Here is a 288,358-nt window from a genome sequence, read left to right on the forward strand (position 1 = left end):
CCCTTGCCCGCTCTAACCGGCCTTAACAACCAGTCATCTCTTGCCAATAAAGGCCGCTACATCTTGGTGGAGGCTGGGGGATTCCGTCCTGGAGCTACGTAACCGTACCATCACTACCCCCATGCCTGACAACGCCAACCAGCCAGCTCCTCGCCGGCACCCGTTGCTTGCCATGGTGCGCTCCGCCAGCGCGACCCTGCCGTCTTCAGCGGCACGGACGATCACGACGTGGAGGATTGGTTGTCCTCTTACGACAGGGTGAGCGCTCATAACCGTTGGGACGACACTATGAAACTCACCAACGTCATCTTCTACCTAACCGGCGTCGCCCACCTTTGGTTCCAAAACCACGAATCGGACTTCACCACCTGGACCGAATTTAAAACCAGCTTCGCCGACATCTTCGGCCGTCCGGCAGTACGCAAACTTCGCGCCGAGCAGCGTCTTCGCGTTCGCGCACAGCAGAGTGGTGAATCATACACCAGCTACATAGAAGATGTCATCAATCTCTGCAAGCGCGTCAATGCGTCCATGGCGGAGGCCGAAAAAGTTAAACACGTCCTGAAAGGAATCGAAGACGACGCTTTCAATATGCTTGTGGGCAAAAACGTCACATCTGTAACCGATATATTCGACCACTGCCAAAGCTACGACGAGCTCCGCCGACAGCGCGTTTTCACTCGGCAGCCCTCTGCACAGACAGACACAGTAACTAGCCTGAGCATGACGACTGAGGACAGCTCGCTACTGCTCCAGATCAAGCAGTTTGTCCGTGAGGAGGTTGCGCGGCAGCTTTCGCTTCTTCCTACCGTTCCGAGTCCATCTAACCTAACTCCGACACTCCAGCACGTGATCCGGGAGCAAGTGTCCGAGGCCCTGCCGCCGGTTTCCTCCCAGTCTCCCGTCGCTGCGCCACTAACCTACGCCGAAGCAGTCAGGCGTCCCCGCCCAGACACATTCGTGTCGTACCAACATCCACCGCAGTCGACCCCATTTCGTCCTGCCCGGCCACCACTGCAACGTTTCCGTCCATGGCGCACACCAGACAACCTACCCATTTGTTATGCCTGCGGCATTCCTGGCCACGTGATGCGTCACTGCCGCCGCCAAGTTTCGTCCCCTGCTGCGGATACCGACCCTCGAGGTTACGCCTACGCCCCTCCCCAGCCTTTTCACCGCACTTCGCCTTCTGAGCCCACTGGTTCCTCCGATTACAGCCCCTCTATTCGCCGCCGTTCTCCATCTCCACGTCGCCGCTCGGTTTCCCCGATGCGCCGTCGTCCCTCTTCCCCTTCGGAAAACTAGTGCCCGCAGTTCCGGAGGCAAGAACTGCGTGCTCGTCGCCAAGCTCAAGACCTCGACTTTCTCCGGCCAATCTGATCACCGTTTCTGTGGAGGGCACCGATGCTTTCGCGCTTGTTGACACCGGTGCTGCTGTATCTGTACTCAGTGCAAAATTGTGCCGCCAGTTACGAAAAGTGATGACTCCGCTATCTGGTTTTATGCTTCGCGCCGCTAATTCGCAAATTATCGCGCCTTTGGGGGCCTGTACAGCTCGAGTTACTATTCAGGACGTTCTGTACGTTGTTGAATTCCTCATCTTCGCATCGCCGTCTCACGACGTCATCTTAGGCTGGGACTTTCTCTCGCGACATGAAGCTGTCATCGACTGCACTCGTTCCGAAGTCGCCCTTCTTCCATTCGACGACGCATCGGTGAGCGCTTCCACTAACCCGTGCTCCAAGTTGACTGTGGCTGATGACGTCGTGATCCCGCCGTGCTCTGCTGTACTCGTCTCTGTTCATTGCCACTCTGCATCCAATGGCCCTGTCATCTTCATCCCGTCCGACTCCTTCGCTTCTCGTCACTGTCTACCCCTGCCATTCGCCGTCCTTACCGTCTCAGCCGGCTGCAGCGCCTTGCCCCTGACGAATCCATTCCTGTGCCCCTCTAATCTTCTTCGCGATGAATGCCTGGGACGTGTCCAGCCTTTCGCCTCCATCGTCGCCTGGGACCCTTATGAGGATGACCCCTGCCGCATGCAAGTGTCTTCACTTACTTCTTCCCCATCGTCTCCTGATCCCGCTCCCGAAGCCGTCTTTGAGCGCCCAATCGACGCGAATCTTTCGCCACCGCAGAAGACCCAGCTTGAGGCCCTGCTAAATAAGTTTCGGTCATCGTTTGACTTCTCCAACCACCGTTTGGGCCGCACCTCAGCTGTTACCCATAGGATCGACACTGGCGCCCATGCACCGTTGCGCCAACGCCCATATCGCGTCTCGGCCACCGAACGTCAAGTTATCGACGCCCAGGTAAATCACATGCTACAGAGGGGCGTCATAGAACCATCGCACAGTCCTTGGGCTTCCCCCGTCGTCCTTGTCACCAAAAAAGATGGCTCTATCCGCTTTTACGTTGACTACCGGCGCCTGAACAAAATTACCCGCAAAGACGTCTACCCGCTGCCCCGCATTGATGACGCACTTGACTGCTTGCAGGGAGCTGAATTCTTTTCTTCTTTAGATCTACGTTCGGGTTATTGGCAAGTCCCGATGGCCGACGCTGACCGCTCCAAGACAGCCTTTGTGACGCCTGACGGGCTCTATGAATTCAACGTCATGCCCTTCGGACTATGCAATGCCCCTGCCACTTTTGAGCGGATGATGGACACGATACTGCGCGGCCTGAAATGGAAAACATGCTTATGTTACTTGGACGATATCGTTGTTTTCTCCCCAGATTTCCAGACGCACCTCGTTCGCCTGGAGCAAGTTTTGGGATGCCTCGCGGCAGCCGGGCTTCAACTCAATTTAAAGAAATGTCGCTTCGCTGCTCGTCAGTTGACGATTTTGGGCCACGTCGTGTCGAAACAGGGTGTCCTTCCTGACCCAGCAAAGCTTCGTGCTGTCTCTGAGTTTCCGAAGCCCTCTACGATGAAGGAACTTCGCAGTTTCATCGGCTTATGTTCTTACTTCCGGCGCTTTATCCGAAATTTCGCTTGCATCATCGCACCTCTGACTGCACTTCTTCGTGGCAGTAGCGTCCTATCAAGCTGGAGTCCTGCCTGTGACGACGCGTTCATCACGTTGCGCCGTCTACTTACCTCTCCGCCCATACTGCGCCACTTTGACCCTGCTTCTCCAACTGAAATCCACACAGATGCCAGTGGCGTTGGTATCGGTGCCGTTCTTGCTCAACGGAAACCGGGGTATGCGGAGTATGTTGTTGCATACGCGAGCCGCACCCTGACGAAGCCAGAGCAAAACTACTCAGTAACTGAAAAAGAGTGCTTGGCGATCGTCTGGGCGATCGGGAAATTTCGGCCTTACGTGTACGGCCGGCCTTTCACGGTCGTCACAGACCACCATTCCCTATGTTGGCTGTCCTCCCTAAAAGACCCAAATGGCCGCCTCGCCCGATGGGCCTTACGCCTTCAAGAGTACGATATTCGTGTGATCTATCGCTCTGGCAGGAAGCATAACGACGCCGACGCTCTCTCTCGTTCACCTCTAGCCAATGAACGTGCCTCTCCTCCCGCCATCGACTGCGCCTCCTTGTCATTGGACGATATGCCCAACGAGCAGTCCAAGGACCCTTGGATCACTTCTCTTGTACGTTATCTTTCAGACCGTTCTGTCGTGCCGGTACCGCGCGCAATCCGCCGTCAGGCTGCCCACTTCACTGTTTATGATGGGATTTTGTACCGCCGCAATTACCTCTCTGATGGGCGCAAATGGCTCCTAGTAATCCCTGGACATTTACGCTCAGAAATATGCACAGCCTTTCATAGCGACCCGCAAGCTGGTCACGGCGGTGCTTTTAAGACCTACAACCGGCTTCGCCTCCGCTATTACTGGCGGGGCATGTATAACTACGTACGAAAATTCGTCCGTTCCTGCCCCGATTGCCAGCGCCGCAAGCTCGCTCATCACCATTCGACCGGCCCTATGCAGCCTTTGTCTTGCCCATCCAGGCCATTTGACCGAGTTGGCATTGACCTGTATGGACCACTTCCCTACACTGCTGCAGGAAACCGCTGGGTCATCGTCGCTGTAGACCACCTGACACGGTACGCCGAAACAGCCGCCCTCCCAGCTGCTACGGCGCGGGATGTTGCAGCCTTCCTCTTGCACCATTTCATACTTCGGCACGGAGCCCCGCGTGAACTGTTGAGCGACCGTGGGCGGGTGTTTCTGTCAGACGTAGTTTCATCTCTTCTGCAGCAATGCAACATTACTCGCCGCACCACTACTGCCTATCATCCCCAGACGAACGGCTTGACAGAACGTTTCAATCGAACATTAGGTGACATGTTGTCAATGTACGTCGCGGCAGACCATTCTAACTGGGACGTCGTCCTCCCCTTCGTCACATATGCCTACAACACCGCTACGCAGAGCACTACTGGTTTCTCACCATTCTTCCTTCTATACGGCCGTGAACCATCCTCGCCGCTCGACACTATTCTTCCGTACCATCCTGATTCGTCGGAATCCACAACCGTATCTGAAGCCTCCAGACACGCTGAAGAGTGCCGCCAGCTCGCCCGGTCATTCACGTCTGACGACCAAGGGCGCCAGAAATACCGTTTCGACCACTCCCATGGCACAGACACTTTTCAGCCCCAATCCCTTGTTTGGCTCCGTGTGCCTTCTGCTGCCCCAGGTCTCTCTACCAAGTTGCTGCCAAAATACCACGGACCCTACCGTGTCCTTGAGCGCACTTCTCCCGTCACTTACATCGTTGAGCCCGTGACGCCATCACCCGATCTCCGACGACGTGGGCGCGAGACCGTTCACGTTTCGCGTTTGAAGCCGTATTACGACCCCTGCGTCCTGTTGACTCCCTAAATCGCCAGGATGGCTCTTTTTCCCCCGGGGGCAAATGTAAAGAGGAAGACGCTTAGCAGACGGAGCAACAGAACCGATGCGCGGCGCGAGGCGAGAAGACGATCGGCAGCTGAAGCAGCAGAACCGACGCGCGGCAAAAGCATCAACTGTTCCAGGACCGGACCTGCCCTTGCCCGCTCTAACCGGCCTTAACAACCAGTCGTCTCTTGCCAATAAAGGCCGCTACAATATATATATATATATACAGGGTGTCCCAGCTAAATGCAACCAAGCTCTTAAAAAACACGGGGTGTCCTAGCCGTGTGAAACCAAATGAGGGTTGTTTAGAGTCGCGTGACCTAGTCTGCAGTATTTTTTTCGTTCTTCAAGGTTCAATAATTAGTGAAGCTTAATTAACTAACTTTTTAATTATTGCCTTGAGGAACAAAGTGTCAATCGAAAAGTTGTAGATCGCTTTGAGAAACAGCTTACTGAGACATTTGCAGCAAAGTAATACTTACGTATAGTAGTTTTTTTACCGGCCTTTAACCATAACCCGCACAATAAGAAAAAGCTTCCACATGACAACTGTGCCACTTCAACGTCCCAAGACGCGCCTTAAAGAATAAAATCCATTTTTTCTGAAGTCCTCTCCTCGATCAGACTTTAGGTGCACATCGGGGCAGAGAAGTGAGCGAGCAGCTGGTCACGTGACAACTTTCTTCTAAGGCCAATAAATGAAGCTACGTAAATCGTAACTTGACGGAAATAGCACTACTAGCGGTTTTTTGAGGTGATCTAAAACTTTTGCATTGACACTGTCTTCCTGAAGTGAATAATTAAAAACTTAGCTAATTAAACTTAACTAATTATTTAACTTTGAAGAGCGAAAAAAAATACTCAAGACTAGGCCACACGGCTATGAACAACTCTGAGTTGGTTTTACTGGACTAGGACACTTCGCATTTTTTAAAAGTGTGGTTACATTTAGCTGGGACAACCTGTATATACATATATATATATATATACATATATATATATATATACATATATATATGTATATATATGTATATATATATATATATATATATATATATATGGTTGTTTTTTCTTCTGCTTTTCTAATCAATTCAGTAATATTCTAAATTGATCAACACCATAAAATAAATAAATGAATTAAAAAAAAAATCCCCTGTGCCCCTTGGTTTGTGTGGCTGTTGGCTTCTGTCATATTTATAACGAGCCCCTCATTCCCCTTCCCTTGTTTGCTTAATTGCTTAGCGAGGGCCTCGGTTCTGGCAGCCTTGACGCCATAGGAAGCATAAGAGGGTTCTCACGCAGCTTCCACCCTCTCCGTTCGATGACGTTCTACGTCACACCTGCGGTAACTCAGGACGTTCCATGTCTGCCGCTTATGAACGTGGCTGGCGCTGATGAACACTCTCAAGGTTAGGTTACTTGTAAACATAAATACCCCCGAAAGCAGAAGGTTTGACAGCCGGCGCCGTAGCTCAGAGGTAGAGCACCGGACGCGTAATTCGGAGGTCGTGGGTTCGGATCCCACCGGCGGCACGTGGTTGTTTTTCTTCTGCTTTTCTAATCAATTAGTTTTAAACGATTACATATTCAGTAATATTCTAAATTGTCAACACCATAAGATAAATAAATGAATTAAAAAAAAAATTCCCCTGTGCCCCTTGGTTTCTGTGGCTGTTGGCTTCTGTCATATTTATAACGAGTCCCTCATCCCCTTCCCTTGTTTGCTTAATTGCTTAGCGAGGGGCTCGGTTCTGGCAGCCTTGACGCCATAGAAAGCATAAGAGGGTTCTCACGCAGCTTCCACCCTCTCCGTTCGATGACGTTCTACGTCACACCTGCGGTAACTCAGGACGTTCCACGTCCGCCGCTTATGAACGTGGGTGGCGCTGAAGAACACTCTCAAGGTTAGGTTACTTGTAAACATAAATACCCCCGAAAGCAGAAGGTTTGACAGCCGTCGCCGTAGCTCAGAGGTAGAGCACCGGACGCGTAATTCGGAGGTCGTGGGTTCGGATCCCACCGGCGGCACGTGGTTGTTTTTTCTTCTGCTTTTCTAATCAATTAGTTTTAAGCGATTACATATTCAGTAATATTCTAAATTGATCAACACCATAAAATAAATAAATTAATTAAAAAAAAATTCCCCTGTGCCCCTTGGTTTCTGTGGCTGTTGGCTTCTGTCATATTTATAACGAGCCCCTCATTCCCCTTCCCTTGTTTGCTTAATTGCTTAGCGAGGGCCTCGGTTCTGGCAGCCTTGACGCCATAGGAAGCATAAGAGGGTTCTCACGCAGCTTCCACCCTCTCCGTTCGATGACGTTCTACGTCACACCTCCGGTAACTAAGGACGTTCCACGTCCGCCGCTTATGAACGTGGGTGGCGCTGATGAACACTCTCAAGGTTAGGTTATTTGTAAACATAAATACCCCCGAAAGCAGAAGGTTTGACAGCCGTCGCCGTAGCTCAGGGGGATTCGACTTCCGGCCACCGAGCGTGACGGACGTGTGTATCATGGGCTCCCAAGGAGCGGATTTAGCGGCCCAGCCGGGCCGCGGTATCAGGAGTACGATCAAACCGAACGAGGACTACCAGCTGATTTTGCCGCATTTTCCAACAGGTTCGAGCGTTTTGCATACTGTTTTTTTGCATGGCGACGTCCAAGCCAGGCCATACCGTGTTGAAAACTTTCGTGACGCTCTTGAGCGTCTGTCATTGCTGCCGGAAGTGGTTGCCCTCGGGGCATATCAGATGAATCATGTTTGGGCCGTGACATTCTGCAATGATGAAGGAAAAAACAAAATGCTACAGGCGGAGGCGTTCAACGTCAAGGACCACCGCTGTGTGGTCATTGACCCATGCAACCAGGGCGTCAGGCTGAAGCTGTTCTGGCTGCTACACGGCGTGAAAGATGACGACGTGAAGGCAGCTCTGGCGGCTTTTGGAAAAGTGACCGACATAACTCGGGACAAGTGGAGAGTCAAAGGCTGCGTCGACAAGTCGTCTACTACGCGCTCAGTGACATTGAAGCTGAAGGTGGGCGTTACCATCGAGGACTTACCGCACCAGCTGCGTGTTGGAGAGGACGTCGCACTCGTCCACGTTCCTGGCAGAGCTCCGCTCTGCCTCCGGTACCGCGGCACCGGACACATACGTCGGGAGTGCCGTGTGCCACGTTGCGGGCTCTGTCGTCGCTTCGGCCACGACGACGCCCAGTGCGTGCGAACATATGCTACCGTAGCTGGTCCTGGTCGTAGGGATACTACTGAGGAGCATATTATGGACGAAGTCGACGCGGTAGAGGCGACCCGTGAGAGTCGGGAAGACGCAGTACCGAAAAGCATAGCCTCAGAAAAAGCAACGCTTCCCACGGCACATGAGGCTGCCAACTCAGAAGAACCACCTGTGCCTGACACCAGAACTGAGGCGGACGCGGGAAAAGCAGATGATGCTGCGGTAGGTGCAGCTGAGACGGTTTTGGAATCGACCGACGAGAAGGACGTTGACACGGAGATGCCCGCGGCGTCAACTTTGCCAGCGAAGAGGACGCACGACGAAGCTGATGACAAGGCGACGAGCTACGACGGGACGGACCATGAGGAACCTCTTCCCAAAGCGCCTCCTGTTCGACGTGCGGCCTACAAGCCCAAGCCGAACATCCCTCCTGATCGTAGGACTTCGTCGGGTGTCCCTCCGCCTTAGCGGAGGTGCCTTGCGGGGTCTTCGTGTTGGTAACCCGGTCTTCGATCGGGTTCAGTGCTGACACTGCCGTACTTTGCAAGCTGGAAGGATTTTTGATGAGGTGAGCTGCAAACCGATGTCACTTCGAGAGCCGCGAATCCCAACCATTTAGATGGCGTCTCAACTAACATCTAGCTTGCGTATTGCCACACTGAACGTGAGAGGTCTTTCTGCGCGAAGAAGGCAAAATCAGCTTAAACGTCTCTTGTTCGAAAACGAAATCGATCTGTTGGCTGTTCAAGAGACAAAAATTGAAAGCGAAGAGTCGACAGATGCGATGGCAGAAATTTACCGTGCACAGTTCAGTGTTTGCGTGTGCCATGCAGAAGGAAAGTCGGGAGGGTGTCTGATTCTAACTCTAAACGGCAAAGTCGCCGTGGAAACTGTATTTTCCTGTGAGAGTGGCCGGATTGTAGCATGCGATTTTTACTTTTCTGGTGTAGAGTGGAGAGCTGTGTGTGTATATGCACCTAATAGAATTCCCGAACGAGATGCCTTTTTTCGCCGTGTTCAACCTTTCCTGCTGACAGAAAAGCGTGTACTACTGCTTGGAGATTTTAACTGTGTGTGTAGACCTGAAGATAGAACAACGAACAAAACCCTGCAGAACACGAGTGCCGAGCTGCTGTCTGAGATAATTAATGAGGCAGAATTGGAAGACATTGGCATTATAATGCAAGGTTCAGAACAAGCACAGTACACGCATTTCCAAGGCGTTAGTCACGCAAGGCTGGACAGAATTTATGTTTCTTCTGAGGTTGTGCCCTTGTGTTCCCAGTACCAGACTGTGCACGCCAGCTTCAGAGATCATTCTTTAGTCGTGATCACACTTGGCGAGAGGAAAAGGACTGTCAAGTTTAGTTGGGAATTATGGAAATTTAATGACTCATTGTTGGAGGATGACGAGTTTAGCAAGAAACTAAAAGACTCAGTCAAAAGCTTGTTAGAAAAAGAGACAGACTTTATACAAACATGGGAACAATTTAAATGCGACGTGAAAGTGGCCGCTATAGAAAGAGCATGTGTTTTAAAGCCTAAAGAAAAACAGCAAGAAAAGGAACTTCGTACCGAGCTTGATTTCATGCTCAGCATGGAAGGCGTCAAGCCGGGGTTGTACAGACAAGAAATAAAACAGACCAAAACAAAGCTTGAACTAATAGATAAAACGAAATATCGAGGTGCTGTGATAAGGGCGCTCAGTGAAAGATTTTGGCTTGGGGAGACGCCCACAAAAAGGGCGCTCAGCGACGAAAAACAGTATGCAGTTTCGAAAGAGATAAAGGAAATTTGTTATCGCAATGACGTAACTTCCGAATCTGAGGTGATTGAAAGGGCTTTTCTGGAATATTACCAAAACTTGTTCAGCCTTAAAACGCCTGATGTTGAACATTACAAAACTGCATTCCTGTCGCTAATGCCAAGAGTCGAGGATGACCTGGCGCAGGTACTTGAGGAGCCCATAACGGCAGCAGAAATCGAAGCTGCAATACAGCAGCTGAGCTTAAACAAGTCGCCTGGGCCGGACGGCCTCGGTGCCGCACTTTACAAGGCTTTGAAAACAGAAATGGCAATAGCATTGCAGCGCGTAATAAGCGAGTGTTACGAAAGAAAGTTAACTCCGCCGTCTTTTCGAACTTCCCACGTGGTGTTGATCCCAAAATCGGACGACCCTAGTAGGTTGCAGTCAGTTGAGTGTTACCGCCCAATAAGCTTAACTAACGTAGACTACAAAATTTATATGAAAGTGCTAGCCGGACGACTCCAAACAGTAATTAAAACCCTTGTTGGCCCACACCAGACCTGCGGCATAAAAGACAGATCCATTTTTACTAACATACACGTAGCTAGGAGTGTCCTTGAATGCTGTGATGCAACGGAGGGTCGTGTCGCCATGATGCAACTGGACCTGCATAAGGCGTTTGATAAAGTTGTGCATGAAATTTTGTTCGTGCTTTTGGAACATGTGAATTTGGGATGTATCATCACTGATGGCGTGAAAATGGTTTATGATGGCTGTACATCAAGGTTCATAATTAATAACCGCCTGAGTAATAGTATTCCTGTCTTGTCGTCAGTGAGGCAGGGTTGCCCTCTTTCTCCACTGCTTTTTGCACTTTACCTGGAGCCCTTTTGTTTAAAGCTGTTAACTACGCAAAACATTCGAGGTTACGCCTTTTGTCATACTGAAGTGAAGATATTGGCATATGCAGATGATATAGCAGTGCTCTGCAGAGACCAGGAAAGCCGTAAATTTTTGTGATGCAAGTGGCTGTGCGATAAGCTGGGAGAAATGTTTTGGTTTTTGGCATGGAAAGTGGCAGGCCACGCCAGAAGTATTCTGTCGAATGAAGTGGGTAGACACGCCAGTAAAGTACCTCGGCGTGCCGCTAACCAACTACAGAGAAAGCAAAGAATATTGGGCCCATGAAACCGAACGAGTCAAAGCTCAGACAAGCATATGGGGCGGTCACAACTTTTCCATGTTTGCAAGAGCTACGGTGTGCAACATGTTTTTAATAGCGAGGATTTTTTACGTTCTGCAAGCGTTAACTTTGCCAAGGACTTCAGTGCAAAGGTTGCACAGAGTGTTTGCAACATTTATTTGGGCGTCAACATGGGAACGTACCAGCCGATGCAATCTGTTCCACAAGGTGCGCAACGGGGGGCTAGGGTTATCAAATTTATTTCTGAGACAGATAGTCACTAGATTCTTTTTCTTGCGTCAAGATAATGATTTTCTGCGAACTGTTATACAAGTGCCATTGTCAGAATCACTGCCTGATTATGTTGTGTCATCCATGTCTGCAGGGCGGAGTGGGTTAAGTGCTTTTTTGCAAGAAGTTGTTGCAGCAGTCCGTATTCTTCGGTCAAAATTTTTTGATGAATACCTAACCATTGTAACAAGGAAAAAGATGTACAAGGACCTGCTTGATGTGTTTCTGCCAGTGCCTGTTTATCGCAGTGCATATCTTCTGGGTCCCGAAAGGGATGTTCTAAAAAGAGTCAAAAGAATGCCGGTGAAGGCTTCAGTGCGGTCTTTCTTTTTTCAATTGCATACTGGAACCCTCCCAGTGAAGCCATGGTTGCAAAGCAAAGGCCTTTTTGTACCTTGGTCAGTAGAGTGTCTTATTTGCAAGAAAGCGGAAACTATAGAACATATCTTTCTCGACTTTCATGACGCTATTTTTCTTTGGGATGTGTTGAAGCGCACACTGAAAAAAGATTTCCCCCTGACTCCTTTTGGAATACGCTTCCTACCATGTGCAGAGCCAGGTGAAGTGCCTTGCGACCTGCTAATGTTGCTCTGCATGCACAGCCTATGGCGTACGCGAATGGATGTCAGGCATGAACATGTTGTTGTGAATCCGACTCATCAGTATTTCATTTAGAGCATCATGTATACTCAGGAAGTTTTCGGACAGCAAGCTCCTCAGCCTGAGTGGCTGTATGTCCTCGACCAACTAAAATCATTTAACCCATTTTATCATCGTGCACTAGCTAGAAACTGACCTGTGCTTTTATTGTCATGTCATTGTATTTTTGTTATGTCTGCCCGGCCAAGTCGGTAATAAAGAAAAAAAAAAGTCGCCGTAGCTCAGAGGTAGAGCACCGGACGCGTAATTCGGAGGTCGTGGGTTCGGATCCCACCGGCGGCACGTGGTTGTTTTTTCTTCTGCTTTTCTAATCAATTAGTTTTAAGCGATTCAGTAATATTCTAAATTGATCAACACCATAAAATAAATAAATGAATTAAAAAAAAAATCCCCTGTGCCCCTTGGTTTCTGTGGCTGTTGGCTTCTGTCATATTTATAACGAGCTCCTCAAACCCCTTCCCTTGTTTGCTTAATTGCTTAGCGAGGGCCTCGGTTCTGGCAGCCTTGACGCCATAGGAAGCATAAGAGGGTTCTCACGCAGCTTCCACCCTCTCCGTTCGATGACGTTCTACGTCACACCTGCGGTAACTCAGGACGTTCCACGTCCGCCGCTTATGAACGTGGGTGGCGCTGATGAACACTCTCAAGGTTAGGTTACTTGTAAACATAAATACCCCCGAAAGCAGAAGGTTTGACAGCCGTCGCCGTAGCTCAGAGGTAGAGCACCGGACGCGTAATTCGGAGGTCGTGGGTTCGAATCCCACCGGCGGCACGTGGTTGTTTTTTCTTCTGCTTTTCTAATCAATTAGTTTTAAGCGATTACATATTCAGTAATATTCTAAATTGATCAACACCATAAAATAAATAAATGAATTTAAAAAAAAATTCCCCTCTGCCCCTTGGTTTCTGTGGCTGTTGGCTTCTGTCATATATATATATATGACAGAAGCCAACAGAATATATATATATATATATATATATATATATATATATATATATATATATATATATATATATATATATATTACCTTGCAGGATGTGGAGGTTCTCGGAAAGGTGCGTTGTAGCGACCACACAATGTTAAGAGGGAGCGGAAAAAATTAGTGAAGGGGAGGCGGCCCATTTATGAGTTAGGTGTAAGAGGAAGAGAGGAATTGAAGATATCGCCGCACAACAGATTTATTTATTTATTCTAGTACTCAAAAGGCCCATGTCGCCATTACATGTGATTCATCAAAGAAAACTTAACAAATATACAACACAAAGTACAAAGGGATGACAACAGAAATAATGAAGTTAAGAAGTAAAGTGCAAATTAATGAGGGAAAGAAGAAATTGGCCAGGAACACGTACTTGAAAATTTTCACGTATATCAAGGTAGGCAAATGAAGGAGTTCAGAGCCGCCGCGGTGGCTCAGCGGTTACGGTGCTCGGCTGCTGACCCAAAAGACGCGGGTTCGATCCCGGCCGCGGCGGCTGGAATTTCTTTGGAGGAGAAATTCTAGAGGCCCGTGTACTGTGCGATGTCAGTGCACGTTAAAGAACCCCAGGTGGTCGAAATTTCCGGAGCCCTCCACTACGGCGTCTCTCATAGCCTTAGTCGCTTTGGGACGTTAAACCCCATAAACCAAACCATGGAGTTCAGAAAAGAACGAAAATTCGACCTTCGGAAGCTACGAAACATGGCATCTAACATTTCGCGTTATGTAACGGCCAGCACACACACACACACACACACACACACACACACACACAAACACACCCACAGAAACGAAAAAAAAAATAGTGAACCACAAAGCGATAAAAACCCACATCATTCTGTGTTGGAATTTTCTAAAAAAAGAGAGCTGTTTGAAATGATGATCCTTACAGGGAAGCTGAAGAGTTTTTCGAATTCGTTAAAATGCTCACATGTGGATGTGGGAACTTTATAAATCATGCGAGTAAAATTTTTTTACAGATTCATAACTTCGGAGCGACGTAATCACCGTTTAAAATTACGCGGTAGCTCCGCCCCCCGCGGTCCGCCGAGCGCTGCTGATGACCCTGACGATGCGAGCCAAAACCGGAAACGCGGAGTGGTGACGTAAACATCGGTGATCCGTCGCTTTACAGCCTCCGCGGCCGTGCTTGTTTCTGCGTGCGTGCCATCATAAGCTGCTTCGAGCTGCCGTGTGTTTCTTTATTTGTGTGATTTTATGTTTGTGGTGAGGTACAGAAAGGTGTGCAGCATCGAATGAAGCGGTGGACCCATCATGCCGGCGTTCTGCGCAGCCCTCGGCTGCACGAACATCCGCGGCCGCGACGATGTGGTCTTTCATTATTTCCCTCAAAAAAAGACGCTCTCTGCGAAGTGAGTCGCTGCTGTGAAGCGAAGGGATTTCAAGCCGTCAAAGGCAACAGTGCTATGCTCTGGCCATTTTCATGATTGAACTATTACCAGAGCCTGTCGACAATGCATTCACTGGGCCTGTCAACAGTAAGCTCGACTGAAACCCGGTGCAATACCGTCTGTTTTCTGATAATTTCATTAATTTCTTGGCAGCACCAGCAGTCTTCTTCATTATACACTGGAATGCAGCGGACGGAAAAACACCTGTTTTGGAAGTAGAGTGCTTACAATGACATCACCCAACTGCCAGGAATACATTTCTAATAACGCATGTAGTCGTAAAGAATTGCCGACTGCCGCATGGCTTCATACATTAATAATAATACTATATAATTGTGCGCCAAGTGTGCTACAGCCAGCCTTGCGATTCGTCCTGCCCGGTTGCAGTACGAGTCCATGTAGTTAGTGAAAAAATCCCTTTCCGCTGGATCTGAGAACAAGTACGATAAAGGCGGCGCAAACGGATGAAAGTATTCTTACAAGGACTTGTAGCATAAACCAACTCACCTAAACAAGGATTTTAATTTACTGCTAGCTCCCATCTTGGCACGCAAAACGGAAGGCGCACGTTTGTCACCTAGACGAGTTTTGTCGCAAAGCGCTCCGAACTTGTATGTTATTAATCGAGCTGGCATGCAGCTACTATGAAGTGGTGCAAGCATAAAATTTGCGTGCAAAAAGAGCCTGATAACTTCTTGCGCATTCCAATGATCTTTGTGCATTACAAGCAGATTTGCGGCAGCACTGACAAGCGGCAAGACAAAAATGCCGACGATCGCATACCGCTTACATTGTATTAGGAAAATTACGTCGGGCAGTGCTATACTGCATTTGCTCGCCTCAAAATTTATCCATTGTATCTTTGAATGTAGTTTGGCAAGAAAAGTATACTTACTAAAGTCATTTCCAACACGTGGAGATGCTGACACTTCGCTTTCGTTCGAGTCAAAATCACGGCTTGCGCAAGCATCGTTTCTTTCTTGGAGAGGTTGCTCTTTGCAATCGGTTCTAACATGTAGGGGATGACGCCAAGATACTCCGGGTAATCTTCGATGCGTTCCATCGTCGTATAAGAAGCAAAATAACAACCTCGAACCGCCGAGCGCCGCTGTTCATGTGCAGCGGCGGCGGCCGAGCCGACCGAGCCAGCGCCATTGTTGACGTCACGAGGCGCCCAACCAATCACAGGCGGCAACGAGGCGCGCGAGTCTGCTGCTGCACTTCTCGCCAAAATAAAATAGGTTTGCGCTTTCCTTTGCATAATTTCGACGAGAAATTCGAATTCCGAGGGTGGAAAACTGTAACGTGCATCTCTCCACTCAATTTTTCTGGGAAACCTTTCAGCATCCCTTTAAGCGGTAACAGCAACACTAGAAGGCAGCGAATTACACTCTTCAGTAGCCAGGACCAAAGGTGGATATTTGTATCGTTCTGTTCGAGCGAAAATGGGTTTCGTCTTCTTGATACGATCTACACGAGCCGATGTGTGCGGTGCCGGCAGAATGTGAACGTGCAAAATGGCGTGTTGGTGTGGTAGAGTGCATGAAGAAAAGATAAACGGCTGAATTTTCTGCGCATGACCAGTGGCAGGAGATTAATTTCATTCCGAGAGTATTGGGAAAAGATTAGTCGAGCAGCTTTGTTTTTTTTTATTTGATTTCGTTTGTGTGGGTTTAGCGTCCCAAAACGACTCAGGCTATGAGGGACGCCGCAGTTAAGGGCTCCGGAAATTTTTACCACCTGGAGTTCTTTAACGTGCACTGACATCGCACAGTACACGGGCCTCTAGAATTTCGCCTCCATCGAAATTCAGCCGCCTCGGCGGGGATCGAACCCGCGTCTTTCGGGCCAGCAGCCGAGCGCCGTAACCACTGAGCCACCGCGGCGGGGTGCTTTTTTTAGTAAAGATTCTAGCAAGTTAATAAGATCGGCATGATGAGGATACCAAATGTCTGATGCGAATTCTACCGCTCGCCTGATTAGCACGTTGAATGCGTGTAGTCTTCTGTCCTGGTTGGCTTGATGCAGTCGGCGCTTATGAAAACCCCAGTTTTTTTTTTATGCTTTAGTAGTGATCCGTTCATTATGAGTGTTCCGGGATATATTACAGTTAAAATTTACACTGATATATTTTACCGACGGGTAGTTTCAATGACAATGCTACATACTGTGTAGGCATTAGAACTCGTGTTAATAATGGAAGTTAACTTAGCATTTTTTTAGTTTCATCTGCGTTAATTACCATTTGCCACCTGCCGCACAAATGAGTTAGCACATCAAGGTCAGTCTGGAAAGCAATGATGTCGCAAGGCTTATATATTGCTCAGAAAATTACATATTCATCTGCAAATAATCGTATTGTTGATGTTATGCTCGACGTGATCTCATTAATATATATTAAGCAGTGGACCCAGCACCGAACCCTGAGGTACTCCTGAAGCAACACCTGGACGTCTTGATAAGAAACTGCCTAGCTAACTGACTGAAAGCGCTTTGTTAGAAATCGGTTAATCCACAGCGCAGTATGTTGATGCAGCTACGGGTTGCGTATTTTTGAAGCGAAAGCTTCACTACGGCATCTCAGGCTTCAATCGCAGACCGTGTAAATTTGACCTTCAGTTGAGTTAGTGGTCAAACCATCATCATCACCATCATCAGCCTGACTATGCCCACTGCATGGCAAATGCCTCTTCCATGTCTTCCTGTCCTTTGCCAGTTGCGGCCACCGTATCCCCGCAAATTTCTTAATATCATTCGCCCACCTAATTTTCTGCCGCTCCTTGCTACGCTTGCCTTCTCTTGGAATCCACTCCGTTACCCTTAAGGACCAGTGGTGATCTTGCCTTCGCATTACATGCCCTGCCCAAGCCCACTTCTTCCTCTTGATTTCAACTAGGATGTCATTAACCCACGTTTGTTCCCTCACCCACTACGCCCGCTTCCGATCCCTTAACGTTACACCTATCATTTTTGTTTACATAGTTCGTTGCGTTGTCCTTAACTTAAGCTGGACCCTCTTTGTTAGCCTCCACGTTTCTGCCCCATAGGTGAGTATCGGTAAGATACAGCTGTTGTAAGCTTTTCTTTTCAGGGATATTGGTAAACTGCCATTCATGATCTGAGATAACCTGCCATAAGCGCTCCACCCCATTCTTATTCTTCTAGTTATTTCCCTCTCATGAACCGGATCAGCTGTCACTACCTGCCCGAAATAGACATATTCTCTTACTACTTCCAGCACCTGTCTACCAATTGCGAACTGTAGTTCCCTTGCTAGGCTGTTGAACCTTACTTTAATTTCCTGCATGTTAATTTTTAGCCCCACCGTTTTGTTCTGCCTGTCTAATTCATTGATCATGCTTTGCAGTTCATGTCCTGAGTGACTTAGCAAGGCAATGTCATCAGCGAATCGCAAATTACTTAGGTATTCTTCATTAACTCTTATCCCCAACTGTTCCCACTTCAGGACACGGAATACCTCCTGTAAACAGGCAGTGAAATGCATAGGCGAGGTCATGTCTCCCTGCCTGACACCTTTCCTTATTGGAATTTTATTACTGGCTTTATGGAGAATTATGGTAGCTGTGCAATCGTTATAAATATCTTCCAATATTTTCACACAGCACTCTTCTACACCCTGCTTCCGCAATGCCTGCATGACTGCTGAGGTTTCTACTGAGTCGAATGCTAACTCGTAATCAATGAACGTTATATATAGGGGCTGGTTATATTCTGAGCATTTCTCTATCACCTGATTGACTGCGTGAATATGGTCCATTGTCGAGTATCTTTTACGAAAGCCTGCCTGGTCTTTTGGTTGATTGATGTCTAAGGTTGCCCTGACCCTATTAGCGATTAACTCAGTAAATACCTTGTAGGCAACAGAAAGTAAGCTGATCGGTCTGTAATTCTTCAAGTCCATGGCGTCTCCTTTCTTATGAATTAAGATAATATTAGCGTTTTTGCAAGCTCTAGGTACGCTCGAGGTCACAAGGCATTGCGTATACAGGGTGGCTAGATTTTCTTGCTCAATCTATCCTCCGTTAGGACTGATGCTTGGGCGAGTTGGGATGCCATGTTCACGAAGAACAGCGCGAAAAGACAAGGACCACAGGAAGATACACAAAGACAAGCGCTGACTTTCAACTAAAGATTTATTGCTCGGAACGTGGAAATAAATACATCCGGCTCTGAGCAACAAAAGGAACACATAGGGGTGATACACACTTGTCCACGCACACAAAAAAATACCGAACAGATACAGCAGCATTACTTCCTTGCCGATAGAAATTCTAATTCTTTCTTTGACAACGATAAGGAGGGACTACTGATACATGCGTCATTTAGCCGGGCGATTTCAGCGGCTTCAATGACTTCTCGAGTCAGCGTATTGGGGTGTCTACTTAACACTTTTGTTTGTTGGAAGAATGGTTGGCACGTTTTGCTTTCGCAATCTCGGCAGTGGATGCCGAGGTGCCCTTTAACAGTATTATAAACAGTGATATTATTTTCTCTCAGGCGCTCGTTCAGGCATCTGCCCGTCTGGCCAACATACTGTTTCCCGCACGAAAGTGGAATAGAGTAAATGACACCTTCTTGGCATGCAACAAACTAATTTTCATGCTTTATGGAACACTTTTTTGGCGTGAATTCATCATTTACTTGTTTACACAGTTTCCCAAGCTTTTCGGGAGCCGAAAACAACTCTTACTTGAGCTCGGTTGCCTATCTTTTTTAGCTTATGGGAAAATTTATGAATGTAAGGAACAACTGTTGTCTTTTCTTTTACCTTGGCAGACTCTGTCAGATCATTCTTGTTGTTTTTGCTTAAACTTGCGAGCATCGTTTCAGAAACGGACACGAGCAGTTGCTTGGGATATCCTGCCTTTACAAGGCGATCAGTTTGCTGGTTGAAACAGTCTTGTTGAGCGTGAATGCAAGATTTATTTAGAGCGTTGTAATAGTATGACTTAGACACGGCGCGTTTAACTAGCTTAGAATGCGACGATGCGAATGGAAGTAGAGGCTTGTTGCTTCGCGGTTCAAACGACCAGCAGGTATGATTCGGCGTAAAGCTGAGTCTAAGATCAAGAAATCTAATCGTATTATTTTCAGGAACTTCGGAAGTCAACGTTAGTGGATGAAGGCACTGGACAAACATATCTTGAATCTCTTGCTTGACTGGTTCAAAATTATAGACATCGGTGTCTAACAGAACAAAGAAATCGTCAACAAACCGAAAACAGCGCAAAGCTTTTGACCCTTCTAATTGTCGTTGGAGCCTTCTGTCCTTTTGTGCGAGCAACAGATCACTAAGCACGGGCGCTATGCATCTGCTGTTACTTGATCCTCACCAGCTGCTTTCCCGTTCTGCAATGCTCCGAAGGCTTTCTTTACTTCCTCCTTCGTTACAGGCGGGATGTCTCATTGCTGTGTACCACTGCCTCTCTCAGTAACATTCTGATTGCAATCGCTACTGTATAGATTTGTGTAAAACTCCTCGGCTACTTTAACTATCTTGTCCATATTACTAATGACCTTGCCCTCTTTGTCTCTTATCGCATACATCTGGTTTTTACCTATGCCTAGTTTTCTCTTCGCTGCTTTTAGGCTACCTCCGCTGTTTAGAGCATGCTCGATTTTCTCCATGTTTAAATTCCTGATGTCGGCTACCTTGCGCTTCTTAAGGCGGAAGCCTTGTCTCATCGTTGTAAGCAGGAGTTGTCGACAGAAATATCACGCTTTTCAATTGGCCGAAACGGTCGTGACGTCACAGTGCGCGAATTTCAAACGGGGCCAATTATACTTTGGCTAGTAACCATGCAACCAATTGAAGGGATCGTATAGTGATGCTCCAAGTAAGTGGGACTGAGCTTAGTTAATTGCTTAATTACACAACGAGCCTAATTAACTTTTCTAGTCAGGCCATATAAATAAATAAAACCGAGTAGAAAATTGGTCGAGCTCGGGTATCGAACCCCGGTCTTCGGAGTGCGAGACGAGCATGCTATCCACTCCGCCATGCCAGCTCGATGGTTTGGAATGAACAAAGGCGCGTCTAGTGAATACGGTGTCTTCGCTCACTCCCATCCTCCTCCCTTCTCTTCCGGCGAGGTTTAGGTGTCCACCGAGATATGAGCGACAGATATATTTCCTTTCCTCAAAAATGAATTTACTGACGAGTAGAACCGAATGGGCGATGACGTTCTATGGACTCCCTGGCAGCGTTGCAAGATGCTGTCGCGTTCCACTCTTAGAGGCGAAGCTTAACATCTTAACCACACATCAGTGACCGCACTTTAGGTCAAAAAAGTGCCGCCCTGAATTTTGACGGGTGTCCACCGAGATATGTGAGACAGTTACTGCGTAATTTCCTTTCCTCAAATACAATTTTCATTTTCTTCATTACGGGCCCTCTTTGTCTTTCTTCTTTCACTCCTCTACGGTGCGGTTCAAGTGTCCACCGAGATGACAGAGAATTACTGCGTCATTTCCTTTCCTCAAAAATCGTTGCGTTCAAAGGGCAAGGCATCACGCCGAACGGGTGGTGGCGTTCCGTGGACTCCCTGGGAGCGCTACAACACGCCGTCGCGTTCCACTCCTAATGGCGAAGCTTAAACGTCATGAATTAGCACTTAATTAGTGTTCAGGCATTAATCAGTAATTAACGTTAATTAAATTATTTGTCATAACTTAGGAATTAGTACTCAATTATATGTGACGCCACCAGTGCCACAGAAGCAGTCAAAGTGGTGCGGAAAACCCTTCTGCCTCTACGCACTTCAGACAGTCCAAGTGCCCCCTGAATTTTTTATTAACTTCGACAGCTCTACTAGCTCTATTCTATCTATGAAGTTAGACGTCCTCATGCTTTGCCGTTTCTTAATCAGATCCTTAGTCTCCTGAGATAGCTTCCCGGTATCCTGTCGTACCATCCTACCGCCTACTTCTACGGCACACTCCGTTATGATATCTGTGAGACGATTGTTCATTGTTTCAACATTACGGTCGTCATCTTCAGTTAAAGCGGAAAATCTGTTGCGCAGCAAAATCCTGAATTCCTCTACTTTCCCTCTTAGTGCTAACTCGTTAATAGACTTCCGCTTCACTAATTTCTTGCGCTCCCTTCTCATATCTAAGCTAATGCGAGACGTTACCATTCTGTGGTCGCTACAACGGACCTTTCAGAGGACCTCCTCATCCTCTACGATGCCAGGCTGAGCGCACAGTATGAAGTCTATTTCATTTTTAGTCTCACCATTAGGGCTCTTCCATGTCCACTTCCTGTTGGCTCGTTTGCGGAAGAAGGTATTCATGATCCGTAAATTATTTCTATCTGCGTACTCTACTAATAACTCTCCCCTGCTATTCCTAGAACCTATGCCATAGTCACCTACCGCCTGGTCTCCAGCTTGCTTCTTGCCTACCTTCGCATTGAAGTCGCCCATCAGTATAGTGTACTGTGATTTTACTTTGGCCGTCGGCAATTCCACGTCTTCGAAGAAGGTTTCAACGATCTGGTCATTATGGCTCGATGTGGGCGCGTAGGCCTGAACCGCCTTCAGCTTATACCTCTTATTAAGCCTAATTACGACAGCTGCCACCCTCTCGTTAATGCTATAAAACTCCTCTATGTTGCCAGCTCTATCCTGATTGATGAGGAATCCCACGCCTAGTTCTCGTCTATCTGCCAATCCACGATAGCACAGTACGCTCCCGCCCTTTAGTACTGTATACGCCTCATCTGTCCTCCTAACCTCACTAAGCCCTATGATATCCCAATTAATACCAGCTAATTCTTCCAACAGGACTGCTAAACTACCATCACTGGATAAGGTTCTTACGTTAAACGTTGCTAGGTTCAGTTTCCAAAGGCCGCCTGTGAAAAAGAAATTGAATGAATATCCATGACTGGGACTCAAACCCGTGGCTGCGCGAACAGATGTCCTTCTAGGGCCGCTCAGCGAGACTAAAAAAAAAGACCACTAGGCTATCGCCGCAGCCAACAAGCTCGTGCTAAACTGCACCACACTGTCGCGCTGTGCATTGGAGAGCGTCGTCTTCACCAACTTCCATCTGCTCCGTCCCGTGGCACTGCCTGCTCACAAATCGGTGCTTTCGCTCCGATTCGAATGTAGCAAACATTCTCTATAGTTTTTATCATCAGGCGGTTATGAGGCACGCGATCAAAAGATTTAGAAAAATCAATAAAGATGGAGTCAATGTAGAAGGAAGAGTCGATTGCTTGATGAAGGTCCGTTATTAACTCAAATAACTGTGCCTGGCACGAAAGATGTTTCCGGAAGCAATGCTGGTTTTTATAAAACAAGTTGTTCTGCTTAAGATGAATCATAATGCGAGTGCATATCATGTGTTCGAGTACCTTACAACATATCGACGTCAGTGAAATTGGCCCGGAGTCATCAGGAACGGCGCTGTCTCCAGATTTGAATAGCGGGATTACATAAGCAAACCTCCAATATTCTGGCAAACATGTCGTAACTAGTGACAGTTGGAAAATAAGAGACAGCAGAAAAGCTGTGGGCGACCAGGTTATTTTTAACAGTTTCGCATTGACACCATCGGTCCCTGGGCTAGTGTGGTGGGGTAGGCGTTCAACTGCACGAGCCACGCCAAGCGCAGGTATGTGAATGGCTGAAAAGGGAATCTGCGTATCGGCCTCGGGAAGCAGCAGTGGATTGTAAATGGGCAATTCTTCCGTAAAAACCTGTATGAAGTAGCTTTTCAGTTGTTCTGCACACTGTTATATAGGTAGGGTGCTACCGGTTACAACCAAAAGAACAGGAACCGTACTAATGAACCCACGCAACTGTGTTGCCTTCACCATTGACGTCACCGACTTGCACTACAGCCTCCCGCACGATAGTCTGCTGAAGCGTGTTAAAATGTGCATCGTGGAAGATAATAACGAGACGGCCTTCGCCAATAGCACTATACTGGCAGTTGAAACTTTACTTGAATTAGTCCGTCTCCACCAAAGTGCACCTTCGTAGGGTAGGGAGGCAAGCTGTATTCGCTGAAGGCAGGTGTGCGCATAGGGTCCAGAGTTGCCCCAGTGCTGAGCGTCATTTTTTTTATGTACGTTGACCGGGACCTCGAAAAGAACCTAGCAGGTTTGCATCATACCACCGTCAGATAAGTTCCCGATTACTTTGTTTTCACAGAACGTGAACGGTTTGCTACCCTGGTCGACGTTGTCAAAGTGCTTAGAGAGCGTGGGTCCGGTTTGCACTTCATCTTTGAGACGCCCGAAGGCGAGGAGCTGTAGCGTTTTGATTTGCGGCTACGTTTCACCCGCGGTCATGTCTGCTGTAAGTACAACACGAGGTCAGGTAACCTTTGCTGAACTCTTACTCAGGTCACTCGAAACTGGTGAAAAACTGCGTTGTTAGTTCTTGCCTGAGATATGCCATGATTGTCTTGCCATCACGGCATCGGAGATAGTTTTCATTCTCAACTGTCCAGAACTAGGAGCGCCGGCTACCAAAACCCTGTAGTAACCGAGGTTTGCTCTCGGTTAATCCAGTTTGTAAAGTGATACGCGGCCCAGAAAGCACTGCTCACCCGAACTGAAAAGGAAATGAAAATTTTCATTTCTTCCGTATTCACAACGGGTCTCTCACGCGCTAAAGAATGCAGAAAAAGGATTTAATGTTGACGTCGCACTTTCAGCACCCGTATAACTAAAGCAAATATGCCCAGAAATTCAAAGAAAAAGATTGGTTTATTAGTTTATTGGAGTCTAACGTCCCGAGGCAACTCAGGCTATGAGGGACGGCGTAGTGAAGGTCTACGAAAATTTCGACCACCTGGGGTTCTTCAACGTGCACTGACATCGCACAGCACACGGGCCTCTGGAATTTCGCCTTCATCGAAATTCAGCCGCCGCAGCCGGGATCGAACACGCGTCTATCGGGTCAGCAGCCGAGCGCCGTAACCACTGAGCCACCGCGGCGGGGCCAAAGAAAAAGAGATTATAAAAAATTACGAGGAACTTTAGCGGCTAAAGTGCTGAAAGGCGAAAGCCTGAGTGCTGCATTGTGCTACGCGATTGTTCACTTCACATTTTGTTGGTGCATTAATTAACTGCCAATTAATGACGCTTAAGCTTCGCCTTTAGGAGTGGAACGCGACAGCGTGTTGTAGCGCTGCCACGGAGTCCATTGAACGCCACCACCCGTTCGGCGCGATGCCTTGCCCTTTGAACGCAACGCTTTTTAAGGAAAGGAAATGGCGCAGTAATTCCCTGTCGTCTCGGTGGACACCTGAGCCGCATTGTACAGGAAGGGAGGAAGTGGAGTGAAAGAAGAAAGAGGGGCTGTAGTGAAGAAAATTAAAATTGTATTTGAGGAAAGGAAATTACGCAGTAACTGTCTCGCATATCTCAGTAGACACTAGTCGAAAATTGTATTTGACGAAAGAAAGTTGCGCAGTAACTGTCTCACATATTTCGGTGGACACCCGTCAAAATTCGTCCGTGGTGATATCACGACCATTTGGACCAATCTGAAACGCGGACAAATACGCCTTGCTCGTCAGTAAATTGGTTTTTCAGGAAGGGAAGTGTATCTGTCTCGCATATCTCGGTGCACACCTGAACCTCGCCGTAACGGGAAGGGAGGAAGATGGGAGTGAACGGAGACACCTTATTCACTAGACGCACCTTTGTTCATACCGCGGAGAACTGTGTCTTGAGTTACGCTGACAGGCTGCGTCAAGGCCAGTGGTCACGGGAAGATGACGTGGCATCAGAACACATCATGGATGTGTCTGAGGTTGTCGACGCGACCGGAGAACTAAGTCGTGAGCATCGAATAGGTGGGGAACAGAAGACTTCAACACCTCAAATCAACACGGAATCTGAAGCGACTGGCTATCTAGCATCCGCGCCTCCAGAACGAAAACCGCCGGACCCGGGCCCCCCCGTGTGTGCTACAGAGACTGCTGTGCTTGCTGCACAGGAACACCTCGTCGCCGCAGGTCAACGTCCGGATATGCCTCCTGTGGAGTCAGTCGAGGCGATACAGCCAGTGAATGCTCGCCGATCCTCCTCTGTTGCTGATTCTGCTTCGTCGTTGGAGGGTAACGGTGAGCCGTGTGTGGCGTCGATCTCTGCCGTGTCCGGTTCTCTGTCGGCTGTCAGTGTGGCAGCGAGTGATGTGCTCCCCTCGGGTTCGTGGGCCGAGGCCTTGGCTGTCTCAGAGGAAGACATGGACAGCACCGCACCTTTGAAACGTCCAGCAGATGCTGACGAGGTGTGTATCGATGGCGCCGACCACAAGGCACAATGTGTAGAGGCCACGGGAAGAGTGGCGTTAAAGAGGAGGGCGATGTCTGCCCGAGAGGCCGCCAATTTGGAGGCGGGCCACCCCATTCCAGGGGATGGCGTTTGTTAAGACTGGCACCAAAAATGGCGAGCGTCGCAGCATATCAAGTCGCTACCCTTAACGTTAGGGGTATGCGTAATCGTAGGAGGCAACAGCAGGTGTGGCATCTCTTAAAGAAATGGAGTGTGTGTGTAGCCGCTATCCAGGAAACAAAGTTGTCCTCTGATGAAGAGACAGCAGCTGCTCTCGAGCCTTTTTTGTCGGAATACAACATTATTGTTAGCCACGCGAAAGGCTTATCCGGAGGTTGTATGCTATTCCTGGCGAACACGCTAGAGATTACAGCCATGTCTTATTGCATAGATGACGAGGGGCGACTTATATGCTGTGATCTGACAATTTCAGGTGTACAGTGGCGGATTATTTATGTTTACGCCCCCACAAAGCAGCGCGATAGAAGGCTTTTCTTTCTGTCATTAGCTGACCATTTGTGCACGGACCGCAAAATTATAATGTTGGGAGATTTTAATGGCGTTTGTAGGGATGAGGACCGATCAGTGGTATGTAAGAGATACGACCCTAGTGCTGCATTACTCACCGACTTGGTTTCTGAATATAGTCTTGTGGATGTGGGACAGGAAAAAGGCTACAGTATACGTTTCACTCATTTTCAGTTTTCCTCTAATGCTCGCCTTGACAGAATTTACGTTTCTGTAGACGCGTTAGCAAGTGTGTTTGGCTACTGGGTGCGGCCCACCTTCTTCAGTGACCACTGTATGGTGTCTCTTCAGATAGGGAGGTACACTCGGCGTGTACTTCACTCTCGATGGGAGTTGTGGAAGATGAACAACTGTCTGCTCTCAGCGTGCTGTACCTACTTGTTTGAAGGACGTATGGTCACGCCGTGATCTGTCCGTTTTTCAAAAGTGGGACTTGTTTAAACAGGAGATCAAAAACTTGGCAATTGAGGCCTCAGCAAGAATCGCTTTCCTGAAGAGACGGAGCTACATTAACGGAGCTACATTAGCTACATTAGCTAACGGAGCTACATTAGCTAGAGATGATAAGCCCGGGTGCCTATCTCGAAGAGATTAATAACGTAAAAGCAGAGCTTCAACAATTTGCGACAGAAAGATATAAGGGGGCCTTGATACGATCTAGGTCCCGAAGGTTTCTTTATGAGCAACCTTCTCGTCGGGCCCTGAGTGATGAAAGAGAGAACGCTCTTGCAAAGGAAATATTGTAAATTCAGTATGGTGATTGCACATACAGCGATGCGCCTGGTATTCTTGCTGCTTTCTTCGACTATTATCGGAAGTTGTTTGGCAGTTGCGAAGATCCAAATCAGGGTTTCGATTACAGTTCCTTACTCGGAAACTTCCCTCGACTTGACGATGAGAAGTGTGCTATAGTGAAGAGACCTATCACTTTGGATGAAATTCAATCAGCCATTTCTGCTCTGCAGAGCCAGAAATCTCCTGGGCCAGATGGTATTACTAGCGAATTCTATAAAACATTTTCGCCTTGCCTAGTGCCTGTTTTGATGGAAGTTTTCCAAGCATCTTATGATGTGGGTGTCCTGCCTCCCACTTTCTATTCTGGGCACACAATATTAATTCCCAAAAGCAAAGATACTAATCGGTTGAAAACTGTTCAGGGATATCGTCCAATTTCCCTCTGCAATGTTGATTACAAAATTTTTGCCAAGGTTCTTAGCAGTCGTCTGCAGCTCGTCATTATGGACTTGATAGGTTCGCATCAGGTCTGTGGTATTAGAGGCCGCAGTATTCAAACACATATCCATATTGCACGTTCAGTATTAGAGACAGTATCAGGTGAGACAGGCCAAGTAGCTCTGATTCAAATTGACTTGGCGAAGGCGTTTGATAAAGTTCGGCACGATTTCTTGTTCGCGGTCTTGGAGTATGCAAATATTGGTGACGTCTTGTTCAAAGGCATAAGGCTGTGCTATAAGAACTCCTATACAAGGGTTATTGTTAATCAGGAGCTAACGAAACCAATACCACTAGAAGCATCTGTTCGTCAAGGATGTCCACTGTCTCCATTGTTGTTTGCCCTATATCTGCAACCCCTCTGTCTCAATATAATTAACAGCGCAGCTATCCGCGGTTTCTCTCTGGCTCAATGTGAAGTTAAAGTTTTAGCCTACGCTGGTGATGCCGCCCTCTTTTGTTCTGACAAAAAGAGTGTGCTTGAGGCTCTAAACTTGACTAAACAGTTCTGCGATGTATCAGGCGCGGCTCTTAATTTAGAGAAATCCAAAGGCTTTTGGTTGGGTTACTGGGGAACTAGGCCAAGCCATTTCGGTGGCATATGCTGGGACTGTAGCCCTCTTGAGTACCTAGGCGTTCCGCTGCACCAAGTTCGCAACAGTACAGCCTACTGGGATTCACAAATTGTAACTCTACGGCGGCAAACACAGGCTTGGATGGGTAGGGAACTCTCAGTGTTTGCGAGGGCACAGGTCTGTAACATATTTTTCTTTGCAAAGCTCGCGTATGTCCTTCAAGTCCTGCATTGTGCGAGGAGGAAGGTGCAAGCAATACACCCAATATTTGCAACATTCGTTTGGCGCTCTCAATGGGAGCTCATGAGGCGTGACAACTTGTTCCTTCCCTTAGAGGGTGGTGGAGTGTGCCTTGTTCACCTGTTCGTGCATCAACTTGTTTTCCGTTTTTTCTTTTTCAAATCGGCAAACCACCCGTTTTTGGTAGCTGTGCTCATTAGGCGGCTTAGTTTTCATTTGCCTTTCTTATTCGCACCGACTTTGCAGGCTCGTGAGGGTACTTTATGGGGATTCCTTAAGGAGGTTGCTGACACTTTCAATTTCCTCACTGTGCGCTTCTCTTTAGATTACCTGTATAGCCTCTCGAGAAAACAGATGACCCAGGCTCTCACTGAGTTTTTGTTCCCTACACCATTGTATCGGCAGCCTTATCTGGGGTCTTTGGACATCAGTGTTCTAAAGCGTGTCAGGCGGATGTGCATTCAGGCAGCCGCTAAAACGTTCTTTTTCAAACTACACACAGCGACGCTGCCTGTCTAGACATTTCTTAATGACAAGGGGATGTTTGTACCCTGGAATGTGAATTGCCGTCTGTGTAACGTGCCTGAGACAACTGATCATTGCTTCATCCTGTGCCGTGATGCCATGTTCTTTTGGGACATACTACAACGAACTCTTAAAAAGGACATTGAAATTACACCATACACTATTAGATTTCTGCCTGTTGACAAAAACTCTGTTGTGCCTTATGATCTGTTTATGTTGATGGGACTATTCAGTCTTTGGAAAAGCCGTATGATGGACAGACATGCCGAGCCACCAAGATCGTCCAAATCTGTGTTTCGTGAACAGTGTGCTTTGGTGAGGAGTGTATATGCTGCACGCGAAGAACCTCCAAGCTGGCTGCCGTGCCTCGATGCATGTGTGTGCCTCCCTGAATTTTGATGTTTTGATGGGGATGCAGTGTTGAGTTAGGGCTATGGCGGGCTCCTATTAAGCAGCCCGGTAACTTGAGACGCGAACCAGTCTGATTGATGTTTTCCTCCTTTCTACGGAAGTTCTTCCATGCAATAAAGAAAAAAAAAAGAGCTGGCATGACGAAGTGGTAGCGTGCTCGACTCGCACTCCGGAGACCGGGGTTCGATTCCCAAGATCGGCCAATTTCTTACTCGGTTTTATTAATTTATCTGGTCTGTCTAGAAAAGTTAATTGGACTAATTGGTTAAGTAAGCAATTAACTAAACTCAAACTTACTTGGAGCATCACTATACGATCCCTTTAATTGGTTGCATGGTTAGTAGCCAAAGTACAATTGGCCCCGTTTGAAATTCGCGCACTGTGACGTCACGACCGTTTCGACCAATTGAAAAGCGTGACATTTCTGTCGACAGCTCCTGCTTACAACGATGAGGCATTAAAGGCTTCCGCCTTAGTAAACAAGAACCGGGTGCGGTGTTGCCCACCGTGATCCGTACGTCAACTGCCGCACAGGGGCTGTTTACAGCATTCGCCTATCTTGGGGAGCCCACTACATTGGGCAGACTGGTCGCTGCCTGAACAACCAAAATAATCTTGCAAAGAGCAATTTCCAGTCTCATCTTGGCATGCACTGTCGGAGATGCGAAGGGATGCGAAGCAGAGCATTTTTCTGGTTTGCTTTATTGGGGTTAAGCCCAATAAACCAAACCAGAAAAATGCTCTGCTCTGTTACGTTATACTCCCACAACGACCATACCACGCGAGAAGTGGCAGAAGGCTGTTTTATCGCAACGGACCAATGTGGCTGCGTTAGTAAACCTAATGTCTTTATATTTTAAAAGGAGCTCTTATTTTGTTGCAATTTTTGTGCGGCGGGCACACGTTTGTTTTATTTTTATGTTTTACCTTAATTCACGTGTCATACCTTTCCTTCATTAGTTATAAATCCAACGTTTTAGGAATAAAGCCTTAGTTGCAATTCAGCGGTCTTCCCGTGTCTTTCTTCTGGTCCGCTGTCTTTAGTACGCTGTTTTTTGCAATATGAACTTATTTATATTTATTTATACAGAATATCCCTAAAGGCCCTCGAGAGGGTATTACATAGGGGGGGGGGGGGGGGGGGCACAGGCAATTGAACAGAATAAAAAAAAACCACAAATATAAAACAAACAACAAAAGCACAAATAAGGCACACTGGATGATATAAGTAAGCAAAAGAATCAATCAAAAGCACAAATAAGACACTTTGCATGACATATAAGTAAGCAAAAGAATCAAAAGAATGGCAGCGCGGCAAAGAACGAAGATTACTGCATTATTAAAATTATACAAACAGAACACTAATACAATGAATCTTTTTAGTAACAAACCTTGCAAAAAAAGGAAGCCATGAACAAATAAAATAACAATGTATGCGAAGAGTTAAGCAGTAGTTATTGAAGATATAAGTTTAAAATATTTATCAGGATCAGTGGTGGTTGCGATATGTGAAGGCAGAGTGTTCCAGTCAGATATTGTGCGTGGTAAGAATGAATGCGCATAGATAAATGTCCTGCACGTGAAACGTCTAACTTTAAAGGGATGATCGCGGCGGTCAAAAATCGAAGTAGGCAAAGAAAAAAAGTCGTTATGAAGTGATGGATGATGATAAAGTTTATGAAAAAGTGACAGTCGTGCAATTTTACGGCGGAGACATAAATCCTGGAGACCTGCGCGTTTCTTTAAGGCTGTGACGCTGGTGTTACGTGACGCTGGTGTTATGCCAACTCATCCATCTAAATACCCGATTTATGAAGAGCTGTTCCCTTCGAAACCTAACGACCTTCTGTAAGTACCTGTTCTGTCAATTAAAAATGACCACAAACATTTTTTCAGGGCCCCTTGAACAGTAAGTTTTAAGATAAAAAAAAAACGTTTATAAAGGCGATATATGAAGTTCACAAGCGATTCTGGGTTTTTTGCGCAAAAGACACGACACAAAAGAAACGAGGTAGACAGGACAAGCGGGATCTGTGCTGATCTGATATATATGTATGCGAAGTCTCTTCTTTCTCTTCTTGTTTGATAAGAGCAGCTGCTGTATTTAAGCAAATGTTCCGTCAATAAACACCTGAGTTGTTAGTAAGCGCTTGTCCTGTCTACCTCGTTTCTTTTGTGTCGTGTCTTTTGCGCAAAAAACCCAGAATGCTTAGGCACCAACTAGCCTGCAAAAACATACTCGCAAGTTTCACAAGCGATTCGACACCGGGAAGCTGAGCCGTATGCTGTAGCGATCAAAAGCAGAGGGATGGAAGCACGACTAGGCATACAACGTTTATTACTGGTCTGCAAGCTGCAGTCTTGGTGCTTTCAAGCTGCACTGAAACTTGGGGCGCATAGGAGTGCCGCGTCGGCACGAAAAGACGCGTGCAAACTCGGAGCTGTGCTTTAGGGGCAGGTTGCACTTGGCAGCAGCGTGCTCGTCTCCACACAAGGGCAGACAAGCTAAGACAAAAAACAGCTCCGGTTCCGACAGAGACGGAAAGTCTGCTAGCGCCTTCGAACCACCGCCTACTATGGAGTCTTGGAGGACTGCCCACAGAACCCTGTGCGACAAGAAAGAGACCAAGACGTCACGTCGAACGGCCCCCAATCGTTCTGCTTCTGGCTCTGTAGCCGTCAGGCAGTTCCAGAGTTTCTCTGTGCTCTTTTGGAGAATCTTGCACGTCTTTTGCGGCGAGAGAAGACTGTAGAAGATTATCTTTGTGACACGCGATCCAAGGCCAGCCAACTTGAGTGCGTGCGGTGCTCCCAGCGCGTACCAGAGGCCGTCCAGGTCGGATACTTCAATGGGAGAGTCTCTGGTCCGTACTTCTAGGCCGAACATGAGCTCTCCAGCTGGAATTTTCCCGCCCAAGATGGAAGATGCAGCCTCAGCGGCCTCCATCCAGTTAGAAAGTGGGTCGCTGGTCATGTCTGGAAGGGAGGAATAGAATTTCTTGACGTAGTGGTTCTCATACCTTCGGAACACATCTAGCACTGCTTCTTTATCATTGGCGTATGCAGGGCAGTCACCGAAGAAATGCCAGCGGCTTGACAGATATTCATCCACGGCACGCTCAATACGCGTGACAAGGCGTGTCACATCATCTTTGACCGACTCGGTGTTGATGTCGTTGAAAAGACTGTACTGAAACGCGTAGTGCATAAAAAAGTCTGTCTGGTGGAAGCAGTGCGCTCGGTGGTGGCGTGCAACGCGTTGCGAACCGTAGTAGCTTGCAATAATTTTCTGGTTGGTAAAAGCGAACAGGGCTTGAGCACACAGGTAGCCGTAGAGATCCATGGTCTTTTGTGGTCCGAATTTTTTGTAGTGTACAAAGAAAGCCGAAAAGTACTCTTTACTGTCCACTACAACTGGCATCGAGTCGTTCTTAAAAATCTTGAAGTACTTGAAAAACGCTGTCTGCCAACGCTTTTTGGACACAGATTTCGTCCACTCATGCAATTGAGCGGTGTTGGTCTCCTTCTGCGCCATGCTACTAAGGGCAGCATCCAGCGAAGCAAAGAGCTCCCTCTGCTGGTAGACTAAAGCCGTGAAACGTCTGTCCAAGTCAGGCAGAGGAGTTTGTTCATCCGAGAAGGACTCGTGAAGAGTGCGGAAGAAATTCCTGGCACTGGACTTTCTCGTTTCTTGCCTGCGAGTGTTCATTGCGTTGAACAGGCCCATGGTGTTGGAAATACCAATGTTTGTAAGATTGAGAGAGAGCTCAAAAACAACGGGCACCCTCACGATGAGAGACATGCAAAATACCGCATCAAGCAGATCGGTCTTCGCGCCACCATCGGGCCACATAATACCGCCCTTGCGCAGCAGCTCCTTGACCTCGCCCAGGTGATCCTCTGAGGCGGAGACGACGTCGTCGCAAGCGGTGAAGTATCGGGCCGCCTTACCCGACGGCGTCTGGTGAAGGTCGGGCACCCGCATGCTCCTCGCCCGATGGCTGACCTCATCGACGAGTGCGTCCCGCATTGCTTGCGCGACGCTCACCGAGCGGCCCTGCATCCAACCTCCGCAGACGTAGTCGTGGAAGTTGTCACACGGCCGGGCACTATGGTTCACGGCGCCAGCGAGCAGGGCGGCGAGCCTGCTACAGGACTCGCTGCCACAGGGTCTGGGAGCCGGCGTTCGCCACTGCCGCCTCATCACTCCGTACGAGTGGTGGTGGCCACTTCCGTTGAACAAGACAGATGCGAAAAAGACCGTGGCTACGAGTACGGCCGCGGCCAGCGAAGTCTTGGCTGGCGCGCGAATCACGTTCCTCGGATTCAGAGCGGAAGACGTCTCGAGGTCGCGGTGCTCAAGCGCATCCTCCGGCGATTTCTCGTCCTGCGCAGAAGCAAGGCGAACAGTTTTCATGCGAGCGGTGCAATCTGCAAAGCAGCAATTGAGCGAGGTAGAGTCAGAGGTTGGTAGGGTTGTATGAAAATACTGCGCCCTTTGACATTCACAAACACTTGCGAAATGATTGCGGCCAAACCGAGCACTTGAGCACAATAAATTGATCGGGGACGAGTTTTGCAATTGTGACTGTGACGTGGAAAAGAAGGTATAGCGGTTTAAATACGTTAAAAGCAATGCCGACAGAGGTGTGGAAAGAGCACAGCACGAAGTTTTGACCAGGACTTCCTGAACCAACACGCCACTGCATGCATGAAGAGTTTCCTGAAAAGCACCTTCACCAATGATAAACGTCATGTCACCTCTACAGTGATCACTCCATGCAGCGTCGACTGAGGTACTGCAAAAGGAAACTCCAAGAAGAAACTCTGAGTGGGCCTATAGCTGTGATCTGTTTTTTGGCAGACTAAAAAGGCTATTCTTTTGAATTTCTTCCAGCCTGTCGATTCCAAATTTTACACCGCAACCATGACAGACGAACACCGCAGTTTCTAAGACAGGCTATGGAAGAACACCTCTCACTTGCGACATGATGTCAGTTCGCACAGCAAGAAGCGCAACGCCTATTTTGACTGTAGAATGGACTTGGCACCCTGTAGCTTCTGTTTGTTCGGGCGATGCAAAATGAACAGATTGTGGTACAAATGTCCACATCCTTGTCTTCAGCGCTCGAACGGCGCACTTGCGTGATTTACGAGGGGCCAAGAGGACTCGAAAGAAGACCTTATTCTGCATGCACATTTTCATAACTGACATTTAATTCCTCTTGCCTTGAAAAGCTGTATCGGGTAAGACAGGCAGCGGCGATAAATGTACAACAGAGCGCGCCATTCGAGACCTCTTTACAGGTGTGATGCAGTGAATCAGATCCCTTAGTTTTTACCGACGCGTCATGGGGGGTCTCAGTGGTAGTGAAAAGGTTAGCCTGTGATTGTGAGTGCTGTTGAGAAATACAGATACAGGTGCTAATGTAGACTATTAAGTGTCACGCTGCTCGCGTTCTCTGGTTCATTGGGAGGTAAACAGCGGCCATTACTCTTGGAGGTAGAATTCAAAGCCGTAAGTGTAGGCGAATTTATATTACATTGCACACAGCAGCCAAAACCGACATTGTGATCTCCATCAGTAATAGGAATGAAGACTGCCACATATTAAATGGCGATTTGCAGCCATCATTCTGACAGCGCATTCTTTTTTCCGCTAGAAGGCCGCCCCCCTTGTAGACATAAAGCCCGGTAGCACTAGTACCCTCAAGAACAGACCAGTCAGGGGTTATCTATATTAGCTCCATTTCGTCGTTGTAATTTCTGTATAATGTAGTTTTTATCTCATATGTGCAGATCTGGTTGATTAGCAAGCCAGAAATACAAGAGAAGCTTCTAGCATGCAGCCCATGAGACGACATGAGACGGAGTTTTAACATGCACCCCATTGGACGACAAACTGAAAACTAGGCAGTAAACAGAATGGGCGCTGTGAGAAAAATACAGCGGCTTAGAAGCATCGAAAGTTGGGTGAGTCTGTATTGGTTCATGGCGGCGTACAGCACAGACGATGACACACCAGATAAGAAAACGTGGATAGGACAGCATCCAGTTCGCACTATGTTTTCAGGTTCGTCATCCGCCGCTTGCCGCCGTGTATTTGCCCCTTATATGCCAAAGACTACTCACGGACGCTGCCGCGGCTACTCTTTATGTCGCGGGCTGCCTGCATGCGACTATAAGACTGCGTGCCATTCACCGCTTGTTCCACAGAAGACTGCATCTCCTGGTCCTTCCATCGGACGCCCAGGCTGGTGAGTGAGCGCCGTCGATCAGCGCCGGCAGCCGAAGAAGTGCGCCTCAGCGACGACCTCGTCACTGGCACGCCCTGCAGCGAGCGAGACCTGCGGGTCCCGGACGGTGCACGGGTAGCAGGCCTCTCGTCGGAGCTGCTCTCTTCCATGACGTCCTCAGGCTGGCCCCTGGCGCAGTGGCTGCTTTCTCTTCTTTTACGCATGCTGTGATCAATGAATGAAGGACGTAGAGAAAGTCGGGGTTTGAATGCAGAACTGCAACTTTTCGGCCCATAGGGATGATTCGTAGAAGTCTAGCGATTAATCCCCAAAAGACCAGCTTTTTGTACAAAAGGACAAAGTGTCCCTTGGAGCGCAGTTGAACGTTCAAAGTGAACGTTGCATCTGTACGGACTTTTAAATATTATTACAGTGTTAAGAATTGTGAAATACCGTTAAACGTTGTAAAATGCACATTAAGTCAACGTTTCATATAAACACCACCGATGGTGATGGAAAAAATAACCTATGTTTTTTATAAGAGAGACCGAAATTATTTGCGCAGCTATGTACTGCTGGGGAAAAAAAGCGCTGAGTCGAGGGACAAAGAAAGAAGAAGACAACAGGACCTTTGTACTTTCATTGTCCCTAGCAGTATGTACCAACTAGCTCAACTCTCCGCTTTATTGCAGTTATGTACCTGTGTCTGTACCCCTTGGTTTTCTGCAAAGGATTGGGGAAAGTCGGATTCCGGAAAAAACAAATCTACTTAACTAGCGCTTTTAGAGCTAAAAATCTATAATCTGGCACAATTTCAAAATGCAGCTTTTGAATTAGGAATACTAGTAGATTGCTTTAATGGCTATCACCTAGTAAATTATGAGTTCCTTAGTATAGCTTAACCCGAGACCAGGCTGCACAACTAATAAAATCTCCATTCTCTAAAAGGAAACAAATGGTGCACATAAATAAAACGTAGCCAAAATAAAACTGATTTTTTTTTCTGGTGTCCTGAAAGGCAGCATATTGCGGCCACTGCGTTTTAACATCGACCATAATGATATTGTACAAATTAACCCAAATGCCATGTTCTTCATATATGTTGATGGTACAAGCATTTTCTTTCCTCTACAAGTTGCGTTCCCCACTTCATACAATTGTCTAATACGATATTGACAACACTGGAAAAATGGTCACAAATTAATTCACATGCATAAGATTGGAAGAAAAACACACAAGAAGCAATATACCGGTTGCCCTACACAATAGTATGATATTTAAGTCCAAGAAAAATAAAATCTTTGATCGTTTTTCATGCCTTGATGTAGAAGTTTTTGGAAATATGTCGCAGGAAGATCACCTGAACGATGTTGTAAAACAATTGGCCAGACTGACTTGTACCATTGGTTGCTTAAGATAGTCTTCCCAAATCGATTAAGCTACTTCTTTAATACGCGCGGTTCTATTATTAGATTAGCTACTGTCAACTTGTTTAGGGCACTGCATTCCTGTCTGCAAAAAAATTCAAGTTTTTGCAAAAAACTTTTCTTGGCAACGTTTTTATTGCGAACTATACGGCACGCAGCTGAAGTTTCTTTCTTAAACGTGGCGTAATAAAAATCGTCGGTTTATTTAAATACCTCCTGAGCGTTCGCTTTGAAATAGAAACCAAAAATAACATAAATGATAATCCACGTCTAGCCAATTGACAAGAAGAGAAAACGACCTACCCTGTCACACAGCCCGAAAACTAGTTGGTGTCAGCAACACGCATGAACGCCGTGGAAGAGCGTCTGCGATATACACTCTCTTCTCTGCTAAACGCATAAAAATCGAAGAATTTCAACTTGTTTTTCCGCATTCATCCAGAATTGCGCTGTTTGTAAACAATGAATACACTGTGGAATAATTGAAATAATGCACTTTGAATTGTTTTTTTCACTCCACTGTGTTTGATAAATAAAGGGCGTGATCATGTGTAAGCCTGCCTTCATGAATATAAAATTTGCATTGCGTGTCCAGAACTACAGATGAGATTTTATTTGATCTGATTATTTTTTATACTCTAAATTGTGCTATTTTTTGCTCATTCATTTGAAAAATGAAACTGTCATGCGTCTCATATTTTCTTTTTGGCAGCCTGTCGTTGCTGCTTAATATATAGGGGCTGCGGCAGAGGCATTTTGTTGATGATAGATTTTTGTGCAGCTCATTTGTGTAAATTTGGAGGCAGAAATTAAATTACTAATTTTGTTATTGTTGTAATGCTGTGTGCTATATTGGGTGCATTTTTTTAGCAGGTCAAAATTTTTATAAGAAGGTGACTTGCTTAAGATTTATTTTAGCCCCGGGGCGATATTGGGGGCAACGGCGGCACAGGGTAGGAGGCAGAAAGTACTTCATTCTTTAACTAAATGCGCTAATCACTGTACTAATCTTTATTTTAGGGGGTGTTTCTTATTAGCGGAATTGGAGATAGTGCTCCAAATAGTCTAGCCAAGAAAAAAATCAGCAACAAATTTTTAGCGCCCGTTGCGGGGTGAGAAAGTCACCCTACTAAGCGCATCTCCGCGCTGCGCTTCGCATCGCACTGCTGACGTCACCTGAGGTTCAGGCATGAGAGCCGGTGGTGTCGCTGCAGTTTCGGTGCGCTCCTTGGCTCAGCGGAATTGCCAGCGCGTCGGTACCCAGTGAGCGCTGTCATTGCACTTGCAATGCGACCTCAGAACGACTGCGTGGACGTTCTCGTTTGTGGAAGCGGCAAAAAAGAAAGGCTCACGCCATTCCTGCTTGTTGTGTGTGACAGAATGAGCACGAAGGAAGGTTATCCAGAGAATAAAAAGCGGACATGGTTTCCGCATAAGTAATCATGGAATGTCTGCCAGAGCAGTTGTGCGCTTTTAAGCAACCGGGGCACCGGCTCCCAGCGGAGGCATCATTTGTAAGGATTTTCAACACATTTACCTCCACTGGTTCTGTCGCGTCAACAAGCGGGCCAGAATCGCACGTTCTAGACGAAGAGTTTGAAATCGGCGCGCTTGCGTTCGAAAGAGCGAAGCCAGAAGCTTCGATCCAGTGTGCCGGTTCAAGCATAAAGTCAGTGCGGAGAGTTTTTGTTCAACGCTGCATGTATCTTTTTCAAGTGAGCCTGCACCAGCAGTAGAGTCAACACCACCTAGAATAGGTAGTGTTGGCGATGTGCGGCAGACTTTCAACAAAGGCAGTGTTTCTGCAACTGTGCCCTAAGTCCGTAAGGCTGACATCCTGGTTTTTGAAGCGAAAAGCTTCGCCACGAGGGTCGGAAGCAAACTTCGCGTATGAAGTGAAACCGAATGACGAGGTCTGCGCATGCGCGAAACCGAGTGACGTCACGCGCGGCGCAGGTGGCCGCAGCCGTCGCCGCCGCCGCGTCACTACTTAAAAAGAAACTGCGTCGAGGCTGGGAATCGAACCAGGGCCTTGGGCACTTGAAGCGGAGACGCTACCACTCCGCCACGAAGGCTCACGGTTTGAGCATGAATAAAGGCGCATCTAGTGAATGCATGGGTTTCATAAATAAAATAAAAGGAATGATAAATCAAACTGATCAAGAACAAAAATCATTAAAAAAGAGAGAAATAAAAAATGAAATGGAAAAAATGGTATGTTATGGAAAAAAACCCAATAAAACTAAGAAAAACGGGAAACAAAAACAAAAAGGAAAAAATTTGAAAAATTAAAAACAATAAAACAAAAAACACAATAAAAATAAGAAATCATGAAACGAAAGAAATAATACATGAAAAACAAAAATAAAAGACAAAAAGTGCGCCAGGAAACGATTTCGCCTTGCAGCACTTTAGACAGTCAAAGTGCCCCATGAATTTCTGGAAAATGGAAAGAAGGCATGCCAGAAGAAACACAGAAACAAATTTGTCAACTGTTGCTGTGGTGTGATCTACAAGGTTCCACTGTCATGCGGCCGATTTTACATCGGGGAGACCGGACGGTGCGTCAATGATCGGCTACGCGAACACGCGAAAGACATAGAAAACAAGTCACGCCGAAATAACATGGTCATTCATTTCGCAGATTGCGACAAATGTGAGGCGTTTTTAGACCAAACCACTATCATCACCAAGTATAGAGATCACACCTCACGCCTGATATCGGAGGCCTTTCACATTCACACATTAGGCAACTCATGTGTAAGCCAACCATCGGTGGCTCTATTCCCACAGGAGATCGCTTTTCTTAATCATTGATGATATCCGGAATGTATGCCTTGTCATGTTTACACCGCAGTTTTCCCTTCTATGCTTTATATTGCACTCCTCTTTCGCAATAAACCATTTGGTTGTTAGTTCAGCGCATGTGTTTGTCTCATCTTCTTCCGTCCCGTCCGTCAGCGCTGTTTTGCCGTACCATTCAACATGAACCAACCAGCCCGACTCAGCCCTCTCCTTGAATTTCTACCGCGCAAATTTCCGTCTCCTCCTATGCCTCCGCACTGGCAGTGTGAGACGGCCGAACTGCTCCATCGTTACCGTGGTGCTCCCAGTCCATTTTGCGTGAACTGCGGCAGCGATGACGTCAAACCAACCGTAACTGAAGCTTTTCGCTTCTATATCCAGGCTCAACCAGACCTAAGCCACTGCCTAATTTTTTACAGCAGGTGATCTGGACGGATGAAGCACAGACCTGTCGCAGTTCGTCTGAGAATCTGCACAAAGGCCATTACTGGGCTGATGTGAACTCAAAGTGACTTCGAGCGCACAAACGCCAACAAAAGCGGACAATGAACGCTTGGTCAGCGCCTCCTCTAATTTGCAGGAGGCTCTGGCTTGGTGCACAATTTTCAGCGACCTTCTATGAACAACCCAATTAACCCTCGGCCCTCAGTCCCCAGTGGCTGCGGAGCAGCTGACCAGGGCGGCGGTCACACCTGTGACGCAGCGGAGGGTGCTAAGAATCATTAGCACCGGACAGGCCGCCATTTGAAACTGAACCTAGCAACGTTTAACGCAAGAATCTTATCCAGTGAGGCCAGCTTAGCAGTACTGTTGGAGGAATTAGCGGTTATTAATTGGGATGGCATAGGCCTTAGTGAGATTAGGAGGACAGATGAGGCTTATACAGTACTAAAGGGCGGGAACGTACTGTGATATCGTGGATTAGCAGATAGCGAGAACTAGGCGTGGGATTCCTCATCAATCAGTATGTCACTGGCAACATAGAGGAGTTTTATAGCATTAACGAGAGGGTGGCTGCAATAGTAATTAGGCTTTATAAGAGGTATAAGCTGAAGGTGGTTCAGCACTACGCGCCTACATCAAATCATGATGTCCAGATCGTTGAACCCTTCTATGAAGACGTGGAATCGGCGATGACCGAAGTAAAATCACAGTACACTGTACTGATGGGCGACTTCAATGCGAAGGTAGGCAAGAAGCAAGCTGCAGACCAGGCGATAGGTCACTATGGCTTAGGTTCTAGGAATAGCAGGGGAGAGTTATTAGTAGAGTTCGCAGGTAGAAATAATCTATGTATCATGAATACCTTTTTCCGCAAACGAGCCAACAGGAAGAGGACGTAGAACAGCCCCAATGGTTAGACTAAAAATGAAATAGGCTTCATACTATACGCTCCACCTGGCATCGTAGAGGATGTGGAGGTCCTCGGGAAGGTCCGTTGTAGAGACCACACAATGCTAATGTCTCGTATTACCTTAGATTTGAAGAGAAAACGGAGGAAACTAGTGAAGCGCAAGGCAAAGACATGATATACACTCGCATTATGATTCATCTTAAACAGAACAACTTGTTTTATAAAAACCAGCATTGCTTCCGGAAACATCTTTCGTGCCAGGCACAGTTATTTGAGTTAATAACGGACCTTCATCAAGCAATCAACTCTTCCCTCTACATTGGCTCCATCTTTATTGATTTTTCTAAATCCTTTGATCGCGTGCCTCATAACCGCCTGATGATAAAAACTATAGAGAATGTTTGCTACATTCGAATCGGAGCGAAAGCACCGATTTGTGAGCAGGCAGTGCCACGGGACGGAGCAGATGGAAGTTGCTGAAGGCGACGCTCTCCAATGCACAGCGCGACAGTGTGGTGCAGTTTAGCACGAGCTTGTTGGCTGCGGCGATAGCCTAGTGGTCTTTTTTTTTTTGGTCTCGCTGAGCGGCCCTAAAAGGAGATCTGTTCGCACAGCCACGGGTTTGAGTCCCAGTCATGGATATTCATTCAATTTCTTTTTCACAGGCGGCCTTTGGAAACTGAACCTAGCAACGTTTAACGTAAGAACCTTATCCAGTGATGGTAGTTTAGCAGTGCTGTTGAAGGAATTAGCTGGTGTTAATCGGGATGTCATAGGGCTTAGTTAGGTTAGGAGGACAGATGAGGCGTAGACAGTACTAAAGGGCGGGCACGTACTGTGCTATCGTGGATTGGCAGATAGACGAGAACTAGGCGTGGGATTCCTAATCAATCAGGATATAGCTGGCAATATAGAGGAGTTTGATAGCATTAACGAGAGGGTGACAGCTGTCGTAATTAGGCTTAATAAGAGATATAAGCTGAAGGCGGTTCAGGCCTACGCGCCCACATTGAGCCATAATGACCAGATCGTTGAAACCTTCTACGAAGACGTGGAATTGGCGATGGCCAAAGTAAAATCACAGTACACTATACTGATGGGCGAATTCAATGAGAAGAAGAAGCAGCCTGGAGATCAGGCGGTAGGTGACTATGGCATAGATTCTAGGAATAGCAGGGGAGAGTTATTAGTAGAGTACGCAGATAGAAATAATTTACGGATCATGAATACCTTCTTCCGCAAACGAGCCAACAGGAAGTGGACATGGAAGAGCCCTAATGGTGAGACTAAAAATGAAATAGACTTCATACTGTGCGCTCAGCCTGGCATCGTAGAGGATGAGGAGGTCCTCGGAAAGGTCCGTTGTAGCGACCACAGAATGGTAACGTCTCGCATTAGCTTAGATATGAGAAGGGAGCGCAGGAAATTAGTGAAGCGGAAGTCTATTAACGAGTTAACATTAAGAGGGAAGGTAGAGGAATTCAGGATGTCGCTGCAGAGCACATTTTCCGCTTTAATTGAAGAAGACGACCGTAATGTTGAAACAATGAACAATCATCTGACAGATATCACAACGGAGTGCGCCGTACAAATCGCGGTAGGATAGATTCGGTGGTAGGATGGTTCGACAGGATACCGGGAAGCTATCTGAGGAGACTAAAGATCTGATTAAGAAATGTAAAAGCCTGAGGACGTCTACCTCCACAGACTGGATAGAACTAACAGAGCTGTCGAAGTTAATAAATAAGCGCAAGGTAGCCGACATCAAGTAGTTTAACATGCAGAAAATCGAGCATGCTCTAAAGAGCGGAGGTAGCCTAAGAGCAGTGAAGAAAAACTAGGGATACGTAAAAACCAGATGTATGCGATAAGAGAAAAATAGGACAATGTCATTAGCAATACGAATAAGATAGTTAAAGTAGCCGAAGAGTTTTACATAAATCTATACAGTAGCGATTGCAATCAGAAAGTTACTGAGAGACGCATTAGAGCACAGCAATGGGACATCCAGCCAGTAATGAAGGAGGAAGTAAAGAATGCCTTAGGAACAATGCAATGGGGGAAAGCAGCAGTTGAGGATCAGGCAACAGCAGATCTGTTGAAGGACGGAGGAGAGATTGTGCTAGAAAAACTAGCCACCCTGCATACGCACTGTCTTGTGACCTCGAAAGTACCAGAATCTTGGAAGGACGCTAACATTATCTTAAGTCATAAGAAAGGAGACGTCATGGACTTGATGAATTACAGACCGATAAGCTTACTGTCCGTTGGCTCCAAGGTATTTACTAAGGTAATCGCTGACAGAGTAAGAACTACCTGTCACTTTAATCAACCAAATGATCAGCGAGGCTTTCGTAAATGATAGTCGACAGTAGACGATATTCACACTATCAATCAGGTGATAGAGAAATGTGCAGAATATAACCAACCCCTATATACAGCCTTCATTGATTACGAGAAAGCACTTCACTTAGTGGAAACCTCAGTTGTCATACAAGCATTGCGGAATCAGGGTGTGGATGAGTGTTATGTAAAACTATTGAAGATATTTATAACGTTTTTACAGCTCCTATAGTCCTCAATAAACCAGGACACTAGCTTGGGCATGTTGGTTATTCATTTGTGACGGAACAGCGCAAAACACCGGGACAAGAGCAGCGCTTGTCTCTTGTCCCGGTGTTTTGCGCTGTTCCGTCACAAATCCTCAATAAAGTCAGCAATAAAATCCAGTACGGAAAGGTGTCAGGCAGGGAGGCACGATCTCGCCAATGCTCTTCACTGCCTGCTTATAGGAGGTATTCCGGGGACTGGAATGGGAAGAGTTGGAGAAAAAAGTTAATGGAGAATACCTGAGTAATTTGCGATTCGCTGATGACATTGCCTTGCTAAGCGACTCAGGACATGAACTGCAAAGCATGATCAATGAGTTAGACCGGCAGAGCAGAACGGTGCGGCTAAAATTTAACATGCAGAAAACGAAATTAATGTTCAACAGCCTAGCAAGAGAACAGCAGTTCGCAATTGGTAGCGAGGTGCTGGAAGTAGTAAGAGAATATGTCTACTTAAGGCAGGTAGTGACCGCTGATCCAGATCATGAGAGGGAAATAACTAGAAGAATAAGAATGGTGTGGAGCGCATATGGTAGGTTCTCTCAGATCATGAATGGTAGCTTACCAATATCGCCCAAGCGGAACGTACACAACAGCTGTATCCTACCGGTACTCACCTATGGGGCAGAAACGTAGGAGGCTAACAAAGACGGTTCAGCTTAAGCTAAGGACAACGCAGCGACTTATGGAAAGAAAAATGATTGGTGTGATGTTAAGAGATCAGAAGCGGGCGGAGTGGGTGAGGGAACAAACGCGGGTTAATGACATCTTCGTTGAAATCAAAAGGAAGAAGTGGGCTTGGGTAGGGCATGTAATGCGAAGGCAAGATAACCGCTGGTCCTTAAGGGTAACGGAGTGGATTCCAAGAGAAATCAAACGTAGCAGGGGACGGCAGAATGTTTGGTGGGGGATGAGATTAAGAAGTTTGCGGGGATACGGTGGCCGCAACTGGCAAAGGACAGGGTTAATTGAGGAGATATGGAAGAGGCATTTGCCATGCAGTGGGTATAGTCAGGCTGATGATGATAATAAACAGTCATTTCCTGTATTAGAATTTAGGAAAAGTAGGTAAGTGGATTAACAGAGCACCTTTAAACTGAATCAAGGAACGTGATAAACTTTTCGCTCTGTTTGTCAGAAATAGAGCTCTGGACTACTTAAATCATTATAAGAAATTAAGAAACCAACTAGGACCTGACATTAAAAAAGTGCGCCATTCTTACCACGGATACAAGATTTCGGGTGTCACCAAAAACCCCAGAAAAATATGGCAAACTGCAAACCATCGCATGTCAAATACTCAAAAGAAAGAACTCCAGGAATTGAGCATTGAAGACACAACTTATACGGGAACCTCGCCATCAAGTAAATTTCATAAAGACCTCCTAAATGCAGGAGTATTTAATACAAACAACTCGGACAGCAAATCATTTACGTTGACTGCAAATCATATACGAGTTCGGCTATTGCGGGTTCAATCTATTTGACTCCTACTACAGAGGCAGAAATATTTTCACTACTAAAAAAGCTCAGTATCAGTAGTGCTTGCGGAGTGGGTAACTTGAAAGCGCAACCAATAAAATCAGTTGCACATCTTTTTAGCCGCCCTTTGTCGCTTATATGCAATATGATCCTAAGTTTGGGTGTCTTTCCTGATAAACTGTAAATCGCAAGAGTATCCGCTATTCATAAAGGAGGCAAAAAATGTAACCTTAACAACTACAGACCTATGTCTGTCTTGTCAATTTTTCTAAAATAATAGAAAAAGTTATAAATACACGCCTTCTAAACTACTCTCAGCAAAACGACGTCATAGTAGACCAACCGTATGGGTTGCAAAAATGTAAGTCAATGGAAACGGCCCTTCTAAATATTTAAGATAAAATAATAGATAACTTTGAGCACAAATTATGCACAGGAGGATTGTTTCTTTATTTCAAAAAGCATTCGACTCTATCAAATATGAAATCTTACTGGAAAAGTTAGCCAACTACGGAATTAGAGGTATTGCTCTAGACTTAATTAAGAGTTATCTGTGCAAGAAATTCTATTACACAGAGGTAGGCAAAGCGCCGTCTGATATTGGTAATATCCCATATGGGATACTAGAAGGGTCTATACTTCTTGGAAAAAACAGCGCTAAACGAAAGGACAACGAAAAAGAGTACAACAGGACCGGCGCTGCCTGTTGTCCTTTTGTTGTTTTGTTGTTGTTTTTCGTTGTCCTTTCGTTTAGCGCTGTTTTTTCCAAGAAACATGTACCAACTAGCTCAACTCTCCGTTTTATTGGGGTCTATACTTGGTCCACTATTAGATCTGTTGTATATTAGTGATATTGTAAATATTCTACTATCCCACAAATTATCCTGTATGGTGACGACACTAACGCTTTTTTTTTCTGGGGCGAATATAGCAGATATTGAGGGACAGGCGAATGCCTGGCTGTGTAAGCCATCGATGTGGCTTGGCGTAAATGAATTAGCCTGAACACAAACAAAAAAATTATATTTTATTTCAACCAAGAAATAAATGTACGCCAGATATTCTTCTACATATCAGCAGTGAACAAATCGAGTGGCTTACATCAAATGAATTTCTTGGTGTAATCTTTCAGCTACACCTAAACTGGTCTGCACATGCCGCAAAACTACGAACAGATATCTCAAGAACGATCGGGCTCACGTACAAACTAATGGATTTGCTGCCACCATAGTTAAAAAAGCAATTGTATTATGCTCTAGTACACTCCTGTCTGCACTACTGCCTTCTTGTAAGGCGTACGTCCACAAAAACAAATTTAGACAACCTACATGTACTATAAAAATATTTTCTGCGCCCCATAGAAAATGACCCGCGCTTAACTGCCTGAGCTCCGTTATTCCAAAAACATCGAATGCTAACCATCACAAACATACTACGTAAAAAACTAGCAGTAGCCATGCACACTCAAATCAAACAGAGTGCATCATCGTTCATAGAGAAATATGCTCATAAAAAAGGCATGTATAATCTCCGGCATACCATTTATAACAAAAACAGAATTCATACAGACTACAGAAGACAAAGTTAACATAAAAGATTCCTAACTTCTTGAATAAGCACGCCATGGTTATGAATACCTTTACTGACAGTTTCTCAGCTCTAGGCTTTGAAAAAAACATTAACATATTTTTCCTGAGCGCACAATTTTGACTATTCCCTTCTTTTTTCCGGTACACACCAGATGGTTTTCGTATTAAGTATTCAGTTTTTCTGCTTGTTCATTTCCTCTGCATATTACTGCATGGTTTGTTTCCTTGCCATACGACTTAGTCCTGTATGCTATTTTGTCTTAATGAGTTCCTTTTATGGTGGTGATTACTGATCAAAAGTTTCTTCAACGATGTGATTGTAACTGCTGTCGAGTGTTGTGCTTGGGAAGAGGGGAAGGGGCTGACTCTGAGAAAGGCATTAATTTGCCTTTATGTCTGCCTCCTAGGCATCTATTCCTGCTGCCTGAATAAAATAACTTTGACTTTCTTGGGCCACGAAGTAGACAGGTGAGCAACAGTGGCGTTGTGCAAGGGGCAAGCGATGTGTGGGCATTTTACTGCGTCACAGGAGATGGATGAGTAGTATGGTGACTGGACGATAGGGTCGTAAAGCCCGTTTTTGGGAGAGACGTTGCACCTCCTCCTGCGAACCGCAAGCCGTTTATCCAATTCGGCAATATCATCTGAACGTTGGTCTTGAAGAGCCGATTTTTGGGGTGGTTTAGCAGAGCGTGTTTTGGCTCTCTTTAATGCTTGACTGCATGTTCGGGTGGTGGTAAGACATTCATTAAGATCACGTTGTGCGGTGGTGTCATCTTTGCTAAGCGCCAGTAGTGCAAATGGGTTTGATACAGGCAAGATACTATTTGACGCCTCCTGCATTGGCTTCATGCGAGCAGCCTTGCAACGTTTACGACGCTTTTCTATGGCGCGGCGCTTCACTGGGAAGTTTTGGAAGTAATATCGTGATCGTCCTTGCGACATAGGCCGCAGCGATGTTTCTCAGAATCTCAAGCCGCCATAGAGGTGTCTGCGGGATATGGGCCGGACGCTCTCATATGGCTTGGCCGGAAACAACGGTAACAGTAGACGACTGCAGGTTTGTAGAGGCGGTGCTGCAAGATGCCCCCATGAAAAGATATCCGAGTCGGTGCAGACAGAGGTCCCTGCAGAGTGACAAGACACGTACGTTCCGTGCCCATGTGGGGAGCATCCACCACCTTATGTGTAAAACAATACAACGAACGCAGTTTAGGAGAGCAAGCTGCCGGGCTAGTTGGTGATTCATTTTCTCAAGAAGTTAGCTAAAAAAAAGGACAAGGGACAGAAAGAAAAAACACAAAAGACATTCACGAGCGCTCGTCAATTTGGTCTTGAATGTCCTTTGAATGTCCGTTTTTTTGCGCTAACTTCTTCAGAAAATACAACGAAGAAACAAGTTCCCTGGGTGGGACGTCTGGGTCTACACCCGACACGATATAACGCTGAAGGTCTGAACCAGATGCCAGATAAGCTTGAACAGTCACGGTGGTCGAACCAAAGGCAAGCAAAGTCTTTAGCTCGCTGAGGTGGTCGACGTCGGATAACAAGCGCACCAAAACGGTGACGGTGTTGGTGGAGCGGTGAATTGCGAAGCCTTGACATCCATGTGTTCCAAGGCACTTGTCAAAGGTCGGTTGAACGAGGCGGTGTCAGAAAGTTGACACAGCGAAACATTCGCGCGGCTTAACCATTTCCTTGTGCAGCGCCGATACGCCAGGTTGAGATGAAAGGAGGCCTCTCTCCTGAGCGGTTCCTTGGAAGGATGTTTCAGACCGGCCTGTCATTTCGGCAGAACGTTTGGTAGGAGACGTAGAGCATGGGGGAAGAAAGTGCTCCATCGTTGTCCTAGCTCGCGGCAGCTGCGGAGGAGCGGGGTCACCCCTGACCTCGGCGAAGGTCGCCGACTACGGGCGAGGCGAGTCAGCGATCAGATGGCTGCTGGCTACCATACCCAGCAAAGCTGCGAAGATGGCTTTGCAGACAATCGGCGGCCAAGTGGACGAAATTGACGGAGCCCACTTGAAACACATCGGGTTATTGTTGTTGTATACCTCGGTAAACAGGGCACATATCCACGCGCGGGGATTGGCCAAGGTAAGGTGGTGAATACCAAGGAATTATTTGTGCGGAAAAAAAGACGTGAGGCGGCGAAGTAGAAAAGGGGAATGACTGCAACTGGAGGAAAATTATATTAATTATTGAACAAATTTAAATAAATATAAGCAAATTTGAAGTACCAGCAATAGAATAAAATATACTTTTTGACATATGGCACAATGTTATGTATAGGTAACAAGGTAAGCGACCAGTTGCATCAATGTAATCACGTCCGGCACAAGCTGTACTTCATCTTCCCCTTTTGAATCGGATAAAACGTTCCGGCTCGTGCCTTTTTTTAACACGCCGCGGAGAGTAGAATTCAATCAACAAGGCTTTCACCCAATCGCGTGGTGACTTGTTGGTCTGCCTACAGTGAAGTAATACGTGGAGTGATGCTCCCGACCGGAGCAGAGGGTCAGGCGCATCACTCCTGTGGCAGCAAACGAAGCAAACGGCATTGTTATTTCGGTGGTACGTTCGCCGAACCTCAAATATGTGGCGGTTTTATCAAGCTATTACTTAGTTCGTGCCCAAAAAGAATAATAAAAATGACCTTGGGGGGGGTCTTCACAGATCATACATTTTCATTGGAAAAACACTGTCTGATGAGGTTGAGTCTCGCGAAAGCTGGCAGTCCATGCGTTTTGTTATGTCCATGGGCTTCATTCGCGGCTCTGTTGTGTGCAATTCAAAACTATTTATTCCCGAAAAACCCAAACAACCAGAATCAAACCGAAGAGTATTTTAACCAAAACGCTCTTTAGTGCACTTTTAACGCAGCTACGAAGGGATGGTTTGCAGTTTCATATGATAAAAACCTTGAGCCAAGCTGATTGACAAACAGGTGCCGGAGATCAGCGACACCGCGATGCCTCCGAAAAGGCTCGATTTTGTAGCTCAATGTCCTAGCCAAAACACTTCTGGTTTATCAAGGTTAAGAGCCGCACCCAAACTCTCTCTGGACTGCTCAGTTACATGGAAAACCTCGACTCAGCACTTTTATTCGAACAGAAAAGGGCAACGTTGGTTCAGGCGGAATAAATGTGGACCGACGGAATGCGTTTTTAGGTTCGACCTAGTTGAGTGTCTCCGAGGCATGTACTCATGAGCATGCTAATGAGGAATCATGAAATTGTGTAGGCGATGCGAACATAACGCTATTCCGTTGTACTTTTAAAGCCGAAGCTTAAACGTCCCCTCCCGCCATTCTGCTCTGACAGGCATTCCGAATCTCGGCTGCTGACTGCGTAGGATCCGACAGTCCGGTGTCTGCCATCGCAACGATGCTGCACGCCCCACGCAACCTCCGCTCTGACCGAAGACGAAGCGGCCACAAGCGCTTGAGAAGCGGCGGTGCTGGTTTCTAGTTCTGGCTTTCTACGGTCCCGACGCGTGGCTCGGAATAGGCGTAATAAATTTGAACGAGAATTCTCTGCTCCGAACAAGAGAGAAAGGACTACGTCTCGTTTTCTTTCGAAAGCGTTTAGGCTTCTGTTCTGGAGAAAATCCGTCGTTACCATTGCCAGTTTTGTCGACGTTGTGAGTGAAAAAAAACCCTGGGGAAAGACCTAATTGGGCCACATAAGTGCTGTAACCTTGTGGCATCATCACAACATGCCGCCTGGATTGTGAGCAAACTGATCACCATAGCAGGGGCCAATTAAATTAATCACTGGTCACGAGAAGTTGCTCGGGAAGAGCAACCTGGATCTCGCAAGCCGCATCTGCCAATGCAGGGGAGTGGCGCACCACTTAAGCGCTCCACTGCTGCACCAGGAGTGGTATGACTGCCAGCGATCGATGAATGTAAAGCCGAGATTGACCAACTCCGCATATATGAGCATTAACCCCTTAGCTCTTTCACTTCATGCCCTTAAAGGGCAGCTGCAGCAGTTTTTTGTGAATTTTGCGATATTCAAGGATTGAAATCTATGTAGGCTCTAGGTAAAGCATGCCAAGTGTTTTTGCACTAGCATTTAAAATAGTGACGTACTCAACGATTAAAATTTGCGCTTCTCCTCATTGGACTGGAGGTGTGCAAGAAAACTCAGCGTGAGGTTACGCAAGGTATGATTTCAAATTACCGCTGTCGTTAGCCACACCCTGCCCTGACGCGTCAGACGCTGCCAAACAACTCTCGGCAGTGTTCACCTTCGGTGGCGTTGGATTTTTTTCCTCAAAGCAGGCCTTTCTGCGTTGGAAATGTACCGATACCTTCAATGACGTCATCATGCGCCCCCCACTTGGCATTGTTCGCTGCGGAGAAACTTTAAGGACGTCCGGATTTAATCGGCGATTTCTTCACTATTACAAGTGCTAGCCCAAAAAGGCTTCGCATGCTTTACCTGGAAGTTTCACACATTCGACCCTCTTAAGCTCGTTTATTTCTAAAACCTATGCAGTTTCCCTTTAAGGCAGAACTTAAGTGTCATTTCCAATGTTTTTTTTTTGAGTTTGTAATATATGCGTGGACCATGAAAATTTTTCAGAACCCTACTTACATACTTCCACATACGAGGGCGTCTATTGCATGACACACTTCGGACCTTTCCTGGCCCATCTAAAAACGGCGCACACACACAAAAAAAACAAGAGTGCAGGGAGAACAGGAAGCAGCGCTCCTGTCCGTCCTGTTCTCCCTGCGTTTTTCGTGTTTTTCTGTGCGCCGTTTTTAGATGGATCGTTACCAACTAGCCCAACTTTCTGCTTTACTGAGCTCTTTCCTGGTGAAATGAACGCTGGCGCAACAAGGACACTAACAAGAAGTACAAACTTCTTCATGTAAACTATATGTATGAGTACAGGCTCTTACGCTCACATTACATTTCACCTGTCGGTTTTCGGTCACTTTTAGCAATTACTGGTCCATTGCAGCATCACACTACATCCTGAACACACGCAGTAAATACACATGGCTCGTACCCTTTTTCCGCACCGACTACAAGCTCCAGTCTTTACGTCACAATCTTCCGTCCATATTAAACAAATATCAACACATCAAATGTTTAACACCTGTTCAACTTCTACAGCTTTTTTCCAATTTGTAACGCAGTTTTCGCTACAGTATTTTCTAGTTATTCGTTCATAGTTTCCTTCCATTTGCTCACGAAGATGCCTTCTCATTACTCGTGTGATTTGTGTCAATCTGTAACAAAAAATGCAGTGTTTTTGCACACTTTTCCTACTGACCTACTTGTAAGTGTTTCTTATTTTTTTGTAAAGATTAATATTTCACGCTAACCTTTTTTTTCATCATTATTATCAGTATTGTTATTATTTATTGGTGTTGTCTATGCTGCCTTGTAAGGGTTGCCTGGGCCTCGTCAAGCTGTTTGATTACAGCTTTTAGCCCAAGTGACCCACCAGCCTTTCTGGTAAATAAATCTCAAGTTCAAATGGACACCACAAGGGCTGCTTTCTCGTTCAGGCTCCATCGAATGCGGCCGGGCTGGAACCCACCAACACGTGCGAGGAAACAAACAAACACTGAAAGCCAAGTGGCCAGCGTCGTATCCGTCCGAGATTGGGCGAGCGCGCGCAGTCGTCTGACAGCTTGGTGCACACCCCACATCCTCATTCACGCTTTCTGCGTGGCTAGAGTGGCCGGTATTCTTGGCGGAGGCGACAAGTGGGCACCGGCATCTCATCGGCGACGTTGCAAGTGAGGCGTTTTTTCGTTTTTACTTGCATGCGTTCCGCGGAGACGAGGAAGTTGCAACAGAAAAACAAGCAATACGGCCGCCAATCGGTTCTTATTAATGAAGGTGTTGCTTAGGCGACTCTTTCTTTTACTGCCGTTAATTTTAAAGTTACTTTCAAAGCCGGAAATTACCGCTGTGACGAATGTTTGTAATAAGGAAGTAATGGCTCTTCAGCACCCGCTAGAACGCAGCCATGTGGCTACAAAGGAAGACTATGCAGCTTTTGCAGAAACTTAATAGTTGGACAAAAATTATTCTCGGTCCGGGGTTCGAATACAGGATCACTGCCTCTCCGGGCCAGTCGCTCTGCCAACTTAGCTAACCAGAACGGCCAGGAGATGGTAGGGCGACAGCTAGTTGAGCAACTCGAAGGGCTAATTACTACCTTATTGCAAATCACTACACCTTGGTGGACACTGACCAATGTTTGTTTGAGCGTTCTCGGAGGAAAACTTTATTGCTTGCGTATCTCGTTAAGAAACGAATCATGCGGCAGTGAGAAACAATTTTGCGCCAGCAGTGAATGGCTTCAGGGAAAGATTTATATGAACGAGCAACGGCTCCATTAGATTTCTGATTCGTTGAGCGCAGCTGCGACAGTGCAAAATTGAAGTTGCGATATTTTTAGAGCATTTTGTTTATATCATCATCATCATCATCATATGTGCTGATAATAAGACATTCAGGGAGAAATGCATAGCACTGAAGAGTATATTTCTGATAATTCCCCGCGCAGATATATGTGGATTTACAAAAAGTGGTTACATCAGGCGATCGTTACAAGGTTTCCTGACAAATTGCTTGTCTGCCCCCAGTTCTATCCGAGGCACCTCCAGGCTCAATATCTTTTTAAGTTCGAGTAGGTCGCCTCCTTGACACTGACTTGATCTTCATCGGCCGTCCTGTGCAAGGTAGTACGTCGGCTTGTCGAACTTTTCGTAAGAAGAGTTGCGTCAGTGCTCCTTCGTGAAACCGCGGGAAATCTTTTGCTTGTTTGCCATTGGCCAGCGCCCCGTTTGGTCGAAGAAATAGCAATTTGCGTTGCTCGCACGCTATGAACACTGTGTTGCAAAGGCCAGCAGGCACAGAGAGAAGGAATGAAGTCAGAAAATAATGTCCTTTCCAAGCGGAGAAAGTTGAGAGAGAGGGCAGGAAGGAGGGGCTAACCGTCCAGTTTGCAGCGAGCTCAACTAGAGGAGAGGGAGCGGGGAAATCAACGCCGAGTCTCTTAAGACAGAAATCTCGTGGTTCTCTGAGGGCGAAAGATCTTGATGCACAAAGAGAGAAGCGTGCTTGGGGAGTGGCACATTGTGTGCAAAATTCAATGATGCCGGACTGAGTCGCCAACTCCGGCTGTGGTCCGAACACAGTCTTTACCCGTTTCACGCGCGGCTGTTGCAAGCAGTGAGCGTTAGTCATGTTTCTGCCTAAAGGGTCGTGCCTAGTGCAAATCCATAAATCGGTAGTGCAGCGTCGCCACACTACCACCATCGGCGCTACGTCCCCCTGGATCGTGGCACGCGCGGTTGCAATAGCGAAAACCTCGCGCACGCCTTGTTAGCCTCTTCAGACAATAGACATGCCCCTGTAACTTGTAGGAGACAAGTCCCGGAAATATTCGCGTACATGTATGTCACGCTGCACACTTGAGGAACAAGTGTTTTATTCCTGCGCGTTGGTACTGAGTCGAAGGTAAACAATGCTTTAAAAAGGGCTAGTTGTTTTCTATAATTGTGCCCAAGGGTTGCGCTTGCAAGGGACTAGACACGGCGGAAAGAATACGAGGTGCCTCGTCACTTTCCGCAAGATGAGCGCAGAGAAATATGAAATACGAACAAAACTTCTTCAACAGACTTACAGCCTTCGTTTGTTTAAAAAAGCACAGCTCTCGTTTGCCACTTTGTCATTACTTAGTCCTGTACCCCAGCAAACCATCGCTTTCTTTTAGAGCACGAATATAGTTTGGGGTAGAAGTACCGCTGTCGCTCTTGAGCTTACTACACAAACCCTGGGGAGTGCGAGCTAGCTGCGATGTGCGATGCGCAAGCGACACCTCACTGAGCAACCACCGTTGTTCAACACGCCTCTTTCTCAAGAATCCTCTTCGCACACAGGGAGAGTGCGCCTTATCGTTGCCCCCAGACGATGAGAGGTGCGCTGAGTGTGACGGAGACGGCAATAATTCCTTATCGAAGAAAATAGAGCCGCCGCACTTCGCCTTCCGACCTTTCTCCACACTTCTGCCGAGTCAAGAGGCGCTGTCGCAAGTTCCTCGCGTCTCATCAGGCACCGGCGACGGTACAGAGCGTCGCGCGGCCGATCGTCGGTAGACAGGTGTGGCTTCAACCTCGTATTCTTAGGCGGGGCTCGACACGTGACCTGCTGGCCAAAGGTGCGAACGCTTTATGGCTTCGCAATATTGGACTCCTGGGTGAAAGTCACGAAAGGCGGGCCAAGGAATCTCCTCTGATCGGCCAGCTCCCGTCGTCGCGACTGTAAGTCCCGGGTGCCATAGCTGCATCATAGCACGCGTTCACGGCGGTTCGCTGCATGCTCATTTCTTTCCAAGGAAGGTCTGTTCAAAGACAGCGCAGAAGCATTGCCGCTCCTTCTACTTGTGCGCTTAAGCACAGTGGGACCTTTATTGCTTTCTGCAAAGCACTCGTTGCAGAACTTTCTTCAAGACAGGTGCCTTGTAAGCTTCCTATGGAGGAAGGCCTCTTCGTCGCCACCCGCAGCACGTACCTGTGCGGGTGGCGACGAAGAAAGGTCAAGAAAGCAGTTTTTTTTACTCCTTGTCGCAAGCGCTTTTTTCTTCGAGCCCATCTCGGTTGCCGACTTCCCTTTCCTTTAGCACTTACATGGTAACTACGTCAGGCTTTCCCGCAGACGAATTGACGAATTAGTGTTATTGTATTAGTGTTCTTTTTCATAGTGTTATTGTAGTGTTATTGTAATTGTAATTGTGCAGACCACTTGTGTGTATTCTTATATATTGGTGGTTTTGCTTTTGTTAGTGCGTGTCCATCATTTAATATTGTACTTAGTCAGTGCAACACAACATTTTTGCTTTTCCTTCCTTTCGTACTTTCTTGCTTTTTCGCCCCATCAGTACAGTGCTACTTTTGATCGCCGCGCCGTTGTCTGAGGCATGTGTGCAATAAAGGTTCCGAGGACCCGTCAGACGTTTGAATACGTCTTTTGCTTCGGCTGTCCGGAAAGGAAAATTAAATAGGTATAAGCATATACACTGTACCGGTTCCTGTCAAAAATAACTGAATGAAAATGAGGAAGACGAATTGAGGCTCGTGTGTACTTGGGATGTTCCGCATAGCTTTTTCTATTATCATGCTCACAAAAGCATGGTGCACCAAGAAATCAAACGTGGTCAATCTGCCCTGTTATCAGTCATTTTTCCGATATCGTTCAGATAAGCGAGTTGGTGGCGTTTCTGTTTTAACCAAAGAAAACGTAACCTGCGAAGAAGTGGCTGAATTTTGTGCAGTCACTCCAGATCACGAGGTAACTCGAGCTCTGAAGCGAATCTTTTTTCCGTCGTATACCGGCCGCCCTCCGGTGATTTCGACACATTATTTATTTTTCTTGAGTATATATATTTTTTTTATCTGAGAGGCAATCAGTTATATCGTTATTTAGGTGGCGTTATAACTTTCAGTGCGTTTTCACCGACGAAGAGACTAAAGAAGTTTTGTGATGTAGTGGATGCAAATGGATTCTGGCAGAATGTCATTTGAGAACCCACTTGTGTCACTCCATATAGTTCCTCATTATTATTTATATTTATTGCAAATATTAGTGCAAATTTAACAACTCCAGATGCTGTGTGCACTAGCCTCAGTGACCTCTTTTTAATAGTTATGTTCGAAAATCCTCTGCAGTAGCTAAACAAACGAGATAAGCAAAATTTATACGAGAAATTACCCCTGCTACACTAGAGTCGTTTCGTCGTTCCGTTAGTGACCAGGACTGGAATCCTCTCTACACAACTCACAATAGCCGCCGCGGTGGCTCAGTGGTTACGGTGCTCGGCTGCTGACCCGAAAGTCGCGGGTTCGATCCCGGCCGCGGCGGTTGAATTTCTTTGGAGGAGAAATTCTAGAGGCCCGTGTACTGTGCGATGTCAGTGCACGTTAAAGAACCCCGAAAGTCGCGGGTTCGATCCCGGCCGCGGCGGTTGAATTTCTTTGGAGGAGAAATTCTAGAGGCCCGTGTACTGTGCGATGTCAGTGCACGTTAAAGAACCCCAGCTGATCGAAATTTCCGGAGCCCTCCACTACGACGTCTCTCATAGCCTTAGTCGCTTTGGGACGTTAAACCCCATAAACCAACCAAACCAACCAACAACTCAGAATAGGTGGCTCGGTGGTTATGGCACTCGGCTGCTGACCCGAAAGACGCGGGTTCGATCCGTGCCGCGGCGGTCGAATTTCTATGGACGCGAAATTCTAGAGGCCCGTGTACTGTGCGATGACAGTGGGCGTTAAAGAACCACACGTGGTCGAAATTTCCGGAGCCCTTAACTACGGTGTACCTCACCGCCTCAGTCGCGTTGGGACGTCAAACCCCCTGAAACCCGTAAACAACTCAAGATAATTGCATAGCATATTACAAGTTCATTGACCTCTTCAAAGCCCTGTATGACACACATTTTGCAGTACGTCCAAGAAGTAAACCGAAAATGTTAGGAAGCCTTGGTGACGCGCGAATTACTAAATTGAATAAAACATAAAAATGCACTGCATGCAAAGTTTGTAAAAGGAAAAAATACGCATACATTTTGTGAAGTGAAGGCGTACTGAAATAAGTTGATATCTAGAGTATGTGCAACAAGGACCGCCTATTTGCAGATATATTTTCCGATGAGAGCATAAACGTTCTGATCTGCTTTGGTGAAAACTGAACTCACTATCACATTCTGGCACTCAACTAGTAATACCCGATACTCTTTTACACAAAGGGAAACGGTTAATGGCAGCCATTTAGCTGACTCTTTAAATAGCTTTTTCGTACAGCAGGCCAATCACTGTGAGTACTTCGCCACAAAGAATACATCCGACGCTGAACCCTTCCTGTGTTAGACTGTTACAAGCCATTCACAGTTCTTTTCTCTCAATGACTGCACAGAAGTATGCCTATCTATTAAGGCCATCAAAAAGAGTAAACCCCAAGGATGTATGGCGTATGTAGGTGCTTCCTGTGAAGCATGTTCTTGACATAATTTCTACCGTCATTACCTTTATATATAAGTTAATTTTGTGTACGGGCATATTTCCCGAAGCAGTGCAGATTGAATGTGTATTTCCAGTATTTAAATCTGGAGATCGACGTATTTTCGCCAGTAATCGCCCAATCTCGATGCTACCTGTATTTTCTAAAGGCACGAAAAAAACACTACGCATCAAAATTGCATCGTTTCTATCACGTCATTATCTTCTGCTCGATTATAAACATGATTTAAGGAAGCATTGATCAACCGAAACAGCACTCTTAACTCAAAAAGAAATTATCATTGAAGCATTCACCAAGAAACGTATCGTGCTAGACATCTACGTCGATTTTTCAAAGCCGTGTGATCTCATCTATCACATTATCCTTTCATAATCACGCAGATATGGCGTTCGTGGAACACCACGTGCGCTTCTTGGATCAGACGTCAGCAACAGGACGCAATATATCGAAATAAATAACATTAAATCTTCTTTGCAGTCCGTTCTTATAGGCATGCTACCGGGAAGTATACTGGGGCCCCTACTATTTGTTATCTGTTTTAATAATACGGCACACTGCACTCAGGATGTAAGGTTTAATTCTATGCGGACGATACCATGATTTTCGCAACCGGAAATACGCAAGAAAATGTAGAAGACCGAGCAAATATGGCGCTTCTAAACTTGAACCTTTGGTCAAAGCAAACCAATTAAAAACGAGCAAAGAAAAAGCAGTTCAATATACACCAAAACGGAAGGAATTAGCGGATGCCTTGAGCGTACACTTGGGAGCAGAAGCTGAAATTGCTAACTCTGTGAAAGTACTCGGAGTGGTGTTTTCAAGACACCTTAGATTGAACGATCACATAGATTATATACATTTAAAAGTACATCCGCAGTTGGCGCCATCGCCCGAATTAGAAACTTGCTGCCTTCTAAAATAAAACTTTTGTTATACAGGGTGTTTCATGTAACTTGAACGAAGGATTTCAAAAAAAAAGGCGGTAAACTGCAGCCCGCTGAAACAAACCATACATTGTTTGCTATCATGTGGCGCTCCTCAGAATATTCTTTATTTCGCTTAATTAGCTAATTAACAAAGATGAATTATGCAAATTTTCAAATATTCATTTTAGTGCCAAGACCGTTACGTTAGGTTGTAGAGCAGGTTTATAAACAACTGATCTAGTTTATTGCAGCATCCTGTCTCCTACGGGGTCCTTTTTTTCCGGCATCTAAAGAAAGCCCGCGAAATATGAAAAAATACCACGTGACTACGCTCGTGCGCTACCAAATTGCAGCGCTCTCAACGGCGTTTCGAGCAAGCGGAGCGTGCCCGCTGACCGTGCGAAGTGTGACCGTCGCGAAGTGAACGGCCGCTGCGCTTACCAGCGGCTTCACAGTGCGTCCGCACTTACCGCAGCGGCCGTTCAGTTCGCCACGGTCAGCCGGCACGCTCCGCTTGCTCGGAACGCCGTTGAGAGCGCTGCAATATATAGCGCACGAGCGTAGACACGTGGTATTTTTTTTTTTTTTCATATTTCGCGAGCTTTCTTTAGATGCCGGAAAAAAGGGCCCCGTAGGAGATAGGATGCTGCAATAAACTGGATCGGTTGTTTATCAACCTGCTCTACAACCTAACGTAGCGGTCTTGGCACTAAGAAGAATATTCGAAAATTTGCATAATTCATCTTAGTTAATTACCTAATTATGCGCAATAAAAATATTCTGCGGAACGCCACATGATGGCGAACAATGTATCGCTGGTTGCAGCGGGCTGCAGTTTACCGCTTTTTTTCTAAATCCTTGATTCATGTTAAGTGAAACACCCTGTATAAGGCGCTTACGCTACCGCGTTTACAGTACTGCAGCTTAGTGCGGCAGACAGGGGGGGGGGGGGGGGGGGGGGTAACCAAGTTATTCAAATCACATTTATTGCAGAAAAGAGCAATACAGTATATTGCGGATGTGCCTTACTGCCATCCAATCAAAGTTCTTTTCTTTAAGTATAATGTCCTCTCTGAGTTCTCCTTTTTTCATGACTAGATAATCGCAGCTTTTAAGTATTTCTTAATATCTAATGCCGCTACTATTGTAAACCTTACCAAATTAAAAGTAAATATCCGAGACCGTGAAACCCCACGCAAAGAAAAATATCTTCTTGCAATACCTTGTACGCATTCATACACTCAATATTTATGCTACTATGTACAGAAACTGCTAAATAGTTTGCATGCAACTGGATTCCATCCAGTTAATTAATTCTACTCACCAAATTTTCTGTTTTGCAGTGAACAACTGTTGTGAACCAAGTGTTGCTTTGTCTTTGTAATGTTTCTTATCTTGATGTATTCTCATTTAATGAGTGTGAATTGTAAGGTGTGGCTATTTTGTTTGTGCTTTATTGGGTGTCTTGTTTTCGTACGGACAATAGTAATAGCATAAAAGTCTTCCATGTGTAAAATTTTGGGAGTTCCAAACTGGTTTTCCTCTTACCCGTTTCTTTGCCAGTTATTGCAGGGGGCCAGGGTCGTGGGAAACTGTCCTTCACAGCTTTTAGTCCTGGCTCCCTCTTTTCGACGAAAAGAAAAATAAACTTGACTTGAGAATCGTTCGAGAAGTAATTGGCCATCAGCTTACGAAAAAAAAACAAATAAATATACAAACAAAAGAAGAGAAGTTCGAACTGCTGTCAACAGTAAAATCATATTTTTATTTTTCTTGTGTTTTTAGACTCTGGCATAAGGCCCCGCCGCGGTGGCTCAGTGGTTACGGCGCTCAGCTGGTGACCCGAAAGGCGCCGGTTCGATCCCGGCCGTGACGGCCGAATTTCTATGGAGGCGAAATTCTAGAGGTCCGTGTACTGTGCGATGTCAGTGCACGGTAAAGAACCCCAGGTGGTCGAAATTTCCGCAGCCCTTCACTGCGGCGTCACTCATAGCCTGAGTCGCATTGGGACGTTAAACCCCAATAAATCAAACCAACCAGACTCTGGCATGAAGCCAGATTTTTCCTTTATTAAATGCAAAACACTGTTTCTGCCTGCCAGGGCGCGCCTGTCTAGTGTAATTAGAGATCGTAATTAGCAGCGTTTCATTTTCAATTCATTTCTCTCCTGCTGTTTGCCGCTGGTAATCCCCGCCATCGATGCAGAGCCAACGACTGGCCGTGATTGCTAGATATCAGCTCTGACGTCACAAGCGGTAGGTACCGAAAGGGGTATAGGGTTCAAGAATAAATTGACAAGAAAACACAATGAAAAATATTACCCCATGAAGCAGTACTTTAATACTGTGCTCAAAATATTTGTACGTAAAGACTTAATGCAGCAGAGGTAATCTCCACGGCAGAGGATCGACGGCTTCGGATAGCCGAGCAGCACACAAGCGAGCACCACAGCGTCGTCGTCGTTCTAGCCACTTAGTCGTCCTCCCAATGTCCGTAGCACTACTTCCCGCGGCAAAAGCACAGTCCCGGTGCGCACTACACAGGCAAGGGAGAGTGCGAGGCTTGAGGCGTGGCACATGTACGATGTCGGTGCGTGGTGCAGCGGGCGGGGACGGTGGATGCAGCGGGGTGATCTCGTACTTCACCGCGGTCACGGAATAGATGACACGGTAAGGGCCTGCATATCGTGGTAGAAGTTTTTGACACAGGCCCACACGGCGGGACTGAACCCACAGCAACACAATGGAGCCAGGAGAGTAGGTCACGCTACGACGGCGACAGTCAAAACAGCGTTGCTGAGTTAACTGGTACGCCGACAACCGCTGGCGTTCGACAAGACGGGTGGCGTCGGTGCGGGCGATGGCGTCCTGAGCATACGTGCTCGTGGAGACGGTTGCGGACAGTACACTGTCCAAGGCCAGCAAAGGATCGCGGCCAAGCAGAAGATAAAAAGGAAATAAACCTGCAGTGCCGTGACGTATGGAATTGTACACAAATGTCAAAAATGGGAGGCAAATATCCCAGTCACAGAGATGGTCAGAGGCGTACAAGATAATCATGTCGGTCAAGGCACGTTTCAGGCGTTCGATCAGGCCGTTCATCTGTGGGTGGGTAGGCCGTGGAGAATTGATGGCTGATGGAGCAGGAGAGGAGAAGTTCGGAGACCACTTGGGAAAGAAAGCAGCGGTCGCGATCGGTGAGCAGATGACGGGCAGCAGCGTGATGGAGGATGACGTTGTGCAGGAGGGAGTCAGCGACATCAGTGGCACAGCTGGTTGGGATCGCTCGTGTGATAGCGAAGCACGTCGAGCAGCCCTTCGCGACGATTTATTTGTTCCACGTTGCAGACACCGGAAAATGGCCGAGGATGCCGAGAGCGACATGTGAAAACGGGTCTATCGGGATAGGAATCGGCTGAAGGTGTCAGGAAGGGGTACCCGAGGGCACCTTTCGGTGGTGGCAGAGCTCGCAAGCGGCCACATAGCGCCGGACAGAGCAGTAGAGACCTGGCCGAAAGAAGTGGCGGCGCACGCTGTCGCACTTGCCGGATACGCCGGGATGATCTGCCGTGGGAACATCATGGAGCTGTTGAAAGACGCTGCAATGCATATGTTGAGAGACTACGAGCAAGAGCTGAGTGTAATCAGGCGGCATATTGCGCCGGTAGAGGATGTTCTCGTGGAGCACGAACGGGGCGAGGGAGGCATCACAGCGGTTGGCGGTGAGGCGGTCGATGAGCGAGTGTAGCGACGAATCCAAGCGCTGTTCTAGAGCAATCTTGCGGAAGGTCGAGATGGATAAAACACAGCAGTCAGCCTCACATTAGTTGGAGGAAGGCGGATCGACAGGGTAACGGGACAAACAATGCGCGTCGTGGAGAAGGCGGCCGAACTTGTGGATGACAGAAAATATATATCATCGAGGGCGAAGAGCCCAGTGCCCCAGCCTGCCAGTAGGATCTTTAAGCGAAGAAAGCCAGCATAAGGCGTGATGGCCCGGTATAACAAGTAAGGGGTGCCCAGACAAGTAAGTGCGGAATTTGGTAATGGCCCAAATGAGGACGAGGCATTCCTGCGTGTTGATAGAATAGTTGCGCTCTGACACAGAAAGGAGACGGCTGGCGTACGCAATGAAGCGAATCTGATAGTGCTGCCGCTGAGCAAGTATGGCACCAGTGTCATGGCCGCTCGCGTCGGTCCGAAGCTGCGTAGGGGCTGAAGGATCAAAGTGAGCTAAAACAGGTGGAGCGGTAAGGGCACTGATAAGCGTTCTCAAGGGGGAAGCTTAGTCAGGCTTCCAGGAGAACGGGACGCCTTTTATTGCGAAAGCAATACTGCTAGCGCTTTTCTACCGTCGGTGGAGGTCGTTCCTTCGCTCCGGCGCAGCGGCGGCGCACGACCACGTAACAGCGTGACGTCACGACCAGAGGAGAGCAGGGGCCCAAACCCGTCTGTTCGGCCGTAGTCGTTCCATCGCTCGGCGCACGACCACGTGACAGCGTGACGTCACGATCAGAGGAAAGCAGGGACCCCAATTCGTCTCTTCGGCCGTAGTCGTTCCTTAGCTCGGCGCGGCGGCTACCACGTGACGGCCTCCTCGGCCCGCCGCGTGAGGGCGCTCGCTAGGAGAGGATAAACGGGGCGCCGCAGGCGCGCTCCGCTTAGTCATGTCTGAGGAGTTGTACAAGGCGTCGCTGGAGCGACGTGCTGCGCGCAAACGCCGGCGCCGTGCCGAGGAGACAGATGAAGAAGGCAAGAGCGGTTGGCTAGGCAACGCGCCTATGCCGCAGAATGGCGAGCCCGGCGGCGTTCTTCAAGTTCACTGAGTGGGAGTAGTTTCATAACCACGGTGTCTTTCTCTCAGTCGCAACAACATCAAAAACAAAATATGAAAAAATTACCGAAACGTTTTGAGTCGTCGCGCAGCGGCGGCCGGTAGCCACGCGTGACCTGTAAACGCGGCACACTGCGTTCCAAGACGCTTGCAGTCGTCGCGCAGCGGCGGCATAGCCAAGCCTGACCTGTAGACGCGGCGCACTACGTTCCAAGACGCTTTCAGTCGTAGCGCAGCGGCTGCCGGTAGCCACGCGTGACCTGTAGATGCGGCGCACTGCGTTCCTTCAGTTGGAGGCGCGGCGCTTTTGCTTTCGCAACTTACCAGGCTTAACCAAACCTAAGCCCCCGCCAATCTTTTTTATGCGAAGCATACTACTTTAGCTACCACTTCAGCCCTTCACCGTGGTTATGCGCCTCCAAATCGCGTGATACATGACGTCACACCACGTGACACGATGACGTCACGACAGTAGAGAAACGGGGGCCCACCTCGCGCCGTCGCTGTGGTTGTGCGCCTCCAAATCACGTGATACATGACGTCACACCACGTGACACGATGACGTCACGACAGTAGAGAAACGGGGGCCCACCTCGCGCCGTCGCTGTGGTTGTGCGCCTCCAAATCACGCGACACGATGATGCTTCGCATTCTCCAGGCTTAACCAAGTTAAGCCTCAGCCATTTTTTTTTGAGGACTGAAGGGCGGGCTATTGCCGCAAAATTCTCGATGAACCGGCGCAAATATGAGCAGAGCCCGAGGAAGCTGCGCATATCACCGGAGGAACGGGGAGTAGGAAAGGAGCTCATGGCGCTGACTTTGTCGGAGTAGGGTTGGATCCCAGCTTAATCGACCAAGTGACCAAAGACCATGAGCTGACGGCGGCCAAAGGAACATACGAGGTCTGTTAGCAAAGTATCCGACCTTTGGCCGAATAAAACGAACTGGCATAACTGGAGCGTTAGAAACCTAATAACCTTCAAAGTAGTCTCCTTGGGGCTCCATATGCATCTCCCAGCGGTGCTGCCATTGTTGGAAGTATTCCGAAAAGACCCTTTTCGGAATGGAATTTAGCTCTGCTGTCGTTGCAGCCATAATGTCCTTTCTTTTCTGAAATCGCGCTCCTTTCAATGACCTCTTGATTTTAGGAAACAGCCAGAAGTCGTAGGGGGACATATCAGGAGAGTAAGGAGCCTGTTGAACTACAGGAGTCTGGTTTTTCGCCAGAAAAGTCTGAATCAAATGCGAGGAATGTGCAGGAGCAATGCCGCGAGGGATGCGCCAATTTCTTGTTGACCTTAATTCCGGTCTCTTGCGCCGCACAGCACCACGTAGGCGATGGAGGACATCCCTGTAGTACTGTTTAGTCATTCTTTGACCCTGTGGGGTGCGTACTCGTGGTGTGCCACACAGAGGGAGACAAAAAAGCAGTCAGCATCACTTTGACATTGCTGCGCACTTGTCGGGCCTTCTTTGGTCTTGGTGACGTGGAATGCGCCCTCTGTGACGACTGGGATTTGGTTTCCGGGTCGTACCCGTACACCCAAGACTCGTCACTAGTGATTACGGCGTCGGTGAAGTCAGGGTAACTGTTTGTGGAATCCAGCATCTCCTGTAAGACTTCAACACGAAGCTGCTTTTTCTCCACCGTCAGCACCTTCGGCACGAATTTCGCCGCAACTCTCTCCATGGCCAAATCTTCGGTGATAATGGAATGTACAGAAAATTGCTGATGTCCACCTCTTCCGCAATTTCCCGGATATTCACACAACAGTCCAGCATCACCACAGCGTTCACTTCGGCAATTACCTGGTCATTTCGACATGTTGATGGCCGGCCGGAGCGTGGCTCTCTCTCCACGGATGTGCGGCCGTCTTTAAACCAGTTGCACCACTGCTTAATCTGTGTGCTGCTCATAGCATCATCACCGAAAGCCGTCTGAACATTTCGAATAATTTCCACTTGGCTATCGCCAAGTTTCTGGCAAAATTTGAGGTAGTAGCGCTGCTCCTCTCACTCCGCCATTTTCCTTCAAACAAAAAACCGACGAGAGCACTGCGCACTCCCTCACTCAAACGCTGCTTCCCAGCGACTGAAGCTATCGGCAGGCGGGAAAAAATTCGAGCATGCGCACGAGGGTTCAAGGTCGGCTGCTGTAAACGCGCTTGTTTCATATCCATCAGGTGTTCGCAAAAAAAAAATAAAGTCGGATACTTTTCTAGCAGACCTCGTATTTCTTCGAGTTGAGCTGAAGACCGGTGTGGCGGAAGACGGCAAGGGTGGCTGAAAAGTAGTGCAGGTGGCTTTGGAATGTGGACGAAAAAAACTACCACGGCATCCAAGTAGCAAAGGCACGTCGTCCACCGGAAGCCGTGCAGGAGGGAGTGCATCATGCGCTCGAAGGTCGCAGGGGCATTTAAGAGGTCAAAAGGCATCATTTTGAATTGATAGAGGCCGACCGGGGTGAGAAAGGCGGTTATCTTGCGGTCCCGGTCGTCGACAGCGATCTGCCAGTATCCTGAGCAAAGATCGATGGAGGAAAAGTAGCTAGCGACATGCAAGCAGTCGAGAGCGTCGTCAGTTCGCGGCAGAGGGTAGATGTCTTTCTTGGTGACGGTATTCAGGTAGCGGTAATGGACTCAGAATGGCCAGGTTTGAACTTTTTTTTTAAGAAGCAGAACAAGTGACGCCCAAGGACTACTCGAAGGCTCCATGATGTTGCTGGCCAACATCTTTTCTACCTACGCCTGAATGACACTGCGCTCAGAAAGAGAGAGAGACCCTAGGGTCAACTGTGAATACGGCGGGCATCGCCGGTGGATTGCGGTGGGCGGCAACAGAGGTTTGACTCAAGGGACGACCACCAAAGTCAGAAATGTCGTGGTAGGAGGACAAGAAGCTGTTAAAAGCTGTAGTCAGCAGGGCACAGATCGCCCGCAGGCATCCAGCAAATAGGATCCGCATGAGAGGGCTTCGATATAGGGACATTGGCGGCGTCAGTCGTTGGGTCAAGAGCGAGGGCAGAAACTGTGCAATCGGTCAGTGGGTACGGGTCATCAGGTGTAATGCCAGCGGGAAGAACTTGAGGAGACAGGCTGAAGTTGAGGACAGAGAGATAGGGGCAGTTGTTGGTGATATGGACAACGGTGTGGGGAAAGACAATGATGCGATAAACAATGACAGCGGTGATAGGGCAAGCGACGTAGTCTCCATATGGGACGGGAGGAGAAGGCGACATAGGAATGTGAACGTCAGCTTTGGCGAGAGAAGAGCAAACACGGTGGAGTGAAGGCCAGGTGAGCTGGTGGAGTCGTCATAGCAGAGGGGCACATTCAATCGGAGAAGGCCAGAGTACCAGCCAATAAGAGAGGAGTGAGCGGTTAAAAAGTCAAGGTTAAGGATCCCGTCCTGAGGGCACCTGGTCAGGAAAGTCAACAGAACACGAATATGACGTCAGGTAATGCTGTCTCACGCAATACACGTTCCAGTCACTGCAGCGGTGCTGCCACCGACGGCGCGCACAATGAACGTAGAGGCGGGCATTAAAACTTTGTTGAGGCGGCGGCGCAACGAAGAGCTAAGGCTAGACACTTAAGCGCGAATATCAATGAAGGCGAGCACCGCGACACGATCCACAAGAGCATTCAGGATATTACGCTGGCCAGCGCCGGTCAAGAGAGGATTTGCAGGCCATATGTGAATTATGCAGCCTCACCTACAGGAACTGCATTGGCTAGTTTTTAAAACCTGGCGGGAGTTGATGGAGTAAAAGGGAAACGGGAGCGGGGGTCTTGTGGGGATGATGAGCGGCTGGACCCACGAGCTGGCGGAGGGGGCTCGTCACAAAGTGGATCGGGACGAGGTATGTAGCGCCGCGGGGCGTAGTCGCTGCGGCGGTCGACGAAGGAAAAGGGACGAGGTGACAGGAACCAACGGCTGCGGCAGTGATGGGAGATGTGTCCGACGCGCGTGCACCTAAAAACAGGTTGGCCGATCATCAGTGGTACACCATTCGTCAAGATTGTGGTACCGGTACCGAGGCGAGAGGTTCCGAGCTGGCATTAACGTACTCCATGACGCCAGCAGAAGGTACGGCCAAGTTCGCAGCCTCCTGGCGAACGACCGCCTGGATGAGTACCAGGGTGTTGTCCGGCAGTTGCAAGGTAGAAACAACGGGTGTCATCGCCTCCAGTTCATGGCGCACTATGCGGGTTAAGTGAGCCGGTTCGGAAGGTTTCCGCAGTGGTGGTAGATCATCACCGGTGAAAACGGTGGGAAATGCGCCTGTGTTGGGCCTGCTCGAAGCTCCAGCGCACCTTAAGAACAGAAGCAAGCGTAGAACAGTCTTTGCAGAGCAGCAGGTTAAAGGCATCGTCTGCAACACCTTTCAGTATATGGCCAACCCTATCTGCCTGGGACATGTCTTTGTCATTTTTACGGCACAAGGCCAGGACATCATAAATGTAGGTGATGTATGGCTCTGAAGACGTTTGGGCGCGCAACCCGTGAGCGTACTTGGCGGCAAGTTGACGCCCGATGAGTTTCCCGAAGAGGTCGCGGAGCTTCTGCTTCGAACAAAAAAGCTAATTGGGGCGAGTGCATGCGAAGAAAGCCAGAACAAGGCCGTCATATCAGATCTACGCACCGATTTCCTCGAACAGATCTTTTTTTCTTCACAAAAGTTTCCTGTCTCTTTATTGTGGTCCAGATACCAGGTCCGTTAAATTTAAGATCCTGAGCACTGTCCTGGGCATCTCCACATCGGACAAATAATGTTTTATATCTGTCTGCCCTTAGGATTATTGATAAAAAAATACTCTTTTAATGTTGTAAGCTTAAAATCCATTCATTTTTGTCACTTATTCTTGCAGTCCTTAATGGAGCTTTTAAAGAAAATTCTGAACGCCGTGCTCCACTCGCACTTTTGAAATATCTTTCGAGTACCATTTTCATCTATTCTATGAGTCCTTAAAAGCGCAACATAACAGCAAAAGGATTCTTATCAAGGGTCACACAAAAACATCGGATATCGACTGTGCTCAGTGGTTTTATTTTCGAGAAAAAAACATAGTTCTTGAAATTCACTTACATAGTGCGAGGTAGTTATATAAGTTCGTAAGCCGTTATTTCTCCGAGGCTGTACTTTACAAAAGTATGTTTACTAGCACATGCTCAAAACACTGTCTTCACAATTTCACTTGCGCATGCGAAATACGTTCATTCCATTGGATGTTCAATAACACTGGATTACACAAACCGCTGTTACAAATAGCACTGAATTATCACAAATATGTCAGTTACTAAGCTACACACAACTGAAACATTAACACCGGCAGCACTTAAAAGGCTGCCTAACTATGGCATGTCAAGCTTATTCATTCAGAAAAGAATTGAATACTCTGCGTAAAGTAATAAAGAAAACGTCACGAACACATGTAGATTACAATTTACATTTCTCAAACTTATTTAATAATAGCACTATAAACGCAACCTTTGCAACGGCAATTTTGGACAGGTATTAGAGATAGGGACCAACTTCATGTGCGCAGCTAAAACTAATCAAAACGATATAACAGCAAATCATGGAAAATCATGCAGAGACGAGTTCAGCACTTGTTCGCTAGACTTCAGGCTAACAGGTGCACTCAGATAAAATCGGCTTAACAAATTTTAGGCTGGTACCTAACATTCGTTACGCTCACTTTCTTAACTAAACTCGGTGTCTAAGTCCTATTGGCTGACTTCTAGATTCAGATCTACAAACTACAGTAAAAAAAATACTGAACATACACATTCAAAAGCAGCCCACTAAATCTGCAGTAAATTATCACAGGTATCCAACCTATAACTGTTGTGCTAATTCCTCGAAACACATAGGACAAAAATAACCTTAGAAAACATATAGAAAGTTTCACTTTAACACACATTCACGTAAAAGCACAACAAAAAACTTTAAACTCAATATTTGGAGGCCTGTGCTCCAGAGAAAGCTTCCGACTCCAGAAACATACACTAGCCACTCTTTTCAAGGAGTCCGTCGCTAATATCAAGTGCAGCGCTCATAACTTATATGAAGAGAAAAATGAGAATACAGAAACGGGAATAAAAACTAGACTGAAAACACATGCACACATGTACTGAAGAAAGATTAATAGCAGGGCGATGTGGTAAACGTTCATGTGGGTGCTACAGCACGAAACAGGCGAAAGCCCAAAAGAAAGAGACACCGCAGACGATTGCTCGTCTGTGGCGTCTCTTTCTTTTCTGCTTTCGTACGTTGCGCTCTGTACCACCCACAAACATATACAGTAGCATTTAAATGCAACTAAATTATGATAGCTAATGAATGCTCGGACACAAGGAAGAGTCAACCTGCTATTCCCCTGAGTGTGGGCACTACAAGCGAAGGGAAAACACATTGCCAAAGGACAAAGCAATAAGGATACAGGGATTCTGTTTGATGAGGAGAAAAGCATTCACCATCTTCACAATATGAGAATGTGAAGTAAAATTCCAGAAAAGAAGTTCCAATGGCAACCTTTCAAACTAAAAAGCTTGTAATTTTGTGAATAAATAAATAAATAAATAAATAAATAATCAATTTCTGAAGACCTGTGTATAAGGGCATTTTTGCTTGAAATCTGAAATGTTCAACAAATCCGCAATCACTATGAACTCTTTTTTCTTACTGCAGGATATGTATAAATGGTAGCAACTGCCTCATGTGGCAGAACGGGGAAACTATTGGGTACAAAAAGAATGACACAGTGCTCACAGTGTTGCCAGGAAGCTGTCGGAGCTAGATGCAAAAAGATAAAGACTGTGACTAGCCAAGGCGGGGAGGAACACGGTGGGGTGATGATTCCTAAGATCAGCGCCACATTGCTATACCTGTTTGGCTTTTGTCTTTCGGCGCTGCAACATCAAGCAAGTACAGCATTTGCAAAAACTTAATAAGAGCCCAAGGAATTCGCTTCTGTGGCTTGATGCGCATCGCTAGCATTCCAGACCTCTTGGAGGTGGGTGACTCTCGCTCTGACCACGCTGGACGTCCGTGGATGCTACACAGGCCCTATTACATGGCTTAGAACACAAACCTTACTTTTGACAAAGGCTATATATCAGCTTTCTCAAACATTCACGCTGATATTGTTTTCCTTCTTCTGCACTCTGGCCAACTGTATCATGCAACGTGTTAACACTGATTTTGGAACGAGTTAACCGTGAACACAGGTTTGGGCGAGCAGCGTGACAGTGATTTTAAAGAATACAGCGGACGGACCTTTACTTATTACTCGATACTATACAGTACATTTACCTTTTCATTCATGAACACCTGTTCGTTATTATTTTCCCACTGCGGACAATAGACGCGTGACGGTAACAATATATGGCCTAATATTTTAAAGTGGGACATGTGGACCAACCTCCATATTCCCGTCAGTTGCGTTCCGTTCTTGGCAAACGCAAACCATATGGGTCATCCAATGCAGAGCTTCCCTGGACGCCGGGTAAGCTTTTGGGCCCTGAATATTAAAGCCAAAGCCCCAAACCATGGGGCGATGAGACGATTCATCCTTCATCCATCAGAATTCTGAATTGACGGATTCTCTTCACCCCACGGTGCAACAGGAAACTCGCTTGCCTGAGAACTCATTAAAAGAATGGTTCAGGCATGTCACCAAACGTAACAGCCGCACCATGGAGCGCGTTGGGTGTGTGTTGGTTTGTAGTCTCCTAAGGGCTTTTTCTTTTAGCTTATTGAGGAATTTATGTGGTGGTATTCTTTCCTGCCTGTTCTGTATGGTGCGAGATTGTAAGCGTACACAGCAAAACCTATTAGGTCATAGCACCCTTCATGGTAATCAGGAGCAGACGCCCGGTATAGAAGAGCTCGGTCATGCCTGTGAGCAGCTTCGTTTCCTCCTGGTAGCTGCAGGTGACCGGGAAACCAGATGACTGAGACTTGGCCGCGTGGATACTTAATCAGCAATGACAACTTTGGCCTGTGAATGACAGCCTTCACCTGTGGATGGAGGATTGTGGGGTCAACTACTGCCCAGTCACAAATATAGATTTCTGGTTTACTGGGGTTTAACTTCCCAAAACAACTGAGGCTATGAGGGACGCCGTTGTCAAGGCCTCCGGAAATTACGACTGCCTGGGGATCTTTAACGTTCACCGACATCGCAGAGTACAAGGGCCTCAAGAATTTCGCCTCCATCAAAATTCGACCTCCGACGCCGGGATCGAACCCACATCTTTCGGGTTAGCAGTCGAGCGCCATAAGCACTCACCACCGCGGCGGCTCACCCATAAATGCAGTTTTTCCCAGTGTTTATACCAATATCATCGTCGTAAAAAGGGCTGAAAGTATGACCATGGAGAGGAGTTCGCGGAATGCGATTTCACTGACCTTTTTTATTTTTTTTGTGCTTTGCCGCTTCAGTCAGTGAGCTGATAATTTTCCTGTTTATGGAGCATGTAGGTTCCCTCGTCTTCAGTATTTTCGTCAAACTGCTTTGTCCAACTACAGAGAAATATACTTTTGTTCGCGAGTGTACACTTGGGAACTTTTCAAATGACACATATTCCTTTTCATTTCCAGTTCATTCGACGATTTCCCAGGAAAAAGGCATGTAAGCGGAGGGTGTCCCCAGGAGGAGTCTCAGTACCGGTCCTCGACAGCGGCGAGACAGAAAGCGCCTTTTTCCTCAGCCCCACCATGCTGGACGTTTCGGACGTTGTGGGCCAGCTGGGCTGGTACCACCTGGCCGTGGGCGCCATCACGGTGCTTCGGGCGTTCCCGACGTCGTGGACGCTGCTCATCGCACCCTTTGTTGTGCCAGACGTTGACCACTGGTGCGCCAAGCCTTCCTGGCTTGCCAACAACTGGACGGACGAGGAGTGGAGGGAGTTCGCCATACCGGTGAGCGATTAGGACACGAATGCGTACTTGTAGCTGCTTCGCACCTTTTTCGGTTTTTGAACCTGCAAAAGAGTCGTGATATTTAATGAGGCCCTGCAAAATCTTTTTAGCATCGTAAATAAACTCGCCCATCGTTAGATTTCGCCGTCATGAACATCCCAGGTAGCTGTAGCTCCACACAGGCAGCAGTGAACTTAGAATGACGTCAGTTGATTGGCTTGCTCTTTCCTTCCACATTTAAAAATTGGCGCCCTCTTCCTGTGCCATGTCTACGCATATAGACTGAGAAATGGCTATCCGTTAAACGCTTTCGTACCTCACATGAACGCCACACTGAAAAAAAAAGAAAATAAACGCAGTTTCTTTCGCTGTGGGCGAAGCGCCACCCCTGGCCGCGTCGCCAGCCGGCTCAGTCACATGTGCCAGGGCCGGAAATAGGTGATTCGGCAGATAAATAAAAAGCTAGACAACTAAGGATGACCTGATTACGTCAGCGATGGCGTTCCAGCGGACGTAGGCGCTTAGGGGAGGCTGTTTTGTATTGAGGTGGTATGTGGTCTTTAACGACCCTAAGCCAAGAGTGTTCTAGGAATCTAGAGAGCAGAGGGAAAGGCGCAAAGGGTAAATTTAAATGTGCGATGGCTCCACTTATGCAAAACGCATTCGAAAAACGCTGGCTGGGCGAGACTCATGAAGCAGCGCATTTCAACATTGACTAATAACACGCGTACCTTAATAGAAAAGTGTTTCAGGGCCCGTTTAAATATTTAAATGCAGTGTTTAAAGTGTTTAAATTGTATTTTACCTAATTGGAATATTGACGGCGAAGATGGGGTGATTTTCAGCGCCTGTCTGGTCGCATAACGTGCAAGTGCGGAGATAAGTAAACAGAGAACGCTATTTCGTTCTAATTACAATAACATCTTTTCCTTTGGACATGGAGGAACGTTAATTCGTCCACGAGAAAGCACACTGGCATCCACTAACAGCCTGCACACACCACAGCTGCCAGTTTCAATTAGGACATGCGTGAAAACTGTTAGAAGGCAATAGCACGCTCCGTTTGCTTTTGTCCGCACATGTCGTATGCATAAACAGCTATAGCGTACCTGTCATCGATTGTTAAGAAATTGTGAATGAGTAATTTTCAACATCCGGTATGCGGCCTTTGTAGATTACAAGGAATATTTACAATAAAATATGAGAGGTGTGTCAGGTGCACCAGAAGTAGTGCCAGCTTCTTATGGCGTACTCCACAATCCGGAGCAGCGCCCCGATTCTACGAAAGAGCAAAACATCCGTCCTAGTTCAATCAGAAGTCAGCATCTCAATCCAAATGAGCCATAAAAACAGGCTCTTCATTTTTGCGGTAAAAGATAACTTGCTAAAGATCGCCCCTTAGAATGCGCAAATAAAGAAGCGCGCCGGTTCGTGTGACCATCTTAACACTGGCCAGCGGGGCCCTGACTTTGAAATGTATTGATCAATCGTATTTTGCCCAGCTGTCCACAAGCTAGCTTTGCAGAGCTGAGGCAGCGGATAGGAAGTGCAGCTGTGGCTGAGCACTTCGCCTGAACTGCGGAGGACATTTCTTTAGTTAAAGGAAGATGCATTCCTTCCTCGTAAGGCGCAATGTCTCACTACGTGGTGAACTTTCAGTCCTCTGTGTAATACACTCCGAAGTTCACCTAGTTTGGAATGCGTATAAAAAATGGTTTTGTTGGACAGGACTGTATATTTTAAGGCCTGAAAATGATTTCAGACGCACTGCGCAGGAAGTATACCAAAGCTGCAAGTACTACTTTGAAGTCGAACATGATTTTTGAGGTAAATGCTGAGACCTCCTGCTTTCCTTAGAAAAACGTTATCCCATGGAGGCATTCCTCTTTTACTATAGAAGCGAACGGTGTGTGCAACTTTGACCATCAACGACAGATATATCAAAAACAAATAAATTCTAGCGTGGCATCAAAATGAACAAGCAGCCGGTATCCCAGCTGCTTCCTGGGCGAGAAGCATTCGCGCGCTGATGGTGTCATGGCCACTACCCGTCTTTCTTCAGGTGGTGCACACGGATGGAGCCCCCGGGAATATCAGCGCTGAAGACATGCGACAAACCAAAAAGTTTGAACGCTGCCGTCATCGAACCATCTGGGAGAACGGCACCATTGACCCTGAGACACTGGTGACCTGCGACGCGTGGACCTACAACGAGACAGTCCCAGGATCGTCTGCAGTGCCTGAGGTAAGCTAAACCGCGAGTATTGCTGCCTCTTACAAATCATGGATAGCGTAAGGTTGAATGGTACGACAAAGCGGCGCTGACGGACGGGACGGAAGAAAAGATAGACACACGCGCATGTCAGCGCATGTGTCTGTCCCCTCTTCTTCCGTGCCGTCCGTCAGCGCTGTTTCGTCGCACCATTCAACATGAACCAACCAGCCCGACTCAGCCCTCTCTGCGAAAGGTTACGCGTGGACTCGCTGCTTTAGACGATTCACTGGCCCAGCTCATGACGTGGGCTGCGTCCTTTGGCCGATGATGGCCAAGATGCTTGCGCACCGGCCTCTGTAAAGTGCTAAAATATTCGCAGCAGTGAATAACGATAACAATACGTGGAGTTGGAGACGCCATAGTAGAGGGCTCCGTATGTCACCACTTTGCGCACTTTAAAGCACGTTCCCAGACACCCTTGGAGGGGGGGGGGGGGGGGTAGCTGTCACGGCCTCAAAAGAGATGCCCTCGACTCAGCGTGGCAAGCTCAGTAGGAGACCAGCTACCAAGTGAAAAGGGGGTTGGTCGTTTGGTGCCCAGCTTTCGCCCCTTCGCAAGCCAGAGAATTGATGGCAGCCAAAGGTACACAAAAAAGACAACGTTTATGAGCAAAGAGACGATACGGAGGATTTCACAATCACTCGTACGAGCACATACAAAGTGATTAACAAAACAATGCAACTCATGCAAAGTTACACTCAAGAGGGGTTACCACACAAATGAATTATTCCACCTAAAGTGCACTATGAAACTTGAAAAACGTAAAACCACCTACGCGCAAATAATTTGACAAGGACAAAAGAGACGAGAAGACAACGGACAGGCGCCAACACAATGGAGCACACCAAAAGCTGGCGCGTAGCATGAGGAGTAGACACTCAGAAAGAAGGGCCCGCAGTAATAGAAATATAGCTCAGTAAGGGATGTTGACGGGGTAGTTGGTTTTGCATCTTGAAACTTGGAAAAAACCACCCAGGCGCAAATAATTTCACAAGAACAAAAGAGACGAGAAGACAACAGACAGGCGCCTGTCCGTTGTCTTCTCGTCTCTTTTTTCCTTCTGAAATTATTTGCGCCTGTCTGTTGTGTTCTCGTCTCTTTTGTCCTTGTGAAATTATTTGCGCCAAGGTGGTTTTTTCCATGTTTCAAGATGCAAAACCAACTAGCCCGTCAATATGCTTTAAAATGCACTAACACACGAGAGAGGAAAACAAACAAAACACAATTTCTTCACCGGGCGCTGCGTCCGTCCTACGACCAAAGCTACACGACGGTACCGTCCCGCAGGCTGGCGCGCGCTCCCTCGTTGCACCGTGGCTGGGCGAGTGGTGTTGTCCGGGAGTCGAGCGGGCCCGCTTCTCTGAAGCTTGAACGGCGGCTCTGGTTGACAGGCAGCGATCAATGTCCTTCATATATAGGCGAACTCCACGTCTGTTCGTTCTGCGCGCCAAGGCAGGCGCGCACATACACACAGTATCGGCTGTGCAACCTCCTTCTCGCTCCAGGCGCGCGGCACCATTGGTCAGACGCTGAGACTGGCTTCGAGGAGCTTCGAGATCTTCTGATGTTGCGCTGCCGCCGACGCGCGAGTGAAGAGAGAGAGGGCATCACTTAGCAGGCTCAAGGCTACGCCCTCTCTATAAGCACTGAGTAGAAACTACTGCGACGACATGCGCTGACGCAATCCCCTTGGCGTCGCGCCGGCGAGCGACGGTATAGAGGGCAGCAATACACACAAGGCTAGGCGCTCTCCGGGGTTTTCTTCTCCCCCTTTCTAACGACGTGCGCTGGCGAGATCGCTTCCGCGTGGCGCTGGGGATCTTTTTTTTTTTTGTAAAAATGCGCCGAATTTTGTGACAGGGGATAAAATTTCACCCGCTGGGGTACGTGCACGGGCGTATTTTGCGTTTCACCAGTGGCTGGGCTTCTATCCTGCATTCTTGGGGTCTGCAGCCGATAGCCACTGCGTCGAGGCTACTGCGTCAGTCTGATTCTTTAATCGTGAGATTGCTCTTCATTAACCACGGTGCACACGGGCCCCATCCTCATCGATCAATGCAAGGCGCTCTCTATATCTACTTCAGCATTCGCAAGCTTGAAAACTCTGTCCTCAAACTGTTTTGCTCGTTTCAGGCCGCCGCGGGGATGATAAAGTGGTGCATCGACCATCTGCAAACTACAATTGCGCAACTTACCGCCTTTATCGTTTTCCGCAAGCCGCTACTGAATGAAATCGTCTTTCTGCAGACGCTGTTTACCATGCACTGCAGTCCCGGTCGCATGAATTATTACACAAGAAAAGTTACTGCAGCGACCGAAACTTCATGTGATCAAAACCACTATTATGTGGTTTTGAGACATGGGCAAAGGAATTCCAGTCCAGCAGCTTTGACACGCTGGCCTCACAGCTGGCGAATAAAGACAAAGGAAAACCTTCGCGTCTTTGACATACGGCCCAGCCTTAAAGAAGCGCAACGACGAAAACTCACGTCACCGCGATGATTAAATGTTTGGGGCCTCTTCTTATCTCATGTTTAGTTGCAAATTTGACTCGAAAGCGGTAATTGAACCCTACCTGCCACAGTCACAAAGATCGTAACAGTCGCTGCACCGCAATGCTAGAAATCGCGAGATGCACCTGGGGAGCGCTTGCGAAGGTGTTAGCTCCAGAAGAACTCTAGTTTGGGCTAGTTGGTTCATGATTCAACAGGAAAATGGCGCAAAAGACGTGGACAAAAGAGACAAACACGACTGGTCCTGTCGTGTTTGTCTCTTTTGTCCACGTCTTTTGCGCCGTTTTCCTGTTGAGTGTCAGCTCCGGCGCCGTCCGCGGTGAGAGACGCGGCGCAAGCAAGGAGATAAGCAAAGAGACAGTAGTCACCGCACTCTTGTCTGGAAGTTTTATCTCTTTGCTGATTACCTTATAAAAATTCTCTATAGCCTTTTAATAAACTGTAGCCATCCGTTAGACTTTTCCTTGTTGTATAGACGGTCAGTAGACTATCTTTAGACTAAAGTCTAAAACAGCCTATATTTTCCGTCTATAGAGCATCTATAGACTAATGTCTATAACAGCCTTAACTTTCTTTTGTCTAAAGACGGTCTATATATTATTTATAGACTAAAGTCTTTAACCCTCGTCACGCCTTTTGTCTATAAATAATCTAGAGACTACCAAGACTAGAGTGCATAACTGCCCTAGCTTTCTTTCGTGCATGAATGCACAAAAGAAAAAGTCTAAAAACCATCAATTGACGGCATATAGACTTCATATCGACGAAAGTCTATAACAGCCTCAGTTTTCGTTTTCTATACGTGGTCTATGGACTACCTCTACGCAAAAATATATAGCCGCCATAATTTCTTCTTGTCTATAGACAGTCTATGGACCATCTATAAACTAAAGCTATGACCGCCTTATTTTCCTTATGTTTAATACGGTCTATAGAATATCATAGGCACGTCTATAACCCCTTTGATTTCCTTTTTTCTATAGATGGCCTAAAAACTATAGAATAAATCTTATAACAACATTTATTAAGGCGAAAGCCTTTAATGTCTCATCGTTGTAAGCAGCAGTTGTCGACAGAAATGTCACGCTTTTCAATTGGTCTAAACGGTCGTGACGACACAGTGCGCGAATTTCAAACGGGGCCAATTGTACTTTGGCCAATTGTAGTAACCATGCAACCAATTGAAGGGATCGTATAGTGATGCTCCAGGTAAGTGGGACTGAGCTTTGTTAATCGCTTCATTACCCAATTAGGCTAATTAACTTTTCTAGTCAGCACATATAAATAAATAAAAACGAGTAGGAAATTGGTCGAGCTCGGGAATCGAACCCCGGTCTTCGGCGTGTGAGACGAGCATGCTATCCACTCCGCCATGCCAGCTCGATGGTTTGGCATGAGCAAAGGCGCGTCTAGTGAATACCGTGTCTTCGCTCACTCTCATCCTCCTCCCTTCCCTTCCGGCGAGGTTTAGGTGTCCACCGAGGTATGAGAAACGGATACATTTCCTTTCCTCAAAAACCAATTTACCGACGAGCGAGGCGTAGAACCGAATGGGCGATGGCGTTCTGTGGACTCCCTAACATCTTAATAACACATCAGTGACCACACTTTAGGTCAAAAAAGTGCCCCCCTGAATTTTGACGGGTGTCCATCGAGATATGTGAGACAGTTACTGCGTAATTTCCTGTCCTGAAATACAATTTTCATTTTCTTCATTACGGGCCCTCTTTGTCTTCTTTCTCTCCCACTTCCTCCCTTCCGCTACGGTGCGGTTCAGGTGTCCCCCGAGATGACTGAGAATTACTGCGCCATTTCCTTTCCTCAAAAAGCGTTGCGTTCAAAGGGCTAGGGATCGCGCCGAACGGGTGGTGGCGTTCCGTAGACTCCCTGGCAGCGCTACAACACGCTGTCGCGTACCACTCCTAAAGGCGAAGCTTAAGCGGCATTAATTAGCAGTAAAATTAGTATTCAGGAATTAATCAGTAATTAATCACTAATTAGTGATTTGTCATCACTTGGTAATTAGTACTCAATTATATGTGACGTCACCGGTGCCACAGAAGCAGTCAAAGTGGGGCGGAAAACGCTTTCGCCTCTACGCACTTTAGACAGTCAAAGTGCCCCCTGATTTTTTTTCCGTTCTCTACAAATGGCCTTAGTCTATCAATAGGCTGAATTCTACAACCACCTAAATTTCCTACAGACCGCATAGACTAAATTCTATAACCGCCTTAATTTATTTTCTATAGACGGTCTATATAGATTGTCTATAGACTAAAATATATGAGCGCCTTAATTTTTTTCTATATAGAGTAAGTCTACAACAGCCTTAATTTCCTTTGGCTATAGACTGTCTATAGACCTCCTTCAACCCGCGACGTCACGAAGATGCGGTTGCGCTGATGTCAGTAGCGACTTTCGCGCTGTAGGCAGAACACGATCCGCCTGCCCGTGCCTACCGCAGCACCTGCAGCTACCGACGGCTGCATCATGCCTGCGCACTACAGAAGCAGCATGTACTGACCAGCTGCCTCACTGTTGGATCCGCGCAGTGTCATAAAACGGAACATTAGATTAGCCTTCACAGGTTTCTCGCAAGTAAATACCGCATTAGTATATATACTGCGGTAGTAGAAGCGCGAAGTCTGGGTGTCGACTGGCTCCGCCAGTCAGTGTACTTCATAGCAGGGAATATGCCGCGCTCATTTCCCTGAGCAACAGCATGGTACGCTTAAAATTGCGCAAGGAAAAAAATGCATGTATGTAGCTGCGCACGTATTTATCACCCTGAGCTGGTGTGCACGGGCGCCGGCAGGGTCACTCACCTCCATGGAGTGAGTTATTTTAGTGATAGCACAGCATGTTTTAACGTGTGCAGAAGTTATACAAAAATATAATGGCGCGTTTTATGGCATTTAATATATACTTCAAACTTCTTAACATGAGCGACATAATTATCTGATTGTAGTAGAAAGAATTCTGGCAAGTTGTGACAATCATGCGCGGTCACATTGGCATACTTCGAACAGCGTAATTTAAGTGTGCTAACCGCCATATGCTTTTCATTGCATCATGCATGTGTCTTAAGCTGCTTCATGAAGTATTACATGATCGCGTAGCCTGTTTGCAAAGAAGCAACCGCAGGCGCGCTACCAACAGAGGCACGTAGCGAGATTGACAGGGGATCAGGCAATGAAATGTGTTTTCTTTATTGATGCATGAGATATGTAGCCAAATTTGGTGCAAATATGAAATTGCTCTGCAAATTTGAGTAATGCGTTTTATTTTCATCTCTACCTGGTGCAGTTCTTGGGTAACTATAATTAACATCCTCGTCAAGACACCCGGGTCTTGAATAATTAAGCAGAGAGTGCGGAATTTTTTTATGCCAGCATGTTCCCAAAGCCCTACTCTCTATGATGGCGGTATTACTTCTTTCTTTTTTAGATTGTCACACTTATAAAAATAACTAGCATACTACTGCTACTGTAGGAAACAAATCGACAGATTTATTTCACTCCTGCCGCCGTGGTGGCTCAGTAGCTATGGTGCTCGGCTGCTGACCCGATAGACGCGGGTTCGATCCCGGCCGCGGCGGTTGAATTTCTTTGGAGGAGAAATTCCAGAAGCCCGTGTACTGTGCGATGACGTGCACGTTAAAGAACCCCAGGTGGTCGAAATTTCCGGAGCCCTCCACTACGGCGTCTCTCATAGCCTTAGTTGCTTTGGGACGTTAAACTTCATAAAACAAACCTATTTCACTCCTCAACGTGTCTGGAATCGTTGCGGCAAGTAGAATCATTCTATTTCCATTCGTTACAAATTTACGAAGGGGTGAGTGATGCCAATCGCAGAAAATGTGGTAAATCATGAAACAAACCTTTAAGTTTATTCCCTCGTTTATGGCCTCTTCACTTTCACTTTGGTAAAAGAAATGCGGCACTGAAATCAACGAAACCTCTGTTGCCTCTTCTTCGCAGTAATGCTACCATTGTGGTCGCCGTCGACGGAAACGCTAACGATAGTATTATATTGCGGTAAAAGCATCTCCAGAGCAGCTTCTGTATCCTCATCGGTAGCCAGCCCACTTTCCTGAATTGCAGCTACATTCGCTCCACAGCTTTCAAATAGGTGCTGTAATTGGTACTGCCGCCGTTGATTTGCAAGCTTCTAACGTTAAGAGTAGCGACCCCAAAAGCTGTGACCCCGCCATTTTTTTATTGCGAGAACAATACTGCTCGCAGTTTGAGCCCTCCAGCGTTGTCCCGGTGGTGTAACCACGTTTTACCTTTAGCATGACCACCGCTGTGACGTCACGCCAGACGGAGGGAGACAGAGCCCAACTCGTCTCGTCGCGGTTGTCCCAGCGTAACCACGGTGCGGCCAGCAGCAGCTGCGCGGCGCTGCCGCAAGGAGGCGCTCACTGTGATGACGTCACGCGAGACGGAGAAAGACAGAGCTCCAACTCGTCTCGTCGCGGTCGTCCCAGCGTAACCATGGTGCGCCGAGCAGCAGCTGCGCGGCGCATCCGCGAGGAGGCGCTCGCTGTGATGACGTCACGCCAGACGAAGAAAGACAGAGCCCCAACTCGTCTCGTCGCGGTCGTCCCAGCGTAACTACGCTGCGCCGAGCAGCAGCTGCGTGCCGCTGCCGCGAGGAGGCGCTCGCTATGATGACGTCACGCCAGACGGAGATATATCGGGCTCCAACCCGGCTCGTCGCAGTCGTCCCGGCGTAACCACGCTGTGCGTTTCAGCCAGGCAATGTCCTCCGACATGCACAAGGCACGGCTGCAACGATTTCTTTCTCTCAGTCGCAACAACATCAAAAACAAAATATAAAAAAATACCGAAGACGCTTTAAGTCGCCGCGCAGCGGCGGCCGGTAGCCACGCGTGCCTGTAAACGCAGCGCATTGTGTTCCAAGACGATTTCAAAAGTCGTCGTGCAGCGATGGCCGGTAGCCACGCGTGACCTATAGACGCGGCGCACTGCGTTCCTTCAGTTGGAGGTGCTGCGCTTTTGCTTTCGCAACCTACCAGGGTTAACCAAAGCTAAGCCCCCGCCAATTTTTACCTTTGAGACCCCTCAGGTGTCTCAGGCTTCTGCCCATTAGGACTGGAACACCACATCACTCGCAGCTCGCTATCGGCAGGTGGCGCTTTGCAGACTCAAGTGGTTGACTCCAGATGCGGCGCGCAACACCCCAGCGACGCACCACCTAGGTAGCAGTCTGGACGCTGTTAAGATCCACGAACACGGTACTGGAAAAAATTAGTAGCGGACGTGACTCATCGCGAAGCAAAAGATACGACGAGGCCTGGCGCCGCCGGCAGCAGCGGCGGAAGCATAGACGACGGCGGCAGCGGTAGTGTGGCCGAGTCTGTCCTGGGTCACCGGACGAGGTGATGCTACGCAAGGTCAAGTTGAGGCTGCTAATTGGGAGACGGCGGTGTCCTCGACAGAGGTCTAGTGCTTCGTCCATACGATGGGGAGTTCGAGGACGTCCATTCGCCTGTGCGGAGACTTCTTTCCCGCGGAGGCAGCGCACAGAAGACTTGCAGCGGTGGTCAAGGTGACGCATCAGTGTTTGATCACCCTGTCTTCCCCTTCCCATCGACCGAGCTGCGAGAGAGCCTAGCACCGCCCCCTGCCGTGGGTGGTGCCAACAGTGTCAACATCGGCCCACCTCATTGAACTTCATTCTCCGAACTTTATTCCCTAGTCAGGGATCTGGGGAATCTGACCACTATTTAACGGGATGTTGTTTTGTGACCGGAGCACTCCCATCTCGACTGTAAATATGTAAAATAAACCGTCCGTACAGTTTCCTCCGTATCGGAGTCCGACATCATCCTTCGGAGCCGGGACCTGCGGGGCTGAACGAGTCAGTCATCTCTAGGCCCCCTCCGTCTGCAACACTGGTTGGCTGCAGCTGGGTGGACCTTGCGATATCGTGCTTTCTCCACGGGTGAGCGTTTTGGCTTTTGCTATGGGATTCGCCAGGCTTTAGATTTAGAGAGTAATCTTGACTGGGAATCAAGTGTTTGTCAATTGAGAAGGGTTATTCTCAAGGCATTTTTTTTAAAATAGCAGAGCTAAAGCGGAGAAAGCGTGATCATGGACCTTATGAAATTGTCAAAGTCGGAATTGTTCTTGATATGTGAGGAACTGTCAGTAGAAGTGCAGAAAAAATGGCCAAGATTGACCTATGCAAATTCATTTGTAAACAGGTCGAGACTAATTATCAGCTGGTAGGTACATGGAACTTGATACGGGAGCCTGAAGAGAAAGTCGACCAGGAGGAAAAATCACGTAAAGAGGAAGCTGATGGGGAGTGGGAAAAAGAGAAACAGCGGCGAAATTGGGAAGCTGAAAATGAGAACAGGGAATTAAAGCGATTAGAGCTCGAAAACGAACTACGAAAAAAGGGCGGTAGTGCGAGAGCCGGAACTCCTGAAAGAGCAAGGGATGGTGATGAAATAGGTCTGCAGTTAAGGCCCGCCGAGTCTGTGACCGTAGCCGAGTTGGTAAACCGCTACACCACGAGGGACGTGGCACAGAACGTGTACAATCGGTACGGCGGTCCAAGGAAAGCCGCAGAATTCAACACCGTGCCCACCGTAGTTAGACGCAATGCTAAGCGAGAGCATTCAGAGATAGCGTCTACACGACACCAGTGCGAGGATTCTCCTACAAGTGAGGTAAGAAGGGCAACGGACACCTTTTTAGGGATTGTTGAGAGCGGGACCCTTTCAGTAGAGTCGATACAAGCGTCGGACTGGCAGGGCCGCGAATAGGAAGATTTTCCAATCCGTAGAAGTTTCCAAGCTGAAACAAAGGAAATCCCTTTAGAGAATAGCAACCACAGTAAGAGCGTGTTGGGATGTCACAGTGGCTTCAGCGACAAAGACTAGGGAGAGGCTACCTTGGAAATGCTGGCGCTCGAAGAAGGCGAGGCTGCCGAGCATAAAGATAGAAGTGAGAGCCAGACTTCCAGGGAAGAGTCCCCCGCTGAGCAGTGCAGTGTAGAGAATGGCGCGCGGAGCGACAGGCAAGCGGTAGAGGACAACCCCCAAAGGAATGAGGCGAAGAACACGGGGGCAGCTTCAAGTCCGTCTGTCAGCTGCGTGGAGCTGTCACTCTGCTGCGACGGCACAGAAGCCAGTTTTGAATTCAAAAAAGTTTCGGAAGTACGACTGAGAAACAAGAGGTAGCTAGTTGTGACCAGGAGACACACACGCAACAGTCTAGGCGGAGAAGGAAAAGGGCCAAGGGAAAGCGGATCAAATTTAAAGCCCAAAATTCGGTTGCGCGGACAGGTGCGAAAGAAAGAAATGCGGTAGAAGGAAAGGCGAAGCCTTCCCGCGTTGCACCCCGTAGACTTGCAGCTGGAGTGACTGGTCAGGCGGCACGGGCAGATGAGTAATGAGAATGGAAGGAGCGTTTTCCGACCAGAACAGGCGCGAAGTGCTCCAAGGGGCATCGGCCTGTAAGAAAACGTAGACCACGCCGTCCGGACAAAAAGCCAGTTAGAAAAAGGGCAAAGCGGCCCAAGGGATCAGAAGGCGCAAGGTTGCGCGGCACTAAGCACTTGCGAGCGAAGGGGTCGAAAATCGGAAAGCACGCATGCAGGCGTGTTTGGCGGGCGCACTTGAAAAGTATTCGTCCTTCACTTTTGGCACCGCATTCTAGGAAGCGCGCATGGCGAAAGGGTAGCCGAGCTTCCTGCTTGGGGCGATAAAAAAGGGTACCTTCTCGCGCTGGTCACTGCTCGTCGTCCAGAGTCGGTTATCGACATTGTAGGCTCTACCAAGGTTTTCAGAGAGCCTCGAGGGGGCGTGGAAACGACAGTGAGAGTCAGGGATGTTTTTTTTTTTTCTGTAGCCTATTTTATCGAATTGACAGCAGTACAATCAGTGAGAACGCGACCCCGGCGGGCGCGTCTGAAAGACTAATCTTTTCAACGCGGCGGAGGTGAGTCAGCTTTCACCCTCGCATAGCCATTCGAAGAAGCTGCTTTTTATGCGTAGCATATTGCAATCACTCGGTTCAGCCCTTGGGCGCGGCCGGGCAGCCACCAAACCACGTGACGTGACGTCACGTGGTGACGTGACGTCACCGAACCACGTAAAAACAGAAAAAAAGGGAAAAAAGGAAGAAAAAAAGGACGGCTGAGCATGGTGGTGGTTGCCACCGCCCCGTTTCAAAGGGGGCGCTCCTATCCATCCATCCATCCATACGTCACGGAGGAAAAGCTGCTGAGAAAATCGAGTGCCGCCAAGCAATACCTCGCGCAAAAAGACCGCACAATTAGCAATGCATTCTTGGCTTAACCAAGCTAAGCCTGGGCATCTTTTTTTTTCCGTATTGCACTGTTTTTTTTTTGTGCGAGTGAAATTGGGCAGGGAAAGACTACTTTGTTTTCAGTTAAAAATTTGGGAGTTGATCGGATTTTGTTTTTTTTATTATCTTAGACAAAGGCTATGCTGTCAATGAGTTAGAAATGATAGGTGCCGATATCCCATGATACCAATGGATAAGGGCACTCATAGGAGTGCAGCTCGAGTAGAACTACGCTTAGAGTCGCGTAGACGGAGCGTTGATCTCTTGACTGACACATTACGAAAGGGAGCCTCACTGACATACACTGAGATGACCGAAGAGAAAACTCTTTAAGGAGCCTGAAGGATGCGCTCGTGTCCCGACCCTTGCTTCGGACCCCTTACTATGGTACAGAGTTTAAGTCCAGTGTAACGCCAGTGATAGACGACTGGATGCAATTTAAGTCACGTTGGCGACGACCACGAAAAACACTCGGTTCTGTACGTCAGCCGCAAGCTGACCTGTAGAGAGGAAGCGTACAGCGCTCCAGAAATAGAGTGCACGTGTTTGGCTTGGGTGGCACAGATGTTGTCGGGTTACCAGGGTTACCTGCATAGGGCGAAGTTCGTCTTTGAGACTGACCATCGTCTCAAACATTCTTATGACAATTTTGTCCCCCCAAAAATTGTCCCTTGCTCAGACGGAGTCTAGCTTTCCAACACTACGTTTTCTCCGTGCGTAAAGAAGGGAAAACCGCACGGAAATGCTGATGGCTTGAGCCGATTGTTTTAAGCAGCAGAAATTAGTAGGACCACCTGCTGTGTTTTTTTTTTTTTAACCTTGGTTCAAGCAGTCCGTCTTTGGCTATTTCAAAGGGGATGTTTCTCGCTTTGTCGGCACCAAAATTCAGTCATATTTTAGTAAACATTTGTTGTCGTTGTCGAAAGCCTGGTGGGTGTTTGGCAAATTCCGAGCGCTTGCTTGTGGGTCAGTGCCCTGTCTCGGGGAACAGTCCACTGATGCCTTCCTTTGTTGATTGTTCGATCTTGGATGCTCTTCCTGGAAACCAGCCCTTCAACCCAGTTCCGGCCTGATCTCTTCCTGCCCAGCGGTCGTGAACGCTGGTCAATCGAGATTTTTCGTGCCGCGGAGGAGCTGTTAAGATCCAAGAACACGGTCATGGGAAGAAATAGTACCGGTCATTACTCATCGCGAAGCAAAAAATGCGACGCGGCCTGGCGCCGCCAGCAGCAGCGTCGGAAGCATCAGCAGTAGTGTGGCCGAGTCTATCCTCGGGTCACGGTCGAGGTGATGCTACGCAAGGTCAAGTTGAGGCTGCTAATTGGGAGACGGCGGTGTCCTCGACAGAAGTCTCGTGCTTCAGCCATCCGGCGGGGAGATCGAGGACGTCCATTCACCTGCGGGGAGACTGCGAGAGACTCCTTTCCCGCGGAGCCCAGCACCGCCCCCTGCCGTGGGTGGTGCCAGCAGTGTCCACATCGGCCCACCTGATTGAACTCCATTCTCCGAACTTTATTCCCCGGTCAGAGATCTGGGGAATCTGAACCCTATTCAACGGGATGTTGTTTTGTGACCGGAGCACTCCCTCCTCGACTGTAAATATGTAAAATAAACCTTCTGTACAGTTTCCTGCGTAACGAAGTTCGACATCGTCCTTCAGAGCCGGGACCTTCGGGGCTGAACGAGTCAGTCATCTCCAGGCCCCATCCGTCTTCAACAACGCACATGGATGGATGAGATGGATGGATAGGAGCGTCCCCTTTGAAACGGGGTGGTGGCAATAGCCACCATGCTCAGCTTTTCTTTCTTTACTACTATTTTTTTTTACTGTGTTGGCAATTCTCATTAAGATTCGCCATCATCTTTACCTACGGTTTCCCACAATTCTAACCTTATGTCACATCTCTGCTTTTCAGCCATCAATCTTCCAATCGCTTTTTGCTAACTTCCACTGCAGATCTATTTACATGGTCATTGTTACCTTTAAACCCTAGGGCCTCAGGAAGACTGACTGTGCCTGCATCGACATCCGGATGGATACCATTACATTTGATTATGAGGTGTTCAGTTGTTTCCACAGATCTACCACACACTGCACATGTGTCATCTTCGTTAAATTTCTTTTCGTAGCTGCGTGTTCTAAGACACCCTGACCTAGTTTCAAAAAGTAGGGCACTGCCTCTCAAGTTATCATAGAAAAATTCTTTCCTGATCTGCCTTTTCCAGTATCGATATAGTTCTACACTATGTTTCTTTTCCATTGAATTCATCCAATTTTTAACTTCCGCGTTTTTAACCTGTCGTTTAATGCTCTTTCTTTCTCCGTCCTCATGACCGGCATACTTATTGGTTAGTTTTCTAGTTCTTTTCCGCCACTGTGAGTCAACGGTCTTTCTGTATAAATATTTAAATACCTTAGCTGCCCACCTGTTATCGTCCAATTTCCTCAGGCGTACTTCACATAGTATCTTACTCTTAGCTTCCCGTGCTTCGAACGATGCCCAGCCCATATCACCTTGTATTGCCTCGTTTGTGGTTTTGCCGTGGGCACCTAGTGCTAATCTTCCAACTGCTCTCTGATTTATGTCTAATGCCGACTGAACTTCTGCCCTTAAGCACAGAACAGCATCGCCGAAAGTAAGTCCCTGCCCTAAGAGCCTGTTCGTGCTTTTCCGTGTATGTCTGCCCTTCGTTTCGCCATATCCCGAGGTATTTGTATTCAGCCACTTTAGGTATGTCGTGGCCCTGTATTCTAAGCACCTGATCAGTTGTATCGTTAAAAAACATCACACCTGATTTAGTTGCACTAAAACTGAATCCTAGAGCGTCTCCTTCGTCTCCACAGCAATTAACCAAAGTTTGTAAGTCTTCCTGGCTATCTGCTAACAGTACAATATCATCCGCATACATTAAACCCGGGAGTCGCTGCTCAACTACATTTCCGCCTAATCTGTACGACAGATTATAACCTAGATTACTTTCTTCTAGCCTTCTTTCCATATTTATCACGTAGAGCGAGAACAGCAGCGGTGATAGAGGACAACCTTGCCTTAATCCTTTGTGCACCCCCACAGTTGTGGTACTTTCTTTCCCTTCCCATTATCTCGGTAGATTTCCTGTAGAAAATCAATTACCTCATGACCGATACCTAAATCTTTCAATATGCTCCACAGGAGTTCCCTGTTCACGTTATCGTGTGCACCGCTTATGTCCAGAAAGGCTAAAAACAGAGCTCCGTTTTCCGCCTTAGCTATTTCTATGCATTGCGTAAGCACGAACAGGCTATCATCTAAACGCCCTACCCCTTCTGAACCCATTCTGAAGTTCTCCGAGTATCCGCTGGCTCCTCCGCTGGCTCCCCGGCAGCCTCTGGCGGCAGATCTTGAGATACTTCTGCGGCAGAACGCGGCTGTTTAGCCAGCTCAAGATCAGGTGCACCATATGCTGAAGCTGGCCAGAGTCCGGAGGCTTGGGGCCGGTAGCTTCAGTAGGTGGCGGCTTGATGCCCAGTGAATTATTAATGCACATTGCTTCACGCGGAATATCAGCGTTAAGGTCTCCAGAAGCGTCCACAACATCTGTAATGTCCACGATTTGCTCTGAGACTACATCGTCTTCTTTAGACCAGGTGCCCTGACATGACCTATCGGCATACTTCATGACACAGGTATCCACAGTGTGACCAAAACGACGACACTGGGAGCATCGCGGCATACGGCACTGCCGCCGGATGTTCTCAACTCTGCTACACTGATGACACAGTGGAGGCCTGCCCGGTATGATTACCAAGGCCTGAATCCCAAATACACTTAGGGGGTGCGAAACACTGGAAGATGAGACCCCATCTTTCAGCGTGATAGACACCTCATGGTTTTCCGTCTTGATATGCTCCATCCCAGGGTAGCGTCACTTTTCACACTCGACTGACTGAACAGTGCCATACGGTTCCAAAGCTTCCACAGTCCGGCGATGCTCCACGTGGCGCGAGAGCCAAAGCAGCTTCTACTTAATGTTTCTTGTTGCAGGATCAAATATGTTTTTAAGCCCTTTCATGCGCAGCTCCATCACGTCCACGAGCATCTGTTTTGAAATACTATTCTCACAAATCACCATCCAAACATGGCGCATTCGATATTGTCCAATGCAAACAATATCACGACGGTCCATAACAAGGGCGAGGGCATCCCTGAAGTCAGGAGCTCGCTACGGGCGGCCATTTAAGTCACCATGCAAAAATACAGCTGTATATTACCGGTACTCACCTACGTGGCAGAAACATGGAGGCTGACGAAAAGGGTTCAGCTTAAGTTAAGGACAACGCAGCAGCTATGGAAAGGAAAATGATAGGTGTAACGCTAAGGGACCGCAAGCGGGCAGAGTGGGTGAGGGAAGAAACTCGTATTAATGCTATCCCAGTTGAAATCAAGAGGAAGAAATAGGCTTGGGCAGGGCATGCAATGCGAAGGCAAGATAACCGCTGGTCCTTAAGGGTAACAAAGCGGATTCCAAGAGAAGGCAAACGTAGCAGGGGGCGCCAGAAAGTTAGGTGGCCGGATGAGATTGAGATGTTTGCGGGGGTACGGTGGCTGCAACTGGAAAAGGACAGGGTTATCTGGAGGGACATGGGAGAAGTCTTTGCGCTGCATAGGGAGAGAGAGAGAGAGAAAAAAAAACGTTTAATGCATAAAATGCTTGGGTGGGCCCTCATTCCAGCAGCTCATTGGCTTTTGCCTCCTCTCTTGCCCGGTTCACGGGTGAAGGCTGGTCTTCCGGATGTGGATGTTAGCTGGAGAGCGCCGCCTCCCAGTCTCCTGCTATTGGGTTATCGATTCTTTGTATAGCTGATTTTTTCTGGCATGCCCATACCATACGGTATAAGTTAGCCACTTCACCGCACAAGGCGCAATGCGGATAGGCAGTCAGCGGCAAACCTTTGTCCCGGTCTAAACGTTTGCTTCGCTTTTGGCAGGTGAGCTCTGCAAGCCAGGGGACAGTATCAGCCGGAAAGCGGCTCGTATCTTCAACGGCTATCACCTTCGCAACTGCTTCGGGTGACTGATCTGCGCATGCGGCTCAAGAAAGCTGTTGTTTCGACATCGCAAGCCATCCTTGCCTTCATTCGCTCTGGACCTGCCAAAGATGTCCCCCTGGCGCCGGTCACCGACTATTTAAAGACCGTCAACTTCGTGGACCGTTGCAGTCAGCGGCAAACCTTTGTCCCGGTCTAAACGTTTGCTTCGCTTTTGGCAGGTGAGCTCTGCAAGCCAGGGGACAGTATCAGCCGGAAAGCGGCTCGTATCTTCAACGGCTATCACCTTCGCAACTGCTTCGGGTGACTGATCTGCGCATGCGGCTCAAGAAAGCTGTTGTTTCGACATCGCAAGCCATCCTTGCCTTCATTCGCTCTGGACCTGCCAAAGATGTCCCCCTGGCGCCGATCACCGACTATTTAAAGACCGTCAACTTCGTGGACCGTTGCAGTCAGCGGCAAACCTTTGTCCCGGTCTAAACGTTTGCTTCGCTTTTGGCAGGTGAGTGTTGGTTACACCTGTTGTAATTCATCACTTTTCGTGTTTTGCCGCTGACTGCACCATGTCTTCTTTGTGTACTTCTTGCTCAAAAGCCATACCGAAAGATGGGAAATTTATGACTTGCTGTGCCTGTGAGGGCGAATTTCACTTGGGGAAAAACTGCTCGTCAGTTACTGATAACGCCTACAAGAAGATGAGTACGGTAACACGTGAAACATGGAAGTGTCCTTCATGCAAGGATGATTCGGTGGCGCAACCTGACGTAGCATCCAACCCCGATGGTGGTTCGTTCTCGCAGCAACTGTCTGCTCTGAATGTGAAGCTGGATACTTTGACTACCACTGTATCAGCACTGATGGGGAAAATGGAAGAACTGTTGTTGGTCAAGGAAGCTAGTGAAAAGGTTGCTTCAGCAGTCGAGGACATACAGTCAGCTATTGACTTCCTTTCGTCACGGTATGACTCTGTGCTTGCTGGAGTGACCACTAATCAGGCTGAGCTTGCAGATCTTCGGTCACAAGTTCAATCACTGTCTTCAACAGTAGTTTCCCAGAAAGAAGTGATTGACAGGATGAGTGGAGAGATAAATGATCTCGAACAATACAGCAGACGATGTAACTTCGAGATTCACGGCCTTCCGGTCAAATCTGATGAAAACTTGCACACTTTCTTAAGTACCTTAGCAGGCAAACTAAACATTACCGATTTTCAACCAGCAGATATCTCAGCAGTCCATCGGCTACCGTCCAGAGGCGACTATATCCCACCGATCCTAGTACAGACTCAGTCGGTTTCTGTTAAGCAGAAATGGCTCGGAGCTCGGAAGGGCCTTCCTGATTTGGTGCAAGACGACCAGTCTCCTCGGCTGTTTTTTAACGATAACCTGTCTCGGGTTAATCGCGAGCTGTTCCGACTAGCAAGGTCTCGGGGCAAACAAAAGGGTTTTGAGTTCGTCTGGACCAAAAATGGGAAGGTCCTTGCAAAGCGGTCCGAAGGCGCACCTCTCATTCGCATCAACAAGTTTTCGGATCTTGAGAAACTAACATAACCATGTCTGATACAGGTTTCGTGAAGTGTTCCGATTTTTCTGAAGTCCGGAAGTTCTTTCAGTATCAAACAGGCAATTCATTTCAGTTTACTCATGTTAATATTCGCAGTATACGGAAACACTGGGACCATTTTTGTGCGTTAATTCACCCTTTTCACTTAAGTTTTGACGTCATTGCTCTCACGGAAGTGAACGCTTCGTCAGACGTGTTACTACAGTTCTCGCTGCCAGGCTACCAGTTATATTCTTACACTCGTTTACAAAGAATGGGAGGAGGAATCGCAGTTTTTGTTAAGGATTCTTGGTCCGTTTCTGAAATTAGTGTTCCTTTCACTCAAGCAGAAGTAGTTGCGCTCCGCCTAAGTACACCTTGGTTGTCGCTGGTTCTTCTCACAATTTACCGCCCTCCGTGTTGTAACGGTCGAATCTTTTTAGCTGAGCTAGATTTTGCATTATCATCGTTCTCCCGCGAAGAACACGTGTGCATTATCGGTGATATGAATATCGATATTTTACGCCCCACTGTGTCAACGGTCGCAGATTATCTGGACACTTTATCAAAGTGGGGGCTAGCGACTACAATCCACAGCCCTACACGTGAGGAATACTTAGCTGGGCAGCTGGTCGCGTCTTGCATCGACCACATCAACGTGCGTTCTCAAAACCTGTCGGTGCGGTCTGCTGTGGTTGAGGTCAAGCTTGCAGACCACTATTTCATTTGTTGCTCGTTAACAGATAGTTCCAGCCATCCTGCATCTATGCACAGCCAGCAAAAGGTCTCAGTACTTGATTATAAGCGTCTTGACGAAAGAATAGCAAAGCATGATTGGGATTCTTTTATACACAGTGTGTCCCCTGCGGACCTATATGATCGGTTCGTCGATGTTTTTCGTTCACACAAAGCAGAATCTTCCCGCATGGTGAATGTTAAACAACGAAATTTAGACAATAAGTGGATGTCTCCCGCAATATTGGCAGCCATTAAAGAGAAGGATCTGCTCTGGGCTCGATCAAGACGTGCCCCAAACTGTTCTCAGCTACGACTGCAGTTTAAACATGAACGAAACCGTGTCAACGCCATGATCCGTCTGGCCAAGCGCAACCACTTTAGGTCTCAGTTTAATGACGCACGTTTTAACAGCAAGAAAACATGGTCATTGGTGAATAGTCTGAAAGGAGGGAGCGCTGCTATCTACAATGATACATATTTCATCTCGCATTTTCATAAAGATGGACAGAGCATTGCGAATGACTTCAACAATTTTTTTTCTCTGGTCTCTGGTGCATCTCGAACCCCTCCTACCGACTGTCCTATGCCTCTCAGTGTGATGGAATCTGCTTTCCTTCCTGATATTACTGAAAGTGATTTAAGGTGTATACTTTTCAGTCTTAAACGTAGCAAATCTCCTGGTCATGACGGCCTCACGATTTCTGAATTGTGCAGAAATTTTGAAGTAATTCAAGGTGTTCTACTAGTTATCCTTAACACTATCATTTCTACTGGTATAATACCTGCTTCAATGAAAACTGCTAAAGTTATACCTTTGTACAAGGGTGGCTCCAGAAACATTATGAGTAATTACCGACCTATCTCTATTCTACCATGCATTGGCCAAATTTTTGAGAAGCATCTATTACTCACCATGACGAATTTTTTGAATACGCACAGTGTTCTATCACCTTGTCAGTACGGCTTTATAGCAGGAAAAGGAACAACGGTTCTTCTTGAAGAATTCTCTGACGTGCTAAATTCAGCTTTTGATAAGAATCAAGTCGCATGTTCTCTTTTTCTGGACGTTAGCAAGGCTTTTGATAGCATCTGTCACGTTCTTTTGCTTGATAAACTTTCTGCGCTGGGATTTCGAGGTTCGTTTTTGGAACTGCTTACTAACTTTTTACAAGATAGGCGCCAATATGTGTCGATTTCAAGATTCCATAGCGATTTCACGGCAATTGCCTCTGGAGTCCCGCAAGGTTCTATATTAAGTCCTTTATTATTCAATCTATACGTTAACGACCTTGCTAACAGTGTGCCATCTTTGCTGTTTCAGTATGCTGATGACACTGTTATTGTTGCATGTGCAAAGAAATACACTGATGCTGTTACAGCATTACAGATAGCTGCTATTAAAGCCATGGACTGGTTTAAGTTTAATCTTATTAATGTTAATACTTCTAAAACAAAACTGATCTGTTTTCATAACCCATTAAAACAAGTTGAATTAACTGACCTTGTTTATTTGCATACTTCCTCTTGTCTTAATTGCAACTGTGTACCAGTTGAATATGCGCATTCGGTCAAATATCTTGGCCTGACCTTCGACAGTGATCTCTCTTGGAAATCGCACCTTTCTTTTGTTTGCCAAAGGCTTCGTGCTGTATCGTGTGTCCTGTATAACATTAGATATTTTATGCCTTTTTCTGTCCGTAAATGTGTTGTACATGCTCTAGCCTATAGTGTACTTAGGTACGGAATTACTGTTTATGGTCACTGCACGGTTCGCTGGCAACACAGGGTGAATTCGCTTTTGCGTTTGCTTCTAAAGAATATTGCTTACGACCTGTCCATTGGTAATGACATTGATATTTTTAGAAGACTAAAGCTTCCAAGTTTTAACTCTTTATTAACAGAAACTATTGTGCTAAAACACTTCTGGTACAGTCAGTTCACCGTTCCATATGTCCCTGCTCGGGATTTAAGACCAAAATACCGCTACTGCATTCCTCGCTCCTCAACCCGGTACGGTAAGCGCACACGTCATTACTATGTACCTGCCTGTTTCAATAGCTTGCCTCCTACTGTACTCCGCATGAAAACTAAATACACCCTGAAAAAAACTTTGCGGTATGTCTCCGTGTTGCTTCCTGCCCCGTAGTTATTTCAGCTATTTACTGTATTAATTTCAAATCACTGTAATCTTTCTTGATGTTGTAATAGTTATATATTTGTTTCATTCTGTTTGGTGACCATTTTCTTTTTTTGCAAAGTTCATTGCAACGTCTCTATTTTCCTTTGTTTTGCCAATGTTAGCTGTCTGCCAGGCGCTGCCACTCAAGCCCTTTGAGGCTTTGGTAGGCCTGATTTATGTTGTCTGGCAATTGACGTGAATAAAAGTTCTATCTATCTATCTATCTATCTACGAATTGGGAAACATATAGTTGAATTTGACAGGATTTTAATAAGTATTCTATTGCAAGTGAGCGTAGTCAGGTTGATGATTATGATGATGATGATGCATAAATACTGTGCCGAGCACAAGATTACCGCAAGGAAGACAAGGCAGCACAACCTTGTATGTGTCCAGGATGCTTTCAGAGGTTGCAAGTCCTCCGATGAGCTGTTTCCAGCAGAGAGCACTCTGAAACGCGGCCGTTCCGAAACGAATTCTTCTTCCTCTCCCATTGCCGCAGCTTTTTCTTTTCTTTCCGAATACGCCTCGTGCTACACTGCACCACACTCTCGCGCTATGCATTGCAGAACGTCGTGTTCGTCGACTTCCGTCTGCTCCGTCCCGCGGCACTGCCCGCTCATCGTCGTCTTCTATGTAGCAGAAATCCGTGCTTTCCCACTGATTCGAAAGTAGTAAATATTCTCTGTATTTTTCTTGTTGTCGAATATTTGGTGCAGTTTTTTTTCTTTCTTCTCTATGCACTTTTGCTCTTTCGGTTTTAGAGCTAAAAGTCTCTTCTTTCTGAAACTAATGTTCAACGCTTATTATTTCTGCACATTCCTTTTTTGACATGCCACCCCCCCCCCCTCACTCAATGCTCTTCAGGGCCTGTGAGGTACTAATAAATAAATAATCCTAAAATCTCCTCGTAAAGAGACTGACATTACGTGCATAATATTTTAGATTCCATAGACAATTCTTGAGGTGTGCCCCTTGACGACCGGGACATGGTGACTTCTTTTCACTTTAAGTCCTTCTTTACGAGCTTTCCGACTGGCTTAGGAGTTCAGGCTTGCGCGTCTGCATTAGAATATGACGGCACTTTGTGTGACAGAGATTCCGCATTTTTGCCTGAGCACCACCTGTATTACATTCGAGCAGGCGTTTAAAAACAGGCCCAAGGCACAGACACGGCTGCTTCAGTTTTGAGTAACTCCTACAAACCGACAGTGGAAAGGCTGGAAAACATTACTGGATCTTTTAACGCATCTGAGCAGCACCGAAAGGGACCTCTAGGTCCCAATCCAGGAAGAAAACGGAAAGCTTGCTTTTTGGACGTCCTATTGAAACGAAGTCAATCGGCGCTTCGCTCAGCATTGCACAGAAAGAGCACTCGTACTGGCCGCTATCTACATTTTAATTCCTGCTGCCCAGCCTATCACAAGTGGTTAGTTGTTGCCTCTCCATCGAGCGGACCGCGCACACATAACGCATGCGCACAAAACTACTACACTTTATTAATATTTAAACGCCGCCACGGTAGAGCAATTGCCGGCGGAATAATCGCAAGGCGGACCACACTATTAGCTTGCCACGGAAACCTGTCAACCTCTTGATACGACATCTGTCCGCAGTCGCTGACCAGTTGCTTTGCAATTGCAGTGGGACCTGGTGTGCTACAACGACTGGCAGCGATCGCTGATGCAAAGCGTCGTGTTTGGTGGATCCCTGGTTGGCGCTCTCCTATTGGGTCGCCTTTCCGACAGGTGGGCGTAAATTTTTTCTCAGATGACGAGAGGCCTTTCTCCCGGATCGCAGTTTGCTGGCACTGCAGTAGACAATACAGATCGCGGGCTCAAAAATGGTTTGTGTCTATGCGGCGAATGCGTCTACTGTAGCTGCTGGAGCCTGGCTTTTCAAAGGCACGGACAACGAGAGGCCAATATTTATAGTGCAGTGCCTGACTTGCTGACAACACTTTAGTGCCTGCAAATGATGAGCCTAAGTGCGCAACCTTGCCCCTCAGTTCGTTGGCAGCGAATCGCCTCGAGCTCATGACACAGTCATCTACGAGGCGTTTATCGTAACTTGAATCAAGGATTCAAAGAAAAGTGGCGCACCGGAGCTGGGTGAAACCAAAGACAATGTTTCCCTTCGTGCGGCCCTCCTCAGATTATTTTTTAAATCCCCTTATTAATTAATTCGCTTATATCAGTTATGCAAAAATATCAATCTGCACTTTATGGTCACGCGCATATCTTTAGAGGGGGCTACGAAACAACCGATCCAGTTTTTTGTATCAACGTATCTTCTACGTGGTCCTTTTTCCAGCATTTAAAGACAGCCCGCGAAATAAGAAAAAACCCACGTGTTTGCGCTTTTGCGCTACCGTACTGTAGCGTTGCCAAGAGCGCCTGGAGTGAACTAAGCGCGTGTGCTCACCGCCTCGAAGTGAGCGGCCGACGCCGCCCACAGCTTAGTTTTGACAATGCGTCAGCACATTCTTCCTGAACACGGGAAGTGTGCGTCGTTATCGGCGATAAGTGATAAACATGCCACTGATAACCAAAGATGGAGGTTTTATTAAGCCATCGCATATACGAAACAGAAAAGGAAGGGAAAGCAGCGAATTCGGGTATTTCATGGTATGCTCCCTACATTTTTCTTTTCTTTTAACTCGATAACCTTAAGAAGCTTGTGTCACGCAAAAGAAGGCGTCGGCGTTGTTGGCGTCACAGGCGTAACACGATAACCTCCAAATAAAAGGAAAATTCTGGAGAGACGAGCAATCGAACCCAGGTCTTTCAGATTGCGAGTCTAGCACGCAAAAAACACACGAAGAAAGGTCTTTCGAAGCGAAAGCTTCACTACGGGAGCTCGTGCTTCGATCGCCGTGTGCCTAGTTTTCACCTTAAAATGACCTTAAGCTTCGAAAGCAAAGGAAAGGCGCATAACTGGCCCCCTGGGACAGTGGACACCTTAGTCGCGCTTTAAGCTACGAAACCAATTCACCAGGAGTTAGGAAAGCAAAGGAAAGGCGCATAACTTGCCCCCTAGGACAGTGGACACCTTAGGCGCGCTTTAAGCTACGAAACCAATGGAGCGGGAGTTTGGAAAGCAAAGGAAAGGCGCATAACTGGCCCCCTGGGACAGTGGACACCTTAGTCGCACTTTAAGCTACGAAACCAATGGAGCGGCAGTTTGGAAAGCAAAGGAAAGGCACATAACTGGCCCCCTAGGACAGTGGACACCTTAGTCGCGCTTTAAGCTACGAAACCAATTCAGCAGGAGTTAGGAAAGAAAAGAAAAGGCGCATAACTGGCCCCCTGGGACAGTGGACACCTTAGTCGCGCATTAAGCTACGAAACCAATGGAGCGGGAGTTTGGAAAGCAAAGGAAAGGCGCATAACTGGCCCCCTGGGACAGTGGACACCTTAGTCGCACTTTAAGCTACGAAACCAATGGAGCGGGAGTTTGGAAGGCAAAGGAAAGGCACATAACTGGCCCCCTGGGAGAGTGGACACCTTAGGCGCACTTTAAGCTGTGAAACCAATGGAGCGGGAGTTTGGAAAGCAAAGCAAAGGGGCATAACTGGCGCCATGAGACAGTGGACACCTTAGGCGCGCTTTAAGCTACGAAACCAATGGAGCGGCAGTTTGGAAAGCAAAGGAAAGGCGCATAACTGGCCCCCTGGGACAGTGGACACCTTAGTCGCACTTTAAGCTACGAAACCAATGGAGCGGGAGTTTCGAAAGCAAAGGAAAGACACATAACTGGCCCACTGGGACAGTGGACACCTTAGGCGCTCTTTAAGCTACGAAACCAATGGAGCGGGAGTTTGGAAAGCAAAGGAAAGGCGCATAACTGGCCCCCTGGGACAGTGGACACCTTAGGCGCGCAACAAACCCACCTTATTTTTGTCCTTGAAGATAAACAGAAGTGCACCGCCTCGGATAAAGGTATCTTCTATCTTCAACCAATCCCGGCCCTCTATCTGGCACACCGGGTTTTTTAACGAAACGCACAGGTACTTTTCAAAATAGGCTCCTTGAAGTATAAGGCTGGCTTTTGCGGCATAGTTTTAGAAGTGGCGGCGGACGTCACGCAAGAGCGACTAGTATTAAAGATTTCTAGCATACCGACTACCACCACCGCCACCACTTGCCGCGAAACCGCGCGCCGCCACTGCACACGAGCTGAATGATCCCCACGAGACAAGCGTGCTCGCAGATGACGGACATGTGGTGTCCCTGATCTCCACTAGGTGGCTGGATGCCGCACCCCCGCTTTCCGATGCGAGCGCGCAGTAAACCCCACCGGAAGTTGGACGGCTTCCCACGGAAGTCTGGTATCTTTTGTGTATTTCCCTGCAAAAAGTCGCGTTTTTTCTTCTTTCATTCAGTTTTGCGTTGTTCACGTGTAAATCTACGGTTATACCAAAGGAATAAGCGAGCTGAACGCGAGAAATGTGAGCATGGTTTTGAGAACCACTTGATATCAGGGAAACCGAGGGAAACAGGCATGCAGGTTTCACTCTGTAGCGGTAGAAGAGTATGCACATAATAAACTATTTTCTTGTTTGGTTCTTGTCTTTTGAGTGTAAAACTTAAAACCGAATTTTCGCGTAGCAAAGAAAAGGCGAACGATGGCGGAAATCCGGACACTCGTCCCTCGAACGGCCGCTCGTTAAAGAGCTGTAGTTTCGGTTTTGAGTTGTAGGCAGCCGATGTCCCGTCTCATCGATGGTGCATGAAAATGTTTATTTCTTTAGGACGTAGTTTGTCCACCAGTCGGGCTTTTAGCCAAACTCTAATACGCAGCCGCGTTTGTACAGTTGCAGCTACGAGAAGCACGGAAAAATATTTTTGGGCTAGTCATTAGCATAATTAGAGATGCAGAGGCGAGAGAAACGACTGCTGAGAACGACGAATGCTGCAACGCGAGGCTTTTTTGATCTGCACAGCGCGAGAGAAATGGCCCACGATAAAAACCAATGGAGCGGGAGTTTGAAAACCAAAGGAAAGGCGCATAACTGGCCCCCTGGAGCAGTGGACACCTTAGTCGCACTTTAAGCTACGAAACCAATGGAGCGGAAGTTTGCAAAGCAGAGGAAAGGCGCATAACTGCCCTCTTGGACTAATTAAGAAACTGAGAAACACCGTCCATCAAATCTCCCTCCTCATCAGACGCATCGCGAATAGGCGAGGAGCAGTTAAAGCCGAGACTAGGAAACTAATACAAGCCTTCGTTCTTAGGAGAGTCATCTACTCTACACCATACGTCACCTTCGCAGCTAGAGAAAGAAATGACCTGGATTCTCTAATTAGACGGTCCTACAAAATTGCTCTTAACCTCCCTCGTCATATCCCAAATGAAAAACTACTACAGTTAGGACATGGTTAAACAATGCAGCGCGAAGAGACAAGGACAAACGAAGAAGGTGACAGGACTGGCGCTGACTATCAACACATTTATTCAGAGAAACGAGCAGCTTTTATAATGTCTTCCAAGACCCACGTGACCAGACAAAGCCGCAGGCGGGGGAAAACTACCTAACGCAAATACACATCATTGCACACAACATCGAAGAAACAGCACATCGAGGCGACGCAACTCCCCCCCCCCCCCCCCCCCCGTACCAAAAAAAACTTCATGTCTAAATGACCAGTAAGAGCCAAAAGAAACCAGGAACAAAAGAATGAATTATCGACTTTTGCGCTCCGCTCTGCGTGAGACAATTGACAGAAACAAAGAACAAAGGACTCTTGTTTTTGTTTGCCGAAACAAAAACAAAACAATATTGTTTTTGTTTGCCAGAACAAAAACAATATTGTTTTTATTTGGTTTTTGTTTTTTGTTTCTGTCAATTTCCTCAAGCAGAGCGGACAGGAAAAGTCGATAATTCATTCTTTTCTTCCTGGTTTCTTTTGGCTCTTCCTGGTCACTTAGTCATGCAGTTTTTTTGGTACGGGGGTGACGTTCCGTCGCCTCGATGTGCTGTTTCTTCAATGTTATATGCAATGATATGTATCTATGTTAGATAGCTTTTGCACGCCTGCTGCTTTATCTGGTCACGTGGGTCTTGGATGGCGTTATAAAAGCTGCTCGTTTCTCTGAATAAATGTGTTGGTAGTGAGCGCCATTCCTGTCCACTTCTTCGTTTGTCCTTGTCTTTTCGCGCTGCATTCTTCAACCATGATCACTGACCGGCAAGCCCAAACAACCTCTTTAGTACAGTTAGGAATTATTAAAACCTTAGCGGAAGTTATGGGAGCACACCTCACCGCAAAATACGAAAGACTATCTGGCACTGAAACGGGATGTTTCTGTTTTTAAGCATGAAATGCTTTTAGCTCCCGTTGTCGGCAGTGTGGTGACGTCACGCCGAGACCGAGAGCCATCATCCGGGCACTGAAATCCACTCATCCGGGCACTGAATTCCAGTCATCCGGGCACTGAATTCCAGTCATCCGGGCACTGAAATCCACTCATCCGGGCACTGAATTCCAGTCATCCGGGCACTGAAATCCACTCATCCGGGCACTGAATTCCAGTCATCCGGGCTCTGAAACGAGAACATCCGGGCACCGTACGAGACTTAACGAGATTTAACGAGACTCTCTAAGCCCTCCTACGCGACCGGCATGCAAGCGCCGGTTGGTCTCCAAACGAGACAAAAAATAACTGCTGCCAGTGCCTTCTCAATGTTTATCAAGATATCAGTGGAGCTGTGGGTTTGATAATGCACGGAATTATAATTTCCGATTTCTAATAACGCGTGCAAAAAGCACATAAATGCCACGTTACACTTCGTTGTCATACGTGATCTCTTAGGGGCTTCGCGCATCGAAGCAAAGGCGCACAGGGGCCCGGGGGAGGAGCGCTGCGTTCAAAGGGCAAGGCATCGCGCCGAACGGGTGGTGGCGTTCCTCCCTTCCTTTACGGTGCGGTTCGGGTGTCCACCGAGATGGCAGAGAATTACTGCGCCATTTCCTTTCCTCAAAAAACCTTGCGTTCAAATGGCAAGGCATCGCGCTGAACGGGTGGTGGCGTTCCTCCCTTCCTGTACGGTGCGGTTCGGGTGTCCACCGAGATGACATTAGGCCCGTAAACATTTCATGCTTACTCTACTCTCATTTACGGGAGAGGCAGAGTTTTTTTATTTATTCGAGCTGTTTGCCATTAGGCATACTGAAAAAGGGAAAGGAAGTTATAAGAAGGAGTGTAGTTTCAAGCTAAAGAAAGCAGGAATACAATATGAAGGAATCCGTACACCCACCTTGCCAATTCCAAGACACGTACACGAACCGTTAACAGTCCCTCCTGTGCCCAAAAACATGCATCCACACTACGATACGGACTCAAGAAAGGCTAGGGCACAAAAACTTCACGAAAGATTTTCAGTTCAGAAAAACATGGTGCACGTGAACGTGGCAGAACATGCGGATAGAGACGCCTTTTCTCTGGCAGTTGTCGATTATCGAGGTTCTCCTCTTGCATCGGCGACACTCGATAAAACATAATATCCGGAGGAGGCCGAAGAAGCTGCCATATCTTTAGCCATTACCTTCACCACTGCCAAATACATCATCAGCGACTCTAAAACCGCAATTCGAAATTTTGCTAAAGGAAGGGCCCACTACCAAGCCACCAAAACCTTGCAAAAAATCTCCATTACCGGCTAGATCACATTGATCTGGGTCCCCGCCCATTCGGACCATTCTGGAAACTAGGCGGCGCACCAATTTGCCCGAGGATTCGTGGTTAACCGGGAGGTTCGCTACCCCGAGCTCAGGTCGGCCAAGGAGCGAGTGACAGCCTACAAAGAAATTACTTCCCACTTCAAGAAAGAAAGACAAATCTTCCCAGAGCCACTTAGATCTCTAAGTAAAACACAAGTCAGTTGGCGGCAGCTCAAAACAGGCACTTTCTTTAATCCGTACATGTACTTCATATGGTTCCCAGAGCAGTTCAGCCCCGTCTCTTTTTCTCTGTGGGAACCAAAAGGCAGACACACCGCGCATCCTATACTCATGTAATCAAGACAAACCATCGCAGAGTCTGCAGCTCTCTACCCAATTCCAGTGGGAGGCCGCGCTGCTCAGCTCGGACCCGGAGGATCAACTTCGGGTCGCAGAGAGTGCCGAAGAGGTCGCCGAACGACATCGTCGGTCGGCCACCTGGCGTCCGGCCTAGAAGAGGAGCCCACCGCAAGGAGTGGAACATCACCCAGTCCGCGCCTACGACCTCTTCTTTAACAAAGTTTACCTCCACCTGCCCTCTTGGAACAGTGGACGCCTGTCGTGCTTTAAGCTACGTGGCGGTAGTGACAGATATGCGCTGCATGCGTTGGCATTGACAACGTTGTGGCAGAACCGCGGCATTGAAGCCATAGGCCGTCGATGTTCATTATGTTCATTGGCGTTGGCGTTGACTACGTTTTACACTGCGATGACTTTAAAGAAAGTAAGTGCGCATAACTGGCTCCCTGGGGCAGCGGACGCCCGAATCGCGTTTATAGGTACGTAGAGTGATGAGAGAGCGATGTGGGCTGCATGCGTTAGCGCTGACAACGTTGTGGCAGACACGCGGCATTGCTTCAGTAAGCCGCAGAGTTCACTGGGTGAGAAAACTCTCTCTATCAACCATTAACTGCCACCTGCCGGGGTGGCTGGGATAGGCAGCGCTGGATAGGCAGCGCGCGCGCTGCCTATTTAGTGTCCGGAACGTATTCATCGTTACAGACGCCAAGCCCCAGATAGTTGCCCGATATGCCGTACCTTTCGCTTTCTAACCAGGTTCAGCAGCAGTTGAACCGCAGTTATTTTTTTCTTGTTTATTGCAAGAAAGTACACCCAACCTGACAGCCTTCTAGCCCGAGTTAACCAGGTCGCTTCCCGCGATCGGTCATACACAATCTCACCAGCAGCATGCTCTCCCTTTGTCCGGGCATCAAATTTCCGGAAGACACACGCATGCATCGACGAGGAGGAGCCAAGCAAGAGGTCGATCCTGTGAAGCGTATACCCGCCGCACCACAGCACACTGCTCTCCGAAAAGAGACTTCGATGAACGTGGCGGCACTGCGTGGCGATCGGTCATGCGGCTATTCCACAGAGCCCTATGAGCCACGAAAAGATCCCATGGAACCTCAGGACCTTCTATCGTAGGCAAAAAACGTATACAGTCGGGCGTAATCTCAATGTCGTTTTTGATAGCCCGTTGAAGAATAACCCAACCGCGCTACGAAGGCTCGTAGGTTCGAGAGGAATAAAAGTAGACCGAGTGAATTCGTTGCGGTCTATGACTTCGTGAAGTGTCTTTGTGTACTCATACGTATATGAGTAATACCTTGGCAGCGCTGCAGCACGCTGTCGCGTTCTACTCTGAAATGGATACTGCATTGAACTTTACACGGTCTCATTTTGCACTAGAATAAAAGCTGGCGTTCCTAAGCCGACTAAAACCGCATTGTTTTTTGCACGAAGCCAGCGGAAAACGCTTTTTATTGCGAAAGCAATACTACTCCCAAGAGCGGCCTTTCGCGTAGCGGCGGCCACTTGCCACGTTTGACCTTTAGAGTGACCCCTGACGTCATACCATGCCTAGTGACGTCACCGCGTGATGTCATACCAGGAGCGAGAGACGGGCTACCAACTCGGCTCGTCGGGTAACGGCGGCCCCTTGGCACGGCGCGCCGCGCTGTTCCGACTAGAGGCGCTGCATATGCAGCATAAGACACCTGCTTTCGCAACCTACCAGGCTTAACCAAAGCTAAACCTATGCCGATTTTCTTTCCTCGCTGTAATCGTAAGCTTTCCGAAACTGATAACCTTTGTCTCTGTAACCGCTATCCAGAGTCACAGAAGAGATAATAAATTTGGCCTGCATTATGCGGGGCTTAACTATGTGGTCCCTATGTATAGTATTTCTAGGGACCATAGTTTAACCGTCACGTCGTTTGTCCTGCATATGGCGACAGTGGAAGAGGTTTAAACCAAAGAATGCGCCGAAAAGCCACTACCTTGCCAAGTGCGTCCTGAATCCTGTATGCGCGGAAGGTCGCTGACAGCCCGCTTCGTGCAACTTGATCGCTTCCTCCGAGCCGGTGTCGATAACCTTATGAGTGAAGGGCGGCTTCGGCTTAACGCGTAAGGTCGTTGACTCAACTTTGATGTATTCGGCACGTAGTAGTAAGCTCAATTTTTTTTCCTTTGTGTCCGGAGTCGTTTGAGCTCAAATTTGATCCACGCGGCTCCCAGACGAGCGAAGGGTAGGGGTGTCAAAGTATCGTTCCGCTAAAGGTTGTAACAGTAGTGCGGCGGGGGGAGGGACACGAGGTGTTATACCCTCCCAAAAGATGCTAAGCTCTGAACAGTGGATCCCTGTGGCGCAGCTCGCCTTCACCACAAACTTTTTAGGCCCGAATTTTTATCGCAGCATTTTAATCGACAGTGACTACGACATAAATCATTCTCTGCTGCGAATCCTCATCATGCTACTGAAACGACAGATCCTCACACCTGCCGCTTTGCCGTACATGTCACATATACTTGTGACGGAGCCATTCTTGAAGACCTGGAGCCAGACAGGAGGACGCGGTTGTTGCTGTCCTCGATACAGCGGTAACGGTCGATAAGCTATAGCGCAAGCGCTACATCGTCGTCTTCCATGGCAGCTGTACGCCACCCCGCAATATTAGGTGGCAACATTCCCTAGAATGCGCAAAACCACACGCAGGACAGCCGCGCTTTCGTGAAAAGGGGACCTAAACTACATGACATTTGCAGGTAACTTATAACGAGCGCAGTTTACGTCAGCAAATATGCACTCTATAGCACATATTAGTGCGCATAATGACAGAGAATATAAAGGCTAAAAAGGTGGCCGCATTTGTTGCAGGTGTATTTTACTTATCAAGAGACAGTTGTGAAATATTTTCACTAGTTCCCGTTTTTCCGCTGATTCACACAACCTCCGGGAAAAATTCATCTTGGATGCGACGCGGAACAGAAATACACATTATAAACACTGTCGTCTCCCTTATTCCGAATTTGCAGCACATTCACCACACAACCCGCCGGCAGGAAATATATATGTATGCTTCAACAGGCCGAATAATAAATAAATCGTGTAATAGTATTTTTATGTAAGCAAGCGCAATATAAAGAAAACTGAGTGGAGAGGCTCTTAAACCATGGCCGAGGCCATCATAAAGTAACAATGTTGGCAGTTTACCAACAGGCCAATACCACGAGAATCGCGCGCCAGATCCCGTTCGTGGGAGTTACGCACGCAAGTCAGGCAGCGTAGCAATAATGCTGCAGTCACAAAGACTGCGTGCTGTATACCTCTTCGCGATGCCATTAAGTTGGCTGCTTTTATATGTCGAGCACTCCGCTCTGTTCGCGCTGCTTACGTGTTGTACAAGTCCTATTTCAAATCTCCCCTCCACCACCTCCCCGCCCCATCCCAGCGCCGCGGCTGCTTTTTGCGCGTGGCTGGACCAACGAATGAAGGTGATGCCTTGTTTTACCTTCGGCAAAGGAAATGTTTTAATACCTGATTCAGGAAAATTTGTGTGGGTCCTATTATATTATAATATGCACTCGATTATAATATGCACAGCTACCACTGCGGAGCGCGCGCCTGGGCGAAATGTCATCCTCCAGCTCATTTTCCTCGTCGTAGTTCAATGACGCGGCGGACTCGTAGCCGTGTCTAGTCCATGGTCATAACCATATCCGAATGATATAATGGTTACTGACACTTTCCAGGCTGTAACTGCCGATCTGTTCCACGTTGCCATGCCGCCAAATCTGAGCGTTCAGCTGAACCGATGCCAGCACGGTGCGACGGGAACAGGCCGCCGCGAGACGTGTGACGTCACGCTCTCCTCCCACCGGAAGCCGGAAAAAAAGTTCCCAGAAAAAATGTCCCCCGAAGATACGTCCCCGGAAAAAACGTCCCCGTAACATATATTCCCGGAAAAAATGTCCAGATTTGCGAAGTAGGAAAACATTTCCCCAAACTTGTGACGTCAAACACATCGTAAGCCGCCGTAATTTGAGCATTCGGCCACCTCACATGCATGTAGGGCTCGCATGAGGCGGATACGAAATGTTTGCCGGTGGAACGAGTCACTGACCCGTAAACGCAGCGGCATGGTCAAAGCTCGTTAGGACTGATGCTTGGGCGAGTTGGTATGCCATGTTCAAGAAAAACAGCGCGAAAAGACAAGGACCACAGAAAGATACAGGAAGATTGTTGCTTAGAGCCTGATGTATTTATTTCCACGTTCCGAGCAATAAATCTTTAGTTGAAAGTCAGCGCTTGTCATTGTGTATCTTCCTGTGGTCCTTGTCTTTTCGCGCTGTTTTTATTGAACATGGTCAAAGCAACGCAAGAGTGGCAGTGGTTTATCGCTCAACGATTGGAAGGTTTGCAACAAAACAGATGATGACAAGGACATCTCGATACACAAACTAAATACAAGCTAAATAGAAGCAAATATCGTGGACTGCAGAAAACAAGAGTGAGAAATATATATCTATCATCAGATCATAACGAAGGCACTTGATTGACATCATGACCGAACGTTTCTTGCTGGACATCGTGACCGTAGGCACAAGGACTGCGCGCGTACTCTAAACTATCATCGAGCTATCACATGACGCCGACGCAATAATTGGTGGGTGGTAGTTCAGCGCCTGTGCACTGCATCTGGGAGACAGCAGCTTCGTGCTTGCACCAGCTCTTGGAAGGTACTCGTAAGTGTACGACTTAGCCTACATGATTAACGGTATCCAGAGCGCTAAAAGTTTGATACCTGTCCCAGTATTGATTTAATGCTGTGTTTAATTTCAGGATGCAGACCATCAAGTCGAGCAAAGGAGGCGTAAAGCTATGCCTTGACGGCTTTATGTATACAATATACATAAAGCCTCTTGCCTCTTGCAACATCTGTTTCCTCTGGCAATATGTTCTGGCAATATCTGTTTCTCAGGCACATATGTTTCCGGTACGTACAAGAGGATAAAGAGGGCTAACAACATCGTAACCTTGCGGCGAACACTTCCCACTTATCCCCCTGCAATGTGGAGTGTCCACGCGGCAACTCTTGATGGAGAAGCCACCGTGACCATGAAGACAGCCCAGTGTCAAGTCGGTGCGCCTCCAAAGAAAAGAAACAAAACAGCGCTCGTGGCTCTGCAGCAGCGTCTTCAGATCTTATGTCTATGTCGATGTATGCAAGATCTATGTATGATCTTAGACATTTTTACCTACACTGTGCTTCCTCAGGGGACCTTTTTTTCAGGGACCTTTTTTCCGCGGATGTATGTTCCGGGGTCGTTTTTTCCGGGGACGTTTCTTCCTACAACCCCTCCCACCTGGGCGGCCAGCAACTGGTGCGCGCTAACAAAACCTGCAAAATCACGCCATCCGCGCAAAAATCCATGAAATAAGGGCTAACTTTAGATAATCGCAGTTTCTGAATACAATTTCGACGATTTTACAGAAAGTCGCAATTTAGTGCAGTATCCCTTTACATGTGAAGCTTAAGCATCCTCCAATTTTATTTTTATCATTTTGCAGTCCGTCGAACTCAGCGGAGGCAGCTCACTCGGGCACGGTGAGAGCGCACGTTTCATTCGTTTAAAACACAGTTGAGATCGCTGGCATAATGTAGCGCATGAGCGCAGTCACGTTGCTTTTCATATTTCGCGGGCTTTCTTTAAATGCCGGGAAAAAAAGCACGTATGAGATACGCTGTTACAAAAAAATGGATCGGTTCTTTCTTGACCCTCCCCCACAAGTTAAGTACACGCACGTGACCCTAAAGTGAATAATCGAAAATTTAAATAAATAATCTCTGCTAATTACCTAATTAAACGGGATTTAACAAATTCTCTGAGGAGCGCCACACGAAGGGAAACATTGTGTCTTTGGTTTCATCCAGCTCCCAAGACCCACTTTTTTTAAAATCCTTGGTTCTTGTTACGTGGAACGCCCTGTATGTATATGATAAACGTAGAGCGAATAGCTCTCTCGGACTACATAATCAGCCGATCAAGCTCTACTCTAAATGGCTTCATGGGCGCTTTCTACGGTCAGTACTATGCCGGCCACATCGCTCGCTCAGCAATGAGCCCGTTTGGACGCTTCATTTCGTGACCTCGTCGCTAAGTGGCGCCACTTGTGTGGAGCAGTTGCTTACGTCATAGCTCAAACTTTTGGCGTGATTGGGTTATGCTCTAAGATGTATGAAGATGTAATGAAAACAGCGCTACGAAGGAGGAAAAAAGTAGAACACACAGGAGAGGACCAGCGCCTCCTGGAACTGGCGCTAGTCATGTCCGGTGTCAGAAGGCTAAAAGCGTATAGCAAAAACGACGAGGACTCAGAAGGAAAGGCACATACAGCGCTGACTTCAAACAGAGATTTATTTCGCAATGGAAGGATGGCGTATATACTTACTTATCACACATGCACCGTCAAACCATGCGCATGCATCAGCCAGACATGCAAGCTCCTTTGGCAACAGCGCGACGGAAGGGCAACTCACACAGTCATCTTCTGACAGGGAAATCCATTCAGGAAATCCATTCAGAAGGCCTTCCATAGCGCTGTTAACAAAGGAGCTCGAACGTCAGGCTGATACGCTTTGCTAGCCCATGGTTTGATGGTTCATGTGTCACAAGTCGGTATGTAGATAAGCCATCCTCCCTTTGCGAAATAAATCTCTGTTGTAGTCGAGGGTTTGACAGCATACCGTCTGGTCAGGAATCATGGTGATGAGGATTGCTGGTCACTGGCCAAAGTCAATAAAGATGGAAAGACGTTTCGGGAGCGCTACGGCTACATTGTTCACTATGAAGCAATCGGCGCACGGATCCGTCCTTTTGTAGCACTCAGTAGCGTTTTTAATGATTTAGCATAGATAGGATGTCGAGTCCCGTCATTCCTGTTTAGTGTGTTAGACGATGTCTGTATGATAAGCGACTCAAGATTTTGCCGTGCTGATGTGTTCTTTTCTGTTGTCAATATCTTTTCTTGATCCCAGTTAATCTCGTGGCCGGATTCTTGCACATGCTCGGCGATGGCGTTAGATGTTACTTTCTGGTTTCTGACGTCGTTCTGGTGCTCTCTCAGGCGTCTCCTAAAGTCCTTTGTCTCACCAATATATATTGATGAGCAATCGGCGCAGTCAATTTCATACACTACGCCTGGAAACCTTTCACGAGGGAGCCTGTCCTTCACATTCACCAGTTCTGTTCGTACCTTGCCAGCGGGGACATGCGCGATGTTGACACCATGCTTGCGGAAAATACGTGCAAGCGCTTCGATAATTCCCGCTACGTATGGGACAGCAGCTCGTTTTTCTTATGGTTTTTCTGTGCTCTCGATTTCTTCGGAGGCAGGCTGATTCGCTGCCATTTTTCTTTCGGTGTTCCTGTTGAAGGAAAGAGGATAGCCGTTTCTTCGCAGATCGTATTCTATTATTTTCATTTCGGTCTTTAGATTGCCATCTTTACTGCAGACTTGTCTGGCACGGTTGATCAGGGAAACAACCACAGACCATTTGTGAGCGACTGGGTGCACAGAACTGAAATGTAAGTATCTTCCAGAGTGCGTAGGTTTGCGGTAAACATTAAATGAAAGGCCAGTCGGAGTACGGGTTACCGTGGTGTCGAGAAATGGGAGGAAGCCGTCGGTTTCCTCCTCAACAGTGAACTTGATTGAGGGTTCAATGGCGTTCAGGTGGTCCAGGAAAAGGGCCATGTGCTTGCGCTCCAGGACACAGAAACAGTCGTCCACGTATCTTAGAAATATTTTTGGTCGCGGCTGGAAAGTAGTTAGGGCTTTCTTTTCGATGACTTCCGTCGTTATGTTCGCCGCGGTCACCGAAATTGCTGCTCCCATTGCTGTGCCGAAAGTCTGTTGGTAAAAGGTGCCATTATACGTAAAATAGGTGTTAGCGAGACAGAAGCGCAATAGCTCGCATAGCTCTGCTGCGTCGAAAGGGTCCGATCTTGCCACGAGTCTTCATCTTCAAGGCGTTGCCTGCAAGCTTCAACGGCCAGATGGACCGGAACGCTGGTGAATAGTGAGCAGACGTCGAAAGACACGAGCATGTCGTTGTCTTCAGGGACGATGGCTTTTACTTTGTTGATAAAATCGCACGAGTTCTTGACGTTCGTTTCTGTCTTTCCAACCAGTGGAGCCAAAACACCGTGAAGGTACTGTGAAATCTCTGTTGTAAGTTAGCGCTGTGTGTGGCTGTCTTCCTGAGCCCTCGCCTTTTTTGCGATACACTTTTGCCCCTGTAATGTGTATCAACAAGTGTTGTACTGTTGTCCCCGTTCGCCGGCCCCTTTTCGTTGCATCTTCTAGCATGAACCAACTAACCCAAGGAAGAGTTTTGCTTGGGTATGCTCTAAACGTCCTAAAATAAACTTAGTTTATGGAGGGCTCGGAACGCTGGGCAATAAGGCGCCGCCTCGCGCACAAAAAATAGCAATGAATGATTTCCCATTTCTCGTGCTAGTATTCGGCGCACGCCTTTCACTACACTAGCCGAACGGGAACAAATAAAGAAGTGGAAGAAGTGGCAGCAACCCATGTGGGTATGTGCCATGTTCTAAGAGGAAGAAGAAGAAGGTCAGGGTTTGAATTGATTAAGAATAGCCTTTCTTTCGGACTTGACGTCATTCCTTTCCTTTTTGCCTTCCGCACCTCGCAGGTTCGGTCGCCGCCTCATATTCTTCGTCTCGACGTTCGCCTTCATCTTGTTCGCGTCGGTCTCGTCCGCGTCTACCACGGCCACATGCTACAACAGCCTGCGCTTCGTCACGGCCATCTGCGTCGCCGGCATCCAGACGACCGCCGCTTCGCTCTGTGAGCATAGTTTCTCGCATTGCTGCTGTCGCACTGAGCGGAAAAGGTGCGGAAAAATTAGTGGCAGCAGGGTTACGGTTAACGAGGAATCGCGTAGGAAGCCGACACTGTAAAAGAGCCACACCGCGGCTTCCCAAGGACTGATGGGGGAAAGCAATGCGCACGTGGTGAAACCAAGGCTGAAAATAGCCCTATTTTAAAAACGGGTATGGATTTATAAAAGTATACAAGGGTATTTAAAGGAGCCATAGAGGAGCTAAGAGGTCTCTTCTGTTCCTTATACGTGGCCTCTGGAAGGCACATAGGTACGTGAAGGTCCTTCTGGGAGCCCTCTTGAGACGAGCGGGTTTAAATAGGTCTGGCGTTAACCTCCTGCGCCATTTAGGCTTGAACAGGACCAACTTGAGCCACTTGTACAGGTTCAAGGTCGGCCTGCCAAGATTGACTCCTTCCCTAGCACGCATTGACCATGGTTAGAGCCAGCTCTAACGATGAATGCGGATGCCAATTTCAAATTGTTCTGCGTTCTTCAGGGACGTGCTCCACGTGCCCTGAAGCTAAGAAATTACATTTAAATTCTCTCCTCTTTAGTTCGTCTTTTAGCGCGGCGACAATTTTTGAGCCGCTTGTATGCACAGCGGAGTGTAGAAGTGTAAACCGGCCGCCTCTGCCAGCGTGCTCGCGCACTGAAACGCGGCAAATGCATCTCCATCAGCTTCGACGACGGTTGTTTTTGTCGACGATCGACGTAGCAGTGATTCTTAGGATGCTGCCTTATCATCGGGCTTTAGATCGAGGGCCAAAAATACCCTAGGAACTAACCCAGAAAATCATTGGCAGCCCCTCTGGTAATTTGAGCCCGTCTCGCTCAACTCAGCGCCTGTTTGAAAAAGGGTATATATTCGCTTTACCGATGTTATTTGCCACATTTTTAGGGCTTGCACATCATTCGGGTAGGATTTGAATCTGCCTGCGCTGCAAGGCGTACTCCCGACTGTTTCGCCCAAAGGCGTGTCCAGCTGTAAGGGCTGAAAGTGATTGTTTTCTGACTGGAAAACTGAGCGCGCTTGAATTCTATCCTAAGTTTGATTTTTTTTTCTTCACGCGTATTTGCTATTGAATTAGCAGGCCGATAGGTAGTATACTCTAAAGCTTCCTTTAATTTTTTTCTTTTCTGCTAGAACCATATCTCTGCAAGTTTTGTTCCAGTTTTATCTATGAACCTTGATTTTGGGAATGAAATTTGATAATAAGCATCAAAGCTCTTACACGAAGCTCATAATATTTAAAACTATGTTTAATTGCGTTAATAATTCTGCACTGCAGAAAAATTTTGAATCTTGAAGATCTTGGGCCGGTAAAGCTCAACGAAAACACCACAAAATATGGCCATTTTTCTCAGGGTAGGGAAAGAGTTAAGGTATAGTTTTCTAGCATACATTCACTAGTTAACAGCATGGCCAAATATCAGCTAATAGGTACTGGTCTTAGCCATGTAAAACGGTTTTAACTATAAATTAACTGTCATTCATTACTTGTTACTGCACAAATTAATTCAATCGTAATCCCAATCGCACTTCACATTCTACATTGCCGCCATTAAAGCTTTCTTAGGCTAAGTCTGCGAACTTCCGGGCGACACATGTACGGCGACGTTGACCGCGGCCTTTGGTCATTTTGACGGCGTACACGTCAGAAGTGCCTAGCCGACGTGTCTCAATATCGTGCCCCTTAAAATTTTGTATGCGTTCTAAAAGGGTTCTATTCGAACTGTTAAGGTGATCGCTGAAAACCATCGTGTGTTCCGGGACAAAGGACAATGGAGAGTGTGATCGGCGACGTCGTTTAATTTGCCGTAAGACAGCTGCTCAAAAGCGCATTTTATTCACGCGCGCAAAGACTGCAGCGCAGAATGCAGATCTGATTTCGGGTTCGTTTGAATGCCGCCACATCGTTCGTCCGGTTGCTGATGACGATTAGGTGCACAGCTGCCACTATGACGTTGCAAGTTTTTAGCAACTACCTACGCTCTATTAGTATTACGCTCTGAAAGTCATTACTCTGCCTAATGCCGCAGCCGCTGAGAATAAGGACATTGACTGATACAAACGATAATCGAGCGATATTCAAGCGAATGAATAGCGCAGTATTAAGAGTGCGCCGTCAGAACTGATGAATTTTGAACTGCAGTTCAAGCAACAGTTAGTTGATAAATGAGTGTTGTCCGCGACAGACAAGTGGTGATAATCGCTGCGATATATATGGACGCCGATGCGGTCGGATACAAGATGTAAAAATGAAGTTTCTTTTTGCCGCCCATGAAATTTGTGCACCTAATTTTCTTCTGCCAGGTGGCGACCCGTGTAACATAAAGAAAGAAATTTCATAGACAGCGCACACTCGGCGAAAACTTGCCGCAGGAAGTGCGTCATGGTTGAGCATCTCTTCCTTCCGTCGGCAGGGCAATAAACAAATATAGCCAGGGAAGAGAAGCGCTTTCGTATACTTTGCCTCAACGAAAGCAATAAAACAACCTTGCTCTTTCCTTAAAGAAATTCGTTTTTGACGCCCTTCTGTATAAGGTACGATGGCTACGTTTTGTGGCACGGTTCTTAAGTACAGACAGGGATTAATGCAAAACAATCCACAGCGCATTCAAAAGAAAGGGGCACACTGACCGGTGATGCGGCCCGCACGTGTCAGCTTTTGAAGTGGCGAATGCGGAGTTTGAAACAAAACGCTTCTTTCAGAAATAGCTAAAGCACACAAGTGATTACAACAAATAAACGTTAATACGAGGAAATGTTCAAGACTCAAGTTCAAAATGCAGGAGTAAAAGGCTTGAACATAGAGACGAAAGTGAAAGATAAGAGATTTCAGTCACGAAATTAAATTTAACAGCTGCTGATAAAAGGGCTTATAAAATGTTACGGCAGCAGAGGAAGTGTCCAACGAAGAATACTTGGTGAGAGTGGCTAAAAGCGAAGGCTAGCTGCTGGTGCCCACTGGCAACGAGGCTTGGTCCGAGGACATCGTTGGAGCTGGTGTGCCGTCAAAGATTGCCACAAGCACGGGCGCGCGATGCTTTTTTCTGGAACCACGCAATAACGGCGGTCTGAGAAGCGTGCTTCGGCTGGAGTTTTTCCTCAGCCGACTATTTTCCTTCGCTGACGCCGGTAGAACATGTCCCCGGCTGAAACTTCCGCAAGCGCTTCTCCGGCTCGCCGTCTCATTTTCTGTCAAGCATAGGGAGGAGGAGGAGGAAAACTTTTATTTCTATTTACAGTGAGAGGTCGATGGGGCGAGCCGGAAGGGCCCGCCCCTTACAAACACTAGGAGGGATCCCTAGTCCGGGATCCCTGTAGCTTCCGCAGCGGCCCGGGCTCTAGCTACCAATGCCTGTTGGGCATGGAGTTCGGAGCAGCCGCGCAGGGCAGCTTCCCAGTCCTCTCGAGTGGGGTGGAGGAGGGGTGGGTAGGCAGGATTGGAAGGGCATGCCCACACCATGTGGTAGGTGTCCGAAAACTCCTCCTCACAGTGTGGGCACGCGCCCGAGAAAGAAGAATTGAAGTGCTTAAGTACTGTCGGGCACAGTACAGTATTGGTATAGAGGCGGAGAAGCCAGCGCTCCTCCACCCTGGTGAGGCCTTTACAGGGAGGGGGATAGAGACCATGAAAATTTTGATAAAGAGAGGTGATCTCTTTAAAGGTGATGGCCGGATTGAAATTGAATTCCGGATCAGGCTGCGGATGAGGCGACGCCCGGTGAGTAAGCGCGCGGGCGGCAGCGTCTGCTGCCTCGTTCCCCTCAAGACCCGCATGAGCCGGAGCCCACACGATGGTACGATGGGTCGGAAACCCTGTGTATTCGCATGCGTGGAGAATTTTGAAAGCACGGTCTGGAATATACCCTTGCTCAATATTGCGGCAGGCGCCCCTGGAGTCCGTAATAATGACTCGGGACTCTGGATCTGCGGCGGCCAGTGCAATGGCGATCTCTTCCGCAAATGTAATGTTTGGGGCACGGAAAGTAAGGCCCTGAACTGTAGTGTTTTGGTGGATGACGGCCGCCGTGTACCAACCCCCATGGTGTGGGCCGGCCGCATCCACATAGAAGACACCTGGCTTATGGCCATATTGTTGAGAAATAGCCTCCGCCCGCGCGAGACGGCGACCATCATGGGTGTCTGCAGTCATGTTCTTTGGAAGGGGTCGCACCTGGAGTGCAAAGCGCCAGGATTCAGGGATGCGGACCCGTTCTTCTGTATGTGTTGCGTAGGATATGTGTAAGCGGGTCAGAAGGCGGCTCCCCGCAGGTGTTTTGCTTAGGCGCAAGTATTGATTGTTAAGATGAGCTTCTCGTAACTCCCCAAAGGTGTTGGTCATCCCCAGACCGAGGAGACGCTTGTTGGACGTCGTTATGGGGAGGTCGAGCGCTCTCTTATAAACCTTGCGGAGAACTACTTCTAAGGCATTCTCATCGCATTTGCGTAGGTGGAGGTAGGGAGCCGAATATAAAATCCGGCTGGTAACGAATGCATTGGCCAGCCGCAGGGCATCTTTGCATCGTAGTCCCCCCCTTTTATTGGACACCCGGCGGAGCATCCGACCCACCTGGTCCCCCACCTTACGTAGCTTGTTTAGGGTAGTGTCTATCTTGCGCCTATGATGAATGAAAAGCCCCAGTACCCGGATCTCCTCGTGTTCAGGTATCGGTCCGCTAAGTAGGGAAAGGGCAATTTTGGTTGTGCACTTTGAGTTGGGGCGTATGTGCACAAATTCAGATTTGCTCGGGGAGCATTCAAGACCACAGCGACGAGCGTATTCGTCCACAATAGCTGCCGCTTGTTGCAGGTTGGTCTCGATGTCTCCAACCGATTGTTGTGTTGCCCAGAGGGTGATGTCGTCCGCATACAGAGCGTGCTGCACACCGGCGACCTCTGCCAGCTGGGTAGGGAGCTTCATCATGGCCAGATTAAATAGTAATGGCGAGAGGACAGCTCCCTGTGGGGTCCCTCGTGTGCCAAGCTGATATGGGCCATATTCTGTGTCTTGCAGCCGGATATAGGATTGGCGATCTGTAAGGAATTGTTTGATATAATTGAAAGTATTGCGCCCACAGTCTGTTTGCGACAAGTGGGATAGGATGATCTCGTGGGTCACATTGTCGAAAGCCCCCCGCAGGTCAAGTGCGACGACTACTTTATCATTGCTGGGGTGCTCGACGGGGTCGAGAATCTCCTTGTGAAGTTGCAACAGGACATCTTGTGCGGATCGGTGTGGGCGGAAACCGTACATGGTGTCTGCGAAAATGTTTTGCTGTTCCAGGAAAGCCGACAATCTGTCGCGGACCATAGTCTCCATCAGCTTCCCCACACACGAAGTGAGGGAGATGGGCCGGAGGTTGTCGGTGTTAATGGCTTTACCTGGCTTGGGAATGAAAGTTACTAGTGCCGTTTTCCAATCTATGGGGAGTGCTGTGCCTCCAATCCAGATAGTGTTGAAGTAATCGAGGAGAGTTTCGTAGGCGGGATCTGGGAGGTTGGCAATAAGCTTTACCGTCACCTTGTCCCGGCCTGGTGCTGTACCTCGCTTCATTTTAGCCAGGGCCGCTTTTAGGTCATGGAGCTGGAACGGTTGATCCAAATCCGCGTTCTCGGAACCTGCATACGAGTACGCCTGACCACGGGGATCCTGGTGTATACTCAAATATTTGTCGCGGAGCGCATCGGCCAGTTTGGCCGTGTCTCCAGTGAAGTTATGTATAGCCCTTTGAAGCTGTTTTTGTGTCTCAGTACGGGTGTGTGCCGGATCAATAAGGGCGCGGAAGAGGCGCCACGTACTCCGACTCGACATTTGCCGAGCTGCAGTGTTGCATCGGTGCACCCAATTGGAGTCGGCGAGTTGGGCCGCGTATTGTGCCGCCTGTTGGGTGATATCCGCGATGCGAATTTTGAGTTTCCGATTGTGTTTTTGACGACGCCAGCGGCGGACTAGGCTGTGTCGTGCCTCCCAGAGGTGGAGGAGGTGGTTATCCACCGCCGGGCTCGCCTCTGAGAGTTGAACATTTTGCTCGACTGATTTCAAGTGGGATACCAGGTGTTGGGACCACGTTGAGTATCCTTGGTCCATTATTGATTGAGCATTGGTGTAGCTGCTCCTAAATTTGGTCCAGTCGGGTAGTTTTGCATTGGCCTGTGGTCTTGTGAGTGGTTTGGTATGGATTGTAGTGGTAATTATGCAGTGGTCACTACCGAGGGATTCCTCGGTGTTCCTCCAATCTGCATAGCGAATATTTTTCGTAAAGGTGAGGTCCGGACACGTATCGCGTGTAACGGAGTTACCTATACGAGTGGGTTGCGCGGGATCCGTGTGAAGAGTAAGGCCCAGTGTGGAAACAAGCTCCGCCAACTTGCGTCCGCGTTTCTCTTCACGTGTGTACCCCCATAAGGTGCTGGGAGCATTAAAGTCCCCAACGATTATGAGGGGATCCCGATTCGCGACCTTCAAAGCCCGGCTGAAGATGTCTGCGAATGTAACATTTGGTAGCTTTGGGGGACAGTAAATGTTGAGTATGTGCAATGGGGGGTCCTGTTTGCGTAGCGGAAGGATCGTCACCATTACATAGGAGAAATTAGCGCTAAGATCCAGGTCAACCTGGGAGGCCGTGTAATTTTTATGTACGCAGAGGCAGCTCTGCGCATCCTGCTGGTACACCGTGTAACTGGCAAGGGTGGCGCCATTTCCTGGCTCCTGAAGGGCCGCCACAGCAGGTAATTCTGGGAAAGTTGTAAGGAAAAGGCGTAGATCGGCTCGCTTTGTGCGTGCCTTGAATCCGCGACAGTTCCACTGTACAATTTGAATAGGGATCGAATTGCTTCGCGGATGCTTCCTATTTCTAGGGGCGCCCGCCATGATCAAGGGTAGAGTTGTGAGTTTGGAGAGAGGAGGCTTGAGAGCCAGTGGCTCCAAAGAGAGGAGCGTTCTCTATACTGGGGATGGCACAGGGGACCTCTTCTTCTTCTCCGGCGATTCGACGCCTAGACGCTTTGAGCTGCCGGCCTGCGAAGGTTTTGAGCGGGCCAGCGCGCTTGGGAGCGCGGGTGAGTTGAGCGAACTGAGCGGTTATGAGGTTTGGGATAGATGCCGCAAGGTGGCTAATTTTGTTGAGTGCCGCCGTAAGTGTGGCATTGATTTGCGTTTCCAATGCGGCTATTCTGTTGTTAACTTGAGTTTCGAGCGCGCTCACTCTCGCCTCGAGTGCCGTGAGGGCATGCGCAGCCTGTCCTGAAGGGGTTGCGTCGCTTTCCATTGCCTCTGCTGCGGGTGAGGCAGAGGTGTGGTTGGGGGAATTTTGGCGGGCCTCCGCTATTGCGAGGCGCTTTTGTAAATTTGCAACCTGCTCGCGGAGAGCAGATATTTCTTTTTGTTCGGCAGAGATTGGCCGTGGTTGGGATTGGGAAGGGGGAGGGAAGGGAGAAGCTGCCCTGCCCGCGCCGCTCACCTGGGAGTGTTGCTTGACAACGTTTGCCCACGTATTGGAGCCGCCGTTCTGGGGAGGTCCGAGGGGCTTCGCTGCACCGGCTTGAGGCGGCGGTGGCGCAGCTGGAGGTTTCCCCTGGCTGCCGGTAGAGGAATTCACAGGCTGGTCCATGGCTTGGTCGGCAGCCTTGGCCTTCAGCTTGTCCGGGCGACGCTTGCCACGCTTGCGTCGATTCCGCTTCGATTTACGGCCGCGCTCGGCATGCGGGGGCTGGATAGCGCGATATTTAGCCGTACACGCAGGGCCCCCCGTGGCATGGGCCCCGCCGCACACTGAACACTTTGGGTTGCACTGGTGAGGGGCCCGCACCCCCTCAACGAGTAGAGCCTGCTGTCCGCACAGGCCACACCGGTCCAGCCTCTGGCCGGGGCAGGCGTCCACGCGGTGGCCAACCACACCGCAATGTCGGCAGGCTGGAATGGTTCGCTGGTAAGGCCTAACTTGTACAAGCTCTGAATCGTAGTGCACGAAACGTGGCTTCTCTGTTCCGGCAAAAGTCAGTCTCGCTTTGTTGGATGTCCCAAATTTTCGCACTTCCACGATGGTGCCGTAGCGCCATTGGAGCCTAGTACGAAGCGAGTCCGTAGTTTCAGAGTTACGGACGGTAATGACGCCGTAGCAGACGTCCTTGCCGTCTTGGCGCAGGTGCCCCACAAGGGGGACCCTCCCGTCGGGTCCATTAAGTTCAAATTCGCCGATGATCCGGTCGGCTAGCTCAGGTTTCGCAGTATGAACAATAATGAGGTTTTGTTCTCTTACCGGTATTATGGTAAGGTCAGTTGCGGGTTGCGTGCCCAGGAGAGCCGTGAACGCCCGGCCGTAGCCGGTCTCCTGGAAAGTCTCGTACAACGAGACGCGGGTCCGGGGCTTGATGACGACGACGTAGTCGTCTGGAGCAGGCTTGGGTATAACAGGCGGTTTCCACTTCGTGAGCAGTCGCCGACTGCGGCCCGACGCGTGCGGGGCGGGTGACTGCTGGTTTCCGGCGTGAACGCCGGCCGCGTCTACGGACGCCGGCTTTAAGGCTTGGTCTTGCGCTCGGCGCCGCACTGCGGCGTTCAACGCGGCGCTGCGAAATCTTGCCGAATCTGGGCCTCCGGTTGCCGCTGGGGTAACCGTTGCCGAAACTGGGCCTTCGGTTGCCGCTGGGTTAACCGTTGTCCAGTGCATGTTTTCGGGGTCGTAGCCTCGGCAGGAGATTTGCGGAGCAGCCATACTGGCGTCAGTGGCCAGAGGCCCCGATGTGCCGGTTACCGGTTAGGCCGTTAGGCCTAGCCGCGCCACCGGCCCGATCGGGCCATGTGTTGCCCGAAAAAGGGGTTTAACCGGGCCCACCTTGGAAAAACTGGTGTCCAGATGTTCCCGACAGCTTTCGGTGCACGTTGGGGTTGAACTTGCTAGGGTCAGGCGGAAACTTCCGCTGCTCCGGCTGAAAATCAGCGGAGCCGACGAACAGCACGTCTGACTCCCCGTGCGAACGCGCGCGTCCTCCAAGCATAGGGAGCCCGCGAGGTTAGGGCGGTATGCCGTGATCCGTGCTACACCCGCACTGCCCTGCTGCGTAAGATTTTCAATGAGCGGCGAATACTCAGAGGAGTTGAACTGGTTTTGTAATAGTGCCGTCGCGCCCCCAAGGGCATATTCATGGATGAGGCAGTTGCTGAGAATGTTATGGCTTGATCCTAAAAACAGAAGGTTATACTTGTAATTAAGTCTTGTGACTCTAGGGTTCAAAGAATAATCGGGATAAAGAAACCTTGAAGTGGGATTCTGGAGAAAAGGCGCTTTTCGTGGTTAAAAAATTCAAGGGTCTGAGGCTGCAGTGAGATTTTAGTTTAGGACGACCGGCTACTGGCGTTCCTAGCGTTTTTCCTCGCGTAAGAAGTCTTGCAATGTAATCATTTCACGAAGTTCAGCTCGCCAAGGAGCGTTTTTTTTTTCTCATATTAAAGAATTTCACACCCACGCCGTCGAGAGTAGAGATAAGCGTGAAATGCACAACAGGAAAAACGTGCTGTATTCTAGCACAACTCATAGACGCTTACAACCCCACACCAGTCTTGGGCAGCGTCCCTTATCAGCCACTTTTCATTCTTTAGGTTTTCTTCACCACTGACAGCGGGCCCGGATTTGTTTACCGCTTTTTGTTTATGGCGACCAGGTTTGATGCCAGCACAGAACGCTCTGACACTCGCCTCGACCAAACGGACTCTGAAAATCTGAACAAGCGCATTTTTTAACGGGAAGTTTTTATGAACAATACTTTTTTCCTACTGTAACAAATTATTCACTATAACAATCAATATTTCCGCAAATATTCCATCGGCAGACTTGCATTTTTTTGCTCTAAACGTTTTTGTTATGGTCAAAAACGTTCCCCACTCGTTTTTTACTCCGTGTGGGCGATATATTAATTTTAAAAGAAAGATTTTGCTACGATTGGACGAAAGAAGCATTATCTTCAATTTTGCGTAGAGTACCGAACAATATTCCACAGTTACGTGATAATTAAAAATGATATCAAAGAATCCTGTACATGTGCTGCGTCCACCGACTACCACGTCGAAGAACGACCGATTAGATACTGGCCGTGCCGATGGTTGGCGCCACCGCACCTCTGTTCTAGGGTACACTGCGTAATGACGACAACTCACGCGGCGCTGCCACTTCGCTTATCAGTGGGCCGAACTGCTAGTCGCTCTAAATCCAAAACAGTCTCAAAAACTTTCATTTGCCTCGTTCCTATTGGTCGGTCGTGACCGGCGGCCATATTGATTTTTTGCGTCATCGTCTGATGTCATAAGCGTGCCAGAAGTGTTCACGTTCCTCGCCTAATTATGCGAGCAGATTGAGAGTATTTTTTGAGAGCGAAAAAAGTGGTCTCCAACCATTCGAGTGCGAAAATGGCGGCTGTTTACATCGCCGTATACGCGGGTCGGATGGCCGGACAAGAGTGTACGGGGGTGCGTGACGGTTTTGACGTGCGGGACGAGTTGTTTCGACGCTTCGACTTAGGAAGGAGACTGCACAATGGCTGTGAGACGAACTCGCCGTTGAATTGGGAGGTGTGCGGGTGAGTGCACTGTCAGTGGAGCGGCAAGTACTGTGCGCGCTGCGGTTCTTCGCCGCCGGTGGGTTTCAAGGCACCGTAGGAAATGAACCAAATGTCGGCGTAGCACAACCGACTGTGAGCTGTTTGCGGCGGATGGCGGAGTTCACTGTCACCGCTAAGTCGCAGAAGGTGTGCGCTTTCCGGCGAGACCCCAAGACAAGGCGGCGGCGAAGGTGGGCTTCCTTCGTTTAATCGTTCGCCACCGCAGTATTCCCGGCGGCGTCGGATGTGTCGATGGCACACACATCGCCATCAAGTGAACATCCGAACGGAACGGCAACAACAACGGAAACATCAAGTGCTTAACCCGATGCGGGCGGCCTCACTTGGTTACGAGGCAGAAGAGTGATTGTTGCCGCAGTGATCGGGCGTGCCGGCTGTCATTTCCGGCACTAAGATTGCCAGCTTCGAGCAGCTGCACCGGTCTGCCCCCGTATGTCGGCATTTGCTGCAGTATGATGATTCATAGTCGCCTGGTATGTTCTGAACAGAAAAGTTGGAGGCTTATCAAGGTTAAGCCCAGTGGATGCGAAGCAGCCTTCGTTTTGCATTCTTATTTTAACGTCCTTAGCGTTTGGAGACATCTTGACCGCATACACGCCCGGCGCAAAGACGCTGGCGCGCTTGCGGGCACAGAGACTGACGCGACGGCGGGCGCGCGCCGCTTCATCCCTGGCGTGACGTCACATATCACGTGATGCAGCGATGGTGGCGCCGCCGCCGCGTCGCGCGCGACGGCGCGAACCGAGGCGTGGAGGCCTCCGCCGGGCGACGTCCGATGGCGCGATATGAGGCCCCATCTGCAGCCGGTGTGACGTCATCACGTGACGTCACATCATGTGATCTCACTTCAAGGTCAATGGTGGCCACCGCCGGGCGTCGCGCGAAGGCCCGAAACCTACGTTAATATGCTTCGCATAAAAAAATATCTGCCTCTCCCGTAGCCGAGAGTAGAGTAAGCATGAAATGTTTACGGGCATAACACATTGGTTGTAGATGGTACTAGTCAAATCTTGAAATGGGTCTAGTGTTCAACACACCACGCCACGCATACTGTGCAGTGGTCCATGCGGACGCAATCGTTTCCTGTGAGATTCAGGGGAATCTCTTCGACCCTGCCTCGTCAGCTGTCTCCGGTTTCTTTCAGGCTTCATTGCTCGGCTTAAGCAGCTGTGACGGTGGCAGCACTGAAATGCAGTACAATGCAGAAGCGTACGCGGACGCGACGAGACGCAGGCCTGACAAGAATGTATATGCAGCGCGTTCGAATACTCCGCGAGCGTGTATACATCTTGGTGGAAAAAACAGCGCAAACTAAGACAGAAAACACAGAACAAGAGGGGAGACACTATACAAGCGCTGTAGTGTCTGTAGTGGCTGTAGGCGTGTATACATCTGCCTGCCAAAGGGGGAAACGTCATGGGCTGAAGGCCTAGCGGCCGGTCTTTTACATGCATGAGTGTGGGACCGTGGCGCCATCCTTGGGGACGACGCGGAAGCAGTTTTTCCGCCCAAAGCCTTTCTCGCCCTGGAGCTCCCCTCTTGCTCTAAGCGGCCCTGTCTCTTAGAGAGTCTCGTTAAATCTCGTACGGTGCCCGGATGCTCTCGTTTAAGCTCCCGGATGTGTGGAATTCAGTGCCCGGATGTGTGGAATTCAGTGCCCGGATGAGTGGAATTCAGTGCCCGGATGTTGGCTCTCGGTCTCGGCGTGACTTCACCACACTGCCGACAACGGGAACTAAAAGCACTTCATGCATAAAAATAGATCCACGCATCGCCCCTAGAGCACATTTTCCATCGATAGCAGGTGCCGACCGAGAATACAGGCTAGGCGGGTTCACACTGGCGAGTCGCGGAGGTCGCGCGACCAGTTTAATCGATTTGCTACGCTCCCTCCCTGCTTTACAAGTGCTTCGGAAACCGCAACTCACTGACCGAAATCGGTCGCCCGAAGTTTGCGACTCGCCAGTGTGAACTCGTCTTAAAATTGCATTCGTCCATTTTCTTGCCGAGCGCTTCTTGCAAACTGATCTCAGCAGACCCGTAGCAATCACTGCCTTCAAAGAGATTTTTCCGCACACTTAAGACATCCTCTCCGTACCTTGATTCTAGAAAAAAAAAGCTTTTAAAAAAGCTTGCTTAAAGCTTGCTTTTAAAAAAAGCAAGACAGCCGTGGAATCAGTTTCTTTTTTTCTTGCTGCAATGTTTACGATGGATGAATATGTACGTGGGTGCATAAGGGCCGTTTCACATGCTGGGACTAGAACGAAAATAGGCGGCCAAGTTGGTGGCGCGGCAGCGAGATTTTCACTCAGCGCTTTCACATGCAACGAGTACCCAGTGAATTCGGTCTGAGGGACACGCAAGGTTGCTCGATGTTCGCATAGGCAACCCACAATTAAACGCGACAGAAACGCTGCACGGAGTGTGTTGATGATGTTATGAACAGCGTGTTTTTAGATGCAAGGCAATATTTCGTATGTTTTGATTAGAATAAACAGTTTTGCTTGCGCTGCGGCAAGAGCTCCCACGTGACCCCACGTCACGCGCCGTCTCGGCGCTGCCCATTGGTCAGTCGCAGTGCGAACACACCGACGCTGCGACTGAATTCCAACCGGACGGAGCTCGGTCGCAGGCCGTCTGCGGCTAGACCGACGGCCCTCCCCAGTCGCAGACCGACAGAATTCGCAGCGTCGCAGGCGAGAATCGCATGCATGTGAACGGCCCTAAGGCTCAATCCTTTGAATCGGTCGGCAGCTCACGCCCCTTAGCCGACGCTTTTCCTGCGTCAGCGCACCCTGGCGGCAGCCAGACTGAAGAGGAAACTTAATTGCAAAACTGACGACGATGTTGTTGAGTTTGAAACATAGTTTGTTAGCAAAATGAAACATTGTTCATTTTATTCACAGCTTGTTTACAGCAAAAGGTTAGCCTACGGTCCCTTACCGTGCAAATAAATGCTTCCGGGGCGGAGCCCTGCCATTAGCCGCCGCAACCTTGCTGCTGATTGGTTGATTCCGCGGTGAGCGTCATTTTGACGTCACGCTCTCAAAATTGAGAGCGATATTGCGAGCGACTCGTAATTCGGCCTCAGGACTGCGCGTGCACCTGTCGGTTTGCAGGGCAGGACTTGGGGCTTCGTCGCGCCGTGCGACGGCTTTGCCCACCACGGAACCAAGTAGATTGTGTTGACGAATGCGCTGCTCCGGCGGCAGCGCTGCACGTAGGGACCAGAGGATGAACTGAAAGTTTCGAAAAAGTTCGTTCACGTTCGCCTCCGTGTTCTCCCTCTGTCGTGGCGCGAAGGTGGCGCGAGGCGCAAAAGCATTTCATGCTTAAATCTACCGTGGCTGGCATGCAAATGTACAAACCTCCAATTTTTGCGATAGTGTTACAAATTCCACGTAGAAAAAATCTCTCCGTACAAAGCAAGAACGCTGAAACATGCTACTCCCAACTGCGCAGCAAAACGGCTGGTGTGTACTAAGCAGAACAGCCAACCAGAGGACTCTTGGTCGAGCAGGAGGATTTGTGCGCGCGCTCTTCGCTCGCTTCCGACTCTCGCCGAATATTATTGAAAGCATGTACGCCACCTTCGTTTCACCTAAGCTTAACGTGCTATCCTTGTCCTCAATTTACATCAATGCCCTGGATTTTGGAAGAGCTTTTATACGATAAGGAAGTACCGTCCCAGTGCATAAGGGTGCACGTTGGTCAGGTTTCATTTTGTATGTCGACCTCAAAAGTCAGCCAGGAGGACAAACTCTCAAACATGGCTCCCAATGGTTTTGCTTTTCTTTCCTTCCTGCACGCTGCAGTCACCGAGATCGTGGAGCCCCGGCACCGCACCTTGCTCAACATTGGCTTCTCGCTGGGCTTCACCGCGCCAACGCTCGTGCTGCCCGGCGTCGCGTACCTTGTGGGAAGCTGGAAGCACCTGCAGCTGGTCGCCGGCCTCAGTGGGCTGCTCCTGGTGCCCTTCATCTTGTGAGTCGCGGGCTGATATCGCTGTCAAGGAGCTTAAATTTGAAAGCCTAATGTCGCTCACGATTGTTAGCACTCTGCAGCCACAGAACCAGGTCGCATGCCCGCCACATGCTTGACGAGGCTTTACTTCGGAGCAATAGCGCAAACAGGGCAAGGGACCAAGAACGAGTAGACACACACAGCGCTAACTTCCAACAACTTTATTAGAAACAAACGCACAGGTATTTATACACGCATTTTTGCCGTGTCATCCCAAAGCATGCGCAAATTCACTGCGAGCGTAGGTAAGCAATTATTTTTCTGAGAGTCTGACAGAAGGAGTGCTTACACAGGCACTTCCTAATCTGGCTATCTTTTCAGCTTCAATTGTAAAGATAGCCAGATTGAACCAGAAAAGATAGCCAGATTAGGAAGTGCCTGTGTAAGCACTCCTTCTATCAGACTCTCAGAAAAAGTAATTGCTTACCTATGCTCGCAGTGAATTTGTGCATGCTTTGGGGTGACACGGCAAAAATGCATGTATAAGATCTTGTGCTTTTGTTTCTAATAAACTTGTTGGATGTTAGCGCTGTGTGTGTCTACTCGTTCTTGGTCCCTTGTCCTGTTCACGCTATTGCTTCGAAGTATGAACCAACAAGCCCGAATTTCAACGTTGTTAAGGCTTTACTTGTTCCCGCGTAAGCATTCTTGCGATCAGCTCGCTGGGCGTTCCATTTCTCGTTTACCTTTTTTTTATTTATGTACCCTCAGGGGCGCTCGCATTAGACAGGGGAGTGGTTGCAGACATAGACCGAAAAAAAAAATGGAATGGGGCTATTCTTATGAAAACAGTTTCTTCGTTAAACCTGTCAGTAAGGGAAGACAGGCGATTAAAAATTATTGTTTTAAATTGCTTGGAAACACGGGTAAAAACAATGTTTCATTTTTTCTTACCTTTTGATGAATAGAACTGTTACGTTTGCTATCGGCAAGCACATAATGAAATGTAGGTGATGCTAGCTGCTAGTATATCAGTGACGTAGTTTCCAGGTTTTGTCTCAGTATGCCCCGCATAAGGGACTGTGATGTTGCAGATGGTCAAAAATGTGGCTACAGCTTCAATATGCGAGACTAGCACTAAAAATATTGCTTCGCTATTTTGGCCATTCATACATCATACGCCAGGGCTGCTGGTAGTAACCTCATCAACTGAGAGCAAAAAGTTGTTAAAGGCATCAGTCAGCTGAGCTTCCTATGATTCAATTCTGGCTTTTATAAGTTTAGTTACTGCTCCTCATGCCGTACGAATTTCAGCTTATGAGTCTTCTAAACGTTTTCTGTGCCTCGTATGTTGAGTTAAAGAGGTTAAAATATTGCTTTTAGCAACACAATTGTGTTTGGCGACTATGTTTCTGTATTCTTGAATGGCTTGAAGCCAACATGAAACGCCCCGCCGCGGTGGCTCAGTAGTTAAGGCGCTCGGCTGCTGACCCGGAAGACGCGGGTTCGATCCCGGCCGCGGCGGCTGAATTTCGATGAAGGCGAAATTCTAGAGGCCCGTGTACTGTGCGATGTCAGTGCACGGTAAAGAACCCCAGGTGGTCGAAATTTCCGGAGCCCTTCACTACGGCGTCTCTCATAGCCTGAGTTGCTTTGGGACGTTAAAGCCCAATAAACCAAAACCAACCAACATGAAACTTCTTTTTCTTATGAGTGTCTTCTACCAATGGCATTGTTTTTTTTTTCATGAGTTTGAGCGATCCTTTATTTATCCGGAGTTGCCAACTTCCTTTATATGTTTGAAATATTTTGACAGGAAAACGCGCCAATTCTGTTTGTCTATAAATGTCTCATATTCCATGTCCGCGTCGCTTGCTGCCAACAAACACATCGTTCCAGTTGACTGCGCTTATGCACTAAATGTTGGTAGCATTCTAGGATTGATGAGTCGGAAAAAAATGCTGAACGCCGCCTATTCGTTGTGTTAATGACCTGGCTGCTAAATATAGGGAAGTCGTCGCTAACATAACCGTCGGGTTGGCTGACTGGTTATGGCGCTCAGCTCCTGACCCGAATGTCGCGGGTTGCTGCTGACACGAAAGACGACGCCCCTAACACCCTGAGCTGCTTTTGGACGTTAAACCCCCCAAAAAAAACGGAACCGTCGCTAACGCCATTCGTTAAAGCACCAGCTTTTACAAGAGATGGATCAGAGTCGGATATGAACCGATCTAAAGAAGGCGTTGATTTCGGAGTCATTCGCGCGGGTGATGTTGTAACGCTCTGAAAAGAATGAGTGTCTGAAAGCGCTCCTATTTCATACTCTGCACTGCCATCATCTAGCATACTGATGTTCAAGTTATAGCCTAGAGTTAAACGTATTTTCTGGAACTGAGAAATTGTAAAAAAAAAAGTAATAATCGAAAAATAACGAACGGACCATGATTGAAGGCGGGCAATAACCGCACAGAATACTGAAGCATCACGTCTAACAACAAGCATTTCATAAAAAGGGGTAATGCAGCAGAAATGCACACTTGAGTTCCATGACTACAGCGCAACGAACGGGACAAGAAGAAGGACACAGGCAGAGACACAACATAGCGCTGTGTTGTGTCTCTGCCTGTGTCCTTCTTGTCCCGTTCGTTGCGCTGTAGTCAGGGAATATCGCAACCAACTCGCCCAGCAACTTACCTTGGCACACTTGAGACCGTCACCCTTTTTGCCACTGCGGTTCTACAATTTGTGCATCGGAAATGCACACATCCTCTTCTGAGGCAAGCCATGACCAGCTTCTTTTGCGTAATATAAGAGTATTGAATACTTTTCTGCTGGTCATATAATTCATCATGGGGGGTACAGCGCGAGCGTTCGAAGGCGAAAATTTTCTGACGACATAACACGAATGAGTCTATATAAAATTACAAATCATTGTCTCCCAAGCGAACAGGTATTCGAAATATATTCGTTATAAAAAAAAACACGCATGCGCCAAGTGCCATTTATTATCACCCCACTCCGTGTTACAAAGCTCCCACAACCTATAAACAAAAAATTCCACACTCCTCAGTCTTCCGCCATGGCGAGAAGTGAGAGCTGTACGTGTGCTATTTTCACATGTTAGCACTGTTGCACAGTTATTCTTGAGAACCACACTGCACTTAGGCGAATTTGCTGTTTACGCAGTAGAGTCGCATTATTTATTTATGCAATGCCGAGGCACGCCGCGTGCATATCTATGTGCCCTTTCGCAATTCGGCAAAAAAAGAAAAGGTCATGCACAGACAATTGCCGGGTTCACAGCGCGAACGTCATAATGAAAGAAACGAGCAGAAAACGAAGCACACAGACGCTCCCTGCTTTGTGCTAGCCATTGCTTATATCAGCTGGGCTGCAGACGCTCGAGCATGGGATAGGCACACTTTCTCCTGCGTCCTGATAAGGCGAAGGATCTAGACAGCATTCTTCGTGTTGATGGCGCGTCAACGGTCGAGAGGTCAATCCCGACTGGGCGGCCTTTGACTACCAGCCGGAGCAGTCAGGACAGCCCTGTATTCTTAGCGGTAAAAGCGAGTTTCACCTGCTCTCCCGCTGCTACATACGGCAGCTTGGACGTCACGAATCATATCACTCACGCCAAAGTTGTTTTAGTGGACGCGGACGTTCGGAGAGCCGAAACAAACAACGACCGTTTCCTGCCGTCGCGTGGCCCATTGGAGCACTCCGCGCCGTTCGCAGTCAGGCGGCGTGGTGGACAACGACGCATTTCCGTGCGTTATTATGCAGCCAAACCGGTAGCGCGGTGCGCAGCACATGTTCTGCATGCGTCGTCGGTATCCCACACAGCAATTCACACGCACTGCACAGATTTAACTGAAGAATTTCCGTGTCAATTCGTCATGATGTCAGCGCGTTACACTACAGCCATCAACAGGCGCCTTCCCCGCTGGCCTCGACGCTGACAGAGCACGAAGCTTTACACGGAAGCTCCGTGGCCAGAAAGCTGTTGGAGGCATTATTATATACACTGATCAGTCTTTTGTTCATAATGAGTCCTTTTAATGCAGATAGGATGTTCTTATTTCTTGCAGCCAGCGTGATATATAAGGTCGAAGGGCTGCCTTTTTTTTGTGGAGAGTTTCTTTTCTGCTGTTTGCTTTAAGTACACTTTCTGTGTATTATGGGTTCTGTGGTGGGGCTAATATTTTTTTTTTACACTCTCTTATTTCTGAGTCGGAATCAAACAATGAGATAAGAAGTGCTAAAAACTATAAAGTGGTTGCTGGGGACCATTTATTGATGTATTACTTTATTTGTATTCTACTGAGTGCCTCCTGCTAACTATTGTATAACGTTTTTCTTCTGTCGTTTTTTTTTGTTCTTTTGTGTTTTTTTTTCGCGCTGTTCTCTAACTTCTATGTACTGCCCCACTCACACAATGCTCCAATGTAAAGGAGCCTGTGAGTAACTTGAATAAATATAATCGAATACCAGTTGTCTTCCGTCACTCCAGTCCAATATTTTTCTTTATCTAAGAGAAGCTTCTTGTGTAACGTTGTGAGATGACTTGGATCGATGCTGTGAAAACGCAGGAATGTCAAGAAATGATCTGTGATGTCTATGTCAAGGATGTCTGCTTCTGGTGAAGATAATATATTAGTACAATAATCATCATTAAACATGTTACTATCAGCAGTTCCGCATCGAGTTGGAGCAGCGAAGGTTCACTCGAAGCCAAAGCTATGGAATGATCTCCTGTAGTTTATGCTCTGAATAGAAGTTTCATCGAGAAGGGAAATGTTCAGGTCACCTACTGTTACAACATTTGCGTTTTGCCGCCGCGGTGGCTCTGTGGTTATGGTGCTCGGCTGCTTGCCCGAAATACGCGGGTTCAATCCCGGCCGCGACAGTCGCATTTCGAGGGAGGCGGAAATGCTAGACGCCCTTGTATTGTGCGATGTCAGTGCACGTTAGAGAATTCAAGGTGGTGGACATTTCCGGAGCCCTTCACCACAGCGTCCCTCAGAGCCTGGGTTGCTTTGGAACGTTAAACCCCCATAGACCTAAATCAAACATTTTCGTTTTCAGATAACAGAACAATTAATTCATCTTGAAGTGCTGTACGTGTACATAACTCGAATAATGGCTATGACGGTGACCGGTAGATAGACGCAAATATAAATTTTTGCTATCGATAAACCTAATTCGAACCAGATGGATTCACAGTTATGTATGTTGAGCTCTAATTCCTTTTTTCTATCACATGTTAACTGGCTAGACTAGTATACGGCAGCTTCGCTGTGATTAGATAAGTCTGTGGGAGAATTCTGAAGCGTACGAAAGAAACCAGAAGGAATTTTTGTCATGGTCGCTCAACCACGTCTCTGAGAGGATTGGGGAGCGTGCAAAGTCTGTTGTAGTGTTTTCGAATGCTTCTTGCATTTAAGTGTATTGATGAATGAATTGTATTCGATTAGATGTTCTTGAGGTGAGTAGTTAAAAATAAGATCGACATCCTAAGAATAGCAAGGGTGGATCTTATTGAGATAGCTCCCTACACAATTTTTGATAGGTCAGACTCGTTAGCAATGCACAGTACTCTGTCGTCTTCCTTGCCTTAATCACTGAGTTGTCCGTGCAGAGGAACGTCCAGTTTTTCTGTTTCTTCAGTGCAGAGTTTTGGAGCATAATGCCTTGTTATCCGCAATCAGGGGATTGTCGACGTAAAAGGGACTCTCAATGGAGGCTTCTTTCTTCTTCGGCAGCCTTCGACACTGGCCGCAGAAGAACCGAAATCTGAGCGAGTTGGTGCATATTGAAGAAGTAAAAAACGGCGCATCGAGGATGGACAATACATAAGAAGGACAGCGCTTCTCCATCTTATTTCTTCTGTCTTGTCCGTCTTCGCTGCGCTGTTTTTATGCGCAGCATACTACTTTAGCTACCACTTCAGCCCTTCACCGTGGTTATGCGCCTCCAAATCACGTGATACATGACGTCACACCACGTGACACGACGACGTCACGACAGTAGAGAAACGGGGGTCCACCTCGCGCCGTCGCTGTGGTTGTGCGCCTCCAAATCACGTGATACATGACGTCACACCACGTGACACGATGACGTCACGGCAGTGGAGAAACGGGGGCCCACCTCGCGCCGTCGCTGTGGTTGAGCGCCTCCAAATCACGTGATGCATGACGTCACACCACGTGACACGATGACGTCACGACAGTAGAGAAACGGGGGTCCACCTCGCGCCGTCGCTGTGGTTGTGCGCCTCCAAATCACGTGATACATGACGTCACACCACGTGACACGATGACGTCACGGCAGTGGAGAAACGGGGGCCCACCTCGCGCCGTCGCTGTGGTTGAGCGCCTCCAAATCACGTGATGCATGACGTCACACCACGTGACACGATGACGTCACGACAGTGGAGAAACGGGGGTCCACCTCGCGCCGTCGCTGTGGTTGTGCGCCTCCAAATTACGCGACACGATGATGCTTCGCATTCTCCAGGCTTAACCAAGTTAAGCCTCAGCCTTTTTTTACTTCTGACATGAGATGTCAGGTGGCCAGTGTCGAAGTAGGCATAAGGAGGAATGCGCGTTATAGCTGTGTCCATTGCAATGTCACTGCTGCCATTATGGCCGCTCGCCGAATCTTCCGCGCTTAAACAGGGAGCATCGCCGGTGTCGGCCTTGCCCGGTAGGGCCGCAGCGAAGCTACCTTGAAGGCTTTTGCTTATTGCTTATTGGTGTTTAACGTCCTAAAGCGACTCAGGCTGTGAGGTATGCCGTAGTGCAGGGCTCAGGAAATTTCCTGGGGTTCTTTAACGTGCACTGACATCGCACAGTACACGGGCCTCTGGAATTTCGCCTCCATCGAAATTCGGCAGCCGCGGCCGGGATCGAACCCGCGTCTTTCGGGTCAGCAGCCGAGCGCCGTAACCACTGAGCCACCTTGAAGGGATGGTGCAGCTCACATGATGGAGTTCTTGCACGTTCCTTGATGACAGGCGGCTTGTGCTGAAAGGTGCACAAGCAGAGAAAACTTATTAAAGCCGTGACCGCTGCACTCTCGGTGCTGCGAGTAATACCGCTCGCCGAAGCTTCTGCGGTGAACTACAGAGAGTCGGGTGTCTCCTTTGCCCACTAGGGTCTTAGCGTAGCTATCTTCATGCCACGATTTAGCTCATATGTTGGCGGTATTTTATGCACCTTGATGTTAGGCGGCTTGGAAGCTGCGCAAGGAGAAATCCGTGACAAAGGGGTGTCCACTGCACTCTCGCTGCTGCCGATGGTGAAAGAGCATGTGCCTCGACTTGGGACGTTCTAGGATCGGATCCAAGGGCTGCTGGGCAGTTACCGGTTTTCTAATGGTTGCAAGGCTTGCATAGGCCTGATGCCTGGCTTTTCGGGGTTGAAATGCTTGGGGAAGGGTCTGGCCAAACCGCTGCTTTGAGAGGCCGGTGATCCATTCCGCCTTCAAAGAAATGAATTCGCCTTGCGCGGTAAAAACATCTTTGGGGCTCTGTTTGAAAAGCCGGTTTGAGTAGTCGTCAAACTGCTACTACTACTGCCAGTGGTACTATTACGCTGTACTACTTCTACTGTTACTTGGAACTACTACTACCACTGATACTTTTGCTACTACTGGTAATACTACTACTGTACTATCAATTCTGGTTTGGTTTGTTTTTTTGTGGATTTAATGTCCCAAAGCAATTCAGGCCATGAGGGACGCCGTGGTGCAGGGTTCCGGAAATTTCGACCACCTGGGGTTCTTTAACGTGCACTGACATCGCACAGTACACGGGCCTCTAGAATTTCATCTGTATAAAAACTCGACCACCGCGGCCGTGATCGAACTCGCGTCTTCCGGGTGAGCAGCCGAGCGCCATCACCCCTCAGCCACTGCGGCGGCTGTGCTACCGCTTCTACTGTGGTACTACTGCTAGTACTAGTAGTATGTTACTGCTACGTACGAACGTGACCCGTGGCCGTATCGCGCGACAGCATCGTGCAAGAGTCTCCGCGGTGGCTGGTGTCCACCCACCGTGAGAAGGAGGCCCGCGCGGCAATCCTGAAAATATTGCGCATCAACGGCCGGCCGGCGCCGGACATGGAGTCCACCATGCGAGAGCTGATCGAAAAGTCCAAGGCCGACGCCCAGCTTGCTTCCACCAGTCCAGTGGAGATCTTGAGGCACAAGAGGCTCCTGCGTAACGCCATATGCCTCTTCATCGTCTGGTACGTATCAATAGTGCTTGTTTTTCTATATAATATGACTTTCGTAAAAGCGTAGTGTCCGATCAGTCTCATGGTAAGCTGATCAATATTCCTGTTTGTTCTTCAGGCGAATGCCGGGAGCGCTTTTGTCCTGTATCTTACACTTACAAGGCATCATCCGAGTAATCTGGTTCTCTTTACCTTTTAGTCTCTTCACTGAAGCTCTTATTCCAGAACAGGGCAAATACGGGCTGGTTGGTGCATGTTTTACGAATTGGAAAAACAGCGCAATCAAAGACGAGACACAAGAGAAGGACAAAACACCAGCGCTGGTGTTTTGTCCTTCTCTTGTGTCTCGTCTTTGATTGCGCTGTTTTTCCAATTCGTAAAGCTCTGATTAATCATATGGTCACATGATTTCGACAAAGCGGAAAACAATGAAGAAACAACAAATCCTGTTTTTCCTTTTTTTAAATGGTGCGACTTGTACTTAAACAACGGCTTTCCAGCCCTTGGCAGGAATTCCCAACAGATATGTTCCGTCTCAACTTTCAGGCTCAAATCTAAAAACTGCAGCCTGTTATCGACCGTGACCTCAGTGGTGAATTGCAGACCTTGAGCATTTTTTGTTCAAGTACTATAAGAACACCAGTCATGTGTCTAGAAAAGTTAGTTTTATTGAACAAGATTCCGAAGTAGTCAACGCAGCCGAAAATCCGTGACGCTATTCCAGACAAGTTTGCTTGAATGCGCCAATCTTCGAAGCATAAAAAATGTCACTTAACCCCGGCAAAGATTTATTCAAAGGTTTATTCAAAGGCCGCCTTCGGCTTGCTCTCCTGGCTATTAAGGACCCGTTCAGGGTTCGCAACTCTGAGAGTACTGCGAAATTCCTTCAGGATGATAATCCAGGCTCCTGTACTGTATTTAGTGTCGACGTGGTATATTTGTTTTACTCTCTCTCCCGCAATGAAAAGATTAGTGCCGTTGAAAAATGTATTACAGTAGACAATGACGAAGAAGAGTTTATAAGGGCTTGTGGCATATCCGTAGCTTGCTTTCTTGAACTACAGTCTTTCTACGTAAAGGATACGCTCCCTGAATGCCAACGTAAACATTTTAACCAAAGAGCGGGTGTTTGCATTGGTTCTAGGGTGGCGCCGGTGTTATGTGACATTTTTTTTATCCTTCGAAAATCTGAGAATTCAAACAAACTTGTTTGGATAGCGTCACGGATTTTCCGTCAAGTTCATAACTTTTTAACCTGTCGATGAAGCTAACTTTTCTAGATACATGACTGATGTTCTTATAGTATTTAAAGAAAATGCTCAAGGTCTGCAATTCACCACTGAGGTCACGGTCGATAACAGGCTGCAGATTTTAGATTTGAGCCTGAAAGTTCAGACGGGACATATCTGTTGGGAATTCCTGCAAAGGGCTTGCAAGCCGTTGTTTACCTATAAGTCGCATCATTAAAAAAAAGGAAAAGCCGGATTTGTTGTTTCTTCATTGTTTTCTGCTTTAGCGAAATCATGTGAGCATGTGATTAATAAGAGCTTCAATGAACAGGCTAAGAGGTAAAGAGAAGCAGGTTACTCGGATGATGCCGCTTTATTGTGCTGTAACAAGATAGCCAAGAAGATTGAGACTTCGGTGTCTGTGCCTGGGTCAGACAGAGTGAAACAAAGGAACGAGCTTGCAGTTCTCCAGTAGATCTTTCGCATAACCTGAAAAAAGTGGCAAAGAGGTATAAAATAGGGGTTGTCTTTTCTGCTCCTAAAAACTTATAATAGTGTGTGCAATGGTGGAAAGAAGGGCTGAAAAAGAAAATGAATCCCGAAGTGCCTGCGGGTTTAAACATAAAACAAATATTACGTGCTTAGCACGAACGGGGGTTTATTTACAGAGGGGATCGATAGAAGAAGTACGGTGACGAAGACTACGAGAGTCCTTCCGCCCTTTTTCTTCCTTTTTCTCTACCGGTCAGTCCTACCGTTCGTCTTCTTCCGTCGATGTTCTGTGGAAGCACGTAACAATATGTTCCACGCTCTGAAGGCGTTGTTTATAAAATTCTTCCTTCCTGCAGACAAGCGTACATTGGTTAGACGGATAATATTATTAACACCGCCTAACTGAGCATGCTAATGCCTTGGAGGCTAATAAATGTAGTAATCTAGTAGAACATTGCAGAGACTGCAAATCTCGCTTCCATACCATGAACTCCAGTGATGCATTGTACAGACACCCAACCCAATTAACCACAGAGATTATCGAAGGCTACCATATGAAGAAAAAAACAAGATTGCGCGTTAGCAAGCCGTCTGTATGCCTGCATGACAGTCAAGTTCTTTTCCTTGATTCCACGCAGCAACACGTGCGTTTGTTTTACTTGTTTGATTGATGGCCCTCTTTACGTTTCTTTTTCCTTGGAATAAACCTTCAGTTGTGAGCTAGCGCTGGTGCTGTTGTTTTGCTTTCTTTTCGTCCTCGTTTTTTGCGCTATTTTTCTGACGTTCGTGAATTACTCGGAGTAATTAACGAAATTAGTTACCTTTCTATCTAATAAATACTTTATTTAATAATTCGGTTATCCAAACATTCCATTCAATCATTAGCATTTATTTCAAATAAACATTACACTCCTTACTCCACGATCGACAGTTCATGAGGGCACGCCCTGTCCACACTTCCTGCCCACAGCCCGTAGGGACACATCCTGTCCAGGCCACTAGTGAGGCAAGAGATGCTTTCGCATTAAAAACGCCTAGGTCAAACGCCTAACACCGTCTCAAAGGGAACCACATGCAATATCTTATCTACAGACGCTGTCGGTTGCCGCAAATGGCGGGGCTGGGGTGCTGCGATAGCTTAACTACACCAACTGCTTCTCGAGGCCAGCGTGGCTGCGCGCTCAGCGGTGGTACCACCGCTCCGCCAGCTGTGCGTATGCGCGGAGTGACGTCACAGCCCGTAGCTAGTGTTCGCGCCGCGCGCCTCGCCCCTGCGCCGAAGCCGGAGCAGACGCCGCTCGCCTCGTCCGTTGTGCGCATGCGCGGAGTGACGTCAGAGCACAGAGCTGGTGAACGCGCCGCGCGCATACATTACGCTAGCATTTCGAGCCTTCACCGTGGCGGCGCCTTGACTGGTCACGTGGTTGGTCACGTGGTGCGGAGAAGCTGGTGGCGGCGCGCCGGCGAAACCGATTGGGGGAGGAGTGGAGAGGGGGAGAGAGTGAATCCAGGTCCAGGGACGAAGATAAAGAAGGAACGCCTAACGAAACGGAGCGGCGAAAAACTGACTTTGCAATTCGACTGAGCGAGTTCCACTCGGCCAGCTGTAGCTATCGCGGCACTCCAGGTTTCAGCAGAGCTAAACCGTAGCCAATTTTTTTTCCCTTACAGGTCGCCGCTATAGGTAGCCGCGAGCTCAGTTGCAAGTTGCAAATCTAGCGTGTGTTCTGTCGCTATTCAATATGCGTGATGCCGACTGCCAACTAGCCCAACTTAAAGCATGAGCGGGGGTGCCTGTCTCGTGCGTTGACGATGCAGCTGCGCAAGGCCTTCCCCGCTGGCGCTCCGTTTCAAGTCCAAGGTTGAGTGAAGTAGTACTTGCGCACTAAACGGAAAAGAGTATCTGTATGAAATGAAGATGGTGCTGAAAATGCCAGTTTGCTCACTGTGACGAGAATGTTTCCCCCCGACTGTCGGGACTGGTTTTTGTGAACGCGGTTAGCGGTCACAAAATCTTAACGTTATCGTGTGTCTTTCTTTGTAAGCTATTTTTATTCTATGGGAAGCGAAGTGAGAGCCCCAAGTATTGTAATATTTCTTTTTGTTTCGAAAACCTACCATTGCTGGTACGGGCACAAAGACATACGGGCACAAGTTCTTAGTACCGGGCACACAGAGAGCGACTGGAGCGGCTCTCAACAGGAGTGAATGAACTAAGATGGCGTGTGGCTGCACGATCGACGAAGGGCAGTGGGCGAAACTCACAGCGCAGTGCGTGAATATTTGAGCCGGACGAATGAGGTAAACGAATCTTAGACAAGCAAATGGGGCACGCTGGGGCCTTTCTACTCTGCGGGTTGTCTAACGAAAATCTGAAGGTGTGGCTTGAGCCATCGCGGGCGAAATCTCTACGACTATCTAAAAGTAATCTATGAGCATTGTATTGAAGAAGCGTAGCTTGTTGGGCCAGTTGGTGCATGGTATGGTGCATGGTAAGAAAAGCCTGCTGCCCTACTCCTCCTCACATTCCAAACTTGTGAAGAGAGGCATTGCCAACCTTTGCCTCGGTAATGCTCTGCGCAGGTCTTGTGCACACAGTATGCAAAAGAGTTTCTTAGCGCAACTTGACCGCTTGAGGTCAGCGGGCTACCCTGAGGACGTCCTCGTTTCTATTGCTGAGACCTTGACCAGTAAATTTAAGTCACAATACAAAAGAGATGAAACGCCTAGTGAGGAATCCAGACCTGCTGTAATGCCATACCTGCATAAAGTCTCACATAACGTTAAGAAGGTAGCCAAGAAATACGGTGTTAAGGTAGTCTTTTCTGCGCCCACCAAACTGTCGTCACTTTGTCCACGTATCTCAAAAATCAGCACAAAAAAGAAATGTAATGTTAAACACCAGAGCATGTTCACCAAATGCACAACCGATGTTGTTTACTCGCTCCCACTGTCCTGTGGTAAGGCCTACATAGGTCAAACGGGTCAATGCGTCAACGACCGTATGAGGCAGCACCGCACTTCGCTGCAGCCAGGCAACACAGCAAATCTTCCAAGACACTGCAACCACTGCAAAGACTGCACCCCTCTGTTCCATAATGTCAAAATCATCGGCCGCGGCAAAACACAGATAGAACGAGAAAATCTTAGAAGCTTTTAAAATCAAGCAGTTAGGTACTGAATGCGTCAGCGACAGCTCTGTCAGGTTCACGGCAAAAGAGTACACTTTCATGAATGGGACATAGGTTGCCACATGTTTCTTCGCTCGCTTAATCAGTTTTGTGTTTTGCTGTTTTGATAGCATTTGTGGTGCTCTCGCGCATGTGCGCCCTGTTCTGATGTTGGCGAAGTAAAGAATAGAACGAGAAATCTTAGAAGCTTTTAAAATCAAGCAGTTAGGTACTGAATGCGTCAGCGACAGCTCTGTCAGGTTCACGGCAAAAGAGTGCACTTTCATGAATGGGACATAGGTTGCCACATGTTTCTTCGCTCGCTTAATCAGTTTTGTGTTTTGCTGTTTTGATAGCATTTGTGGTGCTCTCGCGCATGTGCGCCCTGTTCTGATGTTGGCGAAGTAAAGAATTTTCAGTTGTGTTTCCAGCGTTGTCCTGTGTACTTCTCCTCCTTGTGAATGCGTCTTTTTCGCTGGTTTTCTACATAATCTATGAGCGTACACCTTCCCGAAGTCAGCTCATTTAAGCACCATACATTCGAACACGCAAGCCGTACTGCACATGTGTGGTCGCTCAGCTCAGGAAAACGGAAACAGCCATCCGCAAACGCTTACGCACGAATCTAGGAGCCCCGTTATACGCAGTTATCTCATTCAACATGCTGTTTTAAGCAACACGCTAGAAGAGAAGACTGCCGCGCATAATGAAGCTCAGAACCACCACTTGAGCACATCCCATCAAGGCTGTGACATGCATACACTTGGACACAGCACGTCCACTAGTCTCCGATTTTCTAATGCCGTGGTTACATCTATCCCGCGTAATCAAACTGCCTATAACCCCCAGCATGGATCCGTAAAGAGATTCGGCACAATGTGAAGCAAGAGTAAGTCAACTGAAGACTCCATCCCATGCCACGTATTGCACAGATACAACCTTCGCTGAATCCAATGCTACAACTTCGTCTGTAGGCCCCCGCCATGGGGAGTCCGTCACCACACCGGCGTTGCTGGTCCGGCCTCAGCTGAAGCACGAGTAATACCAGAAGCGATCCTTCACCCCCCTCACCAAAATAACGCCGTCAGAGTGCGTACGCACACCACAACGCACCACTGTGACTTGGTCACTAACATGCTCTTGGGGCATATCGACGCCAGATACACACCTACCTCCACCCGCACCCAAACCTGCACGGCCTTCTGCAATGGGTTCGCGGTCACCATGGGATAGAAGAGAACGAACGGGCACATTACCTCGCTCGCGAAACGTCTCCGAGGAACCCTCCCCATAGGTCGAATGATTACAACCCGATGAGTAGGCTAAGCACCAAAAGCACCGAATAGGAAGTCTGGAAGGAGTACGACACCTCCTTCCTCCCCCTCCTCCACTCTTATTCGCCGAAAGTCTACATCCATTAGACAAGCGCAAATTTTCAGCCAGGTGATCTGTGCACCTTCTGTGCACACCACCGATTTTAGGTATGTGGCGCCTACCCTGATAACACACACACGCATATTGGACCCGCACACGTGTCGCACCTCCATTGCAGATCCCTACCCACCTAGGTGTTGGGCGATATGGGTTCCAGCTCCCCGACTTGAGACGGTGACCCGGGCCAGGGTGGGCAAATAAGTGCTTCGTATCTCTCTCGAGCCACCAAATAATAGCAGAGCCATAGGCATCGTCTGCCGCTCATGCGTACTGTACTGGCAGTCATGGCTGACTCATGGATATGCCATCATTTATGCTTACGAGAAGTGCTTCTGCTAGGCGAGTAACACCGCTTGTGGGGCGCAGGTTCTGCGACAACCTGCTGCTGTTTGCCACGACGCTGTCGTCGGTGGACCTTGGCGGCAGCCGGTTCGTCAACTTCGCCCTGTCGGCGGCGGGCGAGATCCCCGGTGGCCTGTTAAGTCTGCCGCTGGTGCGCTACTGCCGCCGCCGGAGGTCGCAGGCGGCGCTGCTGCTGCTCGCCGGCCTGGCCGCCATCCTCATCTCGGTGCTCCCGCTCGGTAAGACTCGCACGGCCACCAACCTCCCATACCCGTTACTGCCTTGAAGAGAAAATGTACGATAGCATGCTGGACCGAAATATTCCAGTATTGATGAGTGCAACTATCCAGACAACATTTCTCCCTGGTGTGATATTCCTTGCTTCCACAGGTCGTGCATGCTGCTGTCGGTTACTGCGAATCCGGCTCACGCATACGTAAAAAGAAAAAGCAAATTTTCGTTCTTTCCCGCAACCGTCCGACATTCCTTCAGTAGAATTTACGAAAAATTAACGTGATAAATTGTTTGTCGTAGTTGAGCACCGCGCGTCACCGCGCGTTAAGTACGCACGGTTCCGTACTTCTGATGTGACAAAAAAAAATTATGTAAGTGAATTGCGCAACAACTTAGACAGGACAGAGACAGAAACGCCTACAACAGTTCACGAGCGCTCGTGAACTGTTGTATGTGTTTCTTCCTGTGTCCTGTCTAAGCTGTTGTGCAATTCACTTATATACTGCGCAGAACCAACTAGCCCGACAACACGCTCTTCTGAAAAAAATTGTAGCTCGCTTAATTGCCTTTAACCGAGGAAATTGCGACAGCACTGGGACTTTTAACTGAATTTCAGTGCTTCTAATTTCCAGCAGTTCCGTGCGCCTTGCTGCATGCTCGTCGAGTGGCGCTTCCATAAAGTTGAATACGAAAGCCTCTGAACCACAGAGAGAAAGACTGGTCGGTTTACGCGCGGGATGCTAAGCTGCACCAATGGCGTTGTGGTCCGAAGCACTGGCTAGCAGGACTGCTTCTTTAATTTCTTACCCATGCGTGACACCGGTCACCAGACGACGCTGGCTTTCCGCTGTCCTCTTATGCTATCGCATAAAACGAGATTTGAACCTCCATGCATGTGGTTTAAGGCTTAACACAGCCCACTCCAATAGCACAGGGCAGCAAAATCACCATGCTTTGGTTAAACCGGTGTTCCCGGGCACAGTCTGTGCGTCGTGTAGAAAGGTAGTCTTTGTTAGACTGCACTGTTTGCTTTGCCGGCCTAATGAGATGCGCGCTTGGGGCCCAATCCAATGAACGGGAGTTCCGATGCTGGTATTTTCATGTTTGTGTATGTCTTTTTTCTTGTAAACGTGCGATATACCGTCCGAGATAAGCCTTGAAAGCACGCTTCAGGATAACTATTTTTAACCACTCCTTTTGTGGTAGTGCAACTAGTCGCTTTTCGTTCTCAGAGAAAGAGCAGTTTAATGCTTCGAATTTATCCTCGAAAGGGACCGAATGGTTGTGGTAAAAACAGTTGGTCCCAAATGACTAATTCGAGTGTGTAGTAAGCGTTACTAGAGCATTTTCCTGTCCCTCCTTTCAAGAGGTAGCAAATGTTGCCGACGCTAGTAAGTGCTGTTACCTTCTAGCGGGGCTAAATGTATTCCTAAAAATAGTTCCTGTAACTACTACTTCGTTCTAGAGATCGCAAACTTTGCTGCCCACAGATAGTTTCTGCTCTTAGCACCTAGAGAGTAACATATGTGACGAACAATTACTTTGTACCCCAAGTTACTTGACTACTTTTCTTTAAGAGTGTGTCAAGGTGTCTGCCTTTAGGTGAAGATTAGTTTGAACTGAATTATTAGAGCGTAACTTGAACATGCTAGGCTTACTGAATGATGATTCACAAATAAATCTGAAAATAGTACCCATCAGTCTGACAACCCAGTTTCAAAGGCGCGACCTCTGCCCAAACCAATATGGTATTTCTTTAAGAAACCCCTACTAAACGAAACTGAACATCATGTAAATGCTGTATAAAAGTCTTATTAATATTAACGTTACATGGCCGCAAGCCGACGAATTGAACTCATAACTCAAGGGGAAGGAATGATTTATTGGCCGGCTGGGGCCAAGCGCGAGCGCTCCGCCCCGCGCCACTGCCCATTTCGGCATCTTCGCCAGTGACACCGATCTTATTTGGCAGAGTGATAAACTGGACCGGTCAGAAATACATTGAACCCATGTAAACAATGCAACAGAGACCCAAGGAGACGAAGCAGTAGGCGTTTATGTCGTGTGTTGCACCTCAGGCACATACAGGCACATTCACATCAGCACTTGCGAGCTACCTAGCTGAGTGTGTTCATAGTTAAAGCTCTAATGAAACTGTTGTTTCTTAGAAGCCGTTTACTAGAGTCGCCATCGGTAAACGTTTCTCATGTGTCTGTGCTTTTGCGTATCGTTCTCCCACGTGGTCGCCACTGCAGTTTTCCGCTCTTGGCACGTGACTGCAGATTCTGTGAGCGCTATTTTTCTGCAGGTGATTTGATGGAAAGGAAGTGGTAGAAAGCGGAGAAAAGCACCCGTCCAGAAGTGTTTCCAACAATTGAAGATATGCGAAACTGCTTGGCGGTCTGGTAGCTCGTCGAGCTGGTGCGTCGTTTGCTGTGCGTGCTTTCTTGACACCGGTATAGCTGTCATGAATTTTGCTAGTGGAATTCCAAAAGCTAAGCTTCAGCTGCTGGCATTGCTAATCTTTTAGCGAACGTAAGCGCCGACATGCTCCTACCACACCCTCAGCTTCGTTTGAATTTTGGTGCTGATGTTGCACTGGGATCGAACCCTGTGCTGCATTTAATCACCGGTTCAAGCATTGCGCATTATGATCGCAATTTTTTTTTAATTGCACGGCCAGTTTTATTCACGCATCCTATACTTTTGACATTAGCGTTTCTGCCTTGAAAACGCCATTCGGTTTACCGTCCTTATCACTCCCTCGTCGCACTTCCAGCTTGTCTTTATTTCATAAAATCTTCAACAGCCCCATGCGCACCGCTCCTTATATTCTTCCTCCCCCAGCACGCATATCACTCCCCACCAGTCATCATTTTCGTATGGCCCGTCCACTCTCGCGCACTGTCACCTTCGCCAATTCTTTTTTCCCCGCACAGCTGCAGACTGGAACGGCCTTCTAGGCGACATTGCCACCATCGCCTGCTCATCCAAGTTCGATGAAAATGTAACAAATTATGTACAGTTGTAAGAACGTTTTCTTTATTAGTTACCACCCATTATGTAATACCCCAGGCATGGGTATTACATAAGGGGTGAAATGAATTCTTCTGGTAGGGTGGTGAGTGGTTGCTTTGCGCTGAGTGCACAGTTGAGTCGACTAACTTCTGTGACGGTGCGAACAATTCTGGACGAAATCATTTTTAAGCGGGAAACAGTTTATGAACGCAATGTTTGCGTATAACGTAAGATTTTAGGGTAAGAATCAATACATCCACGGATCACCCGACGGCAGTCTTGCGTTTTTTATTTTTGCTATTAATGTTTTTGCTGTTGTCAATGCCTTCCCCATTGGTTTTTTAAGGCAGTCCCAACTGCTCGTTGCGATGGACTGAAACGCGTTAAAAGAAATATTTTGTTTCACATCAGAAGAATGAACCACTACCCTTAATACTTCCATAAAAGTATCTTACAATTTTTCAATAATCTAGCATTTTGTCCGAGAATGTTGGACGCTGCGCGCATTGAAGTGTAATCACTCAATACCCTCGACTAGCCGCCATTCCTTTCCTCCAGTGCACATCCGCCATTTTCAACGACGCCGTTTCAGAGCCTGGCGCCAGTGCTAGTGTTGATTGTCACCACACTTTCAACGAGGCCTATAAATCGTTGAAACCGCTTCTTGCTTAAGACGCAGCTGGAGCGGATATTGCAATCTTATTAGTCGATATTAACAAGAGGAAATCAGATATACAATTGTTTTTACAGATTTCGTGCTTGCAATATTAAATTCAATTGCATCTTTATTTTATAAGAAGATGTTGGGAGGAAAGCCAGGAAAAAATCTGTGTAAAGAATTCAGGATCTTTTAAGCTGCTTGAACACAAGCATAGACGGCAGCGCGGATCCTTCCCTGCTGCCTTGAAGAGCGCCCATGATTATAGAAAGAACCTACAGCAGTAGGTGCATGCACGGACTCCATACGCAGATCAAGCTGTTTGTACAGGTGTGAAATTCGCATGTTTTGTTGCTTCCGACACCTAATTGGCTTGCTCTCAATTCTGGTCACATGGCTTTGCCCTGAAGCAGCTGTTACAGCTTGCCACAACGATAATAAAATCTGGCGGCCTGAAGCGCTTACAGACCACTGTCATGCGTACTTTCCAGCTCAGAAATGCGTCCCTCCTTCACAAGAGATAGTAGCTATACTTTCCGCTTGTTGAGCAGATTTTCGTCCCCGCAGACATCGATTGTGGGAATCCTGAAAAAATAAACATTCACAACTGAGTTTTTATGCGTATTGTGTATTACGTAACGAAGACACATGCGCAAAACATATGCAGACGCGATCGTACGACTTAGAGGTCTGCGTGGGACTTTGCAACAACTCCACGGTTGACAAAGCTTTCTAGCGCTTCTAGAATTAATAGAACACGGGAAAACTCAAGTGAGCACCTGAAGAAGCAGTGATCATGTATGGTTCTTTGAGTGCACATCGTTTCGCCATGGCACAGGCTATCGAGGTTTATAGATTGAGCGCACTGAGTGCCCACGGCCGGGCAATTTAATACACTACTCGCGACTGCACTACTCGCTTCAGCTGCACAGGCGTAAGCCGGCTGAAAAAAAAAATGTCTCCTATTTTGCGCTGTTCAAGTATGCGTCGATATGTTGACGTCCGACCGACTATGCGCTATTGGAGAGGTAGTAAATGCACGAAATCGGCCCTTAAGTTTCACATTAGACTACAAAGACTGTGATCTTGTCTTAATTGAAACGTAAATCATCTAGAAAGCTTTGTGAAAAATCAGCGCAGACATCGAAAGCTGTGCACTGGTCGGCATGCTGACACATGACACCTCGCGTGGCATTTGGGGTTCTTTCGAAACGTCGGCACGGAGTATAAATAATAAAGCGTGAAGCTGAAACATACCTGGTTCCTGCACGCATCGTATTGTCTTCGCATAGTGCACAGCGTAGCGCAACAGTGCATACGCATTTCGCATTTCAAAAGAAGCGAGCCGTTTCAACCCAACGCAAGGCAACGGCTTGGTTTTCTCTTCCAAACCAACATGGAGGTCCCAGTGCTCGGAGCGCCTAGAGTTGACATTGCACATTTCGCATATTGTGTATTAAGCATTTTTTATGGTCTCTTTCTTGGCGGAAAATTAAAGCCAGCGAAATTTTAAAGACACGAACCTACCATCTTCCATTCGTCAAGCTTCGCCCACTTGTCAAAAATACGCGGGACGTATGTACGGATTCACACCAACAGTTTCCAGGTCAGCTGGCTGGCCCTTGTGACGGTATTGCTCTCACTAACAGCCTCCAAGACCTCCAAAACGAGCGCGAGACTGCTCGGCAAATCTGACTGCGTACCTCGGGAAATGACATGGCCGAAAGTATGAGCAGGGGCGTACATGCTGCTTGCGCTTCTGCTGGCGGAATTTGCTATAGAGGACAGAGATGGAGGAAGGAAAAATTCGCCGTGGCTTAGCTTGGTTAAGCCCGGTAATTGCGAAAGCAATATCCGTACCTACGCCATGGTTCAGCTGGTAGTGCAGCTGGTGGTAGTGCTTGTGGTTAGATTTGTGGTGATGCATCGGTTATACAATCCAATCCAATCTAATCTAATCCAATCCAATCCAATCCAGTCAGGCCGCCGTTCATGTGCACCGCCGTCGCACACGGACGGCGCGAGATGGTCGCCCAGCTCTTCGGCGTGACGTCACTCAGAGGTCATGCGAAAGGTCATTTCATGTGCACCGCCGTCGCACCGCAAAGGCTTGAAAGTGAAAGTAGTATTGATTTCGCAATAAAAACTAAATTCTCCTTCCTCCACGAGGATACTTAATGCCTGCGCTGCAAGCAAATTTCACTACTGGTCAGCACGTGCTCTGGTAGCGCCATCGTTTGGTTGATTCCTTAACTGATAAGGCACATTCATTAAACGCCGCTAGGCGGCGCGGTAGCTTCGGAACAAGGAAAATGTCCCGGTCCCGCGTCACGCATGGTGACCGGGACTGGACGGACTGATGATTGCGAAAGCGACGGGACTGCGTCAAATGGATGAGTACTTTCTTTCAATATTTTGGGAGTAGGATGCGTTGAGTTTTAGGCTAGTTAGGGGAAGTGCAGGCTAAAGAGTAGAATTTAGGTCAGAGACCTATAATGGCCGGGTCTATTCTGGCCGGCAGCTATAGTGTTTCTGCGCTGATTTATGAGTTAATTTTTGTAGAAAGATAGTTATTCCTTATCTAGGTGATCGGCATTTGCGGTGGTCAGAATTGTGTTTGTGCACGGGTTGGTAAGTGTTTTGTTTTTGCTTTGAGCCTCTAGGTATTCTAGCAATTTTGAGGGAGCAATAGTCGAGTGCTGCTAAGATGGTCAAGACTCTGAAAGTTAAATGCAAGGAGTGTCAGGCGTCGGTCAATTTGAAAGAAACGCGCTTCGTATCGGTAGAGGAGGCCGAAGGCACAGATTTTGTGTCCAAATGTTGCGTATTAGGCGCACGCCTGGACAGAGCTCACCAAGCGACGACCAAACTAGTGTTACGAATTGATGCTCTAGAGAGAGAGCTACAGGTAGAGAGCGTAGAGAAGCGCAAACTTCAAGAACAGCTTGGTCAGTTGGAGGCAAAAATGGCTGACACCGCCATCGGAAGCCACATTGACGGACATTCCAGCGCCAGCCATGTGGATGGGGCTTGCACTGACATGGACAGCGATAAGAAAAGAAATTCGGCTGGCTCAGACAGGAACAGCTACGCACAGGTGGGAGGGAGGAAGTCGGGAGGCGATGAAGGGAATGAGACGAAGCTAAACGCGAAGAATGAGGTATCAGTCACTAATAAGAGGCTGCGAAATCCGGAAGTTAGGAGGGAGGAGGAGAGTATCGCTGGCGACTCAAACATGAGGAGGTGAAAGAGAACTATAATAGAGCGTATAATGGGTAATAGGCGGGTAGCAGCCGAAGTATTTCCAGGGAGGACAATGGACGAGGCACTGAGAGAGACAAAAAGTGAACTTTCTGAGCATGTTGCGGGGCGTAACTTGGTAGTGGTAGCGGCGGGGCGAAATGATGTCCTGAATGGTGACGCCGCACAAGCAGTGGAGAGATTAGCTGAGGAAGCTCACGCTATAGGGGCGATAGCACAGCAAGTGCAGATCGTGATGTGCACAGTGCCGGAGGTGCAAAGAGGGAAAGGAGGGGTTGCCAAGGACGTAGTGTCTGTTGATCGAGAGATAAGGAAGTTAAGTCTGGAGAAAGGCTTTGAAGTGGCAGACATAAGCAGAGAAGTGAACAGAGCAGGCTTTTGCAGAGGTTTACACGAGATGGCATCCATTTTAGTGGTAGGGTAGGAGAAGAGATAGGCTCGCGCCTGGCAGTTCCGGCGGTAGCTTTTTTAGGGGGTCCACGGCGGCTCAGGGCGTAGGGGTAGGTAGAAGCGAAGTAGAAAGTGTAAAAATGGCGGCTGAGTCAAGCAAAACAACCACTGGGAGGCCCAGGAAGAAAACTACTAAAAACAAATTTAATGTCAGGATCAGTTACATAAATATGGAAGGGGGTAGAAAGAGGACAAAATGGCTAGAAATAGAACAGCAGTTAAAAGACGAAGAAGTAGCTGTGTAGGCTCTATGCGAGACTCATCTCACAGATCTAGGAGAGCCATCTTTAATCGATTGCTATGTCTGGGAAGGGTGCAACAGAACAACGCAGAAGAAGGGAGGAGAATTAGGTATGCTGATACATCAGGAAGAAATTGGCAAAGAGGAAAATAAACTTGCAAAGAACATGCCTAGGTATCAGGTACGATTGCCGGTAAACGGTCTTGGTGAGGGTTAGTATATTTAGGGACAGGGGACAAATACAGGCGAGAAAATCAGGATCTACTTAAGTGTCTCAATGATGATATAAAGCAGTTTGGAGACGGTGCCGATATTATTCTGCTTGGTGACATGAATGGCCACATCGATGATCTGGATGGATACACAGATTGGAAAAGGAAGCTTCTGCTAGACTTCTGTGAGCGGCGCAACCTAGTTATTTTCAATCGAGAAGCTAAATATTAGGAACAAATCACGTGGGAATTCCGTAACAGGCAGATGACCAATGACAACTGTCTAATGTCGCAGGGCTTCTACAGCAAACTGGCAATAATGGAAATAGACGAAGAGGGGAAGTACAGCCTAGGAAGTGATCATAAACCTGTTAGTCTACAGTTGAGAGCCCTCATCAAAAGGGAAACGCAAATAAGTCATAAAGAGAACGAAAATTAAACGACGAGCAAATAGCGCTAATAGCAGCTGACATAGATGAAGCAATCTAGAAACGGCCCGTAGAAAGGTGGGATTATGATCAGTTAGAAGTACTGATCAGTACAAAAATGAAACAACTGAAAGGAGTAAACCGCCGGAGAGGAAAGAGGAAGCCACGAAGCTGGTGGAATATGGAAATTAAGGAGGCCATCGAACAACGACGCGTGGCTTAAAGGGAACACAGAGAAGCAAAGAGGGCGCAGTTATCTTGGGAGGAAATAGGCGAAAAATGGGAATCTTATCGTCAAAAGGAACAGCAAGTTCAGGTTGTCGTCCAGGCTAAAATGAAGCAGTCCTCTGTCCAATGGCTGGCTGAAGTTCGCGATGCAAATAAAAGGTGGTCAAGAAAATTCTGGAACCATATAAGCTGGCTGGGTAAAACGAATCAAAGAAAGCAGGAAGACATTCAGAGTGCTGAGGGGAAAAGTTTAGAGAGAGACGGCGCTGTGAACTACATTACGTCAGCTATTGGTTTGATTTATTGGGGGGTAACGTCCCAAAGCGACTGAGGCTATGAGAGACGCCGTAGTGAAGGGTTCCGGAAATTTCGACCACCTGAGGTTCTTTAACGTGCACTGACATCGCACTGTACAAGGGCCTCTGTAATTTCGCCTGCATCGAAATTCAGCCGCCGCGGCCGGGATCTAACCTGCGTCTTTCGGGCCAGCAGCCGAGTGCCGTAACCACTGAGCCACCGGGGCGGGGCTAGGTCCAAGAAATCTGTAAATCAGCACTGAACCAGGACACTTTTTGTGTGCATTGAGCCAACTTTTTATACGGTTCATTTCTTCGATCTAGCGCGGTAAGCTCCCATTTTTTACTTAATTACACTCCGACCTCGCTAAAACGGAAACTGGTTTCAGGGGGTCAAAAAGCTTACAACACGGCACAGTATGAGGACTGGGCTCCTTCACGGAGAAGAGGTTCTCCTAACGCCCTGCATAAAATTACTATCTTGTCCAGTCCAGTATTCTTGGACATCGGTTTTAATTGTAAGGCAACTGTTCAACATTGTATGGTACTATTTTAGATTTATTAAAGACAATAGTCCGTTCTTTTTGTGCGTAAAAAAGTCTGTTATATAGTTTGCCCATCGCTTGCAGTGACTAGTGAATGCTTTCATAGAAAACCAATAGGGAACGTTGTGACGATAGCAAAAACGTTACTAGCAACAAAATGCAAGCCTGCTGAGGGGAGATATGCGGGTATATTAATTCTTAGAGTGGAATCTTACGATATATGAAAGTACGTTCGTTAACAACTAATCGTTGATAAACTCCTCAGAAATGTTGCCAGCTATGATGGTACTAGCCAAGATCACGCGACTGCAGAAAATCCTTACGGGAGCGGTAGCCTACCGAAAGAGGTTACCAAAGTGGCTTCCACCTCGGTTAGCGCGGCTGTGAGAGTAGGGGGCCACTGCTAGGACCATTACACATTAACTGTATTCGTGACTGTAACATTCATGGCAGCGGTATTTCCTTTGTGAGCCTGCTAATCTCGCAGTGTACTTCCATGCAGAAAACCTGTGGCTCCGATTGGGCCTGAACATGACGTCCCGCTTCCTCCTGGTCATATCGGGCGCCATAAAGTGGGTCTACACCATGGAGCTCTTCCCCACGGCAACGCGGAGCTTCGGGTTCGCGGCCTGCTTCACAATGGGCCGCATAGGGGGCATCGTGGCACCCTTCATGAGGGACCTGGTGAGACGAGCTTTCTTGCTCGCTTCTTCCCCTCCTCTGCACAGGGGTACGCTTGTTGGTACTGCGGGCGCATAACGTCACCGCCAGACATGTGTGGAATACTGAAAAAATTGCGCAGAAAAAACGAGGACGAAGCAAAGACAAGACCAGGACGAGCGCTAACTCACAACTGAAGATTTATTCCGAAACACATGCACATATAAACAGGAAAAAAAAAACTGTGTTGAGGAGCAGCTTTTGCTGTGGAGCAGTGCCACTGAACTCACGTTAGAGCGAACTCACTTCGTCGAGCTCTCCACACTCCGTTGAACCTGTCAACTCTTCACTGAATCACGAACCACCTTTGCAGGCTGATGGTGTTCGAAACTTGTTTTTGCCCCCGAAAGGGCGCAGCTGGGTTTGCGGAGCCTCCTCCAAGCGCACGCCCCTAAAGAAGCCGGGCGCCGGGCCGGGGTGGCTTGTACCCATTTTTACCGGTGGGTGTCCAACGGTGGGTTTCGAACCAACCACCTCCCGCAGCCGAGGCGGATGACCAAGCCTCTAAGCCACGACTAGTTCGATTAGTTTTGTTTTTTTTTCCTGTTTATATGTGCATGTGTTTCGGAAGAAATCTTCAGTTGTGAGTTAGCGCTCGTCCTGGTCTTGTCTTTGCTTCGTCCTCGTTTTTTCTGCGCAATTTTTTCAGTATGCATATCAACCAACTTGCCCAACTTTCTGCTCTCCTAAGTGTGTGGAATGACGCCTACTCACGGACGCGGACAGGAAGAAAAAGACAGCACAAGCGCTAGTCCTGTGTTGTTGCCTGTATTGTCTTCGTCTTCCTGTCCTCCGTGTTTTTTAGCGCTACTACTATTTCCTCTTAATCTAAACACAACTAGCCCAGCTTTCTGCCTTAAGTGCCTACTCAGAACAGGGCAAAAGTTCCATTTGTCAGCGTCAATCGAAATGTATTCCTGAGGTCTGTGGGTGTTCCATAAGGGTGTACCAAAAGTTTCGCAGCCGTAGGCCTAAACTTTTTTCTCTATGACCTAGCTCCGTGATACTGGGCTTTACACAGAAAGGCTGTGGGTTGAGCTACTTGGCCGTTACGAGACATAGCTGAAGAAATGCAACGGCAAAGGCACAGATAAAGAAGAGTTATGTTAGCCTCATGGCTACCGTAAAGAGTAGATAAATGATAAAGAGTAAGTAAATGATAGAAGAATATTTCACCAAGAAAAGAGGCTGACTTGCGTGAGCAAGCCGTCCCTGTCTCGAGCTTATCAAGAGAATGCTCCTTTTTTAAAGGTTCGCTGCAGAATTTTTTTATCTTGACTTCTATCTGCGTTCGCTAGTGAACCTTAGCTTTCTTTGTGTCAGCCTCGGTTATTTTATAGTGTGTTTGTTCATGTTTGGTTGTAGGCTTTTTTTTTTGAAAAATTAAACTCGGGTGGTAGTAGGCGCCCGGCCTGTCTATTGTGTTCCGCCCTTATTTTTTCGTGCCGGTGCATTTCTTGAGCTGCCTTCGTAAACATGCAACGGTGTTTTATGATGCGTCTTTAATTAGACACATAAGCAGCAGAGTACATTCTTAAATTAATAATCTCAACCATTCCCCAGATAGAGCGCGAGAAACTTGGGAGATATCTGAGGAAAAAGCTGATTTAGACGCAACAACGCTCTTGGAAGGGTGTTCAGAGCATCCCTATTGCTACTCGGGGATTGAAACGGGAAGAACTATGCGACAGCACAGTAAGCGCCCTCTGAATTCTAGTGGTACTTAGGCTATATAAAGAAGTGATGCGCTTTTTTTAATGGCGTAAAAGTCTAACGCGCATTGTAACTAACGCGGGGTCTGACAAGGATGGGCCAGCTTATGTGCCCTTCACGTTTTGAAATCGTGGTCTCGCTGGTGCTGCGTGGTTGCGTATGGGAACTGCGTGTGGGCGAAATGTGACCTGGGACATGAACCGCATCGTCTTGCTTTTTCGTGGGTGCCCTTCCTGACGCCATCTTCTTGGTTGCGCGTGGGAGCGTTATATAAACACAAAAAATCCACTACGATTATGCTTTCTCATTAATGCATTTCAACAGAACAGCTATTTGTGCTTTTGCGAGGCTTGCTTTCATGATTTTCTATTAAATAAAGACTGCACTAAAACTTGCGGGGAGCTGGCTTGGACAGTTTCACGTGAGGTGCTACTCCGACGCTAGATGCCAGAAATGAGATATTAACACCTTCGCTGTGAAAAAGAAGGTCAGTATATACTATCTTCAAACAGCTAACGCAGCCTTAATGCTAGCTTCGAACTCCGCGTGTGTCTGTGATTGCACTGCTCATCTTGTGAGCCGTCATTTCAGTTGCAATGAATCTTCTATTACTTCTCGAGAGGTTTCTGTTCTGTTTTAAAACGATCTTGTGTGGCCAGCATAAAAGTAGACTGTGGAAAAGGGGTAATGTTTATAATGTCACTTCTGTACGTATTGAAAAGAAGTGCCCTAAAATGCAACTCAGAAATCTGCAACTGATGTAAGACAAAGCCATCTATTTGACCTATTGACTTCTGTGTTAAAAATGAGACTGTACTGAGGATACAGCTTTTCCTCGGAAACCATACTGCTCAGATTTCGGAGTTAATTCATGTCTAAGTTTTAACTGTTTTGAAAAGTGCAGATATAAACTCAGTATTGATTACCTTCGTATGAGCGTGTCCGAATGTGTTCATTTATGGCAGAAGTGCAAATTCCATGCAGAAGCCTTTGGAAAAGCCATTAATCAATAGCTTATGCCTTTGTTCAAATTTTTTAAAGTAGCCTAATATCACATTATCAAACGATTCAGACAAAATAGCTACGTGAATGTGGCTTTTTCATGTCAGTTTTGTTCCCGTTTTCATAAAGAATTGTTACGTATGCAATCTGCATTTTGCCAGCAAAGGGAGCCTAAGAGCAGGTTTGAAAGCGTGCGTTATGAGTTGTGCAAGGACATCAGCGAAGTACTTACAACGGTGAGATAGTTTGAAAACTGTCGCCATCCTTACACTGCTATTATTTAGGTTCGCTATTGCATTATTACTTCAGCTTCGTTGAGATAGTTTTTATACCCAGCATAGATTTAATTTTTTTTTACCCCAGCATTAACGAAACTCATTAAACGCATGTGCAAGTAGTTTCTCTGTTAGTTCCGTACCAAATATATTCAGTTTGTGAATGACATTTGGTGTGGCTTCACAATTCAACGGTGCGGTTAACATTTTCCACGTGACATTCCTACATGCAGTTTTATAACCCAGTAAATTTGCGAAAGATTAACATCTTGCATTGTTCTAGCTATTTCTCTAAAGTTTAAAATTTATATATTCTGATCTTTCGTTTTGAAAAACGTTTGAATGCGTAATTTTTTGCTTTGTATTCTTGTCCTTAGGTCCATTGTGACCGAAAGTTCCCGAATCTTTCTCTTTTGTTTATTGTGTACATCAGGAAAAATAATAATAGCAATAAATGACCACTCGTGAAAATAGAAGAAATTAATAATATTGAGAATTGGGGGCCCGCAAAGGTCCCTTGTTCACAATAGCAGTGGATGGTGGAGACTTATGTACGGCATAGGTGACGTAATGAGCATGCGTAAATCTCAGAAAGACTGTCCCGCGTCCCGTTTAAAACATGCGTCGTTGTTTGAGTGTGCAGTGATTCGAGAAGTAGGCGTGATGATAGATACCTCGCCATCGCGATGACTGAGGCGTTGTCTGTCGATGCTATGTTTCGCACTGTGACTGTGCCTAGCGAGGGCATTTTCTTTCGTGCAGCCGTTGACGACGTCATTCTTATGTTGATGCAGCTTCGCACGCAGAATTTTATACAGAATTTTCTAGACAACTCCGGGTTATAGATGCTGCGTTCGGCTCAGTCGTTCACTCTTACAACTGTTTACTTTGATTTGCTTGAAGGCATGCGTCCGATATGAACATTGTACCCATGGAGACCCTGGGTAGGCACTCGCTGACTCCTGGATCGTAGGGGATGCTTGCTTCGGTCGGTGATCGTTCCTTCGGAGTTATGCCATGAGAAGCGGCGTTTTACGGTATTTAGCATCTGTTGCGGGTACCCGTTGTTGGCAAGATCTTTCCTGATGATCGCTGTTTGGCGCCGATTTTCTTCGCTCTTGAGCGCAGGCGGAATGCGCTGCTAAAAGCACTTCAGGAAGCGTGTCATGAGCTGCGTTGCGATCATCAGTGCCTGTGACGCTGTCCTGAGAGGGTGTTTGTATTTCTTTTAGAGCGCAGCTCTTTGGCGTCCGTTCCTGGGTTTCGCGTCGTCGTCGGCCTCGTAACCAGCTCCGCCCCCAATGTCACGCTTTTCAATTGGTCGAAATGCTCGTGACGTCACAGTGCGCGAATTTCAAATGGGGCCAATTGTACTTTGGCTAGTAACCATGCAACCAATCAAAGGGATCGTATAGTGATGCTGCAACTAAGTTGGACTCAGTTTAGTTAATTGCTTAATTAATCAATTAGCCTAATTAATATAGAGGAGAATGAAGAGGTCAGAAGAAAAGAAAAGAAAGACGCGCGCCGCAGCGACAACAGCGTCCGCGGAAGGAGACGCTGCTGAAAAAAAACAGATAAGTACGAAGCCGCGTTCCCTCCACCACCACGCACTTCCCCACTCAGTAGGACGTTGCTCGTTTCATATACGTTGTGTCGGACATCCTAGACAGTTCCAACAATTGACAGGTTAATGACAGAACACGATGGATAGAAATACAATAATATAAATATGAAATAGCCTAATTAACCTTTCTAGTTAGACCGCATAAATCAATAAAACCGAGAACGAAATTGGTCGAGTTGGGGAATCGAACCAGGGTCTCCGGAGTGCGATACGAGCACGCTAGCCACTCCGTAATGCCAGCTGAATGGTTTGGAATGAACAAAGGCGCGTCTAGCTAATACGGCGTCTTCGTTCACTCCCATCTTCCCCCTTTCCCTTACGGCGAGGTGCAGGTGTCCACCCAGATATGCGAGAGAGATACATTTCCTTTCCTCAAAAAATAAATTTACCGTCCAGCAAGGCGTACAGCCGAATTGGCGATGGCGTTCTGTGGACTCCCTGGCAGCGTTGCAAGACGCTGTCGCGTTCCACTCTTACAGGCGAAGCTTAACATGTTAACCACACATCAGTAACACACGCAGACAGCCAATGGACGCGTCATTCGCTGGCAGCACTTGATTCATCATTCACAACAACATTCGTGACAGAATGCTGTACTAAGGCTTTCGCCTTGCACCACTTTAGTCGCCAAAGTGACTCCTAATTTTTGTTTGTGTCGACATCGGCGGCGTTGTTTGGCACGTCACATGAAGTTGGCGAACTGTGCGCCGCAAAGTTGCCCAACGGCTTGCTGGTAGTAGCTGCCTACTTCGCCCCTACCGCACTCACGAAAGACGTCGTGCACTTCCTGCAACTCGCATTAACCGTCCATCGATCCACACCGATGTTAGTAGTGGGGGACTTTAATGTTGACATAAAGACAAACAGCAATTTCCTAACACTTATGCGGGAGAACATCCCGTTCCTCTCGCTCGTAACGCGTCCCACGGCTGTGACAACCTCGCGAGGCACTTGTATAGATCTCGTCTTTGAGAATCAAGCATTGGTGTACCAAGTCGAACATATATCAGTCTATTTCTCCGACCACAAAGCTTCCTTCATGACTGTCAAGAACTGTTAGTGGAGTCTTTGTTAAAGGAATACGTGTGAAAAATAAAAAAAAATTCTGTGATAGCGCATACATGTGTTGCTCGATTTCTTTGCCTCAATCTATCGAAAAGGTGAAACAGCTTATTTGCTGCGCTCAAATTTCGCATTAGGAAGTAACGTAATCGTCGGTAATTTTTTTTCTCTAATGTGAAGCGTACTCTCTATGTAAATTATGCGACCTTACTCCCTGGCCAAAGCTCCGAGTGGAGTATGGCTGAACAACCTTGGTGAAGATTGACGCTGGGCCAATGGAGAAGCGTTGCGCCATGTATTCATTGGGATTGCTGGACAAATTTTCGGTGCGTTTCAGAATGCGGCTTTCACAAAGCTGGATTAAAGATGTTTGTTCAAAAGTGTAGGAGCGTTTGTTGACCGCGAGACGACGAGCGTAAGCTGAGTGATTCTAGTGTGGCCTCGCTGATTGCGACGTGTTTCCTCCGCAGGGGATTCATGTGCACACTATAGCGCCCACTATCGTGCTCAGTGGCGCCGGAGTGTCTGGAGCCGCTGCTGCCTGCTTCCTACCTGAGACTCTGGGAAGGCCACTTCCGGACACGTTCGAAGAGGCCAACAACCTTGGGCTCGAGATGAAAGAGAAGTAAGCTGAAGTCATAAAGACAACCTTAATTGTTAACAAGAGCGCCAGAATTTTTTGCTAGTGGATAAAATCCGGCAATATGCTGTATACTTAGTAGACGGGATATGGGAAAAATTGTGACTTAAGAAAAGTACAAAGAAAGAGTAAAAGGAAGGAAAATGTTCCACAAAGTGTGGTTTGAGGGGCAGGTGTTTAAAGTTACAGTACAAAAGGTATTCAGATTTTCTCGAGAAGTTCAGTGTCCTGAAGATAGGGCGGTATGAAATTAATGCATGACGCTACTACGATGAACAGGGACAGGGATCTCATATTAAGGCGGAAGTCTTTAATGCCTCATCGTTCTAAGCAGGAGTTGTCGACAGAAATGTCACGCTTTTCAATTGGTCGAAACGGCCGTGACGTCACAGTTCGCGAATTTCAAACGGGGCCAATTGTTCTTTGGCTAGTAACCAAGCAACCATTAAAGGGATCGTATAGTGATGCTCCAAGTAAATGGGTCCGAATTTCGTTAATTGCGTAACTAACAAATTAGCCTAATTAACCTTTCTAGTGAGACCAGATAAATAAATAAAACCGAGTAGGAAATTGGCCGAGTTGGGGAATCGAACCAGGGTCTCCGGTGTGCGAGACGAGCGTGCTAACCACTCCGCCATGCCAGCTCGATGGCTTGGAATGAACAATGGCGCGTCTAGTGAATACCGTGCTTTCGTTCACTCCCCTCTTCCTCCCGTCCCTTACGGTGAGGTTCAGGTGTCCACCGAGATATCCGAGACAGATACATTTCCTTTCCTCAAAAACCAATTTACCGACGAGCAAGGCGTACAGCCGAACGGGCGATGGTGTTCTGTGGACTCCCTGGCAGCGTTGCAAGCCGCTGTCGCGTTCCACTCTTAGAGGCGAAGCTTAACACCTTAACCACACATCAGTGGCACAAGCAGCAACACTGCGCTTAAGGCTTTCGCCTCACCGCACTTTAGGCCAAGAAAGTGCCCCCCCCCCCCCCCCTTGAATTTTTTCATACATTTTCTGTGGCATTAGCTTAAGCGCATGGATTCTGAACTCGTAGCTTGTTCTCTCGCCTGTATGCACTCGACATTCCAAAGAAGTTTACTCCGCATATAGATATGATCCACACTATTCACAGTAAGGGCTGACTGTTTCTCCTTCCTAAGATATATCGGGAGCTGTTCGTAAATTCGGCGCTCAGCCATAGTCGACGGCCGATAGCGCGCTGTCAACGAGATAATTGGTGCAGGAGCCGCAGTTTCAACTGTGGGTCAGCCAAATGCTGGAATCTTCAAGTAAGCCGTGAAAGGAGTTCTTAGTATCTCCAGCGGTTATCAGACTGACAAGGCATGCGCGCGTGTTGACACCAGGGTTTCTGCCCAGGCCCTCTCTTCTTTTGGAGGGAGAAAATTGCCGCTTATATTAACTAAGTGCTTTACTTTACGAGAATCACTATATTACACGATCAAAGCGAACAAGGGTGTGATTTGGGAAGGGTGTTAGGGTGGAGAGCGTGGACTTGAAAATCTTGCCCTGGCAGGATGGCTGGGATTGGAAGGAGTCTAAACTACTAAATTTTTTTTTTAAACCGCTCACATGCCTGCTTTGCATACACGACATTTTTATGATATCGGAGCACGGGTCTGAGAAAGTAAATCTTTAGTTTCCCTCCTGAATTAATCCCTCTCTGGCAATAAATTTACCTCTCAGTCCTCTAAAATGCAAATCAGTTTTCTCGACACTACCGTTCTTTTAGAAGGTAGCCAGCTTAAAACCACTCTATAAGAAGCCTGCAGACAGACAGGAATACTCTGATTTCACTAGCGATCGTCAGAAACATTTTAAGCAAGGCCTATTTGCAAGGCAAGTAATGCGTCTGAGAAGAATATATACCAACGACGATGACTATTTAAAGCACCTCCACTTATAAAAAACACCCTGTAGTTTATAGGAACCATCGCCAGAACTCCCTTAGTAATGCTTTCCACCAAGGAAGCACTCTAACACTGGGCGATGTACTTAAAAAAACGAGCAGAAGTTAAGAATGAGCGGCCCCTGCACTTATAAAGAAATACTCGAACGACCCTCCGAACGTAAACAATATTCTGCAGAAATACCACCCTATTTTGACTCGCAACGATCATCTCAAAGTAACATTTCCCGATGCAGCGAGGGTAATATACAGACGTGTAGCGCGCGTCAGGTAAGTCCGAGAGCAAACGAAGAGACGTCTCGACAGCGTAGAGATTCCGTGCAGACTGGTTTATTTTGCAACAAGCGCCCGCGGGAAGAAAGGGACAACAGCAGAGAGGGAAAGAGAGAGAGAAAGCGGCGAGCCATTTGTTCCTGCCGCGGGGAGAAAGGGAGCAGGCATCTGCAGACGCCGACTAACACCACGTGCGAGGCGCGGCGAGTCAACGACCCCTCCTCCTGCGTAGCCGGCTCGGCCCTTTCTCCTCGCGCCCCCACAGACGCAACACAAACCTGAAAGATATCCTGGTACACGCTAGGTTTGATCAGAAACCCTCGCCGAGAGTAAGTCCATGCTCTCCACCTAGATGCAAGACATGCAAGCATTTACAAAGCGACACTTCTTCTGGAAGCACGGAAAGCGACTTCAGCTTCGATATATAGACTAGCTTTAAGTGCGTCTCGTCTAATTTTATCTACATGCTTCAATGCTCCTGTTGCCAGAAGCAATATATGGGAGAAACCGGTAAATCAATGAGCGCCATAATAAATTCCCACCCAGCTGACACAGCAGAGAACGTAGAAAAGGCAGTGTAGGAGCATTTTAATCAATGTCGTCACAGGTTCGATGAACTACATTAATGATGAAATAGATTATATTTAAGAACCCAAGAAAAACAATTCCTGAAAATTTTCCTGCAGTGCAATGGCTGGGTAATCCTATTCAACCTGTCAATAAGGTGAGACATCTCGGAGTTTATTTTGGACGAGAACTTGCAATGGAAGGCCCACATTCCGGCAGTTTCTAAAAGGTTGGGTGCAGCGTGTTTTATGCTAAGCATATTACTAGAGCTACACTACAGCCCGTCGAGCGCAGCGGTGGAGCTACCATTGACCTTTAGCGTGACCACGTGACACCACGTGACAACATGACGTCACAGCAGAGGAGAGATGGGCTGCCGGCTCGCGCGGTCGGCCGCGGCGGTGGAGTCTCCACATCAGAGGCGCGGCGGCTGACCACGTGACAACATGACGTCACAGCAGAGGAGAGATGGGCTGCCGGCTGGCGCGGTCGGCCGCGGCGGTGGAGGCTCCACATCAGAGGCGCTGCAGCTGACCACGTGACGCTACAGCAGCGGTATAAAGCTGAGCTTGCCTCGCTCTCCGGGCACTTACGAGGCGGCCAGGTGTTGGGATGCCGCCTAGAAGCAGGGCTGATTTGAACGAGAAGCTTCAGCGTGCCACAGAGACCGATGAAGCGCGGGATGAACGTCAACCAAGGAAAGCCATGTATTACCAAGCCTAGCCATCAATATGCTTCGTATCTGACTAGGCTTAACCTTAGCTAAGCCTCAGCCATTTTTTTTACTCTTAGCTTCCCGTGCTTCGAACGATGCCCAGCCCATATCCCCTTGTACTGCCTCGTTTGTGGTTTTGTCGTGGGCACCTAGTGCTAATCTTCCAACAGCTCTCTGGTTTACATCTAATCTCGACTGAACTTCTGCCCTTAAGCACAGAACCGCATTGCCGAAAGTAAGTCCCGGCACCATTATTCCTTTCCAAATACCTCTTAGTACTTGATATTTGTTGTACCCCCATAATGCCCTATGTTTCATTATCCCGGCGTCTCTTCGTCCTTTTTCCTAAGAGCCTGTTCGTGCTTTTCCGTGTATATCTGTGTATATCTGCCCTTCAGGTACGTTCCGGCACTGGCGTAATTCAGGGGAAAAAAACATACCGGTACATCATATCACCTCGTTATGCTTTTTTCACCCTATCCCTCCTTCCCAGCCCGCCATTTCTCATTTAATTCCCTTTTCTCCCTCCTTTCCTTTTTTGTCATGTTTAAATTATAGTTCTATGTTTGCCTTATGTCTTGCACCTGCTATCATTACTCATTCCTCACCCCCCCCCCCCCTTCGTTTCGCGCTTTCTCCGCATCCTCCCCATTTTCTCTTTTTCGTTTAATTTTTTTTTGTCCCCAGGTAGTTCGTTCCGCCATGCTGCAAATTCATTTATGCGAATTTTCCAAATCAACGCAGCCAGTCAAATCAAGCCACACAGCCCAACTTTATCACGTCCGCTGCACGCTCCACACCCCAGGTTACTCTCTGCTGAGCTGGCCTATTCCTGTATCGCGGCTTTGCAGGTAGGCCAATCTCCTTTCGCAGACACCCTGCCTGGACAAAGTTTTCAAGTTCACGCTCCCCACCCCTCCCACATCATCCTGCCCTCCCTCAACGGGCCTTCCTCCTCAGAGTGAAGACCCTATTTAAATCCAGCCAATGAAAAACGCTTTGCCCGTACGAAGACAAGTCCTCTGGTCCGAACGTTGGCAAACACCCCGAGGCTGTCCCCTCCCGTGTTCACTTTGTGTGTGCCAAGAAGAGACTTGCCCGCCCTTTGTCTACCATTTATTACACGCTGTTCGTTACGGAGCACAGTAGGCTCAGAAAGTTGGAAGTTTCTGCAGAGCTGCGATTTCTTGCATCAGCGAAGAAGTTAGCCTTTGAAGGGAGATTCTGATGGAGTGATAGTGCTTCCGTGAACGCGTGAGAAAAACGCCACAACTAAGCGACCATTTGAGGGCACACGGACTGACTCCTAAGCGTTCGAGGCCACACACCCTAGGAAGGCGGCTACGGAGCGCTGCCACGCCGTATCAGTTTTGCAGTACAGCACAGATATTGGATGTCCCATTGCTGTGCTCGACTGCCTCCCTCAGTAACTTGATGATTAGATTCGCTTCTGTATAGATTTTTGTAGAACTCTTCGGCTAATTCAACTATCTTATCCATATTGCTGATGACATTGCCCTGTTTGTCTTTTAGCGCATACATCTGGTTTTTACCTGTGCCCAGTTTTCTCCTCACTGATTTTAGGCTACCTCCGTTCCTTAGAGCATGCTGGATTTTCTCCATGTTAAACTTTCTTATGTCGGCTACCTTGCGCTTATTTATTAACTTCGATAGCTCTGCTAGTTCTATCCTGTCTGTGGAGTTAGACGTCCTCATGCTTTGACGTTTCTTAATCAGATCTTTAGTCTCCTGAGATAGCTTGCTAGTACCCTGTCGAACAATCCTACCACCTACTTCTGCGGCGCACTCTGTAACGATAGCTGTAAGATTATCATTCATTCTTTCAACACTACGGTCGTCTTCTTCAGTTAAAGCGGAAAATCTGTTTTGCAGCGACATTCTGAATTCCTCTACCTTCCCTCTTAAAGCTAACTCGTTAATAGCCTTTCTCTTCACCAGTTTCCTCCGCTCCCTCTTCAAATCTAAGCTAACACGAGACCTTACCATTCTGTGGTCGCTACAACGGACCTTACCGAGGACCTCCACATCCTCTACGATGCCAGGGTGTGCACACAGTATGAAGTATATTTCATTTTTAGTCTCACCATTGGGGCTCTTCCACGTCCACTTCCTGTTTGCTCGTTTGCGGAAAAAGGTATTCATAATCCGTAAATTATTTCTATCTGCGAACTCTACTAATAACTCTCCCCTACTGTTCCTAGAACCTATGCCATAGTCACCTACCGCCTTGTCTCCAGCCTGCTTTTTACCTACCTTTGCATTAAAGTCGCCCATCAGTACAGTGTACTGTGATTTTACTTTGGTCATTGCCGATTCCACATCCTCAGAGAAGCTTTCAACTATCTGGTCATCGTGGCTTGATGCAGGCGCGTAGGCCTGCACCACCTTCAGCTTGTACCTTGTGGGTTTCTAAGTGGACACAGGCCACCACCCACCGCGGGTTCGAGCTTCGCGCGAGCCAAGGGCCCCGATCAGCCGTCACCACACACACACTGGGACACCGATGCAGTGCACTCAGCCTCCGCTGGGAGGAGAGCGATTCGCCGCAAAGAAATAGGCCTCCAAGTTCACAAAGGAGACGTTTATTCACATCGTCCTCCAGCTGATACACACACACTCAATAGTCACCCCGTCCCGGGGGCGCGCGAGGAGCAAGGCTCCGCTGCGCGCACGAAGCGACTCGAGTAATCCGCACCGCTAGCACGCCGCTGCAGGAGAATGTCCCCGCGGCAGTGCTGTGATCTCTCTCTCGTGTCGACCGTTGGGCCGGTTGCGAGAGAGAGTGGGCATTCAACGCAAGGTACGCCTGTCAGAGGTCGCTGGACCCCGCTGGACAGGCTCGAGCCGCTGCAGGTCAGAGGACACGTGCGGGCGAGCTCGAGTAAGCACTGGTCCGAACGGCAAAGGCCGGCACGGACAAACAGTAACGTACGCACCTTACGCTGTCTCGGAGGGATCTCTCTCTCTCTGGGCCCCGCTCGGACGGTCGCGCGGCGCGCGGCCGCCCAAAGCGGGGTCCCGAATTCCCGCCAAAAGGCGCCAATGGCAAAGGCCCTTGGGGAGCCGGGGCGGAGCTGTGGCTAAATGACAGTGATTAGTCACCCAGCCGCCTCTCCACCGCCTGAGGCGGGAGCAAGGGAAAGAGGAGAAACAACGCGGGAGGCCGGCTAGCCGCGCAAAGGCGACGGCGAAAGCCAGGATTCCCACATCCCCCTCTCCTTAAATGCCCTCCTACCCATCGGCAAAGCACGCGGCCAAAATAAAGAAATCAATACACAAAAAAATAAGCTACACTTCAGTTCCAAAATAAAGAAATCAATACACAAAAAAAAACTAGATACACTTCAGTTCCAGCCACAACAACGTAATAAAAAAAAACAACACAAACAACGGAAAACAAGGCAAAACAACACTTGCGTACGCTTCAATAACACTAAACAGCACGTTAGGCAGTCCGTGCCAAAGTTCGATGGCGCGGCCTACTCGGCCGTTCGGTCACTCACGTCCTTCAGGGTGACCCGGCGGAGCTACAGCCACTGACGACGGTCCCATGTCGTCAACGAGGTCATCGAAATTCAGCATCAAGATGTCGGTGCCGTCCGACGACCCCGAGGAGGACCCGCCGCCCGACAGCACTTATCCCAGTGTGTTAGATCCTGGAGACGCGTATGACCGGCTGCCGCCAGACGCCGGCAATCCGGCACTCAAGAGCGCCGCGAACTCCGGGTTGGTCTCCGCGCGCCGGCGGCAAAGCGCCGCAAGCTCCCGGTCTGGGAGATCACCCGCCGCGGGCCGCTCCGCCAGGCTCCGGCTTTCAACGGCAGCGCTCCTCTCAATCTGTTGCTCCTCTTTCTCCGCCTTCGCTCGCCGCTCCAGTTCCCGCCGGTGCACGCGCCCTGTGCAGTGCGCCGGAAAATACACGGCCACCCGGCACATGTCGTAGTAACCCATGCCGTCGGGCACTGGTAGGCGTGCTCCCGCTGCCGCCTGGTCGTGTTCTCCCACCGTGTGGCCGCGGAACGGCCGTGGCACGCAGTCCATCGGTGTCCTGGTCTTAACGCGGCGCTGGGCCTTCCAAGGGGCATCGCTGAAAAAGGTCAGCGGCGGCTCCCGGCCTTCCTGACAAGTCCACACGGCGATGCTGCGTTTTTTGGGGGTAGGAGTGGCCCGGGACGGCGACGTCACTCTGGTAACCGGCGGTGCCGGACGGACCTGTCGACGTCGACGGATATCTGGTCGCCTCTTCTTCGCCTGTGACTTCTTCGCCTGTGACGCCGTCGTCCCACCGCTCAGCGCTCCGCGGACCTCCTGCGTTGGTGCCATCTTCGATTCGTTCAGATGATTTCTCGACGCAGCAGCACGCTATGAAGACACGGCCAAAACTGCGGGGACCTTCAGTGGGAACCCCAGCGGGAAAGGGGCGCTGTCCTCCTCTTCCCCACTCGTCCGCGCTGCCTTTGATCTTGGGCACGCGCACCTCACCACAGAGAGACACCGGCACAGAAGCGGAAGCCGGTCGGCGACAACGATCCGCTCATCAGAAGCGTCGCGAGGCGCCGCGGCAGAGCACTGACCTCGCGCCCTTGGACACGACATCCCGTTCGGGCACAAGGTTCGGGCACAAGAAAGTTAGTGCACCCCTTTCACGCCGGCTGAAACGGGCGAGGACGTTCGGCGGCGTCCAGATGTGTAACCTTGTCCACAGCGAGGGGTCCTTCTCATCCTCGCGCTCACGCAGAAGGACACAACGGCACAACTCACAGGCGTAGCCTTGGCTCATGGTTACGCGCGCACAGTCACAGCCACAACCACGCATACACCCGCAAGTGCGCGGACGCTGGTCGGCGACAACGATCCCCTCATCAGAAGCGTCCAGAGGCGCCGCGGCGAGGGTCAAAGGGTGCACTTTCCGCCCCCCCCCCCCCCCCCAGCGCCCCAAGCGCCCCGCCAACCTCTCCTCCATACGGGCCGCACAAAACTCGCACCGCGACACACGGCTCCTTAACGAGCCAACCACCCACAGTCGGGCCGGAAATGAGAAAAGGCGCGCTGTACAAACGACACCTAATCCAATCTATTCCTTCTAGCAGATAAGAGCAAGCACGAGCGGGCTGAAGTTTGCCTATGTACATCTGGGTACGTTAGAACAAAAACAGACGAGCAAGCGGGGAAACGAAAGTGGCTAGGAACTGACTCAAACAAAACAAATAAATAGATAGATAAACACGCAAGGCTGGAACTGAGCATGCTGCAAAAACAACAACAAAAAAAAATAACACCGTGCTTCGCCTAGGTAGGGCCTGACGAGAAAGCTCGCCAGCTAGCCGAGGCTGCGTGCCTTCGGTTGCGGAAAAGTCCGCCGTCCGGCATAAATCACACCGGTGACCGTCGCCTCAGATTGTACCGGTGCTCCGTACGCTTGCGTTCCGCAGCACCAGTTGTGCCTTTGCGCTTGCCTTTGATACCAGTGGGTACCGGCGCAAGCTCGTCAGACCGTGACGCGTAGGCCTTCAGGTCTGCGATGTGGGCACGGCTGGTTTTCCCCGTAAGGGGATCCTCCAGCAGGTACGCGAGTGGCGACCAGACTCTGACCACTCGGTACGGACCAAGCCACTTAGGAGCGAGCGAGGCTGAGAACCCCTTGCTCGCATCGCTAAGAACGTGGTTGCGCTTCAGGACAAGATCACCCACCTGAAAAGTCAGGCGGCGGTGCTTGCGGTCATATTGAGCCTTCTGTTGGGCTCTGGCTGCCGCCAAACTCTGCCTTGCTCTGTTGAGAGCCCGACCAAGCCGGTCCCGAAGCGTCGACGCATAAGCAGAGCAGTCTGCCCGCGTCTGCTCATCCCCGAGCTGGCTCTGCACGACGTTTGACATCGGATTCGCCAGCTCCCTCCCGAAATTGAGGAAGGCGGGAGAGAAACCAGTTGAGCGATTCTCAGCTGTTCGGATGGCGAACGCGAACTCACTCAAATGGTCTGCCCAATCATTTTGACACTCGGCAAAGGCCGCAAGCATTGGCTTGAGCGTTCGGTTGATTCGCTCGGTCAAGTTGGACTGGGGGTGGTAGGGTGAAGTGGTGTAGTGCTCGATTCCGAGGGAACGGCACGTGTTACCGAACACCCGAGCGGTGAAATAGGGCGCATTGTCCGTGATCAGTCTTTCCGGAAAGCCGAACCGACAGAACACTTCCTGGAGTTTATCCAGCACCGCTCGTGCTGACACTTTCCGAAGGGGGTACAACTCAACCCATTTGGAAAAGTGGTCAGCGACTACCATCAGGTAAATGAACCCCTGCCTGCTCCTGGGGAAAGGCCCCATCAAATCGCAGGTGGCCATCTGCCACGGACGCACACTGTCAATTGGTTTCATCATTCCAGGCGGCTTGCCGCCCCGTGACTTCACCGCTTGACAGACATGGCAGGAACGGCAATAGCGGAAAATGTCACGCTTCATGCCGGGCCATGTCACCGATTGACTCAGTTTTGCAAAAACTTTGGAGCCACTCAGATGACCGGCCAGTGGTTCGTCATGCGAGAATCGCAAAAGTGCGCCTCTTAGACTTTTGGGGATAACCACCTTAAACGGGTCGATGGACTCGTCCTCGGTGGCTATGTACTTCAGCACGAGCCCGTCATGGTCCAGCAAATATGAATCCCCGGGGTTCGCCGCGACACACGCTGGCTTCTGCCCCCCTGCGCCCGCTACAATACAAGTAGCGTCACGGCGCTCCGTCTCCCTGAGACCGTCGCTCACCTCGCGACAAAAGGGGTCATTTTGCTGGGCTTTCAGTAGCTCTTTACGGCTGAAAACGATTCCAGTCATCCCAGAGGGGAGCATGGTCTCGTCCCCACTCAGGTTTGCAGCCAAAATTTCCGTTCGCGTCGGCAACTCCGAGCCGCTCACGAAGAGCTTTGTCTCTCGTCCGCTTTGCGAAGCGCTGCTTGCCTGGTTAGCGGAATGGGTTAACCCGTTTGCGGGCTCCCCCTCCTTGCCGCCCGGCGGCTCGTCCGCTGTTTCGCCCCCTCCGCCTACAGGCGTCAAGGCGCCGCTGGCGAGTGGGGCACGGGATAGCGCGTCAGCTACCACGTTTGTGCTCCCCTTTCGATACTGCACCGAAAAGTCGTAATGCTGTATCAGGAGAGCCCAGCGCGCCAGCCGACCCGCAGGCTCGCGGAGCCGCATCAGCCAACTGAGCGCACTGTGGTCTGTCTGCACCACGAATTGCGTTCCATCAAGGTAGACGTCAAATTTGCGCAGTGCAAACACGATGGCGAGGCACTCCTTCTCGGTCACGGAATAATTCCTCTCCGAGGGCAGCAAGGAGCGGCTGGCAAAGGCCAGCGGTTGCAGCACGCCATCGAATTCCTGTAGGAGAACTGCTCCTAAACCCAAATCGCTCGCGTCAGTCTGGACTACGAACTGTCTGGTCAGGTCGGGTAGCCTGAGCTGCGCTGTCTCGGCAATGGCACTAGACAGGAGGCGAAAGGATCGCTCTTGCTCGGGCCCCCATCGCCACGCTGCAGTCTTTCCCAAGAGCTTGGTCAAGGGTGCCTGCACGCGGGCACAGGACGGGATGAACGACCGATAAAAATTGGCCATTCCCAGAAAACGGCGCAGGCCGCGTACGTCCTTGGGCGCGGGAAATTCGAGTATGGCTCGAAGTTTCTCCGCATCAGGCTCAATGGAGCCCTCGCCCAGCGTGAACCCTAGTAACTGAACCCGGGTCCGCGCTATTTGGGCTTTCGCAGGATTCAAAGTCATCCCAGCAGCCCGTACCCTCTCGAGCACGTCGGCAATGTGGCCTAAGTGCTCATCGAAGGTTCGTGAATAAATCACGATATCGTCCAGGTAGCACATGGCGTGGGACCATTTCGCTTCCCCCAGGACGCGGTCCATGAGCCTCTGAAAAGTCGCAGGACCATTTCAGAGACCAAAGGGCATACGAGTGAACTCAAACAGCCCTCTGTGGCACGTGAACGCGGTCTTGGACCGGTCAGTGTCAGCCATCTGGACCTGTAGGTAACCTTTGGAGGCATCTAGCGTGGAAAAATACCGCGCGCTGGCCAGGTTTCCTACGATTGAGCTGATCGTCGGGAGCGGATAGGCATCCTTGCGAGTCAGCGCATTTAGACGGCGATAATCCACACACAAACGGTGGCTGCCATCTTTCTTAGGCACCAACACCACCGGAGACGCCCAGGCGCTGGACGAGCGGCGGATAATGTCCGCCGACAGCATCTCATCCAGCAACCCATCAATCACCTGCCTTTTCGCAAGGCTGACGGGTCTAGGGTTGCACTTCAAAGGAAGCGCGTCTCCAGTGTGGATCTTGTGGCTCACTAAAGTGGTACAGCCAGGTTGATCCGTGAAGAGCTCATCGTACTGACGCAATAGCGCTGTCAAACGAGCCTTCTGTGTGTCATCCAATGTTACCGCACAGGCGGCCAGCGGATGTGGTGCCTGGTCGTGCCGCGCCGCTCGGTCCCAAAGGGGAGGCAGAACGACGGAACGCTCGACACAAGGGCGTGGCGTGGCCCTGTCCGCTGAGCGTGGCACTCTTCGAACGCCTTCACTGCGCAGGCAGATACTGACGCCGGTGGGCTAATGAACGGCTTAAGCTGGGAAAATGGTCCGTCGCGATAGCCGCCATTCGCAATGTCCACCACGATCCCGGTTTTCAGGAGAAAGTCCCGTCCGAGAATCATGGGCACACTGAGCCCTGGGAGATGGATGAAACGCGTGCGTCTCGTCCGCTCTCCCCACCTGACAGTCAGCCTCGCGGCGCCAGCCGAATGGGCTACGCCTTTCGCAAGGTTGAATGCCGTCCGGCAGTCCCGCAAGCGCACAGAGTGCTTTTGCAAGTGGGACAACACCTCTTCACCGAACAAGGAAGCGCTGGCTCCCGTATCCAGTAACGCCGAAAATTCGCGGCCAGCAATGGTAACCGGAATAAACGGCGCGTGCGCATTAGCAAGGCAGCTTGCTCTGTACGCAGAGGGAATTAGCAGAGATTGGGCCGGCGGTCCCTTTACGACCGACCCCCGCTGCCGTTTCCCTGCCTCGCAAGAGGCCTGGCTACGGTGCATTCTCTTGCTAAGTGGCCCCTCTCTTGGCAGCGGAAACAACGCACACTGCCGCGAGCTTGGTCGCGGGACAATGGCGCCTCTCCCTGCCTGGGTCCGCCCGCTGCACGACCAAAGGGTCGGCCGAGTCGGGTTTCCCCCTCCGCTGTGCGTTGGAGCGCTTGGCGCCCCTCAGCACGCGCTTCAGAAAACGGTGCAGCGCAGGCTGCTCGTCTCCCGTACGAGTAGGGATCGAGAGCTCTCTCGCTCAACTCCCATGCCTCGTTTTGCCCGCTAACAGCTGCAAAGGCAGGTTGTGCGGGTGGTCGCCGGTTGGGTAAGGGCAAGGCCCCTCTCCATGCACAGCGTGGCTCAAGGGCCTCGCTTGCCGGCGGTGGCGGACGATAGGCGCGCGCGGCGAGAATGTCGCCTTGAATGCGCTTTGCCTCGGCGGCCAGCTCCTCCAAATCTCGGAATCGGCCGCCGCGCAGGTAAGCCGAAAAGGTCGGATGTGCCTGCCTGATCGTCCTTTCGACACGCTCCTCGTTCGAGGCTCTGGGCTCGGCGATTGAGAAAAGGTCTTCCATCGCACGAACATACTCTTGCAGCGACTCATCCGGAGCCTGAGTACGGAGCTCCAGCTCTCGCCGCATCCTACGCTCGTAGTCAGCGGGCAGGAATTCGCGCAGGAATGCTGCACGGAACTCCTCGAGAGTCGCTGCCCGGTGGCCGGAAAGCCGATGCCACCGAGCTGCCGTGTCAGTCAGCGCTGCGGGGATGATGTGTGCAAGCACCACCTGCTCAGTGAGACCCATAGTTCTCTGATAATGGGTGAGGGACTCAAGGAAATCCCGGGCACTGAGTAGGTCATCATACCCGCGGTATGTTGGCATGGGCAACTTGACCGCGGGGTGAGACAACTTCGGCGTGGCCAAAAGTGTCCCAACAGCCCCTGACAACGACTGGATCATCTGGGCAGCACTGGCTAGCAGCGCCTGCGCCCCGGCCTCAGTGGAGGTTTGGGCGGGCTGCACGAACGAGGGAGGCAAGGCTCCTAGTTCGTTGAGCGGCGCGGTTTCCGCAGGGAACCGGGCCAGCGCCTCGCCGTTCCCAGAGCAGAATTGACTGCTCGCGGGGCACGGCTGCTGCTGTTCGAAACTGCCGGTTGCGGCACCGTGACACGAACTGCTTTCGCACTGGGCGGAAAGCGTGCACAGCTGAGGCATGTGACCAGCGGATGCACCGCAGGGTGCTTCCGATACAGCTCCAATGGGAGCCGCGTGGTCGACATTTTGGGTTGCGGCGCCGTAAACCCCAACGGGGGCCGCGGCCAACCACGGTGTCTGGCTATTCGAAGGAACAGCAGCCAGCGAATCAAACGACGCTACAACTCCGTAGGGAGCCGACATGTAGCTACCGAGTGCCCCGCTGGGGGTAGACATGGTGCGCAAGCGTGATCGGCAAGGCGACCTGCTCGGCTAATGTGTCATCAAAGGCGTAAGCGCCAATGACTTATCACGTTGGGCGCCAGTTGTGGGTTTCTAAGTGGACACAGGCCACCACCCACCGCGGGTTCGAGCTTCGCGCGAGCCAAGGGCCCCGATCAGCCGTCACCACACACACACTGGGACACCGATGCAGTGCACTCAGCCTCCGCTGGGAGGAGAGCGATTCGCCGCAAAGAAATAGGCCTCCAAGTTCACAAAGGAGACGTTTATTCACATCGTCCTCCAGCTGATACACACACACTCAATAGTCACCCCGTCCCGGGGGCGCGCGAGGAGCAAGGCTCCGCTGCGCGCACGAAGCGACTCGAGTAATGCGCACCGCTAGCACGCCGCTGCAGGAGAATGTCCCCGCGGCAGTGCTGTGATCTCTCTCTCGTGTCGACCGTTGGGCCGGTTGCGAGAGAGAGTGGGCATTCAACGCAAGGTACGCCTGTCAGAGGTCGCTGGACCCCGCTGGACAGGCTCGAGCCGCTGCAGGTCAGAGGACACGTGCGGGCGAGCTCGAGTAAGCACTGGTCCGAACGGCAAAGGCCGGCACGAACAAACAGTAACGTACGCACCTTACGCTGTCTCGGAGGGATCTCTCTCTCTCTGGGCCCCGCTCGGACGGTCGCGCGGCGCGCGGCCGCCCAAAGCGGGGTCCCGAATTCCCGCCAAAAGGCGCCAATGGCAAAGGCCCTTGGGGAGCCGGGGCGGAGCTGTGGCTAAATGACAGTGATTAGTCACCCAGCCGCCTCTCCACCGCCTGAGGCGGGAGCAAGGGAAAGAGGAGAAACAACGCGGGAGGCCGGCTAGCCGCGCAAAGGCGACGGCTAAAGCCAGGATTCCCACAACCTCTTATTAAGCCTAATTACGATAGCTGCCACTCTCTCGTTAATACTGTAAAACTCCTCGATGTTGCCAGCTATATCCTGATTAATGAAGAATCCCACACCTAGTTCTCGCCTATCTGCTAATCCACGATTAGCAGATAGTAACGAAGGAGGAAGTAAAGAAAGCCTTAGGAGCAATGCAAAGAGGGAAAGCAGCTGGTGAGGATCAGGTAACAGCAGATTTGTTGAAGGACGGAGGAATGATTGTGCTACAAAAACTAGCCACCCTGTATACGCAATGCCTAGTGACCTCGAGAGTACCAGAAGCTTGGAAGAACTTCTCTCACAAGAAAGGAGACATCAAGGACTTGAAGAATTACAGACCAATCAGCTTATTGTCCGTTGCCTACAAGGTATTTACTAAGGTAATCACTAATAGAGTCAGGACAACTTTGGACTTTAGTCAACCAAATGATCAGGCAGGCTTTCGTAAAGGATACTCGACAATAGATCACATTCACACTATCAATCAGGTGACAGAGAAATGCGCAGAATATAACCAACCCCTATATATAGCCTTCATTGATTACGAGAAAGCATTTGACTCAGTGGAAACCTCAGCTGTCATGCAGGCATTACGGAATCAGGGTGTAGAAGAGCGCTATGTGAAAATATTGGAAGATATTTATAACGATTGCACAGCTACTTTAGTTCTCCATAAAGTCAGCAATAAAATTCCAATACGGAAAGGTGTCAGGCAGGGAGACACGATCTCGCCAATGCTCTTCACTGCCTGCTTACAGGAGGTATTCCGGGCTCTGGAACGGGAACAGTTGGGAATAAGAGTTAATGGAGAATACCTGAGCAATTTGCGATTCGCTGATGACATTGCCTTGCTAAGCCACTCAGGACAAGAACTGCAAAGCATGGTCAATCAGTTAGACAGGCAGAGCAGAACAGTGGGGCTAAGAATTAACATGCAGAAAACCAAAGTAATGTTCAACAGCCTAGCAAGGGAACAGCAGTTCGCCATTGGTAGCGAGGTGCTGGAAGTAGTAAGAGAATATGTCTACTTAGGGCAGGTAGTGACCGCAGATCCGGATCATGAGAGGGAAATAACTAGAAGAATAAGAATGGTGTGGAGCGCATATGGTAGGTTCTCTCAGATCATGAATAGTAGCTTACCAATATCCCTGAAGAGAAAAGTATACAACACCTGTATCCTACCGGTACTCACCTATGGGGCAGAAATGTGGAGGCTAACAAAGAGGGTTCAGCTTAAGTTAAGAACAACGCATCGAGCTATGGAAAGGAAAATGATAGGTGTAACGTTAAGAGATCGAAAGCGGGCAGAGTGGGTGAGGGAACAAACGCGGGTTAATGACATCTTAGTTGAAATCAAGAGGAAGAAATGGGCTTGGGCAGGGCATGTAATGCGAAGGCAAGATAACCGCTGGTCCTTAAGGGTAACGGAGTGGATTCCAAGAGAAAGCAAACGTAGCAGGGGACGGCAGAAAGTTAGGTGGGCGGATGAGATTAAGAAGTTTGCGGGGATACAGTGGCGGCAACTGACAAAGGACAGGGTTAATTGGAGAGACATGGGAGAGGCCTTTGCCCTGCAGTGGGTGTAGTCAGGCTGATGATGATGATGATGATGATGACAGATATTGGACGTTTCGAGCATACCAGCTACGTATAAGCAGACGTATAAGCGCAGACGCGTACCGGTTTACCGGACGCCTCCTACGCACGGGCAGTGAGACGGGTGAAGCCGGGAGGGGCCATTGCGCATGCGCAGCCGGCGCCTGGTAAACCGGTATGCGTCTGCGCTTATACGTCTCCGGTATGCTAAAAACGTCTAATAGGCACATTTAGCATAGCGGATACCTACCAGGAAGACGCATAGCGATTTGCGGACGCCTCCTGTGCTACGCTTTGTGGCAGGTGTGCGGCGGTCCGCAAACACGCTGGTCCGTGTTTAAAGCAGGCATTTTTTAATCCAGTCTCCGTCAGCACTAATGCGGTTCCGCTGTGCTGACACTGTTCAATTCTTTAGAGCCCTGCGTGCTCGAGCATATATGGTGCATTATTATTTTTATAAAACGAATCGGCTGAGCTCTTTAGAATGTGCCGCGAAAAAGCATTTATTTTAGAGAGAATCATAAATTGAGATAGGCTCTATTTTTCAGACAGAAAAAATTGCGCAAGTAAATTTGGTACCCAGACTACTACAACACGAAATCAAGCTAGCTCTTACCACACACACTTATAACAGCGACGAGTATTTTGTTGATTTGTACAGAACATATTAGCTGGAAGCCGAGTAGAAAAAAATAAAACATTTAATTCTTGTGACTGAAAAATAAAAAAAAACACGCAGGTCGTTGTATTTCACTAATATGAAATAGGGAAACATAAAACAACTTTCTCTGTGAATCCACAAAGGACCATTACAGTGTCAGCTCATTGTTTTCTCGGTTACTACTGGATAAAGTATAGAGAAAACATGGCCCCAGTGAAAGCCTAATGCTGTCTGAACTCCGAATGAAGTGAGATAACTATTGTATCGCAGCACGAGGGAAAAGGGCGCGAAACTGAGAAGTCACCGGGCACAGAGCCCAACCTCCAGTAACGGCGAATAACAAAAAGAGAGCGCTTATTTGCGGTACGCGGCTTATATACCCTCGGCTAGGAGGCACACAATGTTAGTTGCACAGTACTGAGTTCAACAGGTTGCCAACACGCAGCAACGAAAAAGCTGCACATGAACACATAAGAACACCACATCATGCCCTTCGCAAAAAAAATGACTAGTCACACACAGAAGTCCCGGAAACGTGACGGCATCCGTCTGTGCCTAGTCGAAGGTGCTCTTGATCTCACTATAGAAAGACTGTCGTTTTCAGGGGGTTGAAATGAACCTGAAGCACCAGGCGGTGACCTCGAAAGTGGTGTTGGAGCTTGCAGACATAGTTTCGAGTTGTCCACAGCAGCTGGGTTTGTGTCCTTCCCAGTAGGCAGCTGGCATGACGACTGCTGGTTGCTCTCGGTCAGTCATTTCTCTGGTACAGACACCGGCTTGGATGCATTCCATGTGCGACCATCCTCCAGGCGGAAAAAGCGTGGGCCTAACTGCTTTCTTATTCGCAAGGGCTTGGAGTAGGACAGCCCCGCCTTTTCCGTACGCGCTGGGTTAAGGGCTCGCACTTAACTTCCCACCCGGAGCTTCGGAGCCTTCGCCGCTCGCCTTCTGCTTTGCCCGAACACGGGCACGTAGCCGGCGCATAGCGAAGGCAGACTGTTGAAACAACTCCCTCGATGGTATGCCCACAATGTCGAGACGGGTTCTGGGCTGCCGGCGATGAAGTAGCACAGCCGGCGAGACTCACGTAGTAGCATGGGGGGTCGCCCGGTACACGGCCAAACACTCCACTACAGTCGACCTGATCCCCCGGCCTTCCAAGGCAGAAAATTGAATGAAGTCCTTCAGGCTTCTATTACACTGAACACACGCGATGTTTGATGCCCCTCTCCTTCAGAAAATTTTCAACCACTTGGGACTTAAACTGGGGTCCATTGTCCGAGACAAGTTCTTCCAGTTAGCCCTCACGGCTGAAGACACCACATAAAAAGTCGATGCGACTTCAGACGTCGCTGTATTGGTGAAGTAAACTTGTGGGCACTTGAAGTGATAATCTATGAGAGTTAATATGAACTTCGGGTTGGCCTGTTGCAAGTTCAAAGGGCCTTCAATGTCAAAAAAAAATGGCTGTGGCTTAGCTTGGTTAAGCCCAGTAATTGCGAAAGCAATATCCGTAGCTACGCCATGGTTCAGCTGGTAGTGTAGCTGGTGGTGGTGCTTGTGGTTAGACTTGTGGTGATGCATCGATTATACAATCCAATCCAATCAAATATGCTAATATGGTAGCTACTGGCCTCGCTACGCGACGGGCTGAAAGTGCAACTAATATTGCTTTCGCAATAATAGCAAACCTTTGGAATGGCAGTTCCGGAAACGCAACAGGCTGCAGGTGTGCATGAACTGGTTTTGCCGGCTTTTCAGCGGATTGGCAAACATGGCAGCTTCTCACTGCATGTTCCACCTCCCTGTCCATTTTTGACCTCCAGAATTGCTCTGGAAGCCGTTGTTTTATTTATGCCGGTGTGAGTGTCATGTGCGAACAACACTAACTCGGATGTCAAGGTTGCAGGCACAACAAGTCTCTCCTCTCTAAAGGCAATGTGTCTATCACCGACAGTTCCCCCTGCACCTCATGGTCGGGCATTAGCTCTGGGGTTAAAAGCTTTTTGGCAGGCCATCCAGATGCAATATATTCAGTCACAGTCTAAGGTTGCATCCTCAGCAGTAGCTATTTGAAGTTGTTCTTTGGTGATACAAGACAGTACCACGGACACCACTTCTTCGTCCAACTCCGGCTCAGCAGCAGACGTGAGAGGTAACCTTATGCTAATCACTTCCCTTGTGGTACACGAAGTTGTAATAAGTCTGGCAGACCACCTTGCAATTCATAGCGGCCTTCTACCGGCACCTCCCGACGACAGTAATGTCACCACGCTGATGATCCGTTCGGAGAAGGAAGCGTCGGCCCCACAAGTAAACGTGCCAATGTTCACATGCAAAGAGACATGCGAGAGCCTCTTTCTCTCCAGCGGAATACTTGGGTTCGGCAGCAGTTAATGATCGGGATGCAAAGGCTACAGTTCGCTGCTCTTTCCTAGCCCGCTGTTGCAACACAGCTCCGAGTACTGTGTCGGATGTATCGGTAGACACAACCGCTGGTGAGTCTGGATCAAGCATGTGGATGACACTGCATGGTGATAGCGCTGCTCTGACTGCATCAAAACTATGCTGCGCGGCTTCGTCCCAGACGAATGCTTGCTCCTTGGGCAAGAGTTTTCTCATTGGCTCTACAACGTCCGCATAGTGTGGCACAAAACGCAAATAATAGCCGGCGAGCCCCAAGAACGATCGTAACGCTGACTCATCTTTTGGCACCACTGCCCGAGTGACTGCTTCCACCTTTGAATGCGCAGGTGCAATGCCCTCACTGCTGACTTCATGTTCCAAAAAGGTTATTTTGTCTACGTCAAAAACATATTTTTCATTCAATGTGAGGCATATGCGTCAGAAATCCGTCTCAAAACTTCACGCAAGTTCTCGTCATGCTGGCGAGTAGTCTTCCCTCAGACTATGACATCATCAACATAACAAAGTACCCCTTGGCACCTTTCAGTATGGCTTACATCAACTTCTGAAATGCTGCAGGAGCAGATGCAAGGCCCAAGCACACTCTCCTAAACCTGAATAGGCCTTCGTGCGTCACAAATGTTGTGAGCTCACGGCTCTCAGTTGTCAGTTCCAGCTGATGGTATGCTGCTTTCAAATCCAATTCGAAAAACTAGTGGCACCTACCAGCTGATGCCGCAGTTCTTCTGTGGGGAGGAGGGGGAACCCATCTACTATGATGGCCTTGTTCACCTCTCGTAGGTCAACACAAAGGCGTAGAGTCCCATTAGGCTTCTGCACGACGACGATAGCAGACACCCATTCGTCTGAATCCACTCTATGACGCCTGACAGTTCCAGTCGGCGCAATTCATCAGACACACGTTCACGTAGTGTAAGCGGAAATCTTCACAGCTTTTCAGCTACAGGCTTTACCGAAGGACGAACTTTGACTTGGTGTACGAAACCTTTAGCTAGGCCAAGTTCACCGGAGAACAGGTGTGAAAATTCACCACTCAGGCGGCCTCGTAGCAGCGATGAAGACTGTGACTCTGTTTGCAGACAAGACAGTGTATCCCCTTCAATGCAAAGTTGTAGATTCTGTATGGCATCAAGTCCCAGAAGCGATGTACCACGCTCCACGACATAAAAAAGAACGCGGGTATGAACGTGCTTGTAAGCCACATTCGACAGAAAGCAACCCTTCACCGCAATCCGTTGCTTTGAGGAGGCTCAGAGAAATATTATTAACATTTACCTCGATGTAGATGCCTTTTCCTCGCATACCGTCAGGTCTGAGGTTGAGAACGGAAATTGCATTCGCCGCTTCAGACGTGGCCTTGCTCTCCCGGTGGACCGGAGACTCGCACTTGCGTCTTGACCGGCACCCAGATGCAAAGTGCCCGACTTTGTCGCGCTGTGGACATCTCGCCTTTCTAGCTCGGCATTCTCTTGCACTGGCACGATGATCGGTAGACCCACAGCGGTAGCACGCCGAAAAGCCACTAGTGCTCCCACGTGCAGGCTTGTCGACTGTACTCTGCAGAACCGAATCAGCTGACAGCTCCTTGAGTTCATGTCCCGTCTGTTCGATGTGTTTGCCAAGTTCCACAGCTGGGCTCAGCGTAAGGCTTGTTCCCTCGAAAAGTAGACGCTCACGTATTTGTTGTGACGTTGCACCTTCAAGTAGCTGGTCTCGTACAGCCTTCTCAATTTGGTCACCGAAGTCACAGCTTGCAGCGAGCTCGCGTAGTGCAGCGGCATACGCTTCGAAAGGCTCACCCGGCAGCTGGCGACGCTGCCGAAAGTGGTGTGGAAGTAGACGCCCGTCACCGTAGCCCGGCTGAAGCTTGAAGACGTCCGTCAGAGAAGACGTCAGAGTCCAACAGCAGCCCGGAACATTGCAGAGCGGCAGTAGTTCGCGCGGCAAGATTCTTGATGCGCAGCTGCTAACCGGACGCTGTCGCCGCGGACTGCGAAGACAGCAGGAGCGATGTAGGAACGGCTTGCGCACTGCTGCCACACTGTGCACCAGCCTCTTGCAGGGATGTCTTTCGTAGGCAACCGGGAGGCGGAAGTCCAACGCTGAATGCACTTTATCACCGGGAGAGGGCTAAATACAACGCAGCAGTTCTGCTTTCAGCCGACGAATTGGCAGCTACTTGGTCGCACGCACTGGCAGGCAGAAAGCGGTGTCCGCAGACGAAACGGCGAAGAAAGCAGGAGCGGTGTGCGATCGGCTTGCGTACTGCTGCCAAACCATTACACAATCCATTCACCAACTTTGCACAAAATACCCCTGTCCGGTGCGTATACACAGGGTTTGCGGTCACGCTCACGATCCGCATAATATTCATGTGGATACAATGACACACCTTGACACATCAGACATCCCGCCACCTTCCAATCTTCCCCCAGATCCGTTCCTGTCCCATGTTTCCGAGAATCAGGCTTTGCGTCAGCGAACACGTGCTCTAATTCCTCCGTGTTCGAACCCTCTCCCCAGTAGTCTCACTCAGGAGGAGGAGGTATCTGTGCACCGGATTCGAGCAGGAGCGGCTCTGAGTCCTTTGCGTCATCGCTGGCGTGACAACAGTTTAGAAGTGACTGAAAAGTGTCGCCATTGGCGTGCTGCGCCAGACCAGTGGGACGAAAAACGCTGTGGACTTGCCCGGCCACAGCCTCCGTGAAACGACGCTACCTAAGGAAGGCAGGCCTGCGATCGGACGTTGCAGGAGACTATCGCAAGTGGACACATGATAATCGCTTTATCGAGAAGTTTTGTCACTTTTTAAACAAGACTTGTTTACACTCCTTCTAACTTTCCCTTTCTCATTATGCCTAATGGCAAATATCTCGAATAAAAAAAAAAGACAGACTTCGGCACTCTATGCTATATGTTGTTGGTGGTGAGCCGAAAGCGTTGCTGCCGTTGATTTCTACACTAGCCATTTAATAAAAGCACCCGTCAATGTCGATCTGTACTAGTCGGCGTGATCTTACTTTGGGACAATAGTTAGGAGAAGCGCTGGCATTGTTTCGGCCCTGCAGGCGCGCTGTCGCGGACAACTGACACAACTGCCGCGCAATGTATTCCGAGCTGGCGCTTTCAACCTGACCAGCTTAATCCCCGATATCTCGCTACTGTGTTTAGCCCGAGAGTTTCTGTTAGCTTCTAGTTTGTTTTTGTTAAAGAATTGGTTCCCGAGCAACGCAGATACTTTAAAGACGGAGCGGCTGAGGTTGAAAAATACCACTTGCTTGCGAACGACGCGTGCTGGACGCAGCTAGATGTGCACACAACTGTTTCCGCATGTCTTATGGTAACCTTTACCCGCCACTGTCATGCTATGACGTGAAAAGCGCGCGGCAGCTGTGAATGTCCACCCGCGGCTCTCTTTGCCAAACAGTGCGCAATGGCACATTGCTCGATGAAACAACGCATGACAGATCACACAATAAAAAGACCTAAACGATGCTTAGGCTGCTTTTCGCACACGTTAAAGTACACTGTTCTAAGCATACTAACGTAACTGCGAAAGAAAGCTCAATTACTCCTCTCTACACGAACCGGCTATCTGCGCCATACTAAGAAAAATTGCGAAGTAAATATTAAATGCCGTGAGTGCGGCGTCATACTTTATGATAACTTCCACACAGGTTAAAAAACGGTACGAGTATGTTCTGAACAAACGAATGCATTCCTTAATCGCGAAGATGCCGGATGCCCGTGCACAACAAAGGTATTCCGGGTGGCAGTTACGTGCGCAGTTAGATCTGTGCTTTTTGTTTTTATTGCGGAGTTTTAAGCACGCAATGCTTATGTATCGGCGAATGAGCGCAACAGCTTCCCCGCTACAAGTTCCTGTGACAGCGTCGAAACCTTGACTTTGACCATTACTTCCGCGGCCCATTGTCTACTGCGACATTTATCTGCGAGAAAGTTATCGAGTATCGTTTAATTTTCCTTTTTATGCTAACATGCACATCTCACAGTGACAGAGATGTTGCTTCTGCGGCGCGCGAGCATGATGCAGCCGCGCAATGCCGCCGGCATCGCTGCGGTAGGAACTAGCCGAAGAAACCGGTTTGGCCTATCATACGAAAGGCGCTACTGCAGTCAGCGCGAGCGCATTTTCGTCGCATCGCGGCGTGAACAACGCATCGCGGCTTGAACAAGGAGTCGCGCGCTGAACTGACGTGAGCGAGCGTAGCAGCCAAGGGCGGCATCACTGGGCGCATTTGTTTTTCAGTCCCGGACTGTCCGGGACTACTTGCGGACTCGAGTCCGGTATTTGTTTTTCTCGGGCAGCCCGAAAGCTCCGCCTACCTGCCTGCATCGCCATAGCAACGCGTTCGTTTTTAGCCTATGGCAGTCCGCGGGCTGCTTGGGGATGCTGAGAAGGCAGCAGACGATAGCTGCTCGCCGCGCTGGCAGCCATATTGAGTTAGACTCCATGTGCATTTTGAGTATTTTTCATGTTCCTGGAGGTCGATATCATGCGTAAAACCTTCACATGAGCTCCGTAGCTGCTCTCTGAGCCATCGCAATACTTTTTATTCTTGCATCTTCGTTTATTTTCTTGAAATCCACCGCACACGGACGCGCGTTCGAAGCTGCGAGCGCGTATTGTTTGCTCGTGTCGTCAAGAGGTTCTCGTTCGCTTGTTTTGCGACATGCTGTCTGTACGCTTACCTGAAAGCATCGCAGGTGAACCACTCGTATACTGGAGCAGCTATAGAGCTTGTTGTCAACATTTTTGCTAAGGCTTTCGTCTATCTGCCTATCCGCAACGAGTTGGGCTACTTTTTGCGAACTTCGCCGCAAGCAGTAGCGGCGAGCATACCTCCGAAGCTGAGTTCTGTAATGCACCTACGCTAAGCTGGCAGTACAGTCTTTAAATCGACTGAGTATCATGATCGAGCGCAGGGCGTTGCTTCGGCGTCGTGGTGGCCGTGGCTTGCATCGTCTGCTAGCAGATGACAGCGTCCTTGTACGGTAACCGAGGGGGAGCCCGGCTCTGGCGGCGAGTTCGAAAGCAGCCTATGGCAAGTAGGTCATGTGACCATGACGCTTTTCCTGTCCGAGCGGAAGCCGAGACCTGCCAGCAAGTAGTCCGGGACTGGAAAAACAAATGCGGCCACTGCAAGGTCGAAGGGGAGAGGTCGCCATCCAGCTCCAGTGTTGTAACCGCGTTTGCATCCGCATGCCTGGAAAATGTATCCGAGGGGCTGGGCCCGCCACGCTTTCCCTCGTTATTTATCTTATCACCGCAAAGCGCTGAGTACGTTTGTGGTGCGCGTTGCGACGGTGCAAAAAATGTCTTACAATTTAAAAACAGTCATTCAACCAGAGAGGCAATTTTGTCGAAATGTTCAGATTTCAGATAGGTAACCGGAACACGATAGTTGTGAAAAGGCGAATCAGTTATAATTCCTTTTGAGAGTCATTATTCGCATAATATATACTCTGACCTATGAGGCAGACACGTGGAGGCTAACGGAAAGCATAAAACTTAAGGATAGCGCGGCGAGCTATTGAAAGAAAAATGATAGGTGTAATATTAAGAGACAGGAAGAGGGCAGAGTGGGTGAGGGAACAAACGCGGGTTAATGACATCCTAGTCGAAGTCAAGACGAAGGAATGGGCTGGGCATGTGATGGGAAGGCAAGATTACCGCTGGACCTTAACGGTAACGGAGTGGATTCCAAGGGAAAGGAACGGTAGTAGGGGACGGTAGAAAGTTAAGTGACGTAGCTGATGCTGCTCCGCACTCAAGCTTGAGCTTTGTCTATGGATGCAACTCACTCACGATGAGGGTGCTCTCAAGGCCGGCAGAGAGGCGCTACTACGGCTGCGGAACCTCAGAAAAATACACAGTAACAGGCACTAGGATAGTTCTCGTGGTGGCAGGGCCTATTTCAGCAAAAGCGCTGCATGATCTTGTGCGCGTGCTGATCGTGTTTTCTTGCAGGTCGCGCCGCTCTGGGGACGCTGCAAGTGCCATGCATTCCGACAAGTGACCAGCTGACCTTCAGCAACCGGACGTGTAGATATTCGTCGCCAGTGCAAGCTATTGAAAAGCTCTAATCGACATCGCTAAGGTTGAAAAATGAACAGTTATATAAAATGTCACCCCCAAAACAAGTTTCTTTTTTATCTGCCACCGTTTACCACGTTGGACATATAAAAATGCCCACAACGGATTCTTTTTGGCAGTGCCCTCGAGGCATGCTTCATTGAACAATGCACAATGAACAATTGTTGGGCAAGTCTGGCGTTCCTTTTAGCAAAGGACTGCGCCACACTGTGCTCTAGGTGTCCACGTTTGTGTTGGGCAGTCCTTTGCAATGCACGATTCATTGCGCTAGAGTACCAGTAAGGAGCTTGCGTGAAATGAAATTCATTTGCTGTGCGGCTATAAAAGTAACCTGCAGAGACGTGCAACCTGAAGCACACAGCTGCGAGCCACACCCACGCGAAGTTTATAATGCGGTTCGCTGTAGCTCGGGAGACCCCACTCGCTGCTTTACTGTGGAGTCCCGTTTTTACAGAGAATGTGATTTTTATATTATTCCATTGCTGGTTGTTGTCGCTTCGCATGCATCTTTACTGCTGGAATTTTTTATTGGTTTATAGTCTCTCAAAGATTCTGTTTGCAAATGTTTGGTTGTGACCGAGATGCTGCTTAATCACGGAGCAAGCAGAAAAAGTAACATTAGAAGTGTCCCGAAAATGCTTGGCTGGGGAACGGAACACTGAGTTCTTACTAACAACGAGGTGCACTGGAATGCCTAAGGTTTTATCCAGTAACGGCTCTGTGCTGGGATTTAATTCATAGATTTATGTGCGAAATATAAAATCCATTGTAGGGCCCGAGCAAATTAAGCCAACAATAGCAGCCTAGACGCAGTTCCGCATTAATAGCAAAGTCGTGGCGCAAAGGTCTTCAGTAAGGGCATGAGCAGAGAAGTGGAAAAAATATGCACGCAAAAAACACCCAATCAGAAGACAAGCTTGTTCTCTTTGCAAACCTGTCGGGGCTATTTCTTCTAGAACACTGTCAGCGGTGATCGCCTGCTTCGTCTGTCCATAGCAAAAAAGTTAAGCTCCGCCTTAAGAGTGAAACGTGATCGCGTTCCTCGTGATCCGGCACATCAGGTTTCAGAGAAAGCGCAGGCACAGAAGAAAGCCCCGCACTAGTAGACGCTACCGGCTCCATCACAACATGGGCCTCATGAGCAAGAAAGCGCCCGCTCTTTATGCCATCCTCATGGCGGCATCACTCCGAGCTGCTTCTAGACGCCCCCGTGCGCAAGCGAGACTTTGTTTCTACTCTACTTCCTGAAGGCCAAACGGCGGCGTCACACAGCCCTTCTGGTGGCCTCCGCGAGAAATGGAGCTTGCGCAAGGTTGTGAAGCGAAAACCATCACTAGGCTAGTCAACACCGGGTCTGGCGTGCACCGTGATCAATTATAGCCACAGCTGCGGATGCGCGAGTTCGCCGCGTGACGTCACTGGTGAGGCGCAGGTGGTCGGTGGAGCCGCGCTCGGGGGCGGCTCCGCCGGTCGAGCTTCGCCGTCGTCCGCGCGCTCTGCGCGTGTTTACCGAGTGTGCATCGGCGCGCGCTCGCCTTCCTCGTATGACGCTACTTGCAGCTGCGTGTTTACCACAGTTACTGCGCATGCAGAAGGAGGGCTAATGACGCGCTTGCCTACACCGTTATCGGGGTGCTCCCAGTGCATTATGCGCGAACTTCGACAGCCATGACGTCAAACAAAGCATAACTGCAGCCTTTCGCTTGTTTATCCAGGCTTAACCAGAGCTAAGCCACTGCCAATTTTTTTTCGCTCACGAACAGTGCGACGGAGTAGGGGCAATAATATGGCTCGTTCAAATTTGGGCATCGGCAGTGACAGCGAGCGAAATCTGCCACCGCCGAAATGCTGCCTCTTTCACACATCCCGGCAACCACGTCGCCGCTCATTGTCTACGTGTCTGCTCGCGGCGTGCATAGATAGGGTAAGAGGTGAGATAAACGACGCTCTATATGCACCATAAGCGTTGTGGGGTGGGATGTAAAGTTTCACTGACTGATGACGAGGTTTTCCTAACATGTGCAGAATGTAAATCTTGTTACCACATTGGCACCTGCTCTGGTGTTGCCGAAAATGCCTGCAAGAAAATGTCGCAGGCCACGAAGAAAGCTTGGAAATGTCCAACCTGTAAAGCGACAAAATCTCGTTGCAGCAGCACTGAGGCAACAGTAGACCTTGCCCAAGAAATTGCAGAGATTCGCCGCATGCTTGCAGAGGTTCTCACAATCAAAGAGAAACTAGAAACACTCGAGACTATAAAAGCAACTGTGGATGACATTGAGAAATCCGTAGAATTGATGTCAACAAAATATGATGAAGTCATAGCACGTATGGAAAAACAAAGTGCAGACATATCCGGTCTTGAAAAGCGTGTGGAAAAGCTCGAGACAAAGTTAAAAGAAGGAGAAATCGAACAGCTGAAAAAGGAAGTCAACAACCTTGAACAATATTCAAGGCGTCAAAACCTTGAAATCCACGGCTTGCAGCAGCATAACAGCGAAAACCTTCTAGAAAAGCTGAACCTTTTGGCTAATGATCTCGACCTTCCGCCGCTTTTCGAGTCCGATGTAGAAGCAATACACCGCCTTCCTACAAGAAAGGACGAAAATAATGTTGACAAGGTAGCTCCAGTCCTTGTACGTTTTGCTTCACGCATTGTCAGGGACAAATGGCTTGCAAAAAAGAAAGAACTAAGGGATGCAGATTCGAAAATCTTTTTGAATGAAAACCTGACAGCCCATAACAAAAAGCTACTGTGGCTCATGAAAACTAAAGCTACCGAAAAGGAATACAAGTTTGCCTGGGTGAAAAATGGAAAACTGTTCGTGCGGCGCACCGCGCGTGATAAGATTATCAACATTACAACCATTGAAGACTTGGAGCTGATACGATAACCCATGACCAAAATGCACTTTAACAGATGGCCATTTAGAAATGATGGCTTGCTTTTCAGATCTGGATCATCCTCCAACTTTAGGCTATCACAGCACAGATTCTTTCAGGCGTTGCAAAGCTCAGAATAGCTCTAGTTTTTCCTTGTTTCATTTAAACGCTCGAAGTCTAAGAAATAAGACAGAACCTGTTGATTTACTTTTAGAAACTTTTCGTCATGAATTCGATCTCTTGGCATTTACCGAAACCTGGTTCTCAAATGAACACGACGTCTTTAATTTTGAAGGTTACAAATCTACATCAGTATTTCGAACAAAGAAACGTGGCGGAGGCGTTACGATATACATAAAAAACAATCTTAACTTTAATGTCATCACAGAATATACTGCTATAAATTCTAGTTATGAAACGATCATGATAGGATGTGTCAACACAATATTTGTTATCATGTACCGGCCTCCCAATGGAACCGTAGGTGTGTTTTTGGATTTTCTTGAAAATGTACTAGAATACTGTGCAGACATTGGCAAGCATGTTGTTTTATGTGGAGACTTAAATATTGATTTTGCCTCTCCTCAGCCTAACAAACAAAAGCTTGAAGATATCCTCCTTTGCTTCGGATGTGAAAACCTGATTCATGTACCGACTAGAGTAACAGAAATATCTGCGTCCTTACTGGACCTGTGTTTTACAAATTATGATTTGAATGACCTAGAAGCTGGAGTGTTATCATATGAAATAAGTGATCACCTGCCAATATTTTTATTTCTGAAGCACATTAAAACTAGGGAACCTCAAAATAACACCCCTAAAACCATAAAATATAGGAATTTTTGTGCAGAAAAAGTAACACTTTTTCAGAACTTACTAGCAGAAACAAGCTGGGAACAGGTATATTCTTCAGCCGATCCTGTTCTAGCGTATGATATCTTAGTCAGCGAAGTTAAAAAGCAATACGAACTTGCATTTCCTGTCGATGAATTTCGAAAAACAAAAAAGGCAAGGAAACCCTGGATAAACGCTGGCCTTGTTAGAAGAATAAAGAAACGTGACAAGATGTTCGCACTATTTATCAAAACCAGGGATCCAAATACTCTTACCCAGTTCAAAAAATTCAGAAATAAACTTAATTCTGATATCGAACGTTCGCGAGCCATGTATTACGAAAGCAAGTTCACTGAGATTTATAACAATCCCAAAAAAGTTTGGACCACCGTAAATAATTTGATGTCTAAGGGTGAGAGAAGGGACCTTACCGAATTGACAATTGAAGGTGTGCCTTGCACAGGGACCCCACTGGCAAACAAATTTAATGATCACTTTTTAGCTGCTGGGGCTCCCAATCCCAACATAGACAATAATATTCAGCATAAAACACACATGAAATCAATATTCAGGGACTCGATTTTCCTGGTTCCTACAACTTCAGAAGAAATTTGTGCCATTATACGACAGCTAAGTAATAGTAAATCTTCTGGAATAGATGATCTCAGGGTCCAACCCATAAAATCAGTAGCACAGCATGTCAGCAGTCCGCTTTCTCACATATGTAATTTATATCCTTTCTACTGGGGTGTTCCCTCATGAGCTAAAGATTGCGAAAGTGTCAGTAATTTTTAAAGGGGGAAACGAAAACGACTTAAGCAATTACCGACCAATATCGGTTTTGCCAGTCTTTTCAAAAATTATGGAGCAGGTTATTTACATTCGCTTAATAAATTTTTGTAAACAAGAAGGTATAATTGCAGAACAGCAATATGGCTTTCAGAAAGGCAAGTCCACTGAAAAAGCATTACTTAACACTAAAGATAAAATAATAAGCAACTTTGAGCAAAAATATCATACAATAGGACTTTTCCTTGACTTCAAGAAAGCGTTCGATTCCATCAAACACAATATATTGTTGCAAAAGTTATACAACTATGGAATCAGAGGAATCGCATTTGACTTAATAAAAAGTTACTTAGATAGTCGACAACAATACGTGCAGATAAACCAAGCAAAATCAGGTCTAGGAAAAATAAAATACGGGGTCCCACAAGGCTCCATCTTAGGGCCCTTACTGTTCTTGTTTTATATTAATGACATTATCGATATTCCACTTACGCCAGATATAATCCTGTATGCAGACGATACTAATGTATTTTTTTCTGGAACAGACTTAGAAATGCTTGAAAGGCAAACAAACAGCTGGCTAAGCAACCTATCACAATGGCTTAACATTAATCAATTAGCCTTGAACACTAATAAAACAAAGTACATTATTTTCCGTCCCAGAAATAAAGCCATCAGTAGAGAACCTATTATACAATTTCGTGGGGAACACCTAGAACGAGTAAACTCTCACAAATTTCTGGGGGTTATTTTTCAAGAAAATCTGAGCAGGTCTTTGCACATAGAAAAAATACGAAAAGATATTTCCAGATCAATCGGAATTATCTTTAAAGTAAAGAACTTACTACCAATGTGGTTAAAAAAACAGTTGTATTATAGTCTAGTTTTTTCTCGTTTGCAATATTGTATTCTTGTCTGGGGAACTACGACAAAAACAAACATGGAAAACCTGCTTATACTACAAAAACGAGCCATACGATTAATAGAAAACTCTCCATATAGAGCCCCCTCAGCCCCACTTTTCGCAAAACATCAGATATTAACTATCACGAATATCATGAACAAAAGAGTAGCTTTGAAAATATATGATCAAATAAAAATGGACCCGGCTGGGTTCTCGCAAACTTTCTTCTTTAGAGACCACGACCATAACCTTCGGCATATTACCTGTAGAAAAGAACTAGTGCGTACGAACTACGGTACACAAACGCTAAAGTATCGAATCGCTGATCTTCTAAATAAGTACCCGGGTATTATAGAAATCATTCACGACAGTCGTTCCATGAAAGCATTTAGCAAAAAGCTAACCCATTTCTTTTTGTGACATAGCAATGGCTTACTTTTTCTGCACATATCTGCCCTATAAAAAAAAAAAAAATCCATGTTCTATTAGAAAAGAAAACCTTACTTTGGCCGGCTTAGTTAAGCTCTTCATGCCTTTTGTTATGTTCAGGGACACCGATATTTGTATTTTATGTGCAATTCTGTGTAACAATGTTGACTGACGAGTATACTTTTTGCAGCATTTCTTAATTGTGTGCCTTAAGTGAATATGTGCTGTTTTTCTTGTTTCTTCTTTTTTTTGTTTTCGTGTATAATGTTATATGCAATGTCTCTTTGGTGTTACGGTCTGTTTTCTTTGGTTAAACCTGCCCACTGCTCAGTTGTAGAGTGTAAAGGGGGCGGACGCTTCGTCAGGCAACTTTTGATTGCCTTTTTGTTCGCCTCCTCGGCAACCAAGTGTTGTTGAAATAAATCTGAATCTGAATCTGAATCTGAAATAGGGGCGTAAATACGTCCTCCCCGATTAACCCTGGTGGCGCAGTTCAAAACAGGCGGGCCCCACCCTGTGATGGCGCGCGCTACTGAGCAAGAGCTCCGCGGCTGGGCGCCGTCTTGCACTCTGTGCTAGGGAACTGTGACTACCGGCACGTCTGGCGCTGGCGCGGCAGGGCCCTTGCCTGTGGAGGGGAAGCCGACGTAGATGGTGCTTATTTATTTTATTTTCGCATACCCTCAAGCGCCGAAGAGTAATGTGAACTAGCGGCCAAAAAAAGCACCAGAAAACAACGAGCGCTGAAAGAAGGGGCAGAAAAAAAAGGGCAAGTAACAATAGCAACAAGAAGGAGAGAAAGCGGGGCTTTTTTTTTTTCGCTGGAAGTCAGGAACAGCAGGAAAGGGCACAATGATTTCTGGATTAGTTCTAGTTTGCTGTATGCGAAATGAAGGAGGGAAAAGTGTTCCACAAAAGCAGCCTCCAAATGACGCGTATGGGCGGCACTGGAAAAAACTGGTTGCGTGAAGTCTGGTGAAGATAAATGCCGTGAAAAAGAAAAAAAAACAAGATGCAAGACCTTTCTACCAAGGGGTACGCAACTGCATGCAAGGTTGACGCGGTTACGGTTTATCTTTGTCTGCCAAACCAACTTTATTCGCTGTGCTCCAGGAGGTATAGTGCCGGGCTTTGTATTAGTAGGGGCCTTAAAGGAGTATGCTCAAAGATCTATGAATGCAGCTGGCGGTGCCGCCATCAAACCCACGACCCTTGTTTCGGCAGCCAAACGCCGCAGGGGATGGCTCCATCAAGGCAAGTGAGGCTTTCCTTTTAAATTATAGTTTAAGGACTGAAGTTAGATTACCGTCTTTAGCGCCCCATGTTTATGTGTATTGAAGTTCACAGCGGAGGCGTTTCATAGATAGGTAAGTGTAGTCACCTAGGGTCCCTAGGTGAAATTTAGTGTGAAACCGGGATAGATGATACCATTTGTATTGGGCAACAGCTTGCGCGACCTAGCCTATAATTTTCCTATTGTTATTATTTTCCTCCGTTATTTCGCTTTGAAAATGTTTAGTTTGACTATCTTTTTCCTCTAAATTCACCCCTCTCTTCATTTACTCCACCAATCTTCTAGCCTCCCTCTCCTCAATGCCACGCTTTTCGCATCCACACCTCCGTCCTCCCCAGCAAATCCAGTGCTCTGATTATGTCTGTTGCTGTTCCCTCGGGGAGAGCGGGACGAAGTTTGCGCACCTTAAAACCAAGTGCTCTATGGTCTCCCTTTCCGTTCTACAGGCAGCGCACAAAATAACCACTTTTTGAAATTTGGACCTATACGTTTTTGTACTCAGAGTCCCTGTCCTAGCCTCAAAAAGCAATGAACTGCCCCGCGAGTTATAAGATATACTTTGCGCTAATTTTCGATGCATTCTTTCCTTCCACGTTTTTCTTTCTGTTTCCTTTGCCTCCGTTTTCACACTAATATTTTGCTGAGCCCCATCCCTCAGGAGTAGGGGAGTGGGTACTTCGTTCGTAGCTTACGGGTTCTCTTCGTCCATTTTGTGTTAATAGTACTTATCATATATAGATATTCGTAGACCTTGTTTTACCCAACTTCTTTACTCCAATTTGGTTAGTCTATGATCAAATTTCGGTTTGCTGATTGCCTCTCGAACCTCGAACGACGCCCAGCCCATATATCTATTGACTCCCTCATTCGGAGTGTTCCCATTTGCGCCCAAGGCTAGCCTGCCTACACTTTTTTGACTGATTTCTAGGCTTTACTGTACTTCGATTTCATGCACAGGACTCCATAATTCCATAATTCCTTTTCACACACCTCTAGGCAGTTCGTACCTCTGCAGTTCCATATTGCTCTATGCTTCATAATGCTTCATTCCTTTACCCTTTGTCCTTCAAAATTCTTTCGTGCTCATCCAGATATTTTTTTCCCATGATTAAAGTCAATAGTTGTTACATCTATATCGGAATTCCGCATCAATGTCAAGGCAATGAGAACACCCAGGTATCTTTATAATATGAATGCCAGAGAGGAGCGCTGTTTGCTCTTCAACGTGCGGACATGCATTACACCTGGAAACAGAGGAGCTTGCTCTATTCAGATTTTGGTACCATTTGAAGGCTATTTCATCCCAGAGTTTTACTGGTGAAATCGGATTTAACGTTGTAGCGTTCACCAATCACTACTCATTCTTAATCGGTATGGCTGATAGTCCTGCATGTTCCATCCGCGGGCAAGACGAGACCATAACCCACATTCTTTGTGACTGCCCTGCCTACACCACCGAAAGGCAGTCTCTCAGCCGTGCGCTGGAGCGCCTAGATACACGCCCTTTCACGGAAATGAAGATTCTCGGCCCCTGGCCGCGGCGGTCGTCGGCGGAGAAGGCCTGCAAGGCACTGCTCCGCTTCTTGAGAACTTCTGGCCTGCACGATAGGCTGTGACTTTAACGAACAGTGACGTTTTATAGTGACTTCAATTTTCTGTTACTCTCCTTTCTCTTTCTTTTTTTATCCCCTCACCCCCTTCCCCCCGTGTAGGGTAGCAAACCGATTATTATTTCGGTTAACCTCCCTGCCTTTCCTCTTCTATATCCTCCTCCTCCTTCCTCAGATTTAACGAAGCGTACATCGCTATTAGTGGAAACTTCACCATAAACTACGCGGTGATCTGGTCATGAACGCATTACTGAGGAAACACTGGAAGGAAGATAGTAATCTACGACAGATAAATAGCAAGGAAGATGTAATTCTTGGCAGCACAAACAGCAACAGAGGCTAGAGGCAAGCCTCCGTTCAGTGAACAGCGCATCGACAGGAAAACGCTGTCTTGGTGGCGGTCGTGTCTGTTGGCAAAAATGAATGATAAACGCCATGCTGAGAAGCAGTGAAAAGCAAAATTTATTTGAAGAAATCTCTCAGCAGGGCTTCTCATTCACGAGCTCAGAACAGATGCTGGGCTTCTAGTTTAGTGGTTATGGTACTAAAGTCGCGGGTTTGATCCCGGCCGCGGAGGTCGTATTTCGGTGGGCGCAAAATTCTAGAGGCCCGTGTACTGTGCTATGTCAGTGCACGTTAAATAACCCCAGGAGGTCGAAATTTTCGGAGCCCTTCACTACGCCCCTACTTCATAGCCTGAGTCGCTTTGGGACGTTAATCCCACATAAAGCATAAACCATAAACCAGAATCCTCGGCTGTCTAATTTTCTCAGGCAGAACCAGTGTCCAATTTTCGACCACCGCTTCAAAAAGCCATGACTGAGTAACTGATGCAGAATGCGGCTGAAAACACCAGTGAACGTATTTTAATTTATTATATAATCTTTGAAGTTACGTGATCACTTTACAACAACTTTCCCACCAAAGGAGCAAAAGCAGGCTCGCTTGGTAAAGTGGTGTAGAATACAGCAGCAACTTGCCGCTGCATTGTGCAACGTAATTACCGAACCTTATTTAGGTATTAATAAATGTACCACATGTGCGGAAAGCTACTGTAAATGGAAGCTACAAAAGGACTGGACTAGAAAATTGCTCAGAAGCACTGCCTTGTCCACACGCCGTGATGGTAGTGATTCCACACCTATTGCAACGAGCGTCTTACGCCTCAAAAACGCGAAGCCTGTCTAACATGTAAGCAACGCCCGGGATTTCTGCCGCGCGGCATAAAAATTCGTGTCAAGGTTCCATTCGAATTACGTGGTTCAACCAAGTTAGAAATTTTTCGCCACGCTGCAGCGCTCGAACTCTCAGTTCGCTCAATCTCTTGCTTGTGAAATACCCTTAACGGAGCGAAAAAATAAGGAAAATTGAAGGATATTGATTAGGCTAAAATGCAAGTGCCTTGCTCCACCCCGACTCAGTAAGCAGGACCGCGCCAACGTGCAGGATTTACTTTAATACATTCGCAAAAAAGTGCACACACGATTTTCTTCCGTAAGGAAAACAAACAAAAAAATGGCCTGGCTGAGCTTATGGTTAAGCCTAGGATGCGAAGCATACCGCCGGCGGAGGCTGCGCGTCCGCAAGCGAGCGCACGAGTTGAGCCCCAGCTTTCACAGCTGTTGTGACGTCATATCACGTGGTGCGCCGATGTAGGTCAAGTGGTAGCTACGCGGCCGCGCGCGGCGCAGCAAGGAAGAGCTCGGTTGTGCAGCTAGTATGCTTCGGATAAAAATTGGTGGGGGCTTAACTTTGGTTAAGCCAGGTAGATTGCGAAAGCGAGCGCAGCGCCTCTAACGGAAGGAACGCGGCGCGCAGCGCCTCCAACATAAGGAACGCAGTGCGCCGCGTCTACAGGTCACGCGTGGCTACCGGCCGCCGCTGCGCGACGATTCAACTTGGTAGCCCGTCTCTCACCCTTGTATGACGCCACGCTATGACGTCACTAGGCATGGCATGACGTCAGAGGTCGTTCTAAATGTCACGCGTGGCTACCGGCCGCCGCGACAACTCGACTCGGTAGCCCATCTCTCACCCTGGTATGACGTCAGAAGTCATTCTAAAGGTCAAACGTGGCTACCGGCCGCCACTACGCGAAAGGCCGTTCATGAGCGTAGTATTGTTTTCGCAATAAAAAATGGGACAGGACAGTTCAGCTCCACCTTAGGTGTATGAGGCAAAGCGTTAATGAGTTGTCGCCTATATATGCAGAATTGATTATTCTGAATTCTACATTCATATGCCCGTGGGAGTCCTTCCTTGCGTAAAGATGCAGCGGTTAAGGGATGCGCCACTGCCATGCAACGGCAAGGGCTGTTGCCATCGGTGGGTCTATGCGCCCTAGTTGCTCTTTCCGAACAATCTCTCGTGATCAGTTTTTAATTTAATTTTCTCCTGCCAGGGTGCGCAGTTAGCTCACAATCCGATAGGCAGGTTGTGATGACACCACAGGGTGACGTGACCTAGGTAGTCCAACTAGATTATTTCCAGTCGAAAAGGACAACAGAAATTTCTGCTGCGCAACAGAGCTTTCTGATGTGAGACAGAAATCTCTGTAGCGCTACAGAGATTTTTGTGGTGGCAACAGAACCTTCTGGCGCGATAAATGAACGATCTGTTAAGACAACAGAGCGTTCCCTTGCGGCTACAGAAGCTCTGTAGGGTCTACAGAAGACATGCAACAGAGTGTCCTGTTGCGGCTACAGAAGCCATAAGACAACGCCTGATTTTCTGCACTACGGAAGCCTTAACGCTACCGCGTTAAAAGCCGTAGTTTGAAGTACCTGTAGAACTTAATATATAAATTGTCAGGCTTCGCTACAAACACACGGCAAGAGTGATTTCACAAACTATAGATCGATTGCAACACTGTGATCAATAGCACGCGCTATGGAAATGCATGTTGCCTATATTATGCAATAATTCCGTGACAAATACCCTTTGAACAATGATCCACAATTTGGCTTTATAAAAGAATAACATATGACTACTCTTCTGGAAGAATTTTCTGGTTACGTTCATGATGCAATAGAAATTAACCGTGTTGTGCTGGCCTTACTTAGCTAAGGCATTTGATGCCATATACCGCACGTTACTGCTAGAAAAATTAGGCTCACTTGGTTACCGTGGTCATTTCAAGAAATTTTTTAGCGATTATTTTCCAGATTGGCTGCACAGAGTTAAGCATTATAGTAGCCACGCAGACTTGTAAGCCATTAAGTTCGGTGTACCTCCAAGAACTACGCTTGGCCAACTGCTTTTTAAAGTCTCTGTTTCTGATTTGGGTTCACTGGAGTTTAAGTAAAAAATCTTTCGACACGCTGACAGTTTCTAGTCTAGTTTCGCAAAGTAAGCTAATAGGAAAAATCGGGCATCTACTGCGCAATCAGTGCCTTGTCCAATGGTTCGATTGCCATTTTTCTAAACGGCACCAGTACGTCCTGATTTCCGGTTCCAATTCAGCGCCAGCTCCAGTGCTCACTGCAGTGCTCAGACTGCAAGCGGGATATGTTGCGCGCCCGAGAAGACCGAGGTGATCCGGGTGCACGGAGGAGGAATCTACAAGTGCCCCGGCTGCATAGACCTCTATCTAGAGGGCCAGAAGAGCCCACAGAGCAAAGAGACCAGGATTCTAGGCTTCTGGGTGCAGAGAAACCTGAAAGCGTCCCAAGCCTCCAAAGCCCTAAGGTCCGCCACGAACCAGATCTCGAAGAGGATCAAAAGAATAACCGTAAGGGCATGCGAGAAGAGGACACGCTCCGCCTCGTATAGGCCCTGGTGATCAGCAGAGTGACGTACGGCATGTATCACCGCCACTCGTTAAACACACGAGACTAAAAACAAGTCAAGTCCATTATCACAAGCACACACAAAACGGCGCTGGGTCTCCCCGCCACCACGTCGGAAAAGATTAACACTTAAGCTTGAGAACACCATCATCATCATCACTTTCGGCGAGCTGACAGACGTGGTTCTGGCTTCGCAAAAGGCCGGACTGCAGAACACGGCGGCGGGCACAGCAATCCTACAACAGACCGGAACGGTAACGGAGCTCCGCTCTCTAAATGGGCAGCAGTAGCTCCCGCCCGAGGTCACAAGCAGAATCAAGGTGAGCCCATCTCGAACCACTTGAGCCACGGACTCCACGAAGGTGGGCGCAAGACACGCGCTGACCAACAGCGGCGAAATTCAAGGGCGACCCGCACGTAATCCCGAAGGGGGCCTCTTTGTGGTAGCCGCCGTGAACGGAAGAGGCACTCTCGCGGCCTCCTTCTGGGCAGAGAGCCCAGCTGCGGCTGAACCCGTAGCCGTAACGCTAGTCATGGAGCACCACTACAGCGTGGGCATGGAAGTTCACGCCGTCGCCGACTCGCAGCAGGCCTGCCGGAACTTTACCAACGGGCGAACACCGCTGCTAGCGGCTCATTTTCTGGACCCAAAGCTGGAAGAATACCATCATATCATGTGGACGCCGGGCCACGCGGGGCTGGAGGGGAACGAAATGGTGGACGCCTTAGCTCGAGTGTTAACCAGCCAAGGGGGCCCTTTACTTTCATGCTCTTTCCATTCAATTGCGGCCAATGCCTCGAGATCCAGCGGCTCAACCACAGGGTATGTCCTGCCCCCCCCCCCCCCCCCCCCCACAAAAATGCAGCTAGATGTACCCTATAACGTATCGTGGCGTCTGCCCCTGGGGCGCCAACACATGTCCCACACTCCTCCAGAGCTCGGGGGGGGGGGGGGCGGATAAAATTGGCAAATCGGTGAATTGGTTTTTGAGAAAAGGAATTGTAGCAGTATCTGTCTCACAAATCTCGATCGACACCTGAACCGCGCCTTCAGGGAAGGGAGGAAGGCGGAGTGAGAGAACAAATAGAGAAAGAGCTGCGGTAGTGGAGGTCTGCGGAATACTTTCGACCACCTGGGCATCTTTAACGTGCGCTGACATCGCACAGCACACGGGCGCCTTTTGCGTTCCGCCTCCATGGAAACGCGGCTGCCGCGGTTGGGTTCGAACCCGGGTACTCTGGCTCGGTAGACGAGCGCCTTAATCACTGAGCCACCGCGCGGTAGGGTGCGAGCGCAAACCCCAAAACTTAGACGCCTAGCACATCATTTAAGTGATGGGAGGTACAGCTGCCCGGCGATACACTGGCGGGGCAGGAAGCGCTCGTCCAGCTAGTACGTCGAGTAGCCGTGGCCAGTGGAGTCCTGGAATGAGGAAGCCACCCACTCGACAACTCGAACGAAATCAATAATCTCGTTGTTGCTAATAAGTGTTCCTCCTCCTCCTCCTCCTCTTGTGTATTAATGCGTTGGCATTAACGGGCCTATGAAACTGAAAATCGCGAGTTTGTTTGTCAGTAGCCAGAAGTAGGTGGCTCACGTGACAGGGTGCAACCTGTCCACCGGGCGACGATCTCGGTTCACTACTTATACAAACTTAGTATACTACCTCGGATATAACGAACCTTAGTAGTATGCCACCTCGGATTTAACGAGCTTTCCTGTTTAGACGTCGGATGTAACATTGTGCGTCAGCCTTGGATATTACGAACGTCTGGCTGCTAAAACACATTCACAATGTCCACTTAGGATAGCCTAAGGTGTACCAAATGACGACTTCTGACTCCCTAGTGCGCTGCAGTTTCTTCACAGACGATGCATACTGAACGATTGGAACGATTTTTTGGAGGGTATTAATACATGTGTTTTTTTCCAATAAACCTCAGTTGTTATTCAGCGCTTGTCCTTCTTTCTTCTGTCTTGTCCGTCGTCGCTGCGCTGTTTTTTACTTCTAGAACGATTACGTGTCCGAAATTTGCAAGTAGTGTAAGACCTGGGTAATAACCCGCATGATGTGTTTTCTTCATTACATTACGCAATTAACGATACAGTTATTAGTCCGTAAATGAATGTAAACATTTGAGAATCCCATTTTGCATTATATTTAGGTGGCGCTCACGTGATGTGCTCATAGCTTGAAAAACTCACAACATGCTTTCGCTTATGAGAAACTGTATGAAACACTGGACAAGTGATACGAGCTTAAGAGCCAACAGTGCACTAGACTGCCCATTGCTTGAATATGCAGACGACGTTTGGGGTCCGCACACCAAATTAGAACTAAACCATTTTAAAGGTGGGCAAAACAAACCGCTTCGATTTACTTGCAATGCACATGAAATTCACGTTTGCAATGGATCAGCTCCAACTGCGATGTCCCCCTGTGGATGGCCCCGTCCGCACAGGCAGGTTTACAATGAAGGGCTCCACCCAGCAGAGAAATTCCAGTGGACACGAGCAGGAGGCAGTTTGGAAGGCATCAAAATGCCTCCAGGCCCTCTTTGCGGGCCGACACTCACAGTTACTGACCACCCAAAGAAGCAAAGGAAAGGTTGATAAATATAGCATGGGCTTTTTCCTTACCTTGTCAGAGTTCGAGCTAAATTCGGAGCACCGGGAGCTCACTAGGAGCGGCGCGAAAGCGCTGGAGAGGCAGTGCTGCTGCCGGACGGCGCTAGACTGCGTAGCTTGAGCGCCCTGAGACGATGCCGCCGTGCACTGTTGGTGCGCCATAAGACAGCACTCGAAGTTTGAATAAAAGCGCAGTCGGACGGCACTCTTAGACACTGCCTTTTCAGAGACGTAGTGTTTGTATTTATGCTCATTTTGTACACTTTTTTTCTTTTTCGAAAGGCAGTGAGTTCTGGCTCATTTTGTGCTCACTTCTCTGCTTTGTCGCATCACGATGTACAGGGATGTATGCTTGTACCACTCCTGTCTTTTCTGCGTAAAGGCGGTTGGCGGTGTTGAATAAATAAATAAATAAATAAAGTTAGAGTTGAACTCGTGAGAAATACGCGACCAAGCTACAAGAAAAAAATTACGGCAGGCAAGGAAAGGAAAATAATTTCCATGTTCTGAATTGGAATCAAATTCAGCATGAACCACGAGCTGATTTTAATTAAGACCTGCTACAAGAACGGGACAAAGGTGTTTGACACAGAATTTGTCATAACTCACCAAGAACAGTTTTCTTCACCGTGAATACGAGGATTACGACGAGAAACAAACGGCATCAGTGTATGCTGTTTTCTGTTTGCGGGCTTGTCTTTGTCTTGTTCCCGCTGAAATTATCTCCATTTGGGGAAAGTATAATCAAACCAGGAAAAAAAGTCCTTTCGCATCCCCCCCCGTGTGTGTGTGTGTGTGTGTGTGTGTGTGTGTGTGTGTGTGTGTGTGTGTGTGTGTGTGTGTGTGTGTGTGTGTGTGTGTGTGTGTGTGTGTGTGTGTCGCTGTCGTACGGCCCGCCCGCTTATGCCCAGGAATGTTAATACACAGGCTTGTTTTCCACCATAGTTACTTATATGCCAGGTGTTGAGATAAAAATATAGATTTTGGGGCATAGAATTACCAGTGCTAGCGGGCTGAAAAAAATTGCCGGGGTTTAGCTTTGGTTAAACCTGGTAGGCTGCGTAAGCATCCATAGCGTTCCACTCGGGATCATCACCGGTTGTAGACGATTCGGTTTCGATAGAGGCACGGTGCGCCCGTCTAGCAGCGTCTTGAGCGCGCCGCTTAGCAAGGCGCTGTTCGCGTTCTTCATCTGCCTCCGAAGCCCGTTGCCGTTTCCTGGCTTCGTCAAGCCGACGTAGCCTCCCTTTCTGTTTATCAGGCGGCATAACGACAGAGCCGGCAAGCGAGCGAACGCCTTCTATACCGCCCTTCACCCCCTCCCCGTTCTCCAGCTTCCTCTCCACACTCCGCAGCTGGCTCTCGAACGCGGCGAGGGCAGCGCCTCCACTCGGCAGCGGCGCGGCTAGAGTTTAGTGCGCCGCGCCTCCCTTCAAAGTCAAACGTGCCTCGCGGCCGCCCCGACGCGACGGGCTGAAACCTGTCGTAATATTGCTTACGCAATAAAAAACCGCCAGTATATCTCAACTAGAAAGCTGATGAACACGTTGCTAATAAACTTTTGGTCTTACGCACACAGTTGCAATAGGAGCTTTCTGGCTGGTCGTTAGAAATAGCATATCAGTTTTTAGAACTTTCAAAATGCTTACCCTCGGCACTGTGGCCCAACAAATTTTGGCTACTTCGTGCCAAAACACATGGCCTTTCGAAAACAAAGCAGAGAAACATATTCCTCCAGTGCACGTAACTAGTTTAAATAGCCAATTCTGTCGAGCCACAGAGAGAAGGGTAATAGCCCTTTAGAAATTCTAAAATCTGATGTGGCTATTGCTAACGACCGGCTACAAATCTCTAATGACAACTTGACGCCTAAGTCTTGCTACTTAAGACGATTCACCAGTTTTATGGTTCCCGCTAGCACTGGTAATGTTAGGCCGCAAAAGCCATATTTTTGTATCAAAAGCCTACTTTTCAAAATTATCTAAAATATTCCCGATACGCCTGGTGCATTTGGAATGCTCGAACAGGCTATCATCTAATCGCCTCCCGCTTCTGAACCAGTTTTAAAGTTTTCCCAGTAGTTTATATCATGCCTGCATTTTAATTTCACCATCTGCATTGTCAGCTTGCATGTAACAGAAGATATCGTATCTGGTCTGAAGGCCCATCTGTTTTCCGTTTAAAAATGAAAATCATTTTACGCTGTTACCATCTGTCCGGAATTTTCTTGGGTGATATAACTGTTTCCAATGCTTTTAAGAGCGCTTGCTAGCTCCTTGAACCAAGTTCATTGAATAGATTGTACAGTCTTTGTCAAAAGTAACCAGGCTGCATGGTTTGCTTCTAGCTCGTACGGTGGAGCCCTTACAGCGTCCCTGAAGCTGAAATGGTCGTTAAAGCTAAGGACTGGGGTCTTCTTACCTTCCAACATGTTCTGATCTTTGGGAAAGCCACAAGAGCTCCACTATACAAGCTAGAAGCAAACCATGCAGTCTGGTTACTTTTGAGAAAGGCGGTACTTTTTTCTATCCCGGAGGCGGTGCATTTAGGAATGCATGTATTTTTCTCCACCTTTTTTTAGTCAGTATTTTTCAGTTCTAAACTGCTTTCCCTCATGGTGTCCTGTGCTGCATCTTCACTCAGAGAAATTATCCTGTAGGCGCTGCTAAATGACTCAGCTATAACTAACAGGTAAACTATGAAAATGCTTCTCTAAACAGCTCTCTAAACAGCCATTTCTGCTTTATTTGATTCTTTTTATTCAGAGGAGTTCATATGGGCCCAGAATTATCTTCGCCCACATTTAGTTCCCTCGCGATCCAGCGATGAAAGCACTGCTGTATTTTGCCCAAGAGAATATTCCAATTTTTGGTCTATTTCATCGGGAGAAAGCTGCACTTTCTTTGCCTCCCTCTTACCTTTCGAAGCCACCTGTTGTTTTTCGATTGCCTCCTTAATTCGGTTAATAAAAAAAAATTGGCGGGGGCTTAGGTTTGGTTAAGCCTGGTAGGTTGCGAAAGCGAGCGCAGCGCCTCCAATAGAATCGCGTCTAAAGAAGGAACTGCACCGCGTCTGCAGGTCACGCGTGGCTACCAGCCGCCGCTGTGCGACGACTCGACTTGGTAGCCTATCTCTCACCCTCGTATGACGTCACGCTATCACGTCACTAGGCATGGCATGACGTCAGAGGTCATTCTAAATGCCGCTGCGCGACGACTCGACATGGTAGCCTATCTCTCAGCCTGGTATGACGTCACGCTATGACGTCACTAGGCATGGCATGACGTCAGAGGTCATTCTAAATGTCGCGTGTGGCTATCGGCCGCCGCTGCGCGATGACTCGACTTCGTAGCCCATCTCTCACCCTCCTATGACGTCACGCTATGACGTCACTAGGCATGACATGACGTCAGAGGTCATTCTAAATGTCACGCGTGGCTACCAGCCACCACTGCGCGACAACTCGACTTGGTAGCCTATTTCTCACCCTGGTATGACGGCACGCCATGACGTCACTAGGCGTGATGTCAGAGGTCCTTCTAAATGTCGCGCTGCGCGATGACTGCCTGGCCGCCGCTGCGCGATGACTCGACTTGGTAGCCCATCTCTCACCCTGCTATGACGTCATGCTGTGACGTCACTAGGCATGGCATGACGTCACAGGTCATTCTAAATGTCACGCGTGGCAACCGGCCGCCGCTGCGCGACGACTTGACTTGGTAGCCCATCTCTCACCCTGGTATGACGTCACGCTATGACGTCACTAGACATGACATGACGTCAGAGGTCATTCTAAATGTCACGCGTGGCTTCCGGCCGCCGCTGCGCGACGACTTGACTTGGTAGCCCATCTCTCACCCTGGTATTACGTCAAGATATGACGTCACTAGACATGGCATGGCGTCAGAGGTCATTCTAAATGTCACGCGTGGCTACCGGCCGCCGCTGCGCGACGACTCGACTTGGTAGCCCAACTCACCCTACAACCTCTTGCTACTGTCCCCATCCACTCGGTCACCTCCTCGGACGCAGCCGAGGAACCAGCCATCGCCTACGCGCTTGCACACACGGAAGCACGCTACATAATATCGGACTCCAAAACCGCGATACTAAATTTCGCGCGCGAGCGAGTTCACGTCCCTGCGTTTAGCGTACTGAGCTCGCCTTCCGCCCGCCAGACCCGCCATGCGGAGCTGATATGGGTGCCTGCGCACACTGGGAATCCCGGTAACGAGGCCGCTAATGTGTTAGCCCGAGGTTCTTTAAACCGGGCGTGGTCGGCCACGATCTCGGATTTACGCGGGATCGCATGCACTCCTTCAGCGACCTGATGCAGGCCTTTCGGGCCGCGCGCCTGCTCTACCCCCTCCCTCCACCCCTCCCTAGACAACTACCACCAGACGCTCTGGCGACGCCTACAGACGCGCACCCGCCCGTCCCCATACCTGCAATCCCGATATCACTCCACTAGCCCTTCCTGTACCCTCTGCCAGCATCCCTCCGCTACCCTTTCCCACATCCTCTTCCTCTACCCGGCGGACCCTCCCCCGCGGGGCCTTAATCACCTCACCACTTGGGAGGCATGGGAGACCCTGCTGAGCTCCGGGGACCCGGCCAAACAGGCCATCGCAACCAGCCGGGCTGCCGACGTCATGGTCCGCAGGAACATTAATGTTTGAGTGCAGTGGGGCCGTGCGGGGGCCCAGGGGTCTGCGAGCGCCAAACTCCTCTGCATACAATAAAGTTTCTATAATGATGATGATGATACTTGTATGTAAGACGCCACGCCCCTTGTATGTAAGACGCCACGCTATGACGTCACTAGGCATGACATGACGGCATAGGTCATTCTAAATGTCACGCGTGGCTACCGGCCACCGCTGCGCGACGACTCGACTCAGTAGCCCATCTCCCACCCTGGTATGACGTCAGAGGTCATTCTAAAGGCAAGGCCAAACGTGGCTACAGGCCGCCGCTACGCGAAAGGCCGTTCATGAGCGTAGTATTGCTTTCGTAATAAAAAATCTTTTTTTTTTCACCCCTAGGGATTAACAGCACTGAAACCACATATTGTCTGCCACGGGTTGCCTTAGGTTTTAGTTACATTTTCAGACGCTTTTAAGCCGAAACCGCCAAACCTTAAACGGCTGTCAAAAGCAGGTATCGGAAACCAAGTTTGTGGGCTGTACCAATGATAGAACGTAATTACGTGTGACACAGATTGCACGCATTGTAAATATGGAACACATGTTACCACCATTTTAACCACGGAGAACGCGAGGAAGCCGATATGGAAGAAAATGGCTGGTCTGCAATACGGACACCATAATGCGTCAGAAACTATGATGGAGAATGCCAACACATTCATGAACAAAGACGAAGCTTACATGCGTACGAAAGATACGAAGGATCGATCATTTTTGGCTCCATTGTCGTCGTTTCACCTCTTTGAGAATAAGACTGCTGGAGTTGCCCTTACAGCATCTTGGCCTTCGTTTGAGCAGCCCACTCTAGCTATCATTTCGCGCCACCACGCTTGGGTTCAGCCACAGGTCTGTTTTTGACGCTGTTCAAAATTTCTTAATGGAATCTCATCGACTGCGTTCCTAAAGCTTACAATATTTTTTTTTTATGTTTTATCATAGTTCGAATTAATCTCTCTTTTTTTTTCTCTCTCTCTCCTTCTCTCCAATTTAAACTCCTACTTTTTTTTCACTCCCTGGTCTCCTTGTGGCAGACTCACCCGTGTTGCTCTCCCGTGTGCTTTTCCTTTGCCTTGACTATGTACAGGTGAATAGCAACCTTTACCTCCCGATTCTTGGCCGATCCCCCCGTGTGAGTATGTGCCGTTCTTTCAAAGGCTACAACAACAACATACGTCGCCAAAGACGCAGACAGTATGCGGGCAAAGGATATCTACACGGCGTAGGACTCAACGTAAGGGATGCCGTTTGTGACGCCAGTAGATTACGACACGGGAAGTGCAGTGAAACCTGATTATGAACAATTTCAGTGGGCAACGTCTCCTTCTTGTTAGGCCACGGACCACGGAAGGTACTGCCGTCGTATGGAGTCGAATACTCAATCGTGATAATACACGATCTGTTTATTAGCATGGTGGAAAAAAGCGCGTGAAGACGACGACAGGACGAACAACCGCAGGGACGAACGCTATTGTGTTTCTTTATCGTCATCACGCGCTTTTTTTCTACCATGCACCAACTCGGCCAAATTTCTGCCCTAATCTGTATATTAGCCACGTACAGAAGTTATACTGGTGCACCCTATGCGAGATGAACGGAGAAGCTGATGGCTGTTCTGAAGTAAGGTGGTTTGCTTGGACGCTTGCCCTTACGAGGCTAAGGGTAGTCGAAGGGGCATGCCTAACTTGGGCTTGTTAAAACCTGTCTGCATAAATAATATGCGGGCTCAGTATTGCGGCCTAATGTCACCACCAGCTAAAGACAGCGTGGACTGCGTCTGATATTAAGCCCGCGCAATACTGTAGTGGTGCGAGAAAGGTTGACGTAGATCGAACTACATTCTTTTGGCAATCACCCACTTTTATTTTCCACCACGCAATGCACAATCTGTTACACAGAGCTTTACAACTGCATCGAGTCCTCAGCATGACATGTGGGCCGTACATAGCTTGCTGCAGTCCGATGGAAGTAGAGGCATGCAGTAGTACGCGTCGGTGGCCACTGGTATAGCATGGAGTACTGCGAAGGACCTTTCTCCTGGGGTCTTGTAGCTCCGTAGCTTGCTGCCGACGACTGTTCCTGGTAGAAATGCTGAGGAGTGGCTCAGAACAAAAGTGTGCCTGCGCTAGGTTACTGAAGGGTCTTGCTTCCCTGGGCCGGTCGGTGATGCTTCACCATGCCGTCACCGAGTTGCGCCTGCGGGGACCACGCTCACGCTGCGATCCCCCCCTGCGTCCCTCCTGCATGCTGGACTTGGCTCGAGGGGGCAGCATACCTGGCTTAGTCACGCTGGCCTTGGGCCGTCGTGTGCGAACGGCCACCACCGGCTCTTCTTCCCTAGGGGTTGTTGGATCATTTTCAGGCCAGGCGTACTCGATGCGGGGCTCAGACGCCGTAGACCTGCCCTCAGCAAGCGACGGGTGCACCGTTCCCCGCTTGTTGAGGCTCTTCAAGGTGGCCGCGCTGTAGACGCGGTGCACCTTGCGGCCCGCACTCTCCTGGCCCGCGTCGCCAGTCGGGAGGGTGGTGGTAGGCGCGGTAGGGTTGGCTTCCGCCGCTTTCTTCTTGGCGAGAAGATGATCCGCCAGGTCAGCGTCAGGTTCCGGCTCCTCCGGAACATCCGGCCAAGTCTTACGAGCATCGTTGTTCACAGCAGGCTTCTGTTGAGGGGGCGCCTCGGCCGCCGCCGCTGGTGGTGGTTGGGGGCGCGCCGCAGGCGGCTCGCGGTTGCGCCGGTTTCCTGACGGAGCTGGAGGACCATTTCCGCGCCTGTAGTGGGCCCCGCGACGTCGCGGGGGCGGAGCTGGGTGCCAGACCGGGTTTCCGTAGGCCGCCATGTCGTTGGCCGGGACAAATGGCTCGAGAGCAAGATGAGGAACGTACATGTAGTGCGGTGCGGTGGCATAGAAGAAACCAGTCTTGATCCACAGCGGGACTGGCTGTGGAGCGTAGCCGTAGGCGGTGCCATAGGCTAGGTCGTCGGAAGGAAGAGTTGGCCCGGGAGTCCAGGGGAAGGACGCCGGTAGGCGGAGAAGGTCCTGCAGATGGGCGGCGCCGGTGACGCCATCGAACCCGAACGGCATCATTACTTCTGGGCCCTCCAAGACCGTCGCAGGAGTCGGGATGTAGACCCCCATGTACTCGGGCGGCGTGAAGTACATGGGTGCCGCGGTCTCAATGGGCGCCCAATAGGCGTAATCCATTGGGGGCTCACCGAAGCTGCCTCCTGAGGCCATGAAGGTTTGCGTGGCGTTCGCGCACCGGGCGGCAGTCGAAGGCGGGTGCAGAGCGTGAGCGTCGCGAGCGCTCCGAGCAGCAGCTGCGGCCTCTTTGTCTTCTAGCGCCGGTATCTGCTTTCGGAGGGCGCCGGGCCAGATCATCGATACCGCTTCTTTCTCGTTGCTTCACTGAAAGGGGTTGGGTTCAGCGGGCGGGGCTTTCTTCTTGTTGAGTAGCGAAAGGCGGGTTCGATTACCTGTGGCGGCAGGTACTTGCCGACGGAGGCGGAACGCAAGCGTCCATCTCCTGTGCGGTTTAGGGCGTTGAGGAGCTAAAAGTGGCGGAAACTATTTCAGAGCCATCCGCCCTGGGGCCTTTCGTTGAAATGCACATGACACTCGTAAAATGGCAATGATTCATTTTCTTGCTGTGAGTCGTGCACTGGCTGGTTGCTTTCACCACAGGGGAAATAGTTACGTGATAAGAAAGATCGAAATGCTGACAAAATGACCGAAATTTATAGATAACATGCGTCACTGAAATAATAAACCTTTAGTGAACAGCGCCAAAGAAGGGAGACAGTGAGAGGAGTGAACGCGGGAGAGTAAATCAGCTGGATAATTACACAGGGCCTCTACGTGTTTTCATATTTCATCGTTACATGATCTTTGTGGGCAATAGATCCCCGTCAAAACCGTGGACAGTATCCCTTCCCCCATGTGCCCTTTACAGTTTGTGGACTACGACGACTGGAACAAAATGGGAATTTCCGCTCTGTTTTCGAGTTCTTTAAGACCCGGCCGCCGTGGTGGCTCTTTGGTTACGGCGCCCGGCTGCTGAGCCGAAAGGCGCGGGTTGAACCCGGCCAAGACGGCCGAGTTTCGATGGAGGCGAAATTCTAGAGGCCCATGTACTCGGGGGTGTCAGTGCACGTCAAAGAAACCCAAGTTGTCGCAATTTCCGGAGCCCATCACTATGGCGTCCCTCATAGCCTGAGTGGCTCTGGGGCGTTAAACTCCCTAAATTGAACTACACTAGCTCTTTGAGCACACTGTGTAGAGGGGCCGTGACCAGGCCTCTACATTTAAAATAAACAAGCCCAATATGTAGAGCAGGTCGTTATGATCTTCTCAAAGTACCAGTGCAATGTGCGCCTAGACATGCCATGAAAAAGAAGACAAATTTCGCTTGCACTTCCTCTCAACAAAGCCACTCAGCACACATCCGAGGCGCGGCTGTGACGACAGAGCGCCAGAGCAAGTTATTGGTCCTTCTCTCTTATTCACGAGCTCAATTGCGGACAATGTCTCGTAGTCTGCGAGCTGTTACTGTTCTCCTCGGCGCGCCGTTCATTTCGGTAAAAAAAAAAAAAACCTTTCTCCTTCCTTGCCCTGGTTAACTTATGTCTCTGCGAAGTATTAACGCTGGGCCGGTCGTTTGCGAACGCACCGGTTCGTCAGAACGCTGCTCGCCTGTCTCCATGCCCCGCACTCCAGTAAGCGTATTCCACGCGTACTGTGGCGCACCTTGAGGCACTCCCTCAGGATGGCAGGATCGCATGGCGAGCGCTACCATTAATGTGTCCTGGAGCAAAAAGCGAGGAAAAAAATTACCCACAGTTACGACACTTCCTAATGAGAAATTTGAGCGCCGCTCTTCGGCTGTATTGATAATGCACGCGTTTAAGCGCAGCTAGCACTAGTCTGAAAACATAAATTAGCCCTAAAAGAAATATAAATAGCTACTGTCCGCTTTCAAACTCCTTATCAAAAATAATGAGACCGGCAGTACGTTTTCTGGGTAAGTTGATGCTAACCAGGTACCACCGAGAATAATGCATCTCCAACCGATAATTCACGTGATTTGGTAATCAGAAAGATTGTGTGCAATGACAGCATGTGAGAGTTTACGCAGCGAGCTAAGCAAATTGCGCAGCAGCGGTTGCGACGACAAGAAGAACGTGAGTCGAATGATGCTTGCACAAAATTTAAACATAAGAAGTCCTAGCACAGTAGCTACAGGTAAGACGAAGTTGAATCATGATCCTGATGATGATCCGGACCATAAGAGGAAAATAACTGGAAGAATAAGAATGGGGTGGACCGCATTAGGCAGGTTCTCTCAGATCGTGAATGGCAGTTTACCAATATCCCTCAAAAGAAAAGCATACAACAGCTGTATCTTACCGGTACTCAGCTAGGGCGCAGAAACATGGAGGCTAACAAAGAAGGTCCAGCTTAAGTTAATGACAAAGCAGCGAGCTATGGAAAGGAAAATGATAGGTGCAACGTTAAGAGATCAGAAGCGGGCGGAGTGGGTGAGACCACAAAAGCGGGTTCATGACACCCTAGTCGAAATCAAGAGGAAGTAGTGGGTTTGGGCAAAGCATGTAATGCGAACTCAAGATAACCGCTGGTCCTTAAGGTTAGCGGAGTGGGGTCCAAGAGAAGGCAACTGTAGCAGGGGGCGGCGGAAAATTAGGTGGGCGGATGAGATTAAGAAATTTGCGGTAATACCACGGCCGTAACTGGCGAAGGAAAGGGTTAGTTGCAGAGACATGGGAGAGGCATTTGCCCTGCAGTGAGCATAGTCAGGCTGATGATGATGATGAGGTTCCACCTAGAATATCGCATCTCCAACCAACAATTGACGTGATTTGGTAATCAGAAAGATTGTGTCCAATGTGAGCGGCGGGAGATGTTCCACAACAGCTGAACGAATTGCGCAGCAGCGGTTACGACGACAAGGACAACGTGAGTCGAATGATGCTCAGCACAAAATTTAAACGCAAGAAGAAATTCTAGCACGGTGGAGAAAGGGAAGACTAAGTTGGGTCCGTTATTTGATGCTAACCAGGTACCGCCTAGGATATCGCATTTCCAAGCGACAATTGACGTCATTTGATAATCAGTAAGATTGTGTCCAATGAGAGTGCCGAGAGATTTTCCGGAACCACCTAAGCGAATTGCGCAGCAGCATTTGCGAGGAGAAGGAAAACATGAGTCGAATGATGGTTACCCGAAATTTAAATGCAAGAAGAAATGCTAGCACGGTGGAGAAAGGGAAGAATAAGTTGGGTCGGTTATTTGATGCTAACCAGGTACCGCCTAGGATATCGCATCTCCAAACGACAGTTATCGTGATTTTGTAATAAGAAAGATTGTGTCCAATGAGAGCGCCGAGATTTTCCGCGACCACCTAAGCGAATTGCGCAGTAGCATTTGCGACGAGAAGGAGAACATGAGACGAATGATGGTTACCCAAAATTTAAACGCAAGAAGAAATGCTACCACGGAAGAGAAAGGGAAGACGAAGTTGGGTCGGTTATTTGATGCTAACCAGGTACCGCCTAGGATATCGCATCTCCAAACGACAGTTGTCGTGATTTGGTAATTGTTGTGTCCTGCGCGTAGACGGGGGAACAACGAACCGCTCAGCCAGTGCGCGATTCCCGCCGCGGTGTTGTGTCCGGGTTGCGCGTGTGAACGAAGGGCCGACGAACCTCTCGATGTTCCCTTCCTTCTTTCCCCCCAGCCCTCTCCTGCCTGCACCGGCCAGCCGTGTCTGGACACGAGAGATGACTTCGGATCGCGCCGATGAGCGGCCGCCACCGTTTGCGCTTGAGTCGAGTTCTAATAAATAGTTGTTGTGTTCGCAAACGCCTCGTTTCTTCAAGCCAACCGCGGACATAACAGTGGCGACGAGGAAGCAGATCCGAGTCCAGCGTTAAGCTACGCCGTACACCAATCATGGCTACGCTCACCCTTCCTGGACGGATACCGGAGTTCAACGGTTCCTCATGGGCATCGTGGTTTGGACGCCTTCAATTCTATTTTGAGGCAAACAACATCACCGAGAATGCCCAGAAGAGGGCCCACCTGCTTACGCTGTGCGGGGAGGAGACGTACGACACCGTTTGCGCTCTAGTCCAGCCAAGCACTCCAGCTGCAGTGGCCTACGACTACATCGTAGCTGTACTGCAGAAGCACTTCGACCCACAGCCATCCGAAGTCTACAGCCGGGCTCGCTTCCAACGACGTGACCAGTTGGAGGGAGAAACAGCAAGTGCCTACGTTGCGGCACTAAAGAAACTGGCTGCCGAATGCAACTTTGGAACGCTGCCTGCGAGCACAGCAGCCACGGAACCGTCAGCCGGAGCAACGTCATCCCGGTCGCTAGCTAACCCCACGGTGCTCCCACTGGACATCATGCTGCGTGATCGGTTTGTGTGTGGATGGCGTGACAAATCCTTGCAACAGCGCCTGTTCACGGAGAAGGACCTGACGTTTACGAAAGCCTATGACATCGTCTTGCGAACGGAAAGTGCGGGGCAGCAGCAGCGACAAATGCGGCGATCTCTCGAGCCAGTGCACCAGACAAGCCATTCGAACAACCAGAGGCACAACATGAAGGCTAGTTCGAAAAAACTTCCAAAGGTCCAGCGCTGTTGGCGCTGTCACAAACAGCATAATACGCAGACGTGCCGCTTTCAAGCAACTACATGCAACTTTTGCCACAAGCGTGGGCATATCGAGAAAGCTTGTATAACGAAAAAAATGCAGGTAAATCAGCCCAGTCACGCAATCATAACGTATACGCTTCTGAAGTCGCAGCACAAGTTGAGAGGCAAGGGTTTCAATCACCTCCGTCAGCGCTGTACGACCTAAACACCATTGCCAACATCGGCACGCGTCAGGAAATAATGGCCTGCTTGACCATCCACAATAAGCTGATCCAGTTCGAAGTGGACTCCGGAGCTGCATGCGACCTTATCAGCGAGGACACCTTTCGAACAACGTGGCCGGAGCACGCACCCAGTCTAAGAGACGACGACACGCACCTCAGGACGTGGTCAGGTCAGAGCCTGCCGCTACTGGGTAGTGCCGACGTCGACGTTGTGTACAACGGGAAGAAATGCAAGCTGCCACTCTTCATTGTTAAAAACAGTGGAATCAGCCTCGTGGGAAGGAGCTGGTTTGACACACTTGGGATCACCATCGGCGGCATTCACCAGACTGGAACGAAGTCACTGGTGGAATGCCTTCAAGAGAAGTACAAGACAGTCTTCTCCGATGACATCCCAGGACACGAGGGACCTCCTGTCGACCTGAAGTTGCTCAGTTAGGCCTGCTCTAACTTCTTCAAAGCAAGGCCAGTACCTTTTGCCTTAAGATCTGCAGTAGAAGCGGAACTTGGTAAATTGCAAGAACAAGGCGTCATTGAACCAACACAACACTGCGAATGGGCAACACCACTAGTCGTAGTTCGTAAGAATAATGGCACCGTACGAATATGCGAAGACTACCGGGGCACAGTGAACAGGTTTACCAAGCCGTTCTCCTACCCGTTGCCAACACCAGAGGAGGTCTTCAGCACACTTCGAGGAGGGAAAATTGTCACTACTGTGGACCTTACGCAAGTGTACCAGCTGCTGAAGGTGAGCGAATCAACATCTCAATTGCTTACCATCAATACGCTGAAGGGCCTCTACAAAGTCAAACGACTGCCTTTTGGCGTAGCGGCAGCCCCAGCAATTTTCCAGAGCTATATAGAGACAATACTTCGTGGAATTCCTGGAACATGCATTTATCTCGAAGATGTGATCGTCACAGGAGCATCAGACGAGGAGCAAGCTGCACGTTTAGAACAAGTTTTCGAAAGGCTAGCCAACGCAAACTTGGGTATAAGCAAGGAAAAATGCTGTTTTGTCGTACCCAAGGTGAAATTCCTTAGTCACGTAATTGACGCTGAAGGCATCCATCCGACTGATGACAAGGTGCGAGCAATAACCGAGGCACGAGCACCAACTAACAAGCAGGAACTCCATTCCTTTCTTGGACTTCTTACATTCTATGACCGGTTCCTAGAACAGCGAGCAACTGTGGCCAACGACCTGCACAAACTATTGCAAAAAGAGGTCCCATGGACCTGGTCGCCGAGCCATCAGGAGTCATTCGTGGCCCTGAAACGGCTTCTTTTGCAATGCACAGCCCTCAAACATTACGATGGGAGCAAGCCCTTGATCATAGCCTGCGACGCATCACCCTATGGCGTAGGTGCTATTCTTTCACAAGCTGACAGTCAAGGAAGAGAGGCACCAATTGCTTTTGCGTCACGCACTCTATCAGCAGCAGAGCGCAACTACTCTCAGCTCGATCGCGAGGGGCTTGCTGTGGTCTACGCGGCCGAACACTTTCGCCAGTCGCTGTGCGAAAGGTAACGTTCATAACAGATCACAGGCCACTGCTAGGCATTTTGGGGCCCCAGAAGTTAATACCGCAGGTGTTGTCACCACGCATTACACGCTGGTGCATCAAATTGTCAGCATATGACCACGACCTTGTACACCGATCGGGGAAGAAGCAGCAGAATGCAGACGCACTGAGCCGCCTACCGCTGAGCACGACCCACGAACAACCATCTAACCCGGGAGACGTGTTGATGCTCGAGGCCCTGCCAGAGCCACCTCTAACAGCAGATACAGTTGCTACGTCGACGCAAGAGGACCCATCCCTATTGGAGCTTTTCAACGCCATTCAAGAAGGCAACGTGAGCCGACTAAAGGGAGAATGCTTCAACGCCTATCGCAACAGAGCTACGGAGTTAAGTACGCACCGCGGTTGCATCACCTGTGGGTCACGAGTTGTTATCCCACCAGCATTACGCGCGCAAGCTATGTCACTGCTTCATGCAGGCCATCGAGGCATTGTTGCTATGAAGAAGTGCGCCCGAAGCTTTATGTGGTGGCCTGGAATCGACAGCGACATCGAAGCAAGGGCTCAGAATTGCAAGATATGCCAAAACAACCAAAAGGCACCAGGAAAAGCCCCGGCCCCACAGTGGGAGAAGGCAAGTGAGCCCTGGCACACTATTCATATCGATTTTGCAGGAGCGGTCGAGGGAAGCACGTTTCTTGTTATTGTCGACGCCTACACTAAATGGGTCGAGGTCAAACAGATGACCAAAGTAACGTCAGTTGCGGTCATTGAGGCGTTGAGAACATTGTTTGCCACGTTTAGATTGCCAAGAAAAATCGTCTCTGATAACGGCAGCGCCTTCGTGTCAGCGGAGATCAGGCAGTTTTTCAGACAAAAGGGTGTCGCAGACGTCACATCGGCTCCCTACCATCCGGCTACAAACGGCCAGGTTGAACGATACGTGGGAGAGCTCAAGCGAGCTCTACTGAACGAACAAGCTGCGTCATTGCACCTACGCATCACCTGCTTTCTCTTCAAACAGCACAGGACGGTGCAAAGCACAACCGGCCGCACCCCAGCGCAGCTCATGTTCGCCCGCGAGCTGCGAACCCACCTGAGCGCCGTCCTTTCGGAGCCAGCACCTGAATCCGGACAGAAGGAAGACGATCTTCCCCGCGTTAAGAGAATGCGAAACGGCCAACGCGTTCTTGCTCGAAAAATCCACGTACAGCAGGCGTGGGCCCCAGCTCTAACAGACAGACGCATTGGGAAGAGATCCTGGCTCGTACACATAGAGGGGGAATTGCCCGCCGACACCTCTTCTAAAGGCACCGCCGCGAACGGCACCGATCCAAACAAGCAGACCTTCGGCCCCTGGTACCGTGGCTTGGGATATCGTGGCGGAAGACGCATCATTCCAACACGCAAGGTGTACGCCAAATACAGAAACGGCAAGCGCCTGTTCTGATGCCACGGCCGTACTACAGCGCGCTTCCACACGTGCACGCCGGCCTCCTGACCGCTACCAGGCCCCTTTCTAAGTGTGTGGGGGGGGGGGGGGGGGGGGAGTGTTGTGTCTTGCGCGTAGACTCGTAGACGGGGGAACAACGAACCGCTCAGCCAGTGCACGATTCCCGCCGCGGTGTTGTGTCCGGGTTGCGCGTGTGAACGAAGGGCCGACGAACCTCTCGACGTTCCCTTCCTCTTTTCCCCCCAGCCCTCTCCTGTGTGCACCGGCCAGCCGTGTCTGGACACGAGAGATGACTTCGGATCGCGCCGATGAGCGGCCGCATGCGCGCACCGCTTGAGTCGAGTTCTAATAAATAGTTCCTGTGTTCGCAAACGCCTTGTTTCTTCAAGCCAACCGCGGACATACCAGTAATCATTGAGATTGCGTCCGATGAGAGCGCCGTGATATTTTCCGCAACCACCTAAGCGAATTGCGCAGCAGCATTGGCCACGACAAGAACATGAGACGAATGATGGTTACCCAAAATTTAAACGCAAGAAGAAATGCTAGCACGGTAGAGAAATTGACGAAGTTGGACGATTATTTGGTGCTAATGATGTAGCACCTAGAATACCACACCTCAATACAAATATTGACGTGATTTGGTAATAAGAAAAATTGAGTCCAATGAGAGCGCCATGAGATTTTCTGCAACCATCTAAGCGAATTGCGCAGCAGCATTAGCGATGACTAGGAGAACATGAGTCGAATGATGGTTACCCAAAAATTAATCGCAAAAAGATAGGCAAGCACGCGAGAGAAAGGGAAGACTAATTTGGATTGGCTATTTGATGCGAATCACGTAGCACCTAGAATATCGCATCTCCGTCCAACAATTGACGTGATTTAGTAATAAGTAAGATTGGGTCCAATGAGAGCGCCGTGAAATTTTCCGCAACCACCTAAGTGAATTGCGCAGCAGCATTTGCGACAACAGGAAGAACATGCGACGAATAATGGTTACCCAAAATTTATTCGCAAGAAGATATGCTAGCACGGCAGAGAAAGGGAAGACGAACTTGGATCGGTTATTTGATGCGAATCAAGTAGCACCTAGAAAAATCGCATCTCCGTCCAACAAGTGCCGTGATTTAGTAATAAGTAAGATTGTGTCCAATGAGAGCGCCGTGAAATTTTCCGCAACCACCTAAGCGAATTGCGCAGCGGCATTTGCGGCGACGAGAAGAACTTGAGTAGAATGACTTTTACCCAAAATATAAACGCAAGAAGAAATGCTAGCACAATAGAGAAAGGGAAGACGAATTTGGATCGGTTATTTGATGCTAACCAGGTACCGCTTCAGATATCGCATCACCAACCGACAATTGACGTGATTTGGTAATGAGAAAAATTGTGTCCAATGAGAGCAGCCCGAGATTTTAAACAACGAGCTCAACGTATTGCGCAGCAGCGGTTGCGGTGACAAGGAGAACGTGAGTCGAATGATGGTTGCACAAAATTTAAGCGTAAGAAGAAATGCTAGCACGGTAGAGAAAGGGAAGACGAAGCTGGGTGGGTAATTTGATGCTAACTAGGTACCGCCTAGGATATCACATCTCCAACCAACAATTGACGTGATTTGGTAATCAGAAATATTGTGTCCAATGAGAGCGGCCCGAGATTTTAAACAACGAGCTAAACGTATTGCGCAGCAGCGGTTGCGGCGACAAGGAGAACGTGAGTCAAATGATGGTTGCACAAAATCTATGCATAAGAAGAAATGCTAGCACGGTAGAGAAAGGGAAGACGAATTTGGATCGGTTATTTGATGCTAACCAGGTACCGCTGAAGGTGGTGCAGGCCTACGCGCCTACATCAAGCCATGATGACCAGATAGTTGAAAGCTTCTATTAGGATGTGGAATCGGCAATGGCCAAAGTAAAATCACAGTACACTGTACTTATGGGCGACTTTAATGCAAAGGTAGGTAAAAAGCAGGCTGGAGACAAGGCGGTAGGTGACTATGGCATAGGTTCTAGGAACAGTAGGGGAGAGTTATTAGTAGAGTTCGCAGATAGAAATAATTTACGGATTATGAATACCTTCTTCCCCAAACGAGCAAACAGGAAGTGGACGTGGAAGAGCCCCAATGGTGAGACTAAAAATGAAATAGACTTCATACTGTGTGCACACCCTGGCATCGTAGAGGATGTGGATGTCCTCGGTAAGGTCCGTTGCAGCGACCACAGAATGGTAAGGTCTCGTATTAGCTTAGATTTGAAGAGGGAACGGAGGAAACTGTTGAATCGAAAGGCTATTAACGAGTTAGCATTAAGAGGGAAGGTAGAGGAATTCAGAATGTCGCTGCAAAACAGATTTTCCGCTTTAACTGAAGAAGACGACCGTAGTGTTGAAACAATGAATGATAATATTACAGCTATCGTTACAGAGTGCGCCGCAGAATTAGAAGGTAGGATGGTTCGACAGGATACCAACAAGCTATCTCAGGAGACTAAAGATCTGATTAAGAAACGTCAAAGCATGAGGACGTCTAACTCCACAGACAGGATAGAACTAGCAGAGCTATCTAAGTTAATAAATAAGCGCAAGGTAGCCGACATAAGAAAGTTTAACATGGAGAAAATCGAGCATGCTCTAAGGAATGGAGGCAGCCTAAAATCAGTCAGGAGAAAACTGGGCATAGGTAAAAACCAGATGTATGCGCTAAAAGACAAACAGGGCAACGTCATCAGCAATATGGATAAGATAGTTGAATTAGCTGAAGAGTTCTACACAAATCTATACAGTAGCGAATGTAATCATCAAGTTACTGAGGGAGGCAGTCGAGCACAGCAATGGGACATCCCGCCAGTAACGAAGGAGGAAGTAAAGAAAGCCTTAGGAGCAATGCAAAGAGGGGAAAGCAGCTGGTGGGGATCAGGTAACAACAGATTTCCTGAAGGACGGAGGAGAGATTGTGCTACAAAAACTAGCCACCCTGTATACGAAATGCCTTGTGACCTCGAGAGTACCAGAAGCTTGGAAGAACGCTAACATTATCTTAATTCATAAGAAAGAAGACGTCAAGGACTTGAAGAATTACAGACCGATCAGCTTATTGTCCGTTGCCTACAAGGTATTTACTAAGGTAATCGCTAATAGAATCAGGAAAACCTTGGACTTTAGTCAACCAAATGATCAGGCAGGCTTTCGTAAAGGATACTCGACAATAGACCACATTCACACTATCAATCAGGTGATAGAGAAATGCGCAGAATATAACCAACCCCTATATATAGCCTTCATTGATTACGAGAAAGCATTCGACTCAGTGGAAACCTCAGCTGTCATGCAGGCATTGCAGAATCAGGGTGTGGAAGAGTGCTATGTGAAAATATTGGAAGATATTTATAACGATTGCACAGCTACTATAGTTCTCCATAAAGTCAGCAATAAAATTCCAATACAGAAAGGTGTCAGGCAGGGAGACACGATCTCGCCAATGCTCTTCACTGCCTGCTTATAGGAGGTATTCCGGGGACGGGAATGGGAAGAGTTGGGGATAAGAGTTAATGGAGAATACCTGAGTAATTTGCGATTCGCTGATGACATTGCCTTGCTAAGCCACTCAGGACAAGAACTGAAAAGCATGATCAATCAGCTAGACAGGCAGAGTAGAACGGTGGGGCTAAGAATTAACATGCAGAAAACCAAAGTAATGTTCAATAGCATTGCAAGGGAACAGCAGTTCGCAATTAGTAGCGAGGTGCTAGAAGTAGTAAGAGAATATGTCTACTTAGGGCAGGTAGTGACCGCAGATCCGGATCATGAGAGGGAAATAACTAGAAGAATAAGAATGGAGTGGAGCGCGTATGGCAGGTTCTCTCAGGTCATGAATGGTAGCTTACCAATATCCATGAAGAGAAAAGTATATAACAGCTGTATCCTACCGGTACTCACCTATGGGGAAGAAACGTGGAGGCTAACAAAGAGGGTTCAGCTTCAGTTAAGAACAACGCAGCGAGCTATGGAAAGGAAAATGATAGGTGTAACGTTAAGAGATCGGAAGAGGGCGGTGTGGGTGAGGGAACAAACGCGGGTTAAGGACATCCTAGTTGAAATCAATAGGAAGAAGTGGGCTTGGGCAGGGCATGTAATGCGAAGGCAAGATAACCGCTGGTCCTTAAGGGTAACAGAGTGGATTCCAAGAGAAAGCAAACGTAGCAGGGGACGGCAGAAAGTTAGGTGGGCGGATGAGATTAAGAAGTTTGCGGGGATACAGTGGCGGCAACTAGCAAAGGACGGGGTTAATTGGAGAGACATGGCAGAGGCCTTTGTCCTGCAGTGGGTGTAGTCAGGCTGATGATGATGATGATGAGGTACCGCTTAAGATATCGCATCACCAACCGACAATTGACGTGATTTGGTAATCAGAAATATTGTCTCCAATGAGCGCGGGCCCGAAATTTTAAACAACGAGCTAAACGAATTGCGCAGCAGCGGTTGCGGCGACAAAGAGAGAGTCGAATGATGGTTGCACAAAATTTAAGCGTAAGAAGAAATGCTAGCACGGTAGAGAAAGGGAAGACGAAGCTGGGTGGGTAATTTGATGCTAACAAGGTACCGCCTCGGATATCACATCTCCAACCAACAATTGACGCGATTTGGTAATCAGAAATATTGTGTCCAATGAGAGCGGCCCGAGATTTTAAACAACGAGCTAAACGAACTGCGCAGTAGCGGTTGCAGTGACAAGGAGAACGTGCGTCGAATGATGGTTGCACAAAATTTATGCGTAAGAATAAATGCTAGCACGGTAGAGAAAGAGAAGACGAAGCTGGGTGGGTAATTTGATGCTAACTAGGTACCGCCTAGAATATCACATCTCCAACCAACAATTGACGTGATTTGGTAATCAGAAATATTGTGTCCAATAAGAGCGGCCCGAGATATTAAACAACGAGCTAAACGAATTGCGCAGCAGCGGTTGCAGTGACAAGGAGAACGTGAGTCGAATGATGGTTGCACAAAAATTAAGCATAAGAAGAAATGCTAGCACGGTAGAGAAAGGGAAGACGAAGCTGGGTGGGTAATTTGATGCTAACTTCGTACCGCCTAGGATATCACATCTCCAACCAACATTTGACGTGATTTGGTAATCAGAAATATTGTGTCCAATGAGAGAGGCCCGAGATTTTAAACAACGAGCTAAACGAATTGCGCAGCAGCGGTTGCGGCGACAAAGAGAAAGTGAGTCGAATGATGGTTGCACAAAATTTAAGCGTAAGAAGAAATGCTAGCACTGTAAGAAAGGGAAGACGAAGCTGGGCAGGTAATTTGATGCTAACTAGGTACCGCCTAGAATATCACATCTCCAACCAACAATTGACGTGATTTGGTAATCAGGAAATTGTGTCCAATAAAAGCGGCCCGAGATTTTAAACAACGAGCTAAACGAATTGCGCAGCAGCGATTGCGCGACAAAGAGAAAGTGAGTCGAATGATGGTTGCACAAAATTTAAGCGTAAGAAGAAATGCGAGCACGGTAGAGAAAGGGAAGACGAAGCTGGGCAGGTAATTTGATGCTAACTAGCTACCGCCTAGAATATCACATCTCCAACCAACAATTGACGTGATTTGGTAATCAGAAATATTTTGTCCAATGAGAGCGGCCCGACATTTTAAACAACGAGCTAAACGATTTGCGCAGCAGCGGTTGCGGCGACAAGGAGAACGTGAGTCGAATGATGGTTGCACAAAATTTAAGCGTAAGAAGAAATGCTAGCACGGTAGAGAAAGGGAAGACGAAGCTGGGCAGGTAATTTGATGCTGACTAGCTACCGCCTAGATTATCACATCTCCAACCAACAATTCACGCGATTTGGTAACCAGAAATATTGTGCCCAATGAGAGCGGCCCGAGATTTTAAACAACGAGCTAAACGAATTGCGCAGCAGCGGTTGCGGCGACAAGGAGAACGTGAGTCGAATGATGGTTGCACAAAATTTATGCGTAAGAAATGCTAGCACGGTAGAGAAAGCGAAGACGAAGCTGGGCAGGTAATTTGATGCTAACTAGCTACCGCCTAGAAAATCACATCACCAACCAACAATTGACGTGATTTGGTAATCAGAAATATTGTGTCCAATGAGAGCGGCCCGAGATTTTAAACAACGAGCTAAACGAATTGCGCAGCAGCTGTTGCGGCGACAAGGAGAACGTGAGTAGAATGATGGTTGCACAAAATTTAAGCGTAAGAAGAAATGCTAGCACGGTAGAGAAAGGGAAGACGAAGCTGGGCAGGTAATTTGATGCTGACTAGCTACCGCCTAGAATATCACATCTCCAACCAACAATTGACGCGATTTGGTAATCAGAAATATTGTGCCCAATGAGAGCGGCCCGAGATTTTAAACAACGAGCTAAACAAATTGCGCAGCAGCGGTTGCGGCGACAAGGAGAACGTGAGTCGAATGATGGTTGCACAAAATTTATGCGTAAGAAGAAATGCTAGCATGGTAGAGAAAGGGAAGACGAAGCTGGGTGGGTAATTTGATGCTAACTAGGTACCGCCTAGAATATCACATCTCCAACCAACAATTGACGTGATTTGGTAATCAGAAATATTGTGCCCAATGAGAGCGGCCCGAGATTTTAAACAACGAGCTAAACGAATTGCGCAGCAGCGGTTGCGGCGACAAGGAGAACGTGAGTCGAATGATGGTTGCACAAAATTTATGCGTAAGAAATGCTAGCACGGTAGAGAAAGCGAAGACGAAGCTGGGCAGGTAATTTGATGCTAACTAGCTACCGCCTAGAATATCACATCTCTAACCAACAATTGACGTGATTTGGTAATCAGGAAATTGTGTCCAATAAAAGCGGCCCGAGATTTTAAACAACGAGCTAAACGAATTGCGCAGCAACGATTGCGCGACAAAGAGAAAGTGAGTCGAATGATGGTTGCACAAAATTTAAGCGTAAGAAGAAATGCTAGCACGGTAGAGAAAGGGAAGACGAAGCTGGGCAGGTAATTTGATGCTAACTAGCTACCGCCTAGAATATCACATCTCCAACCAACAACTGACGTGATTTGGTAATAAGAAATATTGTGTCCAATGAGAGCGGCCCGACATTTTAAACAACGAGCTAAACGAATTGCGCAGCAGCGGTTGCGGCGACAAAGAGAAAGTGAGTCGGATGATGGTTGCACAAAATTTATGCGTAAGAAGAAATGCTAGCACGGTAGAGAAAGGGAAGACGAAGCTGGGTGGGTAATTTGATGCTAACTAGGTACCGCCTAGAATATCACATCTCCAACCAACAATTGACGTGATTTCATAATCACAAATATTGTGTCCAATGAGAGCGGCCCGAGATTTTAAACAACGAGCTAAACGAATTGCGCAGCAGCGGTTGCGGCGACAAAGTGAAAGTGAGTCGAATGATGGTTGCACAAAATTTAAGCGTAAGAAGAAATGCTAGCACAGTAGAGAATGGGAAGACGAAGCTGGGCAGGTAATTTGATGCTAACTATCTACCGCCTAGAATATCACATCTCCAACCAACAATTGACGTGATTTGATAATCAGAAATATTGTGTCCAATGAGAGCGGCCCGATATTTTAAACAACGAGCTAAACGAATTGCGCAGCAGCGGTTGCGGCGACAAGGAGAACGTGAGTCGAATGATGGTTGCACAAAATTTAAGCGTAAGAAGAAATGCTAGCACGGTAGAGAAAGGGAAGACGAAGCTGGGCAGGTAATTTGGTGCTGACTAGCTACCGCCTAGAATATCACATCTCCAACCAACAATTGACGTGATTTGGTAATCAGAAATATTGTGCCCAATGAGAGCGGCCCGAGATTTTAAACAACGAGCTAAACGAATTGCGCAGCAGCGATTGCGCGACAAAGAGAAAGTGAGTCGAATGATGGTTGCACAAAATTTAAGCGTAAGAAGAAATGCTAGCACGGTAGAGAAAGGGAAGACGAAGCTGGGCAGGTAATTTGATGCTGACTAGCTACCGCCTAGAATATCACATCTCCAACCAACAATTCACGCGATTTGGTAACCAGAAATATTGTGCCCAATGAGAGCGGCCCGAGATTTTAAACAACCAGCTAAACGAATTGCGCAGCAGCGGTTGCGGCGACAAGGAGAACGTGAGTCGAATGATGGTTGCACAAAATTAATGCGTAAGAAATGCTAGCACGGTAGAGAAAGCGAAGACGAAGCTGGGCAGGTAATTTGATGCTAACTAGCTACCGCCTAGAATATCACATCACCAACCAACAATTGACGTGATTTGGTAATCAGAAATATTGTGCCCAATGAGAGCGGCCCGAGATTTTAAACAACGAGCTAAACGAATTGCGCAGCAGCGGTCGCGGCGACAAGGAGAACGTGAGTCGGATGATGGTTGCACAAAATTTATGCGTAAGAAGAAATGCTAGCACGGTAGAGAAAGGGAAGACGAAGCTGGGTGGGTAATTTGATGCTAACTTCGTACCGCCTAGGATATCACATCTCCAAGCAACAATTGACGTGATTTGGTAATCAGAAATATTGTGTCCAATGAGAGCAGCCCGAGATTTTAAACAACGAGCTGAACGAATTGCGCAGCAGCGATTGCGCGACAAAGAGAAAGTGAGTCGAATGATGGTTGCACAAAATTTAAGCGTAAGAAGAAATGCTAGCACGGTAGAGAAAGGGAAGACGAAGCTGGGCAGGTAATTTGATGCTAACTAGCTACCGCCTAGAATATCACATCTCCAACCAACAATTGACGTGATTTGGTAATCAGAAATATTGTGTCCAATGAGAGCGGCCCGACATTTTAAACAACGAGCTAAACGAATTGCGCAGCAGCGGTTGCGGCGACAAGGAGAACGCGAGTCGAATGATGGTTGCACAAAATTTAAGCGTAAGAAGAAATGCTAGCACGGTAGAGAAAGGGAAGACGAAGCTGGGCAGGTAATTTGATGCTGACTAGCTACCGCCTAGAATATCACATCTCCAACCAACAATTCACGCGATTTGGTAACCAGAAATATTGTGCCCAATGAGAGCGGCCCGAGATTTTAAACAACCAGCTAAACGAATTGCGCAGCAGCGATTGCGCGACAAAGAGAAAGTGAGTCAAATGATGGTTGCACAAAATTTAAGCGTAAGAAGAAATGCTAGCACGGTAGAGAAAGGGAAGACGAAGCTGGGCAGGTAATTTGATGCTAACTAGCTACCGCCTTGAATATCACATCTCCAACCAACAATTGAGGCGATTTGGTAATCAGAAATATTGTGTCCAATGAGAGCGGCCCGACATTTTAAACAACGAGCTAAACGAATTGCGCAGCAGCGGTTGCGGCGACAAAGAGAAAGTGAGTCGGATGATGGTTGCACAAAATTTATGCGTAAGAAGAAATGCTAGCACGGTAGAGAAAGGGAAGACGAAGCTGGGCAGGTAATTTGATGCTAACTAGGTACCGCCTAGAATATCACATCTCCAACCAACAATTGACGTGATTTTGTAATCAGAAATATTGTGTCCAATGAGAGCGGCCCGAGATTTTAAACAACGAGCTAAACAAATTGCGCAGCAGCGGTTGCGGCGACAAGGAGAAGTAAGGTGGAAAGTTGGGCGAGTTGAATCTTATTCATGATGAAGTTTAGCGCCAAAAACGAGGACAAAGAAGGAGTGAAGACACAACACGAGCGCTTTTTTCGCAACGAAAACTTTAATGGAAGAACACATAACATATATACCCATCTAGTGAAGTAAATCAAAAAGAAGAAACAAACATGATATGGTCAAGATAAACCTTAGAGGGCGATACATTTGAAGAGTGCTGAGGGTGCAAAAGGTACATAAAGGGTGCAAGCGCTCGTGTTGTGTCTTCACTCCTTCTTTGTCCTCGTTTTTGGCGCTAAACTTCATCATGAACAAGGAGAACGTGAGTCGAATGATGGTTGCACAAAATTTATGCGTAAGAAGAAATGCTAGCACGGTAGAGAAAGGGAAGACGAAGCTGGGTGGGTAATTTGATGCTAACTAGGTACCGCCTAGAATATCACATCTCCAACCAACAATTGACGTGATTTGGTAATCAGAAATATTGTGTCCAAAAAGAGCGGCCCGAGATATTAAACAACGGGCTAAACGAATTGTGCAGCAGCGGTTGCAGTGACAAGGAAAACGTGAGTCGAATGATGGTTGCACAAAAATTAAGCATAAGAAGAAATGCTAGCACGGTAGAGAAAGGGAAGACGAAGCTGGGCAGGTAATTTGATGCTGACTAGCTACCGCCTAGAATATCACATCTCCAACCAACAATTCACGCGATTTGGTAATCAGAAATATTGTGCCCAATGAGAGCGGCCCGAGATTTTAAACAACGAGCTAAACGAATTGCGCAGCAGTGGTTGCGGCGACAAGGAGAACGTGAGTCGAATGATGGTTGCACAAAATTTATGCGTAAGAAATGCTAGCACGGTAGAGAAAGCGAAGACGAAGCTGGACAGGTAATTTGATGCTAACTAGCTACAGCCTAGAATATCACATCACCAACCAACAATTGACGTGATTTGGTAATCAGAAATATTGTGTCCAATGAGAGCGGCCCGAGATTTTAAACAACGAGCTAAACGAATTGCGCAGCAGCGGTTGCGGCGACAAGGAGAACGTGAGTGGAATGATGGTTGCACAAAATTTAAGCGTAAGAAGAAATGCTAGCACGGTAGAGAAAGGGAAGACGAAGCTGGGCAGGTAATTTGATGCTGACTAGCTACCGCCTAGAATATCACATCTCCAACCAACAATTGACGCGATTTGGTAATCAGAAATATTGTGCCCAATGAGAGCGGCCCGAGATTTTAAACAACGAGCTAAACGAATTGCACAGCAGCGGTTGCGGCTACAAGGAGAACGTGAGTCGAATGATGGTTGCACAAAATTTATGCGTAAGAAGAAATGCTAGCACGGTAGAGAAAGGGAAGACGAAGCTGGGTGGGTAATTTGATGCTAACTAGGTACCGCCTAGAATATCACATCTCCAACCAACAATTGACGTGATTTGGTAATCAGAAATATTGTGTCCAATAAGAGCGGCCCGAGATATTAAACAACGAGCTAAACGAATTGCGCAGCAGCGGTTGCAGTGACAAGAAAAACGTGAGTCCAATGATGGTTGCACAAAAATTAAGCATAAGAAGAAATGCTAGCACGGTAGACAAAGGGAAGACGAAGCTGGGTGGGTAATTTGATGCTAACTTCGTACAGCCTAGGATATCACATCTCCAACCAACAATTGACGTCATTTGCTAATCAGAAATATTGTGTCCAATGAGAGCGGCCCGAGATTTTAAACAACGAGCTAAACGAATTGCGCAGCAGCGGTTGCGGCGACAAAGATTAAGTGAGTCGAATGATGGTTGCACAAAATTTAAGCGTAAGAAGAAATGCTAGCACTGTAAGAAAGGGAAGACGAAGCTGGGCAGGTAATTTGATGCTAACTAGGTACCGCCTAGAATATCACATCTCTAACTAACAATTGACGTGATTTGGTAATCAGGAAATTGTGTCCAATAAAAGCGGCCCGAGATTTTAAACAACGAGCTAAACGAATTGCGCAGCAGCGATTGCGCGACAAAGAGACAGTGAGTCGAATGATGGTTGCACAAAATTTAAGCGTAAGAAGAAATGCTAGCACGGTAGAGAAAGGGAAGACGAAGCTGGGCAGGTAATTTGATGCTAACTAGCTACCGCCTTGAATATCACATCTCCAACCAACAATTGAGGTGATTTGGTAATCAGAAATATTGTGTCCAATGAGAGCGGCCCGACATTTTAAACAACGAGCTAAACGAATTGCGCAGCAGCGGTTGCGGCGACAAAGAGAAAGTGAGTCGGATGATGGTTGCACAAAATTTATGCGTAAGAAGAAATGCTAGCACGGTAGAGAAAGGGAAGACGAAGCTGGGTGGGTAATTTGATGCTAACTAGGTACCGCCTAGAATATCACATCTCCAACCAACAATTGACGTGATTTGGTAATCAGAAATATTGTGTCCAATGAGAGCGGCCCGAGATTTTAAACAACGAGCTAAACGAATTGCGCAGCAGCGGTTGCGGCGACAAAGTGAAAGTGAGTCGAATGATGGTTGCACAAAATTTAAGCGTAAGAAGAAATGCTAGCACAGTAGAGAATGGGAAGACGAAGCTGGGCAGGTAATTTGATGCTAACTAGCTACCGCCTAGAAAATCACATCTCCAACCAACAATTGACGTGATTTGATAATCAGAAATATTGTGTCCAATGAGAGCGGGCCGAGATTTTAAACAACGAGCTAAACGAATTGCGCAGCAGCGGTTGCGGCGACAAGGAGAACGTGAGTCGAATGATGGTTGCACAAAATTTAAGCGTAAGAAGAAATGCTAGCACGGTAGAGAAAGGGAAGACGAAGCTGGGCAGGTAATTTGATGCTGACTAGCTACCGCCTAGAATATCACATCTCCAACCAACAATTCACGCGATTTGGTAATCAGAAATATTGTGCCCAATGAGAGCGGCCCGAGATTTTAAACAACGAGCTAAACGAATTGCGCAGCAGCGGTTGCGGCGACATGGAGAACGTGAGTCGAATGATGGTTGCACAAAATTTATGCGTAAGAAATGCTAGCACGGTAGAGAAAGCGAAGACGAAGCTGGGCAGGTAATTTGATGCTAACTAGCTACCGCCTAGAATATCACATCACCAACCACCAATTGACGTTTGGTTTGGTTTGGTTTATGGGGTTTAACGTCCCAAAGCAACTAAGGCTATGAGAGACGCCGTAGTGAAGGGCTGATTTGGTAATCAGAAATATTGTGTCCAATGAGAGCGGCCCGAGATTTTAAACGAGCTAAACGAATTGCGCAGCAGCGGTTGCGGCGACAAGGAGAACGTGAGTCGAATGATGGTTGCACAAAATTTAAGCGTAAGAAGAAATGCTAGCACGGTAGAGAAAGGGAAGACGAAGCTGGGCAGGTAATTTGATGCTGACTAGCTACCGCCTAGAATATCCCATCTCCAACCAACAATTGACGCGATTTGGTAATCAGAAATATTGTGCCCAATGAGAGCGGCCGAGATTTTAAACAACGAGCTAAACGAATTGCGCAGCAGCGGTTGCGGCTACAAGGAGAACGTGAGTCGAATGATGGTTGCACAAAATTTATGCGTAAGAAGAAATGCTAGCACGGTAGAGAAAGGGAAGACGAAGCTGGGTGGGTAATTTGATGCTAACTAGGTACCGCCTAGAATATCACATCTCCAACCAACAATTGACGTGATTTGGTAATCAGAAATATTGTGTCCAATAAGAGCGGCCCGAGATATTAAACAACGAGCTAAACGAATTGCGCAGCAGCGGTTGCAGTGACAAGGAAAACGTGAGTCCAATGATGGTTGCACAAAAATTAAGCATAAGAAGAAATGCTAGCACGGTAGACAAAGGGAAGACGAAGCTGGGTGGGTAATTTGATGCTAACTTCGTACAGCCTAGGATATCACATCTCCTACCAACAATTGACGTCATTTGGTAATCAGAAATATTGTGTCCAATGAGAGCGGCCCGAGATTTTAAACAACGAGCTAAACGAATTGCGCAGCAGCGGTTGCGGCGACAAAGAGAAAGTGAGTCGAATGATGGTTGCACAATATTTAAGCCTAAGAAGAAATGCTAGCACTGTAAGAAAGGGAAGACGAAGCTGGGCAGGTAATTTGATGCTAACTAGGTACCGCCTAGAATATCACATCTCTAACCAACAATTGACGTGATTTGGTAATCAGGAAATTGTGTCCAATAAAAGCGGCCCGAGATTTTAAACAACGAGCTAAACGAATTGCGCAGCAGCGATTGCGCGACAAAGAGAAAGTGAGTCGAATGATGGTTGCACAAAATTTAAGCGTAAGAAGAAATGCTAGCACGGTAGAGAAAGGGAAGACGAAGCTGGGTGGGTAATTTGATGCTAACTAGCTACCGCCTAGAATATCACATCTCCAACCAACAATTGACGTGATTTGATAATCAGAAATATTGTGTCCAATGAGAGCGGCCCGAGATTTTAAACAACGAGCTAAACGAATTGCGCAGCAGCGGTTGCGGCGACAAGGAGAACGTGAGTCGAATGATGGTTGCACAAAATTTAAGCGTAAGAAGAAATGCTAGCACGGTAGAGAAAGGGAAGACGAAGCTGGGCAGGTAATTTGATGCTGACTAGCTACCGCCTAGAATATCCCATCTCCAACCAACAATTGACGCGATTTGGTAATCAGAAATATTGTGCCCAATGAGAGCGGCCGAGATTTTAAACAACGAGCTAAACGAATTGCGCAGCAGCGGTTGCGGCTACAAGGAGAACGTGAGTCGAATGATGGTTGCACAAAATTTATGCGTAAGAAGAAATGCTAGCACGGTAGAGAAAGGGAAGACGAAGCTGGGTGGGTAATTTGATGCTAACTAGGTACCGCCTAGAATATCACATCTCCAACCAACAATTGACGTGATTTGGTAATCAGAAATATTGTGTCCAATAAGAGCGGCCCGAGATATTAAACAACGAGCTAAACGAATTGCGCAGCAGCGGTTGCAGTGACAAGGAAAACGTGAGTCCAATGATGGTTGCACAAAAATTAAGCATAAGAAGAAATGCTAGCACGGTAGACAAAGGGAAGACGAAGCTGGGTGGGTAATTTGATGCTAACTTCGTACAGCCTAGGATATCACATCTCCTACCAACAATTGACGTCATTTGGTAATCAGAAATATTGTGTCCAATGAGAGCGGCCCGAGATTTTAAACAACGAGCTAAACGAATTGCGCAGCAGCGGTTGCGGCGACAAAGAGAAAGTGAGTCGAATGATGGTTGCACAATATTTAAGCCTAAGAAGAAATGCTAGCACTGTAAGAAAGGGAAGACGAAGCTGGGCAGGTAATTTGATGCTAACTAGGTACCGCCTAGAATATCACATCTCTAACCAACAATTGACGTGATTTGGTAATCAGGAAATTGTGTCCAATAAAAGCGGCCCGAGATTTTAAACAACGAGCTAAACGAATTGCGCAGCAGCGATTGCGCGACAAAGAGAAAGTGAGTCGAATGATGGTTGCACAAAATTTAAGCGTAAGAAGAAATGCTAGCACGGTAGAGAAAGGGAAGACGAAGCTGGGCAGGTAATTTGATGCTAACTAGCTACCGCCTAGAATATCACATCTCCAACCAACAATTGACGTGATTTCGTAATCAGAAATATTGTGTCCAATGAGAGCGGCCCGACATTTTAAACAACGAGCTAAACGAATTGCGCAGCAGCGGTTGCGGCGACAAAGAGAAAGTGAGTCGGATGATGGTTGCACAAAATTTATGCGTAAGAAGAAATGCTAGCACGGTAGAGAAAGGGAAGACGAAGCTGGATGGGTAATTTGATGCTAACTAGCTACCGCCTAGAATATCACATCTCCAACCAACAATTGACGCGATTTGGTAATCAGAAATATTGTGCCCAATGAGAGCGGCCCGAGATTTTAAACAACGAGCTAAACGAATTGCGCAGCAGCGGTTGCGGCTACAAGGAGAACGTGAGTCGAATGATGGTTGCACAAAATTTATGCGTAAGAAGAAATGCTAGCACGGTAGAGAAAGGGAAGACGAAGCTGGGTGGGTAATTTGATGCTAACTAGGTACCGCCTAGAATATCACATCTCCAACCAACAATTGACGTGATTTGGTAATCAGAAATATTGTGTCCAATAAGAGCGGCCCGAGATATTAAACAACGAGCTAAACGAATTGCGCAGCAGCGGTTGCAGTGACAAGGAAAACGTGAGTCCAATGATGGTTGCACAAAAATTAAGCATAAGAAGAAATGCTAGTACGGTAGACAAAGGGAAGACGAAGCTGGGTGGGTAATTTGATGCTAACTTCGTACAGCCTAGGATATCACATCTCCAACCAACAATTGACGTCATTTGGTAATCAGAAATATTGTGTCCAATGAGAGCGGCCCGAGATTTTAAACAACGAGCTAAACGAATATCGCAGCAGCGGTTGCGGCGACAAAGAGAAAGTGAGTCGAATGATGGTTGCACAAAATTTAAGCGTAAGAAGAAATGCTAGCACTGTAAGAAAGGGAAGACGAAGCTGGGCAGGTAATTTGATGCTAACTAGGTACCGCCTAGAATATCACATCTCTAACCAACAATTGACGTGATTTGGTAATCAGGAAATTGTGTCCAATAAAAGCGGCCCGAGATTTTAAACAACGAGCTAAACGAATTGCGCAGCAGCGATTGCGCGACAAAGAGAAAGTGAGTCGAATGATGGTTGCACAAAATTTAAGCGTAAGAAGAAATGCTAGCACGGTAGAGAAAGGGAAGACGAAGCTGGGCAGGTAATTTGATGCTAACTAGCTACCGCCTTGAATATCACATCTCCAACCAACAATTGAGGCGATTTGGTAATCAGAAATATTGTGTCCAATGAGAGCGGCCCGACATTTTAAACAACGAGCTAAACGAATTGCGCAGCAGCGGTTGCGGCGACAAAGAGAAAGTGAGTCGGATGATGGTTGCACAAAATTTATGCGTAAGAAGAAATGCTAGCACGGTAGAGAAAGGGAAGACGAAGCTGGGTGGGTAATTTGATGCTAACTAGGTACCGCCTAGAATATCACATCTCCAACCAACAATTGACGTGATTTGGTAATCAGAAATATTGTGTCTAATGAGAGCGGCCCGAGATTTTAAACAACGAGCTAAACGAATTGCGCAGCAGCGGTTGCGGCGACAAAGTGAAAGTGAGTCGAATGATGGTTGCACAAAATTTAAGCGTAAGAAGAAATGCTAGCACAGTAGAGAATGGGAAGACGAAGCTGGGCAGGTAATTTGATGCTAACTAGCTACCGCCTAGAATATCACATCTCCAACCAGCAATTGACGTGATTTGATAATCAGAAATATTGTGTCCAATGAGAGCGGCCCGAGATTTTAAACAACGAGCTAAACGAATTGCGCAGCAGCGGTTGCGGCGACAAGGAGAACGTGAGTCGAATGATGGTTGCACAAAATTTAAACGTAAGAAGAAATGCTAGCACGGTAGAGAAAGGGAAGACGAAGCTGGGCAGCTAATTTGATGCTGACTAGCTACCGCCTAGAATATCACATCTCCAACCAACAATTGACGCGATTTGGTAATCAGAAATATTGTGCCCAATGAGAGCGGCCCGAGATTTTAAACAACGAGCTAAACAAATTGCGCAGCAGCGGTTGCGGCGACAAGGAGAACGTGAGTCGAATGATGGTTGTACAAAATTTATGCGTAAGAAGAAATGCTAGCACGGTAGAGAAAGGGAAGACGAAGCTGGGTGGGTAATTTGATGCTAACTAGGTACCGCCTAGAATATCACATCTCCAACCAACAATTGACGTGATTTGGTAATCAGAAATATTGTGTCCAAAAAGAGCGGCCCGAGATATTAAACAACGAGCTAAACGAATTGTGCAGCAGCGGTTGCAGTGACAAGGAAAACGTGAGTCGAATGATGGTTGCACAAAAATTAAGCATAAGAAGAAATGCTAGCACGGTAGAGAAAGGGAAGACGAAGCTGGGCAGGTAATTTGATGCTGACTAGCTACCGCCTAGAATATCACATCTCCAACCAACAATTCACGCGATTTGGTAATCAGAAATATTGTGCCCAATGAGAGCGGCCCGAGATTTTAAACAACGAGCTAAACGAATTGCGCAGCAGCGGTTGCGGCGACAAGGAGAACGTGAGTCGAATGATGGTTGCACAAAATTTATGCGTAAGAAATGCTAGCACGGTAGAGAAAGCGAAGACGAAGCTGGGCAGGTAATTTGATGCTAACTAGCTACCGCCTAGAATATCACATCACCAACCAACAATTGACGTGATTTGGTAATCAGAAATATTGTGTCCAATGAGAGCGGCCCGAGATTTTAAACAACGAGCTAAACGAATTGCGCAGCAGCGGTTGCGGCGACAAGGAGAACGTGAGTCGAATGATGGTTGCACAAAATTTAAGCGTAAGAAGAAATGCTAGCACGGTAGAGAAAGGGAAGACGAAGCTGGGCAGGTAATTTGATGCTGACTAGCTACCGCCTAGAATATCACATCTCCAACCAACAATTGACGCGATTTGGTAATCAGAAATATTGTGCCCAATGAGAGCGGCCCGAGATTTTAAACAACGAGCTAAACGAATTGCGCAGCAGCGGTTGCGGCTAGAAGGAGAACGTGAGTCGAATGATGGTTGCACAAAATTTATGCGTAAGAAGAAATGCTAGCACGGTAGAGAAAGGGAAGACGAAGCTGGGTGGGTAATTTGATGCTAACTAGGTACCGCCTAGAATATCACATCTCCAACCAACAATTGACGTGATTTGGTAATCAGAAATATTGTGTCCAATAAGAGCGGCCCGAGATATTAAACAACGAGCTAAACGAATTGCGCAGCAGCGGTTGCAGTGACAAGGAAAACGTGAGTCCAATGATGGTTGCACAAAAATTAAGCATAAGAAGAAATGCTAGCACGGTAGAGAAAGGGAAGACGAAGCTGGGTGGGTAATTTGATGCTAACTAGGTACCGCCTAGAATATCACATCTCCAACCAACAATTGACGTGATTTGGTAATCAGAAATATTGTGTCCAAAAAGAGCGGCCCGAGATAATATTAAACAACGAGCTAAACGAATTGTGCAGCAGCGGTTGCAGTGACAAGGAAAACGTGAGTCGAATGATGGTTGCACAAAAATTAAGCATAAGAAATGCTAGCACGGTAGAGAAAGGGAAGACGAAGCTGGGCAGGTAATTTGATGCTGACTAGCTACCGCCTAGAATATCACATCTCCAACCAACAATTCACGCGATTTGGTAATCAGAAATATTGTGCCCAATGAGAGCGGCCCGAGATTTTAAACAACGAGCTAAACGAATTGCGCAGCAGCGGTTGCGGCGACAAGGAGAACGTGAGTCGAATGATGGTTGCACAAAATTTATGCGTAAGAAATGCTAGCACGGTAGAGAAAGCGAAGACGAAGCTGGGCAGGTAATTTGATGCTAACTAGCTACCGCCTAGAATATCACATCACCAACCAACAATTGACGTGATTTGGTAATCAGAAATATTGTGTCCAATGAGAGCGGCCCGAGATTTTAAACAACGAGCTAAACGAATTGCGCAGCAGCGGTTGCGGCGACAAGGAGAACGTGAGTCGAATGATGGTTGCACAAAATTTAAGCGTAAGAAGAAATGCTAGCACGGTAGAGAAAGGGAAGACGAAGCTGGGCAGGTAATTTGATGCTGACTAGCTACCGCCTAGAATATCACATCTCCAACCAACAATTGACGCGATTTGGTAATCAGAAATATTGTGCCCAATGAGAGCGGCCCGAGATTTTAAACAACGAGCTAAACGAATTGCACAGCAGCGGTTGCGGCTACAAGGAGAACGTGAGTCGAATGATGGTTGCACAAAATTTATGCGTAAGAAGAAATTCTAGCACGGTAGAGAAAGGGAAGACGAAGCTGGGTGGGTAATTTGATGCTAACTAGGTACCGCCTAGAATATCACATCTCCAACCAACAATTGACGTGATTTGGTAATCAGAAATATTGTGTCCAATAAGAGCGGCCCGAGATATTAAACAACGAGCTAAACGAATTGCGCAGCAGCGGTTGCAGTGACAAGGAAAACGTGAGTCCAATGATGGTTGCACAAAAATTAAGCATAAGAAGAAATGCTAGCACGGTAGACAAAGGGAAGACGAAGCTGGGTGGGTAATTTGATGCTAACTTCGTACAGCCTAGGATATTATATCCTACCAACAATTGACGTCATTTGGTAATCAGAAATATTGTGTCCAATGAGAGCGGCCCGAGATTTTAAACAACGAGCTAAACGAATTGCGCAGCAGCGGTTGCGGCGACAAAGAGAAAGTGAGTCGAATGATGGTTGCACAAAATTTAAGCCTAAGAAGAAATGCTAGCACTGTAAGAAAGGGAAGACGAAGCTGGGCAGGTAATTTGATGCTAACTAGGTACCGCCTAGAATATCACATCTCTAACCAACAATTGACGTGATTTGGTAATCAGGAAATTGTGTCCAATAAAAGCGGCCCGAGATTTTAAACAACGAGCTAAACGAATTGCGCAGCAGCGATTGCGCGACAAAGAGAAAGTGAGTCGAATGATGGTTGCACAAAGTTTAAGCGTAAGAAGAAATGCTAGCACGGTAGAGAAAGGGAAGACGAAGCTGGGCAGGTAATTTGATGCTAACTAGCTACCGCCTAGAATATCACATCTCCAACCAACAATTGACGTGATTTGGTAATCAGAAATATTGTGTCCAATGAGAGCGGCCCGACATTTTAAACAACGAGCTAAACGAATTGCGCAGCAGCGGTTGCGGCGACAAAGAGAAAGTGAGTCGGATGATGGTTGCACAAAATTTATGCGTAAGAAGAAATGCTAGCACGGTAGAGAAAGTGAAGACGAAGCTGGGTGGGTAATTTGATGCTAACTAGGTACCGCCTAGAATATCACATCTCCAACCAACAATTGACGTGATTTGGTAATCAGAAATATTGTGTCCAATGAGAGTGGCCCGAGATTTTAAACAACGAGCTAAACGAATTGCGCAGCAGCGGTTGCGGCGACAAAGTGAAAGTGAGTCGAATGATGGTTGCACAAAATTTAAGCGTAAGAAGAAATGCTAGCACAGTAGAGAATGGGAAGACGAAGCTGGGCAGGTAATTTGATGCTAACTAGCTACCGCCTAGAATATCACATCTCCAACCAACAATTGACGTGATTTGATAATCAGAAATATTGTGTCCAATGAGAGCGGCCCGAGATTTTAAACAACGAGTTAAACGAATTGCGCAGCAGCGGTTGCGGCGACAAGGAGAACGTTAGTCGAATGATGGTTGCACAAAATTTAAGCGTAAGAAGAAATGCTAGCACGGTAGAGAAAGGGAAGACGAAGCTGGGCAGGTAATTTGATGCTGACTAGCTACCGCCTAGAATATCACATCTCCAACCAACAATTGACGTGATTTGGTAATCAGAAATATTGTGCCCAATGAGAGCGGCCCGAGATTTTAAACAACGAGCTAAACGAATTGCGCAGCAGCGGTTGCGGCGACAAGGAGAACGTGAGTCGAATGATGGTTGCACAAAATTTATGCGTAAGAAGAAATGCTAGCACGGTAGAGAAGGGGAAGACGAAGCTGGGTGGGTAATTTGATGCTAACTAGGTACCGCCTAGAATATCACATCTCCAACCAACAATTGACGTGATTTGGTAATAAGAAATATTGTGCCCAATGAGAGCGGCGCGAGATTTTAAACAACGAGCTAAACGAATTGCGCAGCAGCGGTTGCGGCTACAAGGAGAACGTGAGTCGAATGATGGTTGCACAAAATTTATGCGTAAGAAGAAATTCTAGCACGGTAGAGAAAGGGAAGACGAAGCTGGGTGGGTAATTTGATGCTAACTAGGTACCGCCTAGAATATCACATCTCCAACCAACAATTGACGTGATTTGGTAATCAGAAATATTGTGTCCAATAAGAGCGGCCCGAGATATTAAACAACGAGCTAAACGAATTGCGCAGCAGCGGTTGCAGTGACAAGGAAAACGTGAGTCCAATGATGGTTGCACAAAAATTAAGCATAAGAAGAAATGCTAGCACGGTAGACAAAGGGAAGACGAAGCTGGGTGGGTAATTTGATGCTAACTTCGTACAGCCTAGGATATTATATCCTACCAACAATTGACGTCATTTGGTAATCAGAAATATTGTGTCCAATGAGAGCGGCCCGAGATTTTAAACAACGAGCTAAACGAATTGCGCAGCAGCGGTTGCGGCGACAAAGAGAAAGTGAGTCGAATGATGGTTGCACAAAATTTAAGCCTAAGAAGAAATGCTAGCACTGTAAGAAAGGGAAGACGAAGCTGGGCAGGTAATTTGATGCTAACTAGGTACCGCCTAGAATATCACATCTCTAACCAACAATTGACGTGATTTGGTAATCAGGAAATTGTGTCCAATAAAAGCGGCCCGAGATTTTAAACAACGAGCTAAACGAATTGCGCAGCAGCGATTGCGCGACAAAGAGAAAGTGAGTCGAATGATGGTTGCACAAAGTTTAAGCGTAAGAAGAAATGCTAGCACGGTAGAGAAAGGGAAGACGAAGCTGGGCAGGTAATTTGATGCTAACTAGCTACCGCCTAGAATATCACATCTCCAACCAACAATTGACGTGATTTGGTAATCAGAAATATTGTGTCCAATGAGAGCGGCCCGACATTTTAAACAACGAGCTAAACGAATTGCGCAGCAGCGGTTGCGGCGACAAAGAGAAAGTGAGTCGGATGATGGTTGCACAAAATTTATGCGTAAGAAGAAATGCTAGCACGGTAGAGAAAGGGAAGACGAAGCTGGGTGGGTAATTTGATGCTAACTAGGTACCGCCTAGAATATCACATCTCCAACCAACAATTGACGTGATTTGGTAATCAGAAATATTGTGTCCAATGAGAGTGGCCCGAGATTTTAAACAACGAGCTAAACGAATTGCGCAGCAGCGGTTGCGGCGACAAAGTGAAAGTGAGTCGAATGATGGTTGCACAAAATTTAAGCGTAAGAAGAAATGCTAGCACAGTAGAGAATGGGAAGACGAAGCTGGGCAGGTAATTTGATGCTAACTAGCTACCGCCTAGAATATCACATCTCCAACCAACAATTGACGTGATTGGATAATCAGAAATATTGTGTCCAATGAGAGCGGCCCGAGATTTTAAACAACGAGTTAAACGAATTGCGCAGCAGCGGTTGCGGCGACAAGGAGAACGTTAGTCGAATGATGGTTGCACAAAATTTAAGCGTAAGAAGAAATGCTAGCACGGTAGAGAAAGGGAAGACGAAGCTGGGCAGGTAATTTGATGCTGACTAGCTACCGCCTAGAATATCACATCTCCAACCAACAATTGACGTGATTTGGTAATCAGAAATATTGTGCCCAATGAGAGCGGCCCGAGATTTTAAACAACGAGCTAAACGAATTGCGCAGCAGCGGTTGCGGCGACAAGGAGAACGTGAGTCGAATGATGGTTGCACAAAATTTATGCGTAAGAAGAAATGCTAGCACGGTAGAGAAGGGGAAGACGAAGCTGGGTGGGTAATTTGATGCTAACTAGGTACCGCCTAGAATATCACATCTCCAACCAACAATTGACGTGATTTGGTAATAAGAAATATTGTGCCCAATGAGAGCGGCGCGAGATTTTAAACAACGAGCTAAACGAATTGCGCAGCAGCGGTTGCGGCGACAAGAACGTTTGTCGAATGATGGTTGCACAAAATTTATGCGTAAGAAGAAATGCTAGCACGGTAGAGAAAGGGAAGACGAAGCTGGGTGGGTAACTTGATGCTAACTAGGTACCGCCTAGAATATCACATCTCCAACCAAGAATTGACGTGATTTGGTAATCAGAAATATTGTGTCCAATGAGAGCGGCCCGAGATTTTAAACAACGAGCTAAACGAATTGCGCAACAGCGGTTGCGGCGACAAAGAGAAAGTGAGTCGAATGATGGTTGCACAAAATTTAAGAGTAAGAAGAAATGCTGGCACCGTAGAGAAAGGGAAGACGAAGCTGGGCGGGTAATTTGATGCTAACTAGCTACCGCCTAGAATATCACATCTCCAACCAACAATTGACGCGATTTGGTAATCAGAAATATTGTGCCCAATGAGAGCGGCCCGAGATTTTAAACGAGCTAAACGAATTGCGCAGCAGCGGTTGCGGCGACAAGGAGAACGTGAGTCGAATGATGGTTGCACAAAATTTATGCGTAAGAAGAAATGCTAGCACGGTAGAGAAAGGGAAGACGAAGCTGGGTGGGTAATTTGATCCTAACTTCGTACCGCCTCCAACCAACAATTGACGTGATTTGGTAATCAGAAATATTGTGTCCAATGAGAGCGGCCCGAGATTTTAAACAACGAGCTAAACGAATTGCGCAGCAGCGGTTGCGGCGACAAAGAGAAAGTGAGTCGAATGATGGTTGCACAAAATTTAAGCGTAAGAAGAAATGCTAGCACTGTAAGAAAGGGAAGACGAAGCTGGGCAGGTAATTTGATGCTAACTAGGTACCGCCTAGAATATCACATCTCCAACCAACAATTGACGTGATTTGGTAATCAGGAAATTGTGTCCAATAAAAGCGGCCCGAGATTTTAAACAACGAGCTAAACGAATTGCGCAGCAGCGATCGCGCGACAAAGAGAAAGTGAGTCGAATGATGGTTGCACAAAATTTAAGCGTAAGAAGAAATGCTAGCACGGTAGAGAAAGGGAAGACGAAGCTGGGCAGGTAATCTGATGCTAACTAGCTACCGCCTAGAATATCACATCTCCAACCAACAATTGACATGATTTGGTAATCAGAAATATTGTGTCCAATGAGAGCGGCCCGACATTTTAAACAACGAGCTAAACGAATTGCGCAGCAGCGGTTGCGGCGACAAAGAGAAAGTGAGTCGGATGATGGTTGCACAAAATTTATGCGTAAGAAGAAATGCTAGCACGGTAGAGAAAGGGAAGACGAAGCTGGGTGGGTAATTTGATGCTAACTAGCTACCGCCTAGAATATCACATCTCCAACCAACAATTGACGTGATTTGATAATCAGAAATATTGTGTCCAATGAGAGCGGCCCGAGATTTTAAACAACGAGCTAAACGAATTGCGCAGCAGCGGTTGCGGCGACAAGGAGAACGTTAGTCGAATGATGGTTGCACAAAATTTAAGCGTAAGAAGAAATGCTAGCACGGGGAGAGAAAGGGAAGACGAAGCTGGGCAGGTAATTTGATGCTGACTAGCTACCGCCTAGAATATCACATCTCCAACCAACAATTGACGTGATTTGGTAATCAGAAATATTGTGCCCAATGAGAGCGGCCCGAGATTTTAAACAACGAGCTAAACGAATTGCGCAGCAGCGGTTGCGGCGACAAGGAGAACGTGAGTCGAATGATGGTTGCACAAAATTTATGCGTAAGAAGAAATGCTAGCACGGTAGAGAAAGGGAAGACGAAGCTGGGTGGGTAATTTGATGCTAACTAGGTACCGCCTAGAATATCACATCTCCAACCAACAATTGACGTGATTTGGTAATAAGAAATATTGTGCCCAATGAGAGCGGCCCGAGATTTTAAACAACGAGCTAAACGAATTGCGCAGCAGCGGTTGCGGCGACAAGAACGTTTGTCGAATGATGGTTGCACAAAATTTATGCGTAAGAAGAAATGCTAGCACGGTAGAGAAAGGGAAGACGAAGCTGGGTGGGTAACTTGATGCTAACTAGGTACCGCCTAGAATATCACATCTCCAACCAAGAATTGACGTGATTTGGTAATCAGAAATATTGTGTCCAATGAGAGCGGCCCGAGATTTTAAACAACGAGCTAAACGAATTGCGCAACAGCGGTTGCGGCGACAAAGAGAAAGTGAGTCGAATGATGGTTGCACAAAATTTAAGAGTAAGAAGAAATGCTGGCACCGTAGAGAAAGGGAAGACGAAGCTGGGCGGGTAATTTGATGCTAACTAGCTACCGCCTAGAATATCACATCTCCAACCAACAATTGATGCGATTTGGTAATCAGAAATATTGTGCCCAATGAGAGCGGCCCGAGATTTTAAACGAGCTAAACGAATTGCGCAGCAGCGGTTGCGGCGACAAGGAGAACGTGAGTCGAATGATGGTTGCACAAAATTTATGCGTAAGAAGAAATGCTAGCACGGTAGAGAAAGGGAAGACGAAGCTGGGTGGGTAATTTGATCCCAACTTCGTACCGCCTCCAACCAACAATTGACGTGATTTGGTAATCAGAAATATTGTGTCCAATGAGAGCGGCCCGAGATTTTAAACAACGAGCTAAACGAATTGCGCAGCAGCGGTTGCGGCGACAAAGAGAAAGTGAGTCGAATGATGGTTGCACAAAATTTAAGCGTAAGAAGAAATGCTAGCACTGTAAGAAAGGGAAGACGAAGCTGGGCAGGTAATTTGATGCTAACTAGGTACCGCCTAGAATATCACATCTCCAACCAACAATTGACGTGATTTGGTAATCAGGAAATTGTGTCCAATAAAAGCGGCCCGAGATTTTAAACAACGAGCTAAACGAATTGCGCAGCAGCGATCGCGCGACAAAGAGAAAGTGAGTCGAATGATGGTTGCACAAAATTTAAGCGTAAGAAGAAATGCTAGCACGGTAGAGAAAGGGAAGACGAAGCTGGGCAGGTAATTTGATGCTAACTAGCTACCGCCTAGAATATCACATCTCCAACCAACAATTGACGTGATTTGGTAATCAGAAATATTGTGTCCAATGAGAGCGGCCCGACATTTTAAACAACGAGCTAAACGAATTGCGCAGCAGCGGTTGCGGCGACAAAGAGAAAGTGAGTCGGATGATGGTTGCACAAAATTTATGCGTAAGAAGAAATGCTAGCACGGTAGAGAAAGGGAAGACGAAGCTGGGTGGGTAATTTGATGCTAACTAGGTACCGCCTAGAATATCACATCTCCAACCAACAATTGACGTGATTTGGTAATCAGAAATATTGTGTCCAATGAGAGTGGCCCGAGATTTTAAACAACGAGCTAAACGAATTGCGCAGCAGCGGTTGCGGCGACAAAGTGAAAGTGAGTCGAATGATGGTTGCACAAAATTTAAGCGTAAGAAGAAATGCTAGCACAGTAGAGAATGGGAAGACGAAGCTGGGCAGGTAATTTGATGCTAACTAGCTACCGCCTAGAATATCACATCTCCAACCAACAATTGACGTGATTGGATAATCAGAAATATTGTGTCCAATGAGAGCGGCCCGAGATTTTAAACAACGAGTTAAACGAATTGCGCAGCAGCGGTTGCGGCGACAAGGAGAACGTTAGTCGAATGATGGTTGCACAAAATTTAAGCGTAAGAAGAAATGCTAGCACGGTAGAGAAAGGGAAGACGAAGCTGGGCAGGTAATTTGATGCTGACTAGCTACCGCCTAGAATATCACATCTCCAACCAACAATTGACGTGATTTGGTAATCAGAAATATTGTGCCCAATGAGAGCGGCCCGAGATTTTAAACAACGAGCTAAACGAATTGCGCAGCAGCGGTTGCGGCGACAAGGAGAACGTGAGTCGAATGATGGTTGCACAAAATTTATGCGTAAGAAGAAATGCTAGCACGGTAGAGAAGGGGAAGACGAAGCTGGGTGGGTAATTTGATGCTAACTAGGTACCGCCTAGAATATCACATCTCCAACCAACAATTGACGTGATTTGGTAATAAGAAATATTGTGCCCAATGAGAGCGGCGCGAGATTTTAAACAACGAGCTAAACGAATTGCGCAGCAGCGGTTGCGGCGACAAGAACGTTTGTCGAATGATGGTTGCACAAAATTTATGCGTAAGAAGAAATGCTAGCACGGTAGAGAAAGGGAAGACGAAGCTGGGTGGGTAACTTGATGCTAACTAGGTACCGCCTAGAATATCACATCTCCAACCAAGAATTGACGTGATTTGGTAATCAGAAATATTGTGTCCAATGAGAGCGGCCCGAGATTTTAAACAACGAGCTAAACGAATTGCGCAACAGCGGTTGCGGCGACAAAGAGAAAGTGAGTCGAATGATGGTTGCACAAAATTTAAGAGTAAGAAGAAATGCTGGCACCGTAGAGAAAGGGAAGACGAAGCTGGGCGGGTAATTTGATGCTAACTAGCTACCGCCTAGAATATCACATCTCCAACCAACAATTGACGCGATTTGGTAATCAGAAATATTGTGCCCAATGAGAGCGGCCCGAGATTTTAAACGAGCTAAACGAATTGCGCAGCAGCGGTTGCGGCGACAAGGAGAACGTGAGTCGAATGATGGTTGCACAAAATTTATGCGTAAGAAGAAATGCTAGCACGGTAGAGAAAGGGAAGACGAAGCTGGGTGGGTAATTTGATCCTAACTTCGTACCGCCTCCAACCAACAATTGACGTGATTTGGTAATCAGAAATATTGTGTCCAATGAGAGCGGCCCGAGATTTTAAACAACGAGCTAAACGAATTGCGCAGCAGCGGTTGCGGCGACAAAGAGAAAGTGAGTCGAATGATGGTTGCACAAAATTTAAGCGTAAGAAGAAATGCTAGCACTGTAAGAAAGGGAAGACGAAGCTGGGCAGGTAATTTGATGCTAACTAGGTACCGCCTAGAATATCACATCTCCAACCAACAATTGACGTGATTTGGTAATCAGGAAATTGTGTCCAATAAAAGCGGCCCGAGATTTTAAACAACGAGCTAAACGAATTGCGCAGCAGCGATCGCGCGACAAAGAGAAAGTGAGTCGAATGATGGTTGCACAAAATTTAAGCGTAAGAAGAAATGCTAGCACGGTAGAGAAAGGGAAGACGAAGCTGGGCAGGTAATCTGATGCTAACTAGCTACCGCCTAGAATATCACATCTCCAACCAACAATTGACATGATTTGGTAATCAGAAATATTGTGTCCAATGAGAGCGGCCCGACATTTTAAACAACGAGCTAAACGAATTGCGCAGCAGCGGTTGCGGCGACAAAGAGAAAGTGAGTCGGATGATGGTTGCACAAAATTTATGCGTAAGAAGAAATGCTAGCACGGTAGAGAAAGGGAAGACGAAGCTGGGTGGGTAATTTGATGCTAACTAGCTACCGCCTAGAATATCACATCTCCAACCAACAATTGACGTGATTTGATAATCAGAAATATTGTGTCCAATGAGAGCGGCCCGAGATTTTAAACAACGAGCTAAACGAATTGCGCAGCAGCGGTTGCGGCGACAAGGAGAACGTTAGTCGAATGATGGTTGCACAAAATTTAAGCGTAAGAAGAAATGCTAGCACGGGGAGAGAAAGGGAAGACGAAGCTGGGCAGGTAATTTGATGCTGACTAGCTACCGCCTAGAATATCACATCTCCAACCAACAATTGACGTGATTTGGTAATCAGAAATATTGTGCCCAATGAGAGCGGCCCGAGATTTTAAACAACGAGCTAAACGAATTGCGCAGCAGCGGTTGCGGCGACAAGGAGAACGTGAGTCGAATGATGGTTGCACAAAATTTATGCGTAAGAAGAAATGCTAGCACGGTAGAGAAAGGGAAGACGAAGCTGGGTGGGTAATTTGATGCTAACTAGGTACCGCCTAGAATATCACATCTCCAACCAACAATTGACGTGATTTGGTAATAAGAAATATTGTGCCCAATGAGAGCGGCCCGAGATTTTAAACAACGAGCTAAACGAATTGCGCAGCAGCGGTTGCGGCGACAAGAACGTTTGTCGAATGATGGTTGCACAAAATTTATGCGTAAGAAGAAATGCTAGCACGGTAGAGAAAGGGAAGACGAAGCTGGGTGGGTAACTTGATGCTAACTAGGTACCGCCTAGAATATCACATCTCCAACCAAGAATTGACGTGATTTGGTAATCAGAAATATTGTGTCCAATGAGAGCGGCCCGAGATTTTAAACAACGAGCTAAACGAATTGCGCAACAGCGGTTGCGGCGACAAAGAGAAAGTGAGTCGAATGATGGTTGCACAAAATTTAAGAGTAAGAAGAAATGCTGGCACCGTAGAGAAAGGGAAGACGAAGCTGGGCGGGTAATTTGATGCTAACTAGCTACCGCCTAGAATATCACATCTCCAACCAACAATTGATGCGATTTGGTAATCAGAAATATTGTGCCCAATGAGAGCGGCCCGAGATTTTAAACGAGCTAAACGAATTGCGCAGCAGCGGTTGCGGCGACAAGGAGAACGTGAGTCGAATGATGGTTGCACAAAATTTATGCGTAAGAAGAAATGCTAGCACGGTAGAGAAAGGGAAGACGAAGCTGGGTGGGTAATTTGATCCCAACTTCGTACCGCCTCCAACCAACAATTGACGTGATTTGGTAATCAGAAATATTGTGTCCAATGAGAGCGGCCCGAGATTTTAAACAACGAGCTAAACGAATTGCGCAGCAGCGGTTGCGGCGACAAAGAGAAAGTGAGTCGAATGATGGTTGCACAAAATTTAAGCGTAAGAAGAAATGCTAGCACTGTAAGAAAGGGAAGACGAAGCTGGGCAGGTAATTTGATGCTAACTAGGTACCGCCTAGAATATCACATCTCCAACCAACAATTGACGTGATTTGGTAATCAGGAAATTGTGTCCAATAAAAGCGGCCCGAGATTTTAAACAACGAGCTAAACGAATTGCGCAGCAGCGATCGCGCGACAAAGAGAAAGTGAGTCGAATGATGGTTGCACAAAATTTAAGCGTAAGAAGAAATGCTAGCACGGTAGAGAAAGGGAAGACGAAGCTGGGCAGGTAATTTGATGCTAACTAGCTACCGCCTAGAATATCACATCTCCAACCAACAATTGACGTGATTTGGTAATCAGAAATATTGTGTCCAATGAGAGCGGCCCGACATTTTAAACAACGAGCTAAACGAATTGCGCAGCAGCGGTTGCGGCGACAAAGAGAAAGTGAGTCGGATGATGGTTGCACAAAATTTATGCGTAAGAAGAAATGCTAGCACGGTAGAGAAAGGGAAGACGAAGCTGGGTGGGTAATTTGATGCTAACTAGGTACCGCCTAGAATATCACATCTCCAACCAACAATTGACGTGATTTGGTAATCAGAAATATTGTGTCCAATGAGAGCAGCCCGAGATTTTAAACAACGAGCTAAACGAATTGCGCAGCAGCGGTTGCGGCGACAAGGAGAACGTGAGTCGACTGATGGTTGCACAAAATTTAAGCGTAAGAAGAAATGCTAGCACGGTAGAGCAAGGGAAGACGAAGCTGGGCAGGTAATTTGATGCTGACTAGCTACCGCCTAGAATATCACATCTCCAACCAACAATTGACGTGATTTGGTAATCAGAAATATTGTGCCCAATGAGAGCGGCCCGAGATTTTAAACAACGAGCTAAACGAATTGCGCAGCAGCGGTTGCGGCGACAAGGAGAACGTGAGTCGAATGATGGTTGCACAAAATTTATGCGTAAGAAGAAATGCTAGCACGGTAGAGAAAGGGAAGACGAAGCTGGGTGGGTAATTTGATGCTAACTAGGTACCGCCTAGAATATCACATCTCCAACCAACAATTGACGTGATTTGGTAATAAGAAATATTGTGCCCAATGAGAGCGGCCCGAGATTTTAAACAACGAGCTATACGAATTGCGCAGCAGCGGTTGCGGCGACAAGAACGTTTGTCGAATGATGGTTGCACAAAATTTATGCGTAAGAAGAAATGCTAGCACGGTAGAGAAAGGGAAGACGAAGCTGGGTGGGTAACTTGATGCTAACTAGGTACCGCCTAGAATATCACATCTCCAACCAAGAATTGACGTGATTTGATAATCAGAAATATTGTGTCCAATGAGAGCGGCCCGAGATTTTAAACAACGAGCTAAACGAATTGCGCAACAGCGGTTGCGGCGACAAAGAGAAAGTGAGTCGAATGATGGTTGCACAAAATTTAAGCGTAAGAAGAAATGCTGGCACCGTAGAGAAAGGGAAGACGAAGCTGGGCGGGTAATTTGATGCTAACTAGCTACCGCCTAGAATATCACATCTCCAACCAACAATTGAGGCGATTTGGTAATCAGAAATATTGTGCCCAATGAGAGCGGCCCGAGATTTTAAACAACGAGCTAAACGAATTGCGCAGCAGCGGTTGCGGCGACAAGGAGAACGTGAGTCGAATGATGGTTGCACAAAATTTATGCGTAAGAAGAAATGCTAGCACGGTAGAGAAAGGGAAGACGAAGCTGGGTGGGTAATTTGATCCTAACTTCGTACCGCCTCCAACCAACAATTGACGTGATTTGGTAATCAGAAATATTGTGTCCAATGAGAGCGGCCCGAGATTTTAAACAACGAGCTAAACGAATTGCGCAGCAGCGGTTGCGGCGACAAAGAGAAAGTGAGTCGAATGATGGGTGCACAAAATTTAAGCGTAAGAAGAAATGCTAGCACTGTAAGAAAGGGAAGACGAAGCTGGGCAGGTAATTTGATGCTAACTGGGTACCGCCTAGAATATCACATCTCCAACCAACAATTGGCGTGATTTGGTAATCAGGAAATTGTGTCCAATAAAAGCGGCCCGAGATTTTAAACAACGAGCTAAACGAATTGCGCAGCAGCGATCGCGCGACAAAGAGAAAGTGAGTCGAATGATGGTTGCACAAAATTTAAGCGTAAGAAGAAATGCTAGCACGGTAGAGAAAGGGAAGACGAAGCTGGGCAGGTAATTTGATGCTAACTAGCTACCGCCTAGAATATCACATCTCCAACCAACAATTGACGTGATTTGGTAATCAGAAATGTTGTGTCCAATGAGAGCGGCCCGACATTTTAAACAACGAGCTAAACGAATTGCGCAGCAGCGGTTGCGGCGACAAAGAGAAAGTGAGTCGGATGATGGTTGCACAAAATTTATGCGTAAGAAGAAATGCTAGCACGGTAGAGAAAGGGAAGACGAAGCTGGGTGGGTAATTTGATGCTAACTAGGTACCGCCTAGAATATCACATCTCCAACCAACAATTGACGTGATTTGGTAATCAGAAATATTGTGTCCAATGAGAGCGGCCCGAGATTTTAAACAACGAGCTAAACGAATTGCGCAGCAGCGGTTGCGGCGACAAGGAGAACGTGAGTCGACTGATGGTTGCACAAAATTTAAGCGTAAGAAGAAATGCTAGCACGGTAGAGCAAGGGAAGACGAAGCTGGGCAGGTAATTTGATGCTGACTAGCTACCGCCTAGAATATCACATCTCCAACCAACAATTGACGTGATTTGGTATTCAGAAATATTGTGCCCAATGAGAGCGGCCCGAGATTTTAAACAACGAGCTAAACGAATTGCGCAGCAGCGATCGCGCGACAAAGAAAAAGTGAGTCGAATGATGGTTGCACAAAATTTAAGCGTAAGAAGAAATGCTAGCACGGTAGAGAAAGGGAAGACGAAGCTGGGCAGGTAATTTGATGCTAACTAGGTACCGCCTAGAATATCACATCTCCAACCAACAATTGACGTGATTTGGTAATAAGAAATATTGTGCCCAATGAGAGCGGCCCGAGATTTTAAACAACGAGCTAAACGAATTGCGCAACAGCGGTTGCGGCGACAAAGAGAAAGTGAGTCGAATGATGGTTGCACAAAATTTAAGCGTAAGAAGAAATGCTGGCACCGTAGAGAAAGGGAAGACGAAGCTGGGCGGGTAATTTGATGCTAACTAGCTACCGCCTAGAATATCACATCTCCAACCAACAATTGACGCGATTTGGTAATCAGAAATATTGTGCCCAATGAGAGCGGCCCGAGATTTTAAACAACGAGCTAAACGAATTGCGCAGCAGCGGTTGCGGCGACAAGGAGAACGTGAGTCGAATGATGGTTGCACAAAATTTATGCGTAAGAAGAAATGCTAGCACGGTAGAGAAAGGGAAGACGAAGCTGGGTGGGTAATTTGATCCTAACTTCGTACCGCCTCCAACCAACAATTGACGTGATTTGGTAATCAGAAATATTGTGTCCAATGAGAGCGACCCGAGATTTTAAACAACGAGCTAAACGAATTGCGCGGCAGCGGTTGCGGCGACAAAGAGAAAGTGAGTCGAATGATGGTTGCACAAAATTTAAGCGTAAGAAGAAATGCTAGCACTGTAAGAAAGGGAAGACGAAGCTGGGCAGGTAATTTGATGCTAACTAGCTACCGCCTAGAATATCACATCTCCAACCAACAATTGACGTGATTTGGTAATCAGGAAATTGTGTCCAATAAAAGCGGCCCGAGATTTTAAACAACCAGCTAAACGAATTGCGCAGCAGCGATCGCGCGACAAAGAGAAAGTGAGTCGAATGATGGTTGCACAAAATTTAAGCGTAAGAAGAAATGCTAGCACGGTAGAGAAAGGGAAGACGAAGCTGGGCAGGTAATTTGATGCTAACTAGCTACCGCCTAGAATATCACATCTCCAACCAACAATTGACGTGATTTGGTAATCAGAAATATTGTGCCCAATGAGAGCGGCCCGAGATTTTAAACAACGAGCTAAACGAATTGCGCAGCAGCGGTTGCGGCGACAAGGAGAACATGAGTCGAATGATGGTTGCACAAAATTTATGCGTAAGAAGAAATGCTAGCACGGTAGAGAAAGGGAAGACGAAGTTGGGTGGGTAATTTGATGCTAACTAGGTACCGCCTAGAATATCACAACTCCAAGCAACAATTGACGTGATTTGGTAGTCAGAAATATTGTGCCCAATGAGAGCGGCCCGAGATTTTAAACAACGAGCTAAACGAATTGCGCAGCAGCGGTTGCGGCGACAAAGAGAAAGTGAGTCGAATGATGGTTGCGCAAAATTTAAGCGTAAGAAAAAATGCTAGCACGGTAGAGAAAGGGAAGACGAAGCTGGGTGGGTAACTTGATGCTAACTAGGTACCGCCTAGAATATCACATCTCCAACCAAGAATTGACGTGATTTGGTAATCAGAAATATTGTGTACACTGAGAGCGGCCCGAGATTTTAAACAACGAGCTAAACGAATTGCGCGACAGCGGTTGCGGCGACAAAGAGAAAGTGAGTCGAATGATGGTTGCACAAAATTTAAGCGTAAGAAGAAATGCTAGCACGGTAGAGAAAGGGAAGACGAAGCTGGGCAGGTAATTTGATGCTAACTAGCTACCGCCTAGAATATCACATCTCCAACCAACAATTGACGTGATTTGGTAATCAGGAAATTGTGTCCAATGAGAGCGGCCCGAGATTTTAAACAACGAGCTAAACGAATTGCGCAGCAGCGGTTGCTGCGACAAAGAGAAAGTGAGTCGAAAGATGGTTGCACAAAATTTAAGTGTAAGAAGAAATTCTAGCACGGTAGAAAAAGAGAAGACGAAGCTGGGCAGATAATTAGATGATAACTAGCTACCGCCTAGAATATCACATCTCCAACCAACAATTGACGTGATTTGGTAATCAGAAAATTGTGTCCAATGAGAGCGGCCCGAGATTTTAAACAACGAGCTAAACGAATTGCGCAGCAGCGGTTGCGGCGACAAAGAGAAAGCGAGTCGAATGATGGTTGCACAAAATTTAAGCGTAGGAAGAAATGCTAGCACAGTAGAGAATGGGAAGACGAAGCTGGGCAGGTAATTATGCTAACTAGCTGCCGCCTAGAATATCACATCTCCAACCAACAATTGACGTGATTTGGTAATCAGGAAATTGTGTCCAATGAGAGCCGCCCGAGATTTTAAACAACGAGCTAAACGAATTGCGCAGCAGCGGTTGCGGCGACAAAGAGAAAGTGAGTCGAAAGATGGTTGCACAAAATTTAAGTGTAAGAAGAAATTCTAGCACGGTAGAAAAAGAGAAGACGAAGCTGGGCAGGAAATTAGATGATAACTAGCTACCGCCTAGAATATCACATCTCCAACCAACAATTGACGTGATTTGGTAATCAGAAAATTGTGTCCAATGAGAGCGGCCCGAGATTTTAAACAACGAGCTAAACGAATTGCGCAGCAGCGGTTGCGGCGACAAAGAGAAAGTAAGTCGAATGATGGTTGCACAAAATTTAAGCGTAGGAAGAAATGCTAGCACAGTAGAGAATGGGAAGACGAAGCTGGGCAGGTAATTGCATGCTAACTAGCTACCGCCTAGAATTTCACATCTCCAACCAACAATTGACGTGATTTGGTAATCAGAAATATTGTGTCCAATGAGAGCGGCCCGAGATTTTAAACAACGAGCTAAACGAATTGCGCAGCAGCGGTTGCGGCGACAAGGAGAACGTGAGTCGAATGATGGTTGCACAAAATTTAAGCGTAAGAAGAAATGCTAGCACGGTAGAGAAAGGGAAGACGAAGCTGGGTGGGTAATTTGATGCTAACTAGGTACAGCTAACTAGCTACCGCCTAGAATATCACATCTCCAACCAACAATTGACGTCATTTGGTAATCAGAAATATTGTGTCCAATGAGAGCGGCCCGAGATTTTAAACAACGAGCTAAACGAATTGCGCAGCAGCGGTTGCGGCGACAGGGAGAACGTGAGTCGAATGATGGTTGCACAAAATTTAAGCGTAAGAAATGCTAGCACGGTAGAGAAAGGGAAGACGAAGCTGGGCAGGTAACTTGATGCTGACTAGCTACCGCCTAGAATATCACATCTCCAACCAACAATTGACGTGATTTGGTAATCAGGAAATTGTGTCCAATAAAAGCGGCCCGAGATTTTAAACAACGAGCTAAACGAATTGCGCAGCAGCGATCGCGCGACAAAGAGAAAGTGAGTCGAATGATGGTTGCACAAAATTTAAGCGTAAGAAGAAATGCTAGCACGGTAGAGAAAGGGAAGACGAAGCTGGGCAGGTAATTTGATGCTAACTAGCTACCGCCTAGAATATCACATCTCCAACCAACAATTGACGTGATTTGGTAATCAGAAATACTGTGTCCAATGAGAGCGGCCCGACATTTTAAACAACGAGCTAAACGAATTGCGCAGCAGCGGTTGCGGCGACAAAGAGAAAGTGAGTCGGATGATGGTTGCACAAAATTTATGCGTAAGAAGAAATGCTAGCACGGTAGAGAAAGGGAAGACGAAGCTGGGTGGGTAATTTGATGCTAACTAGGTACCGCCTAGAATATCACATCTCCAACCAACAATTGACGTGATTTGGTAATCAGAAATATTGTGTCCAATGAGAGCAGCCCGAGATTTTAAACAACGAGCTAAACGAATTGCGCAGCAGCGGTTGCGGCGACAAGGAGAACGTGAGTCGACTGATGGTTGCACAAAATTTAAGCGTAAGAAGAAATGCTAGCACGGTAGAGCAAGGGAAGACGAAGCTGGGCAGGTAATTTGATGCTGACTAGCTACCGCCTAGAATATCACATCTCCAACCAACAATTGACGTGATTTGGTAATCAGAAATATTGTGCCCAATGAGAGCGGCCCGAGATTTTAAACAACGAGCTATACGAATTGCGCAGCAGCGGTTGCGGCGACAAGGAGAACGTGAGTCGAATGATGGTTGCACAAAATTTATGCGTAAGAAGAAATGCTAGCACGGTAGAGAAAGGGAAGACGAAGCTGGGTGGGTAATTTGATGCTAACTAGGTACCGCCTAGATTATCACATCTCCAACCAACAATTGACGTGATTTGGTAATAAGAAATATTGTGCCCAATGAGAGCGGCCCGAGATTTTAAACAACGAGCTATACGAATTGCGCAGCAGCGGTTGCGGCGACAAGAACGTTTGTCGAATGATGGTTGCACAAAATTTATGCGTAAGAAGAAATGCTAGCACGGTAGAGAAAGGGAAGACGAAGCTGGGTGGGTAACTTGATGCTAACTAGGTACCGCCTAGAATATCACATCTCCAACCAAGAATTGACGTGATTTGGTAATCAGAAATATTGTGTCCAATGAGAGCGGCCCGAGATTTTAAACAACGAGCTAAACGGATTGCGCAACAGCGGTTGCGGCGACAAAGAGAAAGTGAGTCGAATGATGGTTGCACAAAATTTAAGCGTAAGAAGAAATGCTGGCACCGTAGAGAAAGGGAAGACGAAGCTGGGCGGGTAATTTGATGCTAACTAGCTACCGCCTAGAATATCACATCTCCAACCAACAATTGACGCGATTTGGTAATCAGAAATATTGTGCCCAGTGAGAGCGGCCCGAGATTTTAAACGAGCTAAACGAATTGCGCAGCAGCGGTTGCGGCGACAAGGAGAACGTGAGTCGAATGATGGTTGCACAAAATTTATGCGTAAGAAGAAATGCTAGCACGGTAGAGAAAGGGAAGACGAAGCTGGGTGGGTAATTTGATCCTAACTTCGTACCGCCTCCAACCAACAATTGACGTGATTTGGTAATCAGAAATATTGTGTCCAATGAGAGCGGCCCGACATTTTAAACAACGAGCTAAACGAATTGCGCAGCAGCGGTTGCGGCGACAAAGAGAAAGTGAGTCGGATGATGGTTGCACAAAATTTATGCGTAAGAAGAAATGCTAGCACGGTAGAGAAAGGGAAGACGAAGCTGGGTGGGTAATTTGATGCTAACTAGGTACCGCCTAGAATATCACATCTCCAACCAACAATTGACGTGATTTGGTAATAAGAAATATTGTGCCCAATGAGAGCGGCCCGAGATTTTAAACAACGAGCTAAACGAATTGCGCAGCAGCGGTTGCGGCGACAAGAACGTTTGTCGAATGATGGTTGCACAAAATTTATGCGTAAGAAGAAATGATAGCACGGTAGAGAAAGGGAAGACGAAGCTGGGTGGGTAACTTGATGCTAACTAGGTACCGCCTAGAATATCACATCTCCAACCAAGAATTGACGTGATTTGGTAATCAGAAATATTGTGTCCAATGAGAGCGGCCCGAGATTTTAAACAACGAGCTAAACGAATTGCGCAACAGCGGTTGCGGCGACAAAGAGAAAGTGAGTCGAATGATGGTTGCACAAAATTTAAGCGTAAGAAGAAATGCTGGCACCGTAGAGAAAGGGAAGACGAAGCTGGGCGGGTAATTTGATGCTAACTAGCTACCGCCTAGAATATCACATCTCCAACCAACAATTGACGCGATTTGGTAATCAGAAATATTGTGCCCAATGAGAGCGGCCCGAGATTTTAAACAACGAGCTAAACGAATTGCGCAGCAGCGGTTGCGGCGACAAGGAGAACGTGAGTCGAATGATGGTTGCACAAAATTTATGCGTAAGAAGAAATGCTAGCACGGTAGAGAAAGGGAAGACGAAGCTGGGTGGGTAATTTGATCCTAACTTCGTACCGCCTCCAACCAACAATTGACGTGATTTGGTAATCAGAAATATTGTGTCCAATGAGAGCGGCCCGAGATTTTAAACAACGAGCTAAACGAATTGCGCAGCAGCGGTTGCGGCGACAAAGAGAAAGTGAGTCGAATGATGGTTGCACAAAATTTAAGCGTAAGAAGAAATGCTAGCACTGTAAGAAAGGGAAGACGAAGCTGGGCAGGTAATTTGATGCTAACTAGGTACCGCCTAGAATATCACATCTCCAACCAACAATTGACGTGATTTGGTAATCAGGAAATTGTGTCCAATAAAAGCGGCCCGAGATTTTAAACAACGAGCTAAACGAATTGCGCAGCAGCGATCGCGCGACAAAGAGAAAGTGAGTCGAATGATGGTTGCACAAAATTTAAGCGTAAGAAGAAATGCTAGCACGGTAGAGAAAGGGAAGACGAAGCTGGGTGGGTAATTTGATCCTAACTTCGTACCGCCTCCAACCAACAATTGACGTGATTTGGTAATCAGAAATATTGTGTCCAATGAGAGCGGCCCGAGATTTTAAACAACGAGCTAAACGAATTGCGCAGCAGCGGTTGCGGCGACAAAGAGAAAGTGAGTCGAATGATGGTTGCACAAAATTTAAGCGTAAGAAGAAATGCTAGCACTGTAAGAAAGGGAAGACGAAGCTGGGCAGGTAATTTGATGCTAACTAGCTACCGCCTAGAATATCACATCTCCAACCAACAATTGACGTGATTTGGTAATCAGAAATATTGTGCCCAATGAGAGCGGCCCGAGATTTTAAACAACGAGCTAAACGAATTGCGCAGCAGCGGTTGCGGCGACAAGGAGAACATGAGTCGAATGATGGTTGCACAAAATTTATGCGTAAGAAGAAATGATAGCACGGTAGAGAAAGGGAAGACGAAGTTGGGTGGGTAATTTGATGCTAACTAGGTACCGCCTAGAATATCACAACTCCAAGCAACAATTGACGTGGTTTGGTAGTCAGAAATATTGTGCCCAATGAGAGCGGCCCGAGATTTTAAACAACGAGCTAAACGAATTGCGCAGCAGCGGTTGCGGCGACAAAGAGAAAGTGAGTCGAATGATGGTTGCACAAAATTTAAGCGTAAGAAAAAATGCTAGCACGGTAGAGAAAGGGAAGACGAAGCTGGGTGGGTAACTTGATGCTAACTAGGTACCGCCTAGAATATCACATCTCCAACCAAGAATTGACGTGATTTGGTAATCAGAAATATTGTGTCCAATGAGAGCGGCCCGAGATTTTAAACAACGAGCTAAACGAATTGCGCAGCAGCGGTTGCTGCGACAAAGAGAAAGTGAGTCGAAAGATGGTTGCACAAAATTTAAGTGTAAGAAGAAATTCTAGCACGGTAGAAAAAGAGAAGACGAAGCTGGGCAGGTAATTAGATGAGAACTAGCTACCGCCTAGAATATCACATCTCCAACCAACAATTGACGTGATTTGGTAATCAGAAAATTGTGTCCAATGAGAGCGGCCCGAGATTTTAAACAACGAGCTAAACGAATTGCGCAGCAGCGGTTGCGGCGACAAAGAGAAAGCGAGTCGAATGATGGTTGCACAAAATTTAAGCGTAGGAAGAAATGCTAGCACAGTAGAGAATGGGAAGACGAAGCTGGGCAGGTAATTTGATGCTAACTAGCGACCGCCTAGAATATCACATCTCCAACCAACAATTGACGTGATTTGGTAATCAGAAATATTGTGCCCAATGAGAGCGGCCCGAGATTTTAAACAACGAGCTAAACGAATTGCGCAGCAGCGGTTGCGGCGACAAGGAGAATATGAGTCGAATGATGGTTGCACAAAATTTATGCGTAAGAAGAAATGCTAGCACGGTAGAGAAAGGGAAGACGAAGTTGGGTGGGTAATTTGATGCTAACTAGGTACCGCCTAGAATATCACAACTCCAAGCAACAATTGACGTGGTTTGGTAGTCAGAAATATTGTGCCCAATGAGAGCGGCCCGAGATTTTAAACAACGAGCTAAACGAATTGCGCAGCAGCGGTTGCGGCGACAAAGAGAAAGTGAGTCGAATGATGGTTGCACAAAATTTAAGCGTAAGAAGAAATGCTGGCACCGTAGAGAAAGGGAAGACGAAGCTGGGCGGGTAATTTGATGCTAACTAGCTACCGCCTAGAATATCACATCTCCAACCAACAATTGACGCGATTTGGTAATCAGAAATATTGTGCCCAGTGAGAGCGGCCCGAGATTTTAAACAACGAGCTAAACGAATTGCGCAGCAGCGGTTGCGGCGACAAGGAGAACGTGAGTCGAATGATGGTTGCACAAAATTTATGCGTAAGAAGAAATGCTAGCACGGTAGAGAAAGGGAAGACGAAGCTGGGTGGGTAATTTGATCCTAACTTCGTACCGCCTCCAACCAACAATTGACGTGATTTGGTAATCAGAAATATTGTGTCCAATGAGAGCGGCCCGACATTTTAAACAACGAGCTAAACGAATTGCGCAGCAGCGGTTGCGGCGACAAAGAGAAAGTGAGTCGGATGATGGTTGCACAAAATTTATGCGTAAGAAGAAATGCTAGCACGGTAGAGAAAGGGAAGACGAAGCTGGGTGGGTAATTTGATGCTAACTAGGTACCGCCTAGAATATCACATCTCCAACCAACAATTGACGTGATTTGGTAATAAGAAATATTGTGCCCAATGAGAGCGGCCCGAGATTTTAAACAACGAGCTAAACGAATTGCGCAGCAGCGGTTGCGGCGACAAGAACGTTTGTCGAATGATGGTTGCACAAAATTTATGCGTAAGAAGAAATGATAGCACGGTAGAGAAAGGGAAGACGAAGCTGGGTGGGTAACTTGATGCTAACTAGGTACCGCCTAGAATATCACATCTCCAACCAAGAATTGACGTGATTTGGTAATCAGAAATATTGTGTCCAATGAGAGCGGCCCGAGATTTTAAACAACGAGCTAAACGAATTGCGCAACAGCGGTTGCGGCGACAAAGAGAAAGTGAGTCGAATGATGGTTGCACAAAATTTAAGCGTAAGAAGAAATGCTGGCACCGCAGAGAAAGGGAAGACGAAGCTGGGCGGGTAATTTGATGCTAACTAGCTACCGCCTAGAATATCACATCTCCAACCAACAATTGACGCGATTTGGTAATCAGAAATATTGTGCCCAATGAGAGCGGCCCGAGATTTTAAACAACGAGCTAAACGAATTGCGCAGCAGCGGTTGCGGCGACAAGGAGAACGTGAGTCGAATGATGGTTGCACAAAATTTATGCGTAAGAAGAAATGCTAGCACGGTAGAGAAAGGGAAGACGAAGCTGGGTGGGTAATTTGATCCTAACTTCGTACCGCCTCCAACCAACAATTGACGTGATTTGGTAATCAGAAATATTGTGTCCAATGAGAGCGGCCCGAGATTTTAAACAACGAGCTAAACGAATTGCGCAGCAGCGGTTGCGGCGACAAAGAGAAAGTGAGTCGAATGATGGTTGCACAAAATTTAAGCGTAAGAAGAAATGCTAGCACTGTAAGAAAGGGAAGACGAAGCTGGGCAGGTAATTTGATGCTAACTAGGTACCGCCTAGAATATCACATCTCCAACCAACAATTGACGTGATTTGGTAATCAGGAAATTGTGTCCAATAAAAGCGGCCCGAGATTTTAAACAACGAGCTAAACGAATTGCGCAGCAGCGATCGCGCGACAAAGAGAAAGTGAGTCGAATGATGGTTGCACAAAATTTAAGCGTAAGAAGAAATGCTAGCACGGTAGAGAAAGGGAAGACGAAGCTGGGTGGGTAATTTGATCCTAACTTCGTACCGCCTCCAACCAACAATTGACGTGATTTGGTAATCAGAAATATTGTGTCCAATGAGAGCGGCCCGAGATTTTAAACAACGAGCTAAACGAATTGCGCAGCAGCGGTTGCGGCGACAAAGAGAAAGTGAGTCGAATGATGGTTGCACAAAATTTAAGCGTAAGAAGAAATGCTAGCACTGTAAGAAAGGGAAGACGAAGCTGGGCAGGTAATTTGATGCTAACTAGCTACCGCCTAGAATATCACATCTCCAACCAACAATTGACGTGATTTGGTAATCAGAAATATTGTGCCCAATGAGAGCGGCCCGAGATTTTAAACAACGAGCTAAACGAATTGCGCAGCAGCGGTTGCGGCGACAAGGAGAACATGAGTCGAATGATGGTTGCACAAAATTTATGCGTAAGAAGAAATGATAGCACGGTAGAGAAAGGGAAGACGAAGTTGGGTGGGTAATTTGATGCTAACTAGGTACCGCCTAGAATATCACAACTCCAAGCAACAATTGACGTGGTTTGGTAGTCAGAAATATTGTGCCCAATGAGAGCGGCCCGAGATTTTAAACAACGAGCTAAACGAATTGCGCAGCAGCGGTTGCGGCGACAAAGAGAAAGTGAGTCGAATGATGGTTGCACAAAATTTAAGCGTAAGAAAAAATGCTAGCACGGTAGAGAAAGGGAAGACGAAGCTGGGTGGGTAACTTGATGCTAACTAGGTACCGCCTAGAATATCACATCTCCAACCAAGAATTGACGTGATTTGGTAATCAGAAATATTGTGTCCAATGAGAGCGGCCCGAGATTTTAAACAACGAGCTAAACGAATTGCGCAGCAGCGGTTGCTGCGACAAAGAGAAAGTGAGTCGAAAGATGGTTGCACAAAATTTAAGTGTAAGAAGAAATTCTAGCACGGTAGAAAAAGAGAAGACGAAGCTGGGCAGGTAATTAGATGAGAACTAGCTACCGCCTAGAATATCACATCTCCAACCAACAATTGACGTGATTTGGTAATCAGAAAATTGTGTCCAATGAGAGCGGCCCGAGATTTTAAACAACGAGCTAAACGAATTGCGCAGCAGCGGTTGCGGCGACAAAGAGAAAGCGAGTCGAATGATGGTTGCACAAAATTTAAGCGTAGGAAGAAATGCTAGCACAGTAGAGAATGGGAAGACGAAGCTGGGCAGGTAATTTGATGCTAACTAGCGACCGCCTAGAATATCACATCTCCAACCAACAATTGACGTGATTTGGTAATCAGAAATATTGTGCCCAATGAGAGCGGCCCGAGATTTTAAACAACGAGCTAAACGAATTGCGCAGCAGCGGTTGCGGCGACAAGGAGAATATGAGTCGAATGATGGTTGCACAAAATTTATGCGTAAGAAGAAATGCTAGCACGGTAGAGAAAGGGAAGACGAAGTTGGGTGGGTAATTTGATGCTAACTAGGTACCGCCTAGAATATCACAACTCCAAGCAACAATTGACGTGGTTTGGTAGTCAGAAATATTGTGCCCAATGAGAGCGGCCCGAGATTTTAAACAACGAGCTAAACGAATTGCGCAGCAGCGGTTGCGGCGACAAAGAGAAAGTGAGTCGAATGATGGTTGCACAAAATTTAAGCGTAAGAAAAAATGCTAGCACGGTAGAGAAAGGGAAGACGAAGCTGGGTGGGTAACTTGATGCTAACTAGGTACCGCCTAGAATATCACATCTCCAACCAAGAATTGACGTGATTTGGTAATCAGAAATATTGTGTCCAATGAGAGCGGCCCGAGATTTTAAACAACGAGCTAAACGAATTGCGCGACAGCGGTTGCGGCGCCAAAGAGAAAGTGAGTCGAATGATGGTTGCACAAAATTTAAGCGTAAGAAGAAATGCTAGCACGGTAGAGAAAGGGAAGACGAAGCTGGGCAGGTAATTTGATGCTAACTAGCTACCGCCTAGAATATCACATCTCCAACCAACAATTGACGTGATTTGGTAATCAGGAAATTGTGTCCAATGAGAGCGGCCCGAGATTTTAAACAACGAGCTAAACGAATTGCGCAGCAGCGGTTGCTGCGACAAAGAGAAAGTGAGTCGAAAGATGGTTGCACAAAATTTAAGTGTAAGTAGAAATTCTAGCACGGTAGAAAAAGAGAAGACGAAGCTGGGCAGGTAATTAGATGAGAACTAGCTACCGCCTAGAATATCACATCTCCAACCAACAATTGACGTGATTTGGTAATCAGAAAATTGTGTCCAATGAGAGCGGCCCGAGATTTTAAACAACGAGCTAAACGAATTGCGCAGCAGCGGTTGCGGCGACAAAGAGAAAGCGAGTCGAATGATGGTTGCGCAAAATTTAAGCGTAGGAAGAAATGCTAGCACAGTAGAGAATGGGAAGACGAAGCTGGGCAGGTAATTTGATGCTAACTAGCTACCGCCTAGAATATCACATCTCCAACCAACAATTGACGTGATTTGGTAATCAGGAAATTGTGTCCAATGAGAGCCGCCCGAGATTTTAAACAACGAGCTAAACGAATTGCGCAGCAGCGGTTGCGGCGGCAAAGAGAAAGTGAGTCGAAAGATGGTTGCACAAAATTTAAGTGTAAGAAGAAATTCTAGCACGGTAGAAAAAGAGAAGACGAAGCTGGGCAGGTAATTAGATGATAACTAGCTACCGCCTAGAATATCACATCTCCAACCAACAATTGACGTGATTTGGTAATCAGAAAATTGTGTCCAATGAGAGCGGCCCGAGATTTTAAACAACGAGCTAAACGAATTGCGCAGCAGCGGTTGCGGCGACAAAGAGAAAGTAAGTCGAATGATGGTTGCACAAAATTTAAGCGTAGGAAGAAATGCTAGCACAGTAGAGAATGGGAAGACGAAGCTGGGCAGGTAATTTGATGCTAACTAGCTACCGCCTAGAATTTCACATCTCCAACCAACAATTGACGTGATTTGGTAATCAGAAATATTGTGTCCAATGAGAGCGGCCCGAGATTTTAAACAACGAGCTAAACGAATTGCGCAGGAGCGGTTGCGGCGACAAGGAGAACGTGAGTCGAATGATGGTTGCACAAAATTTAAGCGTAAGAAGAAATGCTAGCACGGTAGAGAAAGGGAAGACGAAGCTGGGTGGGTAATTTGATGCTAACTAGGTACAGCTAACTAGCTACCGCCTAGAATATCACATCTCCAACCAACAATTGACGTCATTTGGTAATCAGAAATATTGTGTCCAATGAGAGCGGCCCGAGATTTTAAACAACGAGCTAAACGAATTGCGCAGCAGCGGTTGCGGCGACAGGGAGAACGTGAGTCGAATGATGGTTGCACAAAATTTAAGCGTAAGAAATGCTAGCACGGTAGAGAAAGGGAAGACGAAGCTGGGCAGGTAACTTGATGCTGACTAGCTACCGCCTAGAATATCACATCTCCAACCAACAATTGACGTGATTTGGTAATCAGAAATATTGTGCCCAATGAGATCGGCCCGAGATTTTAAACAACGAGCTAAACGAATTGCGCAGCAGCGGTTGCGGCGACAAGGAGAACATGAGTCGAATGATGGTTGCACAAAATTTATGCGTAAGAAGAAATGCTAGCACGGTAGAGAAAGGGAAGACGAAGTTGGCTGGGTAATTTGATGCTAACTAGGTACCGCCTAGAATATCACAACACCAACCAACAATTGACGTGATTTGGTAGTCAGAAATATTGTGCCCAATGAGAGCGGCCCGAGATTTTAAACAACGAGCTAAACGAATTGCGCAGCAGCGGTTGCGGCGACAAGAACGTGAGTCGAATGATGGTTGCACAAAATTTATGCGTAAGAAAAAATGCTAGCACGGTAGAGAAAGGGAAGACGAAGCTGGGTGGGTAACTTGATGCTAACTAGGTACCGCCTAGAATATCACATCTCCAACCAGGAATTGACGTGATTTGGTAATCAGAAATATTGTGTCCATTGAGAGCGGCCCGAGATTTTAAACAACGAGCTAAACGAATTGCGCAACAGCGGTTGCGGCGACAAAGAGAAAGTGAGTCGAATGATGGTTGCACAAAATTTAAGCGTAAGAAGAAATGCTAGCACGGTAGAGAAAGGGAAGACGAAGCTGGGCAGGTAATTTGATGCTAACTAGCTACCGCCTAGAATATCACATCTCCAACCAACAATTGACGTGATTTGGTAATCAGGAAATTGTGTCCAATGAGAGCGGCCCGAGATTTTAAACAACGAGCTAAACGAATTGCGCAGCAGCGGTTGCTGCGACAAAGAGAAAGTGAGTCGAAAGATGGTTGCACAAAATTTAAGAGTAAGAAGAAATTCTAGCACGGTAGAAAAAGAGAAGACGAAGCTGGGCAGGTAATTAGATGATAACTAGCTACCGCCTAGAATATCACATCTCCAACCAACCATTGACGTGATTTGGTAATCAGAAAATTGTGTCCAATGAGAGCGGCCCGACATTTTAAACAACGAGCTAAACGAATTGCGCACCAGCGGTTGCGGCGACAAAGTGAAAGTGAGTCGAATGATGGTTGCACAAAATTTAAGCGTAAGAAGAAATGCTAGCACAGTAGAGAATGGGAAGACGAAGCTGGGCAGGTAATTTGATGCTAACTAGCTACCGCCTAGAATATCACATCTCCAACCAACAATTGACGTGATTTGGTAATCAGAAATATTGTGTCCAATGAGAGCGGCCCGAGATTTTAAACAACGAGCTAAACGAATTGCGCAGCAGCGGTTGCGGCGACAAGGAGAACGTGAGTCGAATGATGGTTGCACAAAATTTAAGCGTAAGAAGAAATGCTAGCACGGTAGAGAAAGGGAAGACGAAGCTGGGCAGGTAATTTGATGCTGACTAGCTACCGCCTAGAATATCACATCTCCAACCAACAATTGACGTGATTTGGTAATCAGAAATATTGTGCCCAATGAGAGCGGCCCGAGATTTTAAACAACGAGCTAAACGAATTGCGCAGCAGCGGTTGCGGCGACAAGGAGAACGTGAGTCGAATGATGGTTGCACAAAATTTAAGCGTAAGAAGAAATGCTAGCACGGTAGAGAAAGGGAAGACGAAGCTGGGCAGGTAATTTGATGCTAACTAGCTACCGCCTAGAATATCACATCTCCAACCAACAATTGACGTGATTTGGTAATCAGGAAATTGTGTCCAATGAGAGCGGCCCGAGATTTTAAACAACGAGCTAAACGAATTGCGCACCAGCGGTTGCGGCGACAAAGTGAAAGTGAGTCGAATGATGGTTGCACAAAATTTAAGTGTAAGAAGAAATTCTAGCGCGGTAGAAAAAGAGAAGACGAAGCTGGGCAGGTAATTAGATGATAACTAGCTACCGCCTAGAATATCACATCTCCAACCAACAATTGACGTGATTTGGTAATCAGAAATATTGTGCCCAATGAGAGCGGCCCGAGATTTTAAACAACGAGCTAAACGAATTGCGCAGCAGCGGTTGCGGCGACAAGGAGAACGTGAGTCGAATGATGGTTGCACAAAATTTATGCGTAAGAAGAAATGCTAGCACGGTAGAGAAAGGGAAGACGAAGCTGGCTGGGTAATTTGATGCTAACTAGGTACCGCCTAGAATATCACATCTCCAACCAACAATTGACGTGATTTGGTAATCAGAAATATTGTGCCCAATGAGAGCGGCCCGAGATTTTAAACAACGAGCTAAACGAATTGCGCAGCAGCGGTTGCGGCGATAAGAACGTGAGTCGAATGATGGTTGCACAAAATTTATGCGTAAGAAAAAATGCTAGCACGGTAGATTAAGGGAAGACGAAGCTGGGTGGGTAACTTGATGCTAACTAGGTACCGCCCAGAATATCACATCTCCAACCAAGAATTGACGTGATTTGGTAATCAGAAATATTGTGTCCAATGAGAGCGGCCCGAGATTTTAAACAACGAGCTAAACGAATTGCGCAACAGCGGTTGCGGCGACAAAGAGAAAGTGAGTCGAATGATGGTTGCACAAAATTTAAGCGTAAGAAGAAATGCTAGCACGGTAGAGAAAGGGAAGACGAAGCTGGGCAGGTAATTTGATGCTAACTAGCTACCGCCTAGAATATCACATCTCCAACCAACAATTGACGTGATTTGGTAATCAGGAAATTGTGTCCAATGAGAGCGGCCCGAGATTTTAAACAACGAGCTAAACGAATTGCGCAGCAGCGGTTGCGGCGACAAAGAGAAATTGAGTCGAAAGATGGTTGCACAAAATTTAAGTGTAAGAAGAAATTCTAGCGCGGTAGAAAAAGAGAAGACGAAGCTGGGCAGGTAATTAGATGATAACTAGCTACCGCCTAGAATATCACATCTCCAACCAACAATTGACGTGATTTGGTAATCAGAAAATTGTGTCCAATGAGAGCGGCCCGAGATTTTAAACAACGAGCTAAACGAATTGCGCAGCAGCGGTTGCGGCGACAAAGAGAAAGTAAGTCGAATGATGGTTGCACAAAATTTAAGCGTAGGAAGAAATGCTAGCACAGTAGAGAATGGGAAGACGAAGCTGGGCAGGTAATTTGATGCTAACTAGCTACCGCCTAGAATTTCACATCTCCAACCAACAATTGACGTGATTTGGTAATCAGAAATATTGTGTCCAATGAGAGCGGCCCAAGATTTTAAACAACGAGCTAAACGAATTGCGCAGCAGCGGTTGCGGCGACAAGGAGAACGTGAGTCGAATGATGGTTGCACAAAATTTAAGCGTAAGAAGAAATGCTAGCACGGTAGAGAAAGGGAAGACGAAGCTGGGTGGGTAATTTGATGCTAACTAGGTACAGCTAACTAGCTACCGCCTAGAATATCACATCTCCAACCAACAATTGACGTCATTTGGTAATCAGGAAATTGTGTCCAATAAAAGCGGCCCGAGATTTTAAACAACGAGCTAAACGAATTGCGCAGCAGCGATTGCGCGACAAAGAGAAAGTGAGTCGAATGATGGTTGCACAAAATTTAAGCGTAAGAAGAAATGCTAGCACGGTAGAGAAAGGGAAGACGAAGCTGGGCAGGTAATTGGATGCTAACTAGCTACCGCCTAGAATATCACATCTCTAACCAACAATTGACGTGATTTGGTAATCAGAAATATTGTGTCCAATGAGAGCGGCCCGACATTTTAAACGAGCTAAACGAATTGCGCAGCAGCGGTTGCGGCGACAAAGAGAAAGTGAGTCGGATGATGGTTGCACAAAATTTATGCGTAAGAAGAAATGCTAGCACGGTAGAGAAAGGGAAGACGAAGCTGGGTGGGTAATTTGATGCTAACTAGGTACCGCCTAGAATATCACATCTCCAACCAACAATTGACGTGATTTAGTAATCAGAAATATTGTGTCCAATGAGAGCGGCCCGACATTTTAAACAACGAGCTAAACGAATTGCGCACCAGCGGTTGCGGCGACAAAGTGAAAGTGAGTCGAATGATGGTTGCACAAAATTTAAGCGTAAGAAGAAATGCTAGCACAGTAGAGAATGGGAAGACGAAGCTGGGCAGGTAATTTGATGCTAACTAGCTACCGCCTAGAATATCACATCTCCAACCAACAATTGACGTGATTTGGTAATCAGAAATATTGTGTCCAATGAGAGCGGCCCGAGATTTTAAACAACGAGCTAAACGAATTGCGCAGCAGCGGTTGCGGCGACAAGGAGAACGTGAGTCGAATGATGGTTGCACAAAATTTAAGCGTAAGAAGAAATGCTAGCACGGTAGAGAAAGGGAAGACGAAGCTGGGCAGGTAATTTGATGCTGACTAGCTACCGCCTAGAATATCACATCTCCAACCAACAATTGACGTGATTTGGTAATCAGAAATATTGTGCCCAATGAGAGCGGCCCGAGATTTTAAACAACGAGCTAAACGAATTGCGCAGCAGCGGTTGCGGCGACAAGGAGAACGTGAGTCGAATGATGGTTGCACAAAATTTAAGCGTAAGAAGAAATGCTAGCACGGTAGAGAAAGGGAAGACGAAGCTGGGCAGGTAATTTGATGCTAACTAGCTACCGCCTAGAATATCACATCTCCAACCAACAATTGACGTGATTTGGTAATCAGGAAATTGTGTCCAATGAGAGCGGCCCGAGATTTTAAACAACGAGCTAAACGAATTGCGCACCAGCGGTTGCGGCGACAAAGTGAAAGTGAGTCGAATGATGGTTGCACAAAATTTAAGTGTAAGAAGAAATTCTAGCGCGGTAGAAAAAGAGAAGACGAAGCTGGGCAGGTAATTAGATGATAACTAGCTACCGCCTAGAATATCACATCTCCAACCAACAATTGACGTGATTTGGTAATCAGAAATATTGTGCCCAATGAGAGCGGCCCGAGATTTTAAACAACGAGCTAAACGAATTGCGCAGCAGCGGTTGCGGCGACAAGGAGAACGTGAGTCGAATGATGGTTGCACAAAATTTATGCGTAAGAAGAAATGCTAGCACGGTAGAGAAAGGGAAGACGAAGCTGGCTGGGTAATTTGATGCTAACTAGGTACCGCCTAGAATATCACATCTCCAACCAACAATTGACGTGATTTGGTAATCAGAAATATTGTGCCCAATGAGAGCGGCCCGAGATTTTAAACAACGAGCTAAACGAATTGCGCAGCAGCGGTTGCGGCGATAAGAACGTGAGTCGAATGATGGTTGCACAAAATTTATGCGTAAGAAAAAATGCTAGCACGGTAGATTAAGGGAAGACGAAGCTGGGTGGGTAACTTGATGCTAACTAGGTACCGCCCAGAATATCACATCTCCAACCAAGAATTGACGTGATTTGGTAATCAGAAATATTGTGTCCAATGAGAGCGGCCCGAGATTTTAAACAACGAGCTAAACGAATTGCGCAACAGCGGTTGCGGCGACAAAGAGAAAGTGAGTCGAATGATGGTTGCACAAAATTTAAGCGTAAGAAGAAATGCTAGCACGGTAGAGAAAGGGAAGACGAAGCTGGGCAGGTAATTTGATGCTAACTAGCTACCGCCTAGAATATCACATCTCCAACCAACAATTGACGTGATTTGGTAATCAGGAAATTGTGTCCAATGAGAGCGGCCCGAGATTTTAAACAACGAGCTAAACGAATTGCGCAGCAGCGGTTGCGGCGACAAAGAGAACTTGAGTCGAAAGATGGTTGCACAAAATTTAAGTGTAAGAAGAAATTCTAGCGCGGTAGAAAAAGAGAAGACGAAGCTGGGCAGGTAATTAGATGATAACTAGCTACCGCCTAGAATATCACATCTCCAACCAACAATTGACGTGATTTGGTAATCAGAAAATTGTGTCCAATGAGAGCGGCCCGAGATTTTAAACAACGAGCTAAACGAATTGCGCAGCAGCGGTTGCGGCGACAAAGAGAAAGTAAGTCGAATGATGGTTGCACAAAATTTAAGCGTAGGAAGAAATGCTAGCACAGTAGAGAATGGGAAGACGAAGCTGGGCAGGTAATTTGATGCTAACTAGCTACCGCCTAGAATTTCACATCTCCAACCAACAATTGACGTGATTTGGTAATCAGAAATATTGTGTCCAATGAGAGCGGCCCAAGATTTTAAACAACGAGCTAAACGAATTGCGCAGCAGCGGTTGCGGCGACAAGGAGAACGTGAGTCGAATGATGGTTGCACAAAATTTAAGCGTAAGAAGAAATGCTAGCACGGTAGAGAAAGGGAAGACGAAGCTGGGTGGGTAATTTGATGCTAACTAGGTACAGCTAACTAGCTACCGCCTAGAATATCACATCTCCAACCAACAATTGACGTCATTTGGTAATCAGGAAATTGTGTCCAATAAAAGCGGCCCGAGATTTTAAACAACGAGCTAAACGAATTGCGCAGCAGCGATTGCGCGACAAAGAGAAAGTGAGTCGAATGATGGTTGCACAAAATTTAAGCGTAAGAAGAAATGCTAGCACGGTAGAGAAAGGGAAGACGAAGCTGGGCAGGTAATTGGATGCTAACTAGCTACCGCCTAGAATATCACATCTCTAACCAACAATTGACGTGATTTGGTAATCAGAAATATTGTGTCCAATGAGAGCGGCCCGACATTTTAAACGAGCTAAACGAATTGCGCAGCAGCGGTTGCGGCGACAAAGAGAAAGTGAGTCGGATGATGGTTGCACAAAATTTATGCGTAAGAAGAAATGCTAGCACGGTAGAGAAAGGGAAGACGAAGCTGGGTGGGTAATTTGATGCTAACTAGGTACCGCCTAGAATATCACATCTCCAACCAACAATTGACGTGATTTAGTAATCAGAAATATTGTGTCCAATGAGAGCGGCCCGACATTTTAAACAACGAGCTAAACGAATTGCGCACCAGCGGTTGCGGCGACAAAGTGAAAGTGAGTCGAATGATGGTTGCACAAAATTTAAGCGTAAGAAGAAATGCTAGCACAGTAGAGAATGGGAAGACGAAGCTGGGCAGGTAATTTGATGCTAACTAGCTACCGCCTAGAATATCACATCTCCAACCAACAATTGACGTGATTTGGTAATCAGAAATATTGTGTCCAATGAGAGCGGCCCGAGATTTTAAACAACGAGCTAAACGAATTGCGCAGCAGCGGTTGCGGCGACAAGGAGAACGTGAGTCGAATGATGGTTGCACAAAATTTAAGCGTAAGAAGAAATGCTAGCACGGTAGAGAAAGGGAAGACGAAGCTGGGCAGGTAATTTGATGCTGACTAGCTACCGCCTAGAATATCACATCTCCAACCAACAATTGACGTGATTTGGTAATCAGAAATATTGTGCCCAATGAGAGCGGCCCGAGATTTTAAACAACGAGCTAAACGAATTGCGCAGCAGCGGTTGCGGCGACAAGGAGAACGTGAGTCGAATGATGGTTGCACAAAATTTATGCGTAAGAAGAAATGCTAGCACGGTAGAGAAAGGGAAGACGAAGCTGGCTGGGTAATTTGATGCTAACTAGGTACCGCCTAGAATATCACATCTCCAACCAACAATTGACGTGATTTGGTAATCAGAAATATTGTGCCCAATGAGAGCGGCCCGAGATTTTAAACAACGAGCTAAACGAATTGCGCAGCAGCGGTTGCGGCGATAAGAACGTGAGTCGAATGATGGTTGCACAAAATTTATGCGTAAGAAAAAATGCTAGCACGGTAGAGAAAGGGAAGACGAAGCTGGGTGGGTAACTTGATGCTAACTAGGTACCGCCCAGAATATCACATCTCCAACCAAGAATTGACGTGATTTGGTAATCAGAAATATTGTGTCCAATGAGAGCGGCCCGAGATTTTAAACAACGAGCTAAACGAATTGCGCAACAGCGGTTGCGGCGACAAAGAGAAAGTGAGTCGAATGATGGTTGCACAAAATTTAAGCGTAAGAAGAAATGCTAGCACGGTAGAGAAAGGGAAGACGAAGCTGGGCAGGTAATTTGATGCTAACTAGCTACCGCCTAGAATATCACATCTCCAACCAACAATTGACGTGATTTGGTAATCAGGAAATTGTGTCCAATGAGAGCGGCCCGAGATTTTAAACAACGAGCTAAACGAATTGCGCAGCAGCGGTTGCGGCGACAAAGAGAAAGTAAGTCGAATGATGGTTGCACAAAATTTAAGCGTAGGAAGAAATGCTAGCACAGTAGAGAATGGGAAGACGAAGCTGGGCAGGTAATTTGATGCTAACTAGCTACCGCCTAGAATTTCACATCTCCAACCAACAATTGACGTGATTTGGTAATCAGAAATATTGTGTCCAATGAGAGCGGCCCGAGATTTTAAACAACGAGCTAAACGAATTGCGCAGCAGCGGTTGCGGCGACAGGGAGAACGTGAGTCGAATGATGGTTGCACAAAATTTAAGCGTAAGAAGAAATGCTAGCACGGTAGAGAAAGGGAAGACGAAGCTGGGCAGGTAATTTGATGCTAACTAGCTACCGCCTAGAATATCACATCTCCAACCAACAATTGACGTGATTTGGTAATCAGAAAATTGTGTCCAATGAGAGCGGCCCGAGATTTTAAACAACGAGCTAAACGAATTGCGCAGCAGCGGTTGCGGCGACAAACAGAAAGTGAGTCGAATGATGGTTGCACAAAATTTAAGCGTAAGAAATGCTAGCACGGTAGAGAAAGGGAAGACGAAGCTGGGTAGGTAATTTGATGCTAACTAGGTACAGCTAACTAGCTACCGCCTAGAATATCACATCTCCAACCAACAATTGACGTCATTTGGTAATCAGAAATATTGTGTCCAATGAGAGCGGCCCGAGATTTTAAACAACGAGCTAAACGAATTGCGCAGCAGCGGTTGCGGCGACAAGGAGAACGTGAGTCTAATGATGGTTGCACAAAATTTAAGCGTAAGAAGAAATGCTAGCACCGTAGAGAAAGGGAAGACGAAGCTGGGCGGGTAATTTGATGCTAACTAGCTACCGCCTAGAATATCACATCTTCAAACAACAATTGACGTGATTTGGTAATCAGAAAATTGTGTCCAATGAGAGCGGCCCGAGATTTTAAACAGCGTGCTAAACGAATTGCGCAGCAGCGGTTGCGGCGACAAAGAGAAAGTGAGTCGAATGATGGTTGCACAAAATTTAAGCGTAAGAAGAAATGCTAGCACGGTAGAGAAAGGGAATACGAAGCTGGGCAGGTAATTAGATGATAACTAGCTACCGCCTAGAATATCACATCTCCAACCAACAATTGACGTTATTTGGTAATCAGAAAATTGTGTCCAATGAGAGCGGCCCGAGATTTTAAACAACGAGCTAAACGAATTGCGCAGCAGCGGTTGCGGCGACAAAGAGAAAGTGAGTCGAATGATGGTTGCACAAAATTTATGCGTAAGAAAAAATGCTAGCACGGTAGAGAAAGTGAAGACGAAGCTGGGTGGGTAACTTGATGCTAACTAGGTACCGCCTAGAATATCACATCTCTAACCAACAATTGACGTGATTTGGTAATCAGAAATATTGTGTCCAATGAGAGCGGCCCGACATTTTAAACGAGCTAAACGAATTGCGCAGCAGCGGTTGCGGCGACAAAGAGAAAGTGAGTCGGATGATGGTTGCACAAAATTTATGCGTAAGAAGAAATGCTAGCACGGTAGAGAAAGGGAAGACGAAGCTGGGTGGGTAATTTGATGCTAACTAGGTACCGCCTAGAATATCACATCTCCAACCAACAATTGACGTGATTTAGTAATCAGAAATATTGTGTCCAATGAGAGCGGCCCGACATTTTAAACAACGAGCTAAACGAATTGCGCACCAGCGGTTGCGGCGACAAAGTGAAAGTGAGTCGAATGATGGTTGCACAAAATATATGCGTAAGAAAAAATGCTAGCACGGTAGAGAAAGGGAAGACGAAGCTGGGTGGGTAACTTGATGCTAACTAGGTACCGCCCAGAATATCACATCTCCAACCAAGAATTGACGTGATTTGGTAATCAGAAATATTGTGTCCAATGAGAGCGGCCCGAGATTTTAAACAACGAGCTAAACGAATTGCGCAACAGCGGTTGCGGCGACAAAGAGAAAGTGAGTCGAATGATGGTTGCACAAAATTTAAGCGTAAGAAGAAATGCTAGCACGGTAGAGAAAGGGAAGACGAAGCTGGGCAGGTAATTTGATGCGAACTAGCTACCGCCTAGAATATCACATCTCCAACCAACAATTGACGTGATTTGGTAATCAGGAAATTGTGTCCAATGAGAGCGGCCCGAGATTTTAAACAACGAGCTAAACGAATTGCGCACCAGCGGTTGCGGCGACAAAGTGAAAGTGAGTCGAATGATGGTTGCACAAAATTTAAGTGTAAGAAGAAATTCTAGCGCGGTAGAAAAAGAGAAGACGAAGCTGGGCAGGTAATTAGATGATAACTAGCTACCGCCTAGAATATCACATCTCCAACCAACAATTGACGTGATTTGGTAATCAGAAAATTGTGTCCAATGAAAGCGGCCCGAGATTTTAAACAACGAGCTAAACGAATTGCGCAGCAGCGGTTGCGGCGACAAGGAGAACGTGAGTCGAATGATGGTTGCACAAAATTTAAGCGTAAGAAGAAATGCTAGCACGGTAGAGAAAGGGAAGACGAAGCTGGGCAGGTAATTTGATGCTGACTAGCTACCGCCTAGAATATCACATCTCCAACCAACAATTGACGTGATTTGGTAATAGAAATATTGTGCCCAATGAGAGCGGCCCGAGATTTTAAACAACGAGCTAAACGAATTGCGCAGCAGCGGTTGCGGCGACAAGGAGAACGTGAGTCGAATGATGGTTGCACAAAATTTATGCGTAAGAAGAAATGCTAGCACGGTAGAGAAAGGGAAGACGAAGCTGGCTGGGTAATTTGATGCTAACTAGGTACCGCCTAGAATATCACATCTCCAACCAACAATTGACGTGATTTGGTAATCAGAAATATTGTGCCCAATGAGAGCGGCCCGAGATTTTAAACAACGAGCTAAACGAATTGCGCAGCAGCGGTTGCGGCGATAAGAACGTGAGTCGAATGATGGTTGCACAAAATTTATGCGTAAGAAAAAATGCTAGCACGGTAGAGAAAGGGAAGACGAAGCTGGGTGGGTAACTTGATGCTAACTAGGTACCGCCCAGAATATCACATCTCCAACCAAGAATTGACGTGATTTGGTAATCAGAAATATTGTGTCCAATGAGAGCGGCCCGAGATTTTAAACAACGAGCTAAACGAATTGCGCAACAGCGGTTGCGGCGACAAAGAGAAAGTGAGTCGAATGATGGTTGCACAAAATTTAAGCGTAAGAAGAAATGCTAGCACGGTAGAGAAAGGGAAGACGAAGCTGGGCAGGTAATTTGATGCTAACTAGCTACCGCCTAGAATATCACATCTCCAACCAACAATTGACGTGATTTGGTAATCAGGAAATTGTGTCCAATGAGAGCGGCCCGAGATTTTAAACAACGAGCTAAACGAATTGCGCAGCAGCGGTTGCGGCGACAAAGAGAAAGTGAGTCGAAAGATGGTTGCACAAAATTTAAGTGTAAGAAGAAATTCTAGCGCGGTAGAAAAAGAGAAGACGAAGCTGGGCAGGTAATTAGATGATAACTAGCTACCGCCTAGAATATCACATCTCCAACCAACAATTGACGTGATTTGGTAATCAGAAAATTGTGTCCAATGAGAGCGGCCCGAGATTTTAAACAACGAGCTAAACGAATTGCGCAGCAGCGGTTGCGGCGACAAAGAGAAAGTAAGTCGAATGATGGTTGCACAAAATTTAAGCGTAGGAAGAAATGCTAGCACAGTAGAGAATGGGAAGACGAAGCTGGGCAGGTAATTTGATGCTAACTAGCTACCGCCTAGAATTTCACATCTCCAACCAACAATTGACGTGATTTGGTAATCAGAAATATTGTGTCCAATGAGAGCGGCCCAAGATTTTAAACAACGAGCTAAACGAATTGCGCAGCAGCGGTTGCGGCGACAAGGAGAACGTGAGTCGAATGATGGTTGCACAAAATTTAAGCGTAAGAAGAAATGCTAGCACGGTAGAGAAAGGGAAGACGAAGCTGGGTGGGTAATTTGATGCTAACTAGGTACAGCTAACTAGCTACCGCCTAGAATATCACATCTCCAACCAACAATTGACGTCATTTGGTAATCAGGAAATTGTGTCCAATAAAAGCGGCCCGAGATTTTAAACAACGAGCTAAACGAATTGCGCAGCAGCGATTGCGCGACAAAGAGAAAGTGAGTCGAATGATGGTTGCACAAAATTTAAGCGTAAGAAGAAATGCTAGCACGGTAGAGAAAGGGAAGACGAAGCTGGGCAGGTAATTGGATGCTAACTAGCTACCGCCTAGAATATCACATCTCTAACCAACAATTGACGTGATTTGGTAATCAGAAATATTGTGTCCAATGAGAGCGGCCCGACATTTTAAACGAGCTAAACGAATTGCGCAGCAGCGCTTGCGGCGACAAAGAGAAAGTGAGTCGGATGATGGTTGCACAAAATTTATGCGTAAGAAGAAATGCTAGCACGGTAGAGAAAGGGAAGACGAAGCTGGGTGGGTAATTTGATGCTAACTAGGTACCGCCTAGAATATCACATCTCCAACCAACAATTGACGTGATTTAGTAATCAGAAATATTGTGTCCAATGAGAGCGGCCCGACATTTTAAACAACGAGCTAAACGAATTGCGCACCAGCGGTTGCGGCGACAAAGTGAAAGTGAGTCGAATGATGGTTGCACAAAATTTAAGCGTAAGAAGAAATGCTAGCACAGTAGAGAATGGGAAGACGAAGCTGGGCAGGTAATTTGATGCTAACTAGCTACCGCCTAGAATATCACATCTCCAACCAACAATTGACGTGATTTGGTAATCAGAAATATTGTGTCCAATGAGAGCGGCCCGAGATTTTAAACAACGAGCTAAACGAATTGCGCAGCAGCGGTTGCGGCGACAAGGAGAACGTGAGTCGAATGATGGTTGCACAAAATTTAAGCGTAAGAAAAAATGCTAGCACGGTAGAGAAAGGGAAGACGAAGCTGGGCAGGTAATTTGATGCTAACTAGCTACCGCCTAGAATATCACATCTCCAACCAACAATTGACGTGATTTGGTAATCAGGAAATTGTGTCCAATGAGAGCGGCCCGAGATTTTAAACAACGAGCTAAACGAATTGCGCAGCAGCGGTTGCGGCGACAAAGAGAAAGTGAGTCGAAAGATGGTTGCACAAAATTTAAGTGTAAGAAGAAATTCTAGCGCGGTAGAAAAAGAGAAGACGAAGCTGGGCAGGTAATTAGATGATAACTAGCTACCGCCTAGAATATCACATCTCCAACCAACAATTGACGTGATTTGGTAATCAGAAAATTGTGTCCAATGAGAGCGGCCCGAGATTTTAAACAACGAGCTAAACGAATTGCGCAGCAGCGGTTGCGGCGACAAAGAGAAAGTAAGTCGAATGATGGTTGCACAAAATTTAAGCGTAGGAAGAAATGCTAGCACAGTAGAGAATGGGAAGACGAAGCTGGGCAGGTAATTTGATGCTAACTAGCTACCGCCTAGAATTTCACATCTCCAACCAACAATTGACGTGATTTGGTAATCAGAAATATTGTGTCCAATGAGAGCGGCCCGAGATTTTAAACAACGAGCTAAACGAATTGCGCAGCAGCGGTTGCGGCGACAGGGAGAACGTGAGTCGAATGATGGTTGCACAAAATTTAAGCGTAAGAAGAAATGCTAGCACGGTAGAGAAAGGGAAGACGAAGCTGGGCAGGTAATTTGATGCTAACTAGCTACCGCCTAGAATTTCACATCTCCAACCAACAATTGACGTGATTTGGTAATCAGAAATATTGTGTCCAATGAGAGCGGCCCAAGATTTTAAACAACGAGCTAAACGAATTGCGCAGCAGCGGTTGCGGCGACAAGGAGAACGTGAGTCGAATGATGGTTGCACAAAATTTAAGCGTAAGAAGAAATGCTAGCACGGTAGAGAAAGGGAAGACGAAGCTGGGTGGGTAATTTGATGCTAACTAGGTACAGCTAACTAGCTACCGCCTAGAATATCACATCTCCAACCAACAATTGACGTCATTTGGTAATCAGGAAATTGTGTCCAATAAAAGCGGCCCGAGATTTTAAACAACGAGCTAAACGAATTGCGCAGCAGCGATTGCGCGACAAAGAGAAAGTGAGTCGAATGATGGTTGCACAAAATTTAAGCGTAAGAAGAAATGCTAGCACGGTAGAAAAAGGGAAGACGAAGCTGGGCAGGTAATTGGATGCTAACTAGCTACCGCCTAGAATATCACATCTCTAACCAACAATTGACGTGATTTGGTAATCAGAAATATTGTGTCCAATGAGAGCGGCCCGACATTTTAAACGAGCTAAACGAATTGCGCAGCAGCGCTTGCGGCGACAAAGAGAAAGTGAGTCGGATGATGGTTGCACAAAATTTATGCGTAAGAAGAAATGCTAGCACGGTAGAGAAAGGGAAGACGAAGCTGGGTGGGTAATTTGATGCTAACTAGGTACCGCCTAGAATATCACATCTCCAACCAACAATTGACGTGATTTAGTAATCAGAAATATTGTGTCCAATGAGAGCGGCCCGACATTTTAAACAACGAGCTAAACGAATTGCGCACCAGCGGTTGCGGCGACAAAGTGAAAGTGAGTCGAATGATGGTTGCACAAAATTTAAGCGTAAGAAGAAATGCTAGCACAGTAGAGAATGGGAAGACGAAGCTGGGCAGGTAATTTGATGCTAACTAGCTACCGCCTAGAATATCACATCTCCAACCAACAATTGACGTGATTTGGTAATCAGAAATATTGTGTCCAATGAGAGCGGCCCGAGATTTTAAACAACGAGCTAAACGAATTGCGCAGCAGCGGTTGCGGCGACAAGGAGAACGTGAGTCGAATGATGGTTGCACAAAATTTAAGCGTAAGAAAAAATGCTAGCACGGTAGAGAAAGGGAAGACGAAGCTGGGCAGGTAATTTGATGCTAACTAGCTACCGCCTAGAATATCACATCTCCAACCAACAATTGACGTGATTTGGTAATCAGGAAATTGTGTCCAATGAGAGCGGCCCGAGATTTTAAACAACGAGCTAAACGAATTGCGCAGCAGCGGTTGCGGCGACAAAGAGAAAGTGAGTCGAAAGATGGTTGCACAAAATTTAAGTGTAAGAAGAAATTCTAGCGCGGTAGAAAAAGAGAAGACGAAGCTGGGCAGGTAATTAGATGATAACTAGCTACCGCCTAGAATATCACATCTCCAACCAACAATTGACGTGATTTGGTAATCAGAAAATTGTGTCCAATGAGAGCGGCCCGAGATTTTAAACAACGAGCTAAACGAATTGCGCAGCAGCGGTTGCGGCGACAAAGAGAAAGTAAGTCGAATGATGGTTGCACAAAATTTAAGCGTAGGAAGAAATGCTAGCACAGTAGAGAATGGGAAGACGAAGCTGGGCAGGTAATTTGATGCTAACTAGCTACCGCCTAGAATTTCACATCTCCAACCAACAATTGACGTGATTTGGTAATCAGAAATATTGTGTCCAATGAGAGCGGCCCGAGATTTTAAACAACGAGCTAAACGAATTGCGCAGCAGCGGTTGCGGCGACAGGGAGAACGTGAGTCGAATGATGGTTGCACAAAATTTAAGCGTAAGAAGAAATGCTAGCACGGTAGAGAAAGGGAAGACGAAGCTGGGCAGGTAATTTGATGCTAACTAGCTACCGCCTAGAATATCACATCTCCAACCAACAATTGACGTGATTTGGTAATCAGAAAATTGTGTCCAATGAGAGCGGCCCGAGATTTTAAACAACGAGCTAAACGAATTGCGCAGCAGCGGTTGCGGCGACAAACAGAAAGTGAGTCGAATGATGGTTGCACAAAATTTAAGCGTAAGAAATGCTAGCACGGTAGAGAAAGGGAAGACGAAGCTGGGTAGGTAATTTGATGCTAACTAGGTACAGCTAACTAGCTACCGCCTAGAATATCACATCTCCAACCAACAATTGACGTCATTTGGTAATCAGAAATATTGTGTCCAATGAGAGCGGCCCGAGATTTTAAACAACGAGCTAAACGAATTGCGCAGCAGCGGTTGCGGCGACAAGGAGAACGTGAGTCTAATGATGGTTGCACAAAATTTAAGCGTAAGAAGAAATGCTAGCACCGTAGAGAAAGGGAAGACGAAGCTGGGCGGGTAATTTGATGCTAACTAGCTACCGCCTAGAATATCACATCTTCAAACAACAATTGACGTGATTTGGTAATCAGAAAATTGTGTCCAATGAGAGCGGCCCGAGATTTTAAACAGCGTGCTAAACGAATTGCGCAGCAGCGGTTGCGGCGACAAAGAGAAAGTGAGTCGAATGATGGTTGCACAAAATTTAAGCGTAAGAAGAAATGCTAGCACGGTAGAGAAAGGGAATACGAAGCTGGGCAGGTAATTAGATGATAACTAGCTACCGCCTAGAATATCACATCTCCAACCAACAATTGACGTTATTTGGTAATCAGAAAATTGTGTCCAATGAGAGCGGCCCGAGATTTTAAACAACGAGCTAAACGAATTGCGCAGCAGCGGTTGCGGCGACAAAGAGAAAGTGAGTCGAATGATGGTTGCACAAAATTTATGCGTAAGAAAAAATGCTAGCACGGTAGAGAAAGTGAAGACGAAGCTGGGTGGGTAACTTGATGCTAACTAGGTACCGCCTAGAATATCACATCTCTAACCAACAATTGACGTGATTTGGTAATCAGAAATATTGTGTCCAATGAGAGCGGCCCGACATTTTAAACGAGCTAAACGAATTGCGCAGCAGCGGTTGCGGCGACAAAGAGAAAGTGAGTCGGATGATGGTTGCACAAAATTTATGCGTAAGAAGAAATGCTAGCACGGTAGAGAAAGGGAAGACGAAGCTGGGTGGGTAATTTGATGCTAACTAGGTACCGCCTAGAATATCACATCTCCAACCAACAATTGACGTGATTTAGTAATCAGAAATATTGTGTCCAATGAGAGCGGCCCGACATTTTAAACAACGAGCTAAACGAATTGCGCACCAGCGGTTGCGGCGACAAAGTGAAAGTGAGTCGAATGATGGTTGCACAAAATTTATGCGTAAGAAAAAATGCTAGCACGGTAGAGAAAGGGAAGACGAAGCTGGGTGGGTAACTTGATGCTAACTAGGTACCGCCCAGAATATCACATCTCCAACCAAGAATTGACGTGATTTGGTAATCAGAAATATTGTGTCCAATGAGAGCGGCCCGAGATTTTAAACAACGAGCTAAACGAATTGCGCAACAGCGGTTGCGGCGACAAAGAGAAAGTGAGTCGAATGATGGTTGCACAAAATTTAAGCGTAAGAAGAAATGCTAGCACGGTAGAGAAAGGGAAGATGAAGCTGGGCAGGTAATTTGATGCTAACTAGCTACCGCCTAGAATATCACATCTCCAACCAACAATTGACGTGATTTGGTAATCAGGAAATTGTGTCCAATGAGAGCGGCCCGAGATTTTAAACAACGAGCTAAACGAATTGCGCAGCAGCGGTTGCGGCGACAAAGAGAAAGTGAGTCGAAAGATGGTTGCACAAAATTTAAGTGTAAGAAGAAATTCTAGCGCGGTAGAAAAAGAGAAGACGAAGCTGGGCAGGTAATTAGATGATAACTAGCTACCGCCTAGAATATCACATCTCCAACCAACAATTGACGTGATTTGGTAATCAGAAAATTGTGTCCAATGAGAGCGGCCCGAGATTTTAAACAACGAGCTAAACGAATTGCGCAGCAGCGGTTGCGGCGACAAAGAGAAAGTGAGTCGAATGATGGTTGCACAAAATTTAAGCGTAGGAAGAAATGCTTGCACAGTAGAGAATGGGAAGACGAAGCTGGGCAGGTAATTTGATGCTAACTAGCTACCGCCTAGAATTTCACATCTCCAACCAACAATTGACGTGATTTGGTAATCAGAAATATTGTGTCCAATGAGAGCGGCCCGAGATTTTAAACAACGAGCTAAACGAATTGCGCAGCAGCGGTTGCGGCGACATGGAGAACGTGAGTCGAATGATGGTTGCACAAAATTTAAGCGTAAGAAGAAATGCTAGCACGGTAGAGAAAGGGAAGACGAAGCTGGGCAGGTAATTTGATGCTAACTAGCTACCGCCTAGAATATCACATCTCCAACCAACAATTGACGTGATTTGGTAATCAGAAAATTGTGTCCAATGAGAGCGGCCCGAGATTTTAAACAACGAGCTAAACGAATTGCGCAGCAGCGGTTGCGGCGACAAACAGAAAGTGAGTCGAATGATGGTTGCACAAAATTTAAGCGTAGGAAGAAATGCTAGCACAGTAGAGAATGGGAAGACGAAGCTGGGCAGGTAATTTGATGCTAACTAGCTACCGCCTAGAATATCACATCTCCAACCAACAATTGACGTGATTTGGTAATCAGGAAATTGTGTCCAATGAGAGCGGCCCGAGATTTTAAACAACGAGCTAAACGAATTGCGCACCAGCGGTTGCGGCGACAAAGTGAAAGTGAGTCGAATGATGGTTGCACAAAATTTAAGTGTAAGAAGAAATTCTAGCGCGGTAGAAAAAGAGAAGACGAAGCTGGGCAGGTAATTAGATGATAACTAGCTACCGCCTAGAATATCACATCTCCAACCAACAATTGACGTGATTTGGTAATCAGAAAATTGTGTCCAATGAAAGCGGCCCGAGATTTTAAACAACGAGCTAAACGAATTGCGCAGCAGCGGTTGCGGCGACAAGGAGAACGTGAGTCGAATGATGGTTGCACAAAATTTAAGCGTAAGAAGAAATGCTAGCACGGTAGAGAAAGGGAAGACGAAGCTGGGCAGGTAATTTGATGCTGACTAGCTACCGCCTAGAATATCACATCTCCAACCAACAATTGACGTGATTTGGTAATAGAAATATTGTGCCCAATGAGAGCGGCCCGAGATTTTAAACAACGAGCTAAACGAATTGCGCAGCAGCGGTTGCGGCGATAAGAACGTGAGTCGAATGATGGTTGCACAAAATTTATGCGTAAGAAAAAATGCTAGCACGGTAGAGAAAGGGAAGACGAAGCTGGGTGGGTAACTTGATGCTAACTAGGTACCGCCCAGAATATCACATCTCCAACCAAGAATTGACGTGATTTGGTAATCAGAAATATTGTGTCCAATGAGAGCGGCCCGAGATTTTAAACAACGAGCTAAACGAATTGCGCAACAGCGGTTGCGGCGACAAAGAGAAAGTGAGTCGAATGATGGTTGCACAAAATTTAAGCGTAAGAAGAAATGCTAGCACGGTAGAGAAAGGGAAGACGAAGCTGGGCAGGTAATTTGATGCTAACTAGCTACCGCCTAGAATATCACATCTCCAACCAACAATTGACGTGATTTGGTAATCAGGAAATTGTGTCCAATGAGAGCGGCCCGAGATTTTAAACAACGAGCTAAACGAATTGCGCAGCAGCGGTTGCGGCGACAAAGAGAAAGTGAGTCGAAAGATGGTTGCACAAAATTTAAGTGTAAGAAGAAATTCTAGCGCGGTAGAAAAAGAGAAGACGAAGCTGGGCAGGTAATTAGATGATAACTAGCTACCGCCTAGAATATCACATCTCCAACCAACAATTGACGTGATTTGGTAATCAGAAAATTGTGTCCAATGAGAGCGGCCCGAGATTTTAAACAACGAGCTAAACGAATTGCGCAGCAGCGGTTGCGGCGACAAAGAGAAAGTAAGTCGAATGATGGTTGCACAAAATTTAAGCGTAGGAAGAAATGCTAGCACAGTAGAGAATGGGAAGACGAAGCTGGGCAGGTAATTTGATGCTAACTAGCTACCGCCTAGAATTTCACATCTCCAACCAACAATTGACGTGATTTGGTAATCAGAAATATTGTGTCCAATGAGAGCGGCCCGAGATTTTAAACAACGAGCTAAACGAATTGCGCAGCAGCGGTTGCGGCGACAGGGAGAACGTGAGTCGAATGATGGTTGCACAAAATTTAAGCGTAAGAAGAAATGCTAGCACGGTAGAGAAAGGGAAGACGAAGCTGGGCAGGTAATTTGATGCTAACTAGCTACCGCCTAGAATATCACATCTCCAACCAACAATTGACGTGATTTGGTAATCAGAAAATTGTGTCCAATGAGAGCGGCCCGAGATTTTAAACAACGAGCTAAACGAATTGCGCAGCAGCGGTTGCGGCGACAAACAGAAAGTGAGTCGAATGATGGTTGCACAAAATTTAAGCGTAAGAAATGCTAGCACGGTAGAGAAAGGGAAGACGAAGCTGGGTAGGTAATTTGATGCTAACTAGGTACAGCTAACTAGCTACCGCCTAGAATATCACATCTCCAACCAACAATTGACGTCATTTGGTAATCAGAAATATTGTGTCCAATGAGAGCGGCCCGAGATTTTAAACAACGAGCTAAACGAATTGCGCAGCAGCGGTTGCGGCGACAAGGAGAACGTGAGTCTAATGATGGTTGCACAAAATTTAAGCGTAAGAAGAAATGCTAGCACCGTAGAGAAAGGGAAGACGAAGCTGGGCGGGTAATTTGATGCTAACTAGCTACCGCCTAGAATATCACATCTTCAAACAACAATTGACGTGATTTGGTAATCAGAAAATTGTGTCCAATGAGAGCGGCCCGAGATTTTAAACAGCGTGCTAAACGAATTGCGCAGCAGCGGTTGCGGCGACAAAGAGAAAGTGAGTCGAATGATGGTTGCACAAAATTTAAGCGTAAGAAGAAATGCTAGCACGGTAGAGAAAGGGAATACGAAGCTGGGCAGGTAATTAGATGATAACTAGCTACCGCCTAGAATATCACATCTCCAACCAACAATTGACGTTATTTGGTAATCAGAAAATTGTGTCCAATGAGAGCGGCCCGAGATTTTAAACAACGAGCTAAACGAATTGCGCAGCAGCGGTTGCGGCGACAAAGAGAAAGTGAGTCGAATGATGGTTGCACAAAATTTATGCGTAAGAAAAAATGCTAGCACGGTAGAGAAAGTGAAGACGAAGCTGGGTGGGTAACTTGATGCTAACTAGGTACCGCCTAGAATATCACATCTCTAACCAACAATTGACGTGATTTGGTAATCAGAAATATTGTGTCCAATGAGAGCGGCCCGACATTTTAAACGAGCTAAACGAATTGCGCAGCAGCGGTTGCGGCGACAAAGAGAAAGTGAGTCGGATGATGGTTGCACAAAATTTATGCGTAAGAAGAAATGCTAGCACGGTAGAGAAAGGGAAGACGAAGCTGGGTGGGTAATTTGATGCTAACTAGGTACCGCCTAGAATATCACATCTCCAACCAACAATTGACGTGATTTAGTAATCAGAAATATTGTGTCCAATGAGAGCGGCCCGACATTTTAAACAACGAGCTAAACGAATTGCGCACCAGCGGTTGCGGCGACAAAGTGAAAGTGAGTCGAATGATGGTTGCACAAAATTTATGCGTAAGAAAAAATGCTAGCACGGTAGAGAAAGGGAAGACGAAGCTGGGTGGGTAACTTGATGCTAACTAGGTACCGCCCAGAATATCACATCTCCAACCAAGAATTGACGTGATTTGGTAATCAGAAATATTGTGTCCAATGAGAGCGGCCCGAGATTTTAAACAACGAGCTAAACGAATTGCGCAACAGCGGTTGCGGCGACAAAGAGAAAGTGAGTCGAATGATGGTTGCACAAAATTTAAGCGTAAGAAGAAATGCTAGCACGGTAGAGAAAGGGAAGATGAAGCTGGGCAGGTAATTTGATGCTAACTAGCTACCGCCTAGAATATCACATCTCCAACCAACAATTGACGTGATTTGGTAATCAGGAAATTGTGTCCAATGAGAGCGGCCCGAGATTTTAAACAACGAGCTAAACGAATTGCGCAGCAGCGGTTGCGGCGACAAAGAGAAAGTGAGTCGAAAGATGGTTGCACAAAATTTAAGTGTAAGAAGAAATTCTAGCGCGGTAGAAAAAGAGAAGACGAAGCTGGGCAGGTAATTAGATGATAACTAGCTACCGCCTAGAATATCACATCTCCAACCAACAATTGACGTGATTTGGTAATCAGAAAATTGTGTCCAATGAGAGCGGCCCGAGATTTTAAACAACGAGCTAAACGAATTGCGCAGCAGCGGTTGCGGCGACAAAGAGAAAGTGAGTCGAATGATGGTTGCACAAAATTTAAGCGTAGGAAGAAATGCTTGCACAGTAGAGAATGGGAAGACGAAGCTGGGCAGGTAATTTGATGCTAACTAGCTACCGCCTAGAATTTCACATCTCCAACCAACAATTGACGTGATTTGGTAATCAGAAATATTGTGTCCAATGAGAGCGGCCCGAGATTTTAAACAACGAGCTAAACGAATTGCGCAGCAGCGGTTGCGGCGACATGGAGAACGTGAGTCGAATGATGGTTGCACAAAATTTAAGCGTAAGAAGAAATGCTAGCACGGTAGAGAAAGGGAAGACGAAGCTGGGCAGGTAATTTGATGCTAACTAGCTACCGCCTAGAATATCACATCTCCAACCAACAATTGACGTGATTTGGTAATCAGAAAATTGTGTCCAATGAGAGCGGCCCGAGATTTTAAACAACGAGCTAAACGAATTGCGCAGCAGCGGTTGCGGCGACAAACAGAAAGTGAGTCGAATGATGGTTGCACAAAATTTAAGCGTAGGAAGAAATGCTAGCACAGTAGAGAATGGGAAGACGAAGCTGGGCAGGTAATTTGATGCTAACTAGCTACCGCCTAGAATTTCACATCTCCAACCAACAATTGACGTTATTTGGTAATCAGAAATATTGTGTCCAATGAGAGCGGTCCGAGATTTTAAACAACGAGCTAAACGAATTGCACAGCAGCGGTTGCGGCGACAGGGAGAACGTGAGTCGAATGATGGTTGCACAAAATTTAAGCGTAAGAAATGCTAGCACGGTAGAGAAAGGGAAGACGAAGCTGGGTGGGTAATTTGATGCTAACTAGGTACAGCTAACTAGCTACCGCCTAGAATATCACATCTCCAACCAACAATTGACGTCATTTGGTAATCAGAAATATTGTGTCCAATGAGAGCGGCCCGAGATTTTAAACAACGAGCTAAACGAATTGCGCAGCAGCGGTTGCGGCGACAAGGAGAACGTGAGTCGAATGATGGTTGCACAAAATTTAAGCGTAAGAAGAAATGCTAGCACCGTAGAGAAAGGGAAGACGAAGCTGGGCGGGTAATTTGATGCTAACTAGCTACCGCCTAGAATATCACATCTTCAAACAACAATTGACGTGATTTGGTAATCAGAAAATTGTGTCCAATGAGAGCGGCCCGAGATTTTAAACAGCGAGCTAAACGAATTGCGCAGCAGCGGTTGCGGCGACAAAGAGAAAGTGAGTCGAATGATGGTTGCACAAAATTTAAGCGTAAGAAGAAATGCTAGCACGGTAGAGAAAGGGAAGACGAAGCTGGGCAGGTAATTAGATGATAACTAGCTACCGCCTAGAATATCACATCTCCAACCAACAATTGACGTTATTTGGTAATCAGAAAATTGTGTCCAATGAGAGCGGCCCGAGATTTTAAACAACGAGCTAAACGAATTGCGCAGCAGCGGTTGCGGCGACAAAGAGAAAGTGAGTCGAATGATGGTTGCACAAAATTTATGCGTAAGAAAAAATGCTAGCACGGTAGAGAAAGGGAAGACGAAGCTGGGTGGGTAACTTGATGCTAACTAGGTACCGCCTAGAATATCACATCTCCAACCAAGAATTGACGTGATTTGGTAATCAGAAATATTGTGTCCAATGAGAGCGGCCCGAGATTTTAAACAACGAGCTAAACGAATTGCGCAACAGCGGTTGCGGCGACAAAGAGAAAGTGAGTCGAATGATGGTTGCACAAAATTTAAGCGTAAGAAGAAATGCCAGCACGGTAGAGAAAGGGAAGACGAAGCTGGGCAGGTAATTTGATGCTAACTAGCTACCGCCTAGAATATCACATCTCCAACCAACAATTGACGTGATTTGGTAATCAGGAAATTGTGTCCAATGAGAGCGGCCCGAGATTTTAAACAACGAGCTAAACGAATTGCGCAGCAGCGGTTGCGGCGACAAAGAGAAAGTGAGTCGAAAGATGGTTGCACAAAATTTAAGTGTAAGAAGAAATTCTAGCACGGTAGAAAAAGAGAAGACGAAGCTGGGCAGGTAATTAGATGATAACTAGCTACCGCCTAGAATATCACATCTCCAACCAACAATTGACGTGATTTGGTAATCAGAAAATTGTGTCCAATGAGAGCGGCCCGAGATTTTAAACAACGAGCTAAACGAATTGCGCAGCAGCGGTTGCGGCGACAAAGAGAAAGTGAGTCGAATGATGGTTGCACAAAATTTAAGCGTAGGAAGAAATGCTAGCACAGTAGAGAATGAGAAGACGAAGCTGGGCAGGTAATTTGATGCTAACTAGCTACCGCCTAGAATTTCACATCTCCAACCAGCAATTGACGTGATTTGGTAATCAGAAATATTGTGTCCAATGAGAGCGGCCCGAGATTTTAAACAACGAGCTAAACGAATTGCGCAGCAGCGGTTGCGGCGACAGGGAGAACGTGAGTCGAATGATGGTTGCACAAAATTTAAGCGTAAGAAGAAATGCTAGCACGGTAGAGAAAGGGAAGACGAAGCTGGGTGGGTAATTTGATGCTAACTAGGTACAGCTAACTAGCTACCGCCTAGAATATCACATCTCCAACCAACAATTGACGTCATTTGGTAATCAGAAATATTGTGTCCAATGAGAGCGGCCCGATATTTTAAACAACGAGCTAAACGAATTGCGCAGCAGCGGTTGCGGCGACAAGGAGAACGTGAGTCGAATGATGGTTGCACAAAATTTAAGCGTAAGAAGAAATGCTAGCACCGTAGAGAAAGAGAAGACGAAGCTGGGCGGGTAATTTGATGCTAACTAGCTACCGCCTAGAATATCACATCTTCAAACAACAATTGACGTGATTTGGTGATCAGAAAATTGTGTCCAATGAGAGCAGCCCGAGATTTTAAACAGCGAGCTAAACGAATTGCGCAACAGCGGTTGCGGCGACAAAGAGAAAGTGAGTCGAATGATGGTTGCACAAAATTTAAGCGTAAGAAGAAATGCTAGCACGGTAGAGAAAGGGAAGACGAAGCTGGGCAGGTAATTTGATGCTAACTAGCTACCGCCTAGAATATCACATCTCCAACCAACAATTGACGTGATTTGGTAATCAGGAAATTGTGTCCAATGAGAGCGGCCCGAGATTTTAAACAACGAGCTAAACGAATTGCGCAGCAGCGGTTGCGGCGACAAGAACGTGAGTCGAATGATGGTTGCACAAAATTTATGCGTAAGAAAAAATGCTAGCACGGTAGAGAAAGGGAAGACGAAGCTGGGTGGGTAACTTGATGCTAACTAGGTACCGCCCAGAATATCACATCTCCAACCAACAATTGACGTGATTTGGTAATCAGAAAATTGTGTCCAATGAGAGCGGCCCGAGATTTTAAACAACGAGCTAAACGAATTGCGCAGCAGCGGTTGCGGCGACAAAGAGAAAGTGAGTCGAATGATGGTTGCACAAAATTTAAGCGTAGGAAGAAATGCTAGCACAGTAGAGAATGAGAAGACGAAGCTGGGCAGGTAATTTGATGCTAACTAGCTACCGCCTAGAATTTCACATCTCCAACCAGCAATTGACGTGATTTGGTAATCAGAAATATTGTGTCCAATGAGAGCGGCCCGAGATTTTAAACAACGAGCTAAACGAATTGCGCAGCAGCGGTTGCGGCGACAGGGAGAACGTGAGTCGAATGATGGTTGCACAAAATTTAAGCGTAAGAAGAAATGCTAGCACGGTAGAGAAAGGGAAGACGAAGCTGGGTGGGTAATTTGATGCTAACTAGGTACAGCTAACTAGCTACCGCCTAGAATATCACATCTCCAACCAACAATTGACGTCATTTGGTAATCAGAAATATTGTGTCCAATGAGAGCGGCCCGATATTTTAAACAACGAGCTAAACGAATTGCGCAGCAGCGGTTGCGGCGACAAGGAGAACGTGAGTCGAATGATGGTTGCACAAAATTTAAGCGTAAGAAGAAATGCTAGCACCGTAGAGAAAGAGAAGACGAAGCTGGGCGGGTAATTTGATGCTAACTAGCTACCGCCTAGAATATCACATCTTCAAACAACAATTGACGTGATTTGGTGATCAGAAAATTGTGTCCAATGAGAGCAGCCCGAGATTTTAAACAGCGAGCTAAACGAATTGCGCAACAGCGGTTGCGGCGACAAAGAGAAAGTGAGTCGAATGATGGTTGCACAAAATTTAAGCGTAAGAAGAAATGCTAGCACGGTAGAGAAAGGGAAGACGAAGCTGGGCAGGTAATTTGATGCTAACTAGCTACCGCCTAGAATATCACATCTCCAACCAACAATTGACGTGATTTGGTAATCAGGAAATTGTGTCCAATGAGAGCGGCCCGAGATTTTAAACAACGAGCTAAACGAATTGCGCAGCAGCGGTTGCGGCGACAAGAACGTGAGTCGAATGATGGTTGCACAAAATTTATGCGTAAGAAAAAATGCTAGCACGGTAGAGAAAGGGAAGACGAAGCTGGGTGGGTAACTTGATGCTAACTAGGTACCGCCCAGAATATCACATCTCCAACCAAGAATTGACGTGATTTGGTAATCAGAAATATTGTGTCCAATGAGAGCGGCCCGAGATTTTAAACAACGAGCTAAACGAATTGCGCAACAGCGGTTGCGGCGACAAAGAGAAAGTGAGTCGAATGATGGTTGCACAAAATTTAAGCGTAAGAAGAAATGCTAGCACGGTAGAGAAAGGGAAGACGAAGCTGGGCAGGTAATTTGATGCTAACTAGCTACCGCCTAGAATATCACATCTCCAACCAACAATTGACGTGATTTGGTAATCAGGAAATTGTGTCCAATGAGAGCGGCCCGAGATTTTAAACAACGAGCTAAACGAATTGCGCAGCAGCGGTTGCGGCGACAAAGAGAAAGTGAGTCGAAAGATGGTTGCACAAAATTTAAGTGTAAGAAGAAATTCTAGCGCGGTAGAAAAAGAGAAGACGAAGCTGGGCAGGTAATTAGATGATAACTAGCTACCGCCTAGAATATCACATCTCCAACCAACAATTGACGTGATTTGGTAATCAGAAAATTGTGTCCAATGAGAGCGGCCCGAGATTTTAAACAACGAGCTAAACGAATTGCGCAGCAGCGGTTGCGGCGACAAAGAGAAAGTGAGTCGAATGATGGTTGCACAAAATTTAAGCGTAGGAAGAAATGCTAGCACAGTAGAGAATGGGAAGACGAAGCTGGGCAGGTAATTTGA

At 47.5% G+C, this 288,358-nt stretch overlaps 2 protein-coding genes and 1 non-coding gene across 4 annotated transcripts; all 3 read left to right on the plus strand.

The window, feature by feature from the left end:
* The first annotated feature begins 12,681 nt into the window (after positions 1–12,681).
* On the plus strand, positions 12,682–12,753 carry TRNAT-CGU (transfer RNA threonine (anticodon CGU)). The gene has a single exon. It is a non-coding gene; the product is annotated as a tRNA-Thr (tRNA).
* Positions 12,754–52,356: 39,603 nt separating this feature from the next.
* LOC149325978 (solute carrier family 22 member 6-A-like) lies at positions 52,357–183,859 on the plus strand. Of its 2 annotated transcripts, none has more exons than XM_089562356.1 (11): positions 52,357–52,471; positions 72,129–72,449; positions 74,512–74,694; positions 96,715–96,818; positions 111,797–111,951; positions 126,425–126,593; positions 134,591–134,824; positions 141,504–141,718; positions 151,553–151,734; positions 157,920–158,074; positions 183,693–183,859. In XM_089562356.1, the coding sequence occupies exons 2-11, from the start codon at positions 72,246–72,248 to the stop codon at positions 183,739–183,741; spliced, it is 1,650 nt and encodes a 549-aa protein (XP_089418482.1). In that variant the 5' UTR covers positions 52,357–52,471; positions 72,129–72,245; the 3' UTR covers positions 183,742–183,859. The 2 variants fall into 2 exon arrangements, with proteins under 2 accessions (XP_089418482.1, XP_089418481.1); XM_089562355.1 differs by lacking the exon at positions 52,357–52,471 and adding an exon at positions 54,738–55,006.
* Positions 183,860–210,649: 26,790 nt separating this feature from the next.
* Positions 210,650–212,025, plus strand: LOC149325979 (uncharacterized). Its single transcript, XM_089564438.1, has 2 exons — positions 210,650–211,346; positions 211,553–212,025. Exons 1-2 carry the CDS (start codon positions 210,650–210,652, stop codon positions 212,023–212,025), a joined length of 1,170 nt encoding a protein of 389 aa, XP_089420564.1.
* The last annotated feature ends 76,333 nt before the right edge of the window (positions 212,026–288,358 follow it).

This window comes from Amblyomma mixtum, chromosome 10 (genome assembly GCF_055824585.1).
Source record: "Amblyomma mixtum isolate Tamu chromosome 10, ASM5582458v1, whole genome shotgun sequence".
Classification (NCBI taxonomy): Eukaryota; Metazoa; Arthropoda; class Arachnida; order Ixodida; family Ixodidae; genus Amblyomma; species Amblyomma mixtum.

Excerpts from the sequence above, each read along its gene's own strand:
- LOC149325978 (XM_089562356.1), top strand. The coding sequence starts at position 72,246 with ATGCTGGACGTTTCGGACGTTGTGGGCCAGCTGGGCTGGTACCACCTG. Across the intron at positions 134,825-141,503 it reads ATATGCCTCTTCATCGTCTG|GTTCTGCGACAACCTGCTGC; the intron begins GTACGTATCAAT and ends TGTGGGGCGCAG. Across the intron at positions 151,735-157,919 it reads CACCCTTCATGAGGGACCTG|GGGATTCATGTGCACACTAT; the intron begins GTGAGACGAGCT and ends TTTCCTCCGCAG.
- LOC149325979 (XM_089564438.1), top strand. The coding sequence starts at position 210,650 with ATGGCTACGCTCACCCTTCCTGGACGGATACCGGAGTTCAACGGTTCC. Across the intron at positions 211,347-211,552 it reads ACTTCCAAAGGTCCAGCGCT|CGCTGTACGACCTAAACACC; the intron begins GTTGGCGCTGTC and ends CACCTCCGTCAG.